Source organism: Anser cygnoides, chromosome 6, assembly GCF_040182565.1.
Source record: "Anser cygnoides isolate HZ-2024a breed goose chromosome 6, Taihu_goose_T2T_genome, whole genome shotgun sequence".
In the NCBI taxonomy this organism is placed as follows: Eukaryota; Metazoa; Chordata; class Aves; order Anseriformes; family Anatidae; genus Anser; species Anser cygnoides.
In genome coordinates, this window is record NC_089878.1 from 15,006,405 (window position 1) to 15,257,601 (window position 251,197).

At 44.9% G+C, this 251,197-nt stretch overlaps 6 protein-coding genes, 3 long non-coding RNA genes and 2 other non-coding genes across 27 annotated transcripts; 6 read left to right on the plus strand and 5 right to left on the minus strand.

The window, feature by feature from the left end:
- Positions 1-9,114: 9,114 nt before the first annotated feature.
- Positions 9,115-26,995, minus strand: ZDBF2 (zinc finger DBF-type containing 2). Its single transcript, XM_066999121.1, has 8 exons — positions 26,904-26,995; positions 26,254-26,305; positions 25,703-25,754; positions 25,089-25,194; positions 24,150-24,277; positions 16,313-19,026; positions 16,073-16,170; positions 9,115-12,020 (listed from the first exon to the last, which is right to left on the minus strand). The coding sequence occupies exons 2-8, from the start codon at positions 26,303-26,305 to the stop codon at positions 11,946-11,948; spliced, it is 3,225 nt and encodes a 1,074-aa protein (XP_066855222.1). The 5' UTR covers positions 26,904-26,995; the 3' UTR covers positions 9,115-11,945.
- Positions 26,996-30,605: 3,610 nt separating this feature from the next.
- Positions 30,606-55,823, plus strand: CMKLR2 (chemerin chemokine-like receptor 2). 5 transcript variants are annotated; one of them, XM_013171695.3, is made up of 4 exons: positions 30,606-30,733; positions 38,648-38,689; positions 42,043-42,189; positions 53,099-55,823. In XM_013171695.3, the coding sequence occupies exon 4, from the start codon at positions 53,115-53,117 to the stop codon at positions 54,165-54,167; it is 1,053 nt and encodes a 350-aa protein (XP_013027149.1). In that variant the 5' UTR covers positions 30,606-30,733; positions 38,648-38,689; positions 42,043-42,189; positions 53,099-53,114; the 3' UTR covers positions 54,168-55,823. The 5 variants fall into 5 exon arrangements, with proteins under 5 accessions (XP_013027149.1, XP_047903169.1, XP_013027154.1 ...); XM_048047212.2 differs by lacking the exon at positions 30,606-30,733 and adding an exon at positions 32,131-32,350; XM_013171700.3 differs by lacking the exons at positions 30,606-30,733; positions 38,648-38,689 and adding an exon at positions 39,048-39,191.
- Positions 55,824-57,749: 1,926 nt separating this feature from the next.
- EEF1B2 (eukaryotic translation elongation factor 1 beta 2) lies at positions 57,750-61,510 on the minus strand. The gene is made up of 6 exons (XM_048047214.2): positions 61,349-61,510; positions 61,034-61,156; positions 59,676-59,799; positions 59,224-59,290; positions 58,351-58,476; positions 57,750-57,939 (listed from the first exon to the last, which is right to left on the minus strand). The coding sequence occupies exons 1-6, from the start codon at positions 61,426-61,428 to the stop codon at positions 57,785-57,787; spliced, it is 675 nt and encodes a 224-aa protein (XP_047903171.1). The 5' UTR covers positions 61,429-61,510; the 3' UTR covers positions 57,750-57,784.
- Positions 58,704-58,837, minus strand: LOC125179911 (small nucleolar RNA SNORA41). Its single transcript, XR_007157959.1, has one exon. It is a non-coding gene; the product is annotated as a small nucleolar RNA SNORA41 (small nucleolar RNA).
- Positions 59,365-59,444, minus strand: LOC125179909 (small nucleolar RNA SNORD51). The gene has a single exon (XR_007157957.1). It is a non-coding gene; the product is annotated as a small nucleolar RNA SNORD51 (small nucleolar RNA).
- Positions 61,511-61,848: 338 nt separating the features above from the next.
- On the plus strand, positions 61,849-75,774 carry NDUFS1 (NADH:ubiquinone oxidoreductase core subunit S1). Of its 2 annotated transcripts, none has more exons than XM_048047195.2 (19): positions 61,849-61,999; positions 62,190-62,314; positions 62,545-62,636; positions 63,777-63,884; positions 64,993-65,069; positions 65,161-65,242; positions 65,342-65,472; positions 66,174-66,359; positions 66,834-66,968; positions 67,346-67,460; positions 68,473-68,618; positions 69,258-69,386; positions 70,571-70,700; positions 71,184-71,344; positions 73,021-73,175; positions 73,786-73,961; positions 74,701-74,835; positions 75,046-75,118; positions 75,424-75,774. In XM_048047195.2, exons 2-19 carry the CDS (start codon positions 62,251-62,253, stop codon positions 75,513-75,515), a joined length of 2,187 nt encoding a protein of 728 aa, XP_047903152.1. In that variant the 5' UTR covers positions 61,849-61,999; positions 62,190-62,250; the 3' UTR covers positions 75,516-75,774. The 2 variants fall into 2 exon arrangements, with proteins under 2 accessions (XP_047903152.1, XP_047903153.1); XM_048047196.2 differs by having other exon boundaries at positions 61,943-61,999; positions 62,247-62,314.
- Positions 75,775-83,122: 7,348 nt separating this feature from the next.
- INO80D (INO80 complex subunit D) lies at positions 83,123-128,766 on the plus strand. 5 transcript variants are annotated; one of them, XM_013171680.3, is made up of 12 exons: positions 83,123-83,569; positions 84,911-84,980; positions 93,046-93,138; positions 93,245-93,491; positions 99,051-99,799; positions 102,980-103,088; positions 108,431-108,655; positions 110,696-110,805; positions 112,219-112,352; positions 113,732-113,949; positions 114,349-114,506; positions 115,454-128,653. In XM_013171680.3, the coding sequence occupies exons 4-12, from the start codon at positions 93,274-93,276 to the stop codon at positions 116,620-116,622; spliced, it is 3,090 nt and encodes a 1,029-aa protein (XP_013027134.1). In that variant the 5' UTR covers positions 83,123-83,569; positions 84,911-84,980; positions 93,046-93,138; positions 93,245-93,273; the 3' UTR covers positions 116,623-128,653. The 5 variants fall into 5 exon arrangements, with proteins under 5 accessions (XP_013027134.1, XP_013027137.1, XP_066855219.1 ...); XM_066999118.1 differs by lacking the exon at positions 83,123-83,569 and adding an exon at positions 83,664-83,682; XM_013171681.3 differs by lacking the exon at positions 83,123-83,569 and having other exon boundaries at positions 84,091-84,980; positions 115,454-116,646; positions 127,310-128,766.
- A 7,604-nt stretch (positions 128,767-136,370) lies between these two features.
- Positions 136,371-139,953, plus strand: LOC125179906 (uncharacterized). The gene is made up of 3 exons (XR_007157949.2): positions 136,371-137,475; positions 137,561-137,689; positions 138,538-139,953. It is a non-coding gene; the product is annotated as an uncharacterized lncRNA (long non-coding RNA).
- Positions 139,954-139,996: 43 nt separating this feature from the next.
- LOC125179907 (uncharacterized) lies at positions 139,997-145,805 on the plus strand. Of its 2 annotated transcripts, XR_010832205.1 has the most exons (3): positions 139,997-140,216; positions 144,233-144,470; positions 144,612-145,805. It is a non-coding gene; the product is annotated as an uncharacterized lncRNA (long non-coding RNA). The 2 variants fall into 2 exon arrangements; XR_007157950.2 differs by lacking the exon at positions 139,997-140,216 and having other exon boundaries at positions 144,136-144,470.
- A 7,144-nt stretch (positions 145,806-152,949) lies between these two features.
- Positions 152,950-239,878, minus strand: NRP2 (neuropilin 2). 7 transcript variants are annotated; one of them, XM_048047146.2, is made up of 17 exons: positions 239,441-239,878; positions 227,859-228,036; positions 211,390-211,571; positions 206,953-207,183; positions 206,230-206,385; positions 204,238-204,407; positions 203,018-203,173; positions 194,494-194,638; positions 193,848-194,197; positions 192,596-192,740; positions 188,745-188,861; positions 186,026-186,178; positions 176,320-176,582; positions 174,419-174,515; positions 172,081-172,101; positions 157,083-157,151; positions 152,950-156,465 (listed from the first exon to the last, which is right to left on the minus strand). In XM_048047146.2, the coding sequence occupies exons 1-17, from the start codon at positions 239,511-239,513 to the stop codon at positions 156,161-156,163; spliced, it is 2,811 nt and encodes a 936-aa protein (XP_047903103.1). In that variant the 5' UTR covers positions 239,514-239,878; the 3' UTR covers positions 152,950-156,160. The 7 variants fall into 7 exon arrangements, with proteins under 7 accessions (XP_047903103.1, XP_047903104.1, XP_047903102.1 ...); XM_048047147.2 differs by having other exon boundaries at positions 152,950-156,414; positions 172,060-172,101; XM_048047145.2 differs by having other exon boundaries at positions 172,060-172,101.
- Positions 183,432-203,018, plus strand: LOC136791052 (uncharacterized). The gene is made up of 3 exons (XR_010832206.1): positions 183,432-183,641; positions 198,809-201,873; positions 202,766-203,018. It is a non-coding gene; the product is annotated as an uncharacterized lncRNA (long non-coding RNA).
- Positions 239,879-251,197: the final 11,319 nt, after the last annotated feature.

The window sequence follows — 251,197 nt, forward strand, 5'->3', positions numbered from 1 at the left end:
ATCTTGCCGAAGAAATTAAAAATCAAAAGGAATTGCACCTGACTAAATTGGATTTCAGACCAAGCCCTCTCTCCATAACAAAGGCATGCCCCAAACTTGCTTCATAGGGTTACAAAAATCAAGACCTTAGTCACAGAAACTAGAATTATTCTTAGCTTTTATGACTGTTCCTAAATGCTGATGCTGCACACAGGCTTGAAGCGCAAAAGAATTTCTTAAATAAATCTTCTTACACTTCAACTGGTAGAGCTTGGTGGATTGAAGCATAAAACAGCAGGGGAACATGACCAAAGATACAAAACAGATTAATTGCACAGTCCAAAGTACAATCTGACCTCTGCAGACCAAAGGTAGTTCAAGGCTCTTCCCACTGGACAGTGCTTTCCTACTTTTATATTGTCTTGGCCCTATCCCAAAATTACGTTGCTCTCAAACACAGTTGCATAATAAATGAAGCTTCCATTTACCAAAGAGATCTTGCTGAGCACAAAATGTCTTTTTCCTCATTCTGCCTATTGATAAATTGAGGTTTTTTTCCCCTTTTCTTTACAGAAAACAGCAACAACCATGCATTGATTGGGCCACCGTTCAAACAATACAATAGTCTTTCACAACATTATACCACCTACATTTTTTATGGGGGAGATACAGATAGATGAATTAATATGGGCATGAACTATCACTGTAATAAAAAAAAAATCATGCTTAGAATGAAAACAATGTAGCCAGAGTTATATAATCTCTTTTGCATTATTTTGCCAAGTAACAACCAGAAGAAACCTGCGTAATTCTACTTCTGCTCCAGGATTCTCTGTGGCCCTATCCTCAGCTGCATTGCAATCCTAAATTTGCTTTCACTGCTATTTTAAGGTTTCCATTTAAAGAGAGAGAAATGCTGGACAGAACTCCCATGGTACTTCCTCTTTGCTGCTGGGCTACCGGGGAAGCCGTGCTTAGCAATTGCTACTGGCCTTATACATGTGGCCAGATGGTAACAGTCCTCAGACTAGGCTTAGATAAGAATGCAAACAGGCTTAAGGTGACATTTAAATGCTAGTTTCTAGAACCCCTTTTCATCCCAGACACATATGTGCAAAGGTAACGATTTGCAGAGCCGAAACTAGAACCTCTACTGGAAGCACTAATGTGCTTATCCAGTCAGGGTATAAAATGTAACTTGGTCTATATGAGCTGTCATGCAGCTGAAATGCAGAGCTCAAATTTAAAATATTCATGATCATCCTAGCAGTATTTTTTTTTCATCCCCTCCAAGAAGGCAATGAAGAAACAGTCTTACATTTTCAGATGTAACTATTTGTTTTACAGACGGAACATCTTTTGTTGGGCTGCCAAGCCTGAGTCATCCCTACAGACTCATTTCTAGAAGAAGCATGCACATAGGACTGACAACTGATCACAAGCTATTTCCTAACTTCCATAAAGATGTTATAGGTTTTAAAGCAACCTAGTAAAATTAAGACACAGTAACCTTTACTTTATACTAGCAAACGTTAATAAAATTCTTGGCTGCTGTACTTATGAAGAAATTTTTTTAATTCACAAAACTAGGTCACTGAGGAAGCAATGTGCTCAAACAGCAGGGGAACACTCTGAATGTACAGACTGAATATCTCCCAGCTGGCTACCGCAGCTGGTACTGCCCTGCTTGCCTCTCAGCTGCTCTCACCATGATTTTGGTGACGAACGTCATAGGGCCCTGAGCAGAAGCAACATGACCCAGGAGTGATGAACTCTGAGAACTTCTCCACTGGTATCACCAGGAGTTAAAATGTAACCTACTGGTGTCAAGAGAGAACATAGGCAGCAAAGAAGGTCTTGCAGCTGATATACTACAGTATTAAGATAGAAAATACCAGGTGGTAACAACTTGAACTTCTAAAAAGACCAAATATTGGGAAAAAAGTGATCTTCACTTTGGAATTTTTCTTTCACTGGAGATAAAAACATTTACTGCTGACTTTTCAAGGTAACTACCAATTTGAACAGTTGTACTAATACACATTTCATTCTGAGAAAAGCCTTCGGTCTTTGATCATCTCCTGAATGTTTAATTAAGCAAGCAGGGTGAACACATCACTTAATCTGTACCCAATGGGAAATACGTTCCCTTCCATTCCCTTTGAGACAAAGTTACACTACTTAAAACCAGATTCACACTAAGTCTTATAAGACTATAATCTTCCTTCCTGCTAGTCCAGTCAACTGCAGCATAAATTCAACAGCCAATCTGGCCTCAGGTAAAGCAGCCAGACCATCCTGACTTTTGTCTGATTTTCCAGTCACTTTGGGGGGGGGAGCTGTGATGTTTACATCACCATTTTCAGATGTGAAGGTCGATATTCAGAGTGGCATTTAAACATGGAACCATCTCCTTTGGATTCTGGCTTGGAGATAAATATGTTTGATTTACAGTTTAAGATGTGCTAGAGCAAAATCTGAATATAAAAGCACCATTAATTATATCTAATCTTTTGGTCTACAACAACACTGAAGGATATCCAAACACTGATCACACCTGAAAGCTCAGTAACCACAGCAATAGTGCAAAGGCACTCAGGTCTCTTGCAGGTGCCAGGACAAGCACAGTGTACTTTTGTCTTCACCATCCCTCGGCTTCCTGTCCTCATATCTCTGTTGGAACTGAGGCACCTGTGAACGAGGACTTGGGAACAGTATTAGAATTGCCTCCCCTCTGAACAGCTCTGGAAGAATGGGAATTCTCTGGGTTCATGGAGGAGTGTCTCAGGTTTCAAACAATTTTCCTTTGTTAGGCAAGCAGCTTTTTTCCTGGCCTCCTCCTAGCTCCTCTGCTGTGATACTACATTGTCATTTCAATGGAACTGAAAATAATGAGACAAGAAGTGCCAAATGCCCATCCAGCGAGCCTCATACCACGTCTTTCACAGGTCTCAGAAGACTGTATCAGGAGACACAGTGATTCTTTGCTGTGTTCCCTGAAAATCAACACTGTTTTGATGGAAAATGCTGTAATCTCTTCTCACTTATCCTGCCAAACCCAACTTCCACCCAGCACAAATCCCTGGTGGGATTTGAATTGGGCTGACAGCAAGCCCTGTTACCTTTCCAATTGACTCTTGGAGATACCAGATTTTCCTTTTTTTTTTTCCCTCCTCCCTCTCATTTTTACAGTATAGTTTTCTTCAACTACACACAGGGATCTTTCCATCACCTTCCTCATCAGATATTTCTGTCCAAATACGAAAGGTGGCTGAATATCCAGAAGACTCTCTGCTCAGGGCACATAGTAATTAGCATACCTTGTGCCAGGAGGAAAAGGATTAAACCTTCCTTGCCCAGCCATCTGCTGAATATGCTCTGCCAATGCAAGAAGAGCATTTTACTATACAAACTGCAAGAACAATGTATCTACCTTCCATGCTGAAATTCTGTAGCTTTCCATTGAAAATAAAATATGGGCCTAGTACAAAAAGTGGAAATGCACCACAGCACAACAAGACCAGAGAATGATGTTATTGAATCATAAATTTTAAATTTGGGCACCCTGACACTAGGAGAAAAAATGGCCATGTAATGCAAGTTTTCAGCGATTTCACAAATCACCTTCAAGACATCCATATTTGCTCAGCAAACACTCGTGATAACTAGCTGAATAGGAAAATTGGACCTGGCTTGTTAGATGGAGGAAAAAAGAAGAGAGGCTGAAATTTATTTGTAGAAAATAATGCTCTAGGCCTTAAGAGGAAGAGACACCCATGTTCCCTCAACTCCCATTTGTCACACCATCCTTCATCAAAGTATTTTCAGTTAAAACAACAGGTAAGTTCTACTCTACAGAAAGATAATTCAATTTCCTGCTGTATTTTGATAATATTCTTACATTATGTTTCTTTGCAGTCTGGAGCAAAACAGGCCTGTTTTGTTTCCAGTTTCCTACCAAGGAGGATGGAGCTTCAGCTCTAGCTGAGCCTATGCCTCTCCTTTCCAGAAGAGCTGCTCAGAAGCTGGCAGACATCATTTGGATTTGTCCATGACTGATGCTGCTCAGCTTGCCCAGAATTTGGAATTGCTGGGGACCAGGTGCACTGGTATCCTTCAGGCAAGTCATGGAGAGCTTGGGAGGTAGGCCCTGCTGCAACCCGCCAGCTCTGCTGCCCCTATGCGGGAACTCTGCAGGTGGGCCTTCCTCCTGTCAGGCCTCCAGCCAAAACAGGACCTCAATGTTTGTCTACCTGCAGCTCCTAAAGCAAATAAAAGAATCTGGATGAGAGAGAGATAATGACGTATAACCTACTGCCAACCCTATGTCTTAAGTCAGGACAGAATGCTTACCAGTAAATTAAGCCTCATATACCATCTTTCCCCTTCCTTCAGTATTTATAGTCTACTAGCTGGATCCTGAAATATGATTCAAAAGAAAGCAACAAAAAACCCTTTCCAAGAGCTGCTGAGCAGACTCAGCATCAAAGGATTTCAGAAGCAGAACATTAAAATACACTGTAGGAACCAAGCTTGGACAGAGCTTTATGCCTAAAACAAGTTTTCCCTATCTCTGATTTCTGTAATTCCTTTAAAATCCATACAACAGCAGCTCTGTTGCACTTCATGAGCCTTGTCACAAGTACAAGCCTTCACGCTGACACATTTTAAAAATAACCCGTGAGTAAGATCTTGTTCTCATTTCTGTAAAAACTCCCCTACTGATGATAAAAACTGGTTAATAATTTAACAAAGTAATCTGAGTGTTCTAAAAATGGCACAGAGCCATTTATATTTAAAGAAAGTGCTTAGTTATAGGAGATTAATCTGTGAGAGAGGACTATTATTTAGTAAAGTAAATGCTTCCAAGTCATCTGCATAGACTCCTAATATTACCTGCCAATGGGTAACTATAGGCCATTCATTCCTTAACCAGACTGCTCTCATGTTAGAGAATGGTTAAATTGAGAAAAGAGTGGCTACTTACAGGATTAAATATTAATCTACAAGAAGTTAACGCACTTTGATCCATGCAATTAAGATCTCAACTCCAACAACCTACCAAGGCCCCAACAAAATCAGGAGAAAAGTTGGCTCCCTACAATCCAGTTTATTGATCTGAAAATAAGAAAGAATTGGGGGGTTTGTGTTTCTTCAGCGGATTCTGAAGGGTTGATAATCCCCAAGTTTTCAAGGACCTCCATTTATTTTAGAATGCCAATTTTTATATATACATTTCACATCACTGAGGGCCCAATCCTCATAAACACCTAGCAAAGTTTGGGAATGACAACCAGACTCTAAAAGTCAGTGTGTATGTTGATTTGAAAGTGAAGAAGGTCAAAGTTAGTGAGCATTTTCACGTTTAAAAGCATGTTGCTTTTAAACAAATTACCTCACTTTTCCCACCTTTAAAACATGAATGACACCAGTTTATCATGAAGAAGTATTGTCAAGAATAACTAATTGGAAATGGAAAATGGAAAAACATTAATATGTGTTTTCATTGTCTGGTTAGTGCATCCCAACACCCTTTACATTCACCTTGCAGATAAAAATACAAATATATTTTAAAATGTTTTATGACTGATATCTGTGTTCCAAAATGTTAATAATTTAACAGTTTTATTACTATTCAGACAAGTTAAATTTTATAACCAAATGTATCAATGTAGAGTACTGAGCTTCTAGATAGCTGAAAGTGAAGCCTGAAAGAAAAAAATATGGTTCCAAGGCATTTTCTGATTTGGTTTATAAATAGATGGTTTTGACATACCACACACAAAAATAAAGCTATAGTTAGCTAGCCTGAGGCAGCTGTGCAGCTGGGAGAAGCGCATACACTGGCAGCCTATCTGTGCAGTTGCCTGTGTTGTGATACATGCTATCAAAACACCCGTTAAGAATACAGCAAGAATTAGCATTTTGGTTCAAGGCACAGCGACAGGAAGCGATCTTTGATTTTATGTTATCCAACATGTAAACCACTGAACAAAAGCAAACAAAATAGATTCCTAATTGGAAGCAGCAGATAAGAAGCTCTAAGGCAATTAACTTTCTTGGCTGGTTTGGTGCAAAACAGGTAAATTAATGTTTGTTTTTGTTATTTATTTATTTTTTAATTTTAAAGCACTTTCAGTATGATAAATATATGAATTACTTTGCTGGACAGTTGCATCAAATGAACAGGCAGAAACATTACTGGAGTATGAACAGTGCTACGAACACCCCCGTAGAACAGGGAATCCTATTTAGGGACAGATACAGACTTATTTCTGCCACTGGAGGTTTCTGCATTGACATCGTTTGATTTCAGACCAACCATGTGGATAATATTGTGCCACAACTGGAGCATTCTGGCTCTAGAACAGTAAAAAGGCGTTATAGAGTTCAGTTGAAACTTAGAAGCAGGTCCCCCAGAACTGACAGAAACCTGCTGGTAATCTCTAATTAGATTTGGACTCTTATTCACTATATTCATGTCCTATTAAACTCTGCTGAATGGGGCATATACAGCAACTCCAAAGTAATTTAATACATATAAAAATAAAGCATATTCAAACTGCAAAATTAGGATCCACATCCAAACTCTCCCAAAACTCCATTACTTCAATGTAATTTGTTTCAGATCTATCTTTAAATGAAACACATTCTAGCTGACAAATAAGCCCACTGTATGCTCAAATACAAATGGATAAAGCCTTGATAACGCAGCAAAAACCGTGAAGGGCTTCTGTGCTATATCCAAAAATTTCTAATCAAGAACCATGTTTTCTGCCCCTTTACCTAATGCCTCTTCAAGCATTAATTTTCAGAATAATAGACATATGTTTTTCAATCAAAAGAGAAAAAATTCAATGGGTGCCAAGTGATAGAATATTAAACAGCTAAAAAAGAGCAGGTACACTCCCACACACTGCTTACAAAATCATCTCCTGAAGTCTGAGATGCTACGTGACCTTCACTTACATCAATTGCATAAAGTTTCACAGAACCACAGAATAGTTGAGGTTCAAAAAGAACTTCTGAAGATTATTTAGTCTAAAATCCCTGCCAAGCAGGATCACCTAGAGCATGTTGCGCAGGATGACATCCAGGCAGGTTTTGAATATCTCCAGAGAAGGAGACTCCACAAGCTCTCTGGGCAGCCTGTTGAGTGCTCTGTCACCCTCAAATGTTTAAATGTTTACTTAAAAATTAAAAATTAAAAAAAAGATCTTTTCCCCAGAAAAGCATCCACTCTTAGTATATAAATACATCAGAATTCATCATTTAGAAACAAAACCGTGAGCTTTCCTTGAAAGTACAAACATGAGAATGTGATATAAGTGATAGTCCTCTTCACTTTGAAGTGTTAGAAACATGAAAAAGTTAACCATGTCTAAACTTGTGCTGAATTTCAGCACTCAGTCCTTTCAAATCTACTTATAGCCTGAGCATTTTGACTGTCAAGACATCGATAAATGCACAATGTAGCTCTTTAAAAGAGCGTTGAAGGAAAATAAAATAATAATAATATACAGAAACAAAACCCAACCAGCCAAAAAAACACACACACAACTTAAAACTTTGCAAAAAATTTCCAAGTCACTCATACTCCTCTGGAAGCTGATGTCTTTCCACCTTCTCCAGACGTTATTCAAGAATTTAGTAAGAATCATGCAGCCTGATGACAATGGAGCTCAGATTCACAAGCCAGCTTTTGGAAAATGTTAATTCTTTCCCCTTGTAAACTTGAGAGAAATTAATACATTTACAAAGAAAAAATAAAGCACTACCATGCTACCGAAGACAGACTAGGAAGTTGAACTGATGATACAGACATGCCATGGTACGCGAACAAGAAAAACAAAACCCCATGTTAAAGTAAACTTAAAGAAAAGAAAGACAAACAATGCAAACACACATTGGAAATATTTGCAATTTCAGCTCTCCAATAGAAATTTATCAAGTTTTTACTAACAGCAAATTTAGTAGAGTGCAATAGAAAAATGCACTAATCTGTCTGGTATTACTGGCCTAGCTGTTCTATATTTTATTTATTCATTTTACATACATCGCTATGCTTTACAGGGTAAACATCACTGAAGTTTAAGAAAGGAGATAAAACGATAAAGTATAAAAATCCCCCTTAAAGCAGCCTACCTTTTTGCACAACTCCACCAATCTGCTTTGGAGAAAGCAATGGCAGCACAAGTCAGCAAAGGAACCCCTTTTTAAATCCTGTTCCCCAACCCATTCTCATAAGAAGCTATTTCATTTAATTATCAGCAATAGGAAGCCAAAATACTATCTCCTTACAAACACAGGCAAGTGAGACCATAAAAAAAAATAAGCAAGCAAATAGAATAATAATAATAATAAGCTCAAACCCCAAACAAGCCCCAAAGAAATAAGCCACAGTATATTCCCCTGAATATTTGTAAAATATTCATTAAATCTAATTAACACTAAGGTAGTTAGAACAAATTATTGGACACATGGCAAAGCAAACCAATACAGAAATCTCAAGCAACAACAAATGGTTCTGTAAACTTAGAGGAGATGATGGGAACACATGGCTTGCCAGAATACAACTGAGAGATATTTATGACAAAATCTTTGTTAAATAAAATGCTTCATAGGCCACAATATTCCTGTCCCCCCACCTTCCCTGAATGAAAGTCTTATAAAGAAAAAATTGTGGATGAATTACAGAAAAAAATCTGTAAATTAAAGTTTTGCATGCTCTACAGTTAAACGAAATAAAGGAAAACAGAGGACTTGACCCACTAGCTGCACTAGGGAGCTGAAAAGGATACGGTAGCCAACAGAACACTTTAACTAGAGACATATGTGGATACTTGGCTCCCGTTTAAAATTTTCTTGAAGTCAGATGTATGAAGGCATAAGCAATAGCTACATAATTACTATATTCATGTTAGAGCCAAATGACACTCATCACACCCTAATCTCAGAGAAAGTAAAGATGGAGAACTCTGCATTGCAGATGGAATTCTTATTTTAAAAGGGAGGAGCATGAGGGAGAAAAATATTTTACGTGCAGAAAAAATGAACACTAATTTTCGTTGTAAATGTCTCTATAAACTTGGAAGTAAAAGAAATATGTAATATACAATTCTGTTACCGTGCTATCTTTTACTGTTACCGTGCTATCTTTTAAGCTCTTAAAAAAAAAAGTGCATGTGCTTACTAACGCACTTCACAAAAAGCAAACACTGACATCTAAAGTAAGATTACTGAAGATAATTCCAGATAATATTGAACACTTAAGAGATCTTTATATCCACAAAAAGTGCTGTATGAACATTAACTAATTGTTGTAGGTGAAAATATGCTGACTTTGACTCCAACATTATCCTGACCCCAAATTCCACCATAAATATGTTGGCAATAACTCAGGAAATGATAATTTGCAAGAATAGTGTGGAAAACAAAAGCACTAGATATTTAAAAATCTAAGGCCATGAAATATCTGTTGCCAAAAACTCAGTATGCTTACTTTTTGTTGTATGCAGACTGAGTCTAATGCTATTGAAAAGAAAAGCCCAAGCATTTCCATCACCTTGTGGACAACTGACTGATTAGTCAACATTAGGGCAGAATTATAACAGAGATGCTTCCAGTGTTCGGAGAAACCCGCTGGTAGCCACATACAGCCTTAGAACTTCTGGCTTTTATTTATTAAACTGTTTCTTCTAAAGGAAATAGGTGCACAACTTTTGCTATAATCTTTTTTCCCCCTCTAACAGTTGCTGAAAGGATCAAAAGGAGCACTACCAAAGAGAAATATTATTTATGTATTAAGCAAATAAATGTAAAATACCAGAAGAAAGAATGATAGAATCTGAACTGAATCATCACAGAAAGTAAATGGATTTTGATAACTGTTTGCAAAGGTTCAGACAAAACAGAGATTAACGTATAAGAAATACAAAAACAGAAAACTGAGTATTCATTGGTTTTGTTTCATTCTATCCTTGCTACAACTGTAAGTCTTACTACTGTTCATTTCTACGTGTCTTCTTAGCACTTTAGTGTATTAAAAGGCACGTCACGCATGTGCATTGTATCCACAAGGGAAGCAACACGCATTCTGAGGATTAAACCTATCCCCTTCACTGTTAATTCTGTCAGCATAATCTTCAGACCAGCAGACAGCTTTCTGCATGAGCTAGAAAAGACATATTTTCATTGTTTTGATTCTACAACTTGTTTCTGCAATATTAATAACTAAGTAGACTATAATGAACATTTTCAGTTGCACTAGTGCCAATGTCAATGCAATATGACACAGCAAATAGGAAAAGCTGACCAGTTTTAATACATTAAAATACATTTTTAGGATGCAAGAGATCAAAAAAGCTATTTACAGATGCTAGTATTTGTGAAAAACTGTTTTTCAGTATTCCTTAAAGAAGGAACATTGACAGAGAAAGCCTGACAAATAATATGAGCTATAATAATGTATAATAATGACTTGTGTTCGTGTCTCATCAAAAAATCAAAAACAGTTCTGGACTTCAGGGAAATCATTACAACTTCCAGTGTCACACAAATACAATAATTTCAAGCATTAAACCACTAATGACTCCAATGAATCTAAAACCAACTTAAAACATAAGTTTCATCATAACTCTCAAATATTCCAATTTAAACTAGATCTCTACTATACTTGACACTCTATAAACATGTTATGAATTGCTCACATCTCCCAGGAAAGATGCAATCACCAGATCAAAAATTTGGTTACAGTATGATATTTGTCACTCCAGGTTTAGAAGGTAGAACTGTATCTAATGCATTTAATGAGGCACTTTTTGACAGCACAACAGTGCTGAAGTAGATAATTACACTCAGATAACATAATACATAATCTTCAAGGATGGATTGAAAATTGCAAAGCATATCCCGAAATTTTATGACATATTAAAGCCTCAAGAAACAATACGTCTATGCTTTTCAGCCATTTGCCAATTCAAGCTGACACATTTGCATGCATCACTCCTGCAAAAGATTATGCTGTTTTAAACAGGCACTGTTACAAACAGAAAATGTCTACTAAATTTAAAGAACAAGGTGTTCTATGCAAGGTAGTCTATTGTTCAATAAAATTGTATAGAGTACAATTCTGGTATTCTATTTACCAGAAAACATTTAAACTATTTTTACACACAGTTTTAAAGGCAGTTCTTCTGCATGCGTTGCAAGATCATCATCATAATCAGGATTTATTTGGTCTACAGTTATGCAGAATCGATTGGCTTCTCTGTGAAGTAGAAAACTACATAATATTATGATACTTTCAGGCACTGCCCTCTTTAATAAACATGCCCTCAAAAACAAAACAACTAAAAGCCAACAATGTTCATGAAGTTCTGTGGGCACCTTGCCAATTGGTTGGTTTTCTTGGTTTCCTGCTGCCAAAATGCAATTGAAGACATCTAAAATACCTCCAATGCTTTTTCAGTGCTATCCTTGGATGTCATTGCTTCAGTTACCACAGGATGGGATGAATCCTGGCTTCATTGAAGTCAACAGAAGACGTCACTGGATCAAGATATTGTAGTTGTGAACAGCTGTTTAAATTATGATTAGCTTTCTTCAGAAACATAGCTTACTGAATGACACTTTGTGGTGTTCCCTCCACAACAAATTATAACTATTTTCAAGTTAATTAATACATCCAGAATTCAAAAAAAAAGACTACAAAAACACAAATTTGTTTTTTATTTTATTAAAACAAGATTGGTTCTGCTGAAGGAATGAATATAGTCGTAACTGTAAAACAATATAAGCAAACAAGGAACAAAACCTTTGCTTCTGGGCATGCTCAAACTTAGGCGAGTACAGAGTTTTCAGAAAATTATCATCTGGAATGCTGTAAATCACAGCAAGTAAGTCACTGACAACAAAAATTGCTGGACTTTAATTGCATTAAGCAAGTGAGGTATGTTTTACTTTTCTTATCCCCAAAACATCAAGAGCTGACACACTGTTCTGTATGAATTCAGACTGCTCTGTTGTGAGGCAGATTTACCCTAGGTGAAAGACAAGGGAAAACAGCTAAATAAATTAAGATTTGTCATCCCACATCCTTTTAGCACTAGTCAGTGAAGTAAGCAGACTCCGAAGCACTGAAACACAAACATGAACCTCTCCTCTACACTTCAGATCAGGACAGCATCCCCTTCTGTTACCTGTCACTAATTTATTTCCAGATACTATATCCTGTCCTGTAGCTCTTCATAACATTAAGAAAAAAAATTCAATTGCATGTCTGAGAGCCAACGATACAAAGAACATCCAGCAATATCACTGGAAAAGTCTGTGACATCACTATGTTATTACAAACACATACTATGTCAAATGACCGCAAACAGTAGAGATAAAGAAGCAGATTAAAAAAAAGGTTAAAAAAAACCTACCTACATCAGGCAAAAATGTTTCAAAATACATTACCAATTGTAAGAATGTGAATACCAATAAAAATGTGTTCTCATTTAGGCACAAATTTAGCATGAATCTTTGGATTAAGTCATAATCACATTATAAAGACAACTAAATATCTCATTGCATGCAAGTCCCAGAGAGGAGTACTTTGATACTACAAGCACAAAAAGAACTAGAAAATGAAAAAGCCAGTCAGAAAAAAAAAACAGAACTGCTAGGTGCAAGCATCAGACATCTAAGTTTTGGGGGACTTATTATACTGTTTGCTTAGCATCTAGCACAGTAAAAGTTTAGATCACACTCAATGATCACAATACTAATGATAAAGATCAATCTGCTTAGAATGAGGTTTAAAAATTGAATGAGTACTTTACGGAGAGAGACTTATTTAAAATTATTAACTGTATTGAAATTATAAGTATGAACTTATGGAAGGTCAAAAATGACATGCACAGAAGAAATAGTAACATTTTTCTATTCTATTCTATTTTCTATTCTATGCAAGCTATTCTGCATCTAACTGCTGCCAGTTAGATTCTAAAAGCATGACTTTGTTCCTCTTCAGTCAAGTTATCTTTTCTTGCTTTTGCACATTAAGACATGCAAATATACTGGTAAGCACCTTTGTCCAATGATGCAAAAAAAAAATCCTTCCAATTTCAGTGAGAAAGTATTTCAGCGAGAAAGTATTTCAGCATTCAAGTTTTCCATTGCTGTAGCCTCTACAACCATGTTTTGAAGTTTCAGCCAAGATGTCAATGAACAGCGTGCTACTCAATAACAGCAGCAGAATATATAACATTAATGAGGAATTAGTATAACAATTCCTCAAGATCCCCAAAAAACTCCTTTGTCCTTCATGCACATGGTATTATATCTGCCTTTTTTTTTTTAATACATATTTTCATCAACTCTTCTTCCAAGGCAGATTCTACATTTGCTTCTCTCATACCACAATCTCCCCTCTTTCCTAGCAGTCACTGAGCATGCACAGAAGAGGTTTTTAAACAATCATAAAAGATGCATAGAATAAAATCTGAGCATACATTAAATCTCACTTTTACATTTTCAACCACAGAATTGTTTCCAGACTTGGACCTCAAGTCTTCTTCTTTAATAAAAGTTGTTAGAGTTCATCTTCTTTTTTTAAATGTAAATATATAGCTACTTACACTTTTAATTAAATAACTTTTCTCTGTTAAAAAAAAAAGTAAAACACCTCAACAAAGGGGTCTATCATGTACCCCGCCACCCAAAAAAAAAGATGCTAAAAAAGTTAGTCATTGTATAGTCCACAATATACTTTATTACTCTCAATGTTTCAAGGAAATTTCTGTGCTGGAGAAACAAGCTTGCAATAAGTGAGTATGGAAAACAGTATTTTTGAGTGTAAACAAATACACACTAGCAATCAAAGTAGAATGTGCATTAAACCTTACTCAAACAGAACAATCCATACTTTTCATATGTACAATATCGTGAAAAATTAGACTGAAGAAATTAGATAGGAAAACATTCTTGTATCATAAAAATATGTTAGAATGGGACTTAAGAGTTAATTTAAAGCTTTGCTTTAAAACAAACTTTATCTTAAAAATCTTTTTTTTTGGCTTTAAAACTTTAATCTAAAAATTAGGCTTTCTATAAAAACCATTCCATTAAAATTTTGCTTTAAAAAATCAGTTTTATATTAGACAAAATATTAAATTATACAGGCACAATTAGTTTAGGGCTATAAGAACTCATAACCCCCTTTTTTTTTTCCAGTGACTTGTAATCCAGTCATAAGATTCTTTGTCAACTGACAAACATAGGAAAACTCATCCGTAGAAACAGACTTTTATTTCAAAACTAAAAGAAAAAAAAAAGAAGCGTCAGATGATATTTGACTTGTAATTTAGTTTCCAGCTGGCTTAAGTACATGCACATCGTTGACTTATCCTGGGAAATATGCACATTTATATAGTTGGATTTTTTTCTTTTTTTGATTTACTTTTTTAACAATGAGTGGCTTATGATGACAGCTTTTACATTTCATTCAGATGCTGTATTTCAAAATACAACATTTCATAGCACAGCTTTATCTCAATACAAACTAGTGACCCTTGACACTTCAGAAAGCAAATCAAGAACGTGTTTTGAATTTTTTTGGGGGGGGAAAGCACACATATAGTGTGTAATGGCAGAGAGAGCAGGGTCTCAGTCTTTTATATATGCTTTCTTACAGCATAGAAGAAAGATGTATTGTACAAGTATAGAATTTACAAATAACTTTACAACAGGATAGATTAGATAATATACCAAATTGCAAATTTGCAAACCAGAGCCCTGCCTGTGACGACATTTAACTCTGTGCTTAATTTAATACAAGTGAACAATTCATTTTGATTTTAAAGTGTAGAAACATCTTCAAGACTAGGGTTTGTCTCCTAAACACACTTTAATTAAATAAGCTGTCATCATAACAACTAAAACAAAAGCAAAACAAAAAACAAAAACATACCCAAAGAAACCAAAACAAAAGCCAGAAACAAATATAACCGAAAGCCACAGAACTATGGTCTTTTTTTTTTTTTTGCCATAGACAAAATCATAGAGCATCAATGGCCTAACAAAAATCACTAATGGAATACAATTTATTTATTTATTAAATTCAGCTTATTTAAATATCCGTTTTAAACAGATATTTTAATTTTAATACATTTAGATTGATGCCGCTTCAGGTTTGTTTTATTTAAATGTTTTACTGAATATTTAAAATAGTTTTAACTACAGTACACAAAAACTTAACCAACAGTATGCCCAATTAAAATCCAAAAAAAAACCCACTGGATCTCAAATTTAAGATTAGAACAACTCACTGTTACTTGTCTCTAACTTTTCCATACCCTCACTAAGGAATGTAAAATTAACCTATAAACTTTATCAATAAGCTATTAAAAAAAAAAAAAGCAGAATAAAGTAAACCTAAACCTGTATTCTCTTTTGGAATTTGAGGTTTCAGTATAGCCACCACCATTGGAACAGTACCCAAGGGAGACATATTTCCTTACCAGCATGGTCCATTATTGCTTGATAACAGCCCACAGTGACTTGTTGCCCAAAATAACTGATTTGGACATGGTTTCAAGAAAACGTTGGTATAAAAACACGTATAATTGTATTTCATTTCAAGGAAACACTGAATTGATCTGAACTGCATCATACTGTATTAATTTCAATACCACTCCATAGGCAAGTATATACCATATTACGTGTTGAACAAGGTGTGCATATATACAAACACAAAATACATACACAGAATTCACCCCAGATTAAGATATCTTAAATTAATTTTTAGCATGAGTCATTTTTTGCACTTTAAAATTATGTGGAAAAAAATGAGAATAGGCACAATTAGTACAGCTTCTAATTTACCCTATTGTAGTGCACTATTACGCACTGATAATACCATAAAAACAATATGATACTATTCAAGCTCATTTGTTTTGATGCACAAGTGAAGTCTAGTAAATAGGGTTCTAAGTGCTTTTAACTCAAATGCACAACTTCTGCAGCTTTACACAGTAGAACAGTGCAATATATGCCCCATATATAATGTCCCATATATCAGGAACAAGAACTCAGTTTAAAGTTGTACCTGTTTCACATTAGACTGGCTTTGCACTTTCTGCAGCTCTAACACTTCAACTGCTTTGTCTATGACCTCCTTTTGTTCCCTTCTTTTCCAGGTGCTGGCTATAAAGAAAAAAAAAAAAAAAAGATGTTTTGGTGGCTAGCTCTCACCTGGTAGAACGAGACAGTTTCGAAGTAATGGTACAGCAGAAGTTCTTCTTGAGGGTTGGTTCACAGTGCTAGGGTGACCCCAATCTCCACTTACTTCCCAGCTTCTGACTTTGGAAGAAGCTCTCTGGCTTTTTAGGAAAAGATCCTGGCGTGACTTTCTGCCCCTTTTCAGGAATCCCTGTGACGACTGTTGTGTTCAGAAAAGTCCTTTTTGGTTTCCTCCTCACCTTTAATTTTTTAGCATCAGGCTTTTCTTTGTTAAGGTGCTTCCCCACTGTAGTTTTCCTTGTCTGGTGCCTGTGTATGGAGAAAGCAGAAGATTTCTGTGCACAAGGAGAAAGTTTCCTTCTCATTCCCTCTTTTTGCTGTTTTATAGTTCTGGAAGTTTGTTTGCCTGTGTTTACTCTGTTTCCTCTTCTCCCAACAGTGCATCTGACAGACATAGCTCCTGCAGCCTTTTTGGAAAAAAGTGGTTCTATGCTAGTGCCTTCTTTTCTCTTCCACATTGGTTTTGGATTCTCCCTCTCTAATCGCTCACTCCTGATGGAGGTCAGAGGAGTTTTGGTAACTCTGCTGTTCAAAGGAGTTAATCTACTGTCTCCTTCTACCACAGACTGGTGTTTCGAAGAGTTCTCAGAGTGACCAGATACAAGACAATCTGTTCTTTCCACGGAAATTGTGGAAGATCCATCTGCTTTTTGACTTGATGCTGTATCGTTCCCTTTACCTGGGTCTGGCAGAAGAGTTGCTGAAGATGAGCTATAGAGGTCTGACCAATTCAAGGACTTTGATGGTGTGCCTTCTCTCTGTGCATCAGCTAGTTTCCTCATGTTTGCATCAAAGCTGAGACTTCTGAAAAGCTGTCTAACATGGGAGGGCTTTTTGACCTTTTCTCCAACAGAACTCTTGGGAGGCATTTTCAGAATTCTATTTGTCAGTGGGTCATAATACTTCAAAGAACACTGTTTGTATTTATACCTTATAGAGTCCTTGCTATCTGTGGAGTTACGATTTTTTCTCATTTGGGGAATGTCTACAGGTTTACCTTTACACTGTTTAATCTCTGGACATGAAAGTACATACACCGTTGTCTTGGGTTGCACAGGGCTCATAATCTTGCTATAGGACTCAGGAAGTTTAAGGGCACATAGTCTAGTTTTCATGTTTGGAGTCTTTTCACCTTCTGGCGACGTGATGCTTTCTTTCTGATCAGCTTGATCAGACTCCCTTCTAGCCATTTTTCTTTTTGTTACAGGGTAATTCAATAGACTTGTTTGTGTGCCATGGCTAACTTTAACCACCTGGCATCTTGAAGCTAGGCGCCATGTCCTTTTCCTAGGCATTTTAAGAATTTGTTGGTTGCATAGCATATCTGAAGCTACAGATTGGTTATCGAAATCAGAGACACCACTTAAAGCATCATTAAATTCTGGCAGTGCTTTAACTGATGCACTTTCTGTTCTGTTACCCTCAGCAGTATCATTCTTTTTCTCATCTTTCTGCTTTTTTTTCTTCATTCTCCTCCCCCTAAAGTTGGCTGACGATTCGCTGTCAAAGTAGCAGCGAAAACGACCTTCCCTGAAATCACGCACAAGTTCTTCAATTTTTATATCATCTTCATACATTATTTGAGACCAAGTCTTTCCCACAAAAGAAGGAGGCACATGAGGCAGAGCTGGAAGAACTGGTTCTTCAGTATGAGCTACTACATCCCGTTTCACTGTTTCTATTTGCTGCAATGACTCACTTTTTAAAACAGAAGAGAGCTGTGTTCCATAGTCTTTATCTTGCAAACTTATTTGGACCTCTTTTAGCAACTCTATGTCTTTTACAGCTGCCTTGGGTAAGTCTGTTCCTGATTGAATAGGTGCATCACAGTCAAAACTCATTTCAGAACCCTCTAAATGAGTACGATCCAGAAGCGATGAAACGGTTAAACAGAGATTGTTCTCCTCTTTGAAATGAAGTTCTTCATATGTGGTTCCATGGCAGTACTTCAGAATAACATTTTCAATAGTTTCATCCACCGAACTTTCATCACCCCTGTTTGTCTTCACATTTTTGCATCTTGCTAGTTGTGGGGAAGTCCCAAGATCTAGGGAGCTGTTAACACCCACAGTATCCCTGAGATGGAAATCAGACACCAAAGTTTCATCCTGAGTTTGTAAACCATCTTGTTTTAAAAGAGATTGACCTGAGGTAATACGTAAAGAATCCCTGTGCCTATACACAGGATTCTGTTGTGAAATTGAAGGGTATTTGGGGTGAGCCAGCGCCAGAGCAGGATTCAAGCATGGTTTCAATAACACATCCCTATTGCCTATCTCAGTTTCTGTTTCATCACATCCACTATGTGGAATCTTATTTGATGATGACAAATTCTTAACATTTTTTTCTATTTTAGGATTAACAGAAGAACTATGTGTTAAAGGATTGACAGACAAGTGCTGAGGTATGGAGCTCACAGCCGTAAACTGGTCTTCATGGCTATGATTTGCAGTTTGAGCATCTTTCAGGACATTCCATTTCTCATTGCTACAAATGCCAGTAGACTGCTGGGATATTCCTATAACACGTTCCTCCTCAGTTTTTAATTTCTGAGTAAGTGTTTGTGTTACAGAAGTTTCCTGTGGGCCCTCATGAGAGGGGCATGGAGCAGAAGAGCACATGTCATCAATGGACTCCTGGTCTTTGCTGGAAATCTCCTGTGTGCCTCTATTCTTCTTTTTCTCCGTCTCTTCTGAAGACGGGCAAGCAATCCTAGCAGATGCTGGAGTGATTTGGAGTGGCATGTCATCATAGGTCGGCCTAAAAGGGATTAAAAAAAGCCAACTATATAAACACTGTAAATATGCTTAAGATTTTTTTAACGATAGCTTTTAAAAAGTAATTACCTAGAGTGCACCACACTTAATGAACAAACACAGGATTCCAGCTCTACTACTTTAACAGAGAAATTCCATTAGAAAGTGGAACAAGAAACGTTCCACAAAGCAAAAGACAACAACCTGGACATTGGTTGGTTACCCTCTCTCCATGCAACTATCCATTAAGAATTGCCAAACTTACGTTATAATAATTTTATAAATAGAATAAAGCAAGAAAACTGAAGAGTTTTCGTTTGTTCAAAGCTGTGAGCTTAGAAAGATGGTCTTTCCTTAGTAAAACTATAATTAATTAAATAATGAGCTTTTGTAAAGAAACGGAACTTTATAATAAGGCACAGCATTAAAAATACTATTGAGTATGAATGCCCCTTTCCCTGCAAAACATGTCTGCCTGATAGGAACTCTGTACACATTCCCACCAAGGAGTCCCATGCTTATTGCTTCTCACAGACATACCACAGCTCTAACTCACTTCTATAAGAAGCCAAGTTATGATTGTTCAGGCTCACTGTGACAACAGCACACTTTTATATATCCTAGGACTGGCCACTCTGTTTTTAGGACTGCCTCAAATAAAATTTCTTGCAGAATTAACAGAACAGGCAGATATGGACCATTTCTCTTATATACCACAGGAACCCACAAGGTTACACATACTGAAACAGCTGAAAATAAATTAAAATAAGAAAATAGTTTTGAAGTGTAGCAAATACAGCTGAAGGGAGAATACGATGCTTCCCCTGAAAGTTTTGACCAGACCTTGTAAGAGTCAAAAAAGATGCTTGCTTTAATACATGCCATGCACCTTTTGTGGTGCATTCATCTGCTAAAGAAGTACCGTGAATAAATTCTACTGTATAGTAATTTCCTTGATTATAAGCATTCAGTAGTCAACATGTAGAAGTCCTTGAAAGACTCAGACACTAATATGTCTGAGTTTACTAAAGTTATTAATTAAGCCAGCTGATACCAAGTAAGCCTATAGCAAGTATTTCCAACTAGCTACTTCATACTGAAAAACAATCACAGAATTTTTCTGAATATAGCTATGTCTCAGTCTTTTACTGTGAAAAATAGAAGAAAAAGAATTCTCACATTAGAACTACTGTTTTACGGTTGAAAATTAAAAACAGGTTTGGGTACTTTTTCAAAAAATATTTTTATTTGAAAGTAAAGGTGACTTGGCCTCTACAGAGATGACAAGACTTAGCGTAACAAAAACGTACTTCATAGGATTATCACCAAAACAGAAACAAAAAGTAAAGCAAAACAAATAGAAAAAAATGCACCAATAATTCATACTTGAAACCACATACTTCAAGCCTCAGGATAGGGCTCATTTATGACCCAACATGAGATTTTGTTGGATCTTTCATGATCTCTCTCCCACTCCCCCCCCCAAGCCAGAAATAATTACAAATACTTTTTTCCAGCCAGTTACTCATTTAATCACTGTTTAATCTCCTATCACATTTTCCTTAGCTTGCTTATAAGTCTCATGCAAGAACATGCCAAAATCTGGGGTTTTGATAGATGGCATGATAGATGCAACAGGACAGATGGTGCTGAAATGGATGATTCTCTTCTATTCACAAGGTCTGTTACCTTGCTGAAGACGACCTGATGTGATTTTTCTTGACTAAATCAGCAGTAACCATTACTCATCAATTCACTGTCTTCTGGACTCCTATGAAGAGCTCATTTATTCAACTGCCAGGGAAATACCATAATCTAAGCAAAGAAGTCTCCAAGTAGGTCCTCTATGCCCTTACTTACAACTGACAATCTCTGCGTGGTTTTTTTTTGTTTGTTTGTTTTTTCCCCCCCCCCCAGTCCTTCTGAAACATCCTACACAGTCTCTGTGGCCTCTCAAAAATAATTACTAACAGCTCCGAGACTCCTTCACAGAGTGCTGAAATCTCTATTAATTAAGTCATGTGAGGAGAACTACAGAGTCACTAATAGCCATAAACAAAACAACATTTTAATGCAAAGTAGTATTGAAATTGAAGTTATTAGAAGACCAAGACCTATGGTATCTCACAGAGCAGGGACTGAAGCAACATCCATCAAACATAAAAAGCCTCCCAAGGAAACACAACAGCATTCACATGGACGTCTTATTGATCAAAGTCTCCTCCTATCATTTCAACTCACAACAAAAAAAAAAAAAACACACTGGCTATATAAAAAAGTGATAAAGCACTGTATGCTATTTATAACGAGGTAATTTGAAGGGTATTATACTTTGGCAACTGGCATATTATTCTTCACTCAGTTGAGTGATGTACATATCAACTATTGGCTGTCAATATTTGTTTTGAACTAATAGTGCAAATTGCGTTAACACACCCAAAGAAGTTTGTTATTACAGACTCACTACCTACAGCTCCATGGATAAAGTTGATTTCAGATTTTTCTCAAGTCCAAACACTAGATGCATTAGGCAGTGATAAAGGAGTGGATAAAGAAGATGGACTATTTAGATAACGCAAAAATCTTTCATTAAGGTCCTTTAGAGTCTATTAAAAACCTAAAAAATTATTGGTGGAGGATAATAAGCAATCAAAAAACAGAAACTGATTGCTAGTATCAAATAGGTTAAACAATCTTCACCATGACAAAAAGATCAGAAGCAGAATACCCTCTGGTTCAGACTAAGTTTTATGACTCACTTGCCCTTTCAAAATTTTTGCAAAGTATTAAAATCTGCAGATGACAAAGAAATGCTGTAAGAATCCTGTGAACAAATAAAGGAATGCAATGGAGAGGCTTAGTTCAATTTTGATAAACAACAATGGATACAACTTAAAACACACTTTGCATGAGCCTAACAAGCCACAACAATTTACCAACAGCAGTACACAACTCCTCCCTGCTCAAGATGCAGTGTTACTTTAAAAGGGATGAATACAAATTATGACACAATCTGTAATATTCCTTCTGTAACTCCAAATACATGACTATACGCCACTGGCTGAGGAAATGTTATATAGAATACAGTGGAATTCTGGTTTAAAAAAATTAAAAGGGGGGGGGGGGGATAGAATTCATAGGAGTACAGATAAGTTATTAGGACTGACTAAGCACAAGAAGAAAGTTCTTGGAGGCATTAAAAAAGAGGATTATTATCATTTGAATGCAATGTAATGAAATACATCAGATGACCAAATTATGCCTGTGAGCTGAACTGCTGTGCCCTACTGGTGCACGCACCTAAGCTCTGAGGTAAAAAATCTTTGTCTTAACTTCAAAATCTTATAGATCAGAATTAAATCTAAAGGACAAGACAAAAACAGTACAAATAATCTTTTAACTTTCTCAGAGTTCTTCCATCTTTGTGTGAAACACTCAGCATCTGGATGCTACTAGAAGACTGTATATAGCACTAAGTGGATTTTGATATGGATAAACTAGCAAGTTCTCAGGATCCTCGCTCACTTAGCATACCATATGATTTTCAGAAATTATTAACAAGCAGATGTTTCTGGGGGGTGAAATAAAACTTCAGTTAACTGAAGTTAGGTACTTTTGGCAGTTTTACAACAAAATACACCAAAAATCAAAGAGATTTAGTCTCTTAAATGCTCAATATTTCAATATTATTTCTTTATTGAAAAAACAATTATATCAAGAGTTTGGAGGAAAGGATGGTTTGTCCTCTCCCCCCCCCCCCCCCCTCACCCCCCCCCCCCCTTTTTTTTTTTCCTTTTTTTGACCATGAGGAAAGGCAGAACACCAATATCCTCTGAAATTCAGCAAAAGGCAAAGCTCAGATGAATTTTTTTCCTTCTGCCACACCACTACTAGTGATACTGGTTGGTTCTGCAAAATAAATCAAGGCTCACAAATATTTGTATAATTATTTTAAATGACAGTCTTAAGATCCCTTGTGTGAATTCAGCTTCTGCATGGTTTGTATAAGCATTTCCTTTGTGAAACTATGCATCAATCCAAGAGATTTTATGTAAGAAAGAAGAGAATCCTATTCTTATCCCAGATGCTACTTAAAAAAATGACTTTCTGACTCAGTCTTTTTCAGAGCAGAATCACAACAAAAGTCTATTCACGCTGTCTTCCATCTTTGGTTTTCTTCCTCCAAACTCTGTATAGATTTGGAATTATTCCTCCCCCACTTGCCATCCTATTTTATCTAGGCCTTGTACATTATTTTGCTTATTCTATTCATTCTACCAACTTAGAGGAAAACGGATAGCTTGTTTTTACTAATTAGTGGATTTTATTCACCAAATGAAATAAGCTTGTATTAGCAACACCTCAGGAGATATCTACCTTTTTAATGTGGGTGTTGCCTTAAAGTATATCCTGTATTTTCCTCTATGAGAGATATAGAAAAAGTAGCGAAAAAAAGTTATTTATCAAAATACAATGATAAATTCAGATCAGGATTTTTGACTGCCTTGCAGAACATAACAAGGAATGAGACTTAACAGATCTCCTTTCAGCTGGCCTTTGTACAGAAAAAAGTTTATATGCCCCCTTATCACTCTTAAATGTGCACGTGATAAATAAAGAGAACACTTTTCAAAATCTGAGCAATGATGAACTGGCCGATTAACTTAATTCATGCAAGTAGTAACTCTAAAGATAACAAACTCCAAGAATAATGAATAAATAACCATACATATTCACCTGACAAGCACCACATTCAGCAAGCCAAAATTATGAACTAGATACATACCATAAAATATACTGTGAAATATATATATTAAGCCCACAGTGTATATATTCTAGCTGACCCGTATATTCCTTCTTTTTATTAGGTCTTCATATTTAATTGCTGTCAATGGTGTTATATCAAATCCTTAAGCAGTGAAATCAAGTTTGAAAGTGCAGAGACAACACAAAAGGAATACACTTGGACAACGATTACATAAATACACTCTTTTCCAAATTGCCTTCAATATGAACGTTTCACTTCAAATGGGCAAAATTTACTGTTCAGAAATGGAACAGAAATAAGGATTCACAATACATGCATTCTACTAGGATATATTTAAAAACAAATGAACTGTATTATACCTGTTGTCATGGTATCGGTGGGGATGATGCTGCAAAACATCTTGCAGGAAACGCTCCATCAAGCTACTGGTACCCATACGATTCCTGCAGTAAGTGGTAAAATGTCTGTGCTGGGAGCTGAAAATATGCTGATGGAAAGACAAAACATATTGCTAGTTTAATATCACTGTTGACGCACTGACCTGCTCAGAAAAGTTACTTCCCAGGTTAAACATTTCTCCTTACAATGAAAATGTTTAAGTGGAAAGGAAAATCTTCAGTCTTTTCTACCATAAAAATCTCATTGCATCAAGGCCATAAGAATGCTTAGGGAGTCACAAATAATATACTAAAATGTGTTAAAACCCCTTCTGAAATGGAACGTAAATCAGCAGATCTGAGAGATGCTCACAAATGTCTTGTGACTGGTACAAATACTCTAAACATATCTATAAACAATGACTAAAGGTATTTTTGAACTTCATATGAGCAAACATCCCAAAATTCATTCAAACTGTGGAGACTTTTCACAGCATAGAAGATTAAATAGGGTTCCACTCTCTAGTTAGAAAAGTCTAAAAGACAAGAGACCAACAGAGTTAAAAATAGAGTAGTTGATCAAATGTCTTCAGCTTTCATATCTAACATATTAACCCTAATATTTGACACAGTCTATACAAATCTTAAAATTAAAAACCACTGAAACAAACCTAATGAGTGTAAGGCACGGCAGGGTGACGCTTCAGAAAAGCAAACTGCAGTAAGCATGCTGTTCCACCAGCTTCTTTTTAACAGGTAAAAAGGGATTCCTCTTCTCTGTGCACACTCAGTACAATTCACAAATTGGTAATTTTCCATTCAGTGTTGGTTGTTCAGTGTAGAGAATGACATTTTGTAAGCTGATAAAGCCTATTTGTACTTCTTGCTATCTACTGCTGTGTTATGCCGTAGGCTTCTTACCTGTTCCAGATTACTGTAGTGTACATGGCAGCAGTTGCAGTATCCTTGCCTGTTTTGCATGGTGGATACTCCAGGCTGAGGATGTTCTTGCCCTCTCGTATGCAAACTGAAAGAAGCAGGTAATATTACCAAGACATTTCAGTATAAAAAACAACATTGGTTTGTTAATTCAAGTTCTTAACATAGAAATTCTTAATATCTATCTTACTACAGAGCTGCAACAAACTTGCAAGATAAACATTTCTGTTTCAGAATTACAATGCCAAGTAGGAATATGTATTTTAAGCTATTCCCAAGCAAATTTAACTAAAGAAAACTTTTTCTTAAATGCAGAACAAAGGATAACAGGTTGAAGGTACAGCTAACACATATTCTAATTTGAGTTGACTGTAGTCTGAAGAGAACTGTCTCTCCAGAAAAAGTCGCAGTGCCCCTCACCCCTAGTTTTATGAAGTGTGGATACAAGACAAAAGACCTCCATGATATATTTGATCTGTATCACATCATTGTCATCCATTACACAAGATGACAGTTAAGATTGAAAAACAGATTATGCCTGTTTTACTTTTTGCAAGCAGTAAACTGGATGCCAGTTAGATTATCACCTAACTCACCTGCTATTGCTGTCCTGTTGTAGCGAACCTTCAACACCATGTCTTTCTATTCCTATAGTAACAAAAAAAAAAAACACAGAAAAGCAAAGAGGAGGAAGTCAGTTAACTCCCTTAAATTGTACTTGTCAAAACTAATATTTTAAAGGAAGTTAAAAAGTTTAGAAATTCAAAAAAACATTTAGAGAGACCCTTTCATCCTCAAGGATGCTCTGTGAGGTTCATAAAATAAACTTTATGCTTTCATGGCTGAGGTGAGTGGGTATTTTTCTGATTTGTCTGGGATCAAGATTTGGCAATGTGTACTGATAGACTCATACATCCATGATCACTGAGACAAAACGCACAATGTCTTAAACAGCTTATTAAAAGACAAGAAAATTATGTCTGCATGGAAACCTGTGGATAATTCAGAAGCCACTTTTTCCATCTAAGCTCCATATTGAAATTTAGAAAATTGAATTATACAACTGAATTTAAGGTAAACCAATGCGTCTACTATTATTATGTTAATAAAAAGCTGCAACAAAAAATATGTACTTTAATCTCCTCACCTTGTGCTGAAGAAGCAGAAGCTTCATCAGATCGTTTGATTCTGTCAAACATCTGTAAATCAAAAATGAAACTGAGAATAAAAAACAAAAAACCCACACCCATCCTCAAGTTCATCCTTCAGTCCAAGCTCCAAGCTGTTCAAATGCACTATATTGTTTCAACTATAGACCTTGACTTAATTTAATCTACACTGTAAAAAACAATTTCTGCTTTACTAGGTTACCCAAACACTATATTTAAGTATTCATGCTAGCCTTGACAGGAGAATGGGACAATTTATGATCTAATTAATTAAATCAAATACTATATTTATGAATACAGCTTAGACTGTGTTAGGTTATTAAGCAGTAACCTTATTAAATTCATTTAATTGCTTAATTTCTTGTCTTTACATTAAAGATGGAAGAGGTATGCTAATAAAAACCATACAAGATCTACACTAAACAAAATAATCATCAAGGCTGGAAAAGTAATCCTTATTGTTCAGAATACCTGCAAACCAACATTGAACCCCACAATTTTTACATAAAACCTGACTGCAGCAACATACTCTAGGGTTCCCAAACACAAAAAGCTTCCAAGATTCACACAGTCCTTTCACGTTACAGAATAAAATAAAAAAATAAAAAGTCAACCTTCTTGTACAAACCTTAGTGTCATCAACCTTCTTCTTCCACCAAAGATGATTCCAGGCTAGCACCCAGTAAATGCCAAACGGGAGGCCATTTGCAGTGCAGGACACTTATCTCTTCTCATCCCATCTGTCAACAATTAAGTTAAAAAGACTTTTAAAATAGAGCTAATAATGTATGTTTTCCATGCCCTCGGGCATGTAAATTTTTCTGTACCACTTTACAAACAGTAAAATTAATGAACCTCTTTCTGAAGTCTGCAGTACATCTTTCTTTTTTTATTATGGAAGTAGTTCTGACAGCATTTCCTTCCTAAACGTTAACTGTTCCTTCTGGAATAACTTTGTTCCTTCTTTTCTCCTCATAGTCCCTACATATTAAGTTTTGTTGATGCTATTGTTCATGAAATTAAGTACGTTTCTACAGCAACATAAAATAAATTCATCAATATTAACCAAATTGAAATGAACCTATTTTGAGCATCATTCATGAACCTACTCAGAAAAACGTTTTCTTTTGTTTAGGTTATGTAAATCCACTAGATATTGCAGCAAAATACTAAATTGAACTCTTACAGTATCCTGGATATTCGAAGCATTTTTATGAATTAATCATTACATACTCAGTGAAGTATCATAATTTCCATATTACAGACAGGGAAAGGCCACAATAATTTCCACAACCCCCATTACTAGCATCACAGTGAAAGTACCACATCCTGTCTTAAAACTCAGGACTTAGTAATTCCTAGACCTGCCCTTGGCTTACCATTTATGTGATTGTGAAATGACAAACCTAGAGCTTCAAGTCAGTGACTTTTGCTTTTTACGACTATGTTTTTGTTGTCGTTAATTGTTTGGCTCTTTCCTCACTACACACTGTACATTATAAAATAGTAGGGCTGCTAGAGCAGTTATGGTTAGAAAGGAATACCTTAAAATGTCAATTCCAAGAACCCCCCCATACTATTCCTGTAGTATAGTGTACTAATTCATGTAATAAAAAAATAATAATTGTTCTTAGAAACCTTGCTCTGACTATATTATTGCCACCACCAAGTTTGCATATAAGGAACATTTACACCACCACCATTAGGATCCTTAATGAAGAGCAACAAGAAGCCTGTGCTCTTGCATGTGGTCAGGAAATTGTCTCTTCCAAATCAGAGTTCAGAGCAGGACTCAAATTCAACTGTATGTACAACTGTTATTGTGCTTTTGATCTTTGAGATCAATTTGTATTTGTTTTTCTGGTTTTGTTTGTTTTTAATAAAAGGTGATTACTCTAGCACAGGGCGGACATACATTACACAGCCACAAGAAGATGGAACACTTTAGCATTGCCATTTTATACCTGAAAGCAATAAACTGAAAACAGCATCAGGGGTTTCAGTAAAGTTGATGCATATCACTGTCAGACAGCAAGAACACGTAGTGCCCACAGCTCCAGGAACAATATGGAAATCACGAGATGGGACAATACTTGGAAGCAAACAATATCCAAGAGTTCAGGAGAATATAAAAAATCCCTTGTGGCCATGAAAATCTGACCCACGAGAAACTACTTACTGATAATCAATCTGATCCTGCAAGTGGGCAAAACAAGCTCATCTGTCAACCAAGAAAAAGGCTTTCTTGATATATCAACAGGTCTAAGTCACCCTGTTCAGTGCCCTATACACAGCTGGGACCCAGAAGGATGCGAAGAAAAAGCCCACAACACTATCTTTCATGAATAATGCATTATGGAGAATAACTTCTTCCTTGTGTTTGTAAACAAGTCAACTTACTGCAAATCTAAGGTCTTACTATCCATATATTCTTAAGCTATAGTTGCAACTATGTAGTGAAGTAAGAGTGCAGTGGCCACAGAGGAGGCCAGCCCATTCACTCCAACTGATGAGAAACAGGAAAGTGCTCGCTCGTTCCAGAGTCAGCAGAGGGCACCGCAAACATTTATCCGCTGCCCCAAAACTGGATTACGACACCTCAACATAAAAATACCTAGTTTCATCTCAGAAAATGCCAAAAAGCGGCAACTACAGTATGTTGGAGGATAACTACTACAGTGGTTCATTACTTTCTTATTTCAAGGAATAATTTACGTGGTTTTGGTGCTCTTCTGAGAGAGATTGCTCATCTGCAAGCACAACTCTGTAAGCAACAGCCTCCAAATCGAGTCATGCAGACTCACATTTAAACTGAGTTACAAGTGCAGTAACTTCAAACTGTGCAGGACTATTAAAATAGCTGAGTTACTCCAGTCTACATCTCCTTGGCAACTTTCTGCAGTTCAAGGAGATTTGATGGACCAGATTTTCTCACTGTGGAAGGGGGTCATGCTAGGGAAAACTTGTAAAAGCCTGTGCTACCACTAAGTAACAGAGAGGTGAACATCTGAGAAAAGCCTTTCAGACATACTTCCCTGCAAAGCTGACAGGAGACAAAAAACAATTCTCCTTGTCTCTGTTTTATGAGAACCCTGATGAGCAGAACAAGCTGAAAATCTGAACTGAAGCGACATAGATCCTACGTGGCATCTGAGGTCAAGCTCAAATCATGGTCTAGTAACGTAAAGGAAGCATTCTATGTAGATGCCTTATTTATACTAATAAAATCTGGCAAGCCTCACTACAATCCTTAGTTTATCAAATCAGACACTACATCTATAAATGCAGAAAGGATTTTTCAGATTTGCAGGCTTTGCTAAGAGTATTCCAACTGTAAATATCTTAAACTTATGGATTAAAAAAATAAATTAGATCTGCATAAGCTTTCATTTAAGCATTTTACCAGTGGGAAAAAAAAATGTAAACTGTGAACGTAAGAACAGGCTCCACACAGAAACATTTGATTTCACAGATCTCTAGACAGAAGTTTTGTTTATATCTCTTGTATCTGAATACCAATGCTGGTTTTGGGTTTATCGAATGACTTGTGTACAGCAGCCAGAGCACAAAAAGCTTCAAACAAGCGTGTTGAACGAGAAATCCACAACGAAGCCAACAAAAGGCATGAAACGTACACAAAGAAAAACCAGTAGTGCATTTTGATAGCGTACACAAGCATCGAAGGCTTCAGAGCAAGTCTAGTGCCACCCTCGTCCTGCAACAGGTTATAAAGGAGCAGAGGCCGACCAGCACTGCTCCTCCCCAGCACCTCCGTTACCCGGGGTCACTGATGGAGCACGGGGGAAGCGCCCCGCCAGCCGCAGCCCCCCGCCTGGCAGCGGCAGCGCGCCCCGGGAGGCGGCCGCTCCCTGCGGAGCCGCCTCAGGCTCCGCGCCCCGTCCCCACCCGGTCCCGGCGGGCAGCGCCGGGGCCGACAGCGAGCCGAGGCGGGCTGGGCCCCGCCGCCTTCGGAGCGCTCCGCCCGCCCCTCGCGGGGGGCTGAGTGGGCGCCGCCGCCGCCGCCACCACCACCACGCCCGTTAACGCCCGCCCGGGCTGGCCCCAACGGCCCCTCCCCTGCCCGCCCGCCGCCCGGCTCGCTCCCCGGCACCGCCTCACCTCCGTCCCTTCCCCGCAAGCTCTTCCGTGCCGCGGCGGGGTCAGGGGCCGCCATCCCCCGCTTCCTGCTCCGGGGCGGCGCGGGACGGCGGGCGGTGCCTTCCCCTCAGCGCCTTCCCCTCGGCGCTTCGCTCCGCCCGCGCGGGCTCCCGCCGGCCCCCGGCCCGGCCCCGCGGCGCCGCCCGCCTGACCCTCGGCCCCGGAGGGCTACTGGCGGGGGAGTCGCGATCGCACCGTGACACGACCCCGAAAAGCCTTGGTGCCTCCAAAACCTGCTCCAGCAAGCTGGAGCTTCGCGGCTTTTCGCGAGCTCGAGTCGTGGTTTTCCAGTTCTGGGAGGTAGTGGCCTTGACAGGCTTTATTTTGCCAAACGTACTGGTTGTTTTGTCCTTCAAAGCACGCTGTTTCACATGCTGGAGGCGTGACCGTAGGGTTTATACCTTTATCATTACAAAACAGCTTGCTTTCCGTGATGAGCCTTCTGTAGCTGGCTCTTAGCACAGAGCAAAAGTCTTGGTTTGACTTTTTGATTGACCTAATGCCAGATCCGCTCTCTTTCCATACAAATGAAAAAAGCTTTTGTTTTCCTCAGGAGTGGGATTACAAATGCGACCATAGCTCACGTTATCTTTTGTTTTCAGTTGTAGGTATTCAGTGTTTTATCTAATCTCCTGTGGGAAAGCAGCTATTGCACATTTCTCTCATATTATGCTGAAGAAGCAGGATTTTTTTAAGCAATCTGGGCAGATGCAAAGATTATCACCACTTATGTGTGAAGACAGGTGCAGATGCAGGCTTGGATTGTGCAATGGGGGGGGGGGGGAAGTTGACTTCACCATAATAAGAAATATTTAAACAGAGGTTGCTGTAAAAAAGGGCTGCTGTTGTGTGATTATGAAACCATAGCTTAGAAGTGTCCACCCACGCTGAACGAGTAATTGAACACAAAAAGTCACAAATGGAAGAACAGCAGGAGAAGGCTTTTCTTTAGGAGGGAAACTACTTTAACTGCTGTTGAATTATTTTGATATGTGAATGGATATAGAGATATTTTCATTGCCAACAAAGAAGCTAGCGCAGAATTTAAGTTGCCTGGTGATATTTTGTTACCTGGTTTAATATAGAACTTGGCAAAGCTCAAACTGATTAAAAAAGTGGGGGATACTACATTGAGGTACGTACAGCATAGTGTTTACGCCTCTTAAGGCTGACAGGATCCGTTAATCATTATTTACTCATTCTAGCTACATTTATTTTGTTGGGCATAACTGAATAAGATGATGGATTAGCTGAGGCATCTTGAAAGACATAAGACTGTGATACAAGGATATGTAGGGAGAATCAGTCACTTCAGTAACATGGAAATAATTTTTGATTTCAGTGATGGACAAGTGAAAGCCTAGTTTTAGACAGAATCCTGTGGGTAGGAGTGGAGATTTGTAAAAAGCAGTCATAAAATCTTGCAGATGCAGTATTTCTGTGGAGAAGATTTGCATATGTAAAAGCTCAGGCAGATGCCCAAATTACTTCTTGTCTGCAGAGTTGCCTTGTTTGAAGGTGTGTACTCCCGCTGTGGCAAAGACGCTTTGAAACATGTTATCTCAGGCTAAAATAGTTTACCTTTGTGACGGGTTTGCAGCAAGCTTTGTGAGTTAATGTGGATCACTAACCAACCCTTCATAACTTGTTGAAACAAAGTAAGCTCAGATACCTGTCGGAGGTTTCAGTGTAGCTCAAGTTCTGACAAAGAGAAGGTTGCAGAGTCCATCCCACAGTGCCGTGTATCTTGCCCTTGGAATGTTCCTGTATATTTTTTGCAAGGATAGACTGGAATATTCTATCTTTTGGACTATTGATCAAAGATACCTGACATCACAAGCCTAAATTCTGCCATTTCTTGCCTTCCAACTCTTTTTGTATTTATCAACTTGAGGTTGCAATCTGATTTAAGCTCAGGTAAGGTATTGAGAGAGATCCCTCTATTCTCCTCTTAACTATAGGAACAGCTAACCTCCTCCTCACATACGTGCATGAACATTAAAGCAGGGCTGAGAAACTTCCTTTTGCCTTTTAAAAATTACACTCTTTTGATCCAAGCATTCCACTTTTTTCCCTTTCCTGGTATCATCTATCAAGTTTCCATAAACTGTCCCATACAGCTTTCAATGCTTTGCTTTTTACTTTTGCTTTGATTTGATATGCTTTTCTGCACCTGTTAGCCAAATGCATGTCAAGGTTATACCTCTGAAAAAAACATTAAGAAAAAGTAACTTCCGACAATCAATAGATAAACAATAGATATTTTCCTAAAAATTAGAGTCTCAAATTTCTTCCAGCAGTATGCTTCAGCTAGTAAAGTGAGAATATAACAAATGAAAATCAAGGTTGATAAAACTATCAGGAAGGAAACTTGCCTAGATTTTTAGTTTGTTGTATATCTGCTTTCCATGCTGATTTTAATAGCCTAATTTATTCTTGAATTGTTGTTTTGGTAAAATTGTTCAGAGGATCTGAGCAAAAGGTTGAATGACTCAACAGCATTTGAGGGCTGGGCTCTGAGGAATGCAGAGAGTATTTCTGCCAAATGTCCACAATTGTGGATTGCTAGACCTAGCCTGGATTGTAAAAAGTATGGCAAATTTCAAGACAGTCCAAGAACATGTATAGGTTGTAGGGCACTTCAGTTCTGAGTAGGCTTGGGAAAGGAGGATCTCTTCAACTCTGTAGCAGAATGAGTGTTCGATAATACATGGCATTATACTGAAACATTTAATTACTAACAAATGCAAAATTCTCTTAAAGTAATTTTGGTATCTTTGAAGAATCTGCTGCTGGCTACTGTTCAATATCAGATACCAGACTAAACGGAGGAGTGATCTGATATCCTGTGGTATTTTATCTCTTTTGTAATCACTTCAGTTATGTAAAAAAGAATAATTCTTGTTAAGTGTAAAAATCAAAGGTTCCATAAATTTTAAACTAACAACTTTATCAGAGTTAATGATAAGAACTTCCCAAATATCTGGGGTATTAGATTAACTCCTCATTTCTTGCACTAAAACTGCTCTGAATAACGTATTTTTGTACGTATGTACTTTAGAAAATACAGAGATCTTGATTATAATAATGCTGAGCAACATTCTGTGGCATTCGTGCTCATTCCAGAGCCTATTATTGTTGCTGTTACAGCTGCTGTTGCTGCTTGTTTGCTGGCAAGTCATCCAGAAGGAACAGCTGATGAGACAACTCAAAATGTGTCACTAAACAGTGAGGCTATAGAATTTATTAGAATTCAGCATTTTCAGAAAATTTCTGCATAATGGTCTGCTAATGTTCTTTATTATTATTTTTTAATTTACTTTTCAAAACCATACCCTAACACTGCTCAATTGTTTTAAATGTTTCCAATAGCTTAGCTTAACATGTTTTTAGGACACTCTGTCCTAAAGCAGAATTCAGAAGAGAATTTCTGCTAAGAAATTAAAGCAGCAGTTGAGAGGTTTGTATGCATTTCTCTGGCACTGCATGGAATTCGTTCTTTACTGGACCCAAATAACCACATTACCTAGGAGAACACGGGGAAAATGTTGTCTAGGTGTCCAGGCAGCCCCCTTGTGGAACCAAATAAAATTCACTGGAGTTAAAGTAAAGGGGAAACTCTCACCTCTGGATCCTTTTCCCGTTTGTAACCTGAAAGAATGTTTGCTTTCAGAGAACGCATTGTTCATCATAAAATGCTAAATAGTTTAGTATTGCATCCACAGTTATTTCTGCTTTCTGCTAATAATTGTTCAGCCAGTTCATCCCTCTGAAATAACTGTGCCTTTGTTTTTAGAAATGTGACACAAAGAACAGGACTAGGTCAGGAAGTAGGTTGGGGGCCACCAGTGGTGACTGATCATGAATTACAGGATATTCTTTCACCTTCAGCTTGTGCATGGAAGTATTTTTAGCTTCAGAAATAATAGTCCCTTAATGCTAAGGGACTATGTTAATGGTCCCTAAATTTTAATTTCTTGATTCTATTTTCCTTTTGTTTTATATTTATTTTCAAAAATAACACAGAATAAATTTCCCTGATTGATATAGTCAGATCAGCCCTTGAGAACTGACAGCATTTTCAAGTATGGTTGTTCATTACCAAATTACCCTGAAATATAGAGTAATTTTGGAAAGGTACATGCTAGCAAATGCCGTGGAAAGTAGAAACGTGACTTCATTCCCCCACGCTGAAGGGAGCTATACAACTTGACAGCCTTCAGCTATGAAGAAAACAGAACAATACGTTCTAGTATTAACCACAGCCAGATAAGGGGAGTGAAACACACTTAGAACAGTTATTCTCATCTGCGTGGCAAAATGTTTTGATTGGCATGTTTGAAATCATCCTCTTTTCTAATATAGGTATGGCACAGACTTAATGCAGGTTTTATAGGAGGAGCTAATGTGAGTGTCTTGAGATATTTTAAATAAGAATGGTAGATGACTAATGATAGATGAGTTCTAGCTCACCTCACCTTTTATCACAGTAGGAACTCCAAGGCATTTTCACAAAAGTAAATATTAAATCCCATTTTACAGGCAGGGAATAATGTATTTCCAATAGAGGTAATTTTCTCAAAGCTTCTTGGAGTTTTATTAATTCTCTTTTTCAAGAATGTTCAATTTTCAGACTCCCAGAAGTTGACTACTTGCCTTGCCTCCTTTGAATATTCTGAATTAAATGTTTATATCCATCAGTTTTAATGGATCTGTTCCAGTTTTAAATAGATGCAGATGAATGTAAGATGACCCTGAGTGTAAAATACCTCTGCAGCTTCTTTGTCCATAGTGTAATTTATAGGAGTCAAGGAATTGTAAATAGTATATCCTATTATGTTGAGTCAGTGGATGTTCTGCAGCCAATTTAAGATGGGGTCAAAATACATTCCCAAGATAGTTAAATGAGCATTTTTTTCCCCCACATTGGCTGCTCTAAAATATATATATATTTTTTTTCTGTTCCCACAATAAACCACATAAAGTACTTTCTTACATCTGAGAGCAAGCAGACGCTCAGCCTTGCTTTACCTCAGGAATAATTTGAAGAAAGATTTCTTTATCCTCCTATTCAGGAAAAAAGCAGGAAGTTAAATGAGGTAGAATAGAGAAGTTCTGTTTTTCTCCAAGGACAAAACTTACTTTTAGTCTAGCGATGCTGATAAGCAAAAACAGCAGCCTTTGAAAGAAACCTCTTTCTCTTATGGTTGGAAAATACAGAGATGTTTTCATGGAAAATTTTGAACATGGGGAAAGAAAAAGACCTTTTGAACAAAAAGCTTTTTTGTAGGGTTTGTGTTTCTGCAGCATTTTGCATGCTATTACTGGAACTGTAGTATTTCTTTGGATCAGAGTTTAGTGTCTCTGTTTTCTGGTCCATCAATAAAAACAGAAGTCTCTTCCACATTGTTGGATGGTCTGTGTTTGTAATACTGAAGTAACTGGGGTTCAGTTTCTGGTTTGGACCCAAGCTATGCCTTTTGCCTATTTTCCCATCTCGTGGGATGTGTGGTGCACAGCAAAGAAATGTTCTTACAGCAAAGTATTCAGCCAGTAGCCTCTGAGCCATGTTGTACCAAACTCTGCTTTCTCGTGGCAAGGCAGTACTGGGTTCTTTTGTTCTTGAATGACAGACAGCAGAGCTATAGGCTTCTAAACGTTTTAAAAATTGTTCCTCTCTTCCTCAAATGATTTCAGTAGTATCTTCAGAAAATTTTCAGATATTTTTCATCTGTGCAGAAGATCTGCAATATGCCCCCAGTTATAGCTGAAATTAATAAGCTTGAAAAGACAAATAGCTACTTAAATAGCCTTTACAGAAAATGTGGCAATTCTAGTCTCAATATTCCTGTAAATTCTACTTTCAAGTTCATGCTAAGTGCTGAATTTGGTGCTCATAGTCTTCTTAAAAAATAATAATTGTGAATTAATAAGGAGTTAAGATTAATCTTTGTGCATCTTGATGCAGCTTAAGGAACTAGGATGGACAAATAAACGCTGGGTTTTCAGCTGCCTCATTGGTTGAATTGATTTCCTGTGCTTCCTTCCCTGAGCCCACTGTTAATTTATTAGAGATTATGCTAATTTTGCTTTCACTGAAGGCAGTAGAAGAGTTAATATGGAATTCATACACAGAACTGAGCCCTTAATTACCAAAGTGTTTTTCAGAGCTTCTAATAATTTGCTTTACCTGTATCACAAGCAGCATGCTTATTGGGATTTATCAGCTCCCTTCTCATTAGAGAGGCTGAGGGCTGGGTAGGCTGTAGAAGTAAAACTATGCTCTCTCCCTGGGGAGTGATCAGAGGAGAGGGCAAACGCAGAGCAGTAAGCAGAGCTCACATTGCTTCTCCCTTTCTCACATTCATTGCTATGGATAAATAACTTAAATACCCAAGGAGTCAAGGTCACCTGGCACCTTTCACAAAAGGCGTTTACATCCACTAAGCAGAAAAACAATCTGACAAATGTAGCTGACTATAAAAAGCAACTTTAAAAATACAAATGAATATGTGCTTAAACCACTGACCACAGCTTCTCAGAGCATCCATAGTTGATTGAGCTTGATTTGGACTTGATTTGCATCAGCTTTGCACTAGTGTTCAGGAACCATCTTCCATTTATATGCAAGGAGCTACTGTCCAGTTTAAAGCCTTTGCATCTCCATAAATCCTAAGGAATGTCAATGGTTAGACAGCATTGTAGAGGGTAACCAGCAGGCTCCATGATTCCATGTGTAGATGTTTCTTTTTGTTAAGATTTTGAGTAGTAATGCTGCAAAGCAGCGACCTTGCTTGATCACCCATGTGTGCTACATAGGCACCCAGCCTGTTAGCGTATTTTTTTCAGGGGGCTGTTTTTTATTTTGTACTGAACCTTAGCTTTGCTGTGTTTTTTTTTTTTTTTTTTTTTTTTGCAGGTGATGAGAACTCTTCAATTTTGCTGCTTACAGTTTGTTAGTGTTTCAGAGCAGTTTTGTCACAGCTAGCAGAGCAGCTAGGAGCAACAGTCTAACTGCAGACTAGTGAGGGACTGGTACTTGTTATCCTCTCCTCCCTATGAACCTGCTTGTTTTCTGCATTGTTATTCATCATGACAAACTTCAACAACTTAGCTGTGAACTGTTAAGGGATGATTGCAGAACATTAAATTTAATTTCCTTCTAGGTGAGAGTCATGTCTGTTGTGTGCATCACCAGGATATAATCCCATTAATAATACAATACCCATGCAATCCCAAATTGAGTTTTGGCTTTGGGTTTTTAATCAAAAGACCTGTTATATAAAAGATGGATAACTGAACCTTCAGAACTTGTATTTTAAATGGAAAATAAGACTTAAGTTCTTTGGAAGAATAGGTATAGGCAACTATACTGGTGACTCAGATCTTGAGTAGATGGAGGTAGCTAAAATTCTGGTGTGGCTGAGGTTCATCTCTGTGCTTTCGTTTTTTTCTAACCTAGCTTGGTTTGGTTTTGGGCAGTTTTTGAGACGTGTGACTCAATCCATAAAGAATATAAATCCAGGGTGCCTTAGATGCATAACAGTAAACTCTGGCTTCCTTTCTGAGCATTTGTCTCCTAAGATCTCTGAGTAACTCTGTAGTTCCTGTTAATTTATGTAAGGTGAAAAAGCGCAAGTTGATTCATTCCTACAGTAGTACTGAAGATTGTGAAATACATAGTGAAACAACTATAGTTTGCTTTGCCTTTTGTTTTGTTTCTGTAATCTCTGTAGTTCTCTCTGAAATTATTCCAAACAGCATTCCTTTGTATGGAAGGAGACAGAGCTTCGGCTAAAATGGAAAAATATTGTTGTCAAGTTGGCTACTTATAGTCATTGAGTAACAGCAGCTTACCTTTAGTGCTCAATGACATATCAGAACGTTCATGTTGATGCACTGTGGAAATTCCATTAATTTCAAGTATTATCTAAGTGGCAGATATAATCTCTTATTTTATTGTCATATGAATACAAAATCTGGATAGCTATGGTCTAAAAGTTACGTAGAAAACCATTCCTATTTATTTGTAGAAAGGGAGGAAAAAGTGCAAGTATAAAAGCAAACTACGAGAAACAGGCTATTTCTAATAGTATTTTTTTCAAGATATCATTCTTAATCATCAAATATATGTTTTTCATTGACTTCTTTGTAAATTACTGTCTAATATTAATGATTTCATAGAATGAAACACTTCGTTCTTTTTGTTTGCAGGAGTTGCATTGAGTGCTGCTTCTACAGGTGCTTCTCAAACTTGTATGTATATACATTTTATATATATACAGCCACATATAGTAATTCATTTCTATGCTTGTGTGTTTTTACCAGACCAAAGTAACAGCTAAATGAGGAATTTTGCCTTTTGCACAATTGTTGGATTTCTTTCACACATTATGCATGAAAATCTTCAGGTTTCTAACATCTGCATAGAAAAAGGATACAGACCTTCCTGTATGAGCCAAACCTCCCTTCACCAGGTAGTTTGGTTTAAATGTGTCGTTGGAGAATGTTGTCATAGTTTCTGACTATGGTACATAGTGCACAGTTAAGCCACAAGTAAATATTACAGCTTTACCAAAAGGATAGGCATGAATAGTCATTAGTTTTACAGGAAGGGAGGAAATTACTCTTTTCCTGATCCTGATTGTCAGGCAGTCAAACTCTGTCTTTCCAAAATGGATTTTAATCGATGAGGTGTTAATTGAAAAAGTAATGACAAAGGAACAGGGAAGAATTAAACAACTGCATACCTCAAAAGGTAAGTAGTTTCTTTCTTTATTCTCTTGTTCAGTTTAATTGAAAGTGTGAAAAACTAAATATATTTTGTTAGACTTAATTTAGAAATTCGTGGTTGATATGACTTAATTGAATTAATGCAAATTGGGTTTAGTCTGGAGTATTCTTCAGTATTCTTCAGATTATCTGCACATACTAATATGCAGCTTGATAAAACCCAGTGGTCCTACAGTGGGAAATAATTATCAGAACTATCAGACAGTTGTTTGTAATCCTGGTAAATTAAAGCTGGTTTTGTTAGTTGGTTTGTAGTTTGTGCTTTAGTTTAATACTGCTAAAGTTTTTTTTCTGAAGGCCATGTATTCTCTGCTTTTGGTTTGTTTTATAGGGTTTAACAATAAAGAATCAGAAGTATTTTTAAAACTCGTTTGCTTTTTAATAAACCTAGTTTATTCACTGCTGGGCAACCCAAAATCTGTTATTTGTATGAAAATATTCTTCCTTGTTCATTTTTTCACCAGGTATAAATTACTGTCTCTCTGCTCTGCAAGTCCTACATGCATTGTATGTTCATGAATGCATGTCCCACTTCAGAACAACACTGGCATATTGTCACACACCCCCAATGTATAGAGTTAAAACTCCCAAACCACATTAACATACCCTGTTGAAAAACACAAATGACATGGCAAAATAAAATACAATCAAGTATAAAAATGAGAAGACAAAAAAGCAAATAAGGTGCTTTTTTTTTTTCATTAACTTTCTTCCAAGCTTATAACATTCAAAAATATCTAAAAAGATCACACTAGTAAAAAGATCCATGGTTAATGAGTTGCATGCAAGTATATATTAAATTATGTAATTTTGGATTCATCATTCAAGTTTTTACTATGTCTCAGTATAGAAGGAAATAAAATTAAAGTTTTAGGGCCCAACCTTTCATTTTTCAGGGACTTAAAATTCCCACTGTGACTGATCAAAACTGTAGAAGAATAAAGTGATATATTTAGCTCTGAACAGAAAACAAGGAGAACAAAATCCTTTCAGATTAAGTGAAATTTTGTCTGTAAAATTCTGTTCTTTTTTTCCTCCTAGGTACATTGCATATGCTGATTATACTGTAGAAATTTGGTAATTTGCTCATCAGATCAGAAATCCCATTCAATTTAAAACAAAAAAAATCTAGGTAGAACACACTGGCAAAAAAATCTCTTTGAAATGTAGTGACCTGCTGTTTGGGGTGGGGTGGATGGGATACAAACTCTTTTACAAAGAAAACTTGTCTCCACAAAATTTCTTCTGGATCCTTAGCAGCTCTGATTTTATTTTTGCCACAGTGGTAGGAAGGGTGAAGGAAATTGCTATCTTCCCTTGCTTCAGAAGAATGAAGGAGTTGACCTATCATCCCAGTACCTTTATAGAGCAGTTCCACTGTGCTTTACTTTATGGAGAAGGAAACAGCCCCTTAGAGACGATTCCTCACCACCCAAAAACTGCTAGAATCCATTGCACTCTCCAGAGTGCTCCCTGCACTGAGAAGGTGAAGTGTAATTGGCATGTATGTAATTCTACTTTGCTTGCTGAGGTTTTTCTTTTAGTGCAGATCATATGTGGGCATTTCTACCCAGTAATTTTTGCTTTTGTCTTACTGAAATAGTGCTGAACGAGCCCTTAAATTAACTGCCTTACATTAACTGCATTTGGCAAAGTACCTAGAGACAGACTCATGTGCCATTACAGGCAAAATTCTCTGCACATCTGCAGTTAAATAGTGCCTACGTTTACCCTATCCCAATATTTACCAGAGAGAGAGAGAGAACTGCTATTAAACTGCTATTAGTTTTTATCAGCAAAGTTTCACCTATCTGTTACCTAGAAAAAAGAGGAAATCTTTAAACAGAGAGAAATAGACAAGTTAGGTGCCATACCATGAGGTCCTCAAGTCGTTCTCTGCTCTTTCTTCAAGCAATCCTGTAGTCTGTCTCCTGTGTTACATATTCACAGACATTATGTCCCCCTGTTGTCATTTCGTCCTGGTCCAGGGACACTTGTGTCCCACTATAGCATAATCTCCATCCTCCTTTCATTCATACTTTTTCCCTTCACATACAAGCTATCAGCATTTTAAGTTATATTGGCGGGACAGGAAGAGCTGGCATGGAGGAAAGACAAAACAGGGTAGTTTTGCTGGAAGGAGTGAATGGTATGATGAGTGTAGTACCATCAGAGTCAGGTGAAGCTATGATATGTCCATACTAGTCGAATAATATTCACATTTTACTTACTGAGAAACTAAGGTTCATGGGGATCATGAGGCCTGACCACAAACACTCAGTAGGCTCTTGACAGAACTGGGATTCAAGCCAAGTCTCCTAAAATGCAGTTCAAATGTCTGACCACAGAGTTGCACTGACTGATGGGCAAGGGGACTACGACTGGTAGTTTGAGAAGCTCACTTCTCTCTTACATCCAAAAGGAGATGAAGCTACTAATCATAAATACATAAATGAACGTATCTCACCATGCAGTTACAAAGCGATGCTTTTGGTGTAGCTTTTTAAGCATCTTTCTCCTCATTCAATTATTTTCTATAAACTGGAGTTGTCAGAAACAGAGAAATACTGTTCAGCTTCTCTGCATAACAAAAAGCAGCCTGCAACTGTAAGGTCCATTTCCATTCATCAGCCACCACATCTGTTGCTTGCTTGGACACTGGCCAAAATGATTCATTCACGTCTAACATTTATTTTGGTGAAATAGTGGGATTATACAGAAGGGCAATATTTCAAAACTGGGTTTAGGAAACCAAGGGAAGTTGGAAACAACTTCCTCACAGCTGAAAACAAACACGTCATTATATCATTCTGCAGCTTTATTAGAAGGAAGGCAGTAGCCAAGTGAAGCAGCTGGAATCACACTGAAGTCACTCTGAACTCTACAGATCACTTCATTCTTCCTTCTGCTACAGAGCACACATCTCTGAATTACAGTGCGCTTTCTTCTGAAGAATAAAGAAGGTAGGTTGATCTTTCTGTTAATGTTTTAAATCTTTCTCTCACTTTGTTCCGAATAATGTGTGACAAAACAACACTTGCAGGCAAATTCTGTAAGGTAGTGTAGCATATGCTGGCTAAAAGAACTTCTTAAAATGAAGAATGTGATTCTCATTTGTTTCAAAGGTTATTTTGAACAAACCCTGCAGCAAGAAACAATATGAAAGTATGTGTGAATTTAATTTTTAATAACTTTTGGATGTGTTTAAACAAAATTCAAGAAGCCTTTTATCCTGCTAGAGAATGCCAGCTGACCTTGGCTGAAATATCTTCCCCTCACCCTGTTGGTTTTAATTCGTTTGCTCTGCTTAGTGGTAGTATGTCTCCTACAGCTATCACAAATTGCAGTATTATTTAAAATAAGTACATTGGTTCTGATCTGAACAGCTTCTAGAACAGAAACTGGAAATCATTTCAATTTCAAGTAAAAAATTAATTATCAATCAACAAATCTTTAATTATGAACAGTCTAATAAAATCATTCTGAATAATTAGTCATGTAGAATTAAAAAAGGTTCCTATGATTGAGATGTAAGGTGTGTGTGTTTCCCGTAACCATCATGAAATAAGTAGAAGGTTGTGGATCTAGCTGTCACTGAGTCCATAGAACAGTGTTTTCTAGGAAACAGAGAGTTTTGAAACTTCATTTATCGCAGTGTAATGAGATAGGGCTAGATTCTGCCTCATATTCAGACTTAGTGATAACCATGTCATTGTCCCCTGTAGCCTTTATAAATGCAATCTTGCAAAATGAAGCAATATCCCAGAATTATGTTTGTAGATTTACAGAAGATGTATACATTCTCTAAGAATTAAAACTTGTTCCAGCTGAATAAAATTGTATTATTGAATAATTTTACATTTAGATTTAAAAGTTTGTGATCTGTTCTTAGATACTATTTTTTTATGAATAACTGCTATTCCAAACAGTAAGGAACTAGTTCTGCAGAAGATTACAATCTGATGATTGCTTTTGTTATCAGCTTGTTTATTCATTTTGTCTCAGGAATGTGCCAACAGTTCAGCTGTCTCTCTCACTGTGGTGGCTGGTTGTCAGGCTAATTTTCACTCATTATTTCTGATAATGGCTTGATTTGCGTTCTTTCAGTCCGAAACTACTAGTTTCATAACAGTGCAGGGCTCTGTTGTTGATGGCTTTGCAAAAGAGAACTGAGTGGGAGGAACAGTTCTCATGGCACTGTACCAGAAGAAACTGCTGAGGCTGGGGTGAGCAGTGACCAAGAGACATTTGCTTTTAGAAGGGAAGATACTATCATGCACAGAACAACTCTCCAAGACTCGCTGCTACTTTTACTATACGCTTGAAGTTCCTGAGACAAACAGAAAAATTGTGTCCTCACAGAATATGCTCTTTGTATCTTCAGTATGTTCCAGAGGTTGTGGGCTTGGAGGCAGGACCAAAAAGCTTTGTATGAGCCCATGGCTGCTCTCTTCCAGAGAGACCATTTTTGCTGGCTTGTTGCAGGTCTTTTACACCTGACCCACCATTTTATTGTACTACAATTCTTTAGAGGAAATGAGCAGGCCTGCTTCAGATATGATACTTTTTCATTAGCGGGCTTAAAGGCAAGCTAACGAAATGCGTCACTACAAGTCAGGTTTCATTTCAAGGGTATCTGCAAGGGCCAGCACTCCAGAAGTCTCTAGTCCTTCACAGAAACCTTAGTTCCCAAATAGTATGCAGCCTTCTCCTACCTCTGCTTACCAGCCAAGGTTCAGTGTCCTTCTGTCTGTTTTATCCATCTCTTTCCTACTCCTTCCCCAGATGTGATCACTCGATACATCAGCATGACTACTAGGTCTTTCCTCAAAGTTATTTGTCAAAACCATTATTCTTCCCTCAGCTCCCAGTATTTACCACTGTTGTTCTTTTTCTGGCATCTCTTTATAAAAATCCAGGTCATTTTAGAGATGACTTAAACACACACAGAGAAAAGTAGTCATTCCTTCTCTTCTGTGGGATTCTTCTCTGTTTGTTTCTTTGGTCAAAGTAGCATTTCATCAGTTATCAGTGCAAGAGAAGAAAAGACTAGTATATTAATTTTTATATTTGTCTAACCCTAAAGCTATTGAGAGTTGTCGTAGATGCAATTTTAACATATTCACTGCCATAGACCATCTAGTACCTAGCTTTACTTGTACAAGAATGGAAGCCAAACCAATTAGGTTTCCCATGGTGGGCCCCAAAGTTTCATCATCTGCTAACTTCTTTTGGCTTAATTTTTTTCTTTTTTTTTTCCTTTTTTTTTTTTGTTTGGTTGTTTTTTGTTCTTTTTTTTTTTCCCTTTTGGCAGGTCAGCCAGTCAAAGGTGCATAGATAACTTCTGGACACACTTACAGAGAAAGGAGGCATCACTGGGGGTTTCTTGAAGGTCTATACGTGGGGGAGAAAAACATGCACAATCTAATGGGAAGTGAATTAATATTTTTAATTTCACTTTTGGAATTCATGATTAAATCACAGAATGGTTATCTGGGAGACAGGGGGCAATGTATTCCTGTCTCCATTAACCTCATTTGTCTTCCCCCATATTCTTCTCTTTCTTTGTTTCTTTCTTTCCTTCCCTAATTTCTTTCTCCTGACTTCTCCTATCTTACTTTCTGACACTTCTCAGAGAATATATTTCAAGAGTGATAAGATGAAAGTATGAAGAACCAGCACCTTTTCTCCTTATCCACAAAAGGTAGTTGCCTCTTCATTGTTCTGGCCAGGCCATTCTGCCTCAAACTCAACGTCTGAATTTACTGTTTGGCTTTGGGCAAGATGCTTCTGTTCCTTTCTCTGTTATTCTTGTGGCTGTTTATTCTCATGTAATTATAAACAAGGCAGGAATTCTCTCTCATTATGTGCTTACTGTGCCTAGACCCAGTGAAGCTTTGATCTCAAAGGCTAGGGCCTTTGGGTATTTTCCTAACATGAAATACTTGCCTCTTTCAGCAAGTATGAGCCTGGCACAGCAAGTTTTGTTCACTTTTGAAGCCACCTAGGTGAGAGAGAAGAAGATGGTGAGTAGTAAGCCCTGAAGCATCAATGTAATACCATTTTCTGCATTCCCATTTCGTCTTTCTGGTGATCTTCTTTTAAACAGATCAGATCATTCTAGTGAGACGTTTCAGAAATATTAAGAACTATCACAGTATCACAGATTTCTAGGTTGGAAGAGACCTCAAGATCATCGAGTCCAACCTCCGACCTAACACTAAGTACTCCACTAAACCGTATCGCTAGTGGAGTACTATTGTCCATTTAAGAAAACTGAGTAGCATGTTGGTGTCCTAAATTCTTACCAGAGGGTGTTGTACCATATCTGGTGGCATCAAATTCAACATGACATAGAAGTGATTTGAAAAGGTAATATGGGAAGCCTGTAAAACCAGTATTTCCAAGCTCCTAAGTCATAGGCATCGTCTGTTCTTATCACTGCTAGGGAGTGTTCCCTGTGCCATATTTGGGACACAGATAAAAATCCAGTCCTCCTGAAATTGTTTTGATATGATTTTTCCAGTTTTGCAAGAATAGTGGCCATGCTTATTTTAGACTTGAGCTTGAAGTCAGTAAAAGAATTATCTTTGTATGAATATTAGAGGTACACTGGTACAGATATAGACAGCCCTTAATCTCCTGGACACAGTGATTCTAGTATATTAACTGTGAGGGCAAAATAAAGTATGTTATCTCATCACCTGTGTTACTAATTTTTCCTGGGACTAGCTCTTAATTCTTCTTGTTAAAAGGACTATAAGTATAGTAGATTGTAAGTTGTTCTTATGTTATTTGATAGAGGTTTTGTATCTTGCTGGAGAAGGTTATTTTTATTTTTCTGAAGAGACCTGTTGTCACCCTTCAGTAACTTCAGAATGGCTGTTGTCTAACGTACATTTAATTGGCCTTAATCAGTCTGCTGAGACAACAGTTCATAGTCTGAACTTTTCACTTTATTCTCATTTCCTATTTCCTGTTAGGAGGGAACTGTGATTAACACATTTGTTTGCTGAAGGAATGCAACCATTAAAAAAACATGCTCAGAATTGCATGATTATTTAATGATCATAGGAAAGCTCATCAAAATCTTCTTCTGTTCCAAACATATGCAACAGTTGCAAAGTAAAAGTTGCATATAACCTTTACATAAAAAACATAAAAAGTCATACTTGATTAGAAATGCAAGCATTTATTACCTTAGAAATCCAGTCACTGTGAAGCTGAGGCACCTCAAAAAAATTAAAGTGGGTGTCTCCGTTACTCTACATATGTAGTTATTGTGGTGGCTTATAGCTAAAGAAAATACTGATGGCATTTGGGGAGGAACAGGATACATACAAAACTTCTCTGGAACAATATCTCATTGGTGTGCACATGCCACATGCTGAGGGCACAGCCAATACAGTATCTGGGTAGCTCACGAGCCCACAGTCCCTGCTGGGCTTGGTCATCTGGGATGTGCTTAGTGGCTCTGAGTTATATCGTGGATTTGCAGAGTCAAATTAATGCATATGAGAGACAAATGGCAGAGATCCAGGTTCCTTTCCAGAGAAGAAAACAAGAAAGCCAACCAGAATCTGCAAGGGCTGCCCAGGTAGGTGCTGGCTCCCACCAGCACAGGGCAGGGCCTTCCTTCAGGAGGATGAAGGTTTCCCAGAGGTGAAGCTGTGGTTTCTCTACTTCATCATGAGTGAGGGAACAGTGTTATGTTTAAGAAAGGAGGATTGGACTGTGGTTCAGGAACTAGGCAGGGATTCTAGGTTTAGCACCTGGTTTGATCAGATACTTCCTGTAGGTCATTCTCAACCTCATTTGTCTGTAAACCAGACCAATGATACTTCCATGTGAGTACAGTTTCACTACAGCCTGCGAATGCTTAGGTGTTATGACTGGTTATGTAAATACGTAGTCAGTGCTGACATATAGGATATAAGACCATATTTTAAATCTCAAGGGGCACTGTTTCTGTAAACTTCTGTTTTTACTTTGTAATTTGTTATGTTCACGTCATGGACTTGCAAAGATTTCAGCAAACCTTTACGCTCAAAAGGTTACTAAGAGAGATATTTGTACTTTTAGCTGTATTAACAGAAAAAAAATGAGAGCAGGAGACAGTGCCAACTACATGGTTACCAGGTTCCCCCCCCCTCCAGTGCATATCCCAAGGACATCAGAGTTTCTATGTTTTCTTTGGGGATGGAAAATCTTGGTGCTTGGGATCTGCATGAAATAAATCACTTTTTACCAAATGCAGTTGCTCATTCTAGGCATTTATGAGTTACCTGATTGTGGAAATTGTAAGCTGCTCAATTGCAGCAGTTGTCTGGGTGATTTTTTATATTCAGGCCAGACCTACAGTAGATATTTTTCCTATTACAGCAGCATGATTTAGATATGAAGATGGGTTTTCCATTTGTTGTTTAACATTTCTGTGGCAGCAAAAATCCTGGTCTGAAATCATTGCTTTACCGGTATTAACTGTGTCTGCTCTATGAGAGTTTGTTAATCCTGCTCTAACACTCACTTTGTCTGTGTAAAATGTTATGAGGCTATTATCTGGTCTGGTGACTTCAATACCACAGATGAAGTGGTGTGTTTTGACTAATAAGGTCATGTTTAGCCTTGCTCAAAGACAGTTTCTTTTGGCATACACTTTAGGAGATATCTGGCTAGTACATTGCATATGCATTTCTAGCACTGCTTCACTGAGAGACATAACAGTGAGTGATGGTTATTTGCATTCTTGTCTTGTCTGCTAGAACAAATACATCTACATTGTGTCTTGAAAAGGTTTCAAATCACATATCATATCTATCATAATCCATTGTAGTTGTTGAATTCAGAACAGCTTACAAAGTCATTTTGTTACCATATGCGTACTGACCATTAGAACAATTGAGCATTTCTGTGGAAGTGAAACATGCACACAAGCCTTGATTCTGCCTTTTTTTTTTTTTTTTGTAAACTAGATTAAAATGCCAGTTTCCTAGTAGTTTTGTCTGCAGGGTTAGCTTTAGGCTTAATTGTAGCATAGCTATGATTTAATTTAGTAGTATGGGTGTACCAGGTGCTTCTTGCTGTAAGAATGGGGGCAAACAGTCATCTTGGTTTTGTGCCTTTGAGAGAGAAATACATACATAGGACCCTGACAGTTTGTAATCTCATCAGTATTCCCTGTGAGTTTTAGGATCTTACGTGTTTGTAGAATACTTTCCAGAAATACATATATACTTCTAACAAGCTTGCTCAACCATCTGTGTTTTGAACTTCACGGATAAACATGAAATTCACCCAGTAGTTTATGTTTCTGAAGCTACATACATTCAAAATTTAGCGCCTCAAAAGTCCCACAGTTTTTCTTCTGAGGGCTCTCAAATGAATTTGATACCCAGATGAACTTTCTGAGACACAGCATGACGAGCAGGCTTTGGGTGACCTTTTGAAAAGCTAGTTGTTCTCCAACATCTGACTTGTGCAAATGGCAAATGTTGAAGTGAGTCAATCAAATAAGCTTTCCTTTAGCCATAGATCATACATTTGGAATGTGATATGCTCAGAATTATTCATGAAGATGTTAAAAGGCAGGATTGTACATTATATACCCTCTCTGAAACTGTTGAGACAGCCAACTCCATGTTCCATAATTTTCCTATTAATTAGGGTCCACCTGTGAAATCAGTTTAGCTGCCCAAAGGCTCCAAGCACTGTTCATCACACTGAACAAATAGATTTAGAGACTGCCACTCAAACATTTGTGTTAACTTTTAACTAACACAGACAACAAATAAGTTCTTCCCTTGGACCGCTCTGTAAATGTCTAAAATTATAAGGGCCAAATGTGAGGTAGGGGCTGCATGGGCTGCAGCCCAAACATGTGCCATAACCCTAACTTGCATGGTGCCCAGAGAACTTTGAACCCCCAGGAAGACTTTACATTGAGTGAGGTGAAAGGAAATTGCAACTGTTTTGTTTGTCTTCTCCTATTTTAGACTGAAAACCCATTCTAATTTCATTCCAAAGCCATTCCACTGACCTCAAGGCTGAGGCACGGAGAGGTCAAAAGACTTCCCCTGGTCTAACAGGATGCATGTGGCATAGCCAGGAATAGAGTCCATAGATAGCCCTGGTCCCGTGTCATAACTGCAAGGCCATTCTTACTGAGACAAAAGCTGTTCTGTTATAAGCAGTTTCAGTCATTTGTCTGAGTTGTCTTTATGGCTCAACTTTCTAAAATACTATATTTGTTGCAGAGAAAAACTCCAGGTACTTGCAATTAAAAAGCTGTGAATCTGTCAATTGAGATCTGATTCTGCATTCCCACACTGAAATGCGGAGAAAGGCGTTGTACGTGGTAAAATCTCTTCCCAGCAGTACGGTGACCTTATATTTTAGATATATTTATTAGTAATATGTGTTTCTTTAGGCTGTTCTGTCCTAGGATCTGAAAAGCACTAGCACTGAGCGCCAGCCTGTGATATTCATAGAATGGGTTGGGTTGGAAGGGACCTTAAAGATCACCCAGTTCCACTCCCCCTGCCATGGGCAGGGACGCCACCAGGGCCTCATCCAACCTGGCCTTGAACACTTCCAGGGGTGGGGTAGGGATATTACATATTCTTATGAAGTCATTTAGTAATTAATTTCAATTTTGCTGAAGAGGACAGGAAATGAAACCTCCTGGTCAAACATTCTGAAACCTATTTACTTAAAATTAAACAACTGTATTCATAATTAAGCAACTGAGTCAAGGCAACTGAGGCTCAGTTTTCAGAGCTGCTTGTGACCTCAGCAAACAGGAAAAGGCTCCAGTCAAAGGACAACTGCTAAGCATACATTTTACACAGACTGTGTATTTAAAAAGAAGACAGGATGAAGTCTAAACTTGGTTATATTCATACAAATGCAGTACAACACTGTTCTGTAACCTGTAGCTGCCCCCAAATCCTACTGCCAGGCCTCTGACCACACTTTCCTGTTTATTGAAAAATATTTTCCTACCTTGGCCCCTTTTTACAACCCTGGACCATCAGGGACTGAGACAGTGAACTGCATCATCTCCCTTACACTTTCTAGCAGTAGGCCTGAAAGCCAAATGGGAACCATTTTCAAAAAGTCTGTTTTCTCTGCTGGACCTCCGTTTGCAGACAGGTTCATCAAAGTGTCTTCCCAGCCTGGAAATTAGGCCATTTGTCAAAGAACATGCAGAAAATAAGAAACAAAATAAGGAATATAATTAAATTTCTTCACTTTCAAGATCTGGACTTGAATTGCAAGACAATTGTGCTTCTAAATGTTTATTAATAAATAAGCTCGTATTTGGGACTATGTGTAATACAAAGAAATGGCCCCGTTAAATGATGGCTAACAGCCCAGAAGAAAAGAAATCCGTGTCCTTGCTGCAGTAAACCAACATAGCTCCACTGAATATCCCCTATGGCATATCTTTTTCAGACCAGCACCTAATGTGATGAATCTTGTTGTAGGAGTACTTTGTGTATGTGTTAAATGTAGAAGTTTCTGGACTTTGCAAGTGTAATTGGCAATTTTTGCCAAGCCTTAGCCATAGAGCCTAGTCTCAGTATCTGTACCTCGGGAGCAATGTTGTCCAATGTTTTCTTTCTCCTGCTATACATCATTTTTGGAAATTCTAAATATTAAAGGAACGTTGTTGGGTGGTAGGCAAACAATTGTTATTGTCATTACTGTTAGCACTTAGGAGGGAAATAAAAGTTTTGGGGTTACACATGTGGAGGAAATGCTTGAATCCTGGTATTGTTGCATTGTGCTAGCTACTGAGAAACTTAGAAGCAAACCTGACTAGTGACTAGGATACGGGATGCTAATCAGCAAGAGACTGAAAAATTGCATTGATTTATTTAGTTGAATAAATTCAGTTTGAAGGCATAATTCTGTATGCAGGCAAAGACCCTTAAAATTGGATTATTAATCTCAGTGTTCTCTGAAGCTATCCAAATACAGTGTTGTTCCAGATGTTAATGGTACTGCTTCTTGTTTATACTATTTCTCAGAAGTTATGCTGTTTGAAAAAAATTACTCAGGAGGGTGGTACCAGTATTTGATGCAGAATCTATCCCCATCGGGCAAGTAATTACATAAATGCAGGCCAGTAAACTTCATTTTATCAGGACAGCAAACCAAATAACATTCCTCAAACCTGATGTAAATTGCAAAGGGCAAATGTTATCATAGTCTCTTGATAAAACAGACTGCATTGACTTTTATTACATTTTTTTAAAGAGATATAAAATTACACAATTTTTGTATTTATTTTTAACCTTGTTCCTTTCATTTACAAATAAGAAATTTAATCCTACCAATGTGTGTGCACATATGTAGCTTATGTGAGTAATCCTTTCAAAGTAAGCAAACTACTTTTTTGGAGGAAAGTTATATACATGAATACAAACTTGCAGATGTGCTTCTGCAGGCAGCACACTCCCAACATCCTGCTCCTGTTGTCCTTTAGCATACTAGAATTAATGGAATTACAGGAATGCAGAGCTGGGTTCCAAAAGTGCAGGCTGAATCTCCATTTCAGAACTGAGCTAGTGCTGAGAAATGTACCACTGAGCTTATCCATCGTACGGCCAATAGGTTGGTCATATTCTGCTCTCAGCGCAGCTGAGTCCAGTCAAACAACATAGCTTTAAATGAAAACAGAATTTAGCAGAATATTTCTTTTGAGTACGGCAGATACTTCTGTCAGACTGTGGTCATCTGTGCTATTCTTTATGCTGTAGAATGAATACAGAACTTCTAAGTGCTTTTTCCTGTTCAACCATTGTTTGATGTTTTCCTGTCTTTTTTTTTTCTCTTCTTGATTTTACTGGTGGTTTGTATTTTCCTTTTTACCACTCTTTGCCCTCCTACACTCTTCTGCTTTGATTTTAGAGGAAAATTCCTATTTGAAAAATTGTGTTGTACTTGTAAGTTCCAGAAGCTTTGCAACAGAAGAAAACAGACTGTCTGTCTTTGTCTTAAATAAATCAATAAAATACACAAACTAAACACCACAACACATTTCCAGCTATAGCTCTTACAGGGTGTGTTATTCTCCTAAGAAACTTTTCTTTTCATCATAATGGAAGAGTACCACAGTTGTATGCATTGCCCTTAAATGCATTCCTTATGTTTCCTTCTCTACATCCTTTGCTATATTATAACTGGGCTGTGTCCTAAATAAGTCATCCTGAAGTCAGCAACACTGCTAGGTGACAAGAACAGCACCCAGCCTTAGGGAATCTAATACCTTGAGTGGGTCTGAGAATCGTCGCTCCTTAATACAAAGACGGATACATGACAGACAGGAATAAACCTATGAACTTTCAGTTGCTGGAGAAAACGGTGTCTATATTTTGTTAACTATTATTTTAGCTGTGTGGGGATGGACATCAATTTAAAAAAAAAACATTTTCTTTCTGGCATTTTTTCACCTCTATAGATTCCTGGTGCTTCTCTGATTTCTGGCAAAGATACTGTCCATAAAACTTGTTTCAAACAGGATCAGAGAAGTAAAATACCAAACCCAACTAGAAAAGTATACAAATCACACTTGCAGTGAAACTTTGCAGCTAGTCTCACAGAACTCTGCCAGTGATATTGTGGTCAGCACCCTCTTAAGAAATGAAGTCTTCAGGAACTGTTTTCCTTGCATTCAAGTGATACTTGTCTTGATTTGAGTATTTTTTTGAAATGTCTGCAGCCAGAATATTCCACAAGCTTTGTACTAGCAGTTGACAGCTAAGGAGTGATAGGTATGTGAAACTGAACTCAAAGGAATTGCAGGTTATTATTTACAATGCAATAGGACAGTTCTCCTTTGATTGTTCTATTTCTTTTCTTTTCCAGAAAGCAGCTGTGCAACATGACATTTGAAGATTTTGAGAACTACTCTTATTTCTATGACCTGCCTGAAGAAGAAGAATCACCCCAGTCCACCCTCAGCATTGCCCATATGATTTCCCTTTCCTTTTACAGTGTGGCATTTCTTTTGGGAGTCCCAGGTAATGCCATTGTCATCTGGTTTATGGGCTTCAAGTGGGATAAATCGGTCTCTACACTCTGGTTCCTCAATCTGGCCATTGCAGATTTCATTTTTGTTCTCTTTTTGCCCCTTTATATCACGTACGTAGCAATGGGCTTCCACTGGCCTTTTGGGAAGTGGCTGTGTAAAATGAACTCATTCATTGCACTACTTAATATGTTTGCCAGTGTTTTCTTCCTGACGTTCATCAGCCTTGATCGCTACATCCGCCTAGTCCACCCAGTTTTTTCCTACAAGTACCGGACTATAAGGAACACGCTCATTCTCAGTGGGATCATTTGGATATCAGCTGCAGTTATTGGTGGCCCTGCCTTATACTTTAGGGACACAGCTACAGTTCTCAACAACGTCACCATTTGCTACAACAACTTCCACGTGCATGATAGAGAACTCGTTATGCTGAGACATCACATTCTAATTTGGGTGAGGCTTGCATTTGGTTACCTCTTTCCTCTAGTGACCATGGTCATTTGCTACTCATTGCTGATCGTTAAAGTGAAGAAGAGAACTGTATTGACTTCGAGCAGGCTTTTCTGGACCATTATTGCTGTAGTTGTAGCTTTCTTTCTTTGCTGGACACCATATCACATATTCAGCATTGTGGAGCTTTCTGCTCACCATGATGAAAACTTGCATGACTTATTGCAGGATGGCATTCCCCTCTCCACTGGCCTTGCTTTCATCAATAGTTGCCTCAATCCAATCCTCTACGTTCTCATCAGCAAGAAGTTCCAGGCCCAGGTCAAGACAACAGTCTCTGAGGTGCTGAAATTGGCACTGTGGGAGGTGAGCCGCTCAGGAACTGTCAGCGAGCAGCTGTGGAGCTCAGACAACACCCATGCACCTGTGCACTATTGCGAAACTGCTCAGTGACAGCTTGTCACCATCTGTCTCTAAAATAGCTGACAGATTTGGAGGTGTAGTTGACTTCACATCTGCCAGTCAGATGTGCATCTTTGCAAATACAGTTTTATATAAACAGCTGGCTTAACTGTGCTTGCTGCTTTCCTTTAAATGTTTTTAAAGGACACATCATTTGGGTGTGGTGTGGTTGCAATGTGGACACCCTGAACTGAAAGTTGTCAGCGTAAGTGGAATTGCTTTAACTGGGTTTTTGATGAGGAATATTGTTGTAATCCTGTTGTTTTGGGGTTCTGTAGCTTATTGATATTAAAATAACACACAAAAATATTCCCCTCATCCTCACTGATAACACTTTTGATCTAGGCATCCTCCTCCAAGAGGTCATGCCATACATCAGTGGCTTGTGAGTGTCCCGATTATCTAGTATTGTTTAAAGTACGAATCACCTGGCTACATGCCAGCCCAGCGAAGTTGCCAATAGTTCCACTCTGCAATCAGAGAAGTGTCCCAGGACAGAGAAGACTAACTTGCTGCCTTCTCTTGTCAAGAGAAACATGGAAATAAAATGTGTTGTCCCATTGTTCTTTGTCTTATACTCAAAGTTATACAAGGAGGCTGTGGTTTCTGGTCCCTTAGTCTTGTGCTCTTAATACCGGTTGGGTACAAAATACTGAGTAACTGTTTCATATAGGATTTTGGCTCACTTGAAATGTGCAGTTAGTAGAAATGGTTCCCAAAGAATTTGGGATGTCCCTATCATATGTTCTTTTTCTATGTTTAAGCTTTCACATTTAGAGAGGTTTACAATTATCAGTTGCTCTCTACTGGTCTTGCAAACAGAGTTTAAGAAGTTGTATAACATTTTGTCTTAATGCTAATCTTCTAAAAAAAAAAAATCAGTGAATTGAATTCAGTGTCGTTAAGTGAATTTAACAATATTATTTGACAAGTCTGTAATCTGTCCACTCCCATAAGAAAGAGGCAGCAGTCCCAGTTGTATTATATCCTGTTCTAACCTGTTGCCTGCTGTAGAATCACACATGCACCAATGCAAATATACATGCTGAGTGAACCAATTTCTGAGGCAATACCACTTAACTAAGAAGCTGTACATAGGATAAAACTCTGCTAAAAGTAAAAGCATAAAGCTTTAGGTAAATGCAAACTAGTTTTTCCTTGTTCCTGACCTAAGTATCTAGAGTAAAACTGCCTTTCAGATCATCTACATGCCAACACACATAAGTAGCATTCATACTTTAAACGAGGTCTTATATGTGAATATATTTTATACAATAGCATATATATGTGCATGGATGAGCACATCCAGAATTGGTAGCTGTACAAACAGAAACTGTCTGATTGTGGTCTGTAACTGTTTCTTTGGGCTCTGGTCTGAATTTGGGAGAATGAGGCAGGATCAGTGGAATTTCAATGTGTTTAACTTTGGGCTGGAAAGTTGGTAAGCAGCATTCTTCCCTGTGAGTCATTCGCTGCCTAGTACATAGTGACTCATCATAATGTTTTGGTACCATGCAGCTGAATGTGCCTACATCAACTGTTTGCAGTTTTTCTTCACATATTCCCTGACATCTTTCTAAGAGTGATGTGTTAGCACTCCTTTCCTGACTGTACTCCAAGTGGAGTAATAAAATAGTTGTTTCCAAAGAGCGTGTTCATTACTTTTCTCAGCAGCGATTTGCAGTGACTGTCCACTCTTAGAACCACACCTTCCCAACAGTTTTAGATGAAAGCAAACCCTGACCTTTTCTACTGAAGGAATTAAGGTTTATTTCAATTTTCTTCTTGCATGTCAGCCACATGAGCACAGATACCAAGATATACAGAGAAAAGCTTGGTTTTCAAATGGGAGAACAGTCAGAAAATGTTTCACAGTGCTTTGCTAGGACCAGCTCCTTAGATAAAAACTACAGTGACAAGATTAACCACCACCTTGAGCAAAAGCCTCCCCTAGAGTAGACAGATACAGAGCAGAATTGAATAAAGCCAAGGTCACCCCCATCTGTAGGAAATAAATGGATTAACATATTTGCAGTGTAAATACTACCTCATTCACACCAAGATCATGTTACAGAATTATCTCCAAAATAATTTCTGCAAGAGTAGTGGAAGATACCTAAACAAAACAGATAGCATTCTAGATTTCTGCTTACAAAGAATAACCAAAAAATACCAATTATTCGCCTGCACCACTTGGACTGAGGAATGCTCATTCAAAACTCTACAATGGGGAAAAAAGCCAAAGGAAGGAGAACTATCAAATTATGCTGCAAGATACTGCAGGAAAAAAAAATAATAGTAAATAGACCCATAACTGGTCAGTCATTCAAGAATAATGCATTCTTGCCTACTTGTCTGTTTTGTTATTGGGGAGACCATGTTCTCAAGCTTTTTGTTGTTCCCATGCAGCAAGTTTCCTTCTGCTTTCAGAAAAAAAGGAACAAATCACAAACAAATGCCCACCAACTGGAGTTTGTACATGCATGCTAAGCACGCATGAAGGATTCCAGTGTAGTTCAGATGGACAGCTTGCAACACTGTTTTAGCAAAATCAGTCTATAAATCAAACCACGATCCACCTGCAGTCGCTGTAGCACATAGTTTATTGTACCCCCTTAGTCCTCCCTCAAGCACATTGTGGGGTTGGACAGCCGGTGCTTTCGGAAGGCCTTCTGGAAGGGATGCGCTGCCCCCTAGTCGCCAGTAAGTTAATAGCACCTTCCACGGATCTCAGCCCTGCTCCTCAGACTAACGAAGTGCTTGTCTACGATGTGTAAGGTGCAGATGCACCTTGGAATATGAAAACAGGAAGTTATCACTTTTTTTTTATCAACACCATTATTTGCTGAACTAATTAAGAAGCCCGGAAAACGATGCAAAATTTGAAATAATTGATTTTTTTTTTTAAAAACACCAGAGGAAAGAAGGCCCAAGTCCACACAACAGATGGTAGAAAGTTACTGTGGCAAGTCTCAGTTCAGATAAACAATTTATTTTCAATTTCACATCACCTCCAGTGCATTGAAGTCCTCCCTGTTTCCTTCAACTTACCTCCATTCCTTTTGTGAAAGCTAAATTTTAGCTTTAAAAAAAACAGACCGACCCACCATACAACTCTTTGGTTATTCACCAACATCTTGAAACAAAATTTATACTCCTGTTTAAAGTGCTAAATAAAAAATTATGTCTAGATTAATGATGAACATAAGCTTCCTATTTCCTCTACTCTTTAGTCTAGGGTACTATGGCACTGAAGCAATCTTGAAATTCAATTTTACCTTCTATTTTACCTGTCAACCAAGTTTTACATTAACAATCTGGATTACTAAAAGAAGGTAGATTTAGGTATTAGGAAGAAATTCTTCACTATGAGGAGTGGCGAGGCACTGGAACAGTTTGCCCAGAGAAGCTGTGGATGCCCATCCCTGAAAGTGTTCAAGGCTTTGGGCAGCCTGCTCCAGTGCAAGGTGTCCCTGCCCATGGCAGTGGGTTGGAATTTAGATGATCTCTAAGGTCCCTCCCAACCCAAAGCTTTTTATAGTCCTATGATTTTGAATTAACCACAGAGCCCGGTTTTTGCAATTACGTTTATTCTAGATATATCAGATTTAAATCTTATTGAAAGCAGCTACATCCATTGATTGTACATAATCTTCAAAAGCTGTTATTCTTTCTTCCAGCATATCTGTTCCAACCTTATCATCTTCAACAACACATTGAATCTGAAGCTTTTTGATACCGTAGCCAACTGGTACGAGCTTGGCTGAAAAAAAAAAGAAAACATTTAATTCTCTTGAATTGGTAGAACTCCTTAAATTGCAAACCAAAGATTTAACTGGCTAATAGCACTCATCACAAGCTGCTTCAAAAGGTGTAATTAGTATTTGAATCTTAACCTGGCTGCTGCACTACTACACCTTTTTGACTACCCCATTTGTATTATCACTGAAGTGAGATTCTGCAGAGAAACACCAGTTTGCTATTTGGAGGGTGCTAGTTCAAACACCACACACGTGCACAGCTCGTGCTACACGTACTGTAGTATGGCAATTTGTTCACTGTTTTAACTACCTCCATTTTCAGATTGGCAGTGACCACACTGCTACATATTCATACAGTATCATAACAAACCACATTATCTCCCTCTCCCTGTGTTTTATTTTGTCCTACTTACAAGATCCCCAGACCAAGCCATCTGCTTGAATACTTCGAACACACTCCTCTAGTTTGGCCATGTCTGTCTCATCATCCCAGGGTTTCACATCAAGCAAGATTGATGATTTCGCAACAACGGCTGGCTCTGGGGGAAAAAGAGAAGAGAATCACCATGAACAGCTAGGAAATTTCTAAAAAACTCATGAATATACTTGCAAAGCTAGCTTTAAAAGAGTAACTTCCTGTTTCATCAGGCAGGCCTCCTGCACCAACATACATTTAAGAGGAACTTAAAACATGCATATTCCAGTGTTTAAGATGTAGGTGCATACTTTTAAGAAATACTCAAAAAAATAAACATCAGTAAGCTAACACTGTTTGTTACATAGGAAGTCCTTCTCAGAGAGTCTGAGAAGGAGCTTAATACTAGGTAACAGTTTATTTTCCACAGAGGGAATACTGCAACTGCTACAGTACTGAACAGTTTCAGACCAGTAACTGTGGAGGACTTGCATCTCACAGCCTTTCCTTTAAAAACCTCAGTAACTACAGACCAGCTTTCTTACAGTAACCTGCAGAGACTCCCATGCAGACATATATTATACCAGTTCTATGCCTGTTGTAATCAGAGAAAATCCTGGGGTTCTCTTTTTATAGACAAGGCTCAGTCTGTTAGTAAGACCAACAGAAGTATGATAGGCAGGACAAAAAATATGCCAAGGTTCAGTGATTTGCTATGGGAAATGCGAAGCTTACAGACAACTCAAGTACAGCCAATTACTTTTGTCTCACTACAGTCAACTTTATCTATTACAACTGATGTCTTTAGCCATCCTGTTCAAATGCATAAAAACCCCAACATAAAGAGTTAAAAAGTTCTTCACAGACATACTTTTGGATTTCTTCGATTCATACTGGGCCAGACGTTCTTCCCTCAGTTTCTTTGCTTCTTCGCTTTCCTGATAAAGAGAAATACAAAGTCATAGAAAAGCACCAAAACACTGGATCTTTAAATCACTACCAGATTGACTGGCATCTACTCAGGAAAAAAAACAAATCATCACGACTGTCAGCCGAAAGATGGTGATTTTGTTTTATTCATCATGTAACCAGTCAAACATTTCATCCCATCACAACACATTCCCTTCTAACCCAGATTTTTTATCTTTCAAAATTCTATATTATGCAAAGATAGAAGAATCCTGATCCAGAAGAATTCAAAGATAGAAGGATCCTGAGCAGGATTTGTTATTAAGGTCACAAATTATGGTGACCAAAACTAGTAAGGCAAGAATGTGCATATCCAGGAAATTCTTAAAAAACAAACACACAAGTCACCAGTACCTCTTCATCATCAGATCCAAAAAGATCAATGTCATCATCATCTTTGCTGTCTGTGGCTGCACCTGTTGTGTCCTCAACATCAGCAGGACCGTATTTCCCCAAAGCCTTCTTTACTCCTGGCAAACTGAAGGAAAACAGCAGGTGTTAAGAAGCTTCTCACATGTCAGTTCAAGTACTACCAATTTATCAGTGAACCTACAAGCACATTCATAGCAAAAACATGTTAAGAACTAAAAACACAGTAATCCTGCTTCTTGAAAACAGAAATTCCCCCCAAACAATTGCCAATACTCCTGAAAACACACTAGTTGAAACTACAGCAAATCCTATTGTCAAAATATCGCTTGTCTAAGCAGTGATGGATCCTGCGCAATTCTGCTGCCCTGTGTGTATGGATAGAGAAACCTTTTGTAATGGAACAATTTATCTGCTCTGTATTCTGCGTAGAAAGTTATGAAATTCTTTACCTAAAAATATTTTCATTTAAAAAACAGTAAACATGTTGACAGTGTACGTGGGACCAAAATCCCATGAATTAAATATAGCTCATAGTGTTGTAGTCTCATTCTAAGCCTGTAGTCTATTGTTACTGTGAACTGTTGTTACTAATGTCGTAAAACCAGCTTTAGTTTTCAGTAACTTGCAGTGTTTTCCATAGAATAGACTTTTTCAAGCAACTTTATAATCTCAGTCCCATTTAGAGTTAAGAGAGCTTCAAAAATCCACTGGTGATCGAGCTACCCAATTTTACAAGAACTCCCTCAACAACAGGACTGAGGCACATAAAGGAGGCAGTGTAGCAACTGACACTACCTATGCTGTACCTTTTTAGAGAGGCCTGCAGTCTCCATGGATGTCAATACAGCACCTTTCATGAACACTAAAATCACTAAAAAAGAGAAAAGATAACATTTGCTTTTATAGTTTCCCTTCTTCATATGGGCTTCTGCATTGTAAATCTTTGATTTAGTTTAATTTTCTGGGATTAAAAAACGCTTTGTCATCTACTTCTTGTATGTTTGTCCTGAGACCCAAGGAAAATTACTGGTAAGAAATTTCAGCTTTCAGCAGTTATCTGTGTAATAGGCAGCAACACAACTCAAGCCTTTCCTAAAGCTTCAAGTCTCAGAAACTGAAAGTGTCAGCAAGCAGATTCAGCTTCCTGAAATTCGAGGTGACCCGTGTAACATACTGACAGAAGAGGTCTGCTCTGCTTCTAGAGCTGTTCCTGCTCCAACGCTAGCAGAAAAACCCACGTGGTACTGGCGAAAAGTGCAATTTTGTTTAACCCCTCAAAAACAAGCACAACACTTCCTAGGCCTGTTTGCGCATGGATTCGTTTCGTGCTTTAACCATACCTTGCCTTTTGCTTTTCGTAGGACTTGATGTGGTTATACCACCGCAGAGCATGGTACAGTTCTGCGGGAGGCGGGGCACCAATGGCTTCAAAAACGGCTATGTCGGCCTGGGATGGAACATACCTGCGGAAAACAAGCCGCAATTAGCTCCTCTCCTCACGGCACGCCGGAGGACGGCGAACACCAGCCGCTGGCCGCCGGCAGGACGGCGCCGGGCCAGCCCCAGCAGGCCGGGACCCGCAGGCCCAGCGCCCCCCCCGCGACTCGAGGCCTCCCCAGTCCCCGCCAGGCCCCCGGCAGCCCGGCCGCCCTCACCCCTCGATGTAGCTCTTATCGGCCAGGAAATCGTTGAGGACCCGGAGGCCGGCGGCGGACTTGAGGTCCCCGAAGCCCATGGCGGCAGCGGCGCGCCCCACGCCCGCACCCTCAGCCCCGCCGCCGCGCAAAGAGGGCCGGCGCCCCCTGCGCCCGCCTTATATAGCGGCGGTATCCCTCCGCCGCGTCGAACGCGCGCGTATCGTTCCGCACGGCGGGACGGAAAAGAGTCCCTGGCGGGGTTTGCGCCGCCGTGGCGTGGGGCGCGCAGGGGCTGAACCTCAGAGGGGAGGGGGGATCGCAGCGAGGCGCTTAACGCTACGGGCGGGCCCGGGGCGCTTTGCGGCCTTAAACAAGAAATTCGCCCTTCCACGTCCTGTCCCCCTCCCCCCCCGCCTCCCGGGCGGCAGCGGAAGGGGGCGAGCACGGCCGAAGGCGGCGCGCGCATGCGTGACGGCGGCCGAGAGGGCTCGGCGGGGGCGGCGGAAATACCCGAAGCCGCCGGCTCCGGAGATCGCCGAGCGTGCGCGCCGCAGGGCGGCGCTCCCGGAGATTGCCGAGGCGTCGGCGGAAAGAGCCGAGGGGGCGGCGGAAAGAGCCGAAGCGGCCGCCATAGCGGCTGCGGGGGAAGGGCCGGCGGCCTCCGAGCAGGTAACGGCCGGGGCCCGGCGGGGGCAGCGGCGCCGCCTCACGGGGGGGAACGGGAACGGGGCCGGCCCGGCCCGGCCCTGCCTCCCCTCCCCTCCCCTGACGGGCAGCCGGGGGCTGCGGGCGGGAGCCGCGGCGGGGGCGGCCCCAAGGTGACCCCGGGCTCGGCGGCCCTTCTGCTCTGGTTGTTTAGAGCCCGTCGGGCAGCGACCGAAGGGACAGAGACCGAGGCGCCTTCTTCTCTTCCCAGCGCCATGTTCCGGCTGCCCGCCGTCCGCAGGGCCCTGGCCGGGGCTGCCCAGCCCTCCAGAGTATGTGGTAAGTGTCTGCGTGCGGGTGCGGTGGTAAAACACACATATGTTCAGTGGGCTTGCTGGAGGGCACGTATGGGTATTTCGTCTGCAGAACTGGGTTTTTATATAGTGCATTTTGCACTTGGAATTACATCAGTAATGTATAACTGTAAGATGAGAAGCACGGGGTCTGTCAGCTTGCCTCTAGCGGCCTTTGACAGACGTTTATTTATTTGCCCTTTCCATGTTTTTCAGGACGTACAACTGCCACGGCAGCCAGCAACCAAATAGAGGTGTTTGTGGACGGTCAGCCTGTGTTGGTGAACCCGGGCACCACAGTACTTCAGGTGTGGGCAATGGCATGCCTAAATTTTTCTTGGATCCCCCCATCTCACTTCTTTATGGTGTCTCAGATTCTCAGTAGCAAAGATCCTGTTTGTATTGTTTCTTGAAATACTGTAGGGGTTTTTTCACTGTCTGTGGTGACATTTCATGTGGGTAGAGATCCTTCAGGAGGAGTTCAGAATTTGATAAAGAAGCGTCTGTCATAGCTGCTTGAAAGAAGATCCATACAGCTTGAATCCAAACTGCAAAGCTTAAGCAATACAATAGCAGACTTAGATAATTGCATCTTTGGATAAGTTACTAATTCAGTTGGGTTTTAGGATGCCCCCAGCTGGAGTCTAGTGTAATGTTTTCTTAAATTATGTTTTTTGTTAGCTTTTTGTTTGTGCTTACGCATGATAATTTTTCTGGTAGAAATCATCAGAAAAATTAGATCTTTTTAGTTTTTTTAACCTGACTGTGCTTTGATGCTGATCTTGAAGTAGTAGCCCAGACCGATGGTGTTTCACCTGGCAGGTGAAGCTAGTGCTATAGCATCAATCCCATTAGACAGGGTGCATCTATACAAGAAGGGCCTTCCTCTGTTCTCTGGAAATCTCTTCTGTCTGTCTTCCTGTCCCCTCTTCAGACATGACATGGAGGAATGTTTCTTTGGGCTTGGGGTTCTACTAAGGTTGAAGATTGACCTATGTGCAGAGTGTCCGTGTTGTTGAATTATCTGAAGTCATTATGCCCATTGTTTCTTTTATATTTTTCAAAATTTCCTCTTTTATGTGCTTTTGTTCAAATAGTGCATGCTTTTTTTAAGAATTATTTTTACTTTTGGTGTCCTATTTACTAAAAATAATTCTCGTTGTTCTTTGAGGAAAGGAAAGAATGAAGAAAGGTCAATTCGCATTTCCTCAATTATGCATTTTTGAAAAAATATAGTTAATAACTTTACATATTTCTGCTTGACTACAGTTTTTAGAATTTCTTCCTACGAAAGTTAAAAGTTTAGTCAACTTAAGTTGAAAGGTTGAATGCACTATATTCCTGAGCACTAAAACTGGTATTCCTTGAAAAATTCCATTATGTTTTATGAGGTGGAACTGAAAGATCCAACTCAAATTGAATTTTCTGTTGTTTCTTACTCTTTGTAGGCCTGTGAAAAGGCTGGAATACAGATACCTCGGTTTTGTTACCATGATCGTCTCTCTGTTGCTGGAAACTGCAGGATGTGTCTTGTGGAAATAGAGAAAGCTCCAAAGGTATTGTATGCGTTTCATAGGAATTACAGTTTTCTGCTGTGCTTAGGGCCTGCTTTTATCATATAAATAATTTTCTGCGCTATTAGCACACAAATTGCTGTAATTCAACTGCTGCAAGCAGGTCTTTCCCGTCTGCATTTAAGTTCATCTCTGTGTTTTATATGCGTTAAGGTGAAGTATGACGCTGGACTGTAGCAATTGTCTACTTTTAGACCTATGGATCAAAGTCACTCAGTTTCTTATGGATTATCCTGCTACTGGAGATGAGCATTTGATAGCTGTGTATTTTTAGTCGGATATGTTTTTATGTTCTGTAGTTAAGGCTTCAATTGCAGATTTTCAGTTGATGTTACACAAGTAGTAAATTTCAGATAATGTTTGAATTCAGCTGTGAGATTAGTGTTTGCAGCTTTATTCTAGCTAAGTGGAGGTTGCAGTTACTTATTACTCAGTATTTTAATGCAATTTGTATCACTGAAGTCTGCTGTAAAATAGAATTAACTTCATGATTGTATACTGTCTTCAGCAGTATTGTTCTAAGAAATCTATTTGGATAGTTAAGGCATTCTTTTAGAGATAGTCTTGGATTACACCTTTAAATACACGCTTACCATACGTAAGGCTTTCTAGCTCACCTCAACTTGAATTCAGTAGTGTGAGCTTTGCATTTCTGGAAATGTTGGATCATCACTAAAGATTGAAGATAGTCCGTGTCACGAAGTGAGAGAAAAGTAGGAGGGATTCATTTTCTGAGCATGAGTTTTTATTAATCTTGCAGTAATCTTGGGAAAAAAACTTTCACTAAGACTTCTGGGAAATGCTGTGTACAAATAAATACCCAGTAAACAAATGATGCATGCTGCAAACTTCACTACTAAGGGTTTTCAAAATCATCAACTTACATCAACTATTTACTATGTATGATTTCTAGTGACTGTGAATTGGTTTGCTTCTCTTTTATTTTCCTTGCAGATACCTTTTTATTTCTGCAACGTGTTAAACTAATAACAGAAGCCTATGTAAGAGTTTTGGGGGGGGAGGCAGGGATTTCTGCCCATACCGGGAAGAAATATGTTGTGCTCACTCTTGCTTTTTATGATGATTGCAGCCAGTAGCTGCTTGTGCCATGCCAGTTATGAAGGGCTGGAACATACTAACAAATTCTGAGAAGTCCAGGAAAGCAAGGTACCTTTCTTTTAGCCTCCTGTAGCTGATTATTTGTACTATCTGCTAACGGGTATAAAACTAACATTAACTGTATTCCTGAACTCAACAGGGAGGGTGTAATGGAGTTCCTGCTGGCAAATCACCCATTGGACTGTCCTATCTGTGATCAGGGTGGAGAATGTGACTTACAGGTAAAACATCCAATTAAATTGCGTAGACATGCATTTATGTTCTTGCCTTAGGTGCTGTCCAGCAGCCTGGATACATTTGTTTTCTGTTGTCTATTCTAGGATCAATCGATGATGTTTGGCAGTGATAGGAGTAGATTTAGAGAGGGTAAACGTGCTGTTGAGGACAAGAACATTGGTCCATTAGTCAAAACGATCATGACTCGGTGTATACAGTGCACTCGATGTATCAGGTAATGTCCTTTATTTTTCACTGGAGAAGGATACTGAGCAAGGATATATGTATTAATTTATTACTTGTGAAAGTAACATGAGGGGTAGTCAAACTTAATTTCTTTTCTGATTGTGCTGAAGAATTTTATTCTGGTAGGGACTGATGACTTGTTTCCCAGAGCTACCAGACAGCTGTCATACAGGAAGTAGAGAGAGGTGGCCAAAACACGAAAACAAAGTCAGGATTCTGTGAGGCAGAACTGGTGATGTCCTCAGCCGTAGCTGCAAGATTTGTTTATTCTTGACAGCCTCTGGTAGCTCTATTTATGCTGTTCTGTAGTCCTGAGATTCAGTACCAGCTAACTTTAGCCTGATGGAAAAGAATACAGTGTACCCACCTAGTGCTAGAAAGTTTTTAGTTATGGCTGGTCTTGGACTTAAACTGTGAAATCGAATGACTACTGAACCACAGTTGTTTTTTTTTTTTTTTTTTAATTTAACTACACCTGTTTTTTGTAGCCTCGTCTAAATGAAATTAAGCAGATGTATAGTCCTGCATGTGATGGCACTGACTAATATATCTAAATAGTTGTTTTCTTCTTTCGGGCATATGGACTAAGATTATGCTAATCTTTTATCCTCAGAAAATAAGAGTTGAAAAATGTGCCACGTTGCTGTTGTACATTCCAGATTTGTTTTTCATTCCTTCTGTGTCTACCAGATTTGCTAGTGAGGTTGCAGGGGTAGATGACTTGGGAACAACCGGAAGAGGAAATGATATGCAAGTTGGTACCTATGTTGAAAAAATGTTCATGTCTGAGTTATCAGGAAATATTATTGACATCTGCCCAGTTGGTGCTCTGACCTCCAAGCCGTATGCCTTTACTGCACGCCCATGGGAGACAAGGTGTGTATCTCAACTCACACTGAAGATGCAGCTTTCTCTGTTTTTCTTAAATACTTTTATTTAAGAATGCGTCCATCCCTCCATCCCTGATACCAAGAGCTTTCTCAGATTTTTATTCTCTGCGTTTTTGTTGTAGACTTTTTAGTAGATTGAATCTAACACAAATTCTGTTATTGACTCAAAAATCATTCTAAAAATGAAAGATGTTATAATTTGTGAAGTATAGTCTGTAAAATATACTGCTAATCTTGTAGGTTATGCTGATTGCTTTTTAGAAAAAATGTGTATAAAGTAAAATTCAAATTCATTAACTCGGTAGTTGTTGACGATATTAAATTAAATATCTGTGAAACTAAGCTCTTAACTGTATCTAAAGCTAAACCTACACCACTTTTTTTTCTAAATGTTTGTTGACCAGTCTGCTGCTGCTGGCATATAGAAAACTGCAAATGGTTTACTTATTCTCCTAAACAGGAAGGTAGAGTCAATTGATGTTCTTGATGCACTTGGAAGCAACATTGTAGTAAGCACAAGGACTGGAGAAGTGATGAGAATTTTGCCAAGGCTGCATGAAGATATCAATGAGGAATGGATATCTGACAAAACAAGGTGTGTGGGAGGTGTTTGCATGCATGTGCAACATGCACAGAATCATAAACGTGGACAGTAGTGCTGATTTCTGAGTTCCATTATTACTATTGTGAAGGTACAATGAAGTGTAATTGGTAAAAACATAGCTTTAATATGATAATTGAAGCTATTGGCTTTTGTAATATTTTCATTTTTGTAGCCTCTTTTTTTCCCAATAATTATTTGCCAGATTTTTTGCATGTTTTTGAGAAAATTGAATTTTTGGAGGAAATATTTCTCATGCTTCTTTTTCTAATTGCTGCAAGCTCTTTAAAAAAGAACAATCCTACAAAATATTTAGTATACACAGTTATCCTTGTCTTTGATCTTTACTAATATTAGTGGTGTTCACTCAGGTTTGCTTATGATGGTCTGAAGCGTCAGAGGCTTACTCAGCCAATGATCAAAAATGAGAAAGGACTATTTGTTTATGCCTCATGGGAGGATGTGTTAACTCGTGTTGCTGGTGTGGTAAGAATAATTTTCAATATATGTATTGTAAAATTAATTTCTAAAGCTGGGCATATTAAAATTATTAATAGGAAAACAGCCATATAGGAAAGGGCTTTTTTCTTTAAGGTTAGTAGGGAGAATTTGGCTTCTATTTTATTTCCAGTTAAAACTCTTATCTTTTGAATATGGTTTATTATTTTGTGGATTAGACCATCTGAAGAACTTTGTCTTATTATTTCAAGAACATGCAGGCAGTGCATAATTTAAGGCATTGGGAGAGAAATTACTTTTATTTAAATAGGAAGCTAAACTACTTCAGAAATCCAGGAGAAAGTGACTTTCTTGAATTACTCTGATCTATCAGAATCTTTAAATTTATTGAAATTGTGCTATCAAACACTTTCGCCATCAAAGCCATTAATTCTGTATTACTTATCTGAATTGTGCTTGCCTCATTGCTTTCTCTCAGCAGTGATTGATTCTGGTGCTCACATGAAGTGCTGCATGACTGCTCTGGATTTTGATTAAAAATTTTATGTGGGATAAAGTAGAATTGAATAACTGTAATTGAACTTTCCTCAAGGATATTTTTCCCAGTGGTACAGTAGCAGGGTTTGTTATGAAAGCTATTGCTTCTCAGACAATATCTTTGAGTTGAGTTTACTACCTGAGCTTGTCTTTTGGAAGTTTGTTTTCTGTCTATTCTGTGGCTTCATTAAAATAAAAGCATTAACCAGTCTTCCTAACCTCACCACACCAAATAAAAATCAGCCACATCTGAGCAGTAATTCAACTAAGAGAGATCTGCATAGAATAAGGAGCTGTTGTTTGCTTTAGCTGTGAGTTCTGAAGGAGCTGGAATTGCTGCCTTGCGGAAGTCAGATACTGCTGATTACTTGGTGTTACTCCAGGCTAGCAGATTGCACTGCTGGCTTTGGCTCATCCTAAGGTAACAAACATTTACCCAAGTCCAAAGGGAATTTATTTCAGTGGTTTCCTTTGTTCACATTTATACCTTTTGCCTTTCCAGCTACAGGCTGTTGAAGGTAAGGATGTAGCAGCAATTGTAGGAGGACTGGTGGATGCAGAAGCACTAATAGCTCTAAAAGACTTGCTGAATAGAGTAAATTGCGATACGCTCTGCACTGAAGAGATCTTCCCTACTGATGGAGCTGGGTAAGAATGCAGGGAAAGTTTGTCTGTAATTACTGCATTAATGAACTGACTCACAGACTGGAAAGTTTATGGTAAGATGTTGAAAGGGCCAAGGATAGTAACTGCTGATGTATTAGCAAGTTTTGTATGAGTTTGCAATGTTCATTTATAGAGTATTTATTGATTGTGAATGGAGGCAAAAGTCTCCACTACAGCAAGATTTGCTTGGTTATATATATATAGAGACGCTGCTCCAGTTCAACAATAGGCTACTGCAGGCTAGTTTTATACTCTTACAAGAAGTTTGATAATTCAGTCATTTTAGTTCTAGTTAGTTTTGTGGAAATCATAGGACAATAGCAGTCTTGTAAGCTGTGTAATAACAGATGGGAGTCTGTGAAGGCTTATAATAACTGTAAACGTAGAAAATATCTATGTTGTAATTCTTTTAATGTTTGGTTGTCTCATATTCAGGAAAGAGAGAAGCTTTTGATTGTATTTGGATTAGTAATTCAAATCAAAAAATATTTTCTTTCTCTTCCTGACATGAAAAAATATTTTGTGATCTAGAATCTTTATTTCTCATTTAGTTCTTCTTTCCTTCCCTGTACTGAATTTTCATTGCCTTGCTTCTTTTATTCTTTTATCACTTTGCTATAGCACAGATTTACGCTCTAACTACCTGCTTAATACCAAGATTGCTGGAGTGGAGGAGGCAGATGTCCTGCTCCTGGTTGGCACCAATCCACGCTTTGAGGCACCGCTTTTTAATGCTAGAATTCGAAAGAGGTATGTATCCCTTAGTGGTGAATGAGCATGCAAATGCGTCTGGATTTGGCACAATGCTTGGTTGGAGCCGCAGGCAGTACATTGAGAGCATTCATCCAGGTGGACTCAGGGAATTTTGTTCACCCTTTTAGTAAAGGGGGATGGTGACGTGTAGACAAAGCACAGCTCTTCTCCCCATAGTGTGTAAGCTGTATTTTGTTCATTCTTACTGACATTTTACACAGGTCCATACACTTATTTATTCCTTTGTTAGGTAATGCAGACACTTCAGACTTTCCATCTCACAGACATTTGTTAAAGCATATTTTTAAAGAACAGTTTTCAGTATCAGTTTGCTGCCTTTTTGTATTGTTGTTATAACACATCAGACTTGCTGATTTAGAAGCAGTAATTCAAGTTTAATGTTTTCTCTGATAAGTAATGTGGCCGTTTTCCAAACTTTTGAACACTGCTAATTCATCTTTAACAAGATGCGTCAGCAGGAGGTAACTGAGTTTAAAAAAAATTCTGTCCTACCAAATGTTCAGGGATTTTCCAAAATACATAATTTTAAACAATGACAACCTTAAAATGTTGAGGGGAAAAGAAAGATGCAATTAGATTTATGAAAGACTTGTGTCTTTTATGAAACTACTACGAGAAGCTGCAATAAATGAGAAATTTGTAACCAGCTAGATTTTTCTGTGTATCAGAGAAGTAAGTGGATTTCTAAAACTGTGAGCATTGTCAAACTCAAAATGCTTTCCTTGTACAAATCAATTTAAATTCTAAGGTAATCAGGAGTTAAAGAAGAGAATAAACTTAATATTAGCTGTAGGTGTTTGTTCTGTTTGTTTGTGTTTGCCTAACACTGTGAAAGATGGCTTAAAGGTGTAGCATCTCATTTTGTGCATCCTTTTTCCACTGAACTGGCAAAAGTTTGAGGGAGAAGGAGACTGAGTCGTATACTTCTCCTATAAGGTGTACTGCAGCACTGGTCCCAGAACGTACACAGAGAAATAGCTCTAAAAACCATGATCTTGCCTAACAGTCAAAATAATGCTAAGCTACGTGTTACGAAAACAGTAAATGACATTTAAACTGCTTTGAAAGAATTTGTCCTATTTGGGGAAATTACATTAGCAGGCTTGGTTGACTAAATCTGTATTCCTTTTGATGTTATAAAATGTTTGCTGTGTTTTCAGCTGGCTTCACAATGACTTGCACGTGGCCCTTGTTGGCTCTCCTGTGAATTTGACCTACACATACGATCACCTAGGAGAGTCTCCGCAGATACTACAGGACATTGCTTCTGGAAAACATGCGTTCTGCAAGGTATGCACAACTTAGGAATGTGACTGTTAGAGTTTGGGTAAATTTAATAATAACCTGAATTCCTTACAGAGACAGATTTGATCAGAAGTACCATATTGTATATGGGGCTATTTGCTTTTAATCAAGTGCAGAGATGAGGTAATGATTGGTGAGCACCAAGTGTGTGTGAACTGTTTAATATATTCAAGTTTGTAAAACTTTCCAGTGCAGGAAACTCCTGAAATACTTCTTGATGTGGAACAGGCTGCTTCAGTCACTGCTGTTTCCACTTAGGTGTCTGGTTATAAAGAGTATAGTTCAGTACTGACAAAGTAGCTTACTGTTACAGTCATTTCTCTTGGGTTTATTTCTACATGAAACAATGACAATTTCAGAACTGTAGTTTTGCATGGCAGACTTCTGTAGAAATGATGGGATTTATTACATTATCTGCACCAAGAGTTGTCTTCAGAGCCTTGGCATTCATGTCTTGATTCTTAACAGGTACTCGACCAGGCCAAAAAGCCAGTGGTGGTGGTAGGTAGTGCAGCATTGCAGCGCAGCGATGGAGCAGCTATCCATGCTGCAGTTTCCACCATTGCACAAAATGCCAGGACTAAAAGCAGTGTTGGTTCCGATTGGAAAGTCATGAACATCCTTCACAGGTTTGCTTTTAAAGCTTTTTTGGGAGCCATTTTCATTCACTTAATGCTGGGCCTACATAAGTTACCGTAATAGATGTGCATATATTTCTTTATGTATACACAAGTGCCTTATCAGGTTAGAACCTGCAGGGAATATAATTAGCAGAAACTTATTAGTAAAAATGGGTTTCTTGACCTGGCAAACTTTTCAGGGTCTTAATGAGATTATATTAGATTCTTATTCTGTTATTTTTAAATGCAGAATTAAATGCTTAAATTTAGAGGTTCAGAATATAGGAGAGCTTAATATCATACCACAGTGCCCAGTAAAAGACAGTGAAACCAGCATCACTTGCTAAGTAATTCATTTTTTTTATCTAGAGGAAGAAAAACAAAATGGCAATTGTATTTAAGTAATACGTTTTTTTTATAATATTCCTTTTATTGTGCAGCATCTTAACTGAGTGGTTGGTGTGCTTTAAAGCTTTTCAAGGGCTATTACTCATTTTGATAGACAAGCTTCTCTTGTGACAATCCTTCCCCACTCTTTCTAAAACTCAAGTTGACAACCTCTGTAAAGGAAAAATGATTGCAGCAAATACAGTTGCTCTCAGATTTGGAGACACAACAAAGTCCTTCCAAAAGGTGCTTTGTTGATGTAAAACTAGTATAGCTAAAGGAAGGTTTGGTCCTCTGAAGAAGACTTGAATGTAAAACCCCACTGTTCAAACTGGAACATTTAATATCAAGGTGCTGACTTGTTAAAGAACACCCACGCTACCTTTTTCACATGTGGCTTGCCAGTCTTCCATACTATCAAGACTTTTATGCTCTTGGTGTGCCATCTCTCTGCTTTAAGTGTAAAAAGGAATTTAACGTAATAGAACCTGTATTATTGATTGTATCAGAAAAACATAAGGAGAAAAGGACTCAAAAGGTGTAAAAGTCACATTTGGTTGTTTTTAGAAGCCAAACTCAAAACTGATTGAGGGATACTAATAGGTAAAAAAAAAAAAAATCCTTATTCTGTATGACAGGATAAACATTTTTTTTTCAATTTACTTATTACAACATTAACATTGGAAGATGTGTACTGGTATTTTTTTCTTTTACATATAATCACAAACTTGGTACCTGATTATGTAGGATTATGCAAAGCTGTTTCTTTGGAAAAGAAAGAGACTGCTGGAAAACAAGAATGATGATTTAATTCTTTTAAAATGTTTTGTGCGTGTGAATAAATGAATAGCAATGAAATGGTGGACTTAAGATGCTTCAGAGTGGCTGATGGGCTAGTAATTAGTCTTTCATCTACCATGTGAGTGCCCTAAATTAAAATCCTGCTGAGCTCAGTTCATGGCCAAAATGTGAACCTCAGTGTTCTAAATGACAAGTGAGCTGTCTGCCTCTAGGCCCTCACCCGTAATGCCTACCTTTATTTTGCTATCCCGTCATAAATAGGTGAGATTCCCCAAAGAAGACAGCATCAGTTTGTCAAAAAGCAAAACCAACCTAATATTCTATCAAATATTTTTTTTTTCAAAATTCTCATTTATGCTTCATTTTTGTCCTATTACTGTTAGAGACATCTTATGACACTCCAAAAAAAATATTTGGTCAAAAAAAGTTAGGCTTGTTCTGATGGGAGAGGGAGAATTCTGAAATAACCTGCGGTTACAATATGTTTGTTCCTACAGGGTTGCAAGCCAGGTAGCTGCTTTGGATCTGGGTTTCAAACCAGGAGTGGAAGCAATTAGGAAGAATCCTCCTAAAGTACTGTACCTCTTGGGAGCAGATTCGGGTTGTATAACACGGCAGGATTTGCCGAAGGATTGCTTTATCATCTATCAAGGTAATTAGTAGATGTAACTTTAGAAATGTTACCATCTAAAAGCTGGAGAGAACACCTTTACAGTGTCATACGCTTACAATCATATCTGACCCTTTGATAAATTATGGCCTTTATTTTCTGCCATGAAATGAAACTTCCAACTAACAGCTGAGATACTGGCTATCTGTTTTCTTAGGTAAAAATAAGAAAATGTTGATGACTAATATGAGAATATAGACCAGTTTGGCCTTCTGGAGCATAGCTTCAAACCTGGCATACAAAAGTGTGTTGGTTCCCAGCTGTCCTATCTTACCAAAACATGGTCTTACCTTAATTCACTAAATATCCTTGTTCAGAAGTTCCCCCAAAGCTGAATGACTACAGAGGCTGAACCACCATTTAACCACTGCTTGCAGGCTGTTCATTTTCTCCAGTCGGCATGTAAAAACTCAGAGCAATCAGCCTAATAGGTTTATGTCACAGTTTAAGTGAACCTCAAACTTCTTTTTTTTTTTTTTTTTTTTTTTTTCTGGGAACTTAGAAATTCTGTATTGCCTTAGTAAAGCATTCCTCTTTAGTTTGACTTATGTCTTACATGGCTGTTTACTGTTTCCTTTGTCCATCTATTTAGGACATCATGGGGATGTGGGAGCTCCCATGGCTGATGTTATCCTCCCAGGAGCAGCATATACAGAGAAGGCAGCCACATATGTGAACACTGAAGGCAGGGCCCAGCAGACAAGAGTAGCAGTAACACCACCTGGGATGGCAAGGGAAGACTGGAGAATTATTAGAGCTGTCTCTGAGGTACTATTTCTGCTATGAATTGCTTCTAATAAAAGTATAGTGAGTGGTTAAGTTCCTTTCATATTGGAAAGTGTTTCCAAAACGAGGTACATTTTCAGGGAAATGCACGCTTGTAGTCTTAAGTAGTAGTGTTTTGTATTGAATCCTTTCATAATTCTGTGAGTTAAATTATACTGTTTACCTTTTGGAGCTAGCACTAATGTTGTAGCTGCTGCTTGCTATTGGAATGCATAATGGCTGAAGCATTGTCTGCAAATTCTGCTGGTCTTCACAAAGCACTTTAGAGCAAACTGGTGGGAGGATAGTTTCTTGCTTTTTAGAAAGAAAACAGTGCTTAGGACAGGATCTGGTATCAGATAAGATCAAATATATGCTTACATGTCACTGGAAACATGATGCATTGATAATTGCATCAATTTATCACATTTGGTAGTAAGCAAGGGAAAGTACAAATGAGATTATCTATATGGAAGGAGAAAAGTACTTTTTTTTTCCCCTTTGTATAACAGACAAGCCTAACTCTTTTTTTTTTTTTAAGAGGGTAGTTTTAACCGTAGGCATCAAAAGCCCAACAGAATATTGCAACTTTGCTTTATTTTGTACATTATAATTGCTTATGTTTTCAGAAGCGTAGATTTTTCCTCATTTTTCATTTTAGGTGTGTTAATGCATTGGTAACTGAAAATACTATGTATTAAACACCTAGACTTGATGGCATTTCTTTCTGTGAATCTCTTAGATGGCTGGTATGACCTTGCCTTATGAGAACCTTGATCAAATACGGAAGCGTTTAGAAGAAGTATCTCCTAATCTGGTCCGATACGATGATGTGGAGGAGGCTAACTACTTCAAGCAGGCAAATGAATTATCAAAGGTAACCAGAAGCAAAGCATTTAAGCTTGATCTATGTAGCCTGATGCTTTTCAAAGAAATGGGCCTTCTTCACACATAGTATTGTAAACATACCTCGGTCTGCACTGAATAGTGAATGCAGACTTCACTAAACAGATACTTTTGTACCAAGTTCCTATCATACAGCTGGCTGACCTTTTTCTTTTTCTTTTTTTAAACTTTCCTGCCACAGTTAGTGAAGCAGCAGCTTCTTGCTGATCCTCTTGTTCCACCACAGCTCACAATAAAAGATTTCTATATGACAGGTATGTATAGTAAGGCCTTTCCAATCCAAAATCAGCAATACATTTTACTTTGCTCTACAGTGTGATTTTTGAGGCATTTGAAACTTTCCAGTAAGATATGTAGGATTTGTCTTTTTCTTCAAACATGATTTTCTGATAAAATTATATGGAATTTCCATAAACCATAAGGCTGTACTTTCAGCTAAGTGTTTTTCTATATTGTATCTGTATGCAGTCCTGTACTAGATCTCTTATATTCTGTGTGTATCGTTATATGCTGAAAATTAACAGTTTACACAAAAGTGTTTTATTTTTTTCCTTTCCAGATTCAATCAGTAGAGCATCCCAGACTATGGCCAAGTGTGTGAAAGCTGTTGTTGAAGGTGCTCATGCAGTGGAAGAGCCAGCCAGCTGCTAGTTAGTTACTATCACACTGCTACCAACTTCATCCAAGTATTTACTGCAGTTAACAACTGTGACTGATACTTTTTTTTTCCCCAAAAAAATCTATTTGTTAGGCAGTGGTATTTCTCTTTTCATATTTTCATCAGTTCAAGTAGTCCCATTAATATAGGACTGTTGTTGTGGCTGGAGACAACATGCAGCATTCAACTTACCGTACCTAGAGGCAGAATACATGATGATTGTATACAAATAAATTATAATATTAAACAGTTTGTTACCTATGTAATTCATATAGCTCATGCTTCTTGCAGGAGAAGAACTCAGTAAGCAACTGAGAATCAGTGTTCTTCCAGAGCATTCAGTTATCTTAAACACTGCTGAGGGTGTGAACATGCTATTTTTGTCATGCACTTTCAGAACAAGTTGTTCCTCTTTTGAGGAACAAGGCAAACATACCTGGTTTGTGTCAGTGTTCACCTCCCACTGCTCTAGATATTTATTTGTATGTTTCTCTGTTTAGTTGCAGTTAAGAAAATACTCAAGAATACAGTTTATTTTTATGTCATGAAAAAGAGTAAGTGGTTTTCACACAGCTTTGTAATACTAAACTGTTTTTAAAATTTAGCAAAAGATAAAGGCCTTCAGATACACCGGTACAAGTACAGGGAAGAAAGATCTCAGTATGGTTTCTGTGTGCACTGATCTTTTTATAGCAAAGTGGGGGAGGGGGCTGTGGGCTTTCTTTTTGAAGCGTTAGAATGACTACAGAACAGTGAGTCTCTGCTCTGTAATGTTGGATAATGTAGGCCATCATGATGAGGCCATCATTTCCAACTTAAAAGTTTTTTTTTTCTTAATTTTTTTCTTTTAAAGAGGAAAACCTACATTTTTTTCCAGTGTAGAATAATACTAAGTGTATGAGAATGCTGCTATAGAGTTCTTAACTTTCTAATTTCTGTCTTTGATTTTTTTTTCTTTTTCCTGTACTCTGTTGCCTGCATAGACAGCATGAGAAAGAACAATTACATGTCTGGGAGAGATGGATGGGTTTAATTACTAAGCCCCCTCTTCTCTTAATGTAGCACTATGTAAACAGAACTCTCATATTCATGCAGTTAACCCCAATTTAATTAAACCTTGCCTTTACGTAGCCCTGTCTTCAGTAGAGGGTTGTAGAGAGACAGAAAAAGGAAAAGGGTGTGTTAATTCAAGGTGAAGCCCTATTAAGCACAAGTCTAAAGTGTGATTTAAAACAAACAAAAAAACCACCACACCAACCGAACATTCAATATCCACCTTCCCAGAAGCACCAGCAGCCCCCAGGTACATCCCTGTAATTCCAGAGGGACACTTTACATTCTAGGCAATTCACTGAGCTGCTTTGACTGAAAAAAAAAAAGAAAAAAAAAAGTGGTCCCAAATGGAAAGTCAAGTCAAACTGAGGTGTGTTCTCAGCAAGACTTTGAAACAGCCAACAAAACTAGGCCGTTCATAAAAATAGTTGTAACTGCCTCATTTTCAAATGTATTTTCAAGTGTAGCTAAAGGCAGAGAAGGAAATGTCTGTAGCATTTCCCCAGGAAGTGAAAGATTTGGCATCAGTGCCTCTTCTGAGACCAACAGCAGCCACTGTCTTGCAAGAATCTGTTTGGTCTGGGGATGTGCTCTGTGTTACTGTTGAAACCATACGGAGCAGCAGCCTAACATCAGCCTTAATCTAAAGAGAAAAGTAATAAAACCTCACCTCCATCCCTGTCCCCAGACACTTCACCTTATAAAATACTCCAATGAAGGGCTAAGCCAAAACATCCTCTCCTAAAACACAACAGTCCCTTAAAAACCATGTTTTGTTCTTGTGATCTCATTTAAATAGGTATTTCCTTCAGTGATGAAGGGCACAAAGAGTGACTCTGTCAAAGCACAAATAAGACATGAACAGAAAAAGTGTTAACAAGCAAGCTGATAGAAGAAAGCTTAACTGTGACTACCATCGTAGGAGATTTTAATATATATATATATATATATTAAAAAGTAAGAAGTGATTAAGGGAGAGCACCTGGAAGTTGACTTCAATGACAACTAACAAGTTGTTATCAGGAGTACAAGAACACTTTCTATGTGGTAAGCTCTCAGAGATAACAGAAAAGTTGTCTTGCCTAATAAAGTAATTCCTGTTTAGAAACAAAAACAAACAAACAAACCACTAATACATATGTAATTTATCTCCTGCAGCTATCTGCACATAATGTCAATGAGGCAAGGTACCATGGGGAAAGAAGCAATTAAATTTACAGTCACAAGGAAATTTCTTGTCCAGAAACAAAACACTGAGGACAAGTACAAATCATGGTCCTCTTCATTGTGTAATGTTTTATCCAAAAGAAGCTTTACTATGATGCATATTAACTGAGGGGATGTTGTCAGCAACGTGTCCTAAAGTGTCTGGGTATCCAGAACTCCCCACAGTAGAAGGGCTTCACATGCAGTCATGAGACGTACATAAAACCTTGCAAATTAAACTCTTTATGAGTGACTCCATATTCTGCAAAGCCTCCCATGCTAAATGCTGTTAATAAACATTTTTCTCTGGCTACATGCAAACATCCATTCTACCACAGCACCTAACACTGTGCCATATTTACCTGGTCAGGCCTCCTGGTCTACTAAGAAATACCAGTTGGTAGAGACATCCCAGCACTCTAATGCTAATTCAACATTTTGAATAAATGCAACCAGTATCTCAAAGAAACACTTTTATTATTTCTTGTCACCTTCTGTCACATCTGTGTCTATGTTTGAAAGGGATCAGAGATGAGAAACAAACATCAAAAAGAAACATACTAAAACCAAAGAGCTTAATGTATAATTTTTTTCAAAATCCACTGGAATCTCATGACCCTAGGAACTAATTAAGCCTCATGCTTTGATGTTAGCTAAACTGTTTGAAAAATCCTGTCCTACAGGCTTTTCATTTCCGAGTTATCCATCATGGGATACTCCACAGCTTTTTTGAAGCATCTTATACAGGTCACTGTCAGAAGACTAACAGATCACTGATTTAGTACGGAGTGGGAATTCTCCTCTGTCCAATTTGCAGAGATGACCAAGACCTGCCATAACCTGAATGTAAGTGAATAACTGAAAGAAGGTCTGCTCACAAAGCGTGTAGCTTCTTAACCGCCACGATTACAGTTAATGAAATATTGATAGATAAGTAAAAATACAGTAGTATACTTTCAATTAACAGTGGGCTTCCTAGTCAAATAGGACTGTATTAGAGCATTCTGCTGGGACAGTTTATTCCATTAATTTGTCTTCTATTTAAAGAAATCTCCACAGATGCCTGCAATGTACTCTGGACAACATTCCTACAACTGATAGTCATGTTATTTTGTCTTTGCTGAGATTTAGGAGACAATACCATTTATTTAATGCAGATTAAAATACACATTGATAATGAACAGATTAGTAAAGTCTTAGTTAATTATTATTTTCAGTTCAGTTCACTATCAGTTAATTACATTACCATGCTAGCACGTCTGCTCCCAACTGGTTAAATACTTCTGCAACCTTACTCCTACTGAAATCCACAGTAAAATTCCCATTGCTCCAATCAGCCTTACTGTGGATCCTAAGACTTTGAAAAACAAGGATAGTCATTTGTACTTTGCGTGGCTTTGCTAGCATTTATGACTAAATGAAGTAAAGCAAAATGAGTTAGCTCTATGAATGGTTTGTCCTGTGGATATCTTGACTCCAGAACTCACCACAATTAAATAAACCAACACTACATAAAACTGCTGCTCAAGGTCTTACTAAGATGAATGGATCTTATCAGAATTTTTTTTTCTCGTCAGTGTTTAAACTCCTAAAGACAAGATCTTATACATAAATGTGGCTCTACGCATGAAAATCTCTAACAGTCTGCACACACAGTTGTTCCTCCCCTTTCCAATACTCTCACGTATTTTAAATACATTGCTGATCACTTTCACAAGCATTTAAAGACACTGGAACTGTTTTCTCAGAACCTGTGTGTCTGTCACGCAGTAATACCATGGCACCAACATCACAACACTTGTTGCTGAAAAGCCAAGACCTTCACTACGTGCATCAAATCTAAGTCATGCTCCAGGGGTGCTTGAGGTCTGCATTTGGGCCGCATATGACCTTGGGAGAGAGTCAAAGCTTGCTTTTTGAAGCAGCCTCCTCCAATAACTGGTATACAACCTAAAGCATTTATTTAATTTCTGTTATTAGACTCACAAAGCTTATTCGCTATGATGCTGCCCTCTGTCTCACTATTAATACTAGTGAGGCACATCTGCAAAGTATGCTTCATTAGCTAGGAACTAGTGATTTAGGGAACATTAATTTTCTTTGACCACCCTGTGCTCAAGCACAGAGCATGTCTACTGGCTGGAGCGGTTGGTCCAGGGGTTTGGCCACACAGACCTATTCTGTAATGAGGAAATGGAATCTCCAGAATTCGCGTCTGCATTTTGCACAGGGGATGTTTCTTGCTTTGGGGTCACACGCCGTCCTTGTACAGGAGTCATAGACACCGAATTTTTCTCTAAAATAACTCCAGAGTGCTGAGCCACTCTGTCAAAATGATGCGACTCACAAGTTACGAGTCTTGTCCATAAATGTTTTATATATTTAAGATTCTACATTACTAAACCTAACAGAATTTGCTCCTTTGAAGTGTTAGTGTAACATTTTGTTGTGAGCAAAACAAATAAAATAATATTTGCAATTTTTAGCAAGTAGCTAAAAAGTAAATATTTTGAATTCTCTCAGACAAATAAAGTTGTGTTAAATAAATTCCTCTGTACATAGCGTGGAGATACTCATTTCTCTGTTGAATAATTACACAACAGTCCGTGTATCTAAGATCTAGTGATTTTTTCCTCTTTACTTTATCCTCCTTAAAAAGTTGTGTGTTTTGTTTTGTTTTTCCTAGAAAAAGACACTCAAAAATATCCCTTTCCAGTTTTCCTATTACAAATTAGATTCAAAATGTTTCTCTTTTTCTTTAGCATTATGCTTCTGGTTTTGCAATTAACACACATCAAACAGATCTCAGGATGTCACCAAAATGTGTAATGCTACTATGATACATATTTAAATTTAGGCATGCATGTAATCCGATTAAAGTCAGTACCCGCGAAGTCAAGCACATAAACCAAAGAAAGGGTTTAATATTGTCTCTGTAGTTGGGTTCTCAAGTGCTTTCATAGCCTTTTCTTTAACACGTTGTATCATCTATGTCCCATTTTTAAAAAGTCCTCAGTGTGCTGTATGGGCATTCTCAAGAGTGCCACAGAAAGTCTCAGTACAGATCGGTTGTTTGTGTTATGCCTCCCTCTCTAAAACACTAAAATTTTTTTAACTGTGCAATAAAGAGAACAAACTTACATCTGAGTTACACTAAACTACTGATCTAGTTAGAAGTGTCAATTCTTTTCAACACATAGCTATACGCAAGAAAACACTTAGTGCAGAAACTTGAATTCTGTACTCTATCAAACCCTAATGACTTCGTAAGAGTTTTATGCAAGTAAGTATTAAGTGATTCTTCAAACACTTTTCAATTATTAATCAGGCCTCCAAGCATTTCAAAAAACTGGGGTCTGAGAATTTGGTCCTTTACTTTTTTTAGAATAAAAGGAAATATTAGCTTATGCTGCATTTGTTAAATTTTTGAATCCATTGGCACAGGAGATCAATTATTTGTAGTATTTCAAAAGTTTTTTTTTTTTTAAATCATCCCGATCATAAACAACATTTGTAATCCCTGTCACTCCTGTAGTGAATTTTAAATATAAAATTTAAAAGTATTTTTGTTTAAATATCCTACAAAAATAATCATTACATTTCATGCTTCAAACAACACAATCATGACTGGTAAGATTATGAAGTACCCTACTTATGCCATGACTTCTACACAAACTTTTAAAACAAGATGTAGTAGCAACGCATTTGATTATTACTATTTTTTCCTAATGTCAGAGCAGAATAATGCATTTAATAAATTAATAATCTGATAAAAAAAAAAAAGCTTTGCAATAACTCCACAGAATGCAAAACTCAACATTATTTAAGTATGCTAATTGGACCAACCATAATCTTAAAAAAAAATAATCCAGTCGAGCAAAAATATGCAGTTTGATGCACAGACCAAGTGACTTTTAATTATACTTTAATTCAAACTGATTTATCTAAATGAAAATGCCACTATAAACACACAAACTACACTCACGATACTAGCAAGGCAATTCACAATGTATATTTTCATAAGGGAATGTATCTAAATTCAGCGAAATATATATATATTTAAATAAAAGTTTACCGTAATTGAGATAATGCAATATATTTCAGATCTGACAGAGGCAAGGGAGGGGGTGATAACATACTAACAATTCAATACCTTCATTGACATGACTTCAGTCTGATTGCAGTTCAATTAGCCTATACCACCTGACTAATTTTTACAATGGAAAAAAATTAAACGCTTTTTTTTTTTATATATATAGCTCATTAGTTTTCTGATTATTTCATCTTCCTTCAGGAGAAATAAATAGATATTTTAGCAGTTCATCCCTGTACAGGGCTGAGTATAAACCTATCACAAGCAATATTATCATAGGTCTGCTGAACACAGTGATCAGTGTCTTCACCTATAGATACACAGTAGCATCTCACATTATTTTGACAGCTTTCCATACATTTTAAACAATTTAATAAAAGCTTATGCAAAAAAGAAAAACACAACGACCATTCTGCGTTACAAGGTATTATAGTATAAATTAATAACATTTCTCAACTCTGTAAGAAAGAAGTCAGGAATAACGCTATTCATAAATATCAGGAACAAAGCCCCCAAATCAAAACAGAAACTTAAAAAGAACCAAAACAGATTTTTAGAAAGCTGTAAAGTGCTTTGAAAATATTAAAAAGAAAATTCAATTATTACCTCCATTTTTTTTCTATGAGCTTTATTTTTCACATTCCATACTGAAGAGCAGACAATGCTAAATTTATGACAGATAAGCAGAATTTTTCAGATACATATCACAGGCTCCACTCACTTGCATTAAATCCCCCATGGCTTTTTTACAGGATCCCCCTCCCCCCCCCCCCCAAAAAAAAAATATTAAAAGAGCTTTTTTTCCTACCTGTACATTCAGTTTTATTTACAATGCCTCGAGAGAGAAGACATAACGATACAGTTCTACCAAACAGTCCCACATCAATTTCAGTTGTTCTATTGAGAGCAGCAGCACCAAAAAAGTTACACCAACTTTCACAATTGTACATAAATTTTTAGAACTATCAAACAGCAATAAAAACTTATCTACATTTTAAATTGTAGGAAAAAAATACATTTTTTTAATTTTTAAATAAATTTTTAAATAAAAATAAAAATTAAAAAAAAATGACCATACCTTCTTTAATTTTTTTTCCCCAGAAAGCTGATCTTATTTCGTTATAAAGAAAATTATCTCTTAACCCTCATGCCTTTGTATTTTATTTTTATTTAAAATAAAAAGTCATATAAATGATTTTTAAAAATTTGTTTTTGGCCATTTGGCTCCCTCCCCCAAATTGACACTTTATAAAAACCTTCTGTACTTTTTTCCCCCTCCCTCTCTCCCTCTACTACCTCCAAGATGGTAGGAAAGTTGTTGTTTTGGAGGGCAGAGGAACCGCTCTCTGATGTTATGTCCTCTCGGTGCCTGTAGTGGTGCTGTAGGAGGCTGCTGGCTCTCTTCTTGAGCAGCCCCAGCAGCCCTGCCTTCTTTGCTGGAGAATATATTCAGGGATTCCCCTTAATAATCACCTACCCTCTGAGCACTTTGTAGTTTTAAAATAATAAAGAGCCCCCAAAGCTTCCTCCCCACAAAAATCAGGATCTTCTCAGAGCCAGGGGGGCAGCAGCTCCTCAGCACAGAGCCCGAGCCCATTCCCAGTCCCTCTGCTGGGGAGGAAACTCTGATCTGTCAGCCCAACAGAGGGAAAGGGGGGAGAGGAGAGAGAGGAGAAAAAAAAAGCAGCTGGAAAGGTAAGCCAGGCCCGGCCTGCATCCCCGAGCTCGCGTAGCGCGGCAGGCGGTGCGAAGGGTACAGGGCGGGCGGAGAGGCGGGCTACGCGAGGCCGGGGATCGGCCGGGGCGGGGTAGGCCGCAGCGGGGGGGGTGAGGGGAGCCGGGGGGGGTTTGCGGCTTTCGGGCGCCCAGAGGAGCCCCGGAGGGGGGTGAGACGGTGGCCGGGACCCAGCGGGAGGGTCGGGGCGCGGCGCCGCGGCGCCTTTGCCCGGGAGGTGAAGGGCGGCGGGGGAGAACGGGGGCGGGGGGGCGCTAGGCCTCAGCGCGGCGCGGCCTGGCCGCTCCGCTCCGCTCCCCGTCCCGCCGGGCCGGGCCCCCCGCGCCGGGCCCCGGGCCCAAAGCGGGCCGAGCCCCGCCGCCGCCGGAGCCGGGCGGCCGGGGGGAAGGCGGCGGGGGCGCCGCGGCGGGGCTGCTTCCACCCCCCCACCTCCACGGGGCGGCGAAGGGGGGTGGGGGGGGGGGTGGCGGGAGGGGCGCGGGCCGGGGGGGCCGGGGGCGGCATTAATTTCCCAAAATGACTTTTAATGAGCAGCGGCGGCGGCGGTGCGGGGGGGGGTGGGGGGCACCCCTGCCCCTAGCCCGGTCCGGGGCCGCCGCGGTGGAGGCGGTGCCGGTCCCGCGGGGCGTGCGGGGCCGCGCCGGCCGCGGCCTGGAAAGTTTCTCGGCGTTTTTAGGGTGCTCGCCCCCCTCGCCGCCCCCGCCTCGGTGGCCGCGGGGATGGGCCGGGGGTGCCCCGGGACGCGGCCGCCGCCCCCCCCTGCCCGCGACCTCCCCCGCACCCCTCCCCGTTGTGTCCCCTCGCCCGGGGTGGTTTCGCCCCGCAACTTTTTTTTGGGGTGGTTGAGGGGGCTTTTTGGGGTTGCGGGGAGGTCGTCAGAGTGCCTACAGTGCCCTCCCCCAGTGCTGTACCCCCGCACGGGGGTGCCCCCCAAACCGGGGGCGAGGGTGGGGGGTGAGGGGCCAGCTCAGCCTCGCCTCCCTGCCCTGCCATGTGCCAGGGCTGGTGGCTGCCCCAGGCTTGCCCGGGGTCCCCCGGTCACCCCCAGCCCTGCCACGGCCGGTGGGTGTGAGTGGGCTGGGGTGACGGCCCCCCAGCCAGGGGAAGGGGCTCCCCTCAAGGCCCCTCAACAACCAGGGCACAGTAGAACTCGGACTCCGGCCCCGTCCCGCGTCCCCAAATGTGGCAAGGGGTCCCAGCGTGGGTTGGGGCCCCGTCGGTCCTTGGGGCAGGTGTGGGGCAGGAGTTGCCTACTTGGTGCTGCTGCCGGGAGCTGGGAATGAAAGGATGCTTTTTTTCAGGGGAAGGAACGTCTGGTAGTTCTGAAGTGAGCCCACTGGAAAGCCAGCCAACACGCTTCACCCAGCACAGGTGAAATAGCTCTGGTTTCTAATGCTGGAGATGTGTACTTTGGTTTAAATGTTCCTTAAAATGACTTTTAGTTTAGAAGGCTAATTGCTTTGTACAAGTAACCTTGAATAAATTTGGGGAATGACAGTAACACTTAGCTTAAAGCCTTATATTACACCATCTGATTAAAATATGTAGATCTATAGTTAGTTCTAACTTTGTTACTTAACAACATATGATGAGGGTTTATTTTAAGGATGCTCTCAATTTTTGAGGATTGGTATACTTAAAATTGGCAAATTTAGGGCAATGCATCATTCCCTTACAGCTGAGCGTCCTATCCTGTGGGCACCGTTGTACTGTCAGAGTGTCATACTAAGACCTTACTGACCGGGTAGTGCTGGTGATGGATAAACCCTAACACTAATGTTTCGTGTGAAGCTGTTACTTGCAGTCTAGTGACATTTTTGCAGCCATCTTCAGCCTTTTATGTGATTTGTTTGTAATGTATACACATGTAAGATAAATTTAATTGTAAATCTAAATTGTCTACAGAAAGCAACCCCAAATTTACTTAGTAGGAGTGATTTTGATGTTTCAATACTTTTATGATGAATGAATGAGTTTTATGTAGGGCCTGGTCCTACAGAGTTGCATGTACCATGCTCTCGCAGTATGGTAGACCCTCAGGAGGTACAAATTTATTGTAATACTGTATTGAAACTTCGATAGCTTACAACTGCTAAAAGGCTGCTCTGTGAGGAGCTCTGCTGCTTTATTTTATTTATTGAGTGTTCCCACTGAAGCAAGAATGATACTCTGGTATTGTGCGAAAATAAGTTTGTTTGTCTTTGCACCATTGGGACTAGAAATAAGGCTAAGGCATTTTGTTTAACTTCATATGCAAGTGCAGGTTAGCTGTTATTTGAATAAATAAAAGACTTGGACTTACGGCTTTTTTTTTTTTTGTAAATTCAAGTACAGATGCAAGGTATACTGTGGTATGTTTTAGTCTCTGATTTCTCTCTGGATCGTGGTTTTGATATTTTGAGATAACATTTTAAAGTGCATTTTTTGTGATGTTGCAATTGCCTAAATGTCCCATTTATTGCTGTGTCTGAAGGCCTTCTTTCTGCAGCCCCAGTCTCCCTGGCAAACCCTGGTCTTGTTTATAGCCATGTTGAAATAACTGTGTTTCTGTGCAAGCATGAAAATCTGCCTGTGTGGATAGGACTGCAGGACTGGGGCCTTAGACCATCAGGTCAAATAGAGAAATCCTTGTTCAAAAGACTTCCAGTGATATGGAACCAGTCTGGAGCCTTACTTAGATCAGGAATAACCGTATTTAGGAAATGTTTTATTGAAATCTATAGGAGTGTGCTCGTAGCTATGGTTTTCAGTTACAAATCTTCCTACTGAGCATTTTTCCTCTTAAGAAATCCTTTGAAGTTTCTTAAATTCCTGCGGTCTTAAAAGCTTGTTGGTCTTCAGATTTTGGGCTGTCTTTGTCACGTTTTATTTAAGGTACTATTTATCAGATGGGTGAATCCGGTGAAATTAAATTGCCTGCTGAAGTTCATTTTGTATAGGAAAACAAAAACAACAACCTGATCAGTTTGGAATGGAAAGTGCCTCTTCCCTCGTCTCCTTAGTTATGTTTTCTGCTGTCGATTGGAACTTGTTACAAGTCTATATGTTATTTAGTTATTATTAGGAATAATACTAAAATTTAGTTTTGTATTTATTGTATTGTATTATGAAGCATAATTCATATTGCCAGTGTTGCTTAAAATGTACTACTGCTTTTCTGTTAATACACTGGACGTTCTTATGCAATATAAATTGTCTTTTTGCAGAGTAGAAGCTTTCTAAAAAGGCAGAATGAGGACAATTGTTGCTGCTTCTGTCTTCCTAGGTAGATTTTCACATGCAAAATTAGTCCAAAATATGATTCTAGGTGGTGACTAAAAATGTCTTGTACTATCTTATATGTTAAGTGCCTTGGTCTTGCAGGTAGATCTGTTTGGGTACAGGCACACGTATGCAATGCCTGTACTTGTGTGGGGCTCTTCAGAGGTCTTACTGAACAAGGATTTTCCTCTGGTTAATAAAATTGTCCCTTATAAACATTCACGTAGCTGACTTTGGTTGCTTCCAAGTGTTTTTTGTCTCGTTTTGGATGTTTTTACTAATAAGACTCTGTTTTGTTTCTAGAATTACAGCAGGCTCGGTTTGGTAGCTGAGCATAGTAGAGGCCTGAGTTGTTAAATGACCAGAGCTAAGCCAAAGTTATGGTTAGATCGTAGGATGGGGACAGAAGTTACAGCTTTGTGGCGTTGATGTTGACCACAATTAGATGTGGTGTAGCTGCTCTTGATAGAACAGAGCTCTTCCCAGGGAGGTGCTCATTGCCTAGTATGAAATGGAAAGAAAAAGGAGTATTTTTTCTTTCTTTCTTTCTTATATTTTTACTAGTACTGATGGGAAGGTTTTACAGTAAGGTAGCTTTAAATGTGTGTCTTTTTGTCATGATTTTTTATGGTCTCTGCTCATCTCTGAGTGGATTAGATTGCATGTTGCCAAAACACTTTAAAATCCATGTATTTACTGTTGGTCCCAGCAAAAGGGTCAGGCAAGTGGAACACAGGGAATTCATCTCTTGGTCAAATTGAAGAGTTGGTAAAGCTACTATTTATGCTGCCTGTTTTTGTGGAAAAGCTGAGGTTCAGGGAGATCTGAGTTCTGCTTTCTAGCCTCAGGTTGATGGTTTTGGAAGCGTGTGTAGACTATTGTACCTTGTCTGTGAAATCTCATGAACACACCAAGCAATACAGCATTAAATCTGCACTGGTGTTAGAAAATTCAAACCAACACTGTTAAGATGTCTTTAGTCATGACTTTTATTTGGATGCAGTCTGTGAACCTCTAAGTTCTCCTCTTAATTATACATCTTTTAACCACGGATGTGTAATTGTGTTGCAATTTATAACGCATTTGGGGATTCCATTGCCTAAATTTGGTCTTGTTTAGGTTGAATGTCAAATTCTGAGCATACATTTAAGAGTGTGTCTAACCCACATGGTTTAAATTATTTTCTGCACAGGGTTTTCTTGGGATTACTGATGGGTCTTGGGACTGTAAAAAAAATTTCAGGCTTTCTAATAGCCGTTAACTTCTCTGTAAAATACTGATGATGCAAGGTACCAAATTTCTGTGTGACATGATGCCGATACTCTGTATGATCTAGCAAAGATTTTTCCCCAAAGTTTGCTGTGACAGCATTTCCTGACCTCTCCAAAGGACTTTAACTGTTTGAGGAGAGGGTATGTGGAGTGCAGAGCTACAGCTTAGTTGTCTTGGAGTTGATGTGCGCTGCAAGGAAACCTATTATGCTTTTTGCGAGTCCTAAAAGCAGTTGGGAGCTGGCTTCTTCCAATGCCTGGCAGCAGGCACTGACAGTTGCACAGGTGTGTGCATGTGTGTGTTTAAGTCTTTTATTTCTCTTTCACAGTCACTTTACAAACCACTCCCTGTTATCTTACAGGCCACCAGTGGCTGCACTCAGCAGGAACAAGTAGATCTGCTAAAAGTGGTGCTTTCACAGAGTGTGACTCTGCTCTGGGTCCTGCCTGTCCTTGCTGGAAAGCCTTGCTAGGACACTCAATTTGTTGCTCTTCACGTGTCCAGATAAGGCTTTTACCACGGCAAGTAGATTATCTTCCAGTCATCTGTTCGGGTGTAAAAAGTGGGAGAAGGGGAGAAATTAATGTTATCAAATTACAAATGTTAGGGGTAAGCTTATAAGAACATAAGGAGTACCCTGCTGGGTAAGATCAGGAGTCGATCCAGCCCACTGTTCTGTCTTGGACAGTGGAACTAACTGATGCTATTTAGGGACAGTATGAAAGCCCAGCTGCTTTTTAGTGTTTTTTTTTTCTTTTTTTTTTCTCTTGCTCCTCCAACATCCGTGTTTATTAAATTAGGCATGCTGGCAGGTATGTCACTGCCCATTTCCTATAGTATCTGTTTGTCCCCACTGTCTGTGAACTTTCTGAACCTGCTGATGCTGTCTGCTTCTGTAGCTTCCCGTGACAGCAAATTCAGCAGCTCACCACTTGCGAGTAGCAAAAATAAAGAAATATTTCTTTAATATATTTTGAGTCAACCTAGCTTTCTCAAGTACCGCTAGTTCTAATGTTGTGTGATTTGGTACATGACTGCTCTGTATTCACCTTATCCCTTACCACTGTCATTTTTTTCAGCATCACTCATGTCCTACCTACATCATTTGGCAATGACAGATTTCTGGGTTCTCTTCTGTTCTTTGCATTGTTGCTTCAGACTCTCTAAATCATTTGTTTAGAAGCAGTTTAAGGAAAATGTAGGTTCCTCAAGAAGTAGCGTCTGGTTTCTCACTCATGAATTGTGGCTAAAGCCAGTGTGAGCACATGCAGGCATGAATTGTGTTTGTTTTGAACCTGTCTACAGCTTCAGTGTGGAGTGTAACTGCAAACCCCAAAACAACTTCTAAAAGGTTTTCTACCCTGATATTTTTGCAGCAAAGTACAGCTGCTTGAGCTTTTGATTTTTCCAGGGGAAGTCCATGTTTCCGTCATCTCTTACTGAATCCTGTGGGACAAAAATAATTTCTCCCCCACCCACTATTTAGCTAAGTGTAGTTTCAGTTCTCTTCAGTTAGGCGACTTGTGCCTGTTCCATGCTTGTGCTACTTTTGTGTAGCAGCAAAAAGCTCTGTTAATAACTCCTGTCTATTTTGCTCGAAATAAAATACTACGTCAGATTAAATCAGAATTGATAGATTAAAAAGTCTTTGTTGTGTTTGTGTGTGTGTATATGTATGTAGCATGGAACTAAAAGGAAAGGCTTGTTTTAGGCATAGCATGAGTTCAGTCTCCGGCAGTGTGTCCGCACAGTGCTGCTGTCTTTTGGAGGTCTGTATAGGAGTCTGCCAATAAAGATATCATTGCACTTTGAGAGAATTGCTATAGTTCTTCTATATAACACTGGCTGCCAGGTGTATTAGCTCTCTTTCTGTTCATTACTCTGGAGTTGCACTGTTCGATTCCTATCAGGATTTTTAATATGGTTATATTTTTATGAGCTTCTCTTAGTGTATATATAGACCCCAAATACATGTTTGAGCTCGTTGGCTTCCCTGAGGATTACTGTTAGTATTTTTGCTTAAATGTTTCATATGGCATCATACTTGTGTCCTGCATCTTTCTGACAAGTGAGATGGAAAATACTGCGCCTTCCTTGACACAGTCAAGTGTAAAAATAAGACTTAATTGTGAGCTAAATCCAAAAATAAGACTGGGGGCACAAGAATAAATCCAGGATTATAGTGGCTGGGAACTGCAGTGTATTTTTCTTACAGAAACCTAACTTAGTATCCCCAGATACATGTTTCTTGTTGTTTACTTTGGAACTGCTCTGAAAAACTCTTTTTTTGTCTGTTGCTTGATAAACTTCAGGCAAGAAATATTGCTGGGTTGTGCAAAAGAGAAGGAGGTCATTGATCAATCAAAAACTCTACAAAGCATAATAGCAGTAGCTTAAAAGGTGCTGGTAAATACAAGAGAAAGAGAGCAGCATGTGGGTCACCTCATCTTTGCAAGATTCAGGTGTTCTTTCCAATTTTTCACCCTGTCCAGTATGTCACAAATACAAGCTTTGGGTAGCTGTTGAGAGCAGCAAACTCCAGAGCAAAAGACTTTGTCAGTTTCACTCTGTGTAAGAGATGCAATTAGTTAAGACCCATTTGATTACTCTCTCTACCATAGTAATGGAGAGCGCTGTTTGTCAGGCGTTTGGGACCCAAACCCAGGTCACCACCTATTTCTAGGCTGTGGGATTTCTTTTCTTCCACATAGTTGCTTGTAGGGTGAATGTGTTGTGAAGGGCCATACTCCAGTGATCAGTTTCAAATTTATGCAGTCTGCTCCTTCCTGTGCTCCCATGCATCAAGGGAAAGGTGATGGGAACTGTTTTTGATATCTGTGCTTGTGTTTTGGCTGTTTGGTGTAAACAAAGTGCCAGGCCCCTGCCCCAGAGTGTGGAAAGGGAACTATGTGTATGAAGAGGAAATACGGGACGATCCTCGTTATTGTCAAATGATTAATCAGGTCGCTGGCGTTTGTGCCACCTACGTTTTGTGGCAAGTCTCCAACCTGCACGCTGTGTGTGCTGCGTGTGTACTTGTAAAACTATTTAAGTAATTGTTAAGTGTATCTTTGAATTTTTAGTGCTTGGCTGTACAGCTAGATGCATGCTAATGGAAGTGTCTGGTTTATGCAGTTTACTGGTAGAGGTACATTAGGGTGTTTGGTTTTACCGTAGTGACTTAAAGTTACTTTCCTGGATCCCCAGATGTCATGGTACTTCTTGTTTTCTCAAGGTGTTTTTATGCAGTGGGGAGAGAAGGCTTGTTCCTTCACCAGAGGAAGTGGGATCTTTTCTGTAAAGGCCGTAGGTTCCCTTCCCTTGCCATTTGGGGCCTTGGGAATAACTAAGTCGGTTGAGGTGGTAATCTGTACATTTGTCCCATGTCTTTCATTTACTGCATATTTCCTGAATATCACCTCTATGTACATTCCTTTGCTTGATACATAATGCGTATGAAACTGAACTGTGCTGAACACACCATCTTCAGTTTATTCCTGTGCTTCAGGATGGCCTTTCTGAATAAGAGCTGCCTTATGCAGGCTAAGCTGGCTGTAGCAGAGGAGCTGCAGGTTGTCTGTACTGTTAAATATTACTTGATGCTGCTTTATTGTTTTTTTGTGTGTGTGTTAAAAAAATTGATTGCTAAAGACTGCATAGTGGTAGAAAATCATAGAATCACAGAACTGTAGGGGTTGGAAGGGACCTCGAAAGATCATCGGGTCCAACCCCCCTGCCAAAGCAGGTTCCCTGGAGCAGGCTGCCCAGGTAGGCGTCCAGACGGGCCTTGAATATCTCCAGAGAAGGAGACTCCACAACCTCCCTGGGCAGCCTGTTCCAGTGCTCCGTCACCCTCACCGTGAAGAAGTTCTTTCGCATGCTGGTGAGGAACTTCCTGTGATACATTTTGTAGCCATTGCCCCTTGTCCTGTCCCTATAAACCACTGAAAAGAGGTTGGCCGTATCCTTCTGTTTGCCACACTTCAGGTATTTATAAACATTGATATCTTATCAATCTCCCCTCTCAGTCTTCTTTTCTCCGGGCTGAACAGACCCAGGTCTCTCAGCCTTTCCTCACAGAGAAGATGCTCCAGGCCCTGTATCATTTTTGTGGCCCTCCGCTGGACTCTTTCCAGGAGATCCCTGTGAAGAGTACCTTAAGTTTTCATGAATTTGGTATTTCATTGCACTGTGGGAATCTGTTTTGGGGCAATGGGGAAGAAAACGGCCTCCTGCTGAAAGGACATTTCAGCCTTCCTGGGGTCAATGGGGGTAATCATTAAGGGCAGCATTTACCTAAAGCAAGCACAATAAGGCAGGTGAAGCTCTGAAGGACTGTGATGACCTTAGGAAGGACTTCATAATGATGCTTGCAAAAGCTTGTGCAAATTTAAGATATGAAGTCTGTTCACCAGGTGTGATAGCTGGTTTAAGACAGCTTAAAAAGAAAAAAATCCTGCACTGCATGATAAAATTAATATTTGGTAGAGCAAAGATAGTCTCCAGCATTTTTGTAGGCAAAGATACTTGAAGGAAAACCTTTCTGTGATCAATTGGTTTAATGTTACACTAGCATTCAATATGATTCCTGAAAACAGGTGATCTAATTCGTTGCTTAACCTTTTTCAACTTGTAGCTCCTAATAATTTACTGGTAGATGAGAGGAATTTTTTTGGCAGGTTTAAGCAAGGTGATGGTAAACCTTTTTTCCTCAATAATTTCCCTTTATGGTTTCCAGAGATCTGTGACTGCTAGTTGAAAACTATTGTGCTAATGATTTTGGTTTATTGGATGCTACCTGAATCACAGGTTAAATGGCTGCTTCTGGCCACCTACTTATTAAGCAGGATGATCCTATCTGTTGTATTCTGACTGACTTTGACCTTTTTGATGTTTTCCGTAGACAATCTGCTTCATCTTGATTCATCATTCCAGGATAGTGGTGTCCTTGGGGCTCTCTCTTAACATTGATATGATACAGAAGATTTAAAATCAGGTATTGTTTTGGGTCCCTTCTTCCCACCAACATGAAACACGCAATGTATAACTGAATGCATTTTCTTTTCCTTATGTGATTTTTCTTAATATTTTGGTTCTTTCAGCTGATGTTCACAAGGAATAGAGTCACGTGATGTATGAAGGCAAACACATACACTTCTCTGAGGTTGACAATAAGCCCTTGTGCTCGTATAGCCCCAAACTGTGCAAGCAGAGGCGACTTAACGGCTACGCCTTCTGTATCAGACACGTTCTGGAGGACAAGACTGCCCCCTTCAAGCAATGTGAATATGTGGCCAAGTATAACAGCCAACGCTGCACCAACCCCATCCCCAAATCTGAGGATCGTAGGTGAGTGGCGGTTGCCTGTCTGCGATGTGGGAAGTGGCTGGGATGTAGGCATGAGCTTCCTTTTAAGACTGTGTGTGGTTTCAGGATAAGGGAGGAACTGGCCTGAGTGTATTGAATTCCAGGATGTTTCTTTGAGGGTTTTGTTGTAAGACCAGTAAACTTTATTTTATTCTCAGTGGGTGTCAAGTACACAAAGGGGACAGTAACTTACTCCCAAGGAACTTAGTCCCAAGTTTTCAGAAGAGTTCATTGCTTCGCTCAAATTCACTATAAATTGTGGATCAAACCTGCTACACAATATCTGCTGATCTAACTAATTTGCCATGTCACTCACAGTATGTGCTCTTAAAAGGGCCCACTTGTTTGGCCAGCTGTGGCAAAAGCACACTTTCATCTACTTTTTCAGGATAAACAGTTGAAAAGTGCATACCTTCTGGGCTTAGGGAGCAGTGACACACAGGGACAAATGCAGAATTACAGTTCAGTGATCTTGCTTTAGTACTGATCTGTGGTGGTGTATTACTGGAATAAAATACATACTGCTTGATAACAGTCAGCCAGCTGCGAAAGTGCTGTTCGCTCCCTTTCTTCTCTGCTTCCTCTCTTTCTCTCCCTCTCCCTGCCCAAATGAAGATGCCTGAGGTGCCCATGTATTAAATGGCTTGCAAGAGATAATGCTTGAAGTTGTTGGAGAGCTGGGAATTCAAACACGTTTTCCTGAATTGCAGCCTATAGTGTAACCACAAGGGCTTTTTTTTTTTTTTTTTCTTCTCTTTAAGACTTTTTGAAGGCAAATCTCATTGGTGCTGCTTGGGGTGAAATAGCAGATTTTTTTCTGATCTTGGCTGGTAAATATGACTAAATTTTCAGTCATTGCTGCAGGTTTTGCCAGTACCACAGTATTTAATTAATGTGTTTGTTAACTACCTGAGGTTTGTTCTGTTAGAAACATTTTTTTTTTAAACTAAAATATAAACAAAATATGCCAAAAAAGAACCAAACCACTCTTCACTGACCTTTCACATTATTAGCTGCCATTCACTAACCTTTTGCATTATTAGCAGTGTTCCCACTGTGCCCTACATATAACTTCCTTCTCGGCTCACAGCTCCCTCTCTTGTCTGAAATAACAGTTGGACTGTGCTCTAAATTAACTTGCACTTCACCTGCCATTTCAGTTGAGGAGACTGATGAAGTGAGAAAAAAGCATGAATGTTTGTCAAAAGCTGTAGGGCAAATGCTCAAATGGCACAAGATGAATAACTTTAAGCTGTAATTTGACAGTCGCTGACTGTTTCTTTGCTGCTGTACAATTGAGGCACTTTGGAAATAAGCTTGTAAAAATGATCGTAGACATTGTTAGAGCAAATGATATGCTGTAATTTCTGATGTAAGAACGGACTCAGCCAGAGTTGCTGTTTACAAGGATTCATACTTAAAAACAATAGAAATGATAATACTTAATGACACTTCTTAGGTCTCATATGTTCCCATGGAATTTGAGATTTTTCTTTACACCTTGAATCGAGTTCACACTTTGTTCTTTTTGATTTTTCTCAAGTTAAAGTGAAGTGTGGTCATGACATCTGGTGTATGTTATATTAGAATAATTCAACTGCATGTCGAGTGTCACATTACAGTACTTGAAGAGGACAGCAGGTGTCTGAAGGAGAAAATAAACTTTTAATTTCAAATGAGAGGATGTGATAGTTTGAAAGAATATTTTAAAAGACTGCTTCTCAGGGCAGAGTTTAGTTTTAACAATAAAACTTGATGAATGCTAGTGATAAGACTGCGCCTGCTCCAAACATTTTTTTTTATTTTTTTATTTTTGGCAGGCGAACCTGTATGTGTTTCTTAGGAGACTTTTTTCACATTCTGTTCAATATAAAAATGTTTGCTCTGTCTGAGTTCTTCACTCTCAGCTTTTAATTTTCTGTGTACAAATTTTCTGTCAGATGGTCATTTTGTCAGTTTCAGACATGTAACTACATGATCAGAAGCAGGATGCTCTGACAGCTATCTTCCTATATATCTTTAAAGATTATGAAAAGTAAGAAGTCTTGACAGGTTTCATGCATTATATGCCAAAAGCCTCATAGTCTTTCCACAGATAATTAAAAATAATTATCCCTTGACCCCGGACAAATGAGATGCCACTAGCCACGGCGATGTTTAATATTCTGTTATATTATTAAACTTCTTATTAACCATTAACATTCTACAAATTAAATCTATTAATAGTGCATGACTTCATTGCCTTATTTGAAGTCTAGTTTCTATATTCACGATTTTGCTTTGAAAGAACATACACTAACATGGGCTATGAATCTGCATTTCCTCTTGAATACGTTTCCTCATTTTTTCTTTTTCAAATACATGCATAGATAATAAAGTTCAGTTTATTTTTTTTTATTATAGAGTTGTTATACTTCAGGTAGGTTAAACATAATTTTATCTGTCTTCTTTCAAGCGAGTCTGTACATATTTTGTTAATATGCAAGCTACTCTGCAGTTTAATTAGATCTTCCTTGAAATAAGTGACCAAACCCAACACAAACCTGGGATGTATTGTGAAGCACGATGCAGGTGTAGGTAGAAAACCTTGCTTTCTGGATTCTTAACTTCCCCATAATGTGGGAAACTGTCCAGCTGCTGCCTTTGTGGCCCATCACCTTTTGTGAGCTTTGTGTTATGATGGTTTTAATGGATATCAACCCACTGCTCTTGAAGTACCTGTTGGCTGCATTTGACCTTACCTGCTCCAGAATAGGTGCCTTTAGTGCTGAATAAGGAAGGGGAAGAAACTGTATTAGGTACTCAGCATGGTGCTGTCAGCTGAGAATAACTCACCGGCAGGTTACAGAAAGGACAAACTGTGCCACTACGGCAGGCTCACCAGCGCTGGCTCTGTGCAGGGCCAGCTTCACCCTCCTGGGCTTCCAGCTCAGAGCCACGTGGAAAGCACTGTGCTACTTCCAGGAGCTAGTCTGTCTTCCTGGTAGTCTGTCTTCTACAGAGCATGAGCTGTTTCCCTGGCATTACCTCTGATCCAAAGAACTTCCTGCCTCAACTCAGCTGGCTCTCGGCTGCTTCCAGCAGAGCCACTTGACATCTGCACCAGGCTCTGCAGCACCACGTAAAGCCAGAGCCAGTTTGGGCCAGGGCCAGCTAAAGAGCTGCCTTGGAGCCTGCAGGGCAGGGAAGTAATTCAGTGTGCATGCCCACCTGGCTCCACGTGGGACCGGCCAGAGTGTGGCAAGGCCATGGTGGAGTTGGTCCCCGTAAATTATGCCTAGCCAAAGCTGCTTGCATGTAGAGCTACCAGAGAAGACTTAGTCCCCATTTCTTCTTGCTCCTTCTAATCCGGTGGGCAAAGTGTATCAGCCTCGATTATGCTGGAAAACAGGGAATTGATGCAGAGCCAAGTCAGTGGGTACTGGAGTCTGCAAGTGTGTGATCTGTATTTTCCTTATGCTGTAGTCTGGTATCTATGGATTTGTGTCCAGAGGTGATGCCTGTGTAAGATATTGTTGGCTTTCAGTAATGCAGCACGGTCGGTTGTAAGAACCAAAGCTTTATTCTCTGTCATGTAAAAATGATCCTGTTAGAGTTGAACAAACAAGCAAAACACATAACAGCCTAAAACTCAGAGAAGGATGATAAACTAATTACCTTTTCATGGGTTTATTCACCTTTTCTATATTTTGCTTTCTCCTGGTTTTCACAGTTTTACCTTCTCACTCCTGCACAAACACAGCATGGAGATGTGAACAATATAAGGGAAACATTCAAACTGAGCAAAACTTTTTTTGATTGGATTAAGGGAAAAAAAATGTTGTGCTTTTCTTGTCTGTTGTTTTTCTTCTGTCATGCTGAAAGTGCTATTCTAACTGATCTGAGCCTTGTTCAAAAAAAATATTAAGAAAATGCTTAATTTTAATTATGTGAATAGTGTTGTTGAATTTAACGGAAGTTTTATTGAGACCTCATTACAGAATTTAATTTTTAAAAGTGCACCTCTTGGTATGACCTTACAGTATTCTAGTCTGTTCTAATAAGAACTCCATTCCATGCTGGCTTTCATCCTGTCTCATTTAGATATATTTATTACTTACAACTTAATGTAATGAAGAAACTATTTAGACAATAATATGTAGTAGTGTTTTTCAGCCTTTTTTGATTTGTAAAACCTTATGGGTGTGAATCCTTCAAGAAACTACATATATGGAGATTGCTAAAGAGCATATAAGAATTTGCTTTTTCTTTTTTACCTTTTATGGACCCTTTAGAAGCAGTTCACACATTGCTTCTTTAGGGGTGGGACAACAAATTGGAAGTTACTAAACAAAAGCATTATACCTTCTGGGGAGTTGATTTGGACTTTTGTGTTATTTTTTTTCTCCATGAAGACCAGGAGATTCTATTTGATTGTATTCGATTTGGAATACTTTCATGGATATTCCCTTATCTTGTCCATAAATACCATGATGTAGACATCAGTCTTTCCTCATATCTTTGTTTTCTGCTGTGAGCTGCAGGTTGTAAATAGGATCCTGCAAGGGATCAGGCAGAAGCCTGATTGCTAGGGGCATTCTACAGAGGCATCAGATCAAAAGGATCAGATTGTGATTCTTGTATTTCTAACACCTGCTTGTTTTAACCAGACAAAAAATAATTGTTTATTTCTTAGTATGTTATCTGAGTCTATAAATTGTAACAAACTTTTAAAGGCTTTCCTTTTTTTTTTTTATATATATATTATCTTAAAAGATTTTTACGTTAGAGAAGCTTGGAGTCTGTGTTTGTGGATTGTATGTATACATATTCCTGGCATTGTGTAAACATTTTCCAAGAACAGAGAATTTCTTTTAAACTGAATTTTTATTTGAAGAACATTCAGCTAATCCTCTGGCTACAAAATTGTTATGTTAAATTATTATAACAGGACTTAATATTTAAGCTTCTTGTTCATGAAGAGCAAGTAGTGACCATTCTCAAGAAGGTATTTCTCCAGTGAGATTGTCCCTGTGAGAAACTGCTCCCTACTACAATTGGGATTCATGAGAATGATGTGGGTGTTGATGAAAATGCTAACTACTTCCAGTGAAAGGACAGCCAAATGAAAGAAGTATTCTTCCCTGTACTCTTTCTTGGGAGCTTTTGAAATGGTTCTGTATGATCAGAATTAATGGCTTGAGTTCTTACTGTGTTTTTATCAGGCCATTTGTTTTGTTCACTTTGGTTTGTGAGTATTTACCCTATTAGAGAGTAAATATTTTGAATACAGTGTGTGAATCTCCTATTAACGAATAACCAGTGAATACTTCTGTATCTTAAGATTTCAAATTGTCACTCGTAAAAGTTTATTTTCTGCTATAGGTCGGGAACACCACAATTAGCTGTTGTATTAGAAGTGATTGTGTACACTTTTTATAAAATCCCTTGTGTTTTGATTAATTTTTCATGTTGTATGTGGATTTCCCCTTAGTGGACTGTTTTCTTCAGGTGTTACTTACAAGAACTGAATTAAGAACTGTCTGCTTTTACTTTTCAAAGGTACTGCAACAGCCACCTGCAGGTACTTGGCTTTATACCGAAAAAGGAGAGGAAGAAAAAGAATGATCCCATAGAGGAGGTAAAGGTCAGGCATCAGATGGATACTATGGCCTTCAGTCTGACAGTGCCCACCTTGGCCTTGAAGATGCCCAATGGGCTGGATGGGATGTCCCTCTCCCCTCCCGGGGCTAGGCTTCCTCTCCACTACCTGGAGGCAGAACTAGAAGACCCCTTTGCTTTCAACGAGGAGGATGATGACCTAAAGAAAGGGGCAACGGTGAGGAAAAAGTTGCAGAGCAAGTTGGCTCAAAACCGGCAGCGCCAGAGAGAGACAGAGATTTTAAAAGTTCGCCAAGAGCACTTTAGCCCCCTTCCTGCACCTTTGCAGCAGCAGCCTCTGCAGCAGCAGCACTCCCATCTGCCACCTTCATCAGCTTCGTTAAAGCCGACAGGGCTACCGCAGGGCTTAGTCTGCAAGTCACCTCAACCTCCGAACACCAGCCTACCAATGCAGGGAGTGGCACCCACCACACACACTATAGCACAAGCCCGGCAGTTGTCTAACAAGAGACCTCTGCCCCTCCTGCCACCTGCTAGGGCTCCGGTCACGGACCCTCCGAGGACTGATCGGGTCCTAATGAAAGCCACAGCCTTCTCTCCGCACTCATCCTGCATGAGCCGGCTACAGAGACTGGTGAAACTGTGCACTCGAAAACAGCAGCTGGACACTGATCTGTTTCCACATCTAGGTGGGTAGATAATAAATGCACTGCCTCTCTTTTTTTTTTTAACCTGAGACCAGAACACAAAAGAGGAATGTCTCCATAGCTCCGTCCTGCTTGCACGTGTGGTCCTTATGAAAGAAACCTGAACTCTTGATGTTTTCTTTAGCCCTGCTCTCTATGAAGGGAATGTCTGGACCTATCATATATGATTTATGACATTTTTATTGTTTATTCTTCTTAATGTCCCATTAACCATTTGAGAAATCAAGCTGAGGTATAGAAGAACATTGCTTAATCACATAGGCACTGTATGGACGGTTTGCAACTGCAGTAGTAAAGGTGTAGTGCAAACTGTACCTACATGAGTAGGCAAGGTTAGATTGAATGTTAAATATATGACAAGTGCAGATTACAAAATAAGTGCAAGTGAAAGTTTGGAGATTGGCCCATCATTCTGTGCAGATGTAAATTTCTGGTTAACGTGGCTAGGAAAATTGGAGCACAAGAGAGTTTTTCATGACTGGGCCTGTTCATATGTGGAACTTGGCTAACAAAAGCCCAAGGCTGTCTTTGTGCCAGGCAGGAAAGCAGTGCCGTTATACAGGTAATTAGAGAGGTGGAGACTTGTCTGCATATCAGTGCAGAAATAGTCTCCTCCTTCCTTATTATCTAGAAACCATGCTAATCAATTGCTGCTTGCAAAAATGTAAGTGGAAATAGCCAACCTGCTGCTATGGCTGTAGTGCTCTATGAAGCTTCTAAAAAGGCAGCAGACCTTAGGGCTTATTTGTCTGTTTATGAATGCAGACTTAGGTACACCTAGCAGCCCTTGCATCTCCCTCACTCTCCAAAGTTACCGTACTTTTCTGCTTAGTTTTAGATTGTATTTTCCAAACAAGTTAAATGCTGATAGGAAAAAGGGAAATAGAGGTCAGTGTGTGATATTAGAGCAGGAATGCCATTTATGATGTGTTTGTGGGTGTTGATATATTTTTTTTTAAGACTTCAAAAAAATTGGAAGTACTTCATATAATATCTTATTTCATTGCAAACATCTGTAATTTTTGCCATTTCAATTAACCTTTTTTAATTTGCAGTTAAGATCTTCACTTTGGCACTCACGGGATAGCTTGACTATTTGTTTAGAAGATAATTAGCATCCCATAGCATTCTCTAAAGGACATTGTTCTTCAGAAATCCTGTTTGATGGCCCTCTGTGTAATGCAGGTCTTCTGCGGAATGGCAACTCTAGAGGCGCTTTCAAGTGTCACAGACCCAAATAGCTTGAAAAGTGACCTGTGTCTTGAAAAAGATCACTTTCTGTGTTTAATGTTTTACGTTATCAAGTGATGTTTGCACTGAAGGGAATATGTTTTCCAAAAAAAAAAGAGGCTTAGTAGAAAAATGGATTAGACCTAAAAATGTAGAGTTATGCAAATACCATGCTACAATAAATGTGAAAATGAATATATACTCTTGGAAGACTTCATATCTGGCAAAGTAACAGAATTCATGTATTAAACAAGGCAGACCAGGAAAATGTATGTGTTACTTCTTCACAATATGCCTTAATATTAAAGAGTAGTTAGGCAGTTCAGAAAATTTTAGGATTTGTTTAATGATGGAGTAGCACTAGAGATGGCTGCACAGAATCTTTAAAGAGATGCACTCAGTTTTATGTGTACTTTCTATTAGAGGCATGTTACTGGATATTAATGTAGCTGCAGTCCTCAGTGTAAGTATTGCTGAGTCTGGATTAGATTTTATTCCTTCATTTCTGCAGTGCCCATTGGAAGCAAAAGAACCCAACCTCTGATTTTTGTTTTTAAACTTCGGGTAAATGATTTATTAGATGGTATCTATTGTGCGCAGTCTTTATCCACTGATGAAGTTTTTTTCCCTTCCTTTATGAATGGGGGTAGAGTAGAAAACAATTAAGTTGCTAGTATAATTCTAGCATTTTATCAAATGTGTTGAAATAATTTAATTCATATGCATATCTTAAAAATAATAAAAAAAAAAGAATTAAGAAGGTATTTTCAGGATGCTGATATTACTGAAAAATAGGGTTTCTGATATTTCTGATTATTGTTAGTGTTGCTTCTAAATGTCTCAATGTTGGAGGGGCTCCTGATGATTGTATTCCAAATGTGTATGTATGTCTCTAACTTGGAAAGTAGGCAACCAAGTACTGATGTGTTTCCCAAACTGAAAGCATCTGACTTCAGAATCATCTCAGATATAGTTGTTTGGTTTATTTTCAGCAAAAATTCTTCTTAATTCTGTCCAACTTGCTGCTCCGTTTTAAAGGAGCACACAAGGAAGTGAAAAAGCAATAACGATGGCTTGTAAAAGTGGCTACAGGATTTTTATCCCACCAACGGCAAGAGATTGCCAAGAGTATCATTGGATGTGGGGGAGAGAGAGTAGGAAAAAATGTAAAAGATGATGCTTCAGCTGAAATTTTTCACCTGAGAACTTAACAGGAAAGCCAGAAACAGAGTCCGGTTAGTTTGTCTAACAAAGGTTGCTGGTGCATACAATGAGTTGATCCTACTGTATCATCATTAAGCCAAAGCATGCTGCTCTGTAAAAGTGCCTGAGTGTTCACATACCTTTGTAGTTCTCTTTTCCTGCTAATATATGCATTTGCAGGCAATTACAAAGACTGAGCAGAGGAATGTCCTGCGTAGCTCCTTATCTCTCTCTGTCCATGCTGCTGTCTTACAGTTTTCCTATTCTCTGCATGTTTTGGCACAGAGCAGTGGTCAGAATATAAACAGAAATGGAATTGACCTATTTAGATCATATAGCGTTAAAAATTACCAGGCAGTCAGTTCTTTGTGGCAGGGACTTCTCTTACCTCATCTCTAAAGATTTCATGTGCTTGGTACAGAAACTGTAATATTTTCTGTAGGTAAGAAAGCTAGTGATTTTGCTTTCACTGCTTATGGATAAAAAGGCCAATAAGAATTTTAAATGGAAGACTCAAATTTGGAAAAAAAAAAAAAATCAGTGCATGCTATTACCACAATGAAGCTGCTACAATAACTTTCCAGTGAATTGACAAAGTTATATATTTAATCAAGCATAATTTTGCTTGCATCTATACTACACGTTTGTCCTTTGTGCTGTGGGTTGCTCAGAGAGTTGTGTGAGGTGGATACACTTTTCACCCAGCTTTCATGTTTTCAATTCTCTTAGGGCTGGATTGGTCTGAAGACAGTGGAGAGGAGTTCGAGGATTCAGAGCAAGCCTCCCCTTACCAGGTCGCGTGGTCTATCCGAGAAAGCCTCGGCTATGAAAGACATGAGTGAGTATGATTCTTCAGTATTCATGTTGGCCTTGATGCAGTAAATCATGTAAATGTGAGCTTTACTTTATGTGGAGGCACTGGACCCTAAGCACTTGTTTAAGTGCTTTGCTGAAACAAAGGATTGTTTGAATCATTTGTTTGCGAGAGCTGCAAAACAGCTTTCCACCTTGTTTGTAAGACCTACAAAACAGCTTTCCACCTTCAGTCCCAGCTTTCACCTAACTTAGAGACCTTTATGCAGTCTGCTATTAGAAGGATACACCAGGAAAGAATTTCAAGGTTATTTGCCTAAATTTAATTGAGTTTAGTGAAGTTTATTCATGAACTTGTGTGCCTTGCTGAGTAGAGATATTTCCTGAATTGTAACCAAGTGGAGGGAGTTGTGTGTGGTTTGTAGTAAACCTGCTGCATTTTACTTGTTACTCCTTATGGTAATTGCGTAGGATATTTGCTTTAATGTGTCTTTTTAAAGGGCATAGTATTTCTTTTATTAATTAAAAAGTGTTGAATAAACCTTTGTCAAATAGTTTGGAGCACTGCAAGGAAGTGTTGTGACTGAAGGGATAAACAGAGCAGGTATTAGCAGCTGATGCGGAAAGGCTTGCAGTGTTCTAATTATTCTGATAAACCATGAGTCTGGACTTACACCAGGATATGATAATTCATATCTCTGTTAATGTAAATTTTAAGGTGCAAAGTTAAAGCAAAGCATCCCAAGCATGGTATTGTAAAGAAACTGGTAACAAAAGGTAATTGGGGTCTCAGTAAGGTTTGACTGTCGTTTCTATAACAGGGTTCTCTTTCACTGTGTGAATGGACTTTCTGATACTACAGCTCTCTTCCATTTGTTGAATCTTTAAATATCACAGTTAAGTAACATTTAACATCATTATTCTCATGATTAACTGGAAATCCTGAAACTCACCAGAACTTCTAACCATCTCTAAAGATTGTCCACAAGGTGAACAAGAGAGCTGTATCTCAGTTAACAAGACAGGTACCAAGACAGTAACTACTGAGAGCCTTTAGCGAATCAAAGCTTAGTAGCAGGGTGTAGATCTTTACTTTCCTTTTTTAAAAGAAAGGATTTCTGCAGTTATGAAAAACCACTGGTTTTAGGGAATCAGTAGTCAGAGAGTAAACTTCCACAAATATTATTTTTACTTAAAAGGTAGCTTTTGAACTAAAATGTTTTGGGAAAATACGAACAAACTTTCAGTTCATCTTTTAAATCACAGATAATTTTCAAAGCAGATATATCTATCAAATGACTCCCTTACACTCTTTTCTCTTTGACATTTGATCTGGTTCTTCCATAGATCCCTCTTTTTTCATCAACTTCTAAAGGTCATCTGTGTATGTTTTGTCTTCTGTTTGTCTTAACTTCCTTTGAATTCTTCCTTGTTTTCACATACTGATACCTTGTCTTGACATTTTCTGTTCCATTCTAGCATTTTATGCACTTCAATTAAATTCTTTATTAACTGATCACTATGGATATATTTTTGTATAGTACCAGCTGCTTTTGTACTTCAATCAGTCTGCCCAGTATTAGCTCTTCAGCAGCTTTCCTAATTTTATTTATGAATAAACACAGACATGTTCACTTGACACCAGCCTTTTAAAACTTTTATTTCTATTCTACAAGCTTCTGTAGAGGATGTTATTACCTGAACTATTTTACTTCAACATTTTTGCACTATAGTCTGTCTGCTGCTGAAGATGAATTAGTTCAAACTATTTCTTTGGATATTTACTTACTGTTTTCCATAGCAAAGCTGGTTAAAAGATAGTTGTTTCTTCATTTGTGTCTGCTCTTGTGGTCCTTTTCCATTTGACTCCGCGGAAGATAGCAGGAGGAATGCTTCTCAGAGCAGATTAGAAGAAGAAAGCGAACAGCTCATTTCTGCATTATCGGACAGCTTGTTTTCAGCATTTCTGGTTGGCTGATAATGGGCAGAATCCTCTGACTTCTTGTTGGACTTCTTATGCAATACTATAGTGGCTCCTAAACTCTCAGAAAATCACTGGATTGGTTTAAAATTAATGTTTAAACAAACAGCAATACATTTTGAGTATGCTTGCCTTCTGACCCTTTTAATCTATAAAAGTTATACTGTTGCCATCATCTGTGGAAACACAAGCCAAATGTTTGCTTTCGTTATTCTTTCCTCCAATATTTTATTTTTTAAAAAGGGTTCCAGCGGAGTCAGGGCTCCACGTGGCAGCACTTGGAGGCACGCGTGGGTGTTTCAGTGGGAGTGACAGTGCGGGGCTGGCCGCAGGCAGCGAGCTGGTGGGGACACTGTCATCGGTGGGGGAATGAGACTTGTTCCCTGCAGCCAGAGAGGAGGGTGCCCCCCAGGTGATTCCAGCACGGGGTCTTGTAGCTTAGAAAGTACTGGAAAACAAACAGCTTTAAAGGAGAGCCTGCTCTAGTGCTCCCCTGACGGCGCTGTCACCGTGCCCGCCTGCTCGCTCTACCCTTTTGCTAAGTTGTGCCGTCTTTGTTTTCTTCGTGAAATCAGCAAGAATTCCCTTGATGATTACACACGACAGCCTTAAAGGGAAGGGTTGTGAAGAAGCTTTTTGGATTATTTATCAGATCATTTGGATGCATTTTCAGTTTTCTTTTAAAAAATGAAATGCCACACGTTAAATTGTACTTCAAAAATTATATAGGCACCTTAAGAGAATAGGCTAAATAGAAGTTGGTAAACTTGTTTATAAACAGACAGCAGTAAAAAGTATCTTTCGGTTTCAATACTTGCCTAGGATTAAAAAAAAAAAGTGTCATTGTGCTATTTTTAGGTCTCTTTGAACCTGCAAATAAATATGTTTTGGTTAACCTAACTGGCCTGGAAACAAAATTCAGAATAGGTTTTTAGAAGCTGTTAGCCTTGAAATAAATCATTGTTTGTTGCAAGCATGACTTTTTTTCTGTCTTGTATATATATCTTAATCTTGCTTTTTAAAATGATCTCATAAATTTCAGTTCAAAATGCATTAAAATACCGTGACTTCTGTCTATTTCAATGGGAGTCAGGTCAGAGATCTCAAATTTGCATTAAAAAACACTTTTCTCTCAAAAAAGGAAACACTTTTTTCCTAAGGAATATTCCTTTCTTAATTACAAATTAACTTTTATAACCATATTTTAAATTAATATGTCTGCAAAGTTCTTTAAGTAATTTGTCCTAGAGCAGATAGCAAAACATTTAAGACCCTAGACCTACCTATGTGTAACTGACCCCATCCATATTTTTGCTTTCTTTTAGTACATTAAAAGAAGGAAAATCTTTATTAAATAGTACATAATTTAACTTTTCTAATCAGGCTGTGGGTGTTTTTTCTTTTTTCTTTTTTTTTTCCCAGTAGGCATTATTTCCTAAGAGAGCTTAAAAGTGTATTTTCTTTTCTTCTTCAATATTTTAAATATTGCATACATTAAATACTTTTAACAGGTTATGTTTACTGCTTAGCATTTTATTCCAGAGGTTAATTACTTGCAATTTACGTTTCTTGAAAATAATCTGTAATCTGTTTTAACAGGCAAAATACATCATATGGTTGGCTTTACATAAAACCTTTAAAAATGTGTGTTTATGCCAAGGCAGTGTTTGCTCACGTGGAGTTTTTGTGGGCAGTCTTTGTGAAGACGGATGCCTTTTTTAAATCGTCTCTTAAATTTAGTCTGCATGTGTATGGAATAAGATTTTCCACAAAGGAAAGTAGGTCTTAGTCATATTGCCTTTCAGGGACAGCTGTTTTGTCTGCTTTTCTGGATCTTAGTTTATTTACTAAATATCGCAGCTGGTATTTTGCATCCTTCTGCTATCAGCCAGTTGTGGTCTGCCTTGCCGTGTGCAGGTTTGGGTGTCAGTTCACTCAGTCACACCAGCCAAGCCCTGCAGTATGAACCTTATTAGGATTGGATTTGTTTCGTTTGTTTGGATTTGTTTTCTCGCCCCTGCCCTTCCGTTGTTTTACAGGTGGGAAAGTTAACAAAACGTTCCTCATTTCTATAACGAAAAACTTAAAGGAAAACTGAACAAAGTCTGCCTCGCTTAGCCTCAGCTCACTCTGTTGCTCTGGGAACAAGAGCATCCTTGTGCAAACGAGTGCTTGGTGTGTAGGACTGCTTGGCAGCTTCAGGGAACCTGTTGTTTTAACAAGTCCCGGTGATAATTTCATTCTTTTTGGTGATTTTTTTTTTTACGAACATGTTGACATGGTTTTGATAGCCTTGTTGGTATGTGCCTGGACATTCAGAAAGCCAAGATAAATGGGAAAAGGCTTTCTGAAGCAAACAAAGAGTGGGATCAGTCCTCCTTCTGATCATTGCTTAGCACTGGTCTGATTTTTTCCTCAGTGACTTTGGAATTAAACATTAATTTCTTCTCTGTGGCTGTAGGATAACTCAAGTTTAACCTTGGAGCAAGGGGGAAGCTGCATCAACTGTCTTAAAATCGCCTTAGAAAGTAATCACTGGTACTTAAATCACTCTCCCCCCACTTTTTTTTTTTTTTAACCATCTCAGAAACAGTTTGGCGGAATCATGGGGACTTTGGTCCCATGTGGGTGTTGTCCCCTACATCATTTTTGCAGTTGACTGTGACAGGACTGGGATATCAGTCCAGGTTCATTTGACTATGAAAGTTGCAGGGTTGAGTTTGGATGATAAAAATCAAGAGATGCTTTCTGAACACTTCTGAAGAAGAAGGCTGAAATAACTCCATTACAGCTGTGGGCATGTCATTGGTATATATCTAGTGCAAGAAGGAGTGAGTGTGTAGAGCCTCATGCTGGCTGTATGAGTGTATTTTGGTTTAGAAAGGAAAACACTGCCTGGCGCAAAGTAAGAGAAATTGGAAAAGGTAAAGGTCAGCAGTTTTGGTACTTGTTAGAATTTGACTATCTTCTCCACATGACCTTTCTTCAATAAATTTCCGCTACATAGTTCCCCACCCTTGTCTTCTCCATTAATTGCACTTTGATTTAAGAGTTTGTCTCATTTGCTGAGACATTTACAGTAAATAAAGGTTAACAGTATAGATTTTTTTTTTTTGAACAGCAGGCTCCAGACATTTAAATGTGTCAGAATTGATGATAAATTGATGTAATCTCTAATAATGACATACTAAGAAGGGTAAGTACCTTTAGAATTAAAAAAGGATCTTGTTCTTACCCTTTCTAGAGCATCCCTGCCTGATACCAGCCTTTGTATGTCTGTGGGACTAGAAGATGGACACCAACTTAAAGTTCTATTAAACTGACAAATTTACTTCCTTAAAAAAAATATGCTTAAAGCCCATTTGTTTTTATTTTCCCTCCTCTAGGTCCGATGATGACAATGCAGATGACAGGAGTTCCAGGGTGACCAGACTTTGCACTTACTTTCAGCAGAAATACAAGCACCTCTGCCGCCTGGAGCGGGCAGAATCCCGTCAGAAGAAATGCCGGCACACACTCCGGAAAGCCTTGCTGCAGGCGGCCAGCAGAGAGCCGGAGCGTGCTGGGCAACTGATACAAGAGCTCCGGAGAGCGACCTGTGCTCGTACCAGGTTAGACCTTCCTCTGCAACTGCAGTAACCCAGGGTCAGGGCAGGGTGAAGATGGGCAGAGTATCTAGCAGCTGCAGCTGGAATGCTGAACTGTGAAACTGGTAGGCATGCACAAGGCAGAACAGCCATGGCATATAAATGTCTGCCTGCAGGGTAAAATAAACGTGGCATACAGTATTTTCCATGCAGACAGGCATTTTTCAGCTTTTTGTTCTAAAATGTGGATCATTTGTTCAGTTCTAGCTGGGCCTGACTTGTGAAATGTCATGAGAGAAGTTAGTGGCCCGCAAAAATTTATTGTTGTTAGTTAATCTATGTATTTTGGCTAGCTACAAATATCTGGTACTTTAATAAGTCCAGTTCTTTAGAGCGTGACCAGTCTGGTTCTTTAGTTCCCTGCTTCAATAGATTTCTTTTTTCAGACAGCATTGTTTTTTTGTGTTTGTTTTTGTTGTTTTTTTTTAAAGTCAGTATCTCCTCTTAATTCTCTTCCCAGCAAATCAAACTTAAGCTGATGCTTTTTGTTAGATTTAACTCAATCTAACATTAAATGAAACTCGGCAACAAAATAAATATCTTCTAACAACTCTGAAGGTTACCTTCTGTGGGAATTCTTTCTAGATAATGTCAACATCCCTCCAGCTCTCAGCGTACTGAGAGTTGGTTGATTCATATGTGTACAGAGACAGAGTAAGTCTGAACTCTGGTGTTATGTCTTGGGTGCCAGCAGTTTCCTTTGTTTTTCTGGTTTTGCTTTACAGAGTGTGTGACTATGGGGGTGGGGAGAGCTGACATGAGAGGCAGGCAGGGTGCTGAGAGTATATTCTTATCATGGGATGCTCTCGTTCCTGAACAATGGGCTGTAGTTTGTGGCAAGTGGAGGGTTTATTGCTGGGGAAGTGGAGTGATGCTGGGAGAGCTGCTCAGAGGTGTAATGTAGAGGTACATGACTAGTTTATGAAGATGCATAAAAGTCTCCAAACTTAACCTACAGTAAAAACCTTGCCATAACTGACAACGCTTGCTGGGTTTTTCATTATTAAGGCCTTTTATCGCACAAAAGATTAAATTGTTCTGGGTAGACTAGCAAAGCCAGGTATGTCTGTCATCACTGCTCTGGTTGAATTAAGTAACCACAGTCTTTTCAGTTATGAAATGTTTCACAGGGGTAATATTGCTAACTAAAACTTTGCTCAGTCAAAGTGCAGTTGATGACAGTAAAGGCTGAATGAAAACAGTCAGGCTACAGACAGCTTTTTGTCAACCTAGAAAACAGCGTGTACAGAGGTGAAATTCAGCCCTGGAACCGCCAGCTTTATCTACATGAAGGTGACAAATGCCTTGAGAGCAGGCTAACACCAAGCGAGCTGTGTAACGCTTGCAGTACTCATCCACACTGCTGACTGGTCGCCTGCTTGCGTTCAGGCTCAAAGCACTGAGGCTGTGCTGAAGAAACGCTCAGCTCCGGGCACCTGCTGGTGGATTGGGCTGTAGCACATTGATGGAGGAGAGCTTTTACCCATGTTGAGCACGCTCAGGCTCTGCCACTCCAGAGCTCAGTCTGAGTTTGTCTGAGCACATGCTTGCATGTAAGCTCTGGGGATGCTCGGCATGTTTTGATTTATGAACAGGCTTGAAAGTGCACTCGACTGCCTGTGTGGGCATACCCAATACATCGTATTCTGAAGGTTGACCTTATTTTAAGGGTCGCCTATGGTGACACCTACTGCTGTTCTGGACTCTGTTGCAGGGTATAGTAGTATTTACATGGTAGCAGCACATAGCACCTCTCATTACAATTAATGTCCCATGAAATAAACAATAATCCCGTTAACTGCATCATACCTTCACCTGTCATTGACATCTATTCTGTATCCCTGTTCAGAGTGTGGTAGTAGTGTGCACCCATCTGGATCATGACATACACACACGTGTGCTATAAGTTTCATTCTACTGTGCCACAGTCAGTGGAATAGTCATGCTAAATTACCATCTGAGGCTGCGTTTTTGACTTCAAACTCTTTTATGCTTTTGTTTCAGCACAAGCCAAGCGAGGCAGAGAGATGCAGAACCGACAACCTGTAGTGGGACTTCGAAGGGAGAACAGTGCACTAACAAGGCCCTTCCATTCACCAGGCATTGTTTTCAGCGTATCCTCTTAACTAAGTTTGAGAGTTGTATTCAGGGGTGGAATCAGTCCTGTCCTATGCACGAGGCCCACAGAAAGGAGGAGGCACACTAGATATGAGGTTTGAGTCTGAGGGCTATAAACAGGCTTGCCTCTGACCTGGAATACCTAAGAATTCTGCAGACTTTGTCTTTTTATAGATGAATACTTGTTGGAGGTTTTTGTTGTAGTAATTCCTTTTGTTTGGTGTTTTTGTTTTTGGTATTTTAAGTGACTAGTGCTTATCTGTTCCAGTTGCCATCAGACAGCAGCACCTTTTCAGTTTTTAGGTTACAAATGCCTTGTTTTTCTTGGTTGATTTTTGCAGGTCTTAAAAAAAAAAAAATTGTCTGCAGAATAGTTCAAAAACCTCTCTGAGAGAGTATCATGGTGTGCAGCTGTGTTGGGGATTTTCCTTGTGATTTAGAATTTTATTTTATTTTATTTCTAAGGTCAAGAGGTCTTGTTTGTGGGTGTATGTAGTGTAGAGAAGTCAAGAATACTCAATTTTGCATTCATTCCCATTTTGTTCCCTCTGCACTTTCTTCACTAAGAAGAAATTTCCAATTTCCTCTCCTAAAATTAGGAAGCTTTTGGTTCTGGCCCTTCTGTCAAAGTCTGCAATCCAGACTGCCTTCTCCAGGCATTTTCCATTTTCTTTGTCCTTTCTTTTTTGCATTTTAACATTTTCTGAACATACATAGTGATGCTGAGGTTAGAATCAGTCTGAGAACTGTTCCAAGGTGGAAAGAATACTTCTAATGTTTGAAAAAACACAATGAAGTATCTGTTTGATTTGCTTTAAGACGAGAAACATTTTTATTCCTGCAGGGGATTTTTCTGAAGGAAATCTCAGCGAGCTTACGTTTAGATTTACTTGACCTTTCTGTCTGATTGCACATCTTTTTTCAGAGTAGCGGGAAGAATCTTGAAACTTCTTTGTCTGTGCTCTAAAGATAAATGCCAAGAATGTACCTCAAAAGATTGAATTAAGAAATAGTCTTTCTTTAATGTTTCAGTAAGGATTGTCATTAGTCTGTAAGGAAATAGTCCTGTTGACTACACTGCTTCAACTGGTACTATTGATCTATTGATTAAGACTCCAGGAAAAGGCTTCTTTTTGCTAAGAACTCATTAGTGAAATAGCTGCTTCCATAAAACTATCTCAATATATAATAAAATCATTAGTGATTCTGCATGAATGCAGTTTTTCACTTTAAAAGTTGGGTTTGAGCCTTACCTAGCTTTGAACTTGAATAACAAAGTTAAGATACTCATTAAAAATAGCATCTATGGACAGATAGAGTTGAAGGCTCTGATCTTTATCAGATTGATAAATCAAAGGGCGTTTCTCCATCGTTGCCTTGTGTGTTATTCCTGATGCAGAAATGCACAGATATCTTATTGAACCGTTCTCAGCAGCTCTTCTCAAGTTGCACAGCCAAGTTTGCAGATGGTCAACAGTGCTCTGTGCCAGTTTTTGACATTACACATCAGACACCTCTGTGTGAAGAACATGCCAAAAAAATGGTAAGAACAAAACCAAAAATGTAATTATTTCTTTGTATTGGGTGAACTCTTGCCTGACAGACAGCAAGTTTACAAACTTAGGAGTTCATTCCCTTTTATTTTCTTAAGAGGATAAGACATTCCCAACTAGCGTAAAGTATGCTGTAAAAATCTTTTATATACTTTTGATGATATAATAAAGTCCACATGAGAATATCCTTCACTGAAAGATATTTGGCTCCTCTCCTGAATCAAGAAATAAGAAATCTTTGTGAGAGATCCTGTGGTCATTTTATGTGGACTGATTCCTGGCTCTTGGATCTGAACGTAGCATGAGTGTGTTATGGTCAGAGCACCACTTCTCAAACAACATTACTACACAGGGCCCAAAATATTTTCTAGAAGAAATGTAGATAACAATTACAAGAATAAAGATAATGGTTTTGCTTCTTCATTTACCTTTTGGTGACTAGAAAAGTTTTCTTTGATCCCCTTCAGGGGTCTGTGCATCCCAGAGGAAAAGCAGTGGCCTACAACAAGTTGAGAGAATACACAAATTAAGATGATGTCCTCTACTCACCTTTTATGCTCTCAGTCTTCCTGAACAAAATTTTTCAGATAATTCACACGCTCACTACTGTCTTGCCTTTTCTTCAAGGCAGTAAGCATAAAACTGCCCTTTTCATTTGTTCTATTTTTGGATTGCATTTTTTTTGTTTGTTTGTTGATGGTTTTTGGCCCCTAATCTCCAATAATAGTGAATTATTGAGTTTTCTGGATTAAAATGTGAGGGCTTCTGCTGCACAAAAAGGTTTGTATGGGCTGGTTCCCCCTCTCCCAGGCAATCTTTATTGAGTCTCTCAAGACTTACTTCTGCAGCAGATAAAATCCTCTGCCATTCCCAGTATAATGGCAACTGAAAATTAATGTTGTTTTGTTTCATTTTGTAATCGGCCAGGGGGTTGCTCTTCAAAAGCAACGAGGCTTCAGTTGTTCACCCGCACCCTTTACAAGTCCCTAGCCCTAGTGTGGTGTCCCTCTTTTATGGCAGTGGGTGCTTGAGGATGGTGGCTTCAGCTGCTACACACTAACCCCAGTATTGTCACCTCACCACAGGAATGCTCCCAAAGGTTACAGTTTTTGCTCTGTTTGGTTAGGGTTTGCTATGATGATTTTGTTAAGTGACATTACACACTATTTACCATACCTCATGTTTTGGTCTATGTGATTTTTGCCATTGGGATCCAGTGAGGAAGGAAACAGTTTATTTTGTGTATCTTGCCTGGGTTTAATTTAGCAATCTCTCTTGCATTATGTGTAAATGTATGTGGAACGACCGGGGCAAGGAAGGTAATATTTGTTCTTAATTTTCTCCCGTTGCTATTGTTTTATTCCCAAAGGACAATTTCTTGAGAGGGGACAGCTCCCGTAAAGTTCAGCACCAGCAGCAGAGGAAACCCAGGAAAAAAACAAAGCCACCTGCACTTACCAAAAAACATAAGAAGAAGAGAAGGCGAGGCCCACGCCGGCCCCAGAAACCTATTCCTCCTGCAGTGCCCCAAGGGAACCTCACCATGCCTGCCAGTGTCTCACTGCCAGTAGAGATGCCCCACATACGGTCAGTGGCAGCCCTGTCCCACTCTGCTCACTGCTAGCTCGAACGCTGTAAAGGAGCTTAGAAAGGTGTGATGTTGCTGTGCTGATCAGCATCTGGAGCAGTGAGATGCTTCAGGACTAGAAACTACATCTCCATGTGACTGTTGAAAAAATCTTAGAGTGGGTAATTTTAGATCTGAACAAATGTTAAATTTGATGGATACAGTACCTTGCTTCTAATGCCACATCTTGTGTATTTAATCGGTAGACTAAGTGTAAACTTCCTAAAAGCATTTTTTTCTAGATGCTTTTTTTTTTTAATTATATGGGGAAACATCTGTTATAGTTGGCTATGCATTCATAGTTTTCATTTGGAGGAATCAAAGTTGAGAACCAAGGACTAATGGTACTTTCTGTACAGGAGCCCCTCCACCCCAGAGCTGAGTGCCGATGAGCTGCCTGATGATATCGCCAATGAAATTACAGACATTCCACATGACTTGGAATTGAATCAGGAGGACTTCTCTGATGTCCTGCCACGGCTGCCTGATGACTTGCAAGATTTTGATTTCTTTGAAGGTACCATTTTATTTTAGTTTATTCTATACTAGTGCGAACACAGTCTGTGAACTGAAGAAGCAAGTATTTCTGAAACGTATGTTTTGAGGGATTGCTTGCTTTCCCAGAAAGGTAATAACTTCTAGACAAGGGAGAATGCATCTGCCTTATTGTTTGTTTGTGAGCTCTGAAATAAACCAGACTTTAAAAAGGCTGGTGTGTGTAGTTCACTGCTTGCTTTTACAATTACTGCTCTGTAAATCCTAATTGGTTTAGCTTTTTAATAATTCATTTTGCATTTTTATTGCCTGTCAGCCTTGCAGTTTAATCAAGCATATTCACAGTAATGGCATCTTTCTGCCATTGAGTGGGGCTGGAATCACAGTCAATGTTGGCCTTTTATCAAAGGAGAAGCGAGTGAAAATAAAGTCTTTAAATGCATTTTTGAAACTAGCTTTTGATCAGAACTGTGCATGAATTCCTGGATTCTAAAGCTCAGTACCTATCACAGGTAACAAAGAAATTAGAACAGCCCAGACTTGGGGGATGTGATTTCTTTGCTCATTTTCAGATCTGATATGACATCAGTGTGTGTTTGACTTGAAATTAACCTAAATTGTACTGATCGTGTACATTTGAGGCTGTGTGGTAAACAGAAGGGACTGCTTGTGTTATTGCAGCATTGATTTTTTAATCTAGTGAGTTCAGGGGGTATCTTGCACTGCAGTATGTGGAAGAGGAAGGGGAGAATTCCACAGGAGATGAAGGTGTAATTTCTAGTTTTTCTTACACTGCTTACCTAGTCAACGCTCATGAAGGAAACTTTCTCTGTACTGCAAAGCCATTCTGGAAGCTTATCATACACTGCGGCTCTGTACTGAGCTCTCTTCACCTTTGCATCCTTAGAGTACCAGTGTTGGGCTTACCTGAGATGAGTTTTCTAATTTCTGGTTGCTCTGTTTCTGCAGGTAAAAATGGAGATCTCCTTCCGACTACAGAAGAGGCTGAAGAACTGGAACGGGCCCTACAGGCTGTAACTTCTCTTGAGTGCCTGAGTACCATTGGAGTACTTACACAGACAGATGGTGTGCCAGTTCAGGAGCTGTCAGATAGAGGGATAGGGGTGTTCTCTACAGGTGCTGGAGCTCCAGGAATGCAGTCCTTGAGTCGAGAGGTTAACACCGATCTGGGGGAGCTGTTGAATGGGCGTATAGTACATGATAATTTCTCCGGTCTGGAGCTGGATGAGAACTTGCTCCGTTCTGCTACCTTGTCCAACCCACCTACGCCCCTGGCAGGGCAGATCCAGGGGCAATTCTCAGCCCCAGCCAACGTCGGCCTTACTTCTGCCACTCTGATAAGCCAGAGTGGCCTTGGGGAGAGAGCCTTCCCAGGACAGTTTCATGGACTTCATGATGGCAGCCATGCCTCCCAGAGGCCCCACCCTGCCCAGCTGCTGAGCAAGGCAGATGACCTGATCACCTCACGACAGCAATACAGCAGTGACCATTCACACTCCTCACCCCATGGAAGCCATTATGATAGTGAGCATGTGCCGTCTCCCTACAGTGACCATATCACATCCCCTCACACCACATCCTTTCCTGGTGATAACTTGGCAGCTACCTTCTCAGCAGAGATGCCCATGATGGCACAGCACTTGCTCCCAACTCAGCTGGATGTGCCACTTAGCGGGGTGGTCAACCCCAGAACTCACTGGGGAAATCTTCCTGTCAATCTTGGGGACCCCTCTCCGTTTAGCAACCTTCTTGGTGCAGATGGACACCTCCTGTCCACCTCCCTGTCCACACCACCTACCACCTCGCACTCAGAGACCACACAGCCTGCCTTCGCCACTGTGACCCCCAACAGCTCCAGTGTGCTTCCGGGGTTACCGCAGACCAGTTTCAGTGGCATGGGTCCTGCCTCCGCTGAACTCATGGCCTCCACCTCCCCTAAGCAACAGCTCCCTCAGTTCAGCGCAGCCTTTGGGCACCAGCTGAGCTCCCACAGTGGCATCCCCAAGGACCTGCAGCCCAGCCACAGCTCCATAGCTCCTCCCACGGGCTTCGCAGTGACCGGTGCCACCGCTACCAGTACCAATAACGCATCCGTGCCCTTCACCACCTCCAACTGAGCTTGTCTGCCTGGCTATGTGCAGGTAGATGGGGGACCTGTGTTTTCTATCTTTCCTTTCTCCTTCCTTCCTTTTCTTTATTTTTTCTGTCCTCTCTTTTTTTTTTTTTTCTTAAGAGGGGGTTAAGAAGAAAACCCCTGCTTCAGTACTGACCAGGGTTAGCCCCCTGTGAACCTTGCTGTAGCGTTCACATGTGCTTGTTATGCACCGGTGCTCATTTATTGCAGGCAGGTTCACCGTTCCCCAATAATTCCTTAAGGATACAGCACAGTTACTGGATGTAATTGATCTTAGCAGTAAGACCTAGAATTGGGAAGATACCTCAGATTACTGATGCATGTTACTGTTTCCTAGGGTTCGGATCAGTGCTTGCCATCCCATTAGCATCTGCTATAAAGTTTTCCTGTGGGCAGAAGTCTTGATTTTTATTTTTTAATTTTTGATTTTCTCTCTTTTTTAAAAAAAACAAACAAACTTTTTTTTTCCAAAGGTAGCATCTGGCATTGAAAACTTGGCTGCACACATTGATTTGAGAATGGTGCACTGAAGTCCTAAAACAAGACCATGGTTCTGGGATGAGTTTGACAGTTTCTTAAAATAGTGTCTTGACCTCCTCCGTGTGCGTGTGTGTGTTTGGGGTGCAGGGAGCAGCAGTTCCTTTTCTTTTGGTGAAGAAGTGGGAGTTATTCCCTTCCAGAACTGGTCACTGTTCTTACTGCATGCTGACTTTTGTTTTTTGTGATGATGATTTTTAATTCATTGAGCAGCAAGGGGACCAATTGACTGGTTGCCCAGAAATCTGAAGGCTGATGCAAAGTTAGCCCAGGGAAAAAGAAAAAAAAAAAAAAGAAAACCAGAAAGATTGAAACAGAATCATGGTACAGTGAGGATTCCTGTGCAGAAATTCCCTCCCTTGCTGAATTACTGTGGCCTTGTAGCATTGATGATTTGCCTTTTCAAGTGTGGCTTTGTCCCAGACTCTTTGTCTGACAGGCTGACAGGTATTTCCCAGCTGAAACTGGAAGAATTCGGTTGGTATTCTGCCCATCCACACAAGTCTAGTTCAGACCCTTTGGTAAGTTCCAAATGGATGCATTTCTCAAATTATTACTAGCTACTGAGACTTTCTTGGTTAGCTTTTTTTCTCCTGGGAGCCATATAGTTTTTGAGACACTTATGGGATTTGATGCTCTGTACGTGAAGCTGAATGTACGTAAGGAACTAGCAGGTACCTATCAGTAGTCATGGCTAACCAAAAGAGAAATCTCTAAAGCAAAATAGGGAGATAAGAATTCCTCTTGTCTGCAGGACAGTTCTGCTTTTACTGCCTACCTGCTGAAGGATAGTATTAAGACTCTTTGGTAGTAATTTCAGTTCTTGAAGAATGGAGTCCACTAGCTTTTAGATTTATTTTATTAATCCAAGGGGTAACAGCAACAGAAATCCTGAGGTGTTTACTTGTATCTCTTTATCAGGAAGTGAGAAAAGAAATTTGCTTGTGACTTTATAGGGCTCAAACTTGCTACTGTACACTGACTTGGACTGTAACAGTAACTTCTGTTTAATTAGTATAAGTCTTTACTCTTCTTGGTTTGTTTCTGAGATGCAGATGAGAGAGAACAGAAAAACCCACATTTCAGTCTCTGACTGTAGAAGACATTTCCTTCTACCTTACAATAAAACATCCTACCTGCATGTATTCTAGTCTAATCCAGAAAATGGAGATACCAAGCACATGTTATAGGGAGGCCTAATACATTGTTTGAGCAAGGGATCATTGAACTAAGTTTAATTAGTATAGAAATACATTTTTTAGCAGTCAGACCCGCACCAAAATCTCTGACCCAAACCTCTCCTTTCATCTTGTTAAGGAACGGAGTTTAAATGGGACAGGTCTTGTCTTTTTACTATCATAGCAATCATACTATCCCATTTCTTGAAAGATCTGTCCTCCTTGAACATAAAGGAGTATGGATGATGCGTATGTCCTGTCTGAAATTGCAAGTGTATGTGGGTGGAGGAAACAAAAATGATTTTGATGCTTCTGTTGTTATGAAGTCCTTATTTCATACTTGGTAAAATAGATCTTAATAATATAAGCCGAATATTTTTAAGTGGTGATTTAAATATGTTTGTAACATTTAAATGTTTTTAAATCATGTAAAAAGTTGAATTGAAGCCTATGAAATCCTGCTTGTGATTGTCCTGCTGATTGAGGAATGCCCAGTGGTATTGTGAAATGAGGCAAATCTGACAAGGCATTTATTTATTTTTGTATTATGTTCCCCACACTTTGTTGAGGAGACAACTGTTTGATTTGCAAATGATTTTCCTTGTGTCCATATACCTTCTTCAATGTGTTCTGGATGACTGGTTGAAAAAGAGTGGAGAACTAGTATACCAAATGGTTAATTCTTTAATCTGCTTGTGTATTCATGTCATTTTAGAGGATGTTAATTTCTTAAATTGGTTTCAGGACTTTGGTCTTGAAATTATTCTTGTGCCCATCAAACTCTCCAGTGAAGCTGCAGCTAGTGCAGATTAATTTGCCCCACATTAGATTTCTCTTTCTTAGCAAGTGCTGGGTGGGAAGGAAGGAGAGGAACCTGAAGTCAAGTTCTGCTTGCTCACATCACTATAAATTTCCGAGGAGCTCTTTGGTTTAAGGTCACTGTGTGTTTGTACTGGTGTAACTCAGAACAAAATTCAGCTCCTAACCTAAGCATTGATTTAGTCAGGAAATTTTAAAAATTGTCAAAACTACGCGGGTTCATAATTCCCATTTGAAATCAATGGCCATTATGTACCTGTATTCCTTTAAGGCAGCCTAGGATATCAACTCTCTTCCCCCACTTAGACTTCAGTTTTGTATATCCCTAGATGTCTTTTCCCAGAAAAGTGACTACGTAACATTTTTCAGTGAGCAAACTAAGTTTGCAATAAAGCTGCACTATTAAAAATAAATTTCTGTTTGTATACATTTGAAATAGGAATCCCTCTGTCCGGTCTGATACAGAGTTCTGAAATGGGCCACCACTCTTGCCTTTTCCTGGTTCACCTCCCATTTTTTCACGGCCAACAATACAGCCTACCAAGCAGTTAGGGGTTTTGATCTTAGGTTTACAGGATGAATCCTGCAGGTGGGCTTCTACACCAACACAACTCACTGAGTTCAGTGAATCAGCATCCTGCTGTTGGGTATGAGAGACCCAATTTGAGAGTTTGTGCAGCCAGAGATGTTTCACACCTCTTCCTCTGGGACATACTGCAGGTCTAGTTAAGGTAGTCCTTACAGTTGCTATTTTTGTGGTTCCCTAATAGAGTCCATGCTCTCTTGCAGAGGTTTTTGAATATCATCTCCTCATACAGCAATTAGCACTCTAATCACCCTTTCACCAAAGAGTCAGTGTAGCAATTTCAGTCCATTCATTTGAGATGGTCAATATCTATCTCGTCCTTTACATGTTAACAAATTGAATAAAGCTAGTTTAACTTAAAAGTTAATTTCCTGACATAAGATTTCAGTTTTAAAGAATAGAGGGGAAAAAGAGAGGCCTAGAAAAAAATACCAGTAAGATTGGTTTTGGTTAATAGCAGCACCTCAATTAGTCTTTGTACAAAAGTGTAAGTACTGACAGAATGACACGTAATGGTGTATGGAGGCTGGTCAGAAGCAGCCTCGTGCCGGCCTGGTGTCTAAGACATTGTTAGACATGCTTTGATGTTTCCTTTCACTTAGGAAGATTTCATGCCAGCTTTGAGGGGAGCTGTATGTACTTTGATACCTCAAGGCTGATTTGTTCTTGGGCCTTGTAATTGCTGTGATGCAAGAAGATGGAAAAGATGCGTTGTGTTGTCCTGTCCTGCCTTCCAGTCCCCCCCAGGTTCTTGCTTAGTTCTCTTGTTGGTAGCAAGCTTCTCTGTATCTTTAGGCAGAGAAGTTAGTGAAACATTTAAGCTGATAATGCTGAGGGGTAGCACAGGTGTAGGTCTGCCTCCTGCCATGTGGAGAAGACTGCGACAGCTAGATGTCCCACTTCACCCAGCAGGCTAGCGAATGAGGAATCATACCTCTCATTTGCAGACGTTGAAAAATGCCTTGAAGGCTACAGCCTGTTCGGTGAAAATCAGAGATGGTGTCACAAATACAAATGCAAAGAAAAAGATATTAACAGCCATCCATAACCGGAAAGAGAAGCCAAGGGAAGTTGCTGCCTTTTTTGAAGAGGGAGGAGCTGTTAGTTCAGTAATTTGGAAGCCCTGATGTAAGCTGTTAGGTACAGTCTGATGCAGCTGGCTCCAGGACATGGCCCAGGCAAAGGGCCTGCAGCTGAACATGCAGACTAGTAGCCAAATTCACTTTGGAGCTTCATTTTGCTGTAACCACATTTAAATGCAGTCTAGAATTGAATTGGCTTGCCAGGGTCTCAAGAAGAAGTAAAATAAAGCCTGTAAAGGTGTCTTCACTGAGAAGTTGGCCCTAGTGGTTAAAAACATGCTGTTGGTCTGCATCCAAAACTCCAGCTGCTCCACCTGTTGCTGCAGCAGCATGGCTGTTGCATTTCTCTGTAGGCCTCAGCAGCGCTGATGAGCACCAGCTCATCAGCAGAAGAGTCAGGTCCTGGTGTCGACTTTTTGCAGACTCTGGAGGGCAGGGACAGTGGCAGGAGGAGTTTTCGGACAACTTAACCTGCAGTGAGGCGTTTGTGTGGGTGTCTGGGCAGCTTTCCTGATGGGATATTTCTTTTTGCTTTTATATTTTTGCCATTACATGTGAAGGGGAGTCTCCTCCTAGTGTAGGTCTTTTGCAAGGCCCTGTGGTGGCGGAAATACTAAATGAAGGAATACGTTTGGGCTAATGCACCGACCATATCTTTAGGTCTTTCTGATCTGATCATACAGTTGTTCTGATCTTTTGGGTGACATTTAGTAGTGGGGTGTTGTGGGCTGCTTCTCTTGTCTCTCCTCTCCTCAGTCCTTTGTTTACTTCCCCTCTGCGTTCTTCACCATTCTTTTTTTTTATTCTCCCATTCTCAGATACTTCTCCAATATAAGTAATGCCAACCGGTAAGTCTTCTGTGGCTTGGTCTTGAGCGAATGTGACTGTAAAACGAAAAGGAGGAGAGATTCCAGCAATTCATAGCACACATTTTGGGTGCTAGAACGACCTGAAATATTTCTCAGAGCAGTGAGTAAGATCTTTTTTCATAACACAGTGAGTGATACGTTATGAATTAGATGCTGTGGTGCCACCTTGATCCCAGGAGTGCACACGTTAGCCGTAAATGTGTAGGCATTTTTAGCAAGCATCTACCTTTTCACAGATTCCTCTTGTTTTGTGAAGTGCATCAGTAGAAAATAATGAAGACAAATTTTAGGTGATTCTTTTTAATAACCTGCATGAAGAAGTCCAACTAAAAGTAAGGACAGTTGGTGGAGAAAAAAATCTACATTTGTGTTTACTATGCTTAAATCTGGACTTTAGGTGAGGTCATGGTCATCAGAGACCTTAGTTCTATCAGCTGTATTTTGTTTTTGTCTTTACAACTAGACAATAATGTTGTTGGAAAAGAAAAGTTTGGGGAAGAAAGAGGAATTGCAGAAGAAGTGTCTTGGAACAATTTTCTCACTCATGTCTTCAGCCACTTTAAAAAAAAAAAAAAAAAAAACAGTGACTTGGTTTTGGGAGCTTTTTCCTTTGCTGTTCTGCTACTTGTCTCATGCTTGTTGAGTTCTTTGCTTTTCCCTGTTTTATTCTGCTTCCACATACTTGTTGTCTGGCTACTTTGGAATAAGGTGACATAGTGGAAGCATGAGAGAAGACATTGGGTTTGGCTGTAGATGGACATCAGTAGTTGGAGACGTCTTTCTTTTTCCATCTCCTTAAAGTAAGTTTTCAGTCTTCCCTGGCTCACAGAATTCAGTTTGGAAGTGAACAGGATGAAATTCAGGCTTTTGACCTTAAAACTGTACATAGTCGATGTAGAAAAATGCATTCTTCATACTCCTTTCCCTTGCTAGGCCCCCAAACACACGGTGAGTTATACAGAGTACATGCGTATGAAAATGCGCATGTTGAACTTGGTCCAGCAATGCTATTGCTTTACCCAATTTCTGTCTTTGTCAGCCGGTGCCCACTGAAGTGAATTCTGGATAGGTGATGTCCCCAGATATCCTCTGGAAAACTTTAACTTCGGTGCAGATTGCTCTAATGTAGCTGACTGCTATGTCATTTGCTTCTACTTTGGAGTGGACTGATTTACCCTGAAATGACTCTAACCTGCGTCTCAAAGCGTAGTTGGTTCCAGTGAAAACAGATTCATTCTGAAGTGACAGACAGTTCGGTTCTCATGCAAAATACCTACATCCTACCAGAAGGGGTTGAACCAGTTTCTCTGACAGTGATTACCTTCACTGTACAGTTTTGGGTATGTCTCAGGGATTCCTTGTGGAAATAAGGGCAGTTAACAAAAAAAAAAAAGTAAATAGTTTTAAAAGTAAATAATAATTTAAGGTAGAGCGTCATCTAAGTGAGAGCGCAAGAAAGAGAAATCCTTGTTCAGTTTTCTAGTCCAGTGTCTGGCTTAGGGACTCTTTCTCTTCTCGGGGCTCTCATCTCAAGTTCAACATACAGAATCTTTTTCATCACGCTCAGCTTTAAACTTTTTATTTAAAGATACCCTTCCCCAATGAGCTTTCAGAATACTTATTGTAGATTTTAAGAGAAATGGTATATTAATTTATGCTATTAACATCACCTCATAAATTATAAGTTTTATACTAAAGCTGTATTGAGTGTAATGAATTATGTTGCATATGTGTTTTTAATAGCTATAAAATTATATACAAGCTTTTTTGGAAAAAACAAACTAGTGAAGCACCTTTTTACACTGGATCTTTGCCGTGTCAAGGTGTACAGCTATTCTTTGCTACCTTGCAGATATCTATATCTATATCTATATATAGATATATATATATAAATAAAATAAAATGGTATCCTGTATCAACAAAGCATAGAACTCTTTTTAACCCTTATATTACTGTTCCTATAATTCTTTTTAAATTTTATTTTGAGTGTTACATTCTGCAATAATTTATCTGTGGTTTGTACCTATGATTAGAAATTTAGTTACAGGGTAAATAGATCAAATTAAAAAAATCCAACTACTGTAGCTGGAAGTTGTGAACCAAGTTTGTAAGACCTTTTTTTTTTTTTTTAATGTATTTATTTCCAGTTAGCTCTGTGAGTTGGAATTTGAAAAGTCAGAACATTAGGAATCTACAGTGTCTTATTCAGGAATTTTCCCCCTCCTTTCCTCACAAAAGGAATTCCCACTGTGACTTATAAATAGAATTAGACTGCTTGTGTGCATGTATGTATTATATATACACACAAAAGATATGCATTGGGGGGGATGTATGTGCGATACGAATGTGTATATTGTATGTAGGTCATAGTTTTGTATAGAGAGAAGTAGTTGAGAGGTGATGGAATGTATTGTAGAAATGTGATTATTTAGTAGGGGGTTATTATGTCCTCACTGTTGTATAAATAACTCAAACTCTCTACTACATAATCTTCTGTTATAAGGCTAACTCTGATATCATGTCAATTTTACTGTTTTTTGAATGAGTTGCATTGAGCCCTGTTTAAAATGCCATGAAAATACCAAGTTTCCAAAGACAGCCTTTAAATAAAATAAATGGGGGAGGAAAAGGGATGGGAGAATTGAGTGTTATTTTTCAGAAGAAATTCAAATGGGAAGGTCTGTATTTGGTGGGATGGTGTGACAGAGGGATTACTTTATTTTTGCAAATTAATACCCGAATCTCCCATGGTCTGACTTAGAAAATGTGGTCAATCAGTTGTACTTGTGTTTTCAAATTAGGTTGTAAGGGGTACTGTTTATGGACTGATCTCCATTCTGTAAAAGCGTCTTGTTTTCAAAGTAGATTCTTTTCTCTCCTGAAGGTCTTTGTATGTATTGATTTTTGCCAAAAAAATTGCTGTTGTGGATTGCAGAGCAATATATACTTACAGTCCAGGGAGTTTCACTTGTGCTGTGAAATTCTGAATTTAATTTTGTCCACTTAGCTTTTCTCATAATTGGAGAAGCAAAATTTCTTTATGGGAGTTCTCACTCAAAACTGTGAGGAATCAGAAATACTCATGCTTTTGCTTACTCTTCATACTGTTCATCAGTTACAATATTTAGGCTGGAGAAAATAAAAACCTATTTGTTATTCATTCATACAGTATCACTTTTAGTGATGGTGATCCTGGTGACTTTAAAATCTGTTTAGAAAAACAGAGCTTCCAATATGGCACAGACTTTTTTTTGAAGTTTTTTTTTTTTTGAAGTGCATTTGCAAATTGAATGTCAATGTTTTTGTACATCCCCCTCCCTCCCAGTATGTTGGTGCCCCCAGACACAGCTCCCCCCCCTACAATTCCTTTCTTGCGCATGTGCATGTACAAGTGAACGGGCAGGGAGGTGGAAGTTGTCAGAGGCCTTTCCTTCTCATCGTTTGGTGGTAATGTGGGAGTCAGCAGCATAAATCTTTATGCCTTTATGTGGAAAAATAGGCCCATTTTTGTGTATACCTGTACAGAGAGAGATATCTGTATATGAGATGTTGGTAGCACTTTGCTGAATGTGGACTTGCCCTCATGATGTACAATAAATACATATGAATGCAATCGATCTAAGTCTATATATACAAGCATACAGATACGTAGATGGAATATGCGTAGTATCACACACATTAGTTGTAACATGAATAAGTGTGTGAGCTAAAGAGAGAGACTATCTGTGTAGCCTGTGCGTAAGAGGTAAGCACTTGTGCCAAACAAGGTGGTTTTAATTCTTCTGAAGGATTTGGATGACATCAGTAATGGGTCTGATCTTGGTCACCATTGTTTTTTTGTTACCTCAGCCCTCGAAGTCGAATTTCCTTGGTACGTTTCTGCCTCTCTTTATGTTAATACGTGTTGAGGCCTCTTGCAATGCCGACCTCTTCTGCTTCGCTGCTTCATTGCCTCCATTCCAGCTCCTCTTTGCCCCAGTATCCCTAAAGCTTATTTTGCTGGCAGTAATTGGCTTTAATGGCCCAATCCAGCTCTTCTTATGCGTTAGGGAAATTCTCTTGGTGACTGTAGTGGCAGCTGAATTGGGCCCTAAGCACTTGCTTGATTTTAGGCAGATTTTTCCAGATACTCAATAGTGCTTGACCATGACTGTGATTGATTTGCAGATGAACACAAGCTTTTCTTAGAAAACTGATGCAAAGCTACCTAGCATATTAAAAGGTTAACCCAGCACCATAATTTAGAGGTGAATACTCAAAACTAGAAAAACAAATTGTCTGAAAAAGATCTTAAATTTTCAGCCCTAGGTAGAAAAGGGAGCTCAGTATGTGTTTCCCGTAAGGAAAGCAGGAGTCGGAAGGCAGCCTTGTGCTGTGTTCCGAGCAGTGGTGGTGTCGTCAAACATATCAAGAGAAACACAGCTTGTTACATTTTATCATTAAACATTTTAAAATGAGCTGCGGAGTTGACCATTAGCATGCTAGTACTTTGCATCTCATTGTGTCTTGAATGACTTTGCTTATGCAAGGAAATTGTTAAGTATTTTATTTTCTGTTTTCTGGCTAAATTGAGTTCCCATATCCTTTTAGCAGAAAGCAGCTGTCAGAAACCTGCTCAGTCACATGTAAGCACTGTTGAAACTCATAGCTAGCTTACGTTTTGGTTTCAATGGAGAGCGCTGTTCCAGTTCTGTCATCGAGCCCTTCCTGCATTCCACACCTTCAGTCTGGGTATGGCACTATTTTTCTTGGCCACGATTCAGCCATGGAATTTTTGTCTTCCTTGCATTTCTATTAGAAAAAGGTAACTGATGTACTGTTCCATCTGAGCTTTCATGCAATCATACATGACAATTTCTATGATACATATGTTTGGGCGTGTGTATGGGTATGTCTGTGTACTGTGTGTGTATAATACATATTTATATGCACACATATATTACGCTATTTCAGTTTATATATGTGGAGAACATACTCATTGGTTCTCTCCTGATATATACTCATGCATACGTATATTAAATATGTATATAGAGTGTAGATGTCCTGCATATACATGTGTATATGTTATGAACCTTGGTTGGCAATTTTTTTTATTTTTATTTTTTTTTACTTTTTACAAGTTGCTGGCCCTTATGAAATATTTTCACTGAGGCTGCATTATATAGAAGAAACGGAGAAATGTGTTATCAAAGTTTTATTTTAAAAAGGAGACTTAATTATCTAAAGCCATTTGTAATTGTCTTTTGAATTTTTACTAGGAGGGTTGTTATTAAAAAAGAAGAAAAAAGAAAAAAAAAGAAAAAGGAAAAGAACAAAAACAAGCAGACAAGCCCTTACTCCCACCATCACTTAGATGGTCATAAGAAAGAAATGGAAAAACAAATTCCTAAGTATTTATTTCATTCAGGGTTTTCTGAGGCATACTGTAATCACATTCTGCCCCATCCCCCTTTTGTCCAAATAGAATTAATGATTCATGGTGTCTTTTACACAGCTTTCCCCATTACTTTTCCCCATTACTTCTTAAATCATCGTTCACCTACTAAATTTAGTAGTACTGATAGCACTAAGGAGATCTTATTTCTTCTGTCCTTTCCAGGAAAAATACCAGTGCATCACTATTGTGTTACGTTTTAACATACTTTGTGGAGGATGGATGTTTTTATGAAGATGTCTGTAACAAGTCTTTAACTTATTTAATGTGAGAAGCCTTCATTGAAATCTGTTGTTTGTTTCCAAAGAGTTTCTGCAACTGTTTTTTCACCATTGTACGAGGTAGTTATTCCCTTCTTATTTGATGCCTGAGGTTTTAGGGTTTGGGTTTTATCGTTGTGTATGTTTTTTTTTTATTTGCTTTGCTCTGTTTTTAAATTCCCCAAAATATTTATCTGCAAGTGGAGAAAAACAGATGTCAGAGTCCCAACCAATATCCTTTTTGCAATTAACAATAAATATCTTTGTCCTAGGTTTAATGAAAGAGAAGGTGGCAAATGGACAATCTGAAGTGCTTTAGAGGGATTGGTCACTCTTTTTAAGGCTGTCTCAGAGAAGTTTGTGTTTGGTGTCATTTTAAAGGTAGCTTGATCACACTTTGATATCAGAAACAGCCTTGTAACAAAGAGCCTCGTACAGTTGTTTGGCCACTAGAGTTAAAAGCATAAAGTTGCAGTGGGAAAGCAAAGGTGAGGCAGTGTAATTGAACCAGTGAATTGTAGCTTGCAAACGTAACTGATTTTGAAGTAACTGCATGGTAGCAAGGATTAGCAGTCTCTTACACCCCTTCCTTGTTCCCTTTCATCCCTGACATGTGTTCAGCATACCGTACATTGGGAAAAATAACTTGCTACAGCAAAGCTAAATCCACCTAATGACTGCTTAAAGGGAACATACAAACTTGCACGGCCGCATCCCGTACCGCGGTGTTAGCTGGAAGACCAGCTAATGGGCACAGAAAGCCCAGTCGTGTCTGCTTCTGGGACGTGTGCCGCTTTTGGAGAGAGCAGAGCATGGGGGTGTCTGAGGAGAGCGGTCACTCGGTGCAGTCCCAGCGGCGACACAGCTCCTGGCGCTGCTCCTGGTGCCAGAGCGCTTGCCAACAGCACTCCAGGGGCGGGCAGGAGAGCTCCTGTTTGTACTTTCCCTTTAAATAGGAAAAGTTGGCTCACGTGTTCCTCATACTTCTCAATGAATGTACTGTATTACCATTAAAAAAAAAAAAAAATCAATGAAATGATAATAGATTGGTCTCCTTTTGTTATCTGGTCCTTGTTTAATTTGTTTAAGGGTTTTTGTATACAAAAGTTTACATTTTTATGTATATTTTTCTTGTGTAAAAACTGATGTAATATGTGTATAAAACACTGTATGTATTATCTGTATATAGTGTGACAAAATGATTTTCTTTCTTTCTTTTGGATGTATTAATAAAACTTGCTGTGAAGTAGCTGTGTTTTCTATGATGAAACCCTCTTCTCCAAGCCATTTTGCTAACTCCCAAATTGTACGAATATTGCCCAGGCTGAAATCTAATCCATAAACTGTTGTGGGTTTTTTGTTGCTGTTGTTGTATTTTTTTTTTTAAAAAATATCCTAAGTACAAATGTCCTTTGGGTAGCAGTAGAGTCTGATTGTGCTCTGGTTTATTCTATATTGCTTTTTAATAACATTAGCTAATTAGTTTTGCAAACAAACTGGGGTCTTCAGTCTCACTCCTGATTCTAATTATAGTGCTTTCTAGCTCTGGATTACTGACCCAGGGAGCAGATCCTCTTCATCTTGTTTTCTGTTGTGAGCTGCAGAGCTGTACTTGAAATATTATTTAAGGGGTATATAAGACAAAATTCTATCACATGATGTTATGTTTTCGGGGACATATATATATATCTGTTTCATCACTGAAACTGGTAAGTTGCAGTTTGATGCTGAGGATGCCACTGGGGCTGCCTCAGCCCCAGGCAGGATGGCTGGGCAGGGGTGTATGTGGTGGCTGCCTGGATGCATAGCATGGAGAACCCTTGCTACCACATTTCTGACAGGGCTCTGCAGGAAGAAAAAGCTGCAGCTCCTGCCATGCTGCTGAGGCCGTTGTGAGCTCGGCCACCTTGTCTGTACAAAACTTACAGAGCAGTGGCCGCTCTCTGAGAGCTGCTTTTCCACAGGAGCATGAAGGATGTGCTCTTTTAACCAGAACTGTGCCCTGGACACTTTGCAGTAAGTAGGTGGTTGCTGCATCTTCCTTACAGTATTTGTTTTGTGAAGTCTTCCCCTTTTCCTTCTGCCATTGAGGGTATGTGCTGCCACTGATGTTTGCTTTTCTAGTCTCCTTCCCTAGTGCATTTGGACTTGTCTTGCAAGGGAGAAGCAGTCACGTCCTCAGTGTGACCATGCTCCAGGTTCTGATTTTCATAGGCAGTCTCCCTTAGTGCTGCTCTGATCATCAGAATAACTATTAACAGAGACTGATGATGAGAGGATTCAGTAATGTGACTTTTCTTTTTAGAAAAAAAACAGTGTTTTAAAAAAAGTGGCCCAGCCATTCAATACAGTGCAATTAGAGCTGCATTTTGCAGTGTCTGATTGTAATTCAGGCTGAGGGTTAAGTGGTGACAGTGAATGATGTGGTCTCCTATGCGAACATACACTGCGAAGGTCTCGCAGCAAAGGCTGTATGAGTTTATGCTGTAATATCTTACCTTCATGGGAGACAGGAGTAGCCCTTGAAAAGACAACAAAATGGCGAAAGGTAGAATAATTGATTCTTACGGGGGAAAAAATAGTTACTAAAAATGTGCTTCTAACAGGACAGCAAAAGTTGCTATTTGGTGTAAGATTTAGGGCCACAATGAGAAGTAAGGAGGAAGTTAGGAAAATGCAGGCTTCTCATGGGGAAAGACTTCCCAGCAGAAAGAGCTGCCTGTGCTTGCGTCAGGTGTGCTCCAGCATGGGCTTGGGAAGAAATGCTCCTGTACTGAGTAAGGCAGAAACCAACTGAATCACCTGAGTGGGTTTTTTTCTTCTTTTTTTCTTCCAACATTTCCATGAGCAACAAAGAAATGCTCTTGGAAAATGATTGCATGACTCTCAGCCTGCAACTTTACAAAACCAAGCAGTCATTTCTCTAGTGCCGCATTTCGAAACACAAATAGATTTTATTTGAAGTATCAGATCAGGAAGAATGTGGTACATCTTTCATTGTATTGTGCCAGTCTTCTTGAGCTTCAACAGTAGCCTTACAATAGCTGGCAGTTATTTTCTCAGGAAAGCTCATTTAGTTTGTGCTGGAAAAGCAGGTGACAAGTTTTGTTACAAGAGCAAGTGTTGCTCTCATGTTCAGTGAAGTGATTGGAAGGAGAAACCTTGACTAAATGTGGGAGCTGGCTTCCTGCAGAGGTGAAGACAGCCTCTCTCTCTTCCCACATGGCCACGGCAATTGTCCCATCTGCAGAAAATAATGGGGACCGATCTTCCACGCTCCCTCCTGGGTCCTCCCGCCCAAACACGGGGCTGGTGTTCTGCAGCTGTCAAATCTGAACTGGAGATGTATGATGCTTATTTGAAGGGCTAGGAGGTGATTGTTTTGTTTACTGCCATGAGCTTCAGCCCAGGAATGGCTGCCTTGTTTTACTGCTATTGCTAATTTATGGCTTGTAGAAGGTGTCAATGAATAGACTTGGTAAAACTGAAGTGTTGTGTTAAAATGTCCCTGAAGGAAAAGGGGCCATGGGTCCTTTTCACCCCTCACATCTCACTTGCGGAGGCTGACAGCCACTGGTGGGGGGGAGTCCTGTCACCCGAGCTTAGTCTGGCTCTGCTACCTGCTTGTGCTCAGCTTGTACACCGGCTTCAGGTCCTTGCTTGCTCAAACGTACAACTTAAAGCTGTGCAACACTTGGTGGAAGAATACATACACCCCATCACACACCCCCATACAGGCGGCTGTCCCAGGGCCTCTTGCAAATCTGATCTTCGGGGCTTTCTGTACTGTGACACCTCCTAGGACACGGACAGGGGTTAGGCTGCTGATACAGGCAAAAATGCTGTCATGTTGACCAGTATTTTCTCATAGCTCCCTTGTGTTTCCTGTGAGGGTGTAATGGTCTTAGCAACTTCATTTCCACTCACCTTTTGCACCTCCTTTGCATGCAGAGGCCTTCCACACCAGAGAGAAAGCCCTTGGGGGGCAGAGCTAACCTCTGTCTGAGGCACTCTCCCTTCTCTGTTTCAGAACTATAATCCCTCGTCAACGCATCCCAGCATTTCCCTGTTAAAGTTACCTGTTGTACTGCTCATGCCATAAAGGGCTTCATGGCTGCACAAAAACCTTGGTTTCAGAGCCCACACACTTTGTTGTCTTACTCCTGGCAGTGACCTTATACCAGGTAAAATGGCGCCAAGCAGGAAGTTGTCTAAAGCACCATGACCATTTCCCTGTAGCTCTACAAAGCTCTTCTACACTTCATAAAGACTATTTTTCCAGCATTTCTTCGTACCTTGAAGTGTTGGAGCATTTCTTTCTAAGCTGTGCCTTTCTTGTGCTGTGGCTTTGCATGCACTGAGTGGCAGTGCTCATTAGGAGATGTACTGGGCCCAAACTCCAGCTGAAGGAGTAGGAGCAACCCTGCTTCCCTCAGCTGCTGCTAAAGCATCAACAACAACACAGATACTTATTTATGTCAGATATGGGCCAGTACTCTGCCAAAGTTTGATTTTGAACTGTGGGTCTCAATTACAATACTGCCACATCAGCAGAGTTGGTCCACAGCCGTGAAAGTGGAATTTGTGAAGAGAAGGATGCTGGAAGTCTTCATGAGTATTTTGCAAAGCAAATATTGTCATCATTTCTATACCGAGCCTGTGGTATCCAGTGACAACTCCCCATTATCTCTCCATGGCCAGGATGGTGGTGCTGGTCCTTCCCTTTGCTGGGAGACCTGGCTGAGGCTGGGGGCCTTGAAGGTCTTCCATCCAGTTTTGAGTAGGTCTTCAAAATCATGCCTTTGCCAGATTTTACTTTCCGTTTGCTAATAAAAAATATTCTTTGCCACCACCATATTAGGAAGAACTGAAGTGGGATGGGGAGAAAGGTTTGAGGGGTGCTGCTTTCTAGATGCATGCAAACAGATTAAATATGGGGTATGTGAGGCACCTGGGTTCCTCTGTGCACATTCCTGCTGCCTGTTGGTGCAGATGTTTGAACTTGCTGCCTGAATCCAGAGCAACATGTATTACCATCAGCAGAGGCTGTTTCCCCAAGTGTGTAGGCTTCTATAATTTTTACTCTTAGCAATTTGCATGCATTTGCTACGGCTGCTTTAGTAAAGAGCTTTTTCAGTCCAGCTGAGTGTTCGAAGTCAGTAAAGCCACTTGACTTATATCTGAGAGCACTTGGCTTTTTTTTTTTTTTTTTTTCCTGCCCCAACCAGTTTAATGCCTTGTTTAATCCTGCAGAAATTATTTTTCTGTTAACCAGCATTTGCTCAGTGGAGCCAGCCAGCTACCTTTGTTATTAATCTCATTCTTCTGCTCTCCCTTGGGTCCTGCTGTTTAATATAGCTTTTGATTTTTTTCCTTCTTTTTTTTCCCAATGTTTTGCCCGTTCAATATAATGTTTTTGTTTTGTTTCCTCCATTCCCTCAGATTACAACTAAAATTGCTGCTGTGGAGATTCTGGTGAGTAAAATTAGATTCTTAGAGCTCAGAGCTGTTCCTTGCCAGACCTTATCCTCCTCATGCAGCTCTGTTGTTTCTGTCAGTGCTGCCCAGGTACATGGCCATGCCTGGCACAGCTACTCTTAGTACCCGTAATTATGAAATCAGAATCAGTCACAGTCTAGTACATAAGTATGTCGTCTGACTAGACCCCTTCAATGACGATGGAGATGAGGATCTTGACAAGTCATCTTTCCCGCACTTTTAGAAAAATTAACCCAAGCCTCTGTGATATTTTGCATGCCTTGCAAAGCTGGCTGCCTGTAGCAAATTTCCTGTCATGACATGCCAAAAATGATGATGCCTTTATCAGACGCTGTTTCCCATTACAAATACTTTTAAAGCTAGCAGTCCTGCTAGCATCAATCCATGCCTTGCTGCATTCACGCAGGCGTCGTGCTGCAGCGAGCAGCACCTTTCATAGTGACTGTACTTGCCATCCTCCTCCTCGCCCACCGGCTGCCCCTGGCATGGGCACCCTGCAGGTTTTGCACTGCTCCCCTGAGCCTGCTTCATTGCAGCCTGGCTCTTGCTAACAGTGCTCTCTGCTTGCTTTGGCCTCATGTCCAAAGCTTCGCTTTGCAGTCTCTGGAGCTAGCACAGACAGAATTTTTGACCCTCTTGCTGCCTTATCAGTCCTCCCATCCCACCTTGCCCACCCTGTCCTGTATAGGCAGCCAGCAGGCTGTGAGACCCCCTGGCAGGAGAACAGGTGCATTTTTAATTAGCTCCCCTACATGTTACTCGGTGGCTGAGATTTGTACCTGTGGTGTGTAATTCTTAAATACGTCAAAACAATAGAAAAAAATATATTTTTACGTTGGTCATGAATGCCATGAAAATAAATCTACTTGTTCATATCACTCATAATTCAGCCTCGTTTTCTCTGTTTTTCCTGCAGCTGTTTGGGACCTGACTTGCTGTGGAAGGTGCTGTTTGATGGAAAGGATACACTGATCAGAGCAAACGGCATCAACCTCTCACACTCGGACTATTAAGTTTTATGGGTTTTCTAGCAAGATAAAACCAACACGTCCTGTTTTATTTTTCATTTTGGACATCATTCTGTTTATTTTTCTTGCAAGGTTTTATACCAAGATAAGCATTCACAGAGGTTTTTGTTTACTCTGGGAAAATGGCTTGGCAAAGGAAAGTATTATTGTACAAGGCCTGCGTTGTAAAATCAGTTTGTGGCTGTTATTTTTGTGTGAAGGATGTCACGCTGCTAACAATATAGAATTAATTTTTCTACTTCTATTTTCAAGCAGGTAATTCGCTAATGATTTATCTAGGGATTGTTCCTATCCATTGATGTACTGGACTCCACTTATAGTAACCTTACTGTCATGGTCCATGCTTGAGGGAAACACTGCTCTGGAGTGGCAGCAGAGGGAGGCACCAGTTAGATGAGGGCAGCAGTCAGGCGCTCAGCAGAGCCCCATTTCAAAGAATATATTTCTAGAATACCCTTTAAGATACAATTATATACTGCCTGAGTTTTTAATAACCAAGGCAAAGCCATTTCTGACCTGCTCTGAGTTTGCTCCGGAGTGGCTGTGCTGGGGCTGCCGGTGTGCGCCCTGCAGAGCCTGGGCACAGCAGGGCTGCTGAGGGGCAGGACGGGGCTGCTAAGGGGCAGGACGGGGTGCCAGAGCTGGCTGTTCTTCCTGCACCCAGAGACTGCACCCCACAAAATTCCCTGTGGTCTGTGCGGAGGCTGCCGCATGCAGAACTGATGCTCCCCAAGCAAGAGCAGATAACGGGAAGCGCAGGGAAGTGGAATATCTTTATTATTTTTTTCAAGGGGAGATTCTCTTTCACTTTTCATTTCCTCTTGCGTTTCCTTTTTTTATTTGTGCTTTAACATTAGGTTTGATTCTGTCTTGATAGCATTCAAGTGAAGGCTTACATATTTCATCAGGATTGTCTCTTTTGTTTCTGGGGCTGAAAGTCTCAAACAATATGAAGCAGTCACGGCCGCATGCACATCTGGATGCCTTTCATCCTCTCCAAACAGGCACTTTCCTTTATTCCTATTCACCCTCATTACTTAATTTCCTAAAGAGGCTGCGGCTCTATAATGCCTGAGTGACGTGTGTCAAAATGTCTCACTAGGTTCTTCCACTATGTGATAATTCAGTATATCCTGTTTCCAGTGCTGAGGAAATACATTTCCTTCGCTCTAGCTCGTTACGCTTTAGGAAATTGCTTTTCTTCAATTATCCTGACAACCTGGGTTTTGACAGCTCCAGACTCACTGGGTAAGGCTCCTGCTGTCCCCACAAACACATTTTTTTCCTTGAGACTTCCCTGTCTGTCATCCATCATGTCCTGCCCAGAGAGAACCTCTTATTTGGGCTGTTTCTTACCTCTGCCAATGGAGATTTGGTGTCAGGACATGATTTACGATGCTGATTCTGAATACTTGCAAAAAGCTATTTCATTGTCTCTCCTCTGCAGGAAGGTGCAGTCTTGGTTCTCAGGCTGGAAGAGATCTCCACGGGTGGACTTGTATTGCCCATTCCTACACTAAGGTTACTTTTATGGCCAAGTTTTATGAAAAGAACAGGATCTTAAAAAGAGCATTATCAAAAGTGAACTGCAGGGGAACCCTCCTCAGCACTGCCTAATCCAAGAACCACCTAACCTGCCTGGAGGACAGCCCATGGATTATCTTGCAGAGCACTCTTACAAGGGCTTTCATTTACAGTCCAAAAATCCAAGGTCTGCATGTTGCTCTCCTCCCTCCTCTGCAATATTATAGTGTGTAGGGAAAGACGGGGTCCCCTCCCAACACCCTGAGACCCAGGGAGCTGACGTGGCCTTTGCAGTCCAAGGTTCCCCCACCGCCCATTTTTCCTTCAGAACTGTTTCACTCCACAAGCCTGTGAAGCACGGCTGCAGATCCTTACCTTTCCCAGTGGCTGCCCTGATGCAGGCAATTGTCTGTGGTTGCCAAAATCCCATCTGCAAGTAGAGGAAGCCTTCTCCTTGTTTTCAGTCAGCTCTAGAAGATGAGTTTGAAACAGGTACCCCAGCTACTCCCCTTCCTTCACGCTCCAAGAACTTGGGACAAAGTTTCAGCTTTCCTTTTTTATCCGGTCCCACTGGTGGCACTGGGTTCTCCTCCCTTCCCAGCCGCTGTTCTGAGTGTGCAGCTCATTTTCAGGCGCCACAAACCTCTCCAAGCTGCTTCTTGTCTCATTTTCCACTTTGTACATATCTTGGCACTTCCCCATGACAGTCTGATGGGAGTGAGGCTTTGCTGGATGAGTGTGCTGCTTTCTGATAGATTTCTTTTCCTCCTTTGTGACGAAAAAGCTCCTGTTTGGTATTTGTCACCTTGGCTTTCCTTCAGGTGAGAAGACAACCCCCCCAGCAGCACTTCCAGTGTCATTAGGCTGTCAAGTAAGCAGCTCCCATGGTTGTTCTGGGGACAAAGCACTGTGCCTGTCCGGCTCTGCCAGCAGCATCAGCTCTGTCCTGCTGATGCAGCTCTCCCATGTGCTCTGTCAGGCTGCCTTGCTTGGTCCTGGCTTTTTTTGCTGCTTTGTTGCTGCTTTTTCAGCCAGCCTCCAAACCCGCAGGTGCGCTCTCCTGTTGACAACTCTTTTGCCTGCAGTTAAAACCAGACTGCGGAGAAAATTAACGGCACCTGCAAATTACGTGCACTTACACACCATGCGGCTCCATTTGCAAGTACAATCGGGTATTTGGGGATCGCAGGCCTGTGCCCTCATGCATGTGCATATCGTAAGCACACCAGTAGCTGCAAGCCGCTCAGCAGACGTGCTGGCCGTGGACATCAGGCACACCGTGCAAACACCCGGTGTTGTGGTCCCTGCCGAAAAAGCAGCTCTTGCTCTCACCCTGCCCTCCAGTGGCTTTGGGAACAGCTCTCTGTGCTTCCCTTCTTGCTGAGGACCTGGAGGATCCCCACGCGTCCCTCAGAGATCGGCAGCGACCACAGCCACATCCTGGGCATGCCTGGATCCAGCTGACTCACCAATGGAAGCGGCACGCCGAGGTCTCTGCCTTGCTGGAGGTCTGTGTGCTGGTGCTGCCCCCGCTAGCACAGCCACCAGACCCCTGTGCCCTTCCCAGGTGCAGGTGCCGTGTGTGGCTGCGGCTCTGTAATGCGACACGTGTGGCAGCGAGAGCACTGCCAGACCAAGGCACAGTCTCAGCTGTGGACGAGGCCCTTGTTAGCGCTTTTTCAGCCATCCACCATATGAGAAGACTCTGGCTTAATCTCAGCTCAACTGGAAAAATGCCGATGACTGAAAATGTCATCAGCTGCCTGTGGGCCAGGCTGGCCCTGAGCTGATAAGGAGCAACGCGGAATAGAAATGTCAACACAAAACTGGAGAAGCACAGAGGCTGGTTGCATTTCTTCTCCATCATACAGCGAGGAGGGCTTCTCTGCTGTCAGTCCTTCCAGCAGCTGGACCTTCACTGAGGTCCCAGAGAGAAATTCTGCTCTCTCATAGGGAGGAAAGAAGGGGCTGATCTTGTGTCGGGAGAGAAAAAACAAAACTCTTGCCCCATAGGCTTAGGGTAAGTAAACCCAAGTCTCATTGCTTTCTTTAACTTTTAGTACCAATCTCATCATGTTCTAAGTCGGAACCTTGTTTTCTTGAAGCTCTGGATGGAGGAAGGAGCCAGACCGTGGATCAGATGGTGGGGGAAGGAGACCGGACCCACCCCTGTCAGCAGCCACCTGGAACATGGGCTTGGAGCAGTGCCCAGGCAGCTCCTCCTGCCCTTTGGGGTAAATGCAAAGTGTGCACTCAGGACCCCATAGGAACAGAAAATATTGTGGCCCTTGGGATGGAGTGCTGGCAGAAGTAACTAGCCTTCCTTTTCTGAAGGGAGGGACGTGTTAATTCTCCGTGGGCAATGGGGTGCAAAGCTCAAACCTTGCCGTTTCAGAACAGTGCCTGAAAACATCACCTGCGCCTTGAATCCGTGTGCTTCCCTTTTCCAGGCATACAGAGAAAACAAAACACAGACGAGTTGCGGGAACCACACCTGCACAGCCGGCAGGTTCCGAGCAACCTGTGGCGGTGCCGGGAGGAGCTGCCCGGGGGTGCCCGGGGACCGCAGCCCGGCCGGGGCACCCGGGGGGGTTCAGCGGCGGGGCCGGCCCCGCTAGGGGGAGCTCGGGGCTCACGGGAGCGGCACCGAGCGGGGGGGCATGGAGCGGGGGGACCGGGCTGGGGGACACGGAGATGGGGGACAGAGCTGGGGGGACAGGGAAATGGGGGCACACAGAGATGGGGCACACAGAGATGGGGGTCAGGGAGAGAGCTGTGCTGAGCTGAGGGGCGAGCAGGGCTGCTTTGAGGGCTCCTGGTGCAGAGGTGTAGGAGAAAAGGCAGGGGAAAGGAGGGGAGCTTAGCTAGAGCTCTTGCTTTCTGAATGGGTAATTTAATCAGTGGCATTAAGTCCTCCCAATTATTTCTTGCCGCGGGTACTGCCTATTTATTAATTTTCTTCATATAAATCCATCAAGCTGTTGTCACACAGCAAGTAAACAAAAGCACCCCAGAGTTTTGATGGGACTGCATAAAAGCAAGCAGAGAGGTTAATTACCGCTGTTAATTATTTGCTTTGCAGACTCGGTTGCACACAGCGCTGCCTGGTGCCGGCTGGCGTGGGGGTAACGGCGGCGGCAAGGGGCAGAGGCCAGGGCCGGAGGAGCGGAGGCCGGGTATTAGCCTGTCTGTGCTGGGCCAAGGTGGTTTCTGGAGACCTCTGAACACCAGTGATATGACCAGGAGTCGCTTCCTGACCCAGCAGTGTGATTTACTTCATCAGCCCCAGCTTCCTGCCTCATCACTGTGCCGCTGGCTGCCCCGCCGCAGAGGCAGCGAGGGGAGGCAGCCAAGGGGAGGCCGCTGCAGGGAGCAGAAGGTTCAGAGCCTGGAAAACTGTCCCTGGAGGGAGTCGTGAAGGAAGTTTAAACTAATTTAGTGTAACAAAGGAAAGGTTAGGAGGCAGCTTGATCATCATCTCGAAATACTTATTTAGGAATGAGATTTATGGGGGCGGAGGGCTGTTTAATTTGGAGGACAAAGGCATAACAACACACAATGCCTGAAAGCTGAAGACAGGCAAAAAAGTGACATCTCCCTTGTTACTGCTTAAGGTTATCTGCTAATGTATTCAGAGACTGTAGAGTCTGCATCCTTCAATATCTTTACATCCAGATTCAAGATCTTCCTAAAAGACATGCCCAGCATCAGGCAGAAATTATGGACTCATGATTCTGTGGCCTGGTTCTTGCAGGAGTTCATATTAAATGATTTTATTTGATCCTTTGGCCTGAAGATCTATACATCTACGTGCAGTAGCAAGCAGCTGCCACAAACCTGTTAATTCCATCTGGTAGTTTGTAGATGGCAGTAATATGATATATTTTGTGTCCATCTCACCCCAAAATGCTGCCCCATTGGGACTGCTTTATCATTGCACACATCAGGGTGCCCCTAAAGCCCCCCCTTTTCCCCTCAACGCATTTCAGTGGTGCACCATTTCTCCAGTTGTCTGCCCAGGGATGCATGAGGACTTGCTGCTGCACTATTTGATGAAAGCATGTTCTGTGGTCTGGGCTCTGCTGCTTGCTGAGGACTCTTGCAGTATGCAGCATCACCCGCAGAGGCTCTGCGTGTGCTGTTCTCTGGCTACTACTAAATGTGACCGTCACTGAAACAGTAGGAGCCAATACCTGCTTGTCTAGAAAACTTTACAGTCCAGGAGAGGGAGTCCTCTCTTGCCCCCAGGAAATATTCAGGTTTCTGATGGTCATGTCCAAATTTGCCTGATGGGGGCATGCCCCTAAAGCTCTTGGCTGCCAAGTTCTCCTCATTTAAGGCTGCTTCAGGGCTTGAATTCCCTCTCCTTGGAGTCCTGTAGTTGCTAAGCTGAGTGCTGTGCTAATGCCGGGCTTTGCATTTGATATTCTTCAGTTGGATTGCTATGCTCTGTTGCCCAACCACGTGGTAGTTCCCTGACTGATGTACTTCGGCTGAGCTCTGCTGCCTCGCTCCTCTGTGAGGGGCCCGGCCCACAGACCCAGCGCCTGAGGCTGACCCCGCAGCTGCCTCACATGACTGCGGCCCTGCCGGGACGGTACGGTTTAGCCAGGGATGTCAGCGAAAGGGCTCCAGTGGAGCTATGCTATTGTCATCTTGACCTCGGGCCCAGGTCTCGTATCTCCCAGCCGCTGGTGTTGAGGTGTTGCTGTCTGTCAGCCCCGTGGTGCTCTGGCACGGTGTGTGCCCCACCAGCAGCAGGTAAGAAGATGGCGTCCCTGCACTAGGCCCTTGGCTTCAGCAGGCTTCCTCACGGATTCAGGCTTCCAGCATGACTCAGGGTATTACAGCGTATCCTTAAGATAACATCTTTTGCTTGCCAACACGTAGGCTGCCTGCCAAAGGTGGGGGAGGAGATCTGTTGTGAGTCTTTCGTATGTGCTCATAGTAAATAGATACGCGCCAAACTGATTGCACTCGACTTCCTGTCTCTCTGTGAGGAACTGAAGGAAGGGAAGAAGCTGTCCCCTGTGGGCTGCCCCCGGCCACTGCCCCACCGCTTGGCTCCCCATGCCTGCAGCCAGCACAGCACACACACAGCCGAGAAATAGCAGAGTTGGGATCCAGCTTCTGCGGCATGGCTAGAGACCCCCAGTCCTCTGACAGGGGTGTTCTCCTGCTCCATGTGGGAGAGGTGCTGGTGTCCTGGTGCTCATTGAAGGGGCTGGGGTCAGCAGGGGGAAGCAGCGGGGTGGTGCTGGCTGGCAGTGTGGAGGTGGGCGCCATGCCCTCGTCCTGTGGTGAGTGGGGTTAACTCAAACCGCAAGACCCCAGGACAGCATCAGCTTTCCCTCTACTGCCTCACTGCCAGACCATTAACTTTTCCATGTTAAACTCTTGGTACAATGGCTGTATTTTTAAGACTGCCACCTGAGCCAACTGTGCTTAGGACAATCATTTCCAACTGGCAAGATGCTTTCTCAAATGATTTGAAAAAAAAATATCAAAGTTGTAAGCACATCTGGGACAGCCTTTATCTCTGGCAGCAGGGAAAATGAGCGTGGAGGCCATGAGGTGCTTTCTGAAATGGGAGTCTTCTCCTGGCGGTGGGAAGCGCAGCCCTGCCTGCGGTGCTCGCTGACATGTCTGGTGCTGGCCTTCTGCAGCTGGGTGAGAAGAGCAGCCTGAAACCCGCCTGGTGAGGCTGTTACCCCAAACCAGCTGTGGGATCTCTTTATACACACCATCTGACCATGCTGATGCAGCATCCGGCTGACCCAGTAAGGAGATCTGTTGTGTCAGTGAAGGGTTTTTGCTCACACACTTCTCTTTTTCTATCAGTCCCTCCCAGGCTGCAGGGTCAGTCTGCCACCGCCTCCCGTCCCTGCTGACAGAGGAGGTAACACCAATTTCTGCCTTGGTGGGAGAAAGCGGCAGCTTTTCCACACAGTGGAGCCACCGGCTGTGCATTGCTGCTGAATGAGCAGGCTAAATTGGTAGCCAGTATAAAAAAAAAACAAAACACAACAACAAAGGAATAGCAATGCGATTACAGCAGTTTACTTCAGCTGGGGCTCTGTCCCCTCTGTGTCTCTAGGAAAGCTCGGTGAGGTCCAGCAGCTTGTGAAGGATCTGTGAGGAGTCCTGCCTGCTGCTGGCACGCCGCTGCGGGAGCTGCTGGCAGGCAGGCGAGGCTCTCTGCAGCAACACATTTCTAAGTTATTGTGCCAGCAGAAGACAAACACAAGGATTTGGACTTGGTAATACTGAAGAAAATATATGAAGAAATATCTCTCTTCATGGCCGGCCAGAACACTAAAGGGAAATGCATGGGGGAGCTGGAAGGGGCTCCTTCCTCTGCTCCCTGCATGGGTGGGATGCAGGGCTGCTGGCTGTGGTGTTTGGGATGGGTGTGCAGCTTGGGCACACCTCGCTGTCTGCCTGGGGCCACCCTCCTCCTGCCACCCTGCTGTGGCCACACACCACTGGCCACGGGCAGGGACACGCAGCCTGGCCCCAAGCCGCCAGCAGCTGCAGCAGTAGCAGCGCATTCACACAGGGCATGAGGGAGCTGCCAGCCTTTTCACAATGATTCACCCTCTGCTAATGATTTGCTGTGCTATCGGGCGACGCTGAGTGCTGCGATATTGCTGCTTAATGTGGCCCAAAGCACAGGCCGGGAAGCAGTAAGGACTTACTCAGCTGATGCGCAAGGAGCTCAGGGTGCTGTGCTGGCCGACGGCCTCGAGTGCTTGCCGCAGAGTGGCAGCCTCGCCTAACAGAAGTCGAGTTTCTGGCGAATAATTTAATGAAGGGTTCATCATATTTCCAATTACTGGAAAAAGCCATGATTCTTCTTTGCTGTGTGGTACAGAGCCCACCCTTCATTCTGCTAGGCCATGGCAGGGAGTTCAGCTCCGCTCTGCACCCGGACATCCTTGTCCCTCATGCGGCTGAGGCCGAAGGAGCCGGCCGGGCTGTGTGCCACACGGGAGTGGGGTGGCGTGGGAGGGGGCTGTGGAAGGACAGGGTGCAACAAGGATCAATTCTCCTGGCTGCTTGCAGGGGGAGTCCATGTAGTGACACTGCCAATGACACTACGTGCGGGATCTGGTCCCCGACTGGTTCAGTAGCATTAAGAGAATTGCTTTGGCCTAATGAATAGGGATAAGAATATTTCAGCCTTCTCCCTGGAAAGTGATGGTGGGGCACCAAGTGTGCAGCCAATTTCAGGTCTAGTCACTTGCCAAGTGAATGCAAATGACAGGTTGTTTTTGTTTAATGGAGCCCATGGTGTCTTGTCCAAAGCTGCTATCTCTTTCTCTTGGATTATTTTTTCCCTCATTTCTGAATCAGACCTAACAATCAGAGATTTTTTTTTTTTTTGGTAAGAAACAGAAAGGGTTCTCAAAGCAGGCTCTCAAACTTTAGCTACAGACACGTCACCTTTCAAATAAAATGGCCATGGGTGTTCAACAGCGCTTAATCTTTGCATGGCCTTTTTTGCTTAAAGAGCTAAGGGAGATTTTTTTTTTTATTATTATTTTTTATTTTATTTTCCACAGAATCAGGGCTCTTTCTTAATTAATTTTTTAGTTGACAGGAAGAGCAGGTTTCTGCTTTGTTTCGCCAAGTGTTTTGATGTATGAACAGAGACGTCGAGCAGGGCGTGTGTTTGCAAAAGTGGCTGATTGGAAAGATCAAAACTGATTTGTTTTGTTTTCAGAGAAAGGGGCTCTGCATCACAAAACAGAGCAGGGAGTGACTGAAGGCCCTAGTCCCCAGTATTATTTTGGAGCTGAAATCAAGACAGCAATCTGATGACCAAATTCCTGTTGACTTTGCAAAGACCACAATTTTGTGCCAGGTGTCTATCATGTCCCAGTCCCACCCAGTCCCTGTCCCTGATCTGCCCAGGTCTATATAACCCAGAGCTGTACTGGGCCCTTTGTGCTCCTGTTCTCCTCGGCTGGGAAACCAGGGGCTGCTGAGGGCTTTGGGAATGGGCTTTGCTTGTCTTCAAGCATTTGCAAGCAAGCTGCCAAATCATGTTGACAATAGGTCTGCAAAGCCTTCTTTTGGCTGGAACGACACTTGGAAAATGTATTTCCCAAGTGGGGACTTTAGTAGTGATGAATCCCTTATTGATGTGGTCAGAGGACATGGCAAACACATGACCCGTTACCATGCTCCATCGGCCCGGATCCTTCTAAAATACTTATTTAACCCTCTCTGACACCACCCAGAAGCTTCTGCTGCTGAGCAGCGAGGCAGCCAGCATTGTGGCGCAAAATCCCAAATCCCTATGGGCAGGGGCAGATGGGATATGCCTGGAGGAGAGCTGGGAAAGCAGCAGTGGAGAGCATGGGAACAGGGCAAGGAGCCTCCTGCGCCGTCCCGCAGAGAGCCGAGGGCGGCTGCTCGGTGCGAGGCTGCGCCCGCTGGCCAGGACAGTGGCACCAGTGCTGCTGGGGGTGTCACCTCACCCCTGGTGTGTGACAGCTTCTGAAGGCTTGTGGTCCCTCCTGGTCTTTTCCTGCCACCCAATCCCCCATTTGCAGCCTTTGGCCCCTTGTGGCAAAGCACTTCCCGGGGTGGGGGGGGTTGTGCCATGGTGTCTGTGCTGGCATGGAGGGACATGGGATGAGGTCCTACCTGTGCCCCACAGCCAAAACCTGGGCATGCCAATGTGGCCATGGGGTTCCTCAAGGACAAAGGCAACACATGAGGCTCTCTCTGCCCACCCCACTGTGATGTGAGCACATTCACCTTCACAGGCAGGCAGCAGCAGTGACTGGCCTGCATGGTCCTTCCTCAAGCAGTCCTGGCTTGTCTCTAGTGGATCTCCAGCAGCACAACCCTCCTGGACTGACTGCCATCCACAGCAACACCATTGCTGGGGCTCAAGCTGGTCCTGGGAGACACTTCAGCCAAGGAGCACAGACGTGGGACTCCTGTCTCGCCGAAGAGTCAAGGTGCCATGTCCTGCATCAGCACGAGCAGGAGCTGCTCTTGGTAAGTTAAGAAAATGCTTTTCTACAATTGGGGCTGGGAAGGATTTAAGTTTTTTTTTCTCTCTCTCTCTTTTTTTTTTTTTTTCTTTTTAAACAATAAATAATAACAGCAAAATCCATCTCCTGCCTCTTTCAAAACCAGCTCCTTTTCCTGATGGATAGATAGACATAATGAGATTCTCAAAGTCATAAATCTGCTGTGATTTTATTACCTGCATCTGCTGGGGATGATGTGAAGAGAACTTCATACCGAAAGGAACCTTGAAAGGTTAGAAAGGAACCAGCAGTCTTCACAAAGTCTTCATCTCAGCCAAGGAAACCCGCGCAGAAGAAAGCGCTTGAGCTGGATGAAAAGGTGTCAGGGCTGGATGCCGGCAGCGGGGTGCCTGTGGTGAGCGTGAGCCGAAGCCGTCCCTGGCGTGGGCAGGACCTGGTGCGTGGGGCTCTGTGTGGTGCTGTGCACAGCCCTCACCTCCTGAGCTGGCTGGGCTCTGTCCCTGCTGGCCGTGCCCGGGGCTGGGGATGTGCGTGGTGGCTGAGGGTGACACGACCTGGGATGGTCCCCATGCGGCCGGGGCACTGCAGTGTCCGGAGGTGGTGAAAAGGGGCTGGGAGGGCAGTGAGGGTGCAGGCTGCTCCGGGAGCGCAGGCGTCACTGCTGCAGGGTGACTTTTGCAGCGTGATGCTGCGATGCCTTTATGACTTCATAGTGTGATCTGGTAGTTATGTTACTGTCAGAGAAGGAGGCTTAAACCTTCCTCTGCGTGTCACAGGGGAAGGTAGAGAGGGAGCGCTGCTTGCTGGCTGCTGGACGGACTCCCACGCAGAGCAGTCGCTGCTCATGGTGAGACCTCAGCCTTGCTGGGCCAGGGAGGAAATCCAGAAAGCAGAGCTGTGAGTGGGGGGAAAGCAGGCGACATCCTAAAGCTGTGATCGTCTAAGAATATTAACTGATCCTGGCTTTGCAACTGCCAAAAAATTATGCTTGAGAAACGTGGCGCCAGGAATCCTGAAGTCACTTCTGTAGCCTTGGAAAATGCAGCTGCTTTGGGATGTCAGCCCACGATGGCTGTTATTATCCACTGTGCAGAGCAGAGCTTCTGTTGGGAGCTCTTACAAAGGCCATCAGTCTTCACAAATAGTGGCTGTTTTTATCACCTGGCAGTAATGACACTCTCTGGTCCCCTTAATATCTGAGCACAGTCCCAAAGTGTGGCTGGGAAACTCGTCTCGGGCTTGGCCCCACGCAGGGGAACAGCTTGCAATTTTCTGCCAAGGTAGCTGTTACCGGTGTGGAGACGGGCAGGGCTGATGTAATAAAAGCCTCTCGGACAGACTCGGCCTCCCGCAGGTTTGTTTCAGCTGCTTGTCATGGAGCAGAGCAGCACACATCACAGCGTGCTTCAGTGGGTAAACCCGGCTGGTGCCCGCGGGGACGCACAGCCACCCACTGCTGGGACCAGTGCGTCCGGACCCCTGCCAGGGACGGGGTCAGTGGTGGTGGGTGCTGGCATCTGCCAGCCGTCCCACGTCCCTGCATGGCCTCGGGTGGTGTTATGGAGCTGGAGCACTGGTCGCTTGACACCACGGAAGCACTTTGTGACCTTGAGTCGGAGGTGTGTGTCTGCAGAGGGCTCTTGCAGAGACATCAGTGGTCAAGGTGGTTTTCATAGCATTCAGAAAATGTGTTTGGTTCCTCTTGCAAATGTTCAAACATCTTTAAAGTGTCTGTGGTGCCAAGCTGCTTCTCTCTCTGCTTTAAGAGAAAATAAGCTTTCTATAAGAAAAGAAGCCACAAAGAACACAGCAAGCCCAAAGTTAACAGTGAGCAGACCGAAACTAAATTAATGCCAGAAAAATTCCAGCTGCCCCTCCAAAGTACTGCATCTCATGGCAAAGGGTCCAGGGAAAGATGGGAAAACAGATGGGTTACTGCATCTTTGTGGCATCTCTGTGGCATCTCTGTAGCGCAGATGAAGCCTGGGCTGGGTCCCCCTTCACTTGCCGAGCCTGTGGTGGGGACTTTCAGCCTGCAAAGTGGACAGTCCCCAAAACAGAGCTGCCATAGTGGTGGGCTATGGATGCCCCAGGGATTTGCCCAGAGCCTTGTCACTCTGGGGCTGGCACTCCTGAGCTTCCTGGAGAAGCCTCTGCACCTCGGTGGCTGGGCTGGGCCGCCTGCAGGGATGGGGAGCTCAAGCCTGAAAAAGGAGCCTGGCAGTGAGAAGGGGGCGAAGGATGGGGAAGGGAGTGCGTCTATCCCCTTTGCATTTGTCCATCTCTTTGGTGCCACGTGGGTGGGGGCGAGGAAGGGGAGCAGTGTTGCTGCTCCACGCAGCTCACATTGGGCAGCTTCAGCGAGGGAAACAAACAGCTAGCAGCGAGTTTCTCTTTGTAGGAGATAATAGTCAAAACAGCTTGAAAACTACTCATAATGAGAGCTTTGAGAACAGCCGATGCTACACACACACATGGCGAATACTGTCATTAAGAGCTCTTTGGATGACAGTCCCAGCAGTTCATTATCCCCCGTCACTGCCTGGGGAGGGTGGTGGAGGAGAAAGAGGTGTGACTTCGTTTTTTTTTTTTTTTTTTTTAATAAGGCTTTTTTCTAAATTAATTTCCACCGTAAAGTGATGCAACACAGGGGCACTATAAAGGAGCCCTTGTGGAGGCTTTGCTCCTGCAGTGGGCCAAAGCCCCTGATGGTACGTGCACAGGGAGGAGGCTCGGGGGGACGAGCCTCAGGCTTGCCGTGCTGTCCCTGTTGCCAACTGAAATGGCATGAACCCTGTCTGGGCTGGATGGGGGAGCCAGGAGGCGGTGGTTTATAATCAGCCTCCTCGTTTAAAAGAGACACGTTTGTTTTTTCCAGGGACAGAATTATGGTTGGGTCTGACCGCAGGGTTACACTGATTTTGGAAAAAGAGCTGGTGACCTCAGCCTGGCAGAAACTGGGGTGTTGGAAGAGGCATTCCTGGCCATTGGGCGGCTTCCTGGCTGGGCACAGCGGCTGCGCCCTCATCCAGCCTCAGTTCCTCTGGGCATCCCTCAGGTGCTGCAGGAAAACATGGATGGGAATCGGCCAAATTTGCAAAAATGTTTTTCTAGCCTGCCAAATTGCCCAGGCAGCTGTGATGAGGCACTGTCACTGCTTGGCTCGCTCCATGCCGTGCGGTTTATCGGCGTTATCTGTACTTCAGCTCGAGTATCTGGGGGAATCATCGCAACTTATTCCCCGGCCAGGCTCCTGAATCTCTTCAATTTGAGCAGCATTGCTGCCTTCACCACCTTGTCATTATCCTGAGGCCGATAACCTCAGGCAGAGGTGTTCATTTTTTAAGTCACTGAGCAGTGTCCTGCTTGTCACACTGCTGGTATCAGAAATACAGGGTACCGCAGCCCTTCCCATCCTCCAGAACCACCCGCTGAACCCAGCTGACTATTTCTAATCCCAATGTCAGTGGCGATAACTTCTTTCTTTGAAAACAACAAAGTTATTTTTGAAACACCGCCCAAGTGGGGCCCATCACTCACTCATCATGCTCGGGGCCAGGTGAGGATGCTCCTCGTTGGCATGTCCCATGCCTGGCCTGCAGGGCTGGGGCCAGATGTGCCCCAGGGCACAATGAGGGCACGCTGCAGGAAGGGCTTGGTGCTGCTGCCTCTGCCTATGGCTGCTCCATCCTTCCCCTGAGCCCCCGGCCGCTCAGGGCACGTTGCTGCAGGAGCAGGGCCAGCAGCCGTGTCCTGCTCGAGTTCAGAAATGTGAGGGCTGCCAGCACGGCTTCTCCTTTCCAGGAGCCTCACTGAGCCAGGGCTGGGCTCCTCTTCCTGCTCCTCCCTCCCCCCAAACCAAACCAAACCCTGTTTTTAGCTACTTCTGCAGTAAATCGCTGCCAGTGTGTCAGAAAGGGATGCAACAAACCCCTTTGTGCCACAAACCCACAGGGAAGCATCCTCTGCTTGCCCCAAAAGAGCTGCCCTGCCGGCGGGCAGCCAGGTGGGCGTGGGACAGGGAGAGGGCAGGCGGCCCTTGGAAGCACCAGGCCTGGCTTCCTCCATGTTTGCAGGATGCCTCCTCGTCCAAGGAAATAAATAACTCGATAAATAAAAATTGCTGGGTGAGACGTCGCGGCAGGGTGCCAGGCCCAGCCTGGCCAATTCATTTGCAGCTCTCGTTAATTGGGGCTGACCTTTGCTCACATTTCTACCATGAGCACGTCCAAAACAAGGCAGACATTTAACTTTGTTTTGTGCGACGTTACTCTAATGTGGCTTTTTCTGCATAGCTCTCTCTTTTATGGTAATCAAATGTACTGCCAACTTTTCTCTCGCTATGTACACCAGCGAAGGGAACCAGATGCTTCTTGTTTTCCTCCAAAATGTAGCTGAAGGTTGGTTTTTGTTCAGCGTTTGGAGGTCTGGCTCGCGGGCGGTGTTCTCTAGCGCCGGCACTCCTCGCACCCTTTCCCGGCTCCCAGCTGCGGGCTCTGCTCAGTGCAGCCCTAGTCCTGCCCGGCTGCACCGGCTTGGGGCCACGGGGAGACAGAGATGGGCTGGCACCCGCCCCAACATCTGTCTGTCTGTCTGTCCATCTGTCCCCTCGCTCAGGCATGCTCTGCACTAAGACACATGCTGCACTCTCCTGGGGGAGATCATCAAAAATACCCCTGCGACCTGTGCGCTTTTGGCAATTTTTAATCATTTCCCTCCTCTACCTCCAGCCCTACTGCTGCTGCTATTTTTGTAATGGCTTCTCTGCTTTCAAGTCCTTATCTTCTTTAGCTTTCCCTCTGGTTCTCACTCTTTAGGCCCTAAAATCTTTTCATCACCTTTTTTTTTTTTTCTCTCTTTGAGTCTGATTGGGCTTTATTTCTTCTCCTCTGCCAGATTTATGTGAGTTGTCAAGTCCCGGAGCCGTTTGTCTCTGCCTGATGACAGACTTGCCTTTCCCCCCCAGATCAGATTCATGGCTGTTCCTAAGGTCCTTTAATATTTTAATGCTCGGACCATAAATTTCATTTCTTTAAGCCTCAGTCCTTCCAGAGGACTTGCAGAGGCTGGATCGGCGGCTGCGCCCCCCGCCCCCGGCACGGTTTGCAGCTTTGCCACATGCCCGGCTGTGCTGTGGATTTGCTCAGTGCAAAGTGTGAGGGAAACGTAGCATGAATTCACTTTTCTACAAGCTCAGACAATTCTTCAAAACTTGACAGGAATTGACGCTTTTTTTCTTCAAAGCTGTGATTTGTTGTGGACTTGTTGTGCTTTTTATTAAAATGCTATCGCAGAGTGCTTAAAGAGGCTGGCTTTGCAGATCCCAACTTCCTTCTGTAATAAACGCAGCCATGGCTTACAGCTTTTCCCTCTGATGTGTCAGCTGGGGACTCACTCTCCACCACAGACACAAGCAGACTACTTAAATCATCCTTATTTCTCTCTGAGGTAGAGAGGCTTTGGCTCTCAGAAACTTTTTTCACCCCAAGTCAGCAAAGCCCCTCAGCCAGCAGGGAAGGCCGTGAGGCTGTGGCAGAGCTGGACTTCCACTGCTGCAGTGTCCTGGGCACCCCGGCACCTTCAGCACGTTTCAGGTCGCCTTGAAAATGTGAGGGTGCAGTGACCACCCTGGGGGCTGTGGCAGGCAGGCTGCCTCTGGATCGCTGTGCCCAGGGGTCCTGCTCTGCCCAGGAACGTGCCGCCAGGGCTGCCGAGAGAGCTGGCCTGGAAGCCAGGGCAGGGCTGCTCTCTGGGTAAGCCCCAGGGAGCAGGAGGGCAGAAACAGCACTGAAAGTCTTGACAGCCTCTGTACAGGAGTCAGTCAGCGCCGTCATTAAGCACAAGGCGAGCAGCTCATTTGCGGGGGTGACAAAGCAGCCCCGCGCCACCAGCCAGGAGGGAGCCGATAGGAAATTACCAGCAGCATCTGGGAGAACCATTTCCTCTGGTTTTGTGAACCAAGGAAATGTGCGCAAAGCCTTTTGCAGCAAACAGGCCCGAGCGTGGAGCTGGCGTGTTGTGCTGTCCTCCACCCACTGCAGCAGCGCAAGGCAGCGGGGCAATATTTCTTCCCCTGTTTTTTGGCACCCGGGCCAAGTGTTTAATTCGGCTCTTTCCATCTCGGATATGAGTGGTGCAGCCGAGTTATGATACGGGAGCCTCGAGAGGAGTCATTCCCTCTCAACACATTAAGGATTAGTTATTTCCCTATTAAGCTGCTTTAGTCATGGCGAGCTTGCTGCCTTGAACGCGTTGCTGTGTGGCGGGCGCTGGCAGCGGACCTCGCGTGGTGGCTGCCAGGGAGCAGTGCTGGCCCTTCGCCGCCGCCCCGGCTGCATTCACATGTGAGGTGGCCGCTTGTGCAACACAGGCACACATCGTGGTGCAATGAGCCCTGCCCAGGGGGCTGCCTGGTGCCGTTTTGGGAGCCTGGCAGGAACGGGGGACAGAGGCCAGAAGCTGCAGCGGGGGGGGAGGGGAGCTCCAGCCTTGGTCCTGTGTACCTGGGGGGGGCAGTGCCCAGCCAGCCTCTGGTACTGCTCAGTGCCCTTGGACACCCAGCGGCAGATTTGGAGAGGCAGAGGAGCTCTTCAGAGTGACAGAGCAGAGCAAGGCGACAGGAGGCTCTGTTTGCACCTGCCTGCAATTAATTAATTAAGAATCTACTCATTAGTGCAGCCCCATGGCTCCCCCTCACTGCCAAGCCCCCAGCTGTCCAGACAGCAAGCCATTATTTGAAAATACTTTCTGCTAAAACAGAGAGCAAAGGCACAGCTAAAAGAAGGGGGAGAGCAGGGGTGAGGGTGTGCACAAGGCTGCAATCAGTGCTGGAGAACGCGTGGCAGCAGCTGGACCCCTCTTGGAGCAGGCCGAGAACGGTGAAATGGGAGCCTGTTCCAGTGCTCGCCACCCTCTGGGTGCAGAACCTTTTCCAAACATCCAACCTGAACCTTCCCGGTCATAACATCATGCCATTCCTTCAGGTCCTATTGCAGGTCACTAGAGAGAAGAGATCAGTGCTTTCCCCTCCGCTCCCCTCGTGAGGGAGCTGCAGGCCGCCATGAGGCCTCCCCTCAGTTTCCTCAGCTCTGGGCTGATCACACCAAGGGACCTCAGCTGCTTCTCATACGTCTTTCCCTCTGGAACTATCACCATCTTCTTTCACCCTTGGACACTCCTTTTTATACCATGTCCTTATATACTTTATGTCCTTTTTATACTGTGGTGCCCAAAACTGCACATAGCGCTCAAGGTGAGGCTGCATCACCAGAGCCTGTAGTGGGACAGTCCTCGGCCTGCTGTGCCGCTGATCGCTCTTGTGCCATGAGAAGTGCCCTGGCCTCCTGCCACCCCCACCTGTGCTGGAAGCGTGGTGGGTGGAAAACGTCCCCTGGCCCTTCCTCACCCTGCCAGCCGGGGCCCCACGCAGGATCCCAGCTCCTGCTGAACCCCCTGGAGATGTCATCGGTGCAGAGTGGCTCCATGCCTGCCCCTGGTGCTGGGCAGCAGCTGCGGCCCCGCTCTCCTGCTTCAGCTCCAGCCCCGCGCCACCCAGCTCCCCGCTGCCTGCTCTCCCGCTCCTCGCGTTGGCGGAGGCACGTCTCTTGCCGGGGAGATTTACAGGCGGCGTTAGGGCAGGACAGGTCTGACACTGATTGAGTCACTTATCTGCTGCTGCATCCCACTGACATCCCTGACAGCCGCTCCCCCAGGTACCGATCCGCACACCAGCACTTTATTCTGGGCAAGGAAGAGCTGTCAGGGCTGCAGCTACACCGCCACCTCCATCGAAGCTGCCAGCTGCCCTTTGTCGCTTAAGGAGACTCTTTAGCGTGCACTTTAGCGTGCACTTTGGGAGCCACCGCTTTGAAAGAAGGGCGATGGCTGCAAGATTTCACTTGGTCTGGAGGTGCTGGAGCTCAACAGATCACCTTCTGTCTGCCAGGGCACCCATAAGCAAACACAAAAAGCCTTTCTGAGATGTGTTTGGCCCCACCACGCCTCCAGCCCAGGCCCTGCAGCCCTGCGCCCACCGGTGCCAGAATCCCAGCTGCAGGAGACCCCTCCTGACGCCCCGTGATGGGCTGGGGGCTCGCAGGCTCCAGCGCCAGCCCCCCCAGGTGCCCAAGCTGGGAGGCCCCGGCCCCCTGGGTGCCTCAAGGCTGGCAGGAAGGAGACAGGGACAGAGCAGGCGCCTCACCCATGCTGCCGTGCTTTGAGCCTCCCCAGCCCCACATGCAGCCCACACCACATCCAGTGTGGTGTTTCCTACAGAAACAACAGCCTCTGTGCCCTCCCTGGCTCCGGGGAGGAGAGGCCGTGTCATGGGGAGGATGTGTGTGGCCGTGGGGCGACAGGCAGCCCAGGGCCATGCACCTCCAGCCGTGCTGCGGTTTCCCAGGGGTTTTGGGCTGCCCAAAGTTCTTGGTTTCGTTTTCTTGTTGTTCTTCTTCCATAAACAAAAAAAAGCCACTGAGACATAATCTCTACCATAATGTTTATTAAATAGTAATTTTAAAAGGTTTTTGTACAAATCATATAAACACAGTTTGATTTTTTCTGTTTTTTTTTTTTTTTTTTTTTTACACCGAAGAATCACAGTAAAAGCTCTTTAAGTCCATAAGTCCTGGCTCAGCCAGTGAACGGTCAAACACCTTGAACTGCAAACCTTGGAGAAGTTCCATTTCTGCATAAAATTTCTTAATGGTTTAATTCCCATGCTCAGCCCCAGCACCTTCCCACAAAATGAAATCACTCCGCGTTGCAGCCTGCCTGCTGGCCACACGTCCTCACCATTAGAAGGGTGTGGAGGCAATGGCCCATTTCAGCAAAGGCATTAACACTGATTTCTTTTTTTATTCTTCTGAATTTCACAAAGGGAATTGAGATCAGCAAACCTAATATATTTGCAGAGGAGGATGCAATGAGTTGAATGCACTGATGACCTTTTTTTTTTTTCCCTGTTGAAGTTACAATCAAACACAGTTTTCTGTAGTAGAACAGTAAAGCACCCAGCAGAGGTAAGTGAGGTATCGGCTTTGCAGCATTATCGGCCTGCTCCTGCCCAGCAAGTGCACGCGTGGTCCCTGCACCACCTGCCAGGGGCCAGCGGTACCTGCGGGGCGGCCTCTTCCAGCCCCATGCGCAGCTTCCCCAGGCCCATGCCAAGGTAGCGCCAGGACCAGCCGTGCTCTCCTGCCCCGGATCAAGAGATACAGCAACACGAGTCAGTCCCACGGAATAAGTCACGTACACGATACATACAGAGAATCCACGTGCGTGTGCAAACACACTATTTCTGAATATATGTATATACGAACTCTTCTCTCTGTACGCCTACTAGACACCATAACGTTACCTTTTTAATTATATATTTTCACCTATTGTTTGCCTAATTTGACTTTTCTACTGTATGGTCCTTTTCCATTCATCCTTCCCCTTTCCTGTGATTTGAAAGGGATAAAACCATCGAGCAGCAGCAATCCAGCTTTGAAATGGTCTGGTACATTTCCTCTTACTGCCCACATTCCTTCCGTATAGGAAAACACCCATGTGGAATTTGTACATGAAGAATGCCAGAAGAAATAATGTGACTCGAGAGGAGAATCTGAGATAGGCTTACTGCCGTTCCTGTCGGGCACACAGAATGAATTAAAAAAATAAAGGACTGTGTGTGTGTCTGAGTCTGTGTGTGTGTGTATGAAATGTGGATGTCTGGCTGACACAGCTGCTAGCATCTGCTTCACCAGTAAAACATGCATACTTCTTAGAGTGGGTAAGTCTTTTTTTTCCGCCTAAAAACTTACTGTCTGATGGAGCTTTTCATGAAACACTAGACAAATGTTTCTATTCCCACAGCAGCACGGAGCATCTGTGGCACTGTCCGTGCTCATCTCCTCTCCAGATGTTGCTCATCTTCCCGAACACCTGGCCTGCTGCAGGATGTGTTTGCAAGGACTGTGTAAACCAAGCTTTGCAGCACATCACACCTACAGTGCTCCGCAGTTAGTAAGGAGAAAAAAAATCCATCCCCAACCCATAATATTATGCTAGCCAAAATGTAAAACGAGGACGTTACAGGTATTTCTGAAGAGCTCCTGAAAAAACAAATCCAGCGTGCTGGAAAAGTTTCTTCCTTATGTATGTGCAAGCTGATACGGGCAATCCATCTGTACTAACCTGGAAATGGAGGCATTGGTTTAGGGCCCAGCATTTGAACTCTTTTTCTCCATTAGCTTGTTTTCCAAGCACTCCTCTCCACAGCACAGCTGGGTGGGGAGGTGTCAGCTGTGGACGATGTAGCCAGACCACTTGAAAGTAGAAGGACCAGGCTCCTCGGCCGGGCTGCGCCCAGCATCGAGCCATGAAGAACAGCATCTTGCCGGGGAAGGATGAAGACCTCACTTGTTGTTCGATACAGCACTGGTCATCAGATGGAGGAAAAATACTTCTTCTAAGGCACTTGTTTAAACTAAGACAAAACACAGCTCAGAAATAAAACCACGTTTTTGCTACTGACCAGGAGCAGTGCCGGTCTACTCTGAAGGGGATGAGAAGATGGCAGCAATTTGGTCCATAGGTGCTGGCGGTGCCAGCTTGTGCCCGGCAGCCCCGGGGAGCAGGGGGCACATGGCGGGGCTCCCTGGGGCAGCAGGCACAGCTCCGGCCTCTGTTACCCTTCGTCTTCCCTCCCTGGCACCGGTGGGAGGCCTTGGCGCCGTGCCTCGAGTCCAAGACCTAGCGAAGCTCCCTTCTGAACGCCTGAGCGCAGGGAACCTGGCAGACTCTGTCTTTTGTTTGCTGCAATTTTCTCATTATAACAAAAATAAAAAAATAAAATAATAAAAGAAAAAAAAAGGAAAAGAAAAAAGGAAAGGAAAAAGGGCAGGATCAAGAAGGGTGGGAGATTCAAAGAAAGGCCTTCCTCATGAAGGCCTCGGCTGTTTCAATCCAAGATTTGGATTTAATAAATGGCTCTTATTCACAAATCACTTTAAGGCTCTTCAGCTTCTCTCAAAGAGGTGCTTCTACACATAGGGTTCCTTTCTATTTTATTTCTTAATGACTTAGAAAGCGCTGTTGTTACCATTGACACCAAACCCAGCATCCTATCTCTCTCCCCTGCCAGGAGAAGGAAAGTGAAAGGTAACAACAGGCTTTTACATGCAGGACTGGAAACTGCAGCTTCCTGGGTTTTGTATGAAATGCACAAATCCTACGGCCAAACCAGTATCTGGACAGGGTCTAAAATGGACAGGGTCTCCGTGTGCACGTGTGTGTCATTTCTAAAGACAGGGCGGCTGAAGAAAGCCCTCAGCCTTCTCAGCAACTCATCAGAGAAAGGAAGTGGAAAATAACGATTGACAACTAGTTTCTCACATCCGAAAGGTAAACCAGCCTCCCTCACCACGTTTCAGCCACTCACATCAGCAGAAAATGAAGATGAACCAACAAACAAGGGTCTTGGTGCCCCCTCGCCCGGCACAGTCCGGTTCGCTGGGACGCCCGCTCGGTCCTGGTGGAGTGCGACCCGCTGACGGGACCTGGCGGTGGGAGCAGTGCTTCCCCTTGCACCTCCCACGCCGCTTGTTTCCCATTATGGCATTCAGTTCCCATAGAAAACAGCAAAAAAAGTAACCCCCTGTCAGCCCACCTCACCAGGCGCAACGCCAAGGGTGATCCCCAGGGCACCCGTCAGGCCTCCGAGCAGCACTTCTGGTGGTTCATCTTGACCTTGTGCTTGATGCCATCGTACAGCTCAAAGTTGTAGTTCTCCAGTGTGGTGGAGCTCCGCGAGGACAGCCCTGCGTACGAGCACGTGCAGTAGAGCAGCAGACCAGCACAGATGGCCCCAAGGAGGACGCCGAGGGAGCTCATTGCTATGATGGTCACCAGGATTGGATCCAGGGTGTAGAGCCAGCTTTTTTCTTTCTCCAGCTTCGGGGTTCCTGGAGAGTTAGTAGAGAACAGTGTGTCGTTCCTATCCGATCCAAAGTAATCTGCAGTGGAATGGGCACTTATTATCCAGGGATCATTTTTTTTTCACCTTGAAGCATTTCTCACTTGGAGCTGTGAAGGCCTCACAAGATCATATGCTCCCCCACAGCTATGTCTTGGCAGGGCTCTCTAACCCAGGTCCAGAATTACTATGAAGCAACTAAATGCCAAGAAAGTTAAGCTCCCTAATTCCGTTTTACACCTCAGGCTATGTTAATGGCATGCTAGCATTTTACACCCACTGAAACTCTGGCCCCTCAAGTGACAATGGGTTCAAAACTATGGCAACAACCTGTCACAGATCCCAGACTTAATTTTCTCCATTTACAAGTCAAAATGCCACACACGCAGCAATTAATGCTTGAAAGATCAGTTCCACTTGTCCTAACACAAATACAATATATTGACTTTGCAAGGTTGCTTGCTGTTGAAAAAGGAAAACAAGAAAAGAAAACTAATGTCTTTGTCCAGACATTAAGCCACCGGTTCAGTGCATGTTCTCAAGCATGGTCTAGCTCCTAAACCTCATTAATGCTGAGGTTTGTGAGTAACTGTAGCATCTAATACTGAAACACAAGTTCCCCCAGATAAATAGCCCACATGGCTTTTCAGTACCAACCGGTATCGTCGTTGTCTTCAAAGTCTTGCTCAGGGATCGGAAAGTCATCCTCCATTCTTGGGAAGTTCACTAGAACAACAAAACGGGAAGCAATGTTTGTTTAAAGAGGCCTTTTGGGGGCATTATCGTCACCGGTCATTGGACTATGAGGCTGGCCAGAAGAAAACAATAGTTAAACTACTGCAAGGCTCTTCCTCACAGAAGGAGGGAGAGCTCTTCCTTTTCCTTCATTGGCCAAAGTCAATGAGCATGTTTGTGCACTCAAGAGAATAGGACCTTCCTGCTACATCACATTTCACAACTGCCAAATGACCAGCTTTTAAGATGAAAAAAAAAGAGAATGAAGTAAAAGAAACCAGATAACCTGAATAGCACTAAAATATTGTCATTGGTGCCTACATAATGGCTATAATTCACTATTAACATGCTCAAGGGTATTATCCTTATAACTTTGAATAGGATCTTAGTGCCTATCATTACTTGCCACTAATGCTAGATCCATTTAGCACTCTCTACTTTTCATCTTTCTCCATACATCTTACTGGACACAGAGCTCCAATGACCCAGTTTCTCTTTGGGTTTCAGATAAATTCATAATAATTTGAGGAAGCCATGTATCATCATTACATGTTTTAATGCAAAAGCTGGTTGAAATGGGGAGAGTGGCATATGGGTATCCACATCTAGGCATTTATGTTAACATCTCTCTGATCAAATTCCTTTTAGTGATGACATTTCTTTTTATTGTTCAGCACAGATCAAGCACTAGTAACCAAATGCACATGCTGTAATCTGAGAAAAAGCTATTTTTTTGTGTAGTCTTCCCAGCATTATCTCTATGTATAGCAACCACATTTCCTTTCAGTTTTCTAAAAGAAAATGCCCTTTCATTTCGATCTGCTTAGATTTTTCAAAGCCGACTGTAACTCAGGGTCCTCGGCTGAGAAGGCACCTTCAACAGATCAGGAATGCAGAAAATCAGGGACTGCTAGAAAGCAGTAGAAGTCGCATCCTTGAAATAGTTGTGGTTGAAAACCAAGGCTATTTTGTGTCTTGTACAGAAACAGCAAGAAGAGTTTTATGAGATTACTTAAAAACAACTAAACCCAAAGAACATAACTTGTTCCTAAAAAGCCATATGTGAAGAAATTATTTGAAACCATATAAAAGAATACTTGCATGTATTTGCACAAAGCTTTAGGGCTGGGAAAGGCCTCCTGAATCATCAAATGCATTTTTTTTGCTGTCATGGGCAATGGTATGGGCCAATCCCTATCAGCGACATTTCGAGGTTCGCTCTGAGAGCAGGGCAGCTCTGCTGAGTGCCATGCTGCCCAAATGCCACCTTACTCTCTGGAACCCTTGTGGCCACCCCACCTCCGATTCAGCATGGCAGCATCTCGTGCTGAAGGGGAAAACATGCATTGCATTCGCTGAACCACCTAGTATTTCACCCATCCCTGACCAGCTCCCTACCCAGGAAGTCTAAAGCTGCAAGTCTAAAGCTTAACTTGTATTGGTACTGTCCTAGAAGCTGTGGCAAGCAGCAGCAACCCAGGGCATGTCAGCCTTGGTTCACTGGGGACTCCCCACCAGAGACTGACAGCAATAATCCCCTGCACTGGTAGCTTCCCAAATACCCATTCTTGCAGAAGTGTCCTTTGCCCTCCTCACTCAAAGGATTAAGGGATTTCTTTGAATTTTCAAGTGAACCTGGCAACATGAACAGACAAAACACAGCACCTGCCCCTCCTGATGTTGAGCTTTGCATCTGGTGAGTCAGGGAATTAAGTGACTACGCTGCAGGTAGTTTGTTGAAGAAACATAGGTGTACAACAAGCCCTCACTTTAGCAGCCATTTCACGTGATTTCTCAACACTTCCAGAACTGACAGGCCCAGATGGCAACATCTTAGGGCTGGGAGAACTGCCTGAGGGCCTCTTGCAAACATTTAGAGCCGAACATGTGGAAAATAACTTGCAAAGCAGTTCACACACAAAGCTGTCTGCCTCGCTGGTCCTCAGCCGGAGGACAAGCCGTGACATTTTGCCATCCCACTGCGTCACCCGCACGGCCCTGTCAACATCAGCAGAGGCAGAAATTGGACCGCTGTCTGCCAGGGGAGCCCACGTACAGGGGAGCAGCAGTGGGAAGTGTTTTGCCTTTCCATATTCTAGCTCCTCTAAATTTTGTCTGAGAACACTCTAGCAATTTGGTGCTTTTTTATTTCCCAGGGTAGTGTTGAGGGAAAGGCCAGAAAAAACAAAGTATCAGTTAATCAAGGAAAGAACACCAATTCTTCAAGCCTGAAAGAAAGGAGCACTGGGAAAACTTGAAAAAAGAGAATGCTTATACAGAAAACCCAGCCCCAAATCTATTTGCTCTCCTAGCAATTTTCTCAATTCCCTATGCTAATATGACTCCAATTTCTGCTTAAAAGATATCTTCCCCCTCGCTGTTTCTCCTTTCTCCTCAGGCTGTTGGTAGACCCTTATTCTTCCATTTGCTGCATGCCACGTTATTGCTATTGGGTTGTGTGTTGTGTCACGCAGGGCTCTGCACTGCCCTTGGAAAAAAAATAACTCGGCTGGTCTTTTTCCATCCTGGGGTTTCTTGAGTCATTAACAAAATCAGATCTGGCTGCGTGGCTGTCTGTGGGAATTGAAGCCGGTGGTCGCAGCACAGTTCCTAGTGGAGATGATATCCTGTCACAGCAAATAGCTTGGTATTTGTCATTAATTGGGCTCCTTTGTGACAAATCTCAGCAATATTGTCACAAGCAGCAGGCCATGAAAGCTGCCTCCCCCGAAAGCAGTCCCTAGAAAAGCCCTGCAAACTGCTGGGCTGAATGGGAAAAGTATTTCCCTGGGCTGTGGAGAGCGTCCTTCTTATAGGGCAACTTTCTGGCATAATTCACTTTGCATTTTAAATGTAGAGGAATAAATAAAAATGAAAATAAAAAATACACCGGAGAATGGAAGGCAAGAAAGTTAAGGGGATCCGTATTTAAACTTGAGGAGAGCTTTCTCCTGAGCAAAAGGCACATGCTGAAGGATGGCTGGGCACCTAGCCCTTCATGCCGAAAAGATGATGTTAGCGATGTCGCTGGCAACAGCCGGATGCTGAGAAAAGGCCGTTATATATTGGATCTGAGAGCACTGCCAGCTAACAGGCTAATTTATGGGACCTGAAAAAAGAAAGATGAGATTCTAATCAAAGACAAAGAGCGTCCTAAGTACCACAGTGCTATAAGCTCACGTGGGGAGAGAGGAGAGAATTAGTATTTGCAGAGATTAGGGAGCTTTAATGTACAGCTCTTTGAAAACAGCAGCAGTGGCAGGGGGGACGGGGCAAGGTGGGCTAGGGGCCTGGCTTGTGTGCTCTGCACGACGCCAGGGCAGGCCGCAGGCACACCAGCGGAGGAGGTCTGTGGCCTCCCACCAACACACACACATCTCTGGCACGCTCTCCAAACCCGCCTGTGCCAGCTCACCTCTACGAAGCCAAGGTGGGTGCATCACACGGCCTGGCACGTCCCTACTGATGCCAGCACCAGTGGTGCCCACAGCCTCAGACAGAAACCCTTGACCCAAACCAGGAACTACTTGGGTTGGTGCTTTGGCAAGGACACCCAAGTCCCACTTTAAAGAGCTTAGATGCATTCCTCCAAGGCAAATGACCACCGTTGAGAAAGAAAATTGCTGTTTCTTTCTCGACCAATTTTGCCTGGGTTAACGCCAGGCACCAAGTGCTGCCTCCTGCTGGGTCCCTGCACTAGGGCAGGGCCCTGTCCACCACCATGCAGCCAGAAGCTACTGCTACCAGTCCAGGTGAGAGAGCCTAAGCTTCACCCTCGCTCTTCTCCCTCTGCTCAATCCAGCCCTTCTCTCCCCACAGCAGCAGTGTGATTCCAACACACATCACTTTGTTTTGACCCAGCAGGGCAGCCACCAGGGCCTTGCCGTGACACGGCTCCTCTCAGCACGGCGCTGGGAGGGCAGCAGCGTGCTTCTTGCAGCAGCACCGGCACTCGGGCAGGAACCGCTCTTCAGATCCATCCGCTCCACCTCCAGCTGAAAATCTGCCTCACACACCCCTCCAGAAACAGAGAATGTTTTTTGGTTTGCAAAACTCCCTGCCAATTTTAAAATTAAAAGCATGCTTTGGCTAGAGCTCAGCATTAAGGAAAGCAAACAAGAACCCTCTCCTCCTCAATCTATGGCCCTCTGCAGCGCAGTAAAAATGCTGGCCCCTATCCTCAGATCTACATTGTGGGGGCACCAAGATGCCCCTCACTGCCCTTAGGCTTCCCATGCCCAGAGAAGGTGGGGAAGCACGGCTAGGCAGATGAAGACCCCCACTGAAAGCACTTTGGTGACGTGAAGCCAGGCTGGGTGCTTGCCATGGTGGCCAACACCAGCAGGCTGCTATTTCCAGCCCCAGCGCTGTCCTTCAAAGCATAGCACCCTGCCCTCGACGAGCGTGAAGACAGGTGTCCTGGTGCGGCCTAACCTGGCCCCGGCACCTCCCTGACGCTCACCACAGCCACTGCCTCCCCCAGGGGCCGGCGGCTGGGCAAAAGCCAGATGCCCCCCTGTGTCCGGACACTGTTGTCACCCTCCCCGTTGTTCCTGTTTGTGTGTCAGGCAGTGCTGGCCAACACCACCCCTCAGGCTGGCGGTCAGGCCTGCATTGCTGCCATGGGCCGCCGGAGCTGCTGATGGAAGCGCCATGGCCCAGCGCCCAGCGGCTGTCCAGCCTCAGACAACACAGGCTGAGCCGGGACTGCGCTCGACAGGCAGTGGGTTAATACAGGGTTCCTAGAGGGGAGAAAATCCCAGTGCAGCCCACACAGCCTGGTTGTGACCTCCTTCCCCTGCCTTCACCAGCACAGGGATTTCAACCCGCCCCCTGCCCAACAAAAAGCAAACCGTGCCCTTGCAGACTGGGGAAGCAGCCCTGCGCCACGTGTCACCTTGCCAACGCCTGCCCAGACCCCCTACATGCCCGAAGCTGCCTGCAGAGGAGCTTGCATCCCAGCCACATGAAGTTGCATTTAATTTTTCTAAACAAAACGTGCTAATTTTAGCTGCTTTTCTTTCCGTGATGTACTGCAGTCTGAGCAGCACCCAGCTCCCCGGTCAATCTGGCTGTGGTGCGCAGAAGGAATAATTAAACCCTGAATGATTCCTCCCTTTTCGTCTGTTTACTTAACAGATTTTTTTTCCTCCTTGTTGGGAAGCCATCAGCCACTCTCTCCCTCCCTGTTTTTCGCATGTGCATATTTGTTTTGAATTTTGCTTGGACAGTCACTGAAGTGTACGAAATGCAAATTACAAGTGCACAGGCTTTGCTGTACAATTAGAGCAAAAAAAAACCCTTCCAAACCTAGTCCCTCTACACCCCCCACCCCAATGGCATGGGTCCTCAGCTTTGCTTTGTGTTTGAACAGCCAAAGCAAGGGATCACAGCTGATTTTTTTTTTTTTGCTGATGGCCCGAATTCCAAGTAAAGCCACAAAGTTTCACTGCACAGCTATGCTCAGTGCCAGGGTAAAGAGTAGGAGAGAAGGAAAATAAATGTAGGAGGGAAAGAATAACCTCTCAAACTGGCAGCAAAATAGATTTCACGTGAAACGTGATGCTGCTGCCTCCTCTGAAGGGGCAGAAGGTGCTCCTCAAGATGGGAAGGAGCAATGCTGCAGCAGAGGTTTCTGTAATGGGCTGCGGTTGGGGGTGGAGGGCAGGCAGGGGATGATGCACTCTTCCTTCCAAACCTGGGCACCGTGACACTGCCAACCAAACACGCGGAGGCCCAGAAAGGGTTTTACAGAAGAGGAACGCATTGCAATCACCACCATTAGTTTTGGTGATGGCTAACCCATCATTTGTGGTGCTCGGGGGCTGAGCGCAGGGCTCGGCTGAGCCGGCAGCGCAGCCACCCCAGGATGTCCTGTCCCCAGGGGCCCCGGCCGGGAGAAGCTGCACAGTCACATCGAGCTATTTAGCACTTAGGCAACGCTAGCGAAATCCCCAGATGATCCTAAGCATCAGGCCAGCCGCCCAAAACTCCCACCAAGGACTGTTACAAATGTAATGGATCTAAAAGCCACTGTTAATGGCCCGATCCTGAGTGCAGCGAGCTGGCGGGCAGGCAGCAGCTGCGCTGCCAGGAGCCACGGGCCTGTGCCCTGCAGCAACGGGGGCATCACTCGGCAAAAGGAAGCGGCCCCGATGCTCTGACAGAAAACGTCAACTTCTGCAGCACTGTTTTGTTTCGACCAACAGCATTCTCGTTAGCAAAGAAAGAAGGAAGAAAAACCCCAGATATTTGTATAAAAATATCATCATTTTATTACATTCCACACAATACATCTTCAAAGAGTTTCAAATTTCCACAAGATATTTTTCACACACAGGCAACTGGGCAACGCTGGGGATGTCACGGCTCTAGGAGAGGGGGAGAACTGGGAGTAAAAACCTTGAAGTGACCTGTTTTGTCTTTGGTGATTTCAGTTTTAGAGACAGGGTGCCACACTCTCTGACACACCGAGGCACACTTGCTAAAGTCCACGGGGTGACCTGCTCTGAGCGAGGGACGGTCTGGCCGAGGGAGATGGGACTCACGGGGAAGGGCCCGGCCCGGGGAACCCCGTCATGGGGAGCTGGGCGGCAGTGCTCCCCGGGGCCCTCCCGGCTCCGTGGGGACAGGCATGGTGTCCCTGCCGCCCGGCAGGGCTCCTGCGCACTTTGGGGAGCACCCACTGGCCCAAGTGGCCCTGGGCTGCTCTGCGTTAGAGGCAGCTGAGGGGGGTCCTGCTGAAACCCGCCTGGTAAGCAGCACGAGGGGCTCACGCAGGCTGCGTGGGGTGAGAGGGGAGTGTGACAGCCCCTTCGGCAGAGGTCCCCTGGGGACAGGGCTCCGCCACAAGAGGGCCGATGCCACAGACACGCAGCTGTGTTTGCGTCTCCACATCTTCCCCAGACCAACAGGAAGCTCAAGACGGCAGGGACGGTAAGGGAGCTGTGTGCCGGGATTCGCTTTATGCAATAATCAGGGCAGGGGAGGTGTGGGGAGCGCTGGCAAGTTTAGGAGGGGGAGGAAACGTGATCGCTCACCACAAAGGAACACCAACAAGAGGGAGAACCTCGCTCACTGGAGGTACATTTTTTTGCCTGCAAACGGATTAGTTAACGATTTGAACCACTTTTGCATGTCATCGTTCAGTAATTTACATAAGGCATTTCCATGACAGTTCACCGGGCAGTTCAACAGTCGGGGCACACTGAGGCAGCGGCAATGGCCGGCCCCCCCGGTGCGCCTGCCAGGCTTTGCTTGCTAGGTGTTACCGACGCTTTAAGAAGCAGAACATTAGCAAATGCAAAACTAATTGACATTCTGGAAAGTCAACTGGCAGCTTTTATGATTCAGCAGCTATGAATCGGGCAGAGGAAAAAAACAAAGCCAAAACCCAGAAAGGCGAATTATACTTGTCCCTTCAACGATTCTAGCAGAAAGACAAGGAGGAGCCCTCTCCCCCTTCCCTGTGTAAAAGCAAAACCATCAGCACCCAGAGCGAGGATACTTACAAAATAAATAAGCCTCCAACTCTCAAGAAACTACAGTATTTAGCATCCACCTTAGACCTGCTGAAGTCTATGTGTTACCCTAAGGCTGGCTTTAACAGATACAAACTAAACATTCAATATGAGCTTCTCTGATATAAGGCAACTTTAAATAGATTCACTTGTGGGTGGGGGAAGAGGAGGGTCATCCCCCGCTTCCCAACAATGGCTGTGTTATCACATTGGCTGCAGAAAGAATAAGATGGAGAGATCTTACTGTTCGGACGTCTATGAACCTCTCTGGATTCTTCTAGCCATCTGAGGTGGACATTCCTACTGTCCAGCCTGGCCTTCTCTTCTTATTTTGCACCCGAGACATTAACGCTATCAAACAAGAAACCCAGCCAAAGCTACATAAGGCAACAAAAAAGCATTGCTCTCTTCCCCAAGTAAACAAATCAGGGTTTTAACCATAAATGTGTCCCAGTCCTTCCAAGGGGAGGCGGGAAGGGGGGGATATAAAATAAAATAAAATTAAAAAAAAAAAAAAAGCATTCCCTGTGCAAGTAGAAGCAATAACAAGCAAATTAAAAAGGGGCTGTATCTAAATATACATTCAGTCAGGCAGGCAGACACATGCACTCCCATGCACACTTACACACACCCAGACCGAGCACACGCGCGCACGAGCCGCACACACACTTCCAGGCTCGCCATCAAGTCTCCTTGCAGGTTGCCTACTGGGAGGAGGAAAAAAACAAACCAAACAAGCCTACCAACAAAAAAATACTCCCCAAACAAACAAAACAAAACAAAAAACCCCACCCGACACCCCAACAGTCCTCGAAAAGGAATCGAAAGGGAGCGTTCACTTCTGAAGTGAAGGGGCGGTGTGTCTCTTCTGGCGATCCAAGATGCAGCATTAGTTTAAAGTTTGTAAAAGATTCAGGGAGGGCTGGGGGACGGAGAAGGGACAGAGATGTCTAAGAGTTCACACGTATGCTAGGTAAGGAAAAAAGTGCAAAACTGAGGCAACGAATTTGAAGTCTTAGTTTCTGTCTGTCTGTCTGTTTTGTGTTTTGTTTGCGCTCTCGTTCCTGTTCGGCTCTCAGCAGTGTGAGCTGGGGTCTTGCTCTAGTTTTATGGTTAGGGTGGGCTCCACGGCCACGGGGGCCCCGTTGGCATAGTGGGAGGTTTTGTAGGTGATGGAGTGATCGCTCTTCTTGGCCGCATAGCGGAACCGGTGGTAGTGGAGCACAAGGGCCAGCGCGACGGAGACCAGCACCACAACAGCACCTCCGGCGGCAATAACGTAATACCAGTAGGCTGGGATGGGCTGCACTGACACCGTGTCCACTGTGGGCTCGGTCCCTGGCAGGAGGGTTGCCCCTGGGGAGGAGACACAGAACAGGGTTGCTAGGTGGGAGGCATGCAGACGCACAAACAGAAACACACATGCTTGCAAGAGTACAGCGCCGAGCAACACCAGGTCCCGGGGCCACCTCCGGGTACGGGGCGTGCTCCAGCGGGGCGTGCAGCCTGGTGTTTGCCGAGCCGCGTGTCAAAGCGCCTTTTTCTTCCCTTTTAATTAATCAGCCTGCCTGGCTCACAATGCAAATTCCATATGCACGCTATTATTACTGTTATTTCTGGCATCAACAAATGTTTTTTTCCCTCTTTTTTTTAGCCTTCTCCAGATCAGCCGCCTGGTTTTGTCTCCGCATGGCAGATGTTGTCAAGCAGTGACAAAACTCATCACGTTTCTAATTGGAGGAAGAGTGTAATCTCAGATGGCCAAGGAAGTTACTGCAGGAGACTGGGAAAGAAATTACAGGGAGAAACATTTGTTATTCTTATGGCAAAGACAGGGAGGAAGATCTCTTTCGAACGTGCTCGGCACACAGACCTGCTCTCACTTCTCACTAGGTGCCCCATTCACAGACTCACATTTAATTACTCTTTTTTAAAGCACGGAAGGATGGGTACGATGATGCACGATGATGCATGCTGACTTCCTGCAGCGGCGTGGGCTGCGACATTCCACATGAGAAGCTCACGCTCTTGGCAGCTCAAGCAAGCCAGGACCCCGAATTCACGCAGGCAAACAAAACCCACCCGGCCAGGGCAGGGAAAGCAGCTGCCTCCGGGACGCAGGGGGACGCAGCGCCTGGGCTCAGCCCAGGCAGGGTGAGCCCCTCCTGCACCCGCAGCGTGCTGGGAGGCCGGGGCACGCCGCCGCTGCTGCCCGGGTCATGCCGGGACGGGCCGGCAGCGCACATCTGGTGCTCAGACGTGTGGAGCCTCACTGCCAGTCCGCAGCCGCACGCATGTCCCGGGCAGGCGCGAGGAGGGGAGCGCTGGTGTTTGTGCTCACGCCCACGGCTGGAGAATGGCCGGGCGCTAATCCTCCTGCACGCACGGCTCAGACCTCCCAGCTGTAAGGACCTTGGGAGAGGTGCACCTCTGCACTGCGTTTATTTACCGCAGCTTCATGGGGGATGGAGTCCCTGGGGAAGCTTTCCGAGGGGCTTGGGCTTGCTCTGCCACAGGGCACAGGCTTCCTCAACAGGCTCAGAAGATGCCAAAGGGAAAGAACAAAACAGTGCAGGATGGACCCAGCTTGGAAAGCAGCAAGGGCATCTGACCGCCCCCCCTGCACTGCCCTGCCAGCACAGCCACTGGCTGCACTGTCGGGATGATGATGGCTTTTCTGCTGTTGCTAGCTGATGAGATCAGGCAAAATAATGCTCCCTCGGCTAGTCAAAAGGCTTTCCTCCACTCCCCATCTCCCCAAAACCTGGGCACAGGGAGTGAAAATGAGAACGAAAACTGCACCCAGATGCGTAGCTAAAACACCAATAAAAAACCCCCAATAAACAAAACCACCAAAGAAAACCCCTAACTAAAACAAAGAAAAACCACATGGACAAGACAAATCCTGCTTTTACAAAGCAGGAGGTTGGGAACCACCCACATATTTGTCATTGCAGGCAAGAAATTTGGATCTCATGAGAAGTCTGCGCCGCCCTCACCCCATCTCACCCCAGCCGCCCCTGTCCCTCCCGTGGTGGGGGCCAGGCTGTGCCGGCGCTGGGCTGATGGATGGAGGCAGCAGCCCCCCACCTCCTCCTGTCCCTCTGCCTGCTGCCCCGGCACAGGGGCACAAAGGCATCATGTCCCCACAGCCCCTCAACACCCTGCCACATCCTTGCCCGACTGCATGGGGGGCTGGCTGTGTGTGACACCCCCGACAGGGCCGGGACAAGCATGTGGGACAGCCCGAGTTTCACTGCCAACCCACCGCTGTGTCCCGCTGCAGACGCAGCCCCACCGGGTCGGTGCACGTCTCACCACCATCCCTGCTGGCTCAGCAACACCTTGCCAGAGCCTGACAGCGCCGGGGCGGGGGGAACACCGTGGGCTCACTCTCGGAGCAGGGGCCGCTTGTGTTTACACTTGGTGACAGCCTGCGCTTACATAGCACCTTCCTGCAGTGAGAGATCTGCAGACCATGACCTCTCGCAGGGCTGGTACACACTGGGTGGGAGTACGAGGGGAGACGTGCCGTGGTACGCAGCCTGTGCCCCCGACCCTTCCCTGCACATCCCTGACTGGTGCGAGGCAGTGTGGTGCACCCAGACGATCCTACTTGTGGGAAGGATCCTCCGGGGGCTCTGGAGGCTTTCACCAGCCCAGGACGACCTTTGGTCCCCTCTGACCCACTCCTGATGTCCCAGTGCTGCAGCTGGGAGCAAGCCCAAGGGGTGGTGCAGTCACCGGGGCAGCTGGACCTGGCCTCAGCCCCCGCTTCCGCACCTCGCAGCCCTGCTGGGGAGACAGCAGCGTCTGGAGAGTTCATTTAGCAACTGCACTCATTAAGGAATCACACTCGCTTGTCTCCAGCTCTTAACAAAGCCAATTCCCAACATTAACGATTGTTCTTCTTTACGCTGTCAGCCACTAAATATAGCTGCCAGTCCACTCAGCACAGAGCTGATGTTATCTGCTCTGTTTTTACTGGCTCTGCTGCTTGCTGGAAGTTTTCTTTTATATCTGTGGAAAAGTTCTCTGCTCAGGGAGATGGAAAAAAAAAATCAATCTTCGTAACTTAATAATTCTTCCACTCCCCTTTGCCTTCCACCACACACACACTTGCCCTTCCTCATCCACTCGCTGGGGCTCTTGTCTTAACAAAGCAATGCCTCTCTCTGTTCCTGTCCACTTCGTGGGTGCTCTGTATAAGGCATGACTTGTGACACAGGTCAGGGGAAACCCAGCTGAATTCCTGCAGTCTGGAGGGTTTTACGTGGGTGTGCTGCTGTGCTCACACCTCCAGCCTGGCCAGGGCCACCCCTCCTCTTCCCGGCACGGAGGACTACGGGTGGTGATTTCAGAGATGTGCAACAGATGTGAAAACCCAAAACAAGAAGGAGCAAAATTCACCCTGAGAAACAAGGGGAAATTCCTCTCCAGAGAGCCTTCTAGAGCAGCCTGCCCTGCTCTGCCACTGCCGTGTCACAGCTCGTGTTCCTCTCCAAAATCACTGACATAAACCACTGCAGACAAGCAACACAGCTGGGATTTGTATAGACAGCACAGATGAAAGCAAGTGTTAAACTCATCTAATGCAAGTGCCACAGAACCGGTGTTGGCCCCAACCCCTTAACTGCTACCTGCCATTTCTCCGGGGAGATATCCCTGCCCTGACGCCGGGACACCCCGTGTGGGAGAATCACCAGTCCCAGAGGTGCGTTCTCCCCATGGTTTGTCTCCACGCTTCCTGGAAGATGTCTCTCATTTTTAGCCTGCTATTTATCTAACTCCTTGCTGCCAGCCACTTGTTATGCCTTTTCTTTCAGGGTGAGATGCATCAACTCTCAAATGGAGTGCAGTTTAAGCACACTTGACTGGTCTTCTAAGATCCCGACCCACTAGCTGGAAGGTATTCCTCCCACACAATTCTCTTATTATTTGCTTTGTGATCCCGGAGCCTGCAAGGTGCATTTTCAGCTTTTCTCCTGAGCCATGAGAGCAAGGATTTGTTATTTTTAATGGCATCTGACTTTTTCAGCTTAACATGTAATTGTAGGAGTGGGGGCTACAGAACATCTCAATGCTTCCTTTGCAGGCTTTCCTCTTCAGCTCCTTTTTTCCTACACCCAGGGATTTCTTCCCCTCCTTTTTCCCTCTCCATCTGTTGGGCACCTCTGTCTTCACCTCATTCGTATCTATCATGCTTTCCCCAATCTTCATCTTTCATACTTCATCCTTTCCCTCTGCATTTTTCTTTTTCCCTGGTCATTCCATCCCTCTGTCCCATCTACTCCTGCCGTGTCAGCAGGACTCTGGGGCAGACTCTACATCAGGACGCAGAAGGAGGTTCAAACTGAAGATGATGCACGTTACAAGCCCCAAAAGATGAGGATGCTGTCTGCAAAACAGGTCCCAGACCAGGCCCAGGAGAACACGGAGAGGTGGTTTGAGTGTGGAATGGTTGTGAGGCTTTGGCTTCTAGCTGAGAACATTGCAGCAGCTTTTCAGTAACACCACAAGCCTGAGCAGCAGGATAAATAAGCAGCCTACCAAAGAGCAAGCCCATATTCCTAGTTATTACGAGTGTAACACACAGAGTAAAAGGACTGTGGTGTTTTTACCCTGCCGGGCAGCTAAACTCCACCACAACCACGCTCTCACTCCCCCTCCTCAGAAGAAGAAGGGGAGAAGAAAGTACGCTGGAAGGAAAAAAGGCTCACGGGTTGAGGTAAGGATAATTTAATTAAAGAGAAAAGGAAGAGGGAAAAAAACAAGCAAAGGCCATGCGGAAGCACAGAGAGAGAAAAAAAGAAATTCTCTACTTCCCATCAACGAGAGATGTTCAGCCACGTCCTGGGAAGCAGGACCTGAATACACAGAGTGGTTGTTTGGGAGGACAGATGTTTTCATAATGAGAGTCCCCCCCTCTCTTTCCCCTTCCCCACCTTTTATTGCTCAGTGTGACAGCACACGGTACGGAATATCCCTTTGGTTGCTTTAGGTCAGCTGCCCCAGTGAGGTTCCCTCCCCAGCGCTTGCCCACCCCCAGCCTGCTGGCTTTGGGGCTTTGGAGGGGGTCTTGGTGCTGTGCCAGCGCTGCTCAGCAATAGACACAACACTGGTGTGATACCAGGGCTGTTGTAGCTGCGAGTGCAGAGCACTCTGTGGGCCGCTGCAGGGAAAGTGAACTCCATCCCAGGCAGGCCCAGCACAGCCCCGTGTGTGTGCCCCCGCTGGCAGTGCCCCACCGCCTGCCCCACGAGGCCCCGGGGAGGGAGATGCTCCCTTGCCATCGGTCTCGGTGCCTACTTTCCTGCTACTGCCACAGCTCCCAGCGCACACACCTGCCCGACGCAGCCTTCCCCCATACGGAAATGCAGGTGCTTGTAGGGCAGAGCCCAGATGTATTGAGCAGACCATCAGCAGAGCAGGGGATAGAACGAATAAGGACACCATGACCAACTGAAAGCAAAGGGCACGCTGACCAAACTGGCAAAGCAACTTTCAGAGTTAAGGGGAGCCCCAAGGTTGCTCTTCATCACAGCCCATCCCCGGATCCATTTGTGAAGGGGCAGGAAGGAAAACAAAATCCAGAAGGCAAAACAGGGAAAAAAAACCCAAAGAGACTAAACTGAAAGAGACTAAACTGATCTTTCCCTCAAAGTAGACAGCTTTTCCCACCCCAGAGCAAGACAAACAGCATCCCCACTGCTCAAATAGTGAAGCGTTCTGAATTACCCACCTTTTATCTTACTCTGTAGGCTGGATCAGAGAAATGCCAGTTTCTATCCTTCAGGCTAGAATTAAGCTATTAAATGCACCATTTCACCTTGTTTTCCTTTTATTGACTGTCACCTTCAGAGCTCCTCACAGCAATTTGCTCTCCCACTTATACCTCCCAACTCCCCTTCCAAGCAGACCGACCCCACCATCCTTCACCAGCAGCTCAAACATCACCACTGCCAGAGCGTCCAGGAACTAGAGAACAGCCTTCGTCCACACATACGTAAGTCATTGCCACCTCATTCCACTTTTAATTGGCTACTATTTTTGTTTAACTAAGTTGGTAACTTTCCTTTACTCCTCTGCCTTCACATTTTAGGCTTTGCTGCTCTTCAGGAGGCCAGGTACCCCTGATGGCAGGTTTCCTGGCATTGCTCAGCCCCAGGACAGTGGGACTTGACTGTTTGCCTGCTCCCTGTCACCCAGCAAGAGCCAGAGGGTGCCACCCCCTGCTGTAGCACCAGAAGGGGTTTAGCACACACTTGCCATTTCACTGCTTAGAACATTTGCTTATTGTACAAGCAAGCACTTAACTTTCCTTTGATTTAAAAGCCCATGCCAGCAGAATGAAACCACAAAGAGAAGTGCAATTTTACCTGGAAAGTAGAAGTTCTCACCTGGGAAAGCTGTGATGGGTTCTGCAGAGGAAAACAAAAATTTATAATTAGAGAGGGGGATATTACAGACAAGGCCACAGTTCACATCTCCACTGATTTGCAGCATCCAAAAAAAGCTGGTGTGTGGCTGTGCCCCACAGACTTGGGAGAAGTGTGGGGTGTTAGCCAACCCCACCACAACGGGGAGAAACCCTGTCCTGGTCAAGAACTGACTAGATGCAGAAAGCTTCGACTTGGACACAGGCTTCAGACAAAAAAGTGTGGTAAGCTGAGGGTCGTTTGGATTCAGCTGGTTCGCCTGAGTCATCTGAAGACAATCTGGCCCAATGACGAAACTCTGAATCCCCCTAAAATTTCCAAGAACAGTTTGGTTTCTGTCTCGACTCTGGCATCATTATTCACATGGGAACTGTGCCATTTCTGAGTACCTATGCCATGTTCCTCTCCATCTCACAGTACCAATAAACAAAGGAAGTGATTTCTTCTTTTTCCAAGATACTTTGAACAAGTAATCTATTACAAATTACTGGATCTGAAAAGCAATAATCAGTGCTTATTACTGATTACTTTCTCGCAGAAGTAATAGACCTCTGATTATTTTTAGATTACTTCTGCATTATGCCTGTGAGTCACATAAGCAGACTCTGGCTCTGCTGAGTGCTATGAAATCATCACTCAAGTTCAGAATGAGAAGGACACTTTTGTCAAAGGAAAAAATTATTGTGACTTATTAAAGTTCTTTCACGCTAAAAAGGAATCGGATTACTTCCCAGGGTTACATCTGAAAAACAGTAGCCTGTGCTGGAGTCAGTTATTCTCATGGCTGTGACAGAGAGAGCAGCAACGTATCTCTACTGCTTCATTATTATTTTGGTGATGTCGGAAATGACCCATGATTTATGTTAAAGTTTGCAGTGGAAGCTCTTTGTTAGAAATGATCTGAAACAAATTATCCTTATTGGTTTTAAGATTCCCGTTTAACTTCCTAGAATGGGAGAAATAATTTAATGTAGCAGTTTGGTGTTATTTTTAGGACAGGGAATGCTTGAAACTTTATAATTTATTAATGCATTTGTTTTGAAATATTAAGCTTTATGTTCATGAGGCCCGAGATACAATAACACTGGAGCTAGGTGAATTGCTGCACTCAAAAGAAGCTAGATAGGAAATGCTCTTTGTGTTAATCATCAGTCTTGCTTCTCTTTAATGCCATAGAAGGCAAGAGATTAAAACACTGCTGTCAAGCCTTAATACAGGGAATTTGACATATGGAGCATTAGCTCCTTTGGCAGATAGGAGACCAGCAGAGTTCAAAGCATCAAAGGAACTGGGACCTACAGTGCTCAAGAGCATCTCCGGGGCAGTCCTGCTCCTCTGTTCTATTATTAATGCTGGCTCCTGCACCATCTTCACCATCGCCTGCCTGCCCGTGGCAGCAAGCTATGTGACCAGCCCTTCCCATGTACAAGTCGTCCTGTGCCTCTTTCCCTGAGACACACACCTTGGAAGGGAGCGTCCATCCCATTTAGGGTAGGGGGCACCAGGACACTCTCCTCCCTCAGTGGAGTTTGTGGGTGTTTAATAGTGAGGCCTGCCTCCCCCAGGGTACGCAGAAGAGCAGGGTGTCCCTCCTGTGGGCAGCTTTCAGCACGAATCCCACCAACCGAATACAGCTGGTCCCATCCTCAGCTGGGATGGCTCTAAGTCCACACCCAAACTAGATGGTGAGCAGAGCCATCAGAGTGTGTGCGTGGATATGCCAGCTGGAGGAACAGGGCAGTGCAACTGCTCCACCAGCACCAAACTGCTAAAATACCTCCCTCCCTCTCTCTCAAAGTCCTCTCTGTCTTTCACACTGAGTGAACCTACTTGGCTTTTGGCCTGGTTTGGGGAATGGTGAATTCTAGGACAAGAATGTCTTTTGTTATTCTGTTAGCATCACTGTTAAACCCCTCTGCTATTTTATTTCTTATTAGAGAAGACTCCTTTTGAACTCATCAGCTCCTCTAAGCATGTAATACTGACTGACAGCTGGTTCCTTTTGTCCAGTACTTTCCTTTTAAATTTGGTGCATGTCCTTATCACACGGAACAGTCTTTGGTAACCCTCAGCTGCTCTTTCAGCTTGGCACAGCAGAGATGTGCTTCCTGCCTGTCACACCAGCACAGTCAGAGATCCCTGTCCCCCAGGGACTGATTTCCCCCTCACTTCTTTCAGGGGCAAGGAAAACCCCAGCTGAGATGCAGAAACTGCCGGTAACTAATGGCACAGAGGAGCGGTGGCTGCCTGTCAGCGCAGGCTCCCCAACCCCGGCTGCCCGCGCACTCCCCGCACGTACCCATGCAGTTCTCCAGTGGGATGTCGGTGCCCAGCCGGATGTCATCGAGGGCGAGCTCTCCTGAGTGGCCGTTGCGTATAAATCCCTCAAACACTATCTGTGGGAAATTGAGACAGAAATGTCAGTGTCAAGCTGGGACACAGAGAGCGGCTCCTGCTCCCGAGGGAAGGGGCAGGAAATTGCTCCTGGCCTTCCCTGCACACCTGCGGTGAACTGAGGCCAGTCCTGCTTCCTTCCTCTGCCTCTGCCACTCCTGTCCCCAGGGAAAGCTGCTCTGCAGGGGTGGGATCGCAGGGAGATTGCTACCTGTCCTGGCAGCACTCAGCTTGCAATTTGCTCAGTTAAATGCCTCTCACGTAGAATTGATGTTCAGCACTGGAGGCCACCTCCTCCCCTTTTGCACAAATGATGCAAGTGGCACAGCGCTGACTTACAGCAGCAGCAGATTTGTGTTGTGGTGTTTATAATAGAGTCCCCACAACTGGGCCACGATCAGAAAAAGTTAGGAAAGGGCATGAAACTCACAGCTACATTAACTGTAAAGTGCTGTTCCCATCAACGTTACATAAGAAGTATTGAAATGTTACAGAAGGGTCAATTTATTCCTACTTAATCACAGGCAAAATATATTTACAAAAATAAATAGAGTCGTTAGCTCTAAGAACTGCTGAGTGGAGAGACTTGCATTATTTACATAATGATGCCGTTATTTAGCTAATGCCTGTATATTCATGTTTAATGCACAAAGTAGTCAGCCAGTGCCCATCATTCTTATCTGTAGGCATATTGTGTTTACTGGTATTTTATTAAAAAGCCAGACAAACACATGCAAACTAGCCATGCAGCCCCAGTGCAAATCTTTGGCTGTACATCTCCCTGCCTTCTGCTGAGGGTGCAAATAATTTCCTGGGGCTACGTATGTCACAGATCTCTCCCCACCCGGACCTGTGACTGCCTGTGACAAGACCTCCCCCAAAAGTCAGGTGTCTGTCTGTGCATAGGACACTGTCAGAGCCACCGGTCCCAAGCGCAGGCCACTGACCCCTGTGGAAGGCAGCGTTTTGGAGGGGTGGGTGGCCTGAGGGCTGCACCTCCCTGGGTCAGGGCTGGGAGCCGGCCAGAGCAAGGCTCCCCACTGGGGTGGTTGTGGAAGTGCTGCCTCCCTCGCGAGGCCCGTGCTTCTGTCCATGTTTGACATAGCTTGATGCTGTGCTGATGATGCTCACTCATCAGCGACAGCAGCAGCCCAGGCTCCCTGGCAGACGGGCGCTGCCTGGAGGGGTCCAGCTGCACCACAGGCACCCCAGGATGCCGCCTCTCCATGGGGTGCCGCCTGTGATCCTCTCCCACTGATCTCCCGACTGCAGGATCGGGCCCTGATCCTGACCCACAGTGCTGCACCCAGCCCTCTGAGCTGCTCTGAGGTACCCGAGCAGGGGGGTCACACGTGAGCCCCCGTTTCTCCTCCCTTCTCCCACGCCGAGGCTGCAGAGGGGCTGCTTGCTGCACTTGCTCCCTCTGCAGCATGCCTGCCTCTGTTCTGTCTGTCTGACTGCCATCGGAAAGGGGGGAAATGCACAGAATGGAATCAAAATAAAAGAAAAAAGAAAAAAAAGAAGAAGGAAAAATATTTGCAAAGTGGGAGATTTGAGGAATATAAAAGGCAACAGGCTGAACAAAGGCCCGAGTCTGTGCAGAAGACGGGCACTCTCTGAATAACAAACAGTGTCGTTTAGTTACTATAGTAACCCATGAAACACAATGCAAACAGCCCCACTCAGCCACATTCCCTAATGATGAATGGGCCGAGGCTCTGCGCCGCCACAATAAGGATGCTGGAGATGCTGTCTGGCTCCACACCTGCCCCGAGCACCTTACTCGGTACTCCATGTCCACCTTACCCGGTACTCCATGTCGTAGCTCGGCAGGATGATGCGGCCTTCCCTCCACTCCTCCCCTTGGTCCTCCGTGATGACCCACAGCGCCTTGTGTTCCTGGTTGGCCTCCCGCCAGACCCGCAGCATCACCCCATTGCTGCCCCATGCCTGGTAGTGGAAGACCATGCAGACGGCGCTCCGGGGCAGATAGATGGTGGGGCTGACGAGCCGGGCACGCTGGCCTTCCCTCCTTCCGCTGCTCTGCAACTGCAGGTAATTCTTGCCATCTGTTCAAGGAAGAAGACACGGTTATATTATTTCATGCGGTCACTTGCAACAAGTGGCTCACCTCCTGCTGGGTGGCTTTGGCACTGCTCGGTAGGCTCACGTGCCTGCTCCTGATATGTGACCAGGAAGGCGCTGCAGGACTGGGGTCTTGCTCCGGCATGCTGTGTGTGTGCAGCCAGGGCAGCCAGAAGCACGCCTTCCCCACCCGCCTCTGCCGGCTGGTGGGAGACCCACAGCCACAGAAAGCCAAAGGCTGACATGGGAGAAATTAAAGGGTAGTTACAGTCGGAAGAACGAAAGTCAAGATAATGACATTGGAGGGGAAGTTGCGTTTATTCTGAGAATTTGCTCAGTGAACACACCTGAGGTGGGGTTTTTTCTAACCACAAGTGTTGAAAACTCATCTTGGGATGGGGTCTCATGACATGTCCTTCCTGCCTCTTTTCATCCCCAGCAGTAAATACTCCTCAGTCAGGATCTTGCTGACAATTTTGTTTTGAGGATATCCATGACAAAATGAAAGCCTGGCTCTTGGTTTTTCCATAATGCAACAAAACAGGCCTTTAAGCGTAGCCCAGAGTCCCAGTGAGTGAAGTAAGCACAGGTGACATCTGGGTAGCTGCAGACTTGAAGGTGGCTGAGAGACTGCAGGAGATTCACTTTCTTTAATGTCACTTTTAAAATTGTGCCATGCTTTTTGTCAGTCCTTGGGGAGGAGATTTGGTACATTTGATATCTCGGGAGATGCTTGATCTGAATACAGATAGCAGCAAAAGACCATGGATAAAAATACCTGGCATGGCTGGTTTGGTCTGGAATCAGTGATTTCCAAACCTCTCTGATGAGAAGCCCCCTCAGGAGTTTCCCATTTGAAGCTTGGACTCCTGAAGCCTCTCAGCACAGACTGAAAGCCAACCATGTAGCTGATCTGATCCTTCCCTGACCTCTCCCCATCATGATCAATGGCATGGCATGGTCCCTTGGGTTGCTCTGACTGCAGCATCTGCAGCACGAGGTCAGGCAGACAAGCCAACGACAGATGTTGCTGCACTTCGCATTTCATTCAACAGAGAGATGAACACGCTTACTCTTGCTGCGGCGGGTGCAACCGGTGCTCAATGCTAGCATGTGTAGGGTTACCCCTTCTGCAGGCCATGCCTAAGGGTCTGTCGCTTCCTTCCCCCACACCTTATCCCACTGCATTTGATGGGCAAAGCTCTGAGCAGCAGCCTGCCTCTTGCTTGCCCTGCTCCCTCTGCTGCTTCAGCGCCCACGGCAATGGCTGAAGAGCAGTGTCTGCACTGAGAATGTTTGGAAGTGCACCCAAAACACCTCCAAAACTTAAAACAGAGAGATACCTGAACTTAGAGCCCAGCTCCTGAACACTGAAAGACAGAACCCATCCAGAAAACTGGAGCTGACCTCGCTGGTGCCGCAGCAGTTGGGTGACGTCCCAGCCTGAGTGACCTGTGTCGGTGGCTGCACAGCCACCGGCCTGCTGCACGCTTGTCACTGCCAGAGAGGTGGGCTGGAACAAGCACCGTGAGCTACACAGCTTTCTGAAATAAATGTAGGGCAAGAGAGCAGAAAGACTTGCCATCACTCTGCTCCTGGGATGTATGACCAAAATACCGCAAAAGCGTATCCACTCCATATGAACTTTCAGGGATTTTGCTGCATGAAGGACAAATCTGTCTCTGACCGGCCACATAAAGGAGAAACATTTTCCAGCAATGTTTTCCAGCACCTGCAAAATGCACTTGGGTCACTTGGCACTTTATGCCAACAAACATTAGCAGAAAGAAAGATGAAAGCATGTTTGCCCACTCCTGCTCGAGTGAATCACTTGAGAAAGTACCATGCCGTTCTCTAATGGAGGAGTGTTCTTGTGATTTACCTCGGAGTGCTGGTGGTGCAGGAGGAGATGTGGGAGATAAACAAGTGGAGGAAGAAAAAAAAAAGAACGAGCTGTACTCCATGCCTGAGCAGCGATAAGGCATAATAAGTCATCAAGGTCTCCTGAATTAAAATCCTCTTTCTGTAATTCACTACAAGCCTCTTCAAAGAAAAAAGCAACAACAAGAAAAAAGCAGCAACAAGCAAGGTGGAAGAGCAAATCAGACTACGATTACACAATTATCTCACAGCTGAAAGGGTCTCACAGGCAAGTCCTTATTAAAAGCACCAGCCAGGCTCAACAATGATCAAATCCAGATCCTCAGAGCTCAGGACTGACCTTTTTGGTGGCAGGATCTAGGCAGCCTGTTTGAGTGAGGGGACGTGAGCCATCCTTGGATGCACCCAAAGCCCTCAGCTGGTCACAGGGGACTGTGTTGACTGTGCAGCTGGAAGCCCCTCGTGATCGCTGCCTTGGCCTGGCCTCACAACACCCCGGCTGGCAGAAGAGCTTTAGCAAGAGAGCCTGCGTGTCTCTGAGTCACATTTCTCCTGCCAGGGATGAAACTGAACTTGTGTTTGTTACCACACTCTCTTGCTCCTGATAACAGCCTCTGGAGGAGAAAACTGGGCACAAGCAGACACGACTTTCTGTGTCATTTGAAGATGAAATGGCTGGATCACTCTAATGGCTAGTTGGACCCTCTGAAGAGCCCCACAGATTTGCTGAGACTGACTGAACAAGGGCTCTGTGGAGCTGATTGTTGGAACCGCACGTGGGAGCCTGGAGGTTCCAGCAGTTGCTGTTTGATACAGTAAATGGAAGGCTTTGGCACAGAAAGCACCTGAAAGGCTGATTTCCCCTGCTAAAACGCTTGAAGGGAGTCTTGCAATGATTAGCTGATCAATTCTTCCAGGATCAGAAATGCATTTTAATCTCTTTCCCAGAACTTTGCTGTGCAGCCTGTGCTCCATCTCACACGGCCATCGCGGCCCCCACCCAAGTGGCACTGGCAGTTCAAAATGCCGGCTCGGAGGAAGGCAGGACAAACAAGCTCAGGCATTTTAACCTACTGCTGTTTCTGCAACTGAGGCTACTGCGCAAATCTCATGGAAGATTTATGGGTTCATCTGGACGTAGAGGAGCCAGAGGAGCGTGAACGTGCAACCATCCCCACCCAGCCGATGGTGGAGGCACTTGTACGTGCATGGCAGTGCATCCCAGATAAATCACCAGCCGGGCCCTGCAAATAAACCATCTGGCCAACGCGGTTTCCTCTTGGCGTGCCTGTGCCCTCCTGCTAGCAAGCCATCTGAGAGGCCATTAGGGGCAGCGGGGGATGAAGCCTTGCACTTCAGGTCAGGCTGCAGCCACGAGCCACGGCAGCCGCTCCCTCCCCAAGGTCAGCCTGCCTGTGTGCTGGGTCCTGCACGTCTCAGCCCCTCTCCCGAGAAATACACTTTCCCTCATCGGTCTCGGCAGCACATCTGGAGGTTTTCCAGCAAAACATGTTGGGCAGGATGTACACAAGCGATTACCCAGACTGCAGGTTCCCCTAGCATTTCCCCCTCACTGGATATTGCTGACTTACAGCTGCTGCTCCTATGGATGCCCCATGCTGAATTGCCTTCACTTACATCCCTCCAAAGGTCACTGCACTCTTCTTTATTGCAGAACTCGTTTTAGGGCATGTTTTAGAAACAGCATGGCAGCCCACCGGTAGCCACCTCCTGTCTGCCAAATCCCCTGTGTTACATCTTTGCTCTGGGCCCTGCCCGCTCCCTGCACAGCCACAAATGCCACTCTGGACCAGGGGAACGTCCCGGCGGGGCCTGATCCTGCCGTCCTTGTGAGGCCTGTGAGCTGTAGGCCGCAGCAGCCCTCGCCTTTCCTGGGGGAACAGAAGAGCTCAGATCCCCCCGTGGCTGCAGGGTGCTCTGGTAGCAGGGGATGACAGCCACATGAATATGCAGATTGAAATTGGGTAGTTATTATATTTTTATTTTTTTGGCAAATCATGCAAATTCACCTCAAAAGGCTGCCACTGTAATTGCAGTGACAGGCCTCTCCTCAATGACAGACTTCCATTTACGACGGGAAATCAATCCTCCGTAAAACTAATATTTATATTAACTAGATCAGTGCATCTGCAGGAAAATCCCCTCAATTTTGATTATGTGTTAATTAGCCTGCCAAGTCCTTGCCATTTCAGTCTCTAAATCAGTTCAGGAAAAGGCATAAAACCCTACACCTGCCCAGAACCAAGCCCTCAACCTACACGTCGGAGCCTTTCTAATGGATAGGCCATTACATCCTCTCTCTTAATTAAGCCTCGTGTCCTCTACAGTGCGGCACAATTGCAAGTCCTACGACCTCCCTCGGAGAGTGCAGGGAGGGTACAGTGTCCCTGACGAACCAAATGCCAATTAGAGCCTGACATTTATGCTAAGTGTGCCACTCACCGCCACGCGGCGTCCACCTCCAGCCCGGCAGGCACCGTGCGTGCTGGCTACATGAAAGGGTGCACGCGGACCCACCTGCGCCCGGCTTTTGTGCATGCACAATTAAAAGCATTAACCCACTGAGCGAGTGCTTCCACCGCGTACGCCATGCAGCACAGCTTGCTCGCGTGCTTTTCTGCTTGCTCGCTCACGCATGCTTTTCCGAGTCAGGCTCTGTGACTCACTGGCTGCTAAGTCATGGCTGTGAAGCTCCAGAGAGATGTACACACTAAGATTTGAGAGACTGCTTCCTGCTTTCCACAGAGTATTCCAGCTTGGTTTCATAGCCAGCACGTGTCATTGGCTTTTGGGTCCAAAAAGTGACTAAGGCCTCAGAAAGGTGAGCAAAGAATAAATGGGTAAGCTCAAGAGGAATGTTTTCTTCAATTCAGGGACAGACGGTGGCCATGCCCCTTCTCTCATGAACGGGCACAAGAACACCAAAGCCTGGCCACAGCTTGGCCCTAGTCTGAGCCCAGGGGACTTGCACAGCCCAGCCACTGCTCTTCAAACCTCCCATGACCTGGGACCAAGGCATCCCAGCTCCATCACGCCGCAGGGAAATCCAAGGCACAAATGACTTTTTAGGGTTTGCTGTCCTCACTCCACAAACCAGGGGAAGAAGAGCCTTTCAAAGCTTTGCTGAGATGCAGTCTGCACCCCACGTGAGGCGAGCAGGGAGAAACACGGACAGGTATGTGGTCTCCTTCCCACAGCATGCAGCTGCTCGCTCACTGCACGGAAGTGCTCGACCTTCACACCACCCCATGCTGTAAAACTCCCTCCTGCTTCAAAGGGGACAAGATTAACCCAAGAGTTCAAAATGTGTCCCCAGGGCACAAGCCCTGAGAGTAGGCCGCACGAGAGTAAGTGCAGACCCAGTCCAGTCCAGTCCCACTCCATTAACACCACAAGAACCTTTCTGCTGGTTTGGGCAGAGCAGGATCAAGGCCTTCAGGCAGAAGTTCTCATAGATTGCAGGAAAAATATAAAACCTTCCCCCTGAAAGATCCCATGGGAAAAACACAGGAACGGTAAAGGGTCACCGTCAGCTTAAAAACAGCTCAGCATTTGTTTTCCTTATAAAATAAGCTCTTACAAAACTTCAGAGCACTGCAAACATTCCTCTGCTGGAAACACTTTGAAACAAATAAACCTTTCCCTGCAGTGCCTGCAACCCGAATGAGCGGCATTCCTCACCCTCAAAGGCAGCGAGGCCACGGCCCACAACAGACGCTCTCAGTGGGTTTTTGCAGCCCATCCCGGGACCTACATGTCAGGAGAGTTACAAGGTTAAAATTGCTTCTTTTTCTGCGCTCACACACGGCCTCCAGTGCCTGAACAACACGGGGTTCACAGCTTGGCTGGGGGCTCTGGTCAGATGTGAAGCAGCATGTGCTAGAGGTGCAGATGCCACGGCGCTTTTCTAGGATCACAAAGTATTTACAAAATGACTGCAAGAAAAGGAGAGGGATAAAAACAAGCAAAACACGCCTAATCCAGCTTTTCAGTAGTAGCTTATTAGTGCAGCACTGAGAGCAATGCAACTGCACCTGCCAGCTAAGGATGTGACTGACGATCTGTACAGCCCTCAGGATCAAGCCTTGTGAAATTCAAAAACAGTGAAGAGTTAAGGTGCCGAACTTACCAACCCAGATTTATTTTCAGGTCCTTAAGACCTCTATCTTGACACCAATGGCATATTGCCATTGCATGCAGCAGGAGACGGGAAGAACCTTCATTGAAACCTGAACTTGTTGCTCCCTGAAGCTTGCTAGGTGCAGCTCTCGGGAATCCTTTTACAGATGGGGAAGCATCTGAAAATCCGCAGAGGGAAAAATCCTGGCAATCTCTCACGGGGGCATAGGAAAGGGAGCAAGAGTATTTTTCAGGCTTGCAAAGGGCAGGGTAACAGCTGGAACCATGCTAGGTTTCTGCTGAGTTGTGCACTTTGGGTCCACGTTCACCAACAGGGTCCCCAGACATGTAACAGGAGCCTGTACGAGAAGACGTGGAGCTAATCCATGGTGCGAAGAGCCCAAGGAACACAGGACTAAAAAAAGAAATGCAGAGCTGCCTGAAAGAGTATCTTGGAAATAAAAATAGTAGAATGAGAGCAGTGGGTGTCTTGTCAGTCTCAAGAAGAAGTTCTCTGCGCCAAAGACAAGGAGGAATTGCAAGCAGCGCATAAAATGAAATCAGGAGATATCTGAGGAATTCAGGCCTGTCTCTCAGCAGATTTTTCTAATCAAGTGCCTCACAGAGGATATTTCAACACGGTCATTTCCTTCCCCCTCTCTCTCATGCAGACTGAGCCAGGGCTCCTCCTTTCATTATTATTTTTTCCATTTAATTTTAATTTTTGTTTTGCCATTTTCAAAAGAAACAGAAACACATCCCACATGGCTCTTAAAGGCACAGCACATTTCCTTGCTACTGTGGAGCAGCCGCGGGCTCCAGCCAGGGCCAGCACCTTTAAATGAAAGCAAATTGGGCTCCAGCGGCTTTGAGTTCCTGTTAGCTTCTGCCCTGCCTCTAAACCAAGCACAGCTGCTCTCCTTCACCCAACTGCTCACCCTGGGGTGGGGAATTCACAAGAAAAGACCACCCCGAACAAGGGCTTTTCATTCCTTGCTCCCTGGAGTCTGCAGATGAATTTTGTAAGTAGAAACAAAGTGCTGGAGGGAGCGTGAGGGAAAGCCAGGGGAAGAATGAGGGAGTGTGAACCAAACAATGCTTCGATTCTGTCCCTGCCGAGGGGCTAGAGCTGCCTCTTTTTCATGTTTCTCGAGGGTTTTTTTAAAAGCTGTGCAGGGAGGAAAAAAGCAAATAGTTGTTTCCCTTTGTGTCTTGTCCTCTTAACTTCTTCGAGCAGGACCAAAGTCCCTCTGCGGCCCTGTGTTGTGCGGGCAGGGCAGAAGCAGGGCTGCGTCCCTCACCCACCCAGCCGACGGCTCTGGCAGCGCCAACAGCCACCCCTCAGCCTGCGGCTGGTGTCACAGCCACGGCTGCTCAGGATGAGAGCAAGGGACGCCAGTGCTGCTTCAGAGCCTGGCCCTGGGTTGCCGTGAGCAGCTGGATACCTCCCCACCAGCTGAGGTGACCGACTGGAGGCTCAGAAATTGTTTTGTTCCTGCTCTGCTGCTGTCTTCCTCAATGGCCACAGGCAAATCACTTCAGCCCCCTGGAGCCACTGCCTCCTCCCCTTCCTCTGCCTATATGGACCGTGACTTCCCGGGCATGCGCCCAAAGGAGCTTCCCGCTGCAGGACACGGCCCCCAACCAGATCACTGAACTCAGCAGGATAAAGTCCTCCTGGCTGCAGCGATGAGGCCTTGAAATTCATAGCTAAGAAAGAGAAGAAAGGGTGAAAGAAGGGTAAAAAACAGAACTGCATGCTGAGATGTCTGAGGAAGCATCAGGCTCTCCCGGGCTGTGCATGCACATACACACACAGTCTTCTAAGAAACTACGGCCAACTAATTGTAGGGAGACTCGGGGGAGAGGAAATGAAATGAAAAATTGAGTCTGAGTTATAAAAATAAGTAATTTTTATCCTACTTGCAGGAGGCTTATATTAATTAAACATTATTACAGCGAATGAGATGGGGAGGGTTATTAAGTCTGGGGCTGGCTGTAAGTGTTCTCTCCTGTTGCCTGAGGCTCCACTGATCTCCAGATATTAATCTTCTAAAGCACTCAAATGCTGAAGAGATAAACACTTGAAATATGAAAATGTTTTTCTCCATAGCAGACACTGTGACCCTATGTCACGCCAAAGAATTTGTCAGATGTCCGTATAGGCTGCACTTAGGGCATTACTGTGTCTCTTAGAAAAATGCTGGGCACCTCAGGAGCTGAAGAGAAAAATGATGTGTGCATTTGTGTGGGGGTGATTTGTGTGTGGAGATGTAGCAGATTCTCCTCTTCCCATATGTTTCTGGAATACATATTTTCCTCTTTAGCACTGCCTACCAGGTGTTGGCTGCACGGCTTTCCAACTGGCTGGCGGCACTGCCAATCTGGCCAGTGCCTCTGCCAGGTGGCTAACAGGTTCGCCTGAATGTTTGCATCTCGAGACTCAACCTTCCTGGGGTGGGCGGGGAGAGCTGGGGGGAGCCCGTGGCACACACCGCTCCCTGGGCACGCGGAGTGCTGACGCCAGAGTCACCGGGCGCAGGGCTGAGCCAAGGCAGGTGCGGTCAGCCAGCTCTCCCTGGGAGAGCCTTGGGCTGCCTAGGCAATGAACACAAGTGCAGAGAAGAGATGGTACAGTGACACAGGCTACTGTCATATGGAAACCAGCAACTGTCCTTCATGCCACCCATGCCACAAAGTCAAGGAAGGTAAGGAAAGAGCACTAGTCCCAGAGCGAGTTCCAAGATGAGAAGCTGAAGAACTTGATCTCTCAACCACACCGCCAGAGGCAGGCCCCTTTCCATGCCAGCACATCTCAGTGAGGTCCTCCATAAATTAGGTTCTGCCACACACATGCAAATCTTCTGCTTTCAAAGCACAGAAGAGAAAAAGAGCAAAAGTCAAACAGCAAGAAGCTGGCATATTTCTGCATTCTTAGGGCTTACATCATCCTTCACTTAGGGGAGCCTATGCAAGCCCTGAGAGCAGAATAGCTGAAGTCTATACGCAATCTGAGCAACATATGGGAGGAAGAAATGCACCTTTAAGAAAAGCAGAAATGCATTCTGGGGAAAAAACTTTGGGTCCTATGGAGAACATTTGGATCAGGATGTGGAACAAAGCACGGACTAGCCTACACAGTCACAGGGGATTCAAAGCCCAGTGTCTGCTTCAAGACTATCTCAAGAGGACAGTTAGTACAGCTCAGTGCCAGCAGTCACAGTCCTATAAATAAGTCATGAACCCATAAAACAAAGCATCTGAAAGCTTCCACAAAAGAAAACATTCAGCTCTGCACAGCCTTCACAACTCTTAATAGCTGTGCAATAATCAGCCATACTGTTCACATGGAGAAAGGCCCATCAGCTCCCTCTTCCCTACATTGGTATGGTATTAATCATCTTACCAGGCACAGTCTCGGGACTTGGTTCAGAGTTGCCAGTCCAGGTGCTTGTAGGCTGAAAAGACCACGTGTACCCCGTTGCCAAGTCGTGTGACCAACCACATAGATCTTCAGGGAGATCAAAGTTGCAATTGAAGTTTGCAGGGAGATGGAAATCTTACAAAGAGAAATAGAAGCGAAATAAACTTGAATTAAAAAAATGACCTACCCACGAAGGGTTGCTATTTAAAAACAGCCCCAAACTAAAATAGCTAGCAAGCCGTAAGTACTGAAGAAAGCATGAAATCTCACTCACGCTGATGCTTTTAACCTATCTCACATTTCGTCAGCTCCAGGGATCAGCCTTAAGTTCTGCATCATCAAAATGCTCACACCACATCCCGCAGCTAATCCACCAAACTAAGCAAATATAACAGCAAGTACCAAATGCTTCCAGACTCTAATCAGCACCTTCTCTTCATCCCCTAGAGTGGTCAAATATTAAATGCCTTCTTAAATGTCAGGGAAGAGTACTTCCTGAGTGCCCCTGTGCTCATCAGTTCCTGCTCTGGCTCCAAAAGGAGAATCTCAAGTACTCCAAAAACCCAGCTCCTGAGTGACAGATCTAGCCACTTGCACCAGACGGGAGCTGTCTGTCAACGTGGCGAGCTGTCACTCACTGCTTCCTACCTTGTCGTGGAAATGCTACCAGGGGAAATGTGGGGCCACTATGAGCTCAGGCTTTTGGATTCTGAGTGAAAGGAGACAGCCTCTATTTCTAGCTCTGCTATGGACTCACCACATGGTCTTTGGGCGCGTCATTTAACTTTTTATCTGTGAAACAGGAGCAGAGCTAATCCCTCTGTGTCAAGAGCTTTAAAAGCTCTGGAGAGCCTTCCTGCAGAGACAAGTCCGTGGGCAGGAGGGCACATGCCAGGGGCTGCATGTAGCAGCGAGGCAGCTGCTGGCTCCTTCAGCAGGGGAAGCAGCCATAAGGCACGGAGGCTGGAGAGATGGTCTGAGATCATCCCAAGCACTCAGCGGACATGCACGTCAGAGACCAATTATAGACGGGGTTTTTCCTGGGTAAAGAGGAAGTTTTAAATCACAGTGCTCGCAAAGCAAGCGATAGCCAGAAGGAGGTGAGTGACTCAAGCAATAGGCATTAGGGAACTTTGCTGCAAGGGGCACAGGGCTTTCTTTACATGCTCCCAGTTTGAAATAAAACAATGCAGATCATGAATCCTTTTATTTCGATGTAATCTCATACCCTGGAGAGCAGCATTGTTTCTGTTTGGCTGTCATAAATCTGATTGTCCAGAGAAACACACTCATTGTTTATGGAGTATGAGAAAGAAAATTGTTGCTAAATCTGAGGGAAGCTGACATGGAGGCTGGTTCCATGCTCCACAGCATACTCTGCTCACTCTTGCACTGGATTGCGTTCAGGAACTGTGTTGCTGCATAGACTATTGCTGGTCTAAATTTCCTTTCGGCAGCTTCCCAAATGCCTCACTGGTAGCAGGGTTGCACAGGCTCATCATCGAGGCAGAAATGAGAAGCAGGCCCTTTGAGCTACTTCTGCAACTTGCGTTTCCAGAACTGAACTACAGGAGAATCCCGCTAGGAGGTATGAAAAGGCCAATTAATTAATTGTCTTTTTAAATTTATACATTTTAAAACCCTTTTTTTTTTTCTTTCTTTTTTTTTTTTCTCTGGGACTGGAAGCTGCACTGACAGAAGTCCTAGGAGCTATCTCAAAGGACATTTCCTCATGAGATTTTTCCTTGGAGTCCTTGTGTAAATGTCCAAGCCCCGGTGCTGAGGCACAAGCTGCTGTTGTGGCCAGGGGTGTGCATCTCCTGTGCACTGCACTGTACATCTAACCCTGCACAGCTCTCCCATACCCTCTCCCCTTAATCTGAACGTTTCCCAGCTTAGATGGTCACACTACCCTTGCAAGGAGCAGAAGAATATGATGTCTGTTTTTACAGGAAGGTATCTGAGGCACAGAGGATTAGTGTCCCTGCTGTATCAGCTCTCTAGAAGCATAGCATGTGGTCTAAACTAACATTCAGCCTCTTCTACAGTCAGAAGAGGCAGGCAAGTGCCACAGATACCAAACTATCTGACAGCCATCTAAGACTGGGAGGGGCAAACTCCTGCTCACAGTTTGTACTTCCCTCTCTCTGCTGCCTGCACAAGGAACTCAGGCTGTCCTCCTAGTTTTTAAGCAGCTGGCATTAGGCAAGGTGATCCTCGTAGGACAGGTTGTCTTCAGGACACCTGCCTTCTCTGTGTGGTGTGATTTACTCGCACAGTTGTGACCTCTGTAAAAGGAGCCCTGCATAATAGGCAGTCTGAACCTCTCCCCTGAATCACTTTCTGAATTTATGACATGCAACCAAAGGGATCTAGTATAGAGGTGGCTCTAAACAGGGCCCTAAGTGAGCTGCTTTGGGTCACGTAAGGAAGCTGGGAGAGCAGCTCTTCAAATCTCATACCCTAGGGACTGAATTAGCTGCTATCTTTCTTGCTCTTGCATCCTTCCTTGATATAACTTATCAGATTTTGGCTGTTTTTTATTGTTTTTTTTTTTTGATCTCAACCTATTGCTAATAACATTACTCAAAGCTTTCCAGGAATCGGCCCCATGTATAGGAGCAAATGGGAAGATAACAGTGTTTGCTTAGCTCTTAACCCATCATTTATTGATATAAAGATGTACTGCTCTGATACATACCCTCCTCTTCTCCACAGCTATCACCACACTCAGTTGCCTCCTCATCAGTTGGGTATGGGGTGGTGGTCTCTTCACTCTTCAAAGTAGGCACTAGCGTCTCTGCAGTGGGCTTCACGTCTGAAAAAAATGGAGTAGAGATGCTGTTTGGAATAGACCCTAAACAAAACAAACAAACAAACAAAAACAGATAGGAGGAAACAAAGCATTTTTTTTTTCTCGTGTTCTTATAATGGCAGGAAGAGGTAGGACAAGAATACCATGAAATTTTCGCATGCTACAAATGCTAGCATGGTTTGAACTTGGTGTGAACTGGCTGTTTCCATATGGGAGTTCCTTTGATTTAGAGTCCCCATTGGACAAGGCTCTCCTCTAGACATACATGCTACTTTTTTTTTCTACATTTTTTAATCTACATGGGTGTTGGCAATCCTTTTGGCTGTCATTATTGGATAACAGAGATCACAGGCGGAACATCTTTTCCTTTCATAAAGGCATATGACACATGAAAAAAACACACACAACATTCCCACCGATTGTGCCAATTTATAAAACAAGTCACTCAAACCCACAAATGACGTAACCACAAATGGACCCAGAGAATCCCCTAGCACGCTCTGGCTCACTGCAGAAAGCATCTGGTTTCACACTCCGGGCTTCTGACTACGCTTTTAAAGCGTCTCTGTCCAATTTCCCTCTCTCCAACATGGCCCGTGTGAAACAACCTCAAAGTAGGTGTCAGGGGAAATTTAAGCAAGAAAGAGAAGGATATTAAGATCAACAGTAAACGACATTAGGTTCCAGCAGTCTTTCCTTTTACGGGTGCGTTAACTGGAGTACAGCAGGCTTTATTCTTTCCACTTTGAAAAAGAGGCTGCTTTGCTCAGTTATGTGTGATTGTGTTTCTTTGTCGGCACCCTTCAGGATATCATTTAATAAAGCCAGAAGCAGGAGGAAATGGCTAAATACGCTGAATATTTTCCATAGGCTCCTTTCTCCCCTTTTATTTTCCTGTTATTAAACATGTTGCACATAAACTTTTTTTTTCCACTTTTTTTTTTTCCAATGGCTGTCTTTTGTTCAGAGTAAAATGCCAAATAACCTCAAAGTCTTTTAATTTGTAAGTTCAAATTTGTTACAGCCCCATAAAACTCCAAACACAACCAAGAAGCAAATTGCAAGCAGCCAGGCACAGAAAAATGTCATAAAAAAGAAGGGGGTAGGGAAGAAGCAGGTGAAGGCAACATATCAAAAGCTGCATGTTATTTAAAGCCGGTACATTTTTTAGGTTGTTGCTCTTGTATATTGAGATTTATAGCTGAAATGTGACAATGTGGAAGGACCTTGAAAGCCAAGTCCCATACGGGACACAGATGCTGAGAGGATGTAAATCAGCAGTGTTGTATTGCCCTGGACAAGCAGCAGAAATATATCTTGAAAAATCAGTTACCATGGCAGAGCTGCAACAAGATGGTTACACGAGATAATGAAAATAGCAGGGAGGACAACGTGATGTGTGAAATGGAAAGTGAAAAACAGAGGTCTCTCTTGCTTGCTTTCTCTTTCCCTGGCCCAGCAAGCGTCTATGCAACTGGTGGTAATGGATGATCAAAATGCAAAGTCACTGAACAATTGAAACCAGATGTTTGGAACTTCAAAGGAGAGTAAGCCAGCTGCAAGTGAACATTCATCAATCTCCACTCTTCAGAGGAAAAAATTTGGCAGGTCTTTGAAAGAAGCCAATTGCTTCACAATGTTTGAGCTACTAGCCAACTAGTTTGTGAGCCCAGTTGCTGCCAAGTTACCTGGTTGACTCAGTAATTAAGATGCTTGTTGCTGATAGGAAACGAAAACAGCTGGGCAGGGTACACATTGGCTTTGTCCCTCACTTGAAAATATTTTAAATCAGCTTGTTTTAATCCATCTCTTAATCTTGTTTCCAAGCAAGTACAATTGCCTGAGTCTTCACAGCCAGTTGTGCAACGTGCCTGGGTCCTCCCAGCAAAGGAAGGCTGTATATCTTGGCTGTGTCAGGGGCTGCTGCATGCAGCCAGCCTGCATTTAGCGTGCAGATAAAACCATGGCTATCTCTGCTCCCCAGGTTTCATCGGGGATCTAAATGCTCTTTATAACATGGTGAATCCACAAGATTACAAGCCCTGCTCTGATTACAAAGCTGAATGCCTGTAGATCAATAAAGCTAAGAATATTTATGACTTGGCAGTTGAGTTTTAAACATTACAACGTGCAAATGATTAGAGAGCCACACTGGGAAATGACCATAAAGCACCCTGCCTGCAAAAAACATCGTCTGTTGCTGCTGATATTGAAACTGAACATGGACATAGCCATAAAAGAAAATCTGGACTAAAAATAAGACAAAAAATTGAAGCCAAATTCCTCTGTTTTTTTTTGGTTTTTTTTTGTTTTTTTTTTAAATCTGGGGGAGTGCTCAAGAGGGACTGACATGGACATGGTCAGAGGTCTCGTGCAACTGCCTCCCTTTGCAGCACGGCTGCAGTGCTCTGATGTGCTGGTCAGCAATGGGCCAGGGAGATCTGGCAGCTGGAGATGCCTGGGAGCTGCAGGAAGCAGCAGTGAGGGGGTTGCCTGAGCACTTCTGTGCAGAAGCTCAGCTCCTGTTGCTTGCATGGAAACCACGGTGCTTGCCTTCCCAAAGATGATACTGTAAGGTTTAAAACAAGATTTTATCTTGATTTAAAGTTTAGATTGCCTATAATGGTTTCCCTGTCCAGGGGTAGATTTGCCATTGATTTCAAAGGTGACAAATTATCATTATTAATTGCGTGTACGTGTGTTCTGTGATTTGCTGTTAATGTTTGTTATGCATCTCACAGAACCTCACAGGAGGAAAGGGTAGTAAAGACTACACAACAGGCTGGAAAAAAAGCTCTGTGTATTTTAAGCTTCTGAGAACAGGAATTCTTATAAGAAAATGCCTTCTACAGATGTGTTTATAAAATGGAAATCATACCTCTTTATCGCTGACATCTGGACACCAGATTTATATTTAAGCAGATTATTAAAAGACTTAAAAAAAGAAAAGGAAAGGACCACTAGCCCCTGGCACTGACAAGCATCAGAAACAATGAACTGTTGGGTGCATTTTTGGCTTTTGGGGATGAAACTATGGAGCAATCAATCACCACTGAGCCTCAGAAGGGTCAGAAGCACAGCCTCTATTTATCCCAGTGAGTGTTAGACAGTTTTCACCTCTGCTTTAAAAATAATGGCATCTGCAAGATGTTTCACTTGTGAAAAACAGGTGGGCAAAAGTGAACAAATATCCTTCTTCTTAGGAATGTTGTAGAGTTAAATCCCCATCCTTGCTTGCAATAGAATTTCCACATGGGGTTCAATTAGAGTTGTTTTCATGGCAAAGCCTTGTTGTGGCAGCTTGAGATACCTGTAGTAGTCACTGAACCCCTTCTGTCTCTCTGCTTGTCTTCCTACTTCTTTGTCTTATTCATTTGGGTTGAAAAGCCCAAACATTATCTAACTAACATTGAGAGTGGGAAAGCCTGCAGAACATCCAGACAAAAGATCTGAAAGGGGTAGAAGGGAGGTGAGGGCAAATGCCACTCATGGATCCAAACATTGCGCTATGCCTGGAGTCAAGGCCAGCCCCAGACCTGAGTTGCTTTTAATATGGAGGAAAAAAGATGGGCTCAGGCCACTCTGCAGGTCCTGCGGTCATTGCAGGAGTCTCCCTGCCACAGCATGGCCCCAAGGTGGGACAGCTGGGAGAGAAATAACCTTACTCTCATGCCTTGCTGGTGTAGCCCCTGATGCTGCCCCAATGCAGCCGGTGGGCAGAGGAGCAGGTGTCCTACCTGTCCAGTCGCATCCCAGCACCTCCAGGCGCATTCCTATTCCTGCTGGGGACCACCTCTCCGGGTGCACTCGGACATACTGGGCAGGAACGGGGTCAAACCTCCGGACTTCAGGGATATCGTAGTGGATGTTGCCTTCAAAAAGCTGCAGAGAGAGAGAGAGAAAAAGCACGTGATGCATGCATCCCACCTGTTCTTCACCAGCCTTGATAGTTTGGGTCTGGCAGGATGCAAACGCAGTTTGAAATAGTTTAGCTGTCTGACTCCAGGCCATTGAGTTCAGCTGAGCAGCAAGTGGGCTGATCCTCCTTGGTTCAAGGGGACCAGAGAGACTGTTTCTAAGAAACTTGCACAATCTCTCTTGGCCTCTGCTTTATATCCAGGGGTCAGATTCTGATCCAAGCCACATTGGGAAAGCTTGTGGAACATCCACTAACTTCATGTATAAATAAAATCAGATTTGTCCTTTGGCAAATAAAGAAGCTACTGCATGTTCTAGGCTAGTGCAAACACTCAGTTTTCCTCACAGTCTAAGTACTGCCACTTTTCAGCTTGCGTGCATGAACTGAAGTCTGTAGCGAATAAACACAGGGCTATAGATAGCATCAGGCCTTCTAAGACTCATTTTTAGGATCAGGAAAAATTAAAACATACCCAAATTTTCAGAAGCAGATGAGTTTGCATAAAAACAAAGCAGGCAGTAGCAAAGAATTCATTTATTCCTCAAGCCCTCTGCCACCCCCACAGTACTAAGCAGACATATTGTTGGAGTTGCCCATAATCTGGAAGAAATATAGGAAATTTCAGGGTCACACTGGTGTGGTAAAAGGGACTTCATATATAGCAAATTTCCCAAAGAGAAATTGTGATTCATCCTCCCGTTCCAGAGATGCAACAAAAAACTGTAACACCTTTTCCCTTAAAATATGCCATTAGTTTGTGGCAAACAAAATTTGACACACCATCTTGTGGGCTCCGACCTGCAGGAGCTGGAAAGAGCAGAAGGCACACCCCCATTCCTGGTCTGCAGCAAGAAGTGAAAGGGAATTGCCATCCCTGGGGCAAGGTGGAACCTACATGCTCTAGTTCAGCTTAGGAGCAGGACCAGGAGATGCAACCTGGGGTTTCATGGTGACAACCCCAACTTCCACGATCACTGTGCAGGGAGTGGAAGCTAATTTCCCAAGACACCATCAGACTGAAGATAGTCAGAAACATATCTCATTTTGCAGCTGCTCCAAGCAGTGCCTACCTTGGCTTGCATTGTTTTGGGGTCCTGGATGAAGTCCCAGTCCTTTCCGTTCATGCTGTAGGCTACCTTAAACTTCTTCACAAAGGAGCGGGACTCGGTGGTGGTCACGCTGTCCCCGCCGCGAGCCCCCTGGATAATGACGCCCTTGATGTTCTTTGGGACACCCAGGTCCACCTGCAGCCACTCCTCCCCTGGCTGGGCTTGTGGGACACGTGGAAACCAGCCTGAGCGGCTGCTCACCAAGCGGGCCATGCTAGGAGACCAGTCGTAGCCTCTGATTGAGGAGGCTGAGATCTGCGAGTCAGGGATGAGGCCGGAGAGCATCCCCAGCAGGTTGGAGCAGGGCGAATCTGCAGGGAAGGAGAGGGCATGAGCAGCTGGGGCAGAGGAGGGGAATACGTGTGGTTTTCCCTGCAGGTTTAAGCTCTGGGCACTAAGCCAGCACCAGGCACTTTACCCTCACCTCCAGGGGCTGGGTCCTGGTTCCCCTGAGCACAACCAGAGGGACGGGTGCCTCCGTGCTACTTGCAGTGACACTGCTGCTGCCCCAAGCAGCCGTGACAGCCTCTCTGAGGGTCGGGAGCACCCCGGGACAGGCTGCTGGAAGGATGGAGAGGATGGCTGAGAGGAAAAGGGGGATCCTCACCGGTGATGCGGCAGCCGTACAGCTCCAGCCTCAGGGCAATGCCGTTGTGCCAGCTCTGGGGACGGATGCGCACAAAACGTGTGAGCACTGGGCTGTGGATCTTGTTGAGAACCACCTCCGTGGCATCCTCGTTGGCCTGAAATGTCTGCAAGGGAGCGGGGACAAGAATACAATTATGTCCTCCCCTGGAGGAAAGAAATAACCAGTTCAGCAGTCAAAGCAAATAACCAGCTCAGCAGCTGAAACAACCTCAGCAGGGAAAAATGGGGAGAGGCTTTCTGGGCAGGGCCAGCCCCTGGCCAGGGCAAGCCCCGGGGCAGACAGCACGAGCTGAGCTGCTGGCAGGTCTGCACATGGGCTGCGGGACTCGCCCATACCAACATGTTGTCACACTGAGCTCCATGGGGAGCACTGTGCGCGAGCGGCGCAGGAGCAGGGAGGGTGCTGCCTCTGCCCCAGGCGCTGAGCTACATCCCAGCCCCTCTCCTGCTCGCCAGTGCACAAGCAGCCCGTCACACAGAGACAGCTTTTTGGGAGAGTTTATGATCTGACATGATATGAAAAGGCTGCTGTCTTACCAGATGGCCATAATCAATAACCACCAGATGGATGTTAGATCCACCCCTCCCTCCCATTATTCTAATAGGCCGGACAAGAACTGGGTAGCTGTGCTTCTGTTTCAGGCTGTGGTGCCACGAGGGGGAACAAAAAGGGGAAAAGAGGCGATACCCAATCTGAGGGTAATTTCCAACCCTTTTTCTGCCCCCAGCATAAAGCACTAACGCTCCCAGACTGAAGCTGCACGCATTCCTCTCTTTCCCTCAAAGCACACAGGCTTTCAGGACAGGGCTAGAGCATCCTCTGATCTCAGCCAGGAGCACCAGACGCACTGAGATGTTGGCTGGGCTCTTCTGCAGTCTCCTACCCTGCATATGCCGTGCTAAGCACAGGAGCTTCCGCTAAGTTTATCACAGAGCGAAGCAAGAGAGTGCAATCTCTGGCACTGATCTCCTGTCAGAGGCAGGAGTCAAACAATCCAGCCGCAGATCCCTGTGAGTCGGGACAGAACAAGGGGTGAGGCTGCATGCTGGCCTCTCGCCTTGAGGAGGAGTTAAGAAGCATTTTATAGGTCTCCCACTGTTCCAGGTCTGCGGGCAGCACATGTTGCTGCTCTCCTCCGAGGATCCAGCACGCTGGGGTGTCTGCAGAGAAGGACGTGGTGCTCGCAGCCCCACAGGCCGCACGGGGCTGCCGCCGCACAGCATGGTCCTGCCCTGGGACGGCGGCGTTCCTGTCAGGGCCGGGGAGCTGCCCGCAGAGGGCTTCGCTTGCAAATCTGGCCGGTAATTAGGATTTGGAGCCGATGTGAACTTGAGCAGAAATGCTAATCTGGAGAATATGCATCATGCTGCTACTGTTTAGCAACACAGCATGGTTTATGTGTTTTTAATATCCTATTTTATCCTGTCTGACCCCACTTCCCATCCCTTTCCTTGCTCAGTAGACACCAAATACCCTTCCTTCCAGTAGGAGGGCTGTAAGAGAAGTGGTTACTGTGAAATGCTCCTTAGGCGTGTGTGTGCGTGCCTTGTACACATGTAGGAACACACACACACCCAGGCTGAAAGGACACATTTCCACACCACAGCACAGCCTCCAGCTTTGTGTTGACACACAAGCTGACACACAACACCTTACCTCTGAACCTAACACCGGAGGACGGGAAATGTTTGTCTGAGCCTGTGCCACAATTTTAGCACGGAGAGGGGCACCTCAGGTCAGCCCAAAGGTGCCCCTGTCCCAGAGCAGCTCCTGTCGGTGGCCCCAGCAGACCCCCGGGTGCAGCAGCCTGGAGGGAGCCTGCTCCTGGCAACCTCCCCCTGCTTCCCGCAGGCAGCAGTCTGAAGACTCCACGAGCCAAAGGTTGCATATGGACCAGCATGTTTAACAGTCACTGATGAGGTTTGCTGCTCTTTTTGGTTTAACATATTTGCAGCTTTGTTCTTTTTTAGCTCAATTCACACATACGAGCATCAGGGGCCAGAATCCAAATTTACACCAATGTAATTTGTTGCTGACTTCTGCAAAGTCAAGTTTGACAGAAAGCAGAAGCAGGACTGAGCCCAAAAATTTTATCACTACCACATGCGTTGCTGAAAGCATCTCTTATGTGACCTCAGTCCCAACCACCTGCTTCCAAGAAGAGCAACCTCAGTTCTGCTTTGGATTTGGGGCCCAGTAATTTCCTCTGACTGGCTCGCATTCCACGAGCGACACAAATCCCAACTGGGGCCTTACGGCCGCAGACTCCCAGTTCCCGAGGGCAGAAGTGCCACCTGACTCCCAGCTCCGGTATCAGCTGCCTTGGCAGCATCTGCCCCGACATACCTTGTTTCTGAAAAGCCCCAGCTGGTCACAGCAAGTCGCTGCTTCCAACCAGTTCAGCACAACAGAAAGGAGCCCAGTTTCCAGAGGGCAGGTGCTCAGCACTTAGAAAAGCAGGGTCCTCCTGCACACCTGGCCTTTAAACCTCTTTCCCCAGGCAGAAGGCACCATGAGCACGCTGCTCCGCACGCTGCTGACCACAGCCTTGTCCTCAGCCCATGGTTTGACCATATCACAAACGCCGCTCCCAGAGCCCAAGAGCACTGCGGAGAGCCCCGTTGACTTGAACAGGCTCTTCATCCTGCCTCAAATTAGCACTCACGGCATGGGAAGAACTAGCAGGAAAATGTGTGAAATCGGGAGCGCCAAGAAAGCAAAGATTTCTTCCCCCTTACCAAAATAGAACATTGCTATTCTTCCCATCCTATCTGCTTTCCTTCCCACTCAGCACATATTTTGAGCCAAGTCTTTGGATGGTGTAAATCAACATACCACCATCGAAGTTGAAGAAGTCACACTAATTTACACCAGCAGAAAAAAAAAATCTGGCTGCAATCTAGGGATATATGTATACACATACTCAACAGAGAGCACGCACGCGCATGCACACGCACTCACTGACGGGTGACGGAGCCAGAAGACGGATGGGAAAACCACTAACAAATTAAAAGCACCTTCCAAGAAGCAGCCAAGGGAACTCATTTTCACCGCCGCATCAAAAAGCCACCAGTCCCATCCCCACACACTTTATGTTTACTTCCCTTCTAGTCCAGTCGGCAGGCCTACACGTACAATTAAATTGATAATCAATGCAGCTTAATTAATTTGCTGCAGAAAGCAAGTGGCAGCAGAAGATGCCCAGGCAAGGGGAGGGTCGGGCAGGTTATCCATGCACGCACGCACGCTCCCCACCAGCACTCACGAGTCGTGTTTCTGATACTTTGCAACTGACCCGAGGTGACAGGGGCACTGCTGAAGCTGCATTAGTGCCAGCGGGTACGGAGCTGTGCCAGCTGCGGAGCAGGGTGGGAGACAAAAAGAGCCATGAAGTCAAAGAGGCAGTGCATCAGGGAGGGGACAGCAGGCAGCCTCTCCCCCACTGCATTTGTAGTGCTGCTTGGCCACTGCGCAATTTCTTGTGGAGCTAAAGAAAGCGGCTTGGGGAGGCAGAGGAGAAGGCCAAGGATGGCAGCAGCTCTGCCTTCATCCGTATGTATGTGTCTCTCTGGACCCACTAGATTTATGGCAGGATTATGTTACTCCCGTGGAGACAGAGCCCTGGAACAGAGCATGCTAACAGGATTAGGGCTTCAGGATTTAGACAGAGAAGCATGAAGGAGAAAAGTAGGGAAGATTATTTTTCTTCAGATAGGGAAGGCACAAAATGGGGCATGTTTGATGGTGGGAGGATTCTGGCTCAAGTGGAGGGTGGATAGTCCGGGATTTATTAAATCCAGGAACAAGGAGGTAAAAGAAAAATGATACTTGGCAATAGGCAGTGAAGCACAGCGGCCAGGGCAAGGTACAGTGTGCGGGGGTGGGTTTGCCAGCATGGTGCCTCTGAGAGACTCCACTCAGATCCGGGAGCCACCAGGGACACGATGAGCAGCACTCTACTAGCCTGCACAGGAGATATCAGGCTCAGAAATACAAAGCTGCAGCTGTGCTGGAAGAGCCAGGGCTGTAATTCTCCCCTGGTACTGCACCAAGGGTGAACGCACGGGGCTGCCTTTCCCAAAGCCTGATGTCTTTGTCCTGCCCGCGAAAGCAACAGAAGCAGGCTGGGACCAGGGGATGCTTCTGGGCAAACTCTGCACCGTGATGTCTCTGTGCAGAAGCACTCGTGGCCTTCTGGCCGATCATGGGAGCTTTTCCTGAGTTTTCCAGATAAACAAGCCACAGGAGTGAAAGCTTTTCTCGTTCTCCCCAGGTGAATAAACACAGGAGACCTCATTAAGAACTAAAAAGACAGAGGACTGCTCCTAAGGGAAGGCATGAAGGTCTCCAAAGAGTCATCCTCAACATCCTCTGCCAGCACCGAACACCTTTGATGTCCCCAGCTCCATGCAGAGCTGAGATATTGCTGCAGCTCTGCAGCAACTCGACCTGCCTCCTCGCATCCACCTGAAACACTACCCAGGAAGGTTAGCTGATAAAAAGCACAAAGTTACCAAAATGAATCAGAAATTGAAAATGTGCATCAGCTGGATCTTTCTGCCATTTCTCCTCCATTGACTTAGATTCTCAAAGCAAAAGTTTCAGGTGCACTCTTCCCATTTTACACCAGAAACAGAAACAGCGAGAGCACTCGTCCCGTCCCTCCCACTACACGATCCCTGCAATACGAACTCCGCAGTTACAAACGTGGAGCAGCTCAGACCACACGGGAGCAGGAACCCGAGACCCTGCAAAGAAGGAAGTGGATCAGAACGGATGAGCACTTTGTTTTCCAATAAAGTCCTCACCGTTGAATCTGCCTGAAGAAAATGGCCAGAAACAAAAGGCCAAATCCTGCCAGGTGCTCTTTTCCTTCCTAGGGTTCAAGAGCCAGATAAGATCTCAGCACAAACTGCAGGGTCAGTGCCTGGAAGATAACCTCTGGGGGCCATCGAGCCCCAGGTGACACAGCGAGACCCATGATGACACCACTGCCTGCACACAGGGACAACAGCCCTGGCCCCTGCAAGCTTGGGCACGTTTGCAGGGGGTTTTGTCCCCCTGCCACGTCTGCAAGCGCAGACACCCCCAAAAGGAGATGAGAGCAGGAGCATCGCTGTTGGTGGCACGAAGAGGACTGGGGCTTCTGGCTATGCAGCTCACTGCAGGATGCAGCAAGGAGGAAAGAGCCAGTGTGGCTTTTCTGGGGTCGGATTTGCTTAGACCTGTCCCGAGGGGATGCTCTGGTGGGCAGTAAGGGGCAAGTGTGGTGGCAATACGTGGTGGTGGCCGCTCTCCTGCCTATCTCCTCTCTCAGGGGACACATGGGAAGACAGCTCCGCACCTTTGGTCCCACGTCCCGGCAAGGACTGGGCACCACCCCCAGACAGGGGGACAGCAGTGCTGTCCGGGCTTTGCAGGGAGTGGGCTGCTGGGCTGGCAGGGAAGTCCAGCAGAGGTGCGGGGGGCCAGGGAAGGTGTGAGCTCAGTGTGAGCTCGGCGTGCCTCTCCTGCCGGCTGCAGCTCCGCTGCCTCCCCAGCCCAGAGCGTGGCAGCGCTCGGCAAGGAAACAGTCCCGCCAGCCCCGTCTGCCGTGAGCGCATATTAATCTTGTTTTCCGCCGCTCCATCCTGCCTTTCCCATTTCCCTCGCCACGAGTGCCAGCAGCTGCGGATTCAAAGGTGAGCCATCACGTTTCGCAGGGAAACAGCCTGGCCCCACTCCTCCCAGACACAGCCGGGAGGGGAAGCGGGAGAAGAAGGAGGGGAGGTCAGAGCTCCCCATCCTCTGTGTCGTCCTCTGCCCACCCCTCCTGCACTCACCGGTTTTCTCTTGCTTTAGTTCCCTGATGAAGACGTAAATGTTAGCTGACCTGCCCGCAGCACAGCAAAGCTTTGCTTTTGGCCCACACAGGCAACAGGAATTGAGAGCAGTGTTTGATACACCCCATATGTGTGTGCGTGCATCTGCATATACATATATACACTTATCTATATGTGTGTGTATGTATGTGTGTATGTGTGTATATGCATGTACAGAGGACTGGAGTCCCTGTCTGCCTACCCCACCCCTCCCCTCCCCGCTCCTTGTGGCACCAAATCAAGCTGCGGCAGACTTGACAAATCTCCTTGGCATGGCTCACTCCACCATTGCAGCCCGCAGTGTGCAGAGCACCGCACTGACGCAGGGCGGTACCTGCAAGCTCAATGCAGACGCCGGGAGCTTCCCTCGCGCAGGAACGGCTGAGATTAACGGGGGCCGGAGCCCCCCCCCCCCGGCCAGGCCTGTGAACGAGGGGCTTTCCCCTGGCCCCACGGCACAGTGCCTGGGCTGCCTGAGGCTGGTCGTTCAGCGGGGAGGGAGCGCAGTCCCTGACTGAGGGGTAGGCACACCACCAAAAAGCAATTACTTGTGTTCCAGCCTGGGGAGGTGCCTGCTAAATTGAGGCCAGAATGTGGGAAAGAGGCGAGACTGGAATAAAGGAGTGAAAAAAGAGAGGTTTGATTTTATCCTCCCCCCCCCCCCCCCCCCTTTTTTTCTTCTTTCTGTGAAAAGAGAAAGCAGGACAGGAAAGAGCTGATAGGGCTCAAGGGCCAAACCCAGGCATGGTGGCAATGCACGTGGCTGTGGGACTGCTCTGGGTCGGCACCAGCCAGGCTGTAGGGCCCTGCTCTCTGCGGACCGATGTACGCTGCTCTGGCAGTGCTGAAACCAGCTGTGTGCCATCCTGCTCCACCCCAGCTGAGGACCAAGGGCCTGGGATCACGAGGATGGGAAGTCTACTGGCACAAGTGACCAAAATCACTCTGTAGGACAGATTCCCACCTCAGTTAGACTCCCAAAGGTGAATTTCTTGCACGTGGCTATTGGAAACGCCAGCCTGGCTGAACTGTTTAGCTCATCTTGCTAGCTGGCGCGTTGCCAGTCTCCTGTCTGCCTCAGCTGGCAGCAACGGCCGCAGTGAGACCTCACACTCACTGGTGTCTGCGGCCTGCCCAGGGCGAGGAGAGACGGCCCTGGCTCACAGGAAGGCCTGCTGCAGCCAGCGGCCTCGGGGAGACCATGGAGCCTCCGCACGAGAGCGCGGCTCCGCCGTACAGCATGGCAGGAGCTCTGCCATGAGCTGCAGCCCTGGGGCTTGTCCCGGGGGAGCTGGTGTGTCACGACCCGATGGATGCAATTTATCCGGCAGCAAGTGCCAGCGCAGCCAGTCTGAGCCAGGGGCTGACTCTCCTATGGGATGCTCTGCTGTCCCGTGTGCCTGTTTCCCTACCTCGAAAATAGCACTAACACCACCTCCCTGGCACGCGAAGAGCTGAAATGCTCCAAATATTGCAGGTATGAAGCCTTGCTAGGGGCCTCAGCATGGCAGGGACTCGTTCTGGGATGCAGAGTGAATTTGAACCACTTGTGGGGAAGGGGAAATCGCATGGCCCGGAAGGGAAGGAAATGTCTGGATGAATCCTGGACAAGGCAGGCTACTGCAGTTCATGCCAGCAGCGCCTGTGCCAGCAAAGGGAGGGGACAGTTAATTTAACAGAAGTGCTGAGGAAGCAGAAACTGCTGGGACGTGCATGCGGGGGGAGGCAGGCGGGCCCCCGGCCACCCGTTTCATACAGAGAGATCAGGGCACAGGAGCGGGGAGGACCTGAGCTGCAGCAGCAGCGCTGGTGGCTCCACAGGAGAGCAGGAAAAGGCTTTTCCAAGGTGCCCTTAACCAGGGGACAACCACACAACCAAGGCGAGTGAAACAGCAGGAGCAGCCCAGCACCATGGCTGCCCTAACTCCACGGCTGGCTCTCCCCACACACCAAAGCTCCTGCGCAGACTGCCGCAGGCTCGCCTGGCCACGCAGGGCTTGGAAGGGCCAGACACCCTCTCCCCCCTCGCTCCCATCCCCGTTAGCCTCCCAGGAGCATGGTGAGAGTACACAGCAGCTCCCAGGGCTCGATGCACCACTGCCGACTGCGCCTGCTAGTGCAGATCCCAGAGCTCTGGCAGCCTGAATTGCTCCTCGTTATTTATTGTTCATTTTGTTCTCTGGGATGGTGTGATCCCCTCTTAGGATTTGTGCCCTTTCATTTCCAGGCCTCAATAACTCCTGAACTACAGTTTCATGTGGTTTTGTGATTGTTAACCCAGCATGCAGACGGGGCTACGGCCATAAAAGCTCAATGAATCTTGTATGGCAAAACACAGGCTGTGAAAGCATTTTCTCCTTCATTTGCAGTCAAAGAACATACTCTCGCCACCACGAAAGATGCAACAGCAGCCAGGTTTTCCAAGGAATCGTGTTTCCTCATTGCTGTGCAGAGGAGAAAGGACTATTTCTGCTCAAAGCATCATCAGTCTTTTAGCCCTCATCAGTAAAAGGGTCCCTCACAGATTAAATCCTGCAGTCCTGTAAAATCATTATTCTCTTCCCTCCCATCGACTGCAAGACCCACCACGGCACATACAAAAGAGACAAAAAGGCCTTTACCTTGTGGTTTTTGCCATGGCGATACATCATCCAGTCCTCCCCATTGGTGCTGACCTCCAGCTTGTAGGTACGGACATAGTACCCGTTCTGGGTTTCCCTGGAGATGGCACCCTGTGTGGCGATGGCTGTGAGCACAGTCAGGAAGTGGAGGTCCACCTTTCCAGGGGAAAAAGGGACAAGAGACAGAGTGGTGAGCACTTGAGAGCCCAGTTAGCTCCTGGCTAGTTTTTCTGACCCATGAAAACATGCAAATGCTCCCTCCATTTGGGGAGGCACACGGGAATGTAAGAACTGATGTCAACAGGCACAAAAGCCCCAGGCTGACTTCAGCAGGATGCTTGCAGGTAGGACCATGGGACAAGCGTAACTTGTCTTGATGTCTGTCCATACGGCACCATCACAAAGCTTTCTTCCTGAGTCAGACCAAGCAACAGGATCTGCACAGAACCTGGAAGCTCATGTCCGTTGAAACAGGACAAGGGCTGACTTTTCCATGTAAAATAAAAGCATGATGCCCAATTAGCAAGTGCTACAGTTCCTGGATTTCCCTTTCGTGCTTTTCTTTTTCTTTTTTTTTTTTTTTACAGTGTGGGTTAAGAAAGGTCACCAGAGCTGGCTTGGTAGCACAGCCATGAATGAAGAATGAGGTGTCTGCCTGAGGCGGTGACATTCACCACCTCCCGTTCCTAGGGCCCTTCAGCAAGCAACGTCTCACGGCAATGAGACACAGCCGGAAACCTCATGTGGACACAGACTGTGGATCTAACCAGGTCCTAGGGAAAGCCTTGGCTCTGACAACCCCCTGCCTGACATTCAGCCTGCTCACACTCCTCACATCGCTGATGAGATAAATATCATTTTAGCTGTTTTTCCACGTGCCTCCTGGAGACGTTGGTCCTCAGGCCAGTGGCAGTCAGTGGCCCTTGTAAGTGGCCGAGGTCTCTCAATTTCTGTCAGTACACTGGAAAGTCCATCAAAGTTCTGGGCAGGAAGGAGGGGGGGTGGGAGAAGGACAGTGGGTCGAGCCAGCCCTTGTGCAGACTAATGGGAGAGCCAGCCCATCTCGTTTCATGGAGGCACCGCAGCTCCCCTGCTGTTCACTCCCCGTGAGCCACATAGGCAATAAAAAATTCAACAAGCCTTGTGGTCAAGGGTCAGTTTAACAGCACGACACTCCATTTGGCGGGGGACGAGGTGAGGGGAGGGGAAAGCACACAAACCTGGAGGTACTCTTTGTTGCTGTCTACATTGGGGGTCCAGCCATTGTCATCGCTGTTGAGCCGGCTCTGCTGGGGCGTCCATCGTCCATCTGAGTAGGTGGAAGAGGCACTGATCTGCATGTTGGAGATCCTGCCAGACTCCATCCCCAGCGGCACGTTGCACTGAAAGTCTGGAGCGGGAACACACACACACATACACGGATCAGCTTACAGTCTCTGCATTTCACTCCCAAGTGGAAGGCAGCCCTGAACTATCCTCCCCAGCTAACCCCGAGCGAAGCTGTCTGCCTGGAAAGATGAGCAGATCTGTACCATCTTGTGTGCTGTGCATGTTCACAGATGGCACTGCAAAATTAAAGACAGGGCAGCTTTATGTTTGCCTGGCCCTCGGAAAATTAATACAGTGCGGATCTTTCTCCTTTTCTCTATTTTGTCTGCCTTTGCACAGTTTTGACACAATGTTCTGCCCCTTCCCTCTCCCCACCTCCATCAAGATGCCCCAAGTCCCCTTGCCATGAAGTTCTTGAAGGCTGACGGTGAAAACTAAGCACTGACAAGGCAAGGAGTGTGGGCAGGCACAACAGGAGGGCGCTCACTGCTGTGCTGCCAACAGGGACGTCAAGGCCTGGAGCAGGCAGGTCTAATGGTTTTGCGTGCATGTGAGAGCCTGGATGTGTGTGGATGCGTGCGTGCGCTATATGGGAGGTCAGGCTCATGCGCATTGACCAGCCACAGACATGAAAGACTCTGGCATGCTTTTATTTGTGTTTCCTCACTTCTAAGGCTTTTGAAAGTCACAATTAGCCCAATCTTATTGCACATCTCATATATTTTATGGCAGCTGTCCTATAAAAGCAATAACAAAGAAAACAGTGATAGGAATTACCGTGTGGGACAAAGCCCGCTGCTGCTGTAAGCCAATGGGGCTCCACCAAACTGTTTGTTTTTAATGTGGCCAAGTCAACCCCGTGTGGAAATGATGGACCAAGTTAAGATCTCAGTGGTATCATTAAAGTTTCAGTTTACACCAGCATGAATCAAAACAGGCCTAACCCTTTAAGGGTTCTTGTGCTTGATTTCTCAAGCTTTGTGTTTTATTAATGTTTTATTTCCCAGACTTTTTAAAGAACAGAATAGAAAGGGGATTAAAGAACAGATCAACAGAGTGTGGAAATATGTAACGGTGAAGAGCTTGTGCTTGTCTGTAACTCCCAGAGTCTCAGCAGAGACGTCCTTAACTCAGCTGTGGAGCAAGAGGCTGTAACCCAGCTGCCCCCAGCCTTGCACAACCCCTTCTCTACCCTGCTCTCTGTCATGGACTCAGCCTAGGGGCAGAGACCTCCTCTCTTTCTCTGGGACTGAAGGGTGTCCTGAAGGCTTCTGTTGTATCACATGTTCACTGCTAACAGAGGTTGAGAACTGTAGCTCTGATGAAAAAATATGATGGGAAAACCAACTGAATCTTTCCTAGCCTGCAAGTGTTACCACGAAGGATCATTCTCAAAACACAACTTTTTGTCCTCACACCAGTTCAATTCATCTCCCTTAATAAGGGATTAAAAACAAATTTTGGTTTGAACTTGGAGCTTTAGGCATTTCTTAATTAGACATGAAATTCCAATTTGTACTTCGGGGCTGCAAATTTTGGGAAAACTGTAGAGATTTTCCCTAATGTTTTAATGATTCTGCCAAACCCGCTGAGCTGAAGTCTTACCCTAAATCCTTTGGGCTGAGCACATACACAAAGGATTCTATCCCAAAGTAGTGAGAAGACTTTGTGAGCAAGTGAAAAGTTTAGGAAAGGTCTGAGAGCGTGATTCTTCCTTAAATCTCATTTCTGTGAGAAACAGCAGACAGCATAACTCTGTCACTATTGCCAGTGGGGAATGAGCCCTTGGACACGCTTCTGCCTGCCACACTCTTGCAAGGGAAGAACTTGGGTAAAACAGGCAACACGACTGCCCAAGACACACTTCCACATTCCCAACTTACTTTCAGGAACTTCCTGTTGGATCAAGTAGTACTGAGCAGAGAAACCATCTTTAGCCACCGCTAGGTCAGTGTGGAAGGTGAGCGAGAGGACGCCGGTGGTTGAGCGGATGTCCGATGGCATCTTAGTGCCACAGTACCTGCCTATCAAGGGGCCAACTGCAAAAGAAAGAGCAGCAAAGGTAATGCCTGCCTTTCCACCAGCTTCCTGGGTCAGCAGCAGATTGGCATCTCTCAGCGGGGATGCCTTTGCAGGACCGATTGGGATGAAAGAAAGGCTTTGGGGATGTGCTATTTTTTACATCCGCTGGCCCAGTGCCAGGCGGCGTGCTGTGCAGAAATATCCACTGCAGCAAACATTGCTCTGCAATTGCTGGGAAACGCTCCAATTTGCTCTATTTCACAGTGTTGGTACAGCGTAGGGAGATAAGCACGCATGAACTCTCTGCCCTTCTCTTAGCGAGGACCAGTGGCACCTGGGAGTGTCCCATGGGACTCTTCAGATCAGTGGTTACAGCAGAGCAGTAGTTTCAGGATTAATGCATGCAGCTTTCTGCAAGCACACCATTCCCATGGCCAACCAAGGAGTGCCCCTAGTGGGGGGCAATGCTGCAGCCACGTCTAAGGTTAGGCACCTTTGGTCTTAAGAAACAGACCACAGAGTTTTGGAGCTTTGTGAGACACTAAGAGAAGCTGAAGATGCTGGCATGGCACCCCAAGGCTTACCTTGAGGGATGCCATCCCAGATGTCCAGCCAGTCGTACTTGCAGTCTCCCTCGCCTGCCTGCAGCGGATCATGCTCGAGGTCAAAGAGCAGAAAGTGGAGGAGGATTTCTGTCTTTGGCTTGGCTATGATGGTGAAGACACAGTCCAGGTTGTGTGGATACTTGTCAGGGAAACCTGGAGACTCAATAGTGCCATTGGAGGCAGTGAAGTTCCTGGAACAGTCCTCGGAACCTGTAGTGGCAGGAAAAAAACCACAGTCTTAACAATGCAGCGTCATCCTGACAGCTTGACATGCTGTGGAACCCCCATTTTGATCTTTGATGGGTTGTGCATTCACTTCTGGACATTTTCTGTGGCCCAAGAGCTGTGTGAATTGCCTGGAAGGACGGAGAGTGTGATTTTCAAAGCTTTCCATGGGTGGAGAAACAAAGTCTGTGCACTCACTGGAGTGGACAGTACGTGTCTAAATCCCTAAGACAGCTCTGGAAACATAACCCGTATGCCTCTGTTGATCCCCTTGCCAATTACTCCAAAAATGGGTCTAGGAGGGAGATCCCATCCAAAGTCTCTCAAAGCCAGGGCTGTGATCTGGCAAACCAACCCCTGCTGCATCCTCCATGCCCAGGGGGTGGCCCTGGAAGGCCACGCTGAGCCAGGCTGGGCTTCCCCTGCTAGCCCCTGCAAACAGTGACCTGCTGGGAGACCTGGGTCCCCCACCCCAAAGCCCAGATGGAGGAGCTCCCATCCAGGGAGGGGGCTCTCCTGGGAGGGGACAAGAGAAGAGTAATGGGAACATGGTCTCTCTGGAGAAAGCTCTCCCTGGGGGCTGGTCTCCTGCAACCTTTCTCCCTCTGGCAGGGACATCTATGCCTCAGTTTCCTCTTGAGAAAATCAGGAAGCGCAAATATTTAGACAGCAAAAGGACCCGGAGGGGCTGGGGAGTGCCAATGTCTCCACTGTCAGCTGGAAGCCTCGGAAACCCTCGGGAGGCATGCGATCAGCCTGCGGTGCCCTGAGCCCTGCAACTCCGCAAGGGTGGAGGGGCAGCTCCAGCATACGTCTGGGGCGAGGCGGGGGTAATGGGGGCCGTGGCGGGGGGCTCTGCTGAGAGGGGGAACAGAGCCCTCTTTCTCACAGACTCGGCCGTCCGCACCAGAAATGCAAGTTATTTCTATCCTTAAGGAAGACCTTTGCATTGCGAGTCGGGCAGACAATGTTGCCTCTTATTTATTACTGACCCCTGCACTGGCCCCTGCCGCAGCTCGGTGCCCCCTCTCAGAGAGCCAAGGTGCCTCGGGGTGGCTGGGGAAAGGGGAATTTGTGACTTATTCATACCACGGTGACTTTGAAACTGCTGCTCTGTGGAGGCAGGACAATGGCCAACAGAAATCTACAGCCTGGAGCTATTGGAGGGGAAAGGAGATGTTGCAGGGGCTTGCGGCCACGGCTGCAACCCGACGTTAACAAAGGTTTCTGCTTCGGTTTAGCTGGGACACCCGCCTTCTCCTCTGCAAACCCTTCTGCTCCAGCTCTTCCAGGCAGCACGAGCCTTCCAAGGGCTAATGGGAGACTTGTTATTCAATTCAGCATTAACCTACAGGAGTCAGGCCAGCAGCCTGCAGTAATGGCAGGATCCCGGCCCCGCATTATGCAGCGCCTAGCTGGAGAGCTGCTCAGGAGGGTCTCTTAATTGACTGCCTAATGAAGCAACCGGCTTTTCTGGTGTGAACCTGTGGGGTAAAACACAGAGGCAAAAAATAAGGCCAAACACAAATCACAGCATAATGCTGTGAATGGGGATAAGGGTGTACTTCATTCTGAACAGCTACAAGACAAATAGATAAACAGAAACTAATGCAAGCTCCAAGCTGGGGAGAAAATCAAAGAGTAAACCCAGAGTTTGGAGTCAGGGACTGTCCTCTGGAGACAGGAGAGAGACATAACTATGTCACTGTGTTCGATAACACGTTTCCTTGTGTGGGGCTCTTATCAGATTTGGCATCTTTGTCTACAGTTTGGCTGATAGCAGCAAACAGTGATCAGCTTTTCGTAAGGAAGTTGCGGATAATAAACAGGAGTCATGCTGGCTTCAGCAGCACGGACCAGCCTGAGAGGAGACTTTGATGCCCAGCGATGGAGGGCTCAGGCCAGCTCTGCCAAGCTGACTCACAAAGCGAGCAGCAGGGAGCCTGAACCAGCCAGGGCAGACGGCTCCTCTGTCAGCCCCCAGACTGCTGACTGATACCCATCAGGGGACTCGGAGACTGGTATGCAGCTGTTTGTATGCAGATCTCTCCTCTCTCACACGGCGATAAGGAAAATTTAGACAAGGTGTGGAAATAAATGCTCAGTTGAAATGTGTTGTTTTTGTAGGTCACCTGTAAGGAAGAAAGAAGCTGCTGCAACGCTGCCTTTACTGATCTGGACAATAACAATCCAATGACCTTTAAAGCTGATGACACCCTTGCTGGCTAACCTGGCAGCTCAGACTGAATCTTCCCCGTGCCTGCGTCTGAAAACAAAAGGCAAGGTTTGCTCGGATGTAGTGGCCCCGCAGCGAGCACAGCCACACTCTCCTGGGAGCCCTGTTGGGGCCAGGGGCCAGGCAGGCAAGGGGGGCTGCGGTGCTCCCGATCACACGCTCACCCCTGCCCCTGTGCTGAAACCTGTCTTGCTGGGCTGCATTTCACGGGCTGTGGCTGGAAGAAAGAATGGTTATCTCTGGAGGGGATGGCTGCTGGCAACAGGGGAATGGTGGCTGGGGATGTGCCAGCATGACTTAACATGTGGGGGCAGCTTTGCAGGGATCTACATCAAGGGACACAAGCTCATCTCCAGCCTCCAACCAACACCATCTCCCACAGCAGCCCTTGCTTCCCCTCCCTCCCTCCCTGCCAGCAGCAACAAAATCTCCTTCTCCCATGAATTTGGCAGCTTCCTGGCTCCCACTCGGACAGGCAGCGTTCCTGCCAGCTGTCCCATCCCTTCCTGCTGGCCATGCTCTGCCTGACCTGGCCACCTCTGCCGGGTTGACCACTCCACCCTGCTCCATGCCCTGAGGCAGGGCACGGACCTGGCCTGGGACAAGCACAACGCAGTGCAGTCTTTGGGCTCAGAGGGGGGTGTGTGTACAGGGAGGCAGCGGCAAGGGATGATGAGGAGAGTCTTCCCGCCTGAACACAGGCACTCTTTGCCATCTTCTGTGCTGGCAACTGGCCTCAGCAAATCCCCACAGTCAGCTGAACCATTAAACTCCATCAGGACCAGTCCACATCTTAACTGCTAACAAACAGCAATGGCCTCAGTTGGCCACACCAGACCGGCTCAATGATTGGCTATGCAGCCCAGGCAGCTATCACCAACAGCACTTTCCTAATTCACGAGAACCTCCAGACACCCCTTGTCCTCACTGTTTCACAATAAATTTGGGGAATCCCATTCCTGTCCCTGTGCAGCAAAGCCTCCACATTCACACCCACCTGTGACCAGGCTGGGGGGGTGCCTGTGAACCTCTGTCCTCCACGTGGACCCTGGGCACTGGTGCCTGGGTAAGTCACCCTCTGGTGCTCTTTTGTGAATCTTTACCAGGCATGGGTATTTTTTTCATGCTGGATGCGATGACGTGAAAGCTGTGTGTGTTTTCTTCCAACACAAAACACAGGAATGTGGGCATAGAGTGGGCACCTGCATCTCCTTTCGAAACATGCTCTTGTTCCCTCGGCATCAGGCACACCTCACTTACCCGCACACACACAGCACACACAGAGCGGGTTTTATGTTCTCAAGCCTCCTTCCCAGACACACAATCCTGACAAATATTTAGACAGAAACACTATTAAAAGGCCTTTGAGCAGCTTTTACTTTCCTCAATAACAGTTTGGTATTAAACAGAATTATGAATAGTTCCTCTCATATCCGCCTGGGAAGGCGCCGTCTCAGCCCCTTTACGGCACGGCTGACAGCAGTCCCCTGAACGCCAGACCTCCCCAGTTACAAACCCAGCTTCCAGGGAGAGAAAACACAGCGTCATTAATCAGTCCTGAATTGCAGCTCCACAGGAGGGGGAGCTCCATACGCTCCTAACAGAGGGACAATCCCCACTTAGCCCTAACAAGCTTTACACATGCCACGAAGAAAAGATATGTTTCTAAGTCCTTGAATTCGAGAGAGCATTTAACAAGGAAAAACACGGTAAAACCACCACATCCTGCCTCTGATGCCACACTACGATCCAAAAATGCACTATCATGTGCAACTAACATCTTCACCTTCTTGGAACTGTGATGAAATAGACTTGCTTAAATTAAAGGAAAAAAATAAAAGCCCTTCATCTGTGAAGAACATGCTAAAAATCATATTGAAAAGGTGGCCAACATCTCCTTGTGAAGATGACTGTGACAAACGGCCTGGGAGACAGGCACTGACTCGGACACTGACCTGTCTTGTAGATCTCATAGCGCAGGGAGAAGCCGGCACCTTGCCGCGCGTAGTCTGAGGTGAACTTGATATAGAGAGAGGAGCCAGAAGAGATGATGGTAGGAGGTGCTATGTTCCCGCAGTGTTTGCCCAGCAGGTCTGCTGCTTCGCTGTCCCCGTCTCGGATCTCGATGAAGTCATACCTGTGGAGGCAGGTGAAAAGGCATTAAAACCATCTGTCAGGGAGATGCTTCAGGATGCTGGGGACAAAACAAAACACTTCTTTATCTGCGTATTTCACAGAACTATCTTCCAGACAGGTTCCTGGGACCCTGTCACTCACATATATGCGCACACTTACATTTTTCCCTTTTGTCTGGCTGACTACATTTAAGTCCCTTTCCCTGTTGCTCCTCACATCATCAATTTACTGTGCCCACATCCACTTCAGAAACAACTTGCAAAATTTAGGACACAATTTGCCTGTACTGTCACAAGTCTCTGGTATGGGAGAATCTCAGCTACAGCTCTCCTGGGCTGCTCTCCTTCCCTAATCTCTCTCTTTAAGTGCCATTGTGCCACTTAGCACAGCTCAGTTTATTCCACTCTCCAGGTGGGATTTGGCCAAACATGCACCAGACATTAAAAAATAGTCGATGTTCAATCAATGTGAGCGGGTAGCTATTTTGTGCACTCTCTGACACCACATTGCTCCTTAACAAGTGTGGCTAGCATATTTATTTAGCACTTGGACAGTAAGCCTCTTCTATTAAGTGCCAACAAAGTCGTCTGTGGGTGAGAGTTGCTGCGTGAAGAGCGGGGTAACCACATTGACCACTGCCTGACCCGGCGTACCTCCTGCAACCTCAGCCTGCCTTTGCCAACCTCCACCTGGCAATGCTCCTCCTGCCCGCCAGGCACCGCTCCGAGGGAGGAGTCGGCTGGTTTGGAAGAACTGCCTCCCGCTGCAGAGACAAAAGCTTGGTGCAAAGTCTGGCTGGAAGGGGAAACTCCCACAGATCCCTTTGTATTTTCATCTAGGTCGTGACTAACGGCAAGGTAGTATCAGGCTCTGCGTGCTGCGAAGAAACAAACAGCTTTTCTGTGAACATCTTGTTCTTCAGCTGTCTTCTAACAGCCGCGCTCTCCCGCCCCTCTTCTCCTGTCTCTGGCCAGCACGCTGCTATTTACAGAAACTGCCCATCTCTCCTCTACTGCTTATTCGCTTTGTATCAACCTGTTTGAACAAAAACGCTGCAGCTCTTCTCACGGGGCTGCGGAGGGAAGCAGCGTTTCCTCACTGCCAGAAATCCGCCTTTCTTCTTTGTCACAAGATCTCCCGTTCAGGAATCAAGCGTTGAAAGGAGAAGTAGCTTGCTGGATACAGAGTGATCCTCATGTGACTCATTCCTGATCTGCAAAGCACACATTGGCGGGCAACAACCTCAAAACAAACTTACAGGGACTCAATGTGCTCCTCCACAAAGAAAGATGGCCCGGACAGCTTCACTTTCACTCCTTTCTGGGACTGAATTGGGCTGAAAGCCAAAAGTAAAATGCCTGCAGATAAAATCCTGTCTACGCTGGACCAAGCACTGAGTTAGCTCTAATCACCCAGCCTTTAACTTCGTTACAAACGCAATTGGCTTGGCCGAGGTGAAATCCAAGCAGTCTTGAAATAAGGCACTCGCACAGGAAGAGCGTTTGGCTTAGCCGGCGGGTGGAAGCGCGGGGATGTAAATGATGGTCTGCTCCCCTGCTCTCTCTTAACCCCGGGCAGCTCCCCACCACCTCGTGACCCCTTACTACCCTAACACCATCCAGCGGCACCCTCTGTGACCCCAGTAATGTCCATCATCTGTGGTTTGATCCCGTCCTCTCCCCAGGGGGGAGAACATAGAGGGCAGTGTTAGTGCTTCTTCTAAGTAGATTTTTTTCCTCCTTGTTTGTCTATTTGTTTAAAGTAGTGCTGAACAAACAGCAGGGACATTTTGTTCTCTAAATAACTACTTGATCTCGCCGTGTGTGCAGCTTCCACAGCTGAAGCACACGTCTGGGCTGCAGAACTGCCGGCGACTAGTGAAATTGTGAATATGTGGCAAAAATACATTTGTCAAAAACATGAATGTTGGCAAAACACAGGTAATGTACTGGACTGGAAAAGCTGCCATTTGCATGGCACAGGCACAGGTTAGCTGCATCCCAGGGAAACACATCTGTTTGTGTCCTCGTGGGGTTATAACTCGCCAACACTGGACACAGCCTCAGCTCCTTGCCTGCAACGATCACAGCTTCTGCTGGAGCCAACACCAAACACCCTACGGCTCCTCACAGGGCTTCTCAAACCACCCAGTGCTGCAGGAGCCCTGGCAATTTCAGAAGCAAATTCTGGACCAAGAAATATTTGCTTATTGAATGGGTGAATAACTTCCAATAATACATACAATTTGGGAATATTGCAATCTGCTCTTGGGCAATCCGCAAATGGAAAATTAAAAGAATGAATCTAGTATGTAAACCATCAGGAAATATTTGCCTCTCTCTGAATTAAACCCTGTTTGGCTTCATCCAAGCATCTAACTGAGCCTTCTCCTAGTGGAGCTAATCCTTAATAAATCAAATGTTACAAACAACTAAAAAAGCCCCTAGGAGAAGGTCAGGGAATCATTTTTGCCAAATATAAAATGAATATAAACACATAAGAGTTTTTGTTCCTAGCTAAAGAAACTTGGCCCAAGCCTCTGTTCCTCATAAGGCAAAACTCTCTTTCTTCAGGTCACATAAACAGAGCGTGAGCTGGGAGAGTATTACAGTCAGGAGATAACTCCTGGCCAGAGGAGGGGGAGCACCTCCTTTCTCTCCAACATAGCAATTAAGCTTTAGGCTTTACAAATGAAACACCAAAGACAGCCGGTCCAAAACACGAGACTTGCAAACTTCAGCGAGAATACCAGCTAATCCCCAGCACCGACTCTTCTGGCACCACGTGCTTCAGTCGTGCCTTGGCCCACAATCACACAAGCTGATAAACCCCATTCTCCTCACGTTGGGTCACTGGCCATGTTAAAATCTAGTTTGGCTAGACCTTTGCTTCTGTTAAGCATAAGCATCGTTTCTAGGCTTCGTTCTTCCCGTGTGAAAAACAAGAAGAAAAATTGGAAGGAAGAAAACCCCACCCTGGGGATGCTTTTTGCTCTAACCATTTCATTCCCAGATAATTACAGACTAGTGCGCGGCTGGGTGGGACACATTTACGCAGTGATGGCATCCACACTGCCTTGACCAGCACCCAGCAATTTGCATTTCACTCATATAACCAGATCCTTTGCTTCAGTCAATGTGCACCAACATCCTCGTGAGCTGACCCCTCCGTCCCCTCTGCTGGGCAGGCTGCCATTTCCAAGGTCACGTTTCATGGCCACTTCTCCCCATCTAGGCACTGCTCCCACGAGCTGACCGTAAATATGTGAGGGTAGGGTGCAGCATCCATAACCCACAACTGTGGTCAGTGGATTAACCAAGTCTTCTTGCAGAGAAGGTGACCGCAGCTGGCTGCTCCCCCGGCAGCGGGATATTTTCAGCTGCTGCTTGAGTGGGAAGGGCAGCCAGTTGGTTTGAAACCACCTCCAACACAGTACTTTTCACTGGGGAGTTTTAAGGCAGGGAGGCAAAGCTGGAGTGCTTTTAACTTCCCAGACAATGGGGGGTTGAGAAAGGAGGAAAATGCATTGCTTAGACGCTCTTTTTGTAGCTGTTTAACAGAATTAAACGGAAAACATACAATGCTTACAAATACTGCTGCGCTTTTATTAAAGGTTTTTAGTAGAAAGTGCTTTGCTGATGTTAAGAGAGCTTTTATAAACTAATTATAAAGCACTTCTAATGCGTGTATTACTCATGCTTGCTTGCTTTTTCCCCCAGTCAACCCTCTCTGCTTCCCAGTCTCTTCTTTCTCTCTATTTTCCCTAAGTCACTTTGCTGCAGAAAGGCTGTGAGGCACAATAAAGGCCAACAAGCCCCAGTTGCGATGATTAGGAGACCTCCACCTTTTCAGTCCTTTTCTGTTGTGAAATGGCTGATGTGCTCCCTGGCTGTTCAGCCGTGCTCCACGGCTCCCCGAGGCCAGCACAGAGCTCCCAGGTGCCCACCCAGGTACCGCTGAGCTCAGAAGCACTGCGACCCACCTGGGGAGCAGCACCAGAGCCTGCGCCGCTCCTCTGGGTGCTCCTTTCCCGAGGAACGCCGTTCAGCACAAAGCGCTGTTTTGGGACCCAGACTGCTCCGCGCATAATCAACAAAGCGACTGCCCCTGAGCCCCACATCCTAAGAGATGCCAAGTCCTTCCTCACTGAAACACGCTTCAAGGACATTACGGGGACATTAGCTTAGGATGGAGAGAAATAGGGATGATAAATCATTTATATGTTTACAGGCATAGCACCGGTCCTCCCAACACACAAATGTGTGCAAGCTTTGCTTCAAAGCCCAAGGAGGGCTGGCTTCCCAGACCAAGCTCTGGCCTGGCTGGCAGTTTTCTCAGAGCTATCATTTGGAGGAGGTGAGTGCTCACACACAGCTAGGCCCAGTTCCCAGTGCTTGCCAGGGTGGGAGAGAGTTGCAAGGCTCTAACCTGAACTTCCCCAATGTTTAATTTGGAGCTGTTATTTATAGGCATTTCCATGGGGCTCATGACTGCACCTGGCAAACATTAATGAAGGGGTCCTCACGAGACCCTGAGAGGTGGGGAAGCAGCAAGGAGCAGTGGCTAGCCCAAGGTCACAGAGGAAGCTCACAGCACAGCCAAGAATAGAAGCCAGCCTTGATTAGACAGATTATATTATATTAGAGGAGTCTGGCCTAGATAGACGGAGAGACAAATAGGTACTGACTGCATGCCAACAGCCCCAAATTTGGGAATGCCCAGTGTTGACTTGAGCCTTCGAGACCTCTGGTCTGCTTGAACCATATGTCGCAGTATCTCGAATGCATCTGCTAAGGATATGAAGAGAAACTGCAACGCCAGTGAAGTTGAGCAGACATTAATATTCCGTGGATAGCTAGGGGAAGGCAGGAACCTGCTTAGCCACAATGTCAGCTGGCAAATGCAATCGTTCCCTTTGAAAGGCTGGTTTGTTTCTCAGAAATTTTATAAAAAGAGTAAGGTTTTTTAAACATGCTCTAAGAAAAGGCTTCTTCTTAGCAATGAGATAGCAGCTGCGGTATATATGGTTAAGAAATGGTGAACCAGCAGCACAGGGCTTGTTTTGCAATCAAGAGCCAGCTAGAATTAATGTCCATTACATGCTAGCTGCCTTAGTCAATTTTTCTGTGTCACCACCCATCTTCATGCTCTTTCTTATGCCACCTTCAAACCAAATCCTCATTTCATGGGTGGTTACGTTGTGAAAGACGAGAAAACTTTTCTGTGATGTTTATACAACCTCGAGCAACTGCAGGACATACCCTTCAAAGGTTAAATTGCTGCAGAAACTACTGGGGACTTTTAAATAGCATTTTTTTTTCATAGCAGATGCAAACACCTCTGCTGTCTGATGAAACAAGAGCAATGAAGTTTGATCCTAGCTGCCAGCCCTTAATCAGAGTAATTAATTATAAATACAGCAGATGAATTGGATTCTCCTTTGACTTGAACTGGTTTTACACCTGTGTAACTCATCATTTTAAGGGTAATCACTCCTAATTTATCCTGGGGCGAGAAGAGAATCAGTCCTCATGGAGCCTGATATGGATTTGCAGACCTAAAAAGCTTGTATCATATCCAGCTTTAGCCAACTAAATAAGTGTGTCCCGTGCTCTCAGTGGAAACACTCGTTGCACCCATCCTGGGACAGGGTTAATCGTTCCCCTGCTCTGACCTTTGGGTGGCTGAAGGCACGAGATTCATCTGGGCTCAGCCTGCAGCTTGTGGGCTTGCTTGTACCCATGCCGAGGCAGAAGATGCGCCCAGAGCTTGCAGAGGTTGCCCTGCTTTTGCCCTGATAAGTAACTACCCCTGGCAACAACAGACACAAATAGGCTATCATTGCTCTGCATCTGAAGGGATTTCACCGGATTTTAGAGACTAAAACTTAAAATCTGGTGGCAGCAGAGGCAGAGGCAGGCCTGGGGGGTGCATAATTGCTTAGGGTTTCTCGGAAGTTTGTTTTGAATTTGTTGCATCCAATTATGTCTTGTGTAACCGCAGTATTGTGGGGTTTTGTAATCATTTCACTGTGCTTTGGATTCTTTTATCTCCTCAAAAATCTAACCAGAATTTCTGAGAAATGAGAAAAATCCAGTCATCCAATCAAAAAAAAAAAAAGAGAGAGAGACAGAGACAGAGAAAATAACCCTAACAGATTGGAAAACTTCTTCAAAAATGTCTTGAAGACAAAAAATGGAAACTACAAATAGCCTCTATTTTTATTCCTTGGACTGTTTTCACCCCCGTACAAGCACCACTGATAGGAAGAGTCTCAGCAGTAACTGTTAAGTTATGCAGGGGAAAAAAAAAATAAAATAAAATAAAAGGTAGCCAAAATACAGCTTGCAAAGGAAAGAATAAAACATATCTGTAAACTGCTCCTGTGGCGAGTTCTGATTCAGGAGGGAGTTTCAGCTCCTACCATGCTGCATGCTGCTGCCCCCCCCGAGGTGGGGGAGCAAAGGCTCCCCACGCTTTGCCGCTCATCCTCAGGCTGCCTTCTTCAAGCTGTGTTGCCAGATCGCTGCGGAAAGGCGCGTTGGAGTAGAGAAGTGCTCTCATCTGGGGCATGTCTGGAAAACCGTTCATTATATAAGAAAACAAGATGTGCTAATGTGCACTTTAGGGGTTTTCTGCAGGCTGTTGTTCAGGAGTTACACATGGCTGTTTAATTTTATTTCTGTCTCCAAAACCATCTCTATAAATTCCTCACCCTTCTATATTTAGCTACAGGGGTCGTTCGTTGCAAGATGTCTTTGGTAGTCTTTCTTTGGGGGGTGGGGGGGAATCATGGTGAGACCACGAATAAAATATATATGAAGTGTGTTAAGAATAGCCCCCCTTCCCATGGCGTTCTGCCTTCTGTTGCTGCTGCAAGGGAACTGAAGCAACTCACAGCCCTTTCATACCCCCAAAATGCAGGACACTTGAGAAACTACATTTGCACTTTCCTCCTTCTGCTACAATCCATCTGTGGAAAAAATTAGACTTTGCTTTCTGTGTCATCTTACTGTCACCACTCGCAGGCAACTTGATCACTAACAGAAAGAAAAAAAATGTAATAATAAAAGATAACAACCGCAAGAGGAAAATTTACTGCCAAACAGCAGCAGACCAGGCAGAAGGGAGAGGGCAAACATTCGCTTTGCAGTGCGAGAAGCAGGTGAGCAGGCTCCCGCCTCCAGCTCCTGATGCCAGCAAGCAGTGCCTGACAGCCCAGGCACTACATGGGGACCAGCTCTGGGCTGTGCTGGCCACAGGGGATGAAGGTTGGGGCTGGCTAGTGGCTGCTGAGGAAGAGGAGGGGATGCCCACATGCTCTGCTGTGCCACTCCCCACCCCGAGGACAACACCCTCCACAGAGATGTAGCGGGCGATATCCCATTGCGCCTCACTGGCACGGTGTCAGTCGTGGCCTTAGACACAACACGCCGTGAAGAACGAAAGAGCTGGTAATAGCCAGGATCAGATGGGAGCTTTGCAGCTCGGCTTTCCACGTATCACTCATTTGCACTGGCTTTTCTCAGCACGGAACCGAAACAAACACATCATTAAGCTGTGATCGTATAAACGAGGTTGCAGTGACAGAGCCCTGACCAGCCCCTTCCCGCTGCTGGCCACCTCCATCCCTCCTTAATGACGAGGGGTCTCCCCACGAACGGCCCGCCACGGAGCGGCTTTCTGACCCCACGGCATCTCAGACACGGCCAGCTCGCAGCCCAGCCTCAGGGCTGGGAAGCTGGGAAGCAGAGCCTGCCGCCTGCAGCTGCTGCTGTTCGGGCACTTCCACTGAAACCTCACGGAGCCGGCTCGGAGCGAGAGCAGTCTGGGGCAAACAGAGCACCAATCCTGCCCGATCCCGCCTCGCATGCTGGGTGGGTAGCGTGGCATCTCCTACCCCCTTCAGCCCCAAAATACTTGCAGCTGAACTGAGCCTCGCCGAGGGTCTGAGTGCACTTAATGCCTGGATGAGGGTGCAAGCTGACGGGAGTGTCCCCGTTTCTCCCACAAACATGGGCCTGGCGCTGCTTTGTTCGGGGAGATTTCCTTTGAAGCTACCCTTTGTATCATCCCCTCGCTCAGCCTCGGCGGTGCGCCTGCTTTGTCCTGCCAGCTCAGCCATGGAGTGTTTACAAGCCGCCCTCACCCTTCCAGGCTACGGTTCAGCTCCATTGACACTGAAGGCAACAGACTCCTCTCTCGGCGTGTGATGAATCAATTACTTCCTCTGACACTCTATTACTATAGCCCTTACATCTCCAGATTGCAGATGAAAAGACAGGCTGAGAAGGGGGACAGGGAAGGGGAGAGGTCTCCTGAGGTCTCCATCAATTGAGTTGTTGGACATCTGAAGAAATCCCCATCTGCCATATTTAAAGACACAGAGATATGTTTTGCTCCTGAGCGGCAGAAAAATCAGAGGGTTTTCACAAAAGAAAACCTAAGAAATCAAATGGGTCAAAAAACTTCAACAAGGTGCAGCGAACAGAGATCAATGGTGAGTCAGTCCCCTCTGCTGATGGAGATCCCAGACCTTGTTCCTGCTCACGGTTATCAGCCAAACATCAGCATTACCAAAGGCACAACGTGTGAGAGCCAGGCGTTACACCTTCCCTTTTCTCTGCAAAATAACAACATAAATAATGCCTCACACTAATGCTCGCAGAAGAGGAAGGAAGCTGAACACATGCATAAAATCTCCTGCTGGCAGCAGGCGACGGGGGGGGGGTCCTCCTTCTCACTGGACATCCGTCAACAACCCCTGGCTCTGCGGGCTCTCTGGGGGTTTCTGACACATTGCTTCCCGTGCAAGCACCGTGCAGGCGGCACGGCCTCGGCAGCCACGGGCTGAGCGTGGGGCTCTCCCACACCAACGGTGACTGCTGGCTCTCAGCAAAGGGGTCCCTTCCTCAAGAAGCATGGTCGCTCCCTTCCTCACACCGACCTCGGTGTCTTCTGTGCCTCTGAAGGGAGTGAGACCCTGCTGCTTTCTGTGCCATTTGTATCAGGGCTAAGCAAGTCTTTGGCATATAGGATTTCTGCTGTCTGACCCCACTGCTTCAGGCTCTGCCTCTATAGCAGTTTGTTAGACATGAGTATCTCCACGTCTGTCCTGGTGCTACCTTGAAACCACCACTATCCTGCTGGACTGGGATTGCTCAGCGATGCTGTACGTAGGTCCCACGAACCCCTTGGGATTCAACGCAAAAACAAACACACAAACAGGTTATCCACTCTTTCTAATGATCTACGTGCTAAGCCAGCATAAGGAGGCCTTTCCGTAGTGTCTGAGCTGATATATCAAAGACAGTTGCTTAAAACATCCTAGCTGTGATTAGTGGACCATGACTGCTATTAACTTATAAGGAATTCCAGGATCACCAGGCTGTGCTTTGCAACGTATTATTACATTGCCATTCAATGTAATGTGCAGCCGCTTGATTTAAAGAAAACGGAGAACTTGTCTCCTACTAAATCTAACCTCTCCCAGGTCTTTCAAACAAGTTCTGTGCTGAGCTCCAGCCAAAAGCAGCCAGCAATTTCTTCTGTTTTCAGTCTGCTCTTTGCAGTCTGTTCTTTTTTTATTTTGCATTCATATTTAATTGCAGAATTCACACCCAGCCAGAAAGGCTGGGAAGGAACCAATTGTCGTTCGTGGCGCTCTGACCTGGTCCTGAGTGATGCTGCAACGCGGCAGCCTTTGGCAGGGAATGTGTATGGCACTGTTGCTATCTAGACTGGTTTTTGTGCCTGCAGATGCCCAGGTGTGCATCTCTTCTTTATAGAGTGAGGAATTTAAAATGATTTGTGAAAGCAGGAACAGTGAATCAATAGCAGGGAAGGGGAAGGACCCAAATCTCACAACTCCCAGCCCTGATACTGCTGGTGAGTCTGTCACTCCTCTGCTACAGCCTAACAATAGGCATGATATCCATGAAAAAGGCTGTGTGCAGCTAAGGCAAACAGTTGCTCATTAAAAGCCTAATTCAGTTCCTATGGAAATCAAGGTAAAACCTCCTGCTGCCTTTACCAGGCTTTGCATCTGGTTCTTATCCAAAAAGGATGTTTTTAAAAATATCATTCTGGCCTCTCCTTACATTCTCTAAACCTTCTAACTCCTGCATCCAGACAGCAAACCCATGACACAGAAGTGCCCTGCTAACCCCACTGTAAAAAGCCAAAAAAGTGATGAAGGCTCAGATCCCTACTGGCATTTAGGCTCCTGAGGCCACCTGTTTGGGATGAGCCTCTACAAACCCAGAGGATGCTGCAAAGAGAGCCGAGGGCACGGGGTGCATCATGGTGCTGCGGTTACCATCGGGCCATCTGCACAGGGATTGTTCCAGCCCATCCTACGGCATCTGTGCTGTGCAGTAAAGATGCAGGGGGCTCAGAGCTGGAACGTGGCTGGCCCTGAAGGCTCACAGAAGGCACACGTACCGCTGCTTTTAGCTGCATCCTGAACTCCGTCCCTGAGGCACCACCACAGACGGCCCCATGCTTGCCCCTTCCCCAGGGGTCCTGCTCCTTCCCTCGCTGCCCAGAGGTGTCACCCGCAGAAGCAGCAGGTGAAAGGCTGCCTCTTGCCTAGCAGGAAGGAGAGGAGAGGTGTCTGACACTATTGTTCCCAGCGTCACCAGCTGGCCCTCGATGTGTAATCACACCAACAGGATACGAGGTGCAGAACGAGACCTGACGCCCCTGCGCACCGGATGCTGGTGAGCGGTGTGACGTTGGGGACCCCAGGAGCGTGCCCTCGCCCCTCGCCCATCTCACAGCCTGGACACAGCCTGACCTCCCTGGGAGAGGCTCCGGGCATGGGCAGGCATGGCCACGGAGCGAGCTGAGCCCTCCCAGCTCCGCAGATGGGCAGCAGAGTCCAGAGATGTGAATCGCCCTGAGCTGGTCAAACGTCACTGAGGCTAGCCCACTCTTGATGTCTTGTTTTGGAAAATGACTGGGGCTTGACAGGAATTATGAACCATACAGCGGATACTGGATGGAGTTAAAAAACAGCAGAAGCTCATTTGAAGACAAGTTGAGCTGCAGTGTCATGTTACCCAGACTGAATTATTTCCTGTACGTTAGAAATGTTGCTTCTGGCTACCCATGCCACAAATGTATGAGCAAGCAAATGCTTTCCTTAACATCTCATCTTTGACTTCCTCCCTCCACAAAGTTACAGCTTTGCAGGAGACCCAGTCGCTTCCCACTGCAGCCTGGTAAAGAATCCCCCTGAACTCTGGTGTCTGTAGTGAGCCAAATTTCTCTTTCCTAAGCATTTCCCCACTCTGGACATGAACTGCATTGTTTCTAAAATGTTTACTAATGAGCTAATTATGCAAACTTTTCAAAGCATTTACTAATTAGCTGTCCATAATTGCTGCCTTGTCTACCCTTAACCTTGGCCGATGGAAGGAAGGCCTCTTGCATATTATGCTTGTTTGAAGGAGGCGGCCAGGAGAGCGGGGCTGGATGCTGCAGCCACCAGCTGCATTCCTCTTGGTGGCACTGGGGCTGGGGCAGCTCCCCCGCCTTGCGAGCACGGGACTGGGGCCAGCGTCTGCGCTGCTCTCCAGGAAGAACACAGAGCTGCGTCGCGTCCCAGCGCCCCGTTCCTGGAAGCACAGGCGATGGCATGCTGCCACAGGGGGCCTCTGCTGGCTGGCTGTGCCCGTGTGTCTGACCTTTTGCAAGGCACTGGTGCATTACTGCCAGTGTCTCATGGGGGAGAACTCCACGAGATGGGCACCGGGTGCATGGCACCTTCCGACATCGCCCCCTGGTCCCCTTTGCCCCATGAGCTGGGAGCAGGGCTATCTCCTGCTGTGTCTGCCCAGTCTCCGGTACACACCAGGGTGCTCAACGTGGTTCTCCTCTCTTAGCATCACCATATTGCACACTTTTATGAGGCCAAAATGACAACCACACAAATTTCCTCCTAATGGTGGCCGCAGTTCCTTTTTCTGGAAACCCCCAGGGCCTGACACGGGGACCCAAAGACAGGAAGCAGAGTCGGACTTTGCAGCTCGGAGCTGCCTCCAATTTGCTGCCTTCTGCCTGTTTTTGGAGCCCAAGCTCCGTCTCCAGAGACCTTCGCCAGCATTTGGCAAGTGCCACCAGAGGGGGCTGCGAACCGCGGCTGCAGTCCCCCAGATCCTGCCCAGGCAGGGAACAGCGGCCCCAGTTAGCATCCTTCGCTGGGAAGTATCTGCCAGAAAGGGCGACAGAAAAACCTGATGGCGTGGCCAACCTGGAGGTCGGGCTTGCTTTAAATAATAATACCCCACTGGTGCAGATGTTATGACTCAGACGAAAGGTCTGCTGCTCGCAGAGGCAGTGTAAGCCTGCGCGCTGTGGTCTGGAGAGCGTGCCTCTGCCACATGCAGGCAGAAACGTCCCGGCACCCAGGGCGGCTCTGCCCAGCCCAGTCCCCCGGCAGAGCCAGTGAGTGCAGCTGGGGACAGCAGAGCCGGCAGCCAGTCTCTGGAGGGAGCTTTTAACGGTGCAGAGAGAAATCTAGTAGTGGGAAGGACGCAGGAATGGAAAAGGTGGTTATAAACGTGGTGATTCACGCTGAGCTGAGGTTTCTGACTTGGATTTTCCAAGCAGGCAGCACAGACAGAACAGAAGTGGCAGCTGGAAAGGACTGGGCAGCTGGGGAGCCGGGGCACAGCCCCGCTATTGCACACTGGGAAAAATGGTTCAGGTCGCTCCTGGGATCAGAAATAAACCCTGGCATGCACAAGGCTACCCAGCCACCACCACGCCATGCCTTGAGGCAGAGTCCAAACCTTTCACAGCAGCAGCAGCATGCTCTTTTCCGCTGGATGCCACCTCCCTGTTCAGGGAGCAGATACCGAGAGTGCAGGTCCCACTGCCCGAGTCACAGCTGTGCTTGCAGAGCAGAGAGGAAGAAGGGTGAGTGGACAGGCTGTTACAATTACTTCTGAATAGTTTGGCAGTGTCTCATCGGAGTATCAAGCTTCCTTTTTGACTGTGCCGTCACGCTGTGTCCCTGGGGCTGCAGGACAGGGCGAGCAGCGGCTGGGGTCCCAGGCCCCTCTCACACCCCCCTGCAAGGGGAGCCCCGCCACGACTGGAGCACAAGGGCTGCAATTGCAGGAGGCAGCCAATTTTCTTTATTGGAAGTGTTTTCCAAAGTAAGGCGCTTCCTCAGAGCACAGATGAAGCACAGAGATAGAGAAACATCTTCTGGGGCTTCAATTATACCCAATTACTCCTTTGATGATGGCTGGGGGGGGGGGGGGGTGCAGTTACTTAATGCAGCTGGACACGGCCGAAAAATAAAGGCCCAGATGTACCTCTGGAGAAACAATAGCTATAATCAGCACCCGGCGAGCCGCCTGTCGCTGCCACCCCTCGGCACCCACCCGGGCCCAGCCTGCTCGGTGCAGGCAGCTCTGGCTCCGACGCCCGGGCAGCGCCAGATGCAGAGCCGCGGTGCTTTCCGGCCAGCTGCCCGGCGAGGGGAAGTCGCTGACCTTTCCCTGCAGGTCCCCAGGGTGCCAGGCGCTGTGCAGAGCACAGGAGGAAACGCCTCCTGTCCCAAAGGGAAGCCTGAGGCTGATAGGAGGATGGCCAGAGGGGACGCGTTAAAACTGAGGAGATTTTCGCAGATATTTTTGTAGGCCTTAGGATGGGGTTTTGGAATGTAAATGTTATGCTCGATGAGGAAGAAACTTTAGCCTAATAAGGGAAAAATAAATGTTGAAGGAAGAAGCAACAAAGGAAGTGGTTATGGTGTTTACCTCTGGCAGCTGGAGCACGAAGCACAGACTGGCCCTGCTCCCGCTCAGAGCTGCCAGGTAGCAACACCAGGCCAGGGGGAACCTTGTCTGCCCAGAGACCGAGTGCCAGCCAGGTTCATCAGCCTGTCATTCTTGTGTGAGCATGCGTTATATTAATGGTCAGATGGCAGAAGAAAGGCTCTGACTTGAGATGATGTTTCCTTTGTGCTGAACTCCCACTCCTGCTGAGGTTCCCACTTGCAGCTGCAGCAAGACCTTTGCTTCCTCATAACAAACCCTCTGACACTCGGATGGTATTTATTACTAGACGGTCACCTGTTAATACTGCTTCATGTCCGAGCAATTACACTGTGTTAAGATTTGTCTCTCTCTGGTAGGTCACATAAAAACAGAAAGTCTTCTTCCCATCTGTTTCTTTTAGGCAGTGTTCATCTTGCATTGTTTTCACTGATTTAGCTATGGTTCCCACCAAGTTCTTTCAAACCAAACCCGGTGCTTGCCCTGGGGGGCAGGTACCCGCTCACTGCTGGGCTCCCAGCTCGTATCGGGGGTCAACAAAAGCCCAGGTGCGCTGTGGATGAGCCCTGTTTCACCTGCACACACACAGCAGCTGAGGGAACAGAGACGCAGGCAAACTTCACTTTCAAGAGAGGCTTGATGTTAATTCCTAGCTTCTAGAGAGCAATGCTACTGCTCAGCTGAATCAGGCCCCTGAGAAACTTTCCTCACCATTCACGTCCCATGGAGAGCTCTGGGGACCAAAAGCCTCCAACACAAACCCTCCTGCAAGGCTGCCCTGTGTGCACCCACACAGAAAAGGAAAGTGCCAGACTGCATAGTATCGACAGATGATCTGCCACGACAAAGCAGGAAGCAGCAAAGGGACAACAGCTCCAGCAGTCGGGGCAGCCCCCCCAGCATGCAGCACCTGCAGCTCAGGACCAGGCTCTGCTCTCTCACAAGCACCAAAACGTGGCAAAAGTTGTCCAAAGTATTCAGAGCTGTAAGCGACAACTTCACAGATGTAGAGGAAAAGCCAGGTGCCCGTGGAGGTTTCTGGCACTCTGGCTGACCTGGCTTTGCTTGCCCGAGACCTCAGAGAAGCAGAGACCCTCCTGCCCAGCTCAGCCCCGCTCTACACAAATTGTCCTGCCCGATATGTACTGCATACTCTGCGGACTGAGAATGTAGGCCTATAAAGCTTTTATTACTATGAATTTGGGACGACTGCATTAGCTATGAGAAGGCTATACAGCTCAGCCTGTACGAGCAATAATAAAATCTGATAGCAGCCATTATTCTCACGAGCACTGCCAAGGCCTTGTTGTGTTCATTTATGCCCACATTAAGCCTTTCTCTGCCTTCTCCCCTCTCTAAATGCAGGCCTGATCCTGCAAAGTGCTAAACTCCTTGCGCACAGAGTGACTTCATGGAGAGTTCATGGTGCTCAGAGCCTTATTAGCCCAGGCTTTATCTGTAGGGGGTGATCAGATCCCCAATGACATCAATCAGCACACCTTCGTTACAGTTAGAGGAGTTATGCTGATTTACGGTAGCTAAGGATCCAGCTCTATGCTTTATAACCTTCAGTACATCATCAAACCCATGCTGAATTCTTTGTTCTCCACAGGACTGATCCTACAGCCCCATAAATGCTTCCCCAGTCCCTCTGTCCTTTTTGCAACCAGAGTCCCCCTCTCCATATATAACCTCCTTTTAATCAACAGGAGCAGCGTGTCTGGCAAGACCGCTGTGTCAGGCCTGCTTTAGGAGACCCCGAGCTCCTTCCCAGCTCAGATATCCCTGCAGCTGGCTGCAGATTCCAGATGAAACACACAGGTTTATACGCCTGCCGAGACCGTGTTATTAACTCAGCCTTTTATGGTGCCCTTTGATGCTGTTAATTATTCTTTACTAGCTGCTAATTGTTTTTCCTGGACATCTAGTTTCTGAGCCCCTTCTTAGGGGAAAAAGAAGAGCAAACAAAGCCAATACCCCAGTTTACTAAGCACAGCAGAACAAGCACTGTGGAGAATCAGATCCAGCCAAACAGCTCGGACCCTCAGCCCAAACTCTCAGCCTCACGTGACCTGAGCCTGGGTCTCCAGCCCCAGGGCTCTCCATGCCATACCTCCACCTTGTTACACACCAGGAAATTGCTTTGCTCTCCCAGCATGGTTTAAAAGAGAAGCCACCACAACACAGAAAAAAACAAGCTGCCTTTTAACTCAAGTCAGACTCAGGCTGAAAGCCAGTTAGCTCTTGCTTTTAGGTGATTTCAGGCTAATGCAACAAGTTCAGTCCCGTGTGTGCTCATCCGATGCGTCCAAAGAAGCATCTTACATCTGCCCGGCCGGTAAAGGCACACCTGCCCCTGAAAGGCAATGACACGCAGCACTGTGGGGGCTCAGGCTGATGCTTGTTTTCACACGCAAGGGAGCACCATGCCCATACTGCCACACAAAAGCAGGAGGATATGACTGTTTACTCGAGAAGAAAAGGAAGGCTCTTACTTGCAGTCATGCTTTTCGATTTCGAAGTGAGGGTTGAAGTTGAGGATAATCTTCTGGTTGGACTCAGGGGCGTAGATGACCCACTCGCAATTCTGGTGGGAGGGGTAGTCATTGGGGTACCCCGGGGAGGTGATGTACCCGGCATCCTTGGAGTTCAGGCGGCCCCCGCATGGCTGAGCTGCAGAGACACGGAAGGGAACAAGGCATTAAAACAGGTTTTGGGCAGCAGCTGTGTACAGCGGGTCCCTGCGGGCCAGTTCTAGCAGTGGGCTGATAGAGGCCACTCTCCAGGCCTCTGACATCAGGTTGGTGCTCTAATAGTTCAATACCAATCTCTTGGCAAGGGGAAATTATTCTACACAAGAAACTGACTCCTTTCTCCTTCTATCTCCTGCCACACTTACATACCGCATTTCACACAGACCAGAAAAGAGAAATAAATGCTCTTGCCTAGGCAATTACAGAGCCATAAAGTAAGAGACAGATTGATATCAGATCATCTGGAGCTGTCTCATTTTATCCCTTCCTTTGCCTCCTTTGCAAGCTGCTCCATGGCAGTCTCCCACAGCCGCCTCGAGAGACACCAAGTTTGGACATGAGCAACCCTCGGGACAGCTGCAGGAGCGCAGGGAGCTTTGCTGCTCCCAGGGAAGGGAACTGAGGCACGGCAGGGCTGAGCAGCGAGCCCATGGCCGGCTGCAAAGGCGAGGAAGGCATCCAGCCTGCCCAGCCCTGGCACAAAGCCGCGCAGCAGCCTTTCTGCGCTTGCTTCCCTCTCCCCCCAGAACTCCGCCTGCCCGCACGACCCCATCTTGGCAGACTGGCCTCCTCCTCCTCCCCAAACCTTTCAGGCAACCCGAGCAGTTGGAATTGCAGACTCCGGTAATCAGCAGTGGTGGTTTTGTGGGGCTAGCCCACAAATTGCTGGCAACAATTACATGGTGAGCAGAGGAAGCACTCCCAGCTTTGGGTTAGAACAGGCCCTGGAGGGTGATTTCATCTTCAAAAAAACATTTAATCTCATGAACGCTGCAAATCAAATTTATTATTGCATTACTTGCTGGGAGGAAAATCTGCATCACAGGGTCAATTGATAACGCATTACCAATCCCAACAAAGTCCCTTTCTCCATGGGGCCCCCATTGCGTGCCTCTCCTTTGCCACTGCCCTGTCCCAGCACCATGGCCCCACAGCTGCCTCCAGACAATGCCACTACCTCCTCCTGCCCAGCAAAATTGGCAAAAAAAACAGCCAGAGCCTGTGGCCCCTTCGCAGAGCAGCCAGCCAGGAACACAGAGCGGCCAGTGCTGCCCTGCTGACCCTGATCCTGCGCCAAGAGGGGCTCCCTGTTCCCTGCCCTTGAGTAATGGGGTGAGACGTGGGACACAAACCCTTGAGCGTCCTCCAGGGCCTCTGCACCGGAGGAGAAGCCAGAAACAGGCACCACAAAGGAAGGAGCAAAGGGGAAATGCCGTCTCCACCATGGGGCTGTCCCCACCACGGGGTGTCCCCATAGCCTCCCCACACCAGCAGGGTGCAGGCGGCCTTTCCTGAAGCCTGGACATGTACAACTTGCAATGGGGCCCGAAGGGGTCCACAGTGCTCCTGGCACCACGGTCTGCCCCCATCCCTCCCGCAGCCATGCTCACTACAAAGCTCTGGCAAAGCAAAGCAGCGCAGCCCGGCGTGGGCTCAGCCCCTGCCCTGTGGCTCTGTGCCTCCTCTCTTCACCGGAGTCCGAGCTGTCCTCCTGCCAGAGCGAGGAGCAGGAGCAAGGCAGGACCCTCATGGGTGATGCTTCCTGGAAAAAAGTGCAGCATCAGCAGGAAGGTCCTGCTGGGGTCTGGCTGCCCCCCAGGAGCCAGGCTTCCTTTGCCTCAAAAAAGCACTGCCTCTGTTTCCTCCATATTTTTGGTGCCCTCTAACACATTCATTCTTTAAAATAACTTTCTTCTCACACACCCAAAGGCATCTCTGCAGCCTTCTCTCTTTCTTAAAATAATCCTGTAAGAATCCTGAAAAATATGAGGGGAAAAAATTGCAATGGTGCCACGGAGGAGCCGAGAATACCAAAAAACATCTGGTTTTGTTCCACAGGAGAGCTTGCTCAACACACAAACATTTACAAACCTACAGTTTTGCACAAACCTCTTTTCTCAGCAAGGCATATTTGCCCACACACGTGTCTCTGTGGGTTTGGGGGGAGGGAGGGGGGGGAGAGAGAGACATTCACGTGGAAGGAAGAAACTCAGGGACTTGTTGACATCAACGTACAAATAGACGTGTAATTCACACTTCACTCATGTACGCACTTTCACACCTTCTCCTAAAAATTCACACCTCGTTTGCACACATGTCCACCCCCTCCAGCAAAGAGAAATATTCAAGCTGCAGATTATTTTTCTTGGAAAGGGCAAAGTCTCGAAGCTATGAAAATACAGTCAATCCTTCCACACCTCGTCATCCCCTCCCCGTCTCTCCTGCTTTCACACACATGCTACCCGCTAGGCTGATACCACCAACATCACCCACCGCTCAGAAGCTGCTAGCCCCTCACTCGTGCCGGGTGCTACGAGTACTCCGTGAGCCATTGCAATCCAGCCAGTCGGAGGGGAACTGCTATGTGAACAAGGGTACCAGGCTCCAGCTTGCTCTGGCTCCTCCCTGACAGATGAAATCAAGAGCAGAAAACCAGTAATGTTCATTTACCCTGATGTTAGAAACTCTCCCCTTGCCCTGTGAAGCTATCACAGCTCAGCGGGACCAAGGTAAGGAAGACCCCAAGCTTGACCTGATTTCAGGTCAGCTCAGTGCTTGGGTGCCAGGGTGAGAGGGACCAGAGCCCAGCTCTCTGCATCTGTGGTCTCGTGGGTAAAATGGGACAAGCAGGTGAACCCCTTGAGCAGCCAGGAGCTCCTGCCACATCCTTCAGGTGTTTAGATACCTCCAGGAAAATGTCACCATCTTTCTGCGGCAGGGAAGGCCTTCCACCTGCAGGAAAGCTTATGTATCTCTCTGAGAGGAGCAGACTTCGCCCTTTCATTCACCCCCCCCCCCCCCCCCGAAACTCCACATTAATGAAGAGGGCTACTTCCGTACAGCTCCATCTTGTCCACGCACAGCACCAGGCTATGCAGTGGGCAACAGTGTACCAGGGAAACAGGGGCTTCTTAGAGTTTATCTGAAGAGGTAAAATGACTTTAATATCTTTGTAATTGTTCTGTTGGGCTTTTTTTCTATTGATTCACTGGTATCTAGCAGACAAACACCTGCAACAAAAAAATCCATCACTGCGCCCACTGACAGACAAAGGGTTTGTCTCAGCAGACATGCCAAGCACTGACTTTCTATATAAAACCAGGCCTGTTTTGCACACAGAAGAGGTTCAAGGTTCTATATAAACCTGTCCTTTAAAACTGATGCATTGGATCCATGCAAAAATAAAATAAAATAAAAAAGAAAGAAAAAAGGCGAGTGGCATGGCTACTGCCCAGGCCGTGTGCTTTGGAAGTGAGATGTGCTCTGCGGCTAATGGACTCTGGCAGCTTTCACCAGCCCTGAATTCACTTAATAAAATTAAAATTGAATTCTGAAGTATTCGCCAAGGCTGCCAGGTGCATGGGACATCCCGCCGCTCAGTCAGTGAACGCAGGCTTGGAAAGCCGACCGCTGGGGCCCTGCCAGCCCGCGGGGCAGCACGGCCAGGGAGGCTGCGCCCATGGCCAGGCCGCGGCCAGCAGCCGGGCTCCCCGGTGTGGAGGCTGCAGAGGTTGACACTTCTTGTCAGTGCGGGAGTGGGAAGGGATTGGGATGGTCAATCCCCAGATGCCCTCTTTCATTATGGCCCACCAAGTGCCTTGGGTTATCCCAGCAACCCAACAGGGAACCTACACCAAGACATAGGGACAGAAAGGGAGGACCGGGAGATGCTCATGGGAGCAGACTCCCACAAAGACCCCCCCACTCCTTTGCTGGACAAAGCCTCCCCCAGCTTCCCCCAGGGCTGCAACGAACGGTCAGGGGGACCCAAAAATAGCAGCCTGGCCCCAGGAACCTCCACCCACACTCGGGGTTTTCAGCTCTGTAGCTCATCAGCGTATGCTGAAACCTTCGGACGGGAGCAGCGTGTTCTCCTACTTGAATTTCCTGCTGATTAAACCCCACTGGATTTTCCTCACCCCAGGAGAGCAGGGCTCACTGTTATTGTTGGACCCGCAACACAGAAACTAAAGCCAACTCTGCCTGTAACAAAAATAATCATCACCAGAGAGGCCCGTTTCACAACAAACACACATACTACAGCCTCTCAGAGTCTGCAGCGTCTGGCAGGGAACCATCACACGTTTTGATCCGCTGGGCTCAGTTTACTTTGGGGATATAACTCAGGGCTGTGTGCAGAACGCAAGGCGCTCCTGCTGCCCCAGAGGCAGGCAGCAGCAGCAGTGTCTGCGCTGCTCAGAAGGAGCAGCCTCGAGGGCACCAAGGGAGCGAGATCCCGTGAGCCCCAAGTCACCAGGACTCGCTTCCTGACCTCCTCACTGATTCCTCTGCCTCGTGCAAGCCCCTGCACCCAGCTCCATGCTCTCATCCCACCAAGGAAGATTTCTACATCCTGAGATTCAGTGCTGGGCAGGGGAGATTTGCCCCGCTGCAAGATACAGGGCCAGGCGTGGAGGGCCGAGTGCTCCCAAAACTGCTGAACTTGGCACGGGCTCTTGCGCAGCAAACTTTGCTCGAGTCAAACAGCTCTTCCAGAAGCTGAGTTTTTCAAGGTCCACGTGCATCCATGTGCTTTGCCAAACCCCGGCACAGATGGAAGAAACAGATCTCTGCTGGCGGGGGTTCATTGCTGCTAATGTCCACCCTGCCTCATTGCCAGGGCTTCGGCCCCGGGGCTGACGCTGCAGGCTCCCAGCGCGGTGCGGGCCGAACCTCAAACCCTAAGGCACAACGTCCTCAAGAGGCTGGTACACAACTGGGAGCTCTCGGATTTACATGTACAGCTTCGCCATTGGCCAAGGAGAGAGACGGAGCACAGAGGAAGCTAATAAGATTAGTTCTTTTTTTATCCCCAGTAGCATAGATCATATTAGCAGGAGCATGTTTGCTTTGGATTGCGAGATAAAGCTTCAAAGGCTTCCTGAACAAATTAATGGACAAACACACCCAGACAACACGAGGCACTTACACGCACAGCTCATCCCCGAGCGACACCCACGCCCACACCTGGGGATTTCGCACAACCAGGGAAAGTTCCCTGAACGCTTCACCCAGGGTCTTCACCAGTTTAACGAGAATTTCCCTTAAACGTAGTCTCACAGCAAAGCAGAACGTGAAGACTGCTTTTGTGATCTGAACTAGGGTTCTGTTTGAATCAAAGCGTCTCAAGCCTGTCATGAGACAGGCTCATAAAAACACTGTCTGGGCTCAGGCAAGAAAGGAACGCGCCAATCCATCAGTTCAGGAATGCGGCCGTTTGACCACTTCCTAAGGCAACTGGGGAAGGATGCAATATATTCACTTTATAGTGCTGGACAGCAATGAGAGGGGAACTCCGGAAAGCTCAGCAAATGGAACATTTTAGCTGTGAGCCTTTGCAGAAAGAAATCGTTTGAAATTATTTTTAAATAAGAAGGGAGCGTTTGAGAGAGGAAGAGAGAGAACAGATTTGGAGATTTCTCATACCTGCACTTTCTGTGCCATGTTAATCCACAGGGGAATTAAATGGAAACCTGAAATAGAGACCTGCTCAAGCTCCGTTGTGGAAAACTAGAGGGCCAAATCCTGCAGGCAAATCTAGGTAATTTGCTTTCAAATCACTGGAGTTCAGCTGATTTCCAGCCCTGCAGTTCTGGATATCTGCTTTCCAGGGGCAGGCATCAGTTTGTACCACTTGTGACTTGAGTCAGAGGCAACCTTGACCTTCAAATGTTGTCATTTTGGGGTTTTGGATTTTGTTCCCCCAAACATTTGTATCTCTGATGAGGCTTCATATCCTGGTTTTACATGGTGCCACCTTCACTAACTTTGTTATTTGTCATCTTATATCACAGGCTAATGCAATTCCAATAGAACAACCGGCTTAATGTTGTTAGTCTTTATATAGATGTGTGCACACAATTCTCCTGGCTTTCCCGCGAATGTAATTGGTGGGTCTGGAATTACAACTCCTGGCTACTGCGGTAATCATCCAAGAGGTGCGTGAGCGTGTGTGTATGTGCACAAGGGAGGGGATAATTGCATATTGAACTTTCAGGAACCATTGCCTGTTCCTCCTGCCTCTGTCTTAGACTCCCAGGGGTTTGAAATCGCATGGAAACACACTGCCATCTCCCACGAGTAGGTGGCAGCTTTGGGAGACCTTCATGCTGCAGATTGGGCAGTGTCTGAGGAAGCCTCGCCAGTACTGCAGGTAGGGAAACAGGAGACTAGGGGAGGCTTGAAGGCTCAGAGAAGGGGCAGAAATAAAGCAGAGGCTTCCTGCATGGCAGCCTGCCACCTTACCTGTAGGCTACACTGGGAAATGATAAGAGGATGAAACAATTCGCTGAGACACCCGTGTGAACACTATCAAAACCAGAGTGGTTTGAGGGCCACGGAGGAAAATGAGAGACATTTCCAACTCCACACATCAAAGAAAGAGCCATAGATTCACCTAGGATTCCTCTGAAAAGAGCTTCAGGCTTGATGGAAGGTGTTCAGTGCCTCTGAATTACTGACTACTATTGTTATTATGACAATTCCTAGAAGAAACAAAAAAGCGTATCTTATCTCTCAAAGTCCCCTGTGCTCTCCCAGCTCCCTCACACCTTTCGAGCCCATCTGTCAGGGCTCGTTCTTCACAAAAACTCAAATCCCAAGCTTTCCCCACCGGTTTATGTCTGCCTCTTCCTGATGTGGCTGGCAGAGCCTCTCTTGAATCCTTCACCACCTCCTTCCCAGGGATGCTGTCAGAGCCGCAGAGCACAACCCAGTGCCTCGGTGGCAGGCGGGTGGGACGGGACAGGATGGGATGGGACGGGACAGGACGGGATGGGGTGGGATGAGACGGGACGGGATGGGATGGGAAGCAGCTCCCCCGGAGCCACCTGGCGAGAGGCCCCGCTGCAGCTCCCCCTGTGCACGCTGCTGAGCAGCAGCAGCTTCAGCCTTTACGACGAATTGCTCTAATCCAGCTACTGCTAAGCCTTGCTACTAGCACCGAAGTTATTACACATTCTGGCGAGCATCTCAAACACATTGTTTCCTGCTGAGCACATATTCAGCGGTCAAACAGAAAGAGAGGAAAGCGGGAGCGAGCCTGGGGACATGCACGAGGGAGAAAGTTGTGGTGAGCGGCTGGGTGCGCGAGGGAGAGCACAAGGGAAAGCACGGGGAAGGGCACGATGCAGGATCACGCGTGGCAGGCAGCAAGGCGGGGGGGACCAGCGGGGCTGTGCATGTGAGGGAAATGGTACAGACTTACATGCTGGTGGAGAGAGAGGAGGGGCGAGGGAGATAGTAAGGGTTTGTTTGCATTTGCGTCTACTTGCACAGTGGGGCAGGAGCTTCTTCCCTCCCTCTCCCCACAGGCATTCCCTTAAAAATTCCACCTTTCAGAAAACACGAGCTGCAGGAAAGGACAGCGTCCTTTTGGTTTCACCGTCTCCCTAGGAGGGAGATGCAGAGAGGCAGGCATTCAAACCCCACACCAACAGCACTTCACAGCCAGGGGTGACCGGGCAGAACAGCTGGGGCAGATGTCTTGCCTTTGTCTCAAACGCACAGGCAGAAATCAGGGCTGGTTTCAAAGACCCTGAGCCCAGCACCTCATCTCTAGGGCCCGTTTTCTTTGACTCATCAAGTATGAAGAAAGGGTGAGAAACATTCAGACAGAAAGTCTCTGCAGCCATCCATTGCTGCTAGTAATACTTCCAGCTATTTTCCATGCCGACTCACTGCAGCCTGGCTTTCTGCCTTCCCCATCAGCTTGTACCCCTTTCCCGACCCTGTTTGGGAATGGGCAGCCCCACCAAGGCTGCAGCTGGAGGGCTGGCCCCCCACTGTTACCCTAGCACCCCCCATGCCATCCAAGGGCACTGCTGGCACACAGAAAAGCTCACAGATCCGAGCTGTCATTTTGAGCGCTTGGCCCTGCGCCTGCCGACCTCGTCCTGACAAACCTCCCCTCCATGTCTGTGCTCGCGTCTTCTCGCTGCACAGGCATCAAGCCTGGCTCGGGATCCAGCCTTCTGAGATTGTGATTTGGCTCAGGCAAGGGGAAGGCTGACCCTTTGATTCTGAGTATGATTAAAACCATGCTACTGTAGCGCGAAGCCGTGTGCAACACTGCTAGCAACAGCCCTGATTTATGTTGTTGCTAGTATTGCGGTTTCCACCAGGGTGTAGACAGGGATTTCGAAAATAGCCCAGCTACCTCTTTGTCTGTGTGTGTATTATAATTAGAAACGTGTCAAAGGGCTGCTACAGAGCGAGGGTAGAGCTGGAAACGTTCACACCCGCTTCTGCCCGCATCTCTGTGCCGGCACCGTCAGCCCCAGCCTGGGTGTGTGCAGGCACATCGGCTTTCCACACTTCCCGGATTAGACAACTGTATTCCCGAGACCCCGCGGGGACGTGCTGGTGGTGACTTCACTGCACAATGGAGAGCAAGTTTAGCAGCTTCCAGCCTGCCCTCAGGCTGCTGCAATCTGCCCCCACCACCATGGCTAGATGCTGACTTCTTCTATTTCGATTTCAGATAGGATCACAGGTCTCAGATATAGACGATTTATTTTCCTAGCACAGCTGGTCTGTCAGAGGTCATATAATTTGGCAGCCATCCCAGTGCTTAAAAATTAATTTTTCCTTATTAATACAACTGGGGGTCCCACAGGATAGGATCCCAGCCTTATCTGAACCTGACAGCTTCCTAAACCCCATGAAGGATGCTTTCTCCTCTCTGGCTATCTGTGGTACAAGGCCACCATGTCCTGGAGCCCAGCGGCACTGGAGTTTTCTGTTAGGAAACCAAGCTGCCCGCCTGGAGCAGCACGCCGCTGGGACCAGCACGCCGCTAGGACGGGGAGCGCTGCCTTCTCCGGCCCAGCAGAGCTGGCTGCCTTCCCACTTTAACCTCCGAGCCACGCCGAGGTACCAAATGTGGGGTAAATGCCAAGGCGGCGTGAGCAGGGAGGTGAAGGAGCATGGCAGGGAGATGGGGAGTGCCCCGCAGAGCCCCTGGGACGTGCACGGGGTCTGCCTGTCACTCCAGGCACCACACACGGCGATTTTGCTGTGGCAGGAAAGTTAGGAAAACAAAATCCAACATCCTAACCTGGGTCAGAGCCCCCCACGGAGCTTGTATCAGGCGTTTCAGTGATGTTCCTGACAACTGTCTGATTCCTAGGCTAAAAAAGCTTTTGTTCCCCGTACGAGCTGAGTTAACAGCACAACGGGCAAAAGGCGTTACGCTACACTTGTGTGGGTGGGTGTGCATGTTTGTATGTGCGTGGCTGTGCGCCTGCTTGGCAGCAATTTGTTTTGGTCCCCCTCCCCACCTCGCTACAGCTCCTAAGCCATTACTAAAAATACCAGCTTTTAAGCAAACTATTGGGAAGGCTTCAAGAGTGAGCTTTGCTCAGAGCTGCATAAACATCGTCTGCACGGCTCGGTACTCGGGTCACTCAAACCTGTTACTTTCTTACTTGATTGCTTTTTAAAGGAAGACGAAAAACACACAGCCATCCAGCCTCCAGATTTATCTTCCAGGGTCTCCCACCCACTCCCCTCCGTGGTTATCTCAGGGTTTGCTCGGCTACATACAAATTGGCAGCTGCACTGTTTATCTCTTGCTGTAGAAATATTGCACAAGGTTTTTTTTCCAGGCGGATTATCATATTATTGTCTATTAAAATCATCTCCCCTCTCTATTAACCTCCCTCGGGGAACCTTAAGACGGACTTTCGTAATGGGGGAAGGCTTTCAGATACACCAGACTGAAACATAAATCCATCTACCTCGGGCATGTTTTTCTTACTAGGCTGGCTAATTTACTGGAGCTGAGCTTAGCCCGACGGAGGCGCGCGTCCCGTTACCCCATACCTTTGCTCACTGGGCTCACAATCAAGTCATTTGACCAGGTTTGAAGCACAACAACAGTGTCTAGGCAAAAAGCTGTTGGTGTCAGCCGCAGGGAGACAACTTCCTTGCTGGCTCAAACACCATGTGATGCTCTGCTTAGCCGGGAAAACCCCGCGTTCAAATAAGCATTTCTTACAGCGACTGAGTGGCCTCAGCGACACGGTCGGCTCATAAAACCCTTCCCGACAAGAAGTCCTGCTCCTGAGCCCACAGGAGGATGGCAGGAGGTGGTCACACAGACACACACGTGCATGCACAGGCTCAGCAGCCGCAAGGATCGCAGCTGGGGCTGGCCAGTGCATCCTCAGGAGCAAGCCCCAGGTCAGCGCCTCAGCACAGCACCCACTCCAGGGGACCAGACAGCGCCTCTGGAACAGGGACCATGTGGAAAGGCTGGTTCACCCGGCAGGGGCCTCGCAGGACTCTACCCTTTCTCTTTACCCCCATTGAGTGCTTATTCATTTATTTTCCTAAATGAACAAAACATGGGATTTTTTTTTTTCTTCTTTCCTTTACAGCCATAAGGAAAGGAGGCGATGCCAACCAGCAACTCCATGTACAAGAAGCGTGTGCCGGGAACGTCTGTGCCTTGCTGCTGCAAGAAAGGGACGTTCTCAGCGGCAGACTCTCCCACTTCCCTTTCCAAGGGGGAGGTGGTGGCCATGAGGCTTAGGGCAAGGGGAAAGCAGAGGGGCAGGGAGAAGGCATGGATAGACCCTCGCCACCTAACACTGCCTGGGTCACACCATGGATAGGGACCCTGCATGCCCCACAGCCAGCTGGGGCACGTCCTGTGGGTCCGGCTAGTGGCAGAGAAACCCAGTGCGGCAGCTGCTGGCTTGGCACCACCGTCCTGCCGGGCAGCTCCTGCGGTGGTGACCGCAGACAGAGCCCCAGGAGGGAGGCCGGGTGAACACATCCCTCCCCTCCAGCGCCTGCTCCAGCGGGGACTCCACCGTCCCCAGTAGCTGGACCCAAAGCCAGAGACTGGGGAGCGGAGGGCCCTGCCTCGGCTGGCCCCCAGCCGGAGCAGCCCAAGCGCCAGGAGCAGGCTTCATCCCCCTGCCCGCTGACAGCCCAGCCCGGATCGGAGCCCGCCAGGTCCCGGGCCGGTCGTGCCATAGCCCCGGGTCCGTGCTCACCGCGGGCAGGGGCCCGGCAGCCAGGTGCCCCCTCCGCAAGCCTGCCCTGCTGCCAGCGCGGCTCCGCCACACGCCTCGCCCCGCTCACCCAAAGTTTCCCGGCGTTGCAGCCGGGTGCTGTGCCCGGGATGCGGCGGCTCCCCGCACGGAGCGGCACCGCAACTTCCCGGGGCCGAGGGGAGCCGGGCGGCTGCGGGCGATGCGCCCCGAGCCCGGCCCCACACGCCGCGGGCGCGGATCCCCCCAGGTCCCCGAGCGGTTCCCGGGGCCGCGCACGGGCACCCGAAAGTTGGGCGGCCGGGGGCATCCCCGCCTTACCTGTGTCCGCCGTGCCTCCGGAGCCGGGCAAGCACAGCGCTAGAAATCCCCACGCCAGGAGAAACGTATCCATCCTTCGCCAGAAATAAATAACAACAGCGGGGAAAAAAAAAAAAAAACACGAAAAAAAAAACAACAATCAAAGCACCACCACCAAAAAAAGAAAACCAACGCCACCGAGGCTGTGCGGGGCCGGGCTTCGCCTCCCTGCCCCACTCGGGGCTCGGCGGGGGCGGCTCCCCCCGGCCGGGGCTGCGGGCTGCGGGCGGTGCCGAGGCAGCGCCTGTCCCCTAGGGCGACCCGCGGGGCCGGCGCCTCGGCATCCCCCGGGGCGCGGCGGCGGCGCTGGTGGCGGTGTCGGTGTCGGTGCGGGCTGGGGCGCCGTCTGCGCCTCCTCTCGCTCCCCGCCGGCGCCTCGCAGCCTTTTCAGGCAGGGCGGCATGTGGCTGGCAGCGCCGAGCGGCAGCGCCGCCCCCCGGCCCCCCCCGGCCCGCCCGCGCACCGCCCCCTCGGGGCGCCCGCACCCGCGGCCCGCCCCGGCGCCGCCCGCCTGGCCCCCCGGAGCCCCCCGCGGGGCCGGGGAGCGGGGCCGGGCCGGCTCCGGGCGGGGGGAGCCTCGCCCGCCGGGCCCCTCTCCGCGCCGCGCCGCCGGGAGCCGCCGGGCCGGCGGAGGAGCGGGGCGGTGCGAGCCGCAGCCAGCCGGCAGCTGTCGGAGGGGGGAGCGTCAGGACAAGGATTGTCGCCGCTCAGCGCCTCGGGGACCGGCAGCGCCCTGCCTCGCCGCTGCGGCGCGGCGGAGGGGCCGGGGAGCAGCTCCGGGATGCGGCGGGGCGGAGCGGGATGCGCGGCGCTCCCCGAGCTCGGCCCGCGGCCGGCTCGCGCGGTCCCCGCCGGGCTCCGCCGCGGCGCTCTCCCAGCGCGGAGCCGCGGAGCCGCGCTCGCAGCAGCCCGGAGAGCGCTCGGAAAGTTTGTGCGCCTTCGTGCCCGGCAGGTGCGCAGCCCCCGCCTGGGCCGGCAGCCTGCCCGGCGCCTCGGGGCGCGCAGCGCGGCAGCACAGAGCCAGTACCCGGCACGGCGGGGCTAACGCGCGCCCCGGCCCTTCGACGTCCCGGGACTTCGAAGGTGAAAGGGACTTCACACCGGTGAAACGAGCCCTAGGACCCCGAACCGAAAAGCTGCGCAAAACCGTGCCATTTACTTTGTTAATCAGTCCCTAGCTTGTCGGCTGTAACTTCCAGATTTACAGTAGACAAGGGGATTAAAACCACGTTACCTCGCTTCTTTAAAGTTGGTAATTAGTGAAGAAATACCGACATGTGGCAGAAGCAAAATACATCGTTGTGTGGGTGAGAGGGAAAGTACGAACATTTCACTGGTATTCACTGAAGGTGATGAGACTAATTATTTTGTACTCTGCTGTCTATCAGTTGCGGGTAGCATCACCAGCTCACGTCAGTGAAATCACGATGCCAACCTGTCGAGCACACACACACACACACCACGAGCGCGCCCAGTTCCTCTGAGGCCAGTGGAAGTTCATTGACAGCAACAGATTTGGCCTGGCAGACAGATCTGATATTGCAGCCGTTACCCCGAGGGCCACAGCGTCCCTGCTCCTCCCGTGTGTTTCAGTACCTTATCCTGCATCTTCTGTGGCTCAAACGTGCTCCAACACTTGTTGAAGTCAGCGCAAAGCCAGTGGCAACTGAGCCTGCTGCCTTATTTATTGTATTTTGGTGTGCAATTATGCAACTATTATTTACTACTTGCTTATAGTTAGACTACTATCAAGCTAGCAAAGTGTGATTTTTTTGTGTGTATAAATAGCCTTTGCGAACCATAACATAGATACCGCAGCGCAATATAAATCCACAGCATGAATCATTGCTCTCTTGAGATGTGCATGGAAAAGAAGAGGTTACCAAGCCCTAGACAGAGATGGCCCCATTTAACACACCGTACAGCGCAGGGGCAGTTTTCCTTGCATTACATTCAGGCATTTCCCCTGGTTAAGGTGAACAGAAGAGTGCAAACACAGCCCTGAACTGTTACCAGCTCTGATCCACTACTGAGTGAAGAAGAGAAGATAACTCTAGGAAAGAATACGGTGATGGGAAATGAAGTTACCTGCTGCTCACAGAGGTTTCTCTCAGCTGCTTCTCAATAGCTCTCCACAAATCCAGCCATGTGTTTCGTGTCAGTTCTTAAGTCTCCTTTCCACAACGTGCTGCTGTCAGGGAAAGAAAGGCACAACTGAAATACCAGGCAGTGCTCCTGCAGTTTTTACCACTGCAGGTGTTCAGGACAGGATGACAACCACGCTGGTGACACCTGCTAGTCCAGCTCGTTTACAAAAGAGTCCAAAAAATACTTCTGATGGGAGCATTTAAGACACAGATCCTCTCTCGGTCTTGAAGGAACCGAGCATAAGGTGAAACTATGCATCCTGAACTTACCTCTGCCTGTTTCCAGGGCAGCTGCTGCTGTGGGCATTGCTCCTTGCCCCAAGCAAGGCTGGACCTCGTCAGCTCTCTGTGCCGGTGAAGCCCCGCTTCTGCGAAGGGCTTGTGGCTCTGCCTGCTTGTGGATCTCCATTTGGTCCTCCCGTGGGGACTTAAAAGTCACCAAACCCATCAGGAACTGCCGCATTTTTCCATATCTGTATGTCAGAATCATCCACAAAACCTCACTGAGAATGAGACAACACATAATATAGCGGTACTCTAATATTTATTGTACCATCTGCATTAAATTTGGTGGAAGCAATTGTGCAGCCCAAGCGTTAGTCAGAGCTGTGATGTAGCGAAACTTCCCCCATCTCTCTCCTCCCCTCCAGCAGAAAGCCTTTGCCTCCTCAAACACTGCCTAGTATCCCTGCTGCTGACCCGAGGGCCCACGTACCTAGGGTTTTCCCTGGCATGCTTCTGCTCTTCTCTTCCCTCTAATTGCAGCTGCTTTTCAACATTGATCATACAGACTCATTTATTTTCAATCACAGCTTCCTCTTTCTAAATGAGTCCTTCTCACCCCGTGAACTGACCATCAGGAGGTGTCTGTAAAGCAGGAAACCCCCCAGCTTTCCCTTAGAGCCTTTTTCAATCCTGATTTAAAAGAAAATAAAAACCCAGTGCGTCTTGTATTCCTGTATCCTCCTCTGGGCTCCAGAGTAGCTGGACAAACAGGGTCTCTCCCCCAGTTTTATGTCAAAACACACTATTTCCAATGCAGAACTTGACAGCCTTCCAGAAAAAATAATACGGCAGGACAGAAACCGGGTTAGGAATGACAGCGAGGAAAAATGATACCCAGCCTAGATAAAACCTTAAGTATTGTCAGTCAGCAGGAGAGCAGGGACTCGGACATTTTTGGCAGGATACCCGGGAAGTGGGAGTGTGGGGCACGGGGGCAGACGGCGCGGGTTGTCTCCCTGCCTCCTCGCAGGAGCTCGGCAGGCTGCAGCTCTCCTCCTCTGTGCAATGCTTTGAGCTCCTCAGCTAAAAAGCTCTAAGTGCATCGTATAAAATGTTTTTATTAGTCTATCAGGTGCATGATTACAAGGTCTCATTTTATAGCCACAAATAGCCAATAATTACCTTAGCATCCCATTAGCCCTAGTGTTCAGCCAGACTATTCACTCGGGAATTGGTCCATATTCAAAAAGCAGGCCAATCCCCCAACTTGGAGAAAGCAGTTTGGCACGTTGCAGTCAAGTCCATAAACTTCCAGTGTAGAGGTGGCTTAATTAGCAAGTTTCCCAGTTAATTTTTCATGGGGATACCGCGGCTACTAGTCTGTGGTCGAAACCTGTCTAGAGGGCGAGCCCAGAAGCTGCCCCAAGACTGCTCACCTCCTCCTAACTCACCCCCCCCCCACCACATTTTTCCAAGCTGCCAGCAGCTGCAGGGCGGCAGGGAGCTGCTTCCTCCTGCTGCCTCTCGTGCCCACAGGTATGTTGCACCCGGGGAGCACCGCTGGCATGCAGAGGACACCCAGTGCTCGCGCTGCCTGGCTGTGGTGTGGCCCGAAGCACAGGCACTGCTGTGGGCACCGGGCCGGTGACGCTCTGCCACGGTGTGTGGCAGAGCCACGGGGAGAGCCAGAGAGAGGCACCGCTGCAGGGGAAATGGGAGAGCTGAGGCAACCTGGAAAGGGGAAATGAAAAGAGGGGAGCAAAAAAAAAAAAAGCCACAAAAAATGAGGAAAAGGAAGAGAAGAACAGAGAAGGGAGGTGGCAAAAGAAACAAAGAGACAGAACAAGGGGATGGGGGAAAATGAATAAACGGAAGAAAACAGGGAAGAGAATGGAGGAAGCAAAACTAATGGAGTTAAAATCCATCATTGGATTAGTGGGGAGCGATCCCTCGTGGCTGGGGAGCTGCTCGGGTGTGCTGCTGGGGGCCTGCTCCCTGCAGCCTTCGAGGGGGAGCAGTGGTGCCGGCGGGGGGAGGAAAGCCCCTGCATCTCCAGAGTTAATAAAAAAAAGCTTTCAGACTTCGGCAGGCTGACTAAATTAGACTGAATATAAAGGTGCTGTATTATTTCTCAATACGGCAGCGGTATGAAAGGAGGGAATGGGTTTCTTTTGAAGCAGCTGCTGTGTAATCCAGGGCTTTCAGGTGTACTTCAACCAAACGCTCTCCTGGTTTCAGCAGGTTAACTTCATTAAAGGCTCCATCTACTGCTTTAATGTTCACTGAAATCCCACTGGGTGGGTACATTAGGCAGAAATAAGCCCCGCAAGATGATTGCATGCTGTTGTTTGGTACAGTGAATGGACCTGGGAGGGAAAGTGGAAGAGGGGAAGGGGTCACACCGTGACCCAGGCTGGAGAGGACAGATCTGGGACCACTGTAACATACCAACAGGCCTAGTCTTTTGGTAACAGCAGCAGAAACCCCTGAAGTGAAACCCCAAGCCTGCAGACAGCCATCCCTCCTGTCTCCATCTCCACAAATGACCTACCTGGTTCCTTCTGTGCTCCAACATCTCCCTGCTCCATGCTGCCACCAGCGCTAGGGGCTCCTCATATGAAGGACAGCTTTTCTGCAGATGCTAGTGGGTTTTCTTTCCGGACTCAGCAGTTCCCTTACAGACAGGCATCTGATACTGTCCAAGCATGGGCTATATGTGGCGATGTGCTGTGGAAACAAGAGTCTGCATTAAAGCTCCTGAAGCACCAGCCTGGCACAGGCTCCCAGCTTGCAAGGGGGGTGCCCAATCCCCCTCAGCTTCTCCTCACTGGCAGAGGGGACCATGGAGCCCTCTGCCCCTCCATCAGACCCTAGCACTTGGCTTTGCTATTGAGGACTTTCCATTGGGTTTGATTTTCTTACCCCACTGACACAGTAGGGTGTGGTTAAGAGTCTTGAAAAATCAAATAACCTCCTGCTAGTGTGAGGTGACCCAAGCCCTGTGCGTTCATCTGGTAAAAGCACCCAAAATGACCCACCACCCATGGTCTCTGCAGGTCCCTACCCACAGGGCAGCATCTGGTCAGCTTTACGCTGGAGAAGCTCCAGGTGGACCCCACTCCAGGCAGGGTCAACAGCAACTTCTCTATAGACCAAATTAGAGGGGCACAGTTGTGGACACCTACCCAGTTACAGTCAGAAACCGAAGGCCTCATTTAAAGTCTGCTGAAGCTGGTGAGAGCTCATCCATCAACTTCACTGACATCTGGATGTGACCCAAGCGGCTGAGCCCTGCAAAGCCAGCATGATGTCTTTAGCTGTAAGTGCCGCCATCGACTTCCGCCGGGCTGGCTTCCACACTGTGTTGTGCTCCGGAGTAAGTGCTTACAGGGCTGCGTGCTCAGTGTTAGAAAGGGACACACCAGCAATCTTATTAAAACACCACCTTAAAAATACACACATTCTTAAACCAGCAAGTCATTTTGACTCCCTCTTGCCTGAAACTTGGCAAAGACATTCTTAGGCCAGAAGCGATTTCTTTTTCCTATAAACAAAATGCCATTACCATGCTTTGGCTCTTTGCTTGATAGATCCTGGCAAGAAAATGTGTGTGTATATTTTAAAGGGCTTTCTCTTTTGCTTATCATGCTTTAGCTTTTGACCTCTCCTCTCCCCCTGCGCCCAGGCACATTCCAGTGCTGGCTCCCGTGGCGGTACGTCGCACGGCCCTCCCAGCGACTGGGCTAGACGCTCCTTCCAGCAGAGAGCACATTCTTCTGGAGCACTATCATGGGGGGAAGCTTTGAGCTATGAAAGGTCGTCTTTCCCTTTTAATCTTTTATTTTCTTTGATGTTCATTTTAAAACAAATTATTGTGCCTTATTTGTATTACGGTACCTGGCTCAGCAAGGACTGGGACCCTTCTGCTGTCCAAACACAGAATCAAAGACAGTCCTTCCCTAAAACAGTTTACAATCTGAAGAGACAAAGCAGACAGAAACCAAGAACCAGATACAACGTGGATGACAAGCCCGTGGATTACTTTTGCATTTAGTCAAGTTGTAAACTGTTGAGGGAGAGAGTGCCATACGTCTACGCCTGTGCAATATCAGAGGTAGGAACTTTCCTCTGATACTGCTGGATACCCTGTTGTTTGGAAACGGGTTTTCATCACAAAGCACTTACATGAGGATGTCCCTGAAAGTCCTAAGGGACCACTACTTTTCACCTGCCATCACCAAGCATGTTTCAGTAACCCAAAAAAGCAATTTCACAACAGAAAGAAGGCATGTATTCTGCTAATAAATGACAGATGTGGACAGGGAAGGGAACAGATCTAGTGGATCCAAGCTGATAGCGAGAAGCAAGGCTGAGATGTTTTCATCACAGACAAACACTCCCGTGTTTTGGGAACATTTCAGAGTGCATTTGGCACAGAACTTATGTACATGTTTACCTACCGAAAGATTTCATAGCGAAGCTATGATCTTGCTGGGAACAGCTCTGCTGGATGCAGCAGGCAGAAGACTGTCTTTGTAATCTTCCCTTTGACACATGTGCGCACCTCAACTCAAGACCTTGTATTTGTGTCACTTCCTAGACAAGAAATCCATAATCTCAGAGGAGCTTTTCCCTGCTTCCTTTCCCTTTCCTTGAACATTCTGAGTCACAGTTTCCCTCTGGGCCGGGGCTGCTTCCTTATCATTGCAGCATAGCTCCTTTTTCCCCAGACATTTCTTCCTCGTCTCCTCAGGATCCTGCACACACAATCCCATTGATTTGCAGTAAAACTTCTCATGGAAATCAATGGTGCTAAGCCTGCTTCACAGTCAATAGGATGGCACAGCATGGCTGCTGAGAGGCACAGAGGCCCATGCCTCAAATAACTACACCGGATGGTCCTCGGGGGAATTGGGACCTACAGAAAATTAACCAGGAAGCTGCCCATTTTCTGGGCAGCTTGTACCGCAGGGCAGTGTTTTCACTCTCGTGCTAAGCTGCCTTCACAGGACTTTAGGAGCACATGGGCCTCCTCAAATTCAGGTTGTTCCACTTGGAAGCTTAAACTTAGGGCTTAACACCAAAAATCTGCTGAAGTAAAGAAATGCACTAAAATAACAACTATCAGGCTCCATGAAATGATGGGTGGGTTTGTGGCCAAGCAGCTGCAGCTTAGGAGAATCAGTAGGGTCTTTTGGTCTTCCTGTGGTGGACAAGTGATTCAGGACCCAACCCAGTGTTAGCCTGGGGGCAGTACTAGTCCTTCAGTGTACTGCATTTCATTTCCACATTAGCGGAACAGAACTGCTAACACTTTTTCTCTCCCACCCCTTCTCTGAGTTCTCTACTTGATCATGAACTCCTAAATGGTCTCTCCCCATGTGTAGCATAGTAGGTCCAGTGGCTACTGTAATACAAACAATATTAAGTTACAGGTTTTTCTTTTTCCTCCACAGTGTGCTACATTTATCAGCATCAACCAGGAGCCCAGCACAGCCAGGCTTTCCCTTGCTCTCAGCACCTCAGAGCATTTGGGTTCACAAATCTCAGTATTAATAATACATTGTGCAAAGTTGGTACAGAGCTCAAAGTTTTCTGTGTGTGTGCTGGAGTTTGATTGTAACTGTGGGTATCATTATCATCAAAGAGACTGAGGAATGGCAGCTTTTAGTTAAACAAATGGAAAGCTGTATTTAGTCTCTTTTGCCACATTGTGATAGGAAAGAATAAAGGCTTTTAAATATATTTTACAGCTGCCGTTTCTTAGGTTTTCTGCCTTACAATAGTCTCCGTGGTTCTGACTGGGAAGTTGTTGCAAAAGCTTTTTGTTTTTAAGCCTCCTATTGAAATAATACATATTAATTGCCTCATTCCTGAGTTTTTTGTTGTGGTGGAAATTTCAGATGGGGGGTGGATGGATGAGTTGTAAACCATCAACAGCTGAGAGGGGGTGCACTGCTACCAAAGAGTGAGGGAGAAGAAATGTCTCCCGGGAAAGTGCGAAGACAATTGGGAGAGGAGCCCAGGGGTCTTTGGGGGGAGCAGCATAGAGGCAGAGCCAGGAAGGGGGAGCCAAAAGTGCTCAGCAAGGAGGCCAGGTGGGAGCAGGGACAATGCCAGAAAGGAGCAGCATGAGAGTGCACTCTTTGAAGAGAAAAAAAGAGCTAGATTTGTCACGCTGCGGCCACCAAAAAAGAATATCAATGAAGCAATTAGCTCTGTGAGCAACAGGACAAATGAACGCTGCTTTCCTAGAGGTGCCTAGCATGTGGTTGGATCCACTGCCGTACGATAAAGGTTGAGCTCAGTTTTTTCTTGTTGTGATAGCACGAGAGCAGTCTCTCTGTCCTCTGTCCCCAGCTGTTTTCTCAAACCTTGCAGGAGATTTATATTTCTGATGAAATTGCCCCAAGGTTCAAAAGTTACGGTGGCAGCAGGAGATACTTATAACCATATACAAGCCTCTTCGCCTTACACACTTAAGCTGAAAGTGTGTATATATATCCTATGGAATACTTGCCAACACAGTGCCACCTCAAAGGGCTACAGGTGGTTTAGGAAAGCCACAGTGACTGCAAACAACTTCCATGTTACATGACACAGCACTGAGTCACTAGACCCATTCAGGGCAGAGCAGAGACCCCCGGGCTCCTCAGCCCTCTTGTGCCACCACTCACCTTTGCTCTCCAACAGACATTTTGGCCGCTTTCCCCTGATGGTGCTGATAAATACAGAGGCAGTGGTTTTCTCTCTTCAAAGTACTCTAACACGTTCAGACCAAAGGTGTTCAGGGGGCAGCGTGAGCTCCTGTCTCCTCTCAGCTCAGCCCCACAGCATGACCACGGGTCCCACACATGCCAGGTCCTGGGTGACCGTCACCTAGATGAGCCCTGCTCCAGTGCCGATGCCAAGCAGAAGGTGAGCAGCAAAGAAGCCCCATCTGTTAAACACATGAAAGGTGAATTGACTGGAGTTCAAGCCAAGTACTGAAACATAGCTGTGAAGCTGAAAACTTTGTTCCAAAGAAACAAAGACCCACTTTAAAATAAGTCCAAAAAATCCCATCCTGCTTCCATTGAAGTCAGTGGCAAAATTCCCACTGGTTTACCCAGGAACAGGATCGGGCCACTTCCAGACAGATTTACAGCCAACATATGCTGTAACGCTTGCAGACTGCATGCACTTACTTCTATTTCCAGCCCTGTTTTAAAAAATTATAGCAAATGCCTATGGATTTGTGTGTATGAGTTATTGTGCTGCTAATGAGAGGAAGAATTACCCGAACATGGTTTAGATGGTCATCTGTTGCCAGCACAGATGAAATTGCTGGGTCATTCACTGGCTTCGTATTGCTGTTCATCCCATTAGCATTTCCATTAGAATTATTGCAAAATGTAACTCAATTTCTTTCCTTTTTTTTTTTTTTTTTTTTTGGCAGATGTGGGGAGGGACACGGCCTCTTTTTGCAATCAGAGTTGCTAAAGAATTGGTAGTGAAGTCCTAGCCACACTTTTGCACCACTTCACTGCCATTGAGGGGATACTCCGCTGACAGGACTGCTCTTTCTGAGCTGGGGAGCGGAGGGGAGAGGATCTGTGAAATGAAAGACACTGAAATAAGTTCTTACAGCTGAAGGCCTCTAGATGTAACGTGTGTGTGCTCACACGCTATAAAACTTTGGCTAATTCATTCCCACATGCTCCTTGCTTTGGGCAGCTGAGTCTGTCCCTCTTAAATGTTACGAAGTTTTCAGTCTAAAGCCTAAAAAGATCTTGTTTTTCAAAAGTGCTGTGGAGAACCAGCAATCAGTGGGTTCTCCAGAAGCTGCTGTTTTGCCAGTCCCTTCGGTAAGCAGGCCCCGTGTTCTCTGCAGCTATTATTATATAAAAAAGAAGAGAATCATCTCATGGCTGAAGACTCCCTCCCCTCACTCCTCCCACTTGGAAAAAAACCCATCCATTGTTTTCCTGTAATTGATCAAGCATAAACATTCAGCTCTACAGTTTTACGACTAATCACTCTACTTCTAAGACACGTGTTTGCAGCTATGCAAGGCACCAGCTGCTGTCATTCCAATGGATATTAATTTATATTGTCTCCCGCTCCCGTCCTCCCTGCACCGACACACAAAGGGAGCGGGGTGGCAGCGGGAGCTTTATATGAAGACATCTGCTTGAAAGGCAGACAGTAGCCGTGCTGCCGAGATTGCACCTGGACTTTCACTGAAAAATCAGGCACACCAGTTGCTTCCTGGCACTCCAGGCTTTGTTACATGCATGCATTTTTGACCACCGTTATTTATTTATTTATCTCACTCCGAGGGAAATGAAAGGCCAGGACAGAGGGAGATTTCAGGAGCAAAGCAGAGCTTTGCTGAAATAAAATAATGCAGAGAAGCAGTGCAGAGAGGGGGGCGAGGAGGAGGAAGGGGAAAGCTGGCACCTCTGATTTTAACCCCCAAAATGGTTCTCTTGGGGAGAGGTGAATAGCTAGCAATACTCAGCTCCTCTCCAGAGCTGCCGGCTGCTGACCAGGTTTGTGTGCAGGATAAACCCAGCCACCTGCAGCCCTGGGAGGAGGAGGTGGCAGAGAATGTGACTTGGTTGTCCCTCCATGAGATTCCACAAAGAGAGCGCACAAGCACTCACACTGCACTGTTTGTGCAACACGAACATACAAAGCTGGAGCTCCCCAAAGCCAGCTGCCAGTAACCAAGCTAAAAAGCACACAAATTTGCAAGCCCTCCCCATCTGCGGTGTGATGGCCACAGCCCTGAGCACAGCGGGCACACAGGAGGGCTCACAATGCACCACGGTACCTGCTACAGACCTCGTCTGGGACTGCCACAAGCCACTGCTCCTTCGGCTGGCACCCTGGGGGGAAATCCTGTGTACAGGGACATGTAGGGACTTATGCGCTCTGGTAGCACAGCCTGTTCTGCTACAGCGTTAAGATACCATCTCCCAGAAAAAAAAAAAAAAAAAAAAAAAAAAAAAAAAAACCCTGAGGTCTTGACTATAGGGATGTGAAAGATTTCTTTCTCCTAAGAGCAGGGCTGTTTCCCAATCCCTTTGCGTTCGCTAATCAAATACCAATGTGACTGGGGTCACGTTATGTTATGGCTGTCAGCTCTATGTGTATACTCTATTTTTCATGCCCTATCCTGTTCTGTTGTGTTGTGTTGCTGCTTCACCCCCAGAGGCAGCACTTTTCCTTTTTCCTTTCCTGCTTGCCTTGAGGTTTTGCCTAGAAGCCCCTGTTCAGGCTTGGACTCTGTGCTGCCACATCCTATACAGATGACTAGTGAAAAGCTTACTAAGCAAAGAAGTTGGTTAAGCAGTTGCGC

What these genes read in the sequence shown, in the direction of transcription:
- ZDBF2 (XM_066999121.1), bottom strand. Translation starts at nt 26,305, where the DNA reads ATGTTTGACAGAATCAAACGATCTGATGAAGCTTCTGCTTCTTCAGCA. An exon ending in CAACAGGACAGCAATAGCAG is followed by an intron (nt 25,195 to 25,702) that starts GTGAGTTAGGTG and finishes TGCTTCTTTCAG; the next exon opens with TTTGCATACGAGAGGGCAAG. An exon ending in ACTACAGTAATCTGGAACAG is followed by an intron (nt 24,278 to 25,088) that starts GTAAGAAGCCTA and finishes TCTTTCCATCAG; the next exon opens with CATATTTTCAGCTCCCAGCA.
- CMKLR2 (XM_013171695.3), top strand. Translation starts at nt 53,115, where the DNA reads ATGACATTTGAAGATTTTGAGAACTACTCTTATTTCTATGACCTGCCT.
- EEF1B2 (XM_048047214.2), bottom strand. Translation starts at nt 61,428, where the DNA reads ATGGGCTTCGGGGACCTCAAGTCCGCCGCCGGCCTCCGGGTCCTCAAC. An exon ending in TTGGATCTGATGATGAAGAG is followed by an intron (nt 59,291 to 59,675) that starts GTACTGGTGACT and finishes TCTCTTTATCAG; the next exon opens with GAAAGCGAAGAAGCAAAGAA. An exon ending in TGAATCGAAGAAATCCAAAA is followed by an intron (nt 58,477 to 59,223) that starts GTATGTCTGTGA and finishes TTTTTCCCCCAG; the next exon opens with AGCCAGCCGTTGTTGCGAAA.
- NDUFS1 (XM_048047195.2), top strand. Translation starts at nt 62,251, where the DNA reads ATGTTCCGGCTGCCCGCCGTCCGCAGGGCCCTGGCCGGGGCTGCCCAG. An exon ending in GAGAAGTCCAGGAAAGCAAG is followed by an intron (nt 65,070 to 65,160) that starts GTACCTTTCTTT and finishes TGAACTCAACAG; the next exon opens with GGAGGGTGTAATGGAGTTCC. An exon ending in AAAAGATTTCTATATGACAG is followed by an intron (nt 75,119 to 75,423) that starts GTATGTATAGTA and finishes TTTCCTTTCCAG; the next exon opens with ATTCAATCAGTAGAGCATCC.
- INO80D (XM_013171680.3), top strand. Translation starts at nt 93,274, where the DNA reads ATGTATGAAGGCAAACACATACACTTCTCTGAGGTTGACAATAAGCCC. An exon ending in GCGACCTGTGCTCGTACCAG is followed by an intron (nt 108,656 to 110,695) that starts GTTAGACCTTCC and finishes CTTTTGTTTCAG; the next exon opens with CACAAGCCAAGCGAGGCAGA. An exon ending in CACCAGGCATTGTTTTCAGC is followed by an intron (nt 110,806 to 112,218) that starts GTATCCTCTTAA and finishes AGAAATGCACAG; the next exon opens with ATATCTTATTGAACCGTTCT.
- NRP2 (XM_048047145.2), bottom strand. Translation starts at nt 239,513, where the DNA reads ATGGATACGTTTCTCCTGGCGTGGGGATTTCTAGCGCTGTGCTTGCCC. An exon ending in CTATGAGATCTACAAGACAG is followed by an intron (nt 207,184 to 211,389) that starts GTCAGTGTCCGA and finishes CTGCCACTACAG; the next exon opens with GTTCCGAGGACTGTTCCAGG. An exon ending in AAGTCCCGAGACTGTGCCTG is followed by an intron (nt 176,583 to 186,025) that starts GTAAGATGATTA and finishes TTCCTTGAACAG; the next exon opens with ATGGCAAGAATTACCTGCAG.